The 288,358-nt window shown below is 42.1% G+C and overlaps 7 protein-coding genes, 1 long non-coding RNA gene and 1 pseudogene across 24 annotated transcripts; 7 read left to right on the forward strand and 2 right to left on the reverse strand.

Annotated features, from left to right (window-relative positions):
- The first annotated feature begins 11,788 nt into the window (after positions 1-11,788).
- On the forward strand, positions 11,789-58,914 carry ZNF660 (zinc finger protein 660). Of its 6 annotated transcripts, none has more exons than XM_033402086.2 (7): positions 11,789-11,900; positions 18,243-18,326; positions 25,591-26,131; positions 30,128-30,299; positions 31,672-31,763; positions 32,167-32,296; positions 34,754-36,980. In XM_033402086.2, the coding sequence occupies exons 3-7, from the start codon at positions 25,709-25,711 to the stop codon at positions 36,205-36,207; spliced, it is 2,271 nt and encodes a 756-aa protein (XP_033257977.1). In that variant the 5' UTR covers positions 11,789-11,900; positions 18,243-18,326; positions 25,591-25,708; the 3' UTR covers positions 36,208-36,980. The 6 variants fall into 6 exon arrangements, with proteins under 6 accessions (XP_033257977.1, XP_049549599.1, XP_033257981.1 ...); XM_033402090.2 differs by lacking the exons at positions 11,789-11,900; positions 18,243-18,326 and adding exons at positions 23,615-24,100; positions 54,487-58,887 and having other exon boundaries at positions 34,754-36,176; XM_049693642.1 differs by lacking the exons at positions 11,789-11,900; positions 18,243-18,326; positions 34,754-36,980 and adding exons at positions 23,610-24,100; positions 33,599-34,747.
- A 6,826-nt stretch (positions 58,915-65,740) lies between these two features.
- Positions 65,741-87,724, forward strand: LOC117195867 (zinc finger protein 197). Of its 6 annotated transcripts, none has more exons than XM_033402094.2 (7): positions 65,741-65,880; positions 67,886-67,967; positions 71,680-72,158; positions 73,357-73,519; positions 74,513-74,604; positions 74,905-75,031; positions 81,817-87,724. In XM_033402094.2, exons 3-7 carry the CDS (start codon positions 71,769-71,771, stop codon positions 84,132-84,134), a joined length of 3,090 nt encoding a protein of 1,029 aa, XP_033257985.1. In that variant the 5' UTR covers positions 65,741-65,880; positions 67,886-67,967; positions 71,680-71,768; the 3' UTR covers positions 84,135-87,724. The 6 variants fall into 6 exon arrangements, with proteins under 6 accessions (XP_033257985.1, XP_033257984.1, XP_049549589.1 ...); XM_033402093.2 differs by having other exon boundaries at positions 71,689-72,158; XM_049693629.1 differs by having other exon boundaries at positions 65,773-65,880; positions 67,858-67,967.
- Positions 87,725-88,322: 598 nt separating this feature from the next.
- On the forward strand, positions 88,323-100,476 carry ZNF35 (zinc finger protein 35). 2 transcript variants are annotated; one of them, XM_049693652.1, is made up of 4 exons: positions 88,323-88,434; positions 90,407-90,724; positions 91,734-91,878; positions 94,242-100,476. In XM_049693652.1, exons 2-4 carry the CDS (start codon positions 90,533-90,535, stop codon positions 95,492-95,494), a joined length of 1,590 nt encoding a protein of 529 aa, XP_049549609.1. In that variant the 5' UTR covers positions 88,323-88,434; positions 90,407-90,532; the 3' UTR covers positions 95,495-100,476. The 2 variants fall into 2 exon arrangements, with proteins under 2 accessions (XP_049549609.1, XP_033257992.1); XM_033402101.2 differs by having other exon boundaries at positions 88,335-88,434; positions 90,410-90,724.
- A 10,648-nt stretch (positions 100,477-111,124) lies between these two features.
- Positions 111,125-121,782, forward strand: ZNF502 (zinc finger protein 502). 5 transcript variants are annotated; one of them, XM_049693650.1, is made up of 4 exons: positions 111,126-111,611; positions 117,403-117,516; positions 117,620-117,685; positions 118,363-121,782. In XM_049693650.1, exon 4 carries the CDS (start codon positions 118,491-118,493, stop codon positions 119,925-119,927), a length of 1,437 nt encoding a protein of 478 aa, XP_049549607.1. In that variant the 5' UTR covers positions 111,126-111,611; positions 117,403-117,516; positions 117,620-117,685; positions 118,363-118,490; the 3' UTR covers positions 119,928-121,782. The 5 variants fall into 5 exon arrangements, with proteins under 5 accessions (XP_033257989.1, XP_049549607.1, XP_049549608.1 ...); XM_033402098.2 differs by lacking the exon at positions 117,620-117,685 and having other exon boundaries at positions 111,125-111,611; XM_033402100.2 differs by lacking the exon at positions 111,126-111,611 and having other exon boundaries at positions 111,627-117,516.
- Positions 121,783-132,194: 10,412 nt separating this feature from the next.
- Positions 132,195-132,933, forward strand: ZNF501 (zinc finger protein 501). Its single transcript, XM_049715763.1, has 2 exons — positions 132,195-132,203; positions 132,304-132,933. Exons 1-2 carry the CDS (start codon positions 132,195-132,197, stop codon positions 132,931-132,933), a joined length of 639 nt encoding a protein of 212 aa, XP_049571720.1.
- Positions 132,934-144,326: 11,393 nt separating this feature from the next.
- On the reverse strand, positions 144,327-148,678 carry KIAA1143 (KIAA1143 ortholog). Of its 2 annotated transcripts, none has more exons than XM_004277896.4 (3): positions 148,505-148,678; positions 145,466-145,610; positions 144,327-144,582 (listed from the first exon to the last, which is right to left on the reverse strand). In XM_004277896.4, the coding sequence occupies exons 1-3, from the start codon at positions 148,610-148,612 to the stop codon at positions 144,365-144,367; spliced, it is 471 nt and encodes a 156-aa protein (XP_004277944.1). In that variant the 5' UTR covers positions 148,613-148,678; the 3' UTR covers positions 144,327-144,364. The 2 variants fall into 2 exon arrangements, with proteins under 2 accessions (XP_004277944.1, XP_033257996.1); XM_033402105.1 differs by lacking the exon at positions 148,505-148,678 and adding an exon at positions 148,266-148,498.
- Positions 148,679-148,773: 95 nt separating this feature from the next.
- KIF15 (kinesin family member 15) lies at positions 148,774-223,523 on the forward strand. Its single transcript, XM_004277897.4, has 35 exons — positions 148,774-148,891; positions 154,820-154,862; positions 155,354-155,537; positions 158,290-158,366; positions 162,333-162,370; positions 171,745-171,842; positions 173,195-173,374; positions 184,003-184,212; positions 185,806-185,931; positions 186,098-186,220; positions 188,181-188,304; positions 188,842-188,918; positions 189,141-189,350; positions 190,466-190,643; positions 192,645-192,786; positions 193,598-193,739; positions 200,298-200,495; positions 201,247-201,354; positions 201,620-201,725; positions 202,624-202,789; positions 205,242-205,392; positions 205,554-205,639; positions 206,617-206,686; positions 207,077-207,163; positions 207,764-207,868; positions 208,686-208,808; positions 211,066-211,212; positions 212,122-212,223; positions 212,519-212,683; positions 214,214-214,323; positions 217,088-217,157; positions 218,200-218,237; positions 222,049-222,214; positions 222,453-222,584; positions 222,916-223,523. The coding sequence occupies exons 1-35, from the start codon at positions 148,873-148,875 to the stop codon at positions 222,964-222,966; spliced, it is 4,152 nt and encodes a 1,383-aa protein (XP_004277945.1). The 5' UTR covers positions 148,774-148,872; the 3' UTR covers positions 222,967-223,523.
- On the reverse strand, positions 198,681-199,170 carry LOC105748410 (protein LTO1 homolog; annotated as a pseudogene).
- A 34,215-nt stretch (positions 223,524-257,738) lies between the features above and the next one.
- On the forward strand, positions 257,739-273,382 carry LOC117195870 (uncharacterized). The gene is made up of 3 exons (XR_007479637.1): positions 257,739-262,294; positions 263,471-265,175; positions 272,693-273,382. It is a non-coding gene; the product is annotated as an uncharacterized LOC117195870 (long non-coding RNA).
- The last annotated feature ends 14,976 nt before the right edge of the window (positions 273,383-288,358 follow it).

The raw sequence follows: 288,358 nt of genomic DNA on the forward strand, positions 1-288,358 counted from the left end.
ATTTGAAGTTTGGGTATGGGGAGCGGGAATTTGGTCAGGACTGTGGCCAGAGAAAATAGATCAGAATGTAAGTCTGAGAATCAGCTGTGGCCAAGTGACAGAAAGTAAAATGTCCTGCTGGGATTTTCACCCTTTTTCTAGCCACAAATCTGGTCCCTGTCTTTGAAGACATAAGGCACTCAAGTACCTACTATGAAAAGAGCCAGTGGTCCAGTGTGGAAAATTGATAAGCCACTTCACTAATAACTTCACATCAAATATTTACAAATGCTAAGTTAAAAAATGTAGGGAATTCCCTGCTGGTCCACTGGTTAGGACTCTGCAATTTCACTGCTGAGGGCGTGGGTTCAATCCTTGTTCGCGGAACTAAGATACTGCAAGCCGAAAAGTGTGGCCAAAAAAACGAAATAAAGTAACAGGGTTATTTGTTTTTGTTTGTTTGTTTGTTTGCGGTACGCGGGCCTCTCACTGTTGTGGCCTCTCCCGTTGCAGAGCACAGGCTCTGGACGCGCAGGCTCAGCGGCCATGGCTCACGGGCCCAGCCGCTCCGCGGCATGTGGGATCTTCCCGGAACCCGCGTCCCCTGCATCAGCAGGCCGACTCTCAACCACTGCGCCACCAGGGAAGCCCTTGCCTGTATATTTTCTTAATCACCTCACAATTCCTGTAGCTCCTAGCACACTGCCTGCCACAGATTGGTTTGGGTTGCCCTAGGAAGTAGGGTTAGTGGAATAGCCACCCAGGACAAATCCTTCCGTCTTTTCACTACAGCTTTCCATCATATCCTGTTCCATCTCCATCTAGAGGAAGAGCAGGGGATGGCATGGCTCTGACCTGGGATCCCAGAAGCTACAGAAAGGGGTTTGTGGGTAGGATAGTGAGGAGGGCTAGTTAGGCTCAAGGACAAGTTTCCAATGAAAACTAAAGTCCCTGTCCAAGAATGGGCACCACCCAGAGAAGCAGGGATGATTCAAAATATTGAGGCCAAGAGTATATCAAGAACAACAGGCAAGGATGAAGGTCAAAACTCACATCAGAAAGTCAGAGCAGGCTGGTTCCTAGGCTATAACTGGAAAAGACTGTGGCATTATCAGCTGGAGAAGCAGGTACAAAGCAGTACAAATTTTAGTTTGTACATATGGTTATAGCTATTCTGGTTCCAACCATTTTTTTCTTACCATTTTTGAAAGTTCCCATGTTCCAGTTGGTAAATAGCAGCTGAACTGTTTAAACACACGCTGAACCCCACAGGAGCTCCCCGCCAACCAACCCCTCACGGATCACTCATGTGAGACAACAATTGAAGAGCTAATGCCTATCCCATCAAGGACCCTTCAGATCTGCTTTGATCCATTTAGGCTAGTAAATTGTTAATAATTTAAATATCACCCCTAAGTGAGAAAGAGACATAAGTAGCACTTTCAGTTCTGTCTGTGGACTGGAGTCTTTGAAGGGGCCTAATATCCCTCCCTACCTGGAGCTCCTCCTCACGGGTAGAATGAGTTAACCAAAAAAATAATGTAGGAGGATAAAAAACAAAAAAGTTTATTTGGGATCTTATTGCAATTGCAATAACTGTAGCTTGGGAGACACAGATTCAGGTAACTCTTGAAAGAGTATTCCCTGATGGGGAAGAGAAACAGGGGCTTATAAAGACAAAAAGCCACGAGGCTGGGACTTCCCTGGTGACACAGTGGTTAAGAGTCCGCCTGCCAATACAGGGGACATGGGTTCGAGCCCTCATCCAGGAAGATCCCACATGCCACGGAGCAACGAAGCCCGTGCACCACAACTATTGAGCCTGCACTCTAGAGCCTGTGAGCCACAACTACTGAGCCCGCGTGCCACAACTACTGAAGCCCGGGTGCCTAGAGCCCGAGCTCTGCAGCAAGAGAAGCCACCACAATGAGAAGCCTGTGCACTGCAACAAAGAGTAGCCCCCGCTCACCACAACTAGAGAAAGACCACATGCAGCAACGAAGACCCAACGCAGCCATAAATAAATAAATAAATAAATGTGGGTTTTTTTTAATTATTAAAAAAAAAAAAACAAAGGCACGAGGCTCTTAAAAGTTGCCTGGTGGGGTTTCCCTAGTGGCGCAGTGGTTGAGAGTCCGCCTGCCGATGCAGGGGACACAGGTTCGTTCCGGGAAGATCCCACATGCCGTGGAGCGGCTGGGCCCGTGAGCCATGGCTGCTGAGCCTGCGCGTCCGGAGACTGTGCTCCGCAACGGGAGAGGCCGCAACGGTGAGAGGCCCGCGTACCGCAAAAAAACAAACAAACAAAAAAAAGTTGCCTGGCAAGAATTGTGGTTGGCACTGACATGAGCAGAAAAGATTTGTCCTCAGGAATCACAAGTTTTTTAAGGGTGTCAATATGCAGATATATTGTTTCTGGCAGATGTTCTGGATGACTTCATTAAGTCAAAAGGTCAGGTTCCACAGGCTAAGATGTGCATACATCACGCTTCCTCAATAGCTTGTTAGAGAGCTCTCTTGGCAATACAGACTCTATTTTTATTTTCCTTCCGCAGAAGAGCATCTCCTAATTAACTCCTTAGTTGCTGGATCATATGGATGATCAGGGTTAGCATGATTGTAGAGCAATGGAAGATGGAGTAGATTAAGAACGTTGGGAGAGAGGACTTCCCTGGTGGTCCAGTGTCTAAGACTCTGCGCTCCCAATGCAGGGGGCCCATGTTTGATCCCTGGTCAGGGAACTAGATCCCACATGCCACAATTAAGAGTTTGCGTGCCACAACTAAGACCCGGTGCAGCCAAATAAATAAATATTAAAAAAAAAAAAGAAAAAGAAAAGGAAAGTAGGGAGAGCTGGTATCATAGGGCCATGGGGTTAAGGACCTCATCCATTCTCCACAAGCCTGGATAATTATTCACTGCATGGGTGGAAGATGTGGGAGTGCCTGCTAGAAGGAGAGACGGATGTGTTCCATGCTCATGGCCTGGCTCTGGTTACCTTACTTTCCAGACCAGCAGAAGTTATAGATTCCCTTGTGTGACCCAACTGCCGGGGTGTCAGAGGGGTTAGGGGTGTACAGAGCAGGGAGATGTAGAGGCCATAATTGTTCTGTTGGGGATGATGGAGTACAAGTTGGATGCCGTTTTGTAGGCGGCAAGATGAGAGAATCAGGAGACTTATGAGGAAGATGTTCTTGAGCACACAGTTGACACTTCATGTGTGGTCCTCAGTCTGTAGAAACTGGGCAAGGAATGGGTAAATATAGAGTCAGAATGACTCAACTGTTCCTTCCAAAATCAGGAGACAGACTGGAGACAGTATTCAGAAATTAAGTGGTTAGGGAGTCATAGGAGCAGGGTACAACCTTGATGAACAGGTAGGCCAGGACTGACATGGACAGAGAACTTGCGTGAAGTGTGTCAGTACTATCTACTGCCACCCTGTGAGGGATGTAGGTCAGTGATGAGGTCTGGGGTAACCCATCTGAGTGTTTTGGGGGTCTGGAATAACTGTTATATTCCCTCGAGCCTCCCAGGCTTAGCCATGGCTAAGATACAGGTTTCATGAATGGCAAAACATGGGTTTTAATTCCTGACATGAGGTATAGTGGGTGCTAAATCTGACACCAAGAACTTCAAAAGAAGAGAGGCTGTAAATTCAGATGGAATAACGGTCTAGTTGGAGCTGTGGAGGTAGTGTCACCTTTATAACCCATGGAGGAATGACAAAGTGTAGTGTTTCTCAAATATGTCCACAATTTTTTTGCTACTCCTACCTTCAAGAGATGGAGCATAATTCCCCTCCCCTTGAGTGTGGGCTGGATTTAGTGACTTGCTTCTAACAAATAGAATAAGGCAGAAGTGATGGTGTGTCACTTCTAAGACTAGGTTGTAGAAAGGCCTTGAGGCTACCTCTCTGCTCTCTGTCTTTCTGAGATGACTCACATTGAGGTAAGCTAGCTTCCATAACTTGAGAAAATTTGAGCAGCATTATGGAAGGCCTGTGACTTCAACCCTAACCAATATCATGACTTCAGTCTCAGGAGAGACCCTAAAGCAGAACAACCCAGCTAAGCTGCTCCTGAATGCAGAAACTGTGAGATAATAAAGTTGTTGTTTAATAATAAGTTTGGAGGTAATTTGTTATGTAGCAATAGATAATGAACACACAATGTTTTTAAGAACTCTCAGATTTCTCACATTGCCCTTGGTCTGCAGTTCCTGACTCCCTCTCTGAAATGGTACTTGGAAATTTTGAGATAGTCCGCTGCACTAGTTAGGACTTTCTTCGTCACACATAAGAGACACAGATCAAAATAGTTTGAGCAAAAGGGAACATTACTGAAAAGAACTTAGATAAACACTTGAACAACAGAGGTGCAGCTGGGTCTTAACAGCCACTGGAAAAAGACCAGAAAGTCTGTCAGAACATACCAAATAGCTCTGTTCTCAGTTGCAATTTAAAAACTTAGAGGACTTACCCGGTGGTCCAGTGGTAAAGAATCCACCTTACAATGCAGGGGACGGGGGTTCGATCTCTGGTCAGGGAACTAAAATCCCACATGCTGCGGGGCAACTAAGCCCCCATGCCACAACTACTGAGCTCTCGTGCCTCAACTAGAGAAGAGAAAACCCACACACCACAACTAGAGAGAAGCCAGTGCACCGCAATGAAAGATCCCACATGCCGCACCTAAGACCCGATGCAGTGAAAAATAAATAAAATAAATAAAAAATAAATCTTAAAAACAAAAAACTCACGAACATCCAGGTTGAGGCTGCACGTTCATTCCGAGATCAGTCAACAGTGCTGGGACAGGATTTCTGTTTCAAGTAATTTTGCATATTAGATAACCTGAAAACAAGCCCTCCTGCACAGAAATGTAGAGATTTGAAAATATGAAAGAGATTGAAAATGTGAAAGAGATATTAAGAGACTTAGGGGAAGGAATTAGGTCTCATCTACATCAATTAGGAATTCAGAAAAGAATAAAAAATGTCTGGGTATGTTCAATGATAGAATAGCCGATAATTTTCCAAAATTGTTTAAAGGACTGAATCTTTAGATTCAGAAATCCCTAGACTTAACATATCCCAAATGGGATAAATAAATACACCTACACACATTGTAATGAAATTGCAGGGCATCAAAGGCTTTAAAGAGATCCTATAATCAACCAAAGATAAAAAGGACTTCCTACAAAGAAACTACAATTAAACTGACAAGAGATTTCTCAACAAGACAATAGAAGTCAGAAGATAATGTGGTATCTTCAAAAACCTTGAATATGGGGTCAGCCAACTACAGCCTGTAATAGAGTCTGCTTCATCTTTTTTTACGTTTGACAAGTGACATCTTTTAAGCCTAACTCTCCTCTTCCACTTCTCTCCTACATCTGAGCAAGCTGGTAAGAAATCCCGGGTGTTTCCTCTGTTTACACCAGTAGGAAATTCAAACCATTCAGGTTCTTCCCCTCTGTGAGAACCCTACCTTGGCCCCAATCCTGAACCACCATAAAAACCTCAGACCAATTTCCTTTCCCTGCTCTCTCAAGCCTTTTTGTTTGTTTGTTTTGTTTTTTTGTTTGGCTGTGTTGGGTCTTTGTTGCTGCTTGCAGGCTTTTGCAGCGAGTGGGAGCTACTCTTCGTTGCCGTGCACGGGCTTCTCATTGCAGTGGCTTCTCTTTTTGCAGAGCATGGGCTGGGCTCTAGGCACGTGGGCTTCAGTAGTTGTGGCACACAGGCTCAGTTGGTGCAGCACACAGGCTCTAGAGCGCAGGATCAGTAGTTGTGGTGCATGGGCTTAGTTGCTCCTTGGCATATTCCCAGACCAGGGACCAAACCCGTGTCCCCTGTGTTGGTAGGCGGATTCTTAACCACTGCTCCACCAGGGAAGTCCCTCAAGCCATTTTGGATCTGTGTAGGAGTCACCATACTCTCCCAGAATTCCTCATTATGTGAGTAATAAACCTTTGATGAATGTGTGGTATCACTAATCTCAACATACATGCCAAATTTGGCAGAGTGGCTGCATGACAGCCCATGGGCCAAATCAAGCCTGCTGCCTGTTTTTATAAGTACAGTGTTATTGAAATAGTCATGCCCATTGATTTATGTATTATTTGTGGCTGTGTTCCTGCTACAGTGGCAGAGTTGAGTGGTTATGACTGAGACTATATGACCCTCAAAGCTGAAAATATTTACTATCTGGCCCTTTACAGAGAAAGGTTTTTTTGTGTGTGTGTGTGGTATGCGGGCCTCTCACTGCTGTGGCCTCTCCCATTGCAGAGCACAGGCTGCGGACTCACAGGCTCAGCGGCCATGGCTCACAGGCCCAGCCGCTCGGTGGCATGTGGGATCTTCCCAGACCGGGGCACGAACCCGTGTCCCCTGCATCGGCAGGCGTACTCTCAACCACTGTGCCACCAGAGAAGCCCTACAGAGAAAGTTTTCTGATTCCTGCATTGGAAGATGGCTACAATCTATAATTCAATACCCAGCTAAGCTATCACTCAAGAATGAGGGAAAATCCCAAGAAAATATTTGCAAAATGTATTTCTGATAAAGGATTTATACCCAGAATATACATAGAACTCTTAAAACTCAACAATAAAAAGGCAAATAATCCAGTTGAAAAAATGGGCAAAGGACCTGAATAGACATTCCTCCAAAGAAGATACATATATACAAATGGCCAATAAGCACATAAAAAGGATGCTCATTACCATTAATCATTAGGGAAATGCAAATGAAAACCATAATTAGATACCACTTCACACCCACTAGGATGACTGTTAGATAATAACAAATGTTGTCAAAAATGTGGAGATATTGGAACGCTCATACACTGCTGGTAGGAATGTAAATGTTGCAGCCACTTCAGAAAACAGTTTGGCAATTCCTTAAAATGTTAAACATAGTGTTACTATAGGAAAATATATATATTGTTCTCTGTCCCTGATCCCTGACACAGGGTTCCTAAAACCCTTGTAATTTCCTAAGTAATAAGAAGAGCACTAGGAGCATCTTCAGTTTTAATGAGGTGACTCCGAATGGGCTCCTGGAGGAGGGCTGGTCGCTGGAAAGTAAAAGCCATGATTAGCAGCTTAGAATTTTCAGCCCTGCCCCCCATCCTCCAGAGAGGGGAGAGGGGCTGGAAATGGAGTTAATAATTGATCATACCTACGTGAGGAAGCCTCTATAAAATCCCAAGAGTATGGAGTTCAGAGAGTTTCCAAGTTGGTGAATACATCCACATACTGGGAGGGTGATGCACCACAAATCCACAGGAACAGAAGCTCCTGCCCTCTGGACCCTCCCAGGCCTCACCCTATGTTATCTCTTCATCTGACTGTTCATCTGTATCCTTTATCATATCCTTTAATAAACTGGTAAATAAATATAAGTAAGTGTTTTCTGAGTTCTGTGAGTGGCTCTAGCAAATTAATCCAACCAAGGAGGGGGTCATGGGAACCTCTGATTTGTAGACAATGCAGACAGAAGTTGTGGGTAACCTGGGGACCTACTACTTGTGATCGGCATCTGAAGTGCGGCGGGGCAGTCTTGTGGGACTGAGCCCTTAATCTGTGGGATCTGACACTATCTCTGGGTACATAGTGTCAAAATTAAGTTGTAGGACACCCAACTGGTGTTTCAGAGAATTGCTTGGTGTGGGGAGAAACCTCATGCATTTGGTGACCAAAAGTATCAGAAGTTAAGTGTTTTGTGTGAGTAGTAAAGGAGACACACAGGAAAGAAAGACACATTAGGGAAGAAATGGGTTTTTCCCTACTCAGGAGGAGAAAACTGGTGGTTTTCCTAATAGAATACCAAAGAAAAATGGAAACATGTCCACACAGAAATTGTACATGGATGTTTGTGGCAGCATTCATGTGATAGCTCCAAAGTGGAAACAACCCAAATTGGGAATCAACTGGGAACGATTAAACAAAATGTGGTATATCCATACAATGCAACATTATTTGGCAATCAAATGAAGTACTGATAGATGCTCCAACATGGATGAAGCTTGAAAATATATACTAAGTGAGAGAAGCCAGTCACAAAAGACCACATATTATATGATTCCACTTATATCAAATGTGCAGAATAGGGCTATGACCCTAGGCTCTAGTATACAGTGAGCAGGGCCAGGGTCAGGACAGGCAGGAGGGCTGTGAAGCCAGTCAGAGAAGGTGGGAAGGGATGTACCAGATGAGAGAGCAGCATGCAAAGGCCCCAAGGTAGTCACGAGCTTGGTGTGTTTACAAACTGAAAGACGGCCAGCATGGTAGGAAACTGCCAGAGAAAAACCAATCCAGACTTAGTAAATAGAGACTTGTATTCAAAAGAATTAATGCAAGAGGGAAAGGGGGACTATTGCAAGACGGAGATCATGACCCTGGGGTCTGCAAGTGTCTCCAATCAAACAGAAGATGTTTTTTCTTTTATAGGGTAAAGAGGAAGCAAAGATAAGCAGAATCTTTGGGGGGAAAGCTGGACGAGCTTCCCCCCAAATGAAATGACTAGTGGGGTCTGACAGAAAAGTATCTCCCTGGGGTCCTACTCCCGATTCCCGGGAGAAGCTGATAAGGGGGCATGTCCCACTTTTCTGTGCTTGCTCAGTCTTGGGGAACAGCAGAGGTCAGGGGCCTGGAGGAAAGAGAAGCCTGACTGAAGTCTGGCTAGCAAGCATTTTGTTCTGATTGATCAGTGGGGACAAGCAGCTCAGCTAATGAGACAAAGAATGGGGATTTGGCCAGTCTGTATCTCGCTCCGTCTTAAGTACCATGGAGGGTGTCTGTGGGTCTTAACTGAGTCGTATATGGGAGGGTGGTTCTGTGCAGTAAGCTGTTTTCTGGAACACAAACGTGTGAGGGGATTTCTTAACCTTCACTGTTTACCAGGATCACAGGGCTCAGGCAAAATTCCACATTGCCCGAACTGAAATCAATCATGGCTTCTCCGAGGCTAATCCAAGTCCAGGAGCTGTTCATGAGTCAGATCTTTACAGAGGATCTTTCTTGGGCATAAGAGCAGAGAAGTTAGAAAAGCTTGATTTAGTCATAAAAATGCCTTAAATTTTCATACTGAAAGCTACCTTTTTCATATTAAAGATATGTTTAGGGCAAGATTAGAATAATACAAATTTATCTTTTTTCTTTTAGATAGTTCTTATGCTTTATTTTATTTATTTTAATTTCTTTATTTTAATTAAAATTTTTTTTTTTTGGCAGCATTGGGTCTTCGTTGCTGTGCAAATTTATCTTTTACTTTAAAATTATACTTTATCAGTCACTGCTTGACTCAGTGCTGGTTTTCTTTTTCTGCTTTCTGGAAAACCCCTTTAAGTGTGCACTGTTCATCTACATTATACATTAACCAGACCTCCTTAGAAGATTCAGGGATGACTGCTTGACCGAAAAGAGTTTTCTCCTGATGCCAGCAAGATAACTCCTTAGGAGAAAACATTCCTTTCTTAATCCTGTAATCAAAGTGAAACAGCACCAGCTTAAACTGGTTTTGCCTCTTTAAATAGGTGGTTGATTAATCAAACCTTGAGTTATTTTACAGAGACAGCACCACACGTGCGTAAGGCAGGGACCCAGGCCTCCACGATGACCCTGGAACCAAGAATCTTCGGTCTTGACAGTGAAGCCCTTTAGGAAGCGAGAAGTCCTTTAATTAAAAAGAAAACATCTGGCTTCCAGCAGCACAAGTAGCTTATCTGGACTAATTCAGGACTAGCCAACCAGCTCCCAAGTTTGAAATTCCCCTACCTCTTAAAATTTTGCCCCAAACACTGGATGGGGAAGGCAGATTGAGAGCCTAAAAGCTGGTGCTATAGTACTGGCTTCCAAGCCCATAGAAAGCAAGCCCTTTGCTCGGTAACATCCCCACAAATGGAGGAACTGATTGCTTCTTTTAGGCAGTTAAGGGGGAGGTAAAGAGCTTTTCCTGAGTCTGCTGGGTCTTGACTGAACTCTAAGCAAAATAATCCTCATGCCAAAGTGGCATCTTTTCGGGGACTTGTTCGGAACCCCTTCAAGAACAGGCACTGGGTTTCCCTGGTGGCGCAGTGGTTGAGAGTCCGCCTGCCGATGCAAGGGACACGGGTTCGTGCCCCGGTCTGGGAAGATCCCACATGCTGCGGAGCGGCTGGGCCCGTGAGCCATGGCCGCTGAGCAAGCGCGTATGGAGCCTGTGCTCCGTAACGGGAGAGGCCACAGCACTGAGAGGCCCGCGTACCGCAAAAAAAAAAAAAAAAAGAACAGGCACTATGACAGCTTTCCAAGGCAGACTCAATCCCCTATGAAGCTTGCTGGCCATGACATTAAATAAATAGGAATATGGATTAAGCCCTTTAAGTTCTTTTTGGAACTTGTAGTTTATTAGAAAGATCCACAAAAGGGACTTTCAGCTTGCATCCTGTGCTGTTTCTTTTGCCTTTATGATGTGGTTCTGAAACATATCTGCCTCACCTGGAGGCCCTGTTTGCTGGGCTCTACTCCAGTGTTTATGATTGAGTAGGTCTAGAGTGGGACCTGAGAATTTGCCTTTGTAGCAAGTTCCTGGGTGATGTTCATGCAGCAGTTTGGGGCACCACATTTGGAAACCCACTATCTTAATGGAAAGCCTCTAAGTTGGCAGCTCAACTTTAGTTGCACATTAGAACATCAGGAGAATTTTTTAAAATTCAGCCCTCCACCCCACCTCAAACCAATTCAACCAGAATCCCATGGGCAGGGCCCAGGCATTGGAGTTCTACAAAGCTCTAAAAAGGTCCTTCTGTGCATTAGAGTGGAGAAGCACTGCCCTAAATTTGTTTTGCTTCCTGGGGAAAAGTTCCACATGGATTTCTTAAGAAAAAGTGATATGAACCTCCTCTGTTTGTCGAATTGGAGGGTGGGGCTGTATAAAAATCTGCTCCACCTAAGTTGTGTTTGACCCCAAGTGTGGCCAATGGTTTCAGCCTCCTGCCCTCTGTCCCTAGGTTTTAGAGTCTACAGGTGCCATTGATTAGAAGACCTTAACCTCATATGTACCCTCTGCTTCCCAACCTCTCCTCCTTGGGACTGTTGGGGCTCCTAGAGATGAAGCAGGAATTGTAAACAGAAGGCTCCACCCAGACCAGCGCTTTTCAGACTTTAAGGTACATACAAATCACCTGGGACCTCGCTAAAAAGAAGACTGATTCCATGGGACTAGGCTGGGGCCTGAGATTCTGCATTTCTAACAAGCTCCCAGATAATGGGGGCGCTGCTATTCCGAGGGCCACACTTAAAGGAGCAAAAGCCAAATCTCTTTTTAAAAATTAATAAACAGGGGCTTCCCTGGTGGCGCAGCGGTTGAGAGTCCACCTGCCAATGCAGGGGACGCGGGTTCGTGCCCGGGTCTGGGAAGATCCCACATGCCGCGGAGCGGCTGGGCCCGTGAGCCATGGCCGCTGGGCCTGCGCGTCCGGAGCCTGTGCTCCGCAGCAGTGAGAGGCCCACACACCGTAAAAAGAAAAAAAAAAAAAAAAAATTAATAAACAGAAAACTCAGTTAAATAGAGCTGGGAGACCAGAAGAGGGAGCTCTCACGCCCTGTGACCATAGCAAAGCCCAATAGGAAGAAGAAATACTCCTCTTATATCCTGGCAAGGACTCAGCCAATGAAAAGTCATGGGCTCTTTGTTTACCATACCCGCCCTACTTCCTTTTCCTTTATGAAAGTGTTCTCCTTCCCTTGTCGTTCAGGAACTTGCATGTGGTTTGCCATGGTTACAGACCTCAAGTTGAAAATCTCTGCTGATCCTGAATAAACCCACCTTTGCTGGAGAAATATCTGGCAGTCTATTTGTTTCAGGTCAAAATTTTGGTAGCCCACACAGGGACCATTGAAGATCCTCCCATGGCTTCCGCGCTGGTGAGCAAACAGGTGTGGTAACCACAATTTAGCCTACTGAGCTTTCTAGCTCATTGCTTTCTTGCTGACCCTGGAGTTTGAAGGCACGTCTTTCTCCTGGATCTGAGCTCATGCCATCTTTGTGTTTGAAGCTCCACAGGGTTTATTTGGGATCTACTTAAAGGTTTCATCTTTCTGGTTGAAGTCTTGTTTTGTATATGTTTGGCACTTTGGTCTGATTTTCAAGTCAGACTGTCAACCAAAGCTGGCTGAAAAGGCCTTTGGCTGATTCCTTCAGAAACAGGGGCTGCTTCTCTGAAACTGTGCTGGTTTTTCAGTCTTTGGCCTATTCCTTTGGCCTATTCCTTTGGAAAGGGCCATTCTCTGGAAACTGGCTGAAAAAGCCTTTCCACCTGGCTTCTCCGAGACCAAGCTATCTCCTTAGGACTGGCTGGTATTCAGGCTTGCAAGCTATTCATATTGAGCTGTTTGTGCTGTAAGCTCTTGGAGCTGTTTGAAAATTGTTCTTTACTCTAGAGAAAAACCTCTGAGAAATGGGATCCCAGTTATCTAAATATTTGGAGGGTGCCTACAGGGACTCGGGCCAATTTTATGTTTTTATGTATTATGGCTTCCTCATGTGCATTTTTTAAAAATAATTTTTCTTGAAATATAGTTATTTACAATGCTGTGGGATTTTTTTTTTTTTTTTTTTGCTGTAAGCGTGCCTCTCACTATTGGGGCCTTTTCCGTTGCGGAGCACAGGCTCCGGACGCGCAGGCCCAGCAGCCGTGGCCCACGGGCCCAGCTGCTCCGCGGCATGCGGGATCCTCCCGGACCGGGGCACGAACCCGCGCCCCCCGCATCGGCAGGCGGACTCTCAACCACTGCGCCACCAGGGAAGCCCTGGGATATTTTTAAAATAAATTTATTTATTTATTTACCTTTTGGCTGTGTTGGGTCTTTCGTTGCTGCGCAGGCTTTCTCTAGTTGCGGAGAGTGGGGGCTACTCTTCACTGTTGTGCACGAGCTTCTCATTGCAGTGGCTTCTCTTGTTGCGGGGCACGGGGTCTAGGCCTGCAGGCTTCAGTAGTTGTGGTGCACGGGCTCAGTAGTTGTGGCTCGCGGGCTCTAGAGTGCAGGCTCAGTAGTTGTGTGGCACAGGCTTAGTTGTTCTGCGGCATGTGGGATCTTCCTGGACCAGGGGTCGAACCCGTGTCCCCTGCATTGGCAGACTGATTCTTAACCACTGCACCACCAGGGAAGTCCCCTCATGTGCATTTTTAACTAAGTGGACTGACCTGACTAAAGGCAACTTGTGATATCAATGGCCATTATGGGGAACTTCTGAAATCCCCAAACTTAATTTCCTTAAAACTGAAATGGACTACAAGAGCTCAAAAATTTCCAGAACTGAGTGGAATGCTTATTTCAATTGATATTTTAAGGCTTTCCAACATTATCAAGAGTCTAAATTGCCTCTCTGCAAAGTAAGATTCTGAGATCAACTGAAGCAAACAAATGATTAAAGAAAGATGAAATAGTTCCCAAAGCCTCAGGCTCTTCTCCCTTGGCCTCTTTGCCTCAGGCTCTGCCTCCGGCACCATCTTGTCTCTCTGCAATCTACGCTGCCTATGCCTCCTCTATACCCTCAGTTCCCCCTTAGTAATTCTCCCACCATACTTCCCCTTTTCTCTGAAACTCTTTCGGCCCCCTTTTCCTCTGAACTTGTCAGAAGCTGTCCCTTTAAAATTAAGCCTTCTAAGGTTCCAGAAGCTAAACCCTTAATTTCTTATAATCTCTGGAGTAAAGCTGAACTGCGAGCCATAGTCAAAGATTTTCCCAAAGTAATTGAAGTTCCTCACAGATTTGATGAGGAATTTCATATAGCCATTCTAACTTGTCAGCCTGGATTCTCTGACTTATATCATCTAGTGCATATGCTTGTTGGTGAAGGCCAGACCCAGCTTTGGATGAAAACCACCAATTAGGAAAGTCCTGAAAGGTCTCTAGAATTACAACTGGTAGACCAGCCACCTAACTTACATGATCAGGCTCCGGCAATCGCTAGGCAACTTCATCAAGCAATTCCTAGGGCCTTTCCAAGGCCTGTTAATTGGAACAAAATTCAGGCTTACACACAAATCTGTGAAACCTGTTCATGATTATTACAATCAACTTCAGACTGTTTTTAAAGGAAATTCTGGTCTTCCTTCAGATATTGATTCCATCCAAGTAGCTTTTAACTGTGTCTATTAATGGGCTGAACTGAGACTGTTCCCTTCTAGTAAAAAGGACCAGGATGGAATGGGAAACTATGTCCACTCCAGATTTAGTTAATCTGGCAAGCCAGCTCTCTCGTACTCTAGATGAGTCACCTCCAAGGAAGACTGCCAAAATTCTTAATCTTCAACAAATGAAGGCTCAGAAATGAAACCAAAACCCTCCTAGTTTCTTCTATTATTGCAAATAGCCAGGACCTTGGAAAAGAGATTGTTACAAATTTAAGCACTTTAGGCACCTTCAGCCCTCCAACCAGCCTTTCCAACATCTTCCCTATTTTCAAAGATGGGGTTCCGAGGAACTACAGGGGGCTCTTTCTAATCCTCCCTCTTAATTGGTTGGAGAAACATTTCTCCAGATTGGGGATGAATCTCTTCCAGTCCTAATTGACACCAGAGCCCCACACTTGGTGCTCAACCCCACCACTATGGAACAGCCCCCAGCTTGGAATACTAAAACAGTTCAAATAGTAGGGATCTCTAAGAGGTTCCCCTATTCCCTTTTGTTTAGGCTCTTTGAGAGATATACACCATTTTCTCCTTAGTTCCTCCAGCCCATCCATTTATTTATTATTAGAGAAGTATTATGATGGAATTTCTCCCCCCAAATTGAAATAATTCTAGAAATTGACAGTAGCCATTAAAGTAACCAACACATGAATTGAATAACTCTTTGACATTTTTATTTTTTCTGTCTCTGACTGTACTAAAGCTGATTCTGGAAATGTTGATCATTAGTTCCTATTGAATCAGCTACCACTTTCCTTTTGGGCAAAACCTCCAATTGATGTTGGCAAAATTCACAGCACACCTTCCATCAAGATTCAAATAGTCCCCTCAAAACCTCCTCCCAGAATTAGTCAATACCCTATAAATAAAAAAGCCCTTCCAGGCATAAAGCCCATAATAGATTACAAGGGTTAAACCTCATTATCCCTTGTACTAGCACCTGTAATACTCCCATTTTTATCAGTGAGAAGACCTAAGGGCCAAGGATGGGGGTTTGTCTCCGACCTCAGAGCGAATAAACAACATTGTTATGCCTCAACACACTGTTGTTCCTAACTCTCATAAGTTATTAACATCCATTCCCACTGGAAGTAAATTGTTTACTGTAACTGATTAATGCATTATTTAGTATTCTAGTTGATGAAGCTAGCCAATACCTTTTGCTTTCACTTGGAAAGAAAAACAATTCACCCGAACAATAATGTCTCAGTTTTATATTGAGAGTCCTTATTTCTCACAAATCCTGAAAGCTGATCTATATGATACAAAGCTCCCTCGAGGTTCTACTTTGTTGCAATATGTGGATGATCTGCTTCTTTGCTTTCCTTCCCGAGCCTCCTCACAGGAATACAGTATACACTTACTAAAGCTTTTTTTAAAAGTACATTAGGTTCCCAAAGAAAAATTTCAGTTTGCTGAAACCCAGGTTCAATATTTAGGGCATCTTGGACTTCCCTGGTGGAGCAGTGGTTAAGAATCCACCTGCCAGTGCAGGAGACACGGGTTCAAGCCCTGGGCCAGGAAGATCCCACATGCCACAGAGCCCATGCACCACAACTACTGAGCCTGCGCTCTACAGCCCGCGAGCCACAACTACTGAAGCCCATGCACCTAGAGCCCGTGCTTTGCAACAAGAGAAGCCACTGCAATGAGAAGCCTACGCACCACAACGAAGAGTAGCCTCCACTCGCTGCAACTAGAGAAAGCCCACACGCAACAACGAAGACCCAACAAGGCCAAAAATACATTAATTAATTAATTAATTAATTAATTAAAAAATATTTAGGGCATCTGATATCAGAACAAGACCTATACCTAGAACCAAATAGACTTCATGGTGTTGTAAGTTTACCCAAACCAAAACCAAATGCTAACTGTGAGGTTTGCGTGGGCTAGTTGGTTATTGATGAAATTGGATTCCAAATTTCTCTTTTATGGCCAAATCTCTGTATGTTTTACTTAACAGTAACGATCCAACCCAACTTAATGGGAAGAATTGGACAATATAGCCTTCAAGGCCTTAAAGGAGAATTCTCATCATACTCAACATTTCTGTCAGCCACCTCACCTCCTACGAAGTCCTTTTGTTAACTGCTCCTCACATAACTCTTTTACCTGGTGTTAACCTTAACCCGGCTACTCTTCTCCCCTTGTCACTAATCAAGTACCTCACAAGTGCATAACACTGACGGACCACCTCCTGTAATGATCTACAGGAAATTCCACTGGGTAACATTGACTTCTCATGGTTCACTGATGGTTCTTATTTGAAAGGTGACAATGGGGAATTCCCTGATGGTCCAGTGTTTAGGACTCCACACTTCCACTGCAGGGGGCATGAGTTTGATCCCTGGTCAGGGAAGTAAGATCTCACATGCCGTGCAGTGCAGCCAAAAAAAATGAAAAGGTGACAATGGCAAATACTTTGCTGGGTATGCTATTGCAACTCCTTTTGATGTTGTTGAGGTAGCATCTTTAACTATGGCTACTTTAGCCCAACATACTGAATTATACACTCTTACACGGGCTTGTGCTTTAGCCAAGGACAAAACTGCCAATATTTATACTGATAGTAGATATGCTTTCAGAGTAGCTCATGACTTTGGAATGTTGTGGAAGCAACGTGGCTTCCTTACTTCCAGCAGAAATAAAATTTTAAATGGTCCTATGTTCGGGAATTACTGAATGTAACACTTTACCTGCTGCTTTAGCTATTATTAAGATTCTGGGGCATTCTAAACCTGACTCTCTAGAAGCTAAGGGAAATCACCTCTGATATTTTTGCAAGGAATGCTGCCCTTAAAGGGACCAACAGCAGCCAAACCTCTGTCATGGTCCAAAGAGATTAGTTCACCAAAGGATAATTTAGAAAAACTGGCCAACATTTGGCCTCAAAAAAAGGAAAAACAAGATTGGAAATTCAACAACTGTTGGTTTGTTCAAAAGAGAAAGCTCTGGTTTGTACCAAATAACAATCCAGTCCTACTGGAGGCTCTAAAATTCCCACTCCTCACCACTGTACATGCATTAAACCATTGATCTACTGACAAAATGATAGCCTTCATGAATCAATGTTGCTGGGGAAACATTAACAAATTTGCAAAAAGTGCTTACCTCACTTGTCCCACTTGTCAAAATACAACCCAGGGAAGCCTGTTCATACTGCTCCTGGACATTTTAAACTGCCAAATGGACCATTCGAGGTCTGGCAAATGGATTTCATACAACTTCCTTTGTCTCTTGGATATAAATACGTTTTAGTCACGGTCTGTACTTTTTCACACTGGACTGAAGCCTTCCCTTGCAGACTGCCTACTGCCTCTTATGTGACTAACTTTAAACTTCATAGTAATCAAGTAACCCATTTCACAGGCCAGGTGCTTCAAGAAGTCTGTGCTGGCCTTCCCTGGTGGCGCAGTGGTTGAGAGTCAGCCTGCCGATGCAGGGGACACGGGTTCGTGCCCTGGTCCGGGAAGATCCCATATGCCGCCGAGCGGCTGGGCCCATGAGCCATGGCTACTGAGCCTGCGCGTCCGGAGCCTGTGCTCCGCAACGGGAGAGGCCACAACAGTGAGAGGCCCGCGTACAGAAAAAAAAGAAAGTTTAATAGATATCAAAAAAAAAGACAAATGCGGAAGCCAGCTAAAAGTTCATTTTTCAGACAGCGTTACCAGGAATTTTTAATGGTTAGTATTTGATCTGAGTTTTGAAATTGGAGGACATCACAGCAGAGTGAAACTGGAACAAAGGTGTGAGATTAGGATTAATGAAATGAAACAAAATTCTGGCAATAGGGCTAGAAAAGTCCTAAAAGAAAAGATACATTAAAATTCCAGGGAGGGAAGTGCATCTTCCAAAGAAGAGTTGTAGCACTTATCATAGTCCAAGAAGCAAAGGGCAAACACAGCTAAATTCTAATACACAACTGACCTTTTCACATTGCGAAGTTTCCACTAGAGCTTTACTCTCCGAACTTTACTGTGCATCCCTTATCCGTAAACTTGATGCCAATGACAAGCCCTTTCTACCCTAACTGGTACTTAGAGAGTTATCAGACTTTTCTTCACTGTTATCCTCTTTCCAGGCTCCACCAGCTTCTGGGCAATGGAAGGAAGCCAGAAATGACAGGGACTTAGTATGACAAGGCAACAGGCTCAATGTATTTCAGGTGAGCAACCCTTGGAGACAGCCTTGTTCCAGACACTGCTAGGAAAGAGAGAAAGAGAGAACAATACTCCTGTCCACCTCCTGGGAGAACCAACCTGGCCCTCTGGAACACCTTCTCTGAGGAAGTAGGAAACATCCACTCACTTAGCAAGTTCTGCATGCTTACTCTATAGAAACATTAGTGTATGGAACACTGGTGTTATTGGGGCACAGGGTAATCTGCTAGATACTCTTAGAAAAGATTAGGCTTAGTCATGTAAGCCCTCCAAGTGCAGATGGAGACATCCTGGAGGCCTAATATGGGAAGAGAATTTACAATTTCCCTGGAGTATCAGGGCTCAGCTTCTTCTTGGCTTTCTCCCCGATTGTTCAACTAGCAATAAGGAATGGAAGTACAATATCACCTGTCCTCTAAAGTGGTGGAAAAACAGGATCATCAGGGGACATTATGGTGGCTTAGGGGGCACATAGATTTTATACATCTAAACTAGAGATCTCATCACCATTTTTAAATTCCCTACAGCTTATAATACTGGACTGAAATAACGACCCCCCCCCAGAAATGTGTATCTCTCAACATTTGATCATATTGTTCCTTCTCCCTCCCAAACCTCCCTAAATCCCGCTTCAAGGCTCAACTCAGTGTTCTTCCCTCTGAGGCTGCTTCTGATCCCTTTCAAAATCAATCCCTTCCTTGGCTCTCTGAACTTCTCTTATGTTGTTATCAGATACTGCCTTTTGTAAGTCACCAGTGTCTGCCTGCCCCTTGCCCTTCATGTTTCCAATGTCCAGTCATTTCCATCTCCCTCCTTGAATCCAAAGTTTCTTGTGTAGGTGTTTTTGTTAATCTTTGAATAGTGCTTAACAAGACATGTCAAGACTCACAACTTACCTCACTCAATCCTCCCAACTCTGAGGGATAAGCAGGCATGGACTGGTTTTTTTCCATTTCACACATGAAGAAACTTAAGACTCAGTGGATATATAACTTGCCCAAATTGCAAATCCCAGATTGTAAGTTGCAAAATTGAGTTCTGCCATACTCACAGGCTGGAAAGAAATTCCAATCTATGTTTGAGATGCTTCTGGAAGAATTTGGATTTCAAACCTAAGGCCCAACAATACACAGAAACTGAAAGATTACAGCCAATAGTATCAAGTTTATTATTTCCAAGACCAAAACTGTGCTTTAGGAGACTCAAGGTCGCAGACACTGGCTCAGAAAGAGACGAGGTCTCTGGAATGGGAGGCAGAAGGTCTCAGTTCAAATCCCTCCATGGTCCTGTTTCCCCACCCATAACAGGTAGGAAGATGGTGGCTGGACCAGCGGCTCTAAGGATCCTTTGTGCAATCCACGAGTCCTTGCTAATAACATCCCTGTGGGTAGGACAGACTGAAAACGCTCCTTCCACTTGGCAAATCTGCAGTTTGGTGGGCCAGAGGATGAGCTGAGGGTCGGGCTGAGGGGTTTCGGGACGGGGATTAAGCTAGAACAAAGAACACGAAATACAGTGCCCCGCTTTTCCGAAGACCTCTGGGGTAAACCCCAGGAAGGAAGCACGGAGAGTCGAGCGGTATGAGGCGGGGAGACAGTCCTGCGTTCCCACCAAACCCCGTCGGGGATGCGCTGGTATCCCCGGAAGTTTCCTGCTGCCCTCTGGGCCTGTCTCATCACGTGTGTCACGGGGTAGGGTCAATACCAGCGCCAACAGCGGGCAGGAACAGCCCGGGACCACGGCTCCCACTCCTGGCAACCTGAGGAAGCTCCACGACTAGCCCGATGACCTCCCCACCAACAGCAGCTTCCAACGATTCCTGAACAAAAGATGCGCCGGAAGCGAATTCCTCTCCGATCTTCGGGCCCTTGGAGCCACTTCCGGTTCTGTCTAGGAAGCTCGGAGGCCTTCTTATCTCGTTGGTCTCCGCGCCAGGGGTTGGCTCCTCGCGGGATCATTAAGGCCAGAAGACCTAGAGAATCCCTGCCTTTCCCGAGTCTACCACGAGGCCATGTTCTGTGACCATCGTTGACACACCACCAGCAGGAAGAAATCTGAGAGTAATTAAAGAATGAGAAATGAATGAGGGTTAGAGATAGGATCCTGAAACAGAAAAAAAAAGAGGAGGAGGAGGTGGTCTGTAGACCTGAATTCAAAGCCTTCCGTGCCCTTTTCATCCAGTAAAATTGTTACCCAGGAAGCAGGACATTTGCCGAGGCTCAGAATCCTCGACTGTAAACTAATGATTCTGTCTTACAGAGGCACTGGGGTGGCAAAGCAGATAAGCAGATACAATTGATGTCTCAATCTCTTTCCTTCCAAGCCCCTCAGTATAGCTGGCAATCAAAACCCAGACTGAACAGATTCTTTCCCTGCTTAAAAACCTTCCACAGCAGCCTGGATCAAGGACACATTTCTTAGAGGTTAGGCCAGGCTCTGTACTGGACACCAGGGAAATAAAGGTGGACTGACCTTGTCTTCTGGCCAAGACAGATATTCAAACCAGCCAGGCTTAGAGTTTGTGCCTCGGGACCCAACTGTGAACCAGAGAGACATGGCGGCAGCCCACGTAAGGCTTACTGTGCATGGGGGAAGCTGACAAGTAAAGTGTTAACCTGGTGTGACAAATAAGGGCCGTGACAAGCACATGGCAGGCCACCACGGGAGCACAAAGGAAGGGGCACCTAATCCGGGTGGGGAGATGGGGTCCCGGGACGTCTTCCTGGAGAATGGAGTTTCTCAGCTAATTCTTGAAGGATAAGGAGAAGTTTTCAAGGTGATAGGACAGTCTCTTTGCTCTCTTGGCTAGAGCTTGGGCCTCATACATTCCCATTCAAGCATAGTAGCTGGGGTCTCCTGCCCATATTACAACTATCCCCCCACAGGGGACAGTTCTAGGACCCCCATCTTATTTTCAGGGTGTGTAAGAGTGTCCTGGCTGTTGAAAAGGGGACTGTCCACACAGATGATGTCAGAAGGTATGAGCAGTTTGGGGACAAAGAATCTCCAGACCTGACCATGCTCCTCTCTTTGTGGTCTCCTTAAATCCCAAAGGTCCCTAGGAACATCCTTCTCACAGCTGCCCTCACACCAGGCAGGACTTAACACAGGGAAGTGAACAGTGGCGATGATGCAGAGCAGCATAGTAAGTGGTATAGGTATTTTCTATTGTTTTTTGTTGTCATTATTATTGTGATTACATACAAATGGGGCAAAGACTCAGCAATAATCTGGATACAGGGTATAAAGAAGTGTGAGTAAACATGATACTAGAAAACACCTATGATACCTACAATGTGCCAGGCCCATTCTAAGTGCTATATATATATATATATATAAAATCTCCTCCAATCCTCATAACAACTCTATGATTTAGGTATCATTATTATTATTCTCCTTATTTTACAGATGAGGAAGCTGTAGCACAGAGAGGCTAAGTAGCTCTCCTATGGTCACCCAGCCCATGGTATGACATCCAGGGTTCTAGTTTGGGCTCTTGGATGAATGATAGTGCCCTTTATAGTGATGTGAATGTGAGTGGAGCTTCAGAGTTGGGGGTAGATGGTGAGTTCCGCTTCAGGCACATAGAACTGGGTTACTTGTTCTATTAGCTCTCATACCAAAGCTAGTGTGATAGTTTCCCAGAGAGGTCAGGGGTGGTGTTCCCTCAGGTATTCTGGAACTGTCTTTGGCCCAGATATAGGTTTCCCAAGGTGCTATATGAGGGGCGTCATGGAGCATGTCTCCTCCACTGGAACCCAATCCAGTCATGGTAGGTTAGACCCACAGTGCTGGCCACAGAGGAACCTATGAAGTGTGGACACACTTCCCAGATGAAGCTGGCTCTCACAGACAATGAAAGCCAACCACCTGGGCATGAAACAGCTCTGAGGAATGAAAAAGCTTAATCTTGTTTTCCAGATCCCTAAGTCTCCTACATACCAGGCAGCCAGGACAACGCATCATCAGGGAAACCTGAAAAAGAGATGATAGCATTTGGCCTGGCCTTAAGAGATTTCCTTCTCGATATCCCTGAGTCTCTGAGGCCTTAATGGGCCAGTGGGCCACACGCAGTGGCAATGTCAGGCAGAAGCTAGGACCAGATAGCCAAGACCTCCCTGTGAGGTTTCCAAATGTAGAGAGTGACCTTGATATCAGAAGGCCACTCATCAGGCTCAGGGCAAAGACTGCTCTAAGAGACCTCTTTAAAGACTGTAAAAACCCTGCAGTAGGTCTTCTTATGCCTTCGTTTCTGTCCTGGCTTATGCAGAGATGTGATGGACACATGTCAGGTCCAGAGGTAGACCCAGAACATCCTTGGGATATTGCTGATGGCCTGGACAGCACAAGTTACTGTTACTTCGGACCCTGTAAAGGAACTACTTGCTGGGCTACAACGAGATATTGGGTTGGCCAAAAAGTTCATCAGGGTTTTTCTGTAAGATGTTATGGAAAAACCCGAGCGAAACTTTTGGCCAACCCAATGCATAAGATACATAGTTAACTCCATTGGAAATGTGGCTGATGTTATCCTTTGCCCTTTGTTTCTCTTTGGAACTCAAGTTTTTCTTGAATATATTTTTTTCATATGTCCTTTTACTGCCTCAAGTTGCAGAGGCTTTTCGTTAGCCCCATATATCATTCGTTTTTGGAGGTTGTGCCTTCAGAGCCTCCTCAATCCTTTTAGCAGCAGGGACCTGTTCACATGCTTCTGTATGCAAACCATTCTTCCAGGTGAAGTCCACCTGGGTAACACCTGCCTCCCAGATATTAGACTAGACAATTGCATCTAGATTATGTTGTCTCCATAACTTCCCACTTTTTATTGGCTCCTTGGCCCTCCCTAGGGGGCCTCTCCTTGGACACCAGAGTGCTTGTTCTGTTTTAGGAAAGATTAACCACACCTGCGGCCAAAATATCACAATCTCTGGGCTCATTTCTTCTTTAGTAAGACGGAGATACCTGTTGCTCATTTCATTAAGACTCACATTGGGTGAAAATGCCCTGGGCATCACATACAGTATAATAATATCTGACTGCACGCTCAGGATATGTCAGGTCTTTTGCTGTGTAGTGTCCTTATGTTACCCCTTTCAGCTCTCACAGCCGTGTCAGGCACACGCTGTGCTCTGCATTTTTCAGATGAAAAAACAGGCTCAGAGGTTAGGTTTTCTTTCCCAAGGCCACCAGGAGGGGAAGGGACAAAGCTGGGGTGAGGCAGGATCGCCCAGTCCTAGAATGGTCTGAGAGCGGCACGTGTGCAGCCTGAAGCCTCAGTTGAGACCCCCTCCCCGCTGCCGCCGCTGTGCCCCAGCCAGGCCCGGAGGGGGGATCTCCGCGCCCAAGGTGTCACCAGCTGTGTGGCTGCGGGGTCGCGGGGTCGCGGGCGCCCACTTTCTCAACCGAGACTTCCGGGATCCTGGAGGGGCCGGAAGTGGGGCCTCTCTCGTTTCCGGCCCGGCCATTGTTTTCGCTTACGCCGGCCGCGGCGGCGGCGTCTGGTGTTCGGGAGTCGCGCGCGCGGTGCCCTGGTGAGCGGGCCCGGGGCGGGGGGAGAAGTGTTGCTGGGGCCCGGGGCCGCTAGGCTGGAGCTGCGGCCGCCCACAGCCCAGGTCAGCTACGCCAGCCCGACCCACTTTTCGCCCCCGCGGGTGGCGGCGCGGTCCCCGTGACGCTCAGAAGCCGCCAGATGTAGAGCCGCCTCTTTGTCCCAGTGCCCTGACCAGCCGTGCCTGGCACCGAGCCCAGCACCTGCGGTGAGCAGGGCAGACGTGGCCAGGTGAGCGGCGCCGCAGAAGCCTGGTCGAACGCGAAATGTAGATAGACGTTTTCCCAGCCTTGCGCTGGAAGACAGTACGAAGCGTCAGAAGTGGGTCAGACCCAGTCAGAATTTCAGACGTGAAGTATAGCTTGGAGAGCCAAAAATCCAGATGAGATGAGGGGCTGAGCATTCGGAGCAGTAAGGGAAGTAGGAAAATGGCCTGAACTTTCTATGTATTTCAGAGCAGACTCACAGATTTTTAAGTGTGTCTTTGTCTTTTTAAAGAAATTGAGCCCTGGGGAGAGTAGCTTACCCAAGGTACCAAGATGCATGGTGAACTGGAAGCATAGCACAGATGCCCTAGTTACCACTAAGGTGCTGATTTTCAGGATTTTACAGTATGTAAACTGCATAAAAGTCGCCCCCACCCCCAACTTCAGTGTCATTCGTTCGCTTCCCAGATATGTGCCTTTGTATGCCAAGTACACACACACGTACAAAGATGACTGGGAACCAGCTCTGCCCTTTGAGTCCTCCCATAAAGTGGAGGAGGCAGTCGTGTAAGTCCCAAACACAGTGTGAGAAGTGCTCTAGCAGAGGTTTGAAGAAAAAGGTACAGTGGGTTCACTGAGGCAGTAACCACACTTAAGCCTGGAGAGATCAGCAAGGCTTTCTAGGGGAAGTGCGTTGAGTAGAAGAGGGTCTGGCATTTCTTACTCCATTGGGTTCCTTTTCTTTTGTGGCCATCCAGCAGTTTGGAGGGTGGGAGTGTTGAGTTGTGCATAAATTAGTTAAAATACAATGTTACACTGAGAAGTACGGAGAGGGAGGTGACCAGCTCCCCTTCCTGCATGGGGCAATCAGGAATGCCTTCAAGAGAAAAATAAAATTTGTTCTGGGTCTTGACAGGTGAGTAGGTGTTTGTCAAAAGTTTCAGAAGCAGAAAAATCCAGAGAAAGTATGTGTGGCTTCTAGCTGTGTCTTTAGAGCTTTAGTAGCTAACTTTCTTTACTGTGCATCTCTATTACAAAAGAGTAGAGTAGAAGAGTTTTGAGCATGCATTTCCAACATAGGTTTATTTGTGAGTTAAAGGTATGTACTGTTGTACAAATTTCAGTGCACATTATAAAACATCCACTAAATAGTTAAATAACAACTTAGTATTTCTTTATCTGCCTTTTGGATTAGCTTGCATATCTCACATTTGGAGATCATTGCAGTCTTTCTAGCCTGGTGGGTACCTGGGGAAAGTGGTAGGGGGTGTGGCTAGAATAGAGGCCTCAGGCCAGGTTGTGGATGCTAGGCATAGACATTTAGGTTTTATCCTGTAGGTGATTGGAGCCACTGAAACTTTAAGGAAGTTACTTGGAGAGATGCTTAGAGAGACTGCCCTGGTTGTGCTCCTTTTTCTTTTTTCTAGAGCTTTGCTTTTTAACTGTGGAGGGTCTGTCATCTGCCTGGGGCTGAGCACTCTGGGGACTCTGATTTCTCTCTTGATGTTTCTGTAGGTGACGTTCCCATCACCCTACATCCTCAACTCTGACAACAGCTTCTGAGGTCTGAATTACAGATCATCATTTTAATCGGACAAACCACAACTGAAACAAGCTTCTCTTTGGTGTCACGATGGCCGCCCAAGGCAGGGGAACTTCAGGCCTCATCCCCAGGGGTGCTGTTCTCCAGCGGCAGGAGGGGCGCTTGACCGTGAAACAGGAGCCAGAGAGCCAGAGCTGGGGACAGGGCTGCAGTCTCCAAAAGAATCACCCTCCTGTCTGTGAAATTTTCCGGCTGCACTTCAGGCAGTTATGTTATCATGAGATGTCTGGGCCGCAGGAGGCGCTGAGCCGGCTCCGGGAGCTCTGCCGCTGGTGGCTGATGCCGGAGGTGCACACCAAGGAGCAGATCCTGGAGCTGCTTGTCCTGGAGCAGTTCCTGAGCATCCTGCCAGGGGAACTGCGGACCTGGGTGCAGCTGCATCACCCTGAGAGTGGTGAGGAGGCTGTGGCTGTGGTGGAGGATTTCCAGAGACACGTTAGTGGACCAGGAGAGGTGAGCGGCCGAGTCTAGAATGGCATCTGGAACCATTCTATACTGCTTGGGGTAGCCTGAGAATAGACATTCTCCATTCCCTAGGCCCTGAGCTGGTTTGCCTTTGGGATTCCTGAACCAGTGCCATGTATAAAGGGGAAAGAGTTTTGTGCTCCTAGCCTTAAACAAAAATGCAGATCCCAGCCACGCTCTGTGAATTACTTTGTGAAGTGCTGTGTCGTGAACCTAGCTGCATCCTGGAGCTCCACAGAGTGCTCCTGACAGGCAGAGGATCCGCACACTGGTTAGAATAGGGAAGCATGTCAGGGAGAAGTAGCCCGTAGGGTATGCTGATAACATGGGCCCTCATTTGAGAAGTTCTCATTACTTCCTCGGATTTCTCCAAGTTACTGTGCTGTTTTCCTGCCTTTTAGGTTCCTTATGAGGTGTAACAGTTCTGGGCCTCATCATCATTTTGTTCTTTTCTAGCTTTCCAAACTCAACTGGGATCTTTTTGCATCTTTAATTCTATTTTTGATTTTCCCTACTTTCTGGGGTTCTCTCAAATTTTAAGCCAGGGTAACTCAAAAGGAAAAGTTGGAGAGTTAGCAGTGTCATAACAGTGGGAAATCTGGCTTCTAGGATCACAGAGCTAACTAGTTCAGTGACTATGTGTATTAGTCAGGGTTCAGCCACAGAAGCAAAACCAGTAGGAAATTATATATATATACATACATATATATATTGCTAGAAAGTGATCTGTCATTGGGGGAGTTGACAGGTCAAGTCAGAAATTTGTAAGGTAGGCCGTCAGAAAGTTCAGGCTAGAACTCTCAGGCATAGGCTGAAGCTGCTGTCCACAAAGAGAATTCCTTCTTCATGAAACTTCAGCTCTGATTTTAAGGCCTTGCAACTGATTGATTCAGGCCCATCCAGATTATCTGAGATAACCTCCCTTACTTAAACTGATTATGAATTTTAATCACTTGTACACCATACCATCACAGCAACACCTAGTTTAGAGCTAAACTGACATCAAAAGACCATCACACCATGGATGAGTCAGTTCTTCCTGATGAGTCTCCAGTTGCTCCCTTGTAACTGAGCAGGATGGATTAGGGTCCCCTCTACTTTTCCTCCTTTGTGCTTTACCAGGGAAAACCAGTACCAGTGAAATTTCCTTAGTACCCAGTACATCATTTTTATTCAGTGCTTTTTCAAAACTGATTACATATCTAGGCCTAGGGAATGAATTCCAATTGATTGGAGTTCTAGGGCTAGACTTTTTCCAGAGGTAATAGCCAGTACCCTCTGACAGTATCAGATACATTGTCAATCGTTATTTCCTTGTTTAAACAAGTAAACACAGGGATAAATCAACTATCAGTAGGGTCTAGAGAGCAGCTAGGCCCAACCATAGGCAAGGACAAGTGGTTGAAGAAATGTTTAGAGTGCTATTTAGTGAGGAGGGTAAAAGGAAAATTTCCCTATCTCCTGCCTTCTTTTGCTTAAGCAGAAGAGAATATAGCCTCCATTAAAACTGTCTTTTATCCAGGGAGCCTCAGAAGAAAGGTGACTGAGTCACAAACCCAAGAGAGTGACTAACAGTTGACAGTCAGGGCAGCTGAACACTCATGGCTCTAGCCTAGAAGTGGGATCTTTGGAATCTATTTCTTACTCTGCCACTGTCATCAGCTTAAGTTTTCTGACATAAGGACATGAGAACAGGACTATCTCACCTAGCCTGGATTCAGAAAATGTTTTTACGACTAAATGAAAAAACAGGCGTTTTCGTGGGAGTTTGCCAGGAGGAGATTAAGGAATGTCATTCTGATCAGCAGAAGTGAGCATGCACATGTGTGCACATTGGGGCTGGAGAGAGTGGTAGAGGCATCCCTACTGGGCTGCAGAATTTACAGAATGCTTTTATATCTTTTTTAATTTGAGCTCCTAGCAGGCTTACAAGGTATGCAGATAGTAATCATTATCTCCATTTGACAAGCGATGCAAACGTAGAGAAGTTAACTGGCTCATCTAAGGTGACAGAGCTAGTAAGCAGTCCCTTTGTCCATGTGTGTGGGAACCAGGATTTTCCAGCTCCCTAGATTCTAAGCCACTACCTTTTCCCTAATGTCTTGCTGTGGAATGCCATCTTGGAATGAAAATTGGAATGGGGTTTTCATGGCCTGCGAGGAGAGGACACTTATGAGTCCTAGGTAATGAATAGGAACTTTATCAGGATTTAATTGTCAGTGAATTACAAGGTTGTGTTATCACAGTGCAGTTAAGTTCTGTCTTCTGCCAGTACCCACAGCTGCTGTATTTAAGAGCTCTAAGTCCCATTTATAAGAACCATCCATGGGAGAGCTGGGGAACCTCAGACTGCAGGGAGCCTCTTGGACCTACCATTCCATTGGAGAGATACACACTAAAGGAGAGAGCCCCCTAACGTCTCAGCAGATGTAACCCAGTAGGGCAAATCCATGTGTTTTGTTGAAGGAGAAGTTATTTTCACCTTATGCTCTGCTATGTACATGCCAGAGTGAATGAGCTTATAAATGTGATTTATTTAAGATAATCAACAAGGACCTACTGTATAGGACAGGGAACTCTGCTCAATATTCTTTAATAACCTATAAGGGAAAAGAATCTGGAAAAGAATGAATATATATGTATGTATAACTGAATTGCTTTGCTGTACCCCTGAAACTAACACAACATTGTAAATCAACTATATTTCAATTTTTAAAAAGTGATTTATTGGGCTTCCCTGGTGGTGCAGTGGTTGAGAGTCCGCCTGCCGATGCAGGGGACACGGGTTCGTGCCCCGGTCCGGGAAGATCCCACATACCGCGGAGCGGCTGGGCCCGTGAGCCATGGCCACTGAACCTGCGCGTCTGGAGCCTGTGCTCCGCAACGGCAGAGGCCACAACAATGAGAGGCCCGCGTACCGCAAAAAAAAAAAAAAAAAAAAAAGTGATTTACTTAGATAATGTTTTAGATTTTCTGCTCCAAATGCTGGTACAAGTAGTAACCATGAGATTGTGAGGAACTGATTTGATGACAACAAGCAAGGGTTAGAAAATAAAAGGTCTGTGCTCTGAGATATTCTCGAGGTCTCTAAAGATTTGGTGTTATGTGATCCTATTTGACTTTTCTTTTTAAATTTTTTTTTTTCTGTTTGACTTTTTGTATAAATTTTTGGGGAGAGGTAGTACATATTGAAAACCAAGTTTGCAGATAACTCTTAGCAAAATATTGAGAGGAAGTCAGTCAGCAAATATTAATTGAATACCACCATTGGACTAAGCATTGTTCTGGGAGCTAGTGACCAAGACAGAGTGCTCACCCTCAAAACGCTTATACTTCATTGGCAGAGAAATAGACAATAAAGGTATAAATAAGATAATTTAAAGACTAATGTATGCTCTAGAAAACATAACCAGGTAATTTGCGAGAGTGTGACTATCCTTGCTTTGTCAGTGTGGTCAGGGATGGCTTCTCTGAAGAGGAGACACTTTTGCTGAGAGAAGTTGGAAAAGCTGAGGTTTGTCAGCTGCTGTTCTGGGGTATTGCTCCAGCTGTCGGCCTCAGTAGCATTATTTGTGCACATACAGGTACATACACCTGTCACTTTTTACTTCCTTGGTGCTTCTGATTGATCTATGCTGTAGGCTGAGGCCCTAGGGAGTGTACTGAATTACTTTCCTAACTCCTTTTTCCAGGGGGTTCTTCATAAGCAAATGTGTGTCTGAAGCACTGACACAGAGTGGAAATGGTTATATAATCTGGTCTTGAAGCTCCTACCGAAAGGGTCAACAGAGGGATAGCAAATAGGATTGTAAGCTGTAGATCCTGCTTTGGCATTTTTGCCCCAGTTGGCTTACTGGTGGGGCTAGAAGGACCCTCTGACGCTTCTCTCCCTGGCTTCCTCTCGTGGGGGTGCTTCTTAGAGGTTTTGGGTTCTGTACCTTCAAGGATGCTCTTTTGGACCCAATTTTATTTCCTTGTCTCTAGGTTTCAGCTCCAGCACAGGAACAGGAAATGCATTTGGAGGAGATGACAGCCTTGGGTGCAACAGAGGAATCTCCTCCTACCTCACTCCTCAGTGAGGGTTCGGCACCCGGAGCCCACCTGGAGCCTCCTGGTGACCCTGGGGCACACCACCACCTCCCCAGTGGGCACTCTGGTACTCACTCCACCCGCTTTGGCCTTAAGTCATTCCTCCTTTCTCTCTTTCGGAGTCTCCTTTCCTTCATCTCCCCATCTCCCACCCCATTGGAGTCCCTTATTGCCCTGCCCTGTGTCTTCCTTCCCTAGTGACTTTGTTCCTTTTGCTTATTCTCCGATCATTCGTGTATTTAGCACATTTTTGTCAAGCACGTTTCATGGCAAAGGCACTGTTGAGGACCAGAGAGATATAGTACGCCGGCACTGCTTCCAAAGAGCTTGTTATCTAGTTGGCAGAGAGTCAGTCCTAAGTGCAAGAAGAGGCAGCCTCATAAGGTACATGTGAGTGATATCTGTCCGCAGGCATTTGATGCCATCACGAATGAGCCATGTGGACATTGTAAACGGTGAGCGAGATCATGGAGGGCTGGAGCAAAGACACTCGCTAAGTGGGAGTTCCTTAGACCCCATTGAGGTCGGGTCAGGAAGGACTTATTTGGGAGCCTGGGGTCTGCTTGTGCAGGGCCTTTGGATGGAGACCAGGAAGAATTTGGGGGCAGGGGATTGAAGCGTTAGAAACAGTATTTCAGAAGGATTACTGTGGCACATGAGCACTGTGGGTTGAGTGTGGAGACCAGTGACCGGGAGCCTCACTAGGAGGCTTGTGTAGAACAGATGTGAGGCACTAATTGCGTGAGTGGGTTTGAGTGGAATGGAAAGTGATAGATGTGACACATATTTGAACGAAGAATCCATGGGACAATGGAGAGGAGGGAGAATTAGCGGGTTTTGGCTGATGTTTGGAATCACTGAGAAAACTTGGGAAGTCAGGAAAGGAAGATGGAAACATGCACTTTAGACACTGAATTTCAGGTGTTGTGGGACACCCAAGTGAAATGTCCAATAGGCAACTGGAGGCTTGTGATATGGGTCTCAGAGAGAACTGAGAGCTTAAGAGCAGAGATTGGGAGTCGTGAGATCTCTGAGAGAGGGAAAGGGGAAGCTCTGAGGCCTGAACGCCTGCAGTGTCCGTGATGAGAGGGCAGGTGCAGGAAGAGAAGCCAGGGAATGAGGGGCAGAGAGGTGAGGGGGAGGCCAGGCAGGTTGCTGCTGGGGAAGCCACGGGAGACAGAAGGTGGTCAGAAGTGTAGCTTCCTTCCGAGAGTGGGAGAGAGAGGGCTGGAAGGAACCGCCAGTTCAGTTTGAACAGGGACCTTCTTGCCTTCAGGAAAAGTTCACAGCTCACAAAGGATAATGCCTTTATGGAACAGGGATGAGGGTCCGTGTGTGTGGAGCCACCTGGGTTCTCCTGAATCCACTTGCTGGGATCCAGACCTCATTGGAGCCAAGAGCAGGGCTGGTCCCACTCAGAGCTTTCTTTCCTCCCTCAGCTCAGCATGCTTCCCCGGTGCCTGCCCTTCCCCAAGTGGGGAACGTAGGAGACCAAGCAGCGGCAACTGTGCTCCGGATGGTCAGGCCCCAGGTGAGCTTCCTGAGTTCCAAGTCTGTGGCCCAGGAATAGCTAGAGCTCATCTCCGGGCCTCTGGCCCATTCTGAGTCTGCTCCTGTGGCTTCCCCTGGAGCTGGTCCTGTCCTAGATTTGTCCTTTTTTTTTTTTTTGGCTGCACCCCACAGCTTGTGGGATCTTATAATAGTTCCCCAACCAGGGATTGAACCCGGGCCCATGACAGTGAAAGCACTGAGTCTTAACCACTGGACCACCAGGGAATTCCCCCTTTTAATCTGTCTTTCCCAGATTCCCTCCCTCCGCCCCCCCCCCCCCACCCATTTTACCACCAGGTTCCCCGACCCTGTCCTCTTGGTGCCCCTAATGACTACTTTCCAGGCTGGGAATGTCCCTGAGCAATAGAAGCTTGTCATTCCAGGAGGCTGCAGAGTTCGAGTTCCTGTCTGTGGACTATACTCAGAAGAAGTGGAAAGGTCCAGCTCTCAGCCAGAAAGCAGCCCTGTACCGGAACATCGTGCCAGAAAATTGCTGCAGCCTGGCTTCATTGGGTAATGACTCTGTTACCCAGTAACTTAGAGTCAGCCTTCTTTACATATTCTTTGCTATATTCTTTTTCTTTTTTTAACTTTTTATTATGAAAATATAAAGAGACAAAGTGGAGAGAATAGTATAATGAACCCCTCTACATCATCATCCACTTTAACCATTATTAACATTCTTTTTACTTTCTTATTAATTGAACTGGGCTGGTTTAGTTAGCGTTTGTAGTTGGAAGGAATAGAAAGCCACTCAGTTGTAAGCAGTGAGCTAACTTACTTACAATAAGACTAAAGGAATGGAAACCTAGAACAAACTGACCAGCTAGACCAGACTTCGGGAAACAAAGCTTTGTAGGGACTTGGGAGCCTGGGAGCCACAGCAGCAAAAGTGAAAGGATTTTTACACCAGTGTCGTAAGACAGCTGTGCTCTGTGTATCTGTTTTCTCCTCCCTCTGATACCCATTCTCTTCACTCTGAATCTTTTGTCAGAGCTCCTTTTTAGTCATACTTTCTGTTTCCTCACACATTCTGCTTGCTTTGGCTCCCGATGGCTTGCCTTCTCTCCATGCATCATTTCAGCTTGGGCTTCTACTTGTAATTTCCTTCATCTTGTCCTACCTTCAGTTCAAAATTTATGTAGAGAGGAGCTCCAAGGGTGGTTCAGCCATTAAATAACATCTTTGTTTGAGCAGAACTTTGGTCCTTGCTGCACAGAGGCGGATGATTAATCTACAGATAAGCCACACTTGGGTCTAGTGCTTGGCCCTGTTCCAGTCACCTGTTGTCCATCATGGGCTGAGCTGGGTTGTTTGGCACAAAGCATGGTTGCCTCAGCTTCTCCTTCAGAAAGACTGGGGCAGGGCTGCTTCCTGGAAGGAGCTGTTGTCACGGCAGGTTCTGGGCTTGACCGGTCTAGGACAGTAGCCTACTCTGGGGAGGGTGGGCTTAGAAGTGAGAGATTCAGACATCTACCACTTGAACACACTCAATTAGCATGAAGGTTTATAGCCCTGATGTAGATGTCATTGAAAGGAACCAACATTTTTAGGTTAAGCTATAACCATAATTGCTCTGCCTTCTCCCAGTTTTTGTACTGAAAAATCCTAGAATTTAAAAGCAAATATTCAACTGCTCACTTTCCTTATGATTCCTGATTATCAAGATACCAAAAACATGTTTGATTTATATTTCAAGTTATTGATGCCATTCTTAGTTTTTTGGGGGTTTTTTTTGATGTGGACCATTTTTGAAGTCTTTATTGAATTTATTACAGTATTGCTTTTGTTTTATTATTTGGTTTTTTGTCCTAGAGGCATGTGGGATCTTAGCTCCCCAACCAGGGATCAAACACGCACCCCCTGCATTGGAAGGCGAAGTCTTAAGCACTGGACTGCCAGGGAAGTCCCCCATTAGTTTTATTTATTTATTTATTTATTTATTTATTTATTTATTTATTTATTTATTTATTTATTTTTGTCTGTGTTGGGTCTTAGTTGCTGCGAGTGGGCTTTCTCTAGTTGCAGCTTGTGGGGGCTACTCTTTGTTGTGGTGCACGGGCTTCTCATTGTGATGACTTCACTTGTTACGGAGCACGGGATCTAGGTGCACGGGCTTCAGTAGTTGTGGCACGTGGGCTTCAGTAGTTGTGGTGCACGGACTTAGCTGCTCCATGGCATGTGGGATCTTCCCGGACCAGGGCTCAAACCCATGTCCCCTGCATTGTCAGGCGGATTCTTAACCACTGCGCCACCAGGGAAGCCCCATTCCTAGTTTTTATAGGAGTGCAGTATTGTACTTACCAGTCAGTGCTCCAGGGACTATGGGGTGCCCAGTTTTATAGCTTTGCTTTCCCCTTCAATACTTTTCCCCAGTATTTCTCTACCCATGGGTTCTCCAAATCTTGTCACTGTCCTGTTACACCAGAATCACTCCTTTATATACACTTTTTCCTAATCATACCCTCATAATATAAATTTCCCTTCTACTCTCAGGTTTGCCCACATTGTTTCTCATATTTGATTTGAGGTATTTGCCACCACTTTCTCTCCCCAACATCTTTGCTGAGAAGTGTGGAACCATACAATGTCATGGTTGGAAAGGACCTTAGGGTTCATCATTTTACTAAGGAGACATCGCATCTAAGTGACTTCTGGAAGATCACACCATGCTTTACAGTCTGGTCTCTTGCCTTTCAACTGGCCTGTTCACCTGGCTGTGCTGGCTCAGCATCCCTCTGTCCTGATAGCTCTTCTTCTGCCTTCCTCCACTGACCAGCTTCCCCTCATTGTTTTTCTGTCCATGAAGAGAAATTTGAGCTGTTTTCTCATTTTCTCTCCTGTTCTCAATGTGTCTCCTCATTCCTTACCCATAATATGAATTTTTTTTTAGGTACATAGGCTCCTGATAGTTCATTTCCTCAGTAGGGTAAGAGTGAGTAACAGTTGTTTTCTTCTTTCTTTTGGCAGTAGGTGAGAACAGGATGGAGAGTTCAGAGTTGCCTCCAAAGCAGGAAATTTCTGAAGAAACGGAGTCATCTGATAGGACCTCAGGAGTACTCTATGGAGTGATTCCAGGAGGACCAGAAGCTGGAGATGCCTGTGAAGAGGCTTTAGAGAAGCTAGAAGTTCAACCCTCAGGCAAACAAGGGAGCAGACTGAAGAGTGATTTCTTGGAAATAACACAGGAGGTTAAAAATAAATGCACAAAAGATGAATGTGATGTATATAAGGAACTTGAGGAACATCCAGATCTGTCCTCAAGTCCTGCAGAACATCAGGAAATTCTGAAGGGACAGAAATTCTATCACTGTGATGAATGTGGCAAAGCTTTTAATCGGAGTTCTCACCTCATTGGGCATCAGAGAATCCACACTGGAGAGAAACCCTATGAGTGCAATGAGTGTGGCAAGACCTTCAGGCAGACCTCTCAGCTCATAGTCCATCTCAGAATCCACACAGGGGAAAAGCCGTATGAATGCAGTGATTGTGGAAAGACCTATCGCCACAGCTCCCATCTCATTCAACACCAGAGACTCCATAATGGGGAGAAATCATATAAATGTAACGAATGTGCAAAAGCTTTCACTCAGAGTTCTCAACTCATTGACCACCAGAGAACCCATACTGGGGAGAAACCCTATGAATGCAATGAGTGTGGGGAGGCCTTCATTCGGAGTAAAAGCCTTGTCCACCATCAGGTACTTCACACTGGTGAGAAACCTTACAAGTGTAATGAGTGTGGGAAAGCTTTCTGTTCCAACAGAAATCTTACTGACCATCAGAGAATCCACACTGGGGAGAAGCCTTATGAGTGTAATGAATGTGGCAAGGCCTTTAGTCGAAGTAAATGTCTTATTCGACATCAGAGCCTCCACACTGGGGAAAAACCATTCAAATGCAGTGAGTGTGGGAAAGCCTTCAATCAGAACTCTCAACTTGTTGACCATGAGCGAATTCATACTGGAGAAAAACCTTTTGAATGTAATGAGTGTGGTAAGGCATTCAGTCTGAGTAAATGTCTCATTCGACATCAGAGACTTCACACGGGTGAAAAGCCCTATAAATGCAAAGAGTGTGGAAAATCCTTCAATCAAAACTCACATCTTATTATACACCAGAGAATTCACACTGGTGAGAAACCTTATGAATGTAATGAATGTGGGAAGGTCTTCAGTTATAGCTCCAGTCTTATGGTACATCAGAGAACTCATACTGGGGAGAAACCCTATAAGTGCAAAGATTGTGAGAAGGCTTTTAGTGACAGCTCACAGCTCATTGTGCATCAGAGAGTTCACACTGGAGAGAAACCCTATGAATGTATTGAATGTGGGAAAGCCTTCAGTCAGCGTTCTACTTTCAATCACCACCAGCGAACTCACACTGGAGAAAAGCAGTCAGGTCTGGCTCGGTCTGTTTTTTAAGACGTGATTCTCTAAGACAGCAAGGAACTCTGAGTTAAGGTTTCTATAGAAGAAGTATGCTCACTCTGGTCTCCTCTTGGAACCACTAATCAAAGTGGATCATTCCTTAAACGTTCTCTGGTGGTCAGGAAGGTGGGAGAGTGGGAGTAACAGTATGGTCCTTCCCCACTAAGGACTACACATTTCATGTGCTTGTAGATTTCTTTCCTTCTTTCTTTTATTTCATCTGTTTAAAAATCTATCTCATTTCTTACTTAGGTGTCCCAAAATCAGAACGTGTACTTCTCAAGGACAGAGGTATTTCCTTATTGTGTTCCACTTCCTCCGTTTTACCATTTACATAAAGTCATTCTCCAAGGTACTGATTCATTCTTTCTTTCTCTTGGCTGTGGCCCTCCTTATTCTACTTTTTGAACTTCTAATATAGTCCCTCATCAGTTATGTTCCCTGTCTAGAAAATCTTTTTTCTTTTCTTTTGCTAATATGTGTCCCTCAGAACCTGCCAGATCGAACTCATCTCTGAAAGACTTTCTTCTTCAAATACGTCTTCATTCATCTTAAACTGCTATTCATTGGACCTCAGTGCTTTGACTTAGCTGGTGCTATGTGTACAACTGTTGTTAAATTGTGTTGTAAATTATTCTGTATTTAATGCATATGTGTTCATACCAACTTATAGGCTCTTTGAGGTTGGGTATAGTATCTGTTTCTTTTAGTATATAGATAATAATTTTCATATGGTATTTGTTTAATAAATACCTTTTGAAAACTCAGCTCTGTAATTGAATCATCCTTAAATTGGACACAATCTCCCCTCCCCCCATCCCCACCAGACTAGAAGCTTCTAAAGATAGAAGTGACATCTCTTCATAGGATATCTCATATAAAGCCCTCATTGATATCTTCTACGTGTACCCCTGGAAGTTTCACTATTGTTACTTCATTGTTGGTTTCTCATAAATATTCTATTGGGTTTAGGAAGTTTCCCTCTTTTCCTATTTTTTTCTTTGTTTGTTTTGGCCATTCTGCACAGCATGCAGCATCTTAGTTCCCTGACCAACGATCAAACTCACATCCCCTGCATCTGAAGTTCGGAGTCTAAACCACTGGACCACCAGGGAAGTCCCTATTCCTATTTTTAGAAGCAGCAATATAATACAGTAGTTAAGAGAATAGATTTTTGTGCCTGGTACTCGAGGTTCAAATCCTGACTCCTTACTTTCTTACATGTGTGATCCTGAGTAAGTCATTTAGTTTCCTTGTGTCTAGCTCTTCCATATATAAAGTGGAGCTACCTCAGGGCTGTGAGGGTTAAATTAGTTCATAAGTGTAAGGCACTTAAAACAGTGCTTGGCACATACTATACCCTATAATTATTATTATTGTTTTGTACTTTGAGTTTTTGTTATGGTTTTTAAGTTCTACCATTTTTTTAAAAAAAATCTATAATTTCATGGATAATGTCCTTTATTTTTGTAATTTTAGGGGGAGCAAGTTTCTAGATAATTGAAATTTCCTTGCATTCCTGGAATAGAATCCATTTGTTAATGTTTTAAGTACAGAACCAAGTTGAATTTACTAATAAGGTTTTGCCTGCCTTGCAAAGTGTATTTGTTTTTCTTTAATTACTCTGGAAGAGCTTGAATAATGTGGGAATTATTCTTTGAACAGTAAAAATAACTGGGCTTGATCCATTTTGGGGGATGAGGGAATTGAGAGGGAAAAGTCTTTTTTTTTTTTGTCCTGCCCCACCCCAAGAAGCATAAATCTTTAGCAACATTTTGATTTCTTCAATTACTGCCCTCTTTAAGTTTCTACCTCTTTGTAACTTTTGGTGAGCTCTATCTGGAAATCATCCTTTCTACTGGACTGTCAGAGAGTGGCATAAAGCTGCACCTAGTATTCTGTAAAGTTCTTTTTTTTTTTTTTTTTTGGCAGTGCGCAGGCCTGTCACTGTTGTAGCCTCTCCCGTTGCAGAGCACAGGCTCTGGACGCGCAGGCTCAGTGGCCATGGCTCACAGGCCTGGCTGCTCCGTGGCACGTGGGATCTTCCTGGATCAGGGCACAAACCCGTGTCCCCTGCATCGGCAGGTGGACTCTCAACCACTGCGCCACCAGGGAAGCCCTGTAAAGTTCTTTTATTCTCTTTTGTATATGTAGTTGGGGCTGTGTTTCATCCACAGTTTTTTTTATATAGATTTTATTTAGTTATTTATTTTTTAGGCTGCACTGGGTCTTCCTTGCTGTGCGCGGGCTTTCTCTAGTTGCGGCAAGCAGAGGCCACTCCTTGCTGCAGTGCACAGGCCTTTCACTGCAGTGGCTTCTCTTGTTGCGGAGCATGGGCTGTAGGCCTGCAGGCTTCAGTAGTTGTGGCTCGCGGGCTCTAGAGTGCAGGCTCAGTAGTGGTGGCGCATGGGCTTAGTTGCTCAGCAGCATGTGGGATCTTCCCAGACCAGGGCTCGAACCTGTGTCCCCTGCACCGGCAGGCGGACTCCCAACTACTGCGCCACCAGGGAAGCCCCATCCGTAATGTTTTACATTTTGGTTTCCTTTCAGTTTTCCTTTCATGATTGCCAAGTTTGTGGGGATTTTTTAAGGTTTTTTTTTTTTTGATGTGGACCATTTTTAAAGTCTTTATTGAATCTGTTGCAATATTGCTTCAGTTTTATGATTTTTGCTTTTTGGCTGAGAGGCATGTGGGATCTTAGCTCCCCAACCAGGGATTGAACCCGCACCCCCTGCATTAGAAGACGAAGTCTTAAGCACTGGACCACCAGGGAGGTCCCTTGAATATATTTTTTTCTTATGTCCTTTCACTGCCTCAAGTTGCAGAGACTTTTTATTAGCCTCATATTTCATTTGTCTTTTTCTTCACTAATCAACAATATTTGCCCCAAGATAGGGAAAGTGGGTTTTCCTTGAATTGCTTTATATTCTATTTGCGTGCTGTTAAAATTGTCTGTTTAGACTTGGAGCTAGAAGGTGAGTTATAAATTTATATTACTAATATGCTGTGCAGCAGTAAAGAAGTAAAAGAGCAGCTCGACATTTTGCTAATCTGGTTGCAAATCTTCCGCCCAGAGCCCTCTTTTCTTTTTTGCTCAGTGGAGGCTCCTTCCATGTGCTCTACCTGTTGCGAATAGCTTTGTTTTAAAAGAACTGAATGTGGAAAAACCTTCAGTCACAACTCAGACTTTATTTTACCTCGGCAACTCCAAACTGAGAAAATAAACTATTCCTGAGATAAGTGTGAGAAAACATTCAGTTGTGTGAAACATCCACCAGAGACTTTATGCTTACAAGGAAGTCTACTTATTCGTGTGTGGGAAAGCCTTGGTTATAGTTTATTTCTTGTTTGGCATAACAAAACCCACCTGGGTTATAATCTGTTTTGGATTTTAGAGGGCAAGAAATCATCCAGAGCTTCTATTATTTTGTACACATTTTTGAAAAATATTGTTCCTGGAATAAGTGTAGAAAAGCTTTTAGTTATAGCACATGGCTTCTGCTCCATTCATGAGTCCACAATGCAAGTAAAGAATTACAGTAAGCAGTGTGATAGAGCTCCCAATTTGTTTTTAAAAATCAAAGTTTGGAACTTCCCTGGTGCTCCAGTCGTTAGGACTCCATGCTTCCATTGCAGGGGGCACGGGTTCGATCCCTGATCCAGGAACTAAGATCCTGTATGACGCGCGGCACAGCCAAAAAATTAAAAAAAAAAAAAACAGACAAAATTTATACCCAGGAGATAGTTCAGGTGACCAAATATGGTGGTAAACGTGTTAGGAGCTGGACACTTACCCTCTTACCTCTTAAACACAAAGAAAATATTCCACAGCTATATTCTGCATCTCAAACCCTGGTAATTCATCTAAGACCAGTAGGAAAGGTCCAGAGATTTTGGGTGCTGACAAGTTGACAAGTACTGTCCCATGCTGGAAGACATTTCTGTGAAGTTGTCGACCTCTTGGAGTGTTACAAAGGATACTCTAGGTGTTAGGGACAAATTGTGAATACCCACAGGTGGCTTTTGCTCTATAGAAAATTAAAAACAAACCCCCTATCCCCCCTAACATTAGGATGTGTTCTAGCCTGATGGGGCCTTATAAAACTCTTGCCCAAGGGGGATAATGGGAAGGTGTTATGATGTCAGCTGGCTCCAATACCTTGTTGTACAGGTATTTGACCCAGGATAGGACATTATAGACTGATTCCTTAGTGAACCACAACAGTCCTCCCACTAATATATGCACAGGACCAACGGCCTGTACTTTGCCCAGGTGGATGCCCTGTAGGATGAGTGCGCTTTCCCTTTCAAGACCTGTGAATACCCTGCGTGAAAACACAGTTTGAGAGAAATATTCGGTGTTCCACCCCCTTTTCTGATCTGTGACTCTTGGTTAGGAATTTGCAGCTGACTGAAAACATAATGTTTTTCCACCCTAGGTGGCGCAGTCCAATGACTTAAACTTTTCTAGAGATGTATGTACAGTTGGCATTTTATGATATCTAACAGGCTTCTCCCCCAAGTCCCTTCCAGTTGCAATGTCTTGTGTATGGATGATGCATTTACAAGATATTAAGTTTCCCAAGCTGGTGCCATATGGATTGTGGATGGAAAGGGACAGGGTCAACAGTCACCCAAGATTTGAGTACAATTAGATGAAAGGACAGAGTAATCACAGGACAATATATATTCCTCTCAGATTAAATGAGGAGTGGTAACAATGGCTGCATGTTCAGGGTCACGGGGTGCATAGGTACATGCTCATCCACCAGGTTGTATACATTATACTTCAGTTTCCATTTGGATGAGATTGAAAAATGATATATCCCCTCTCTGAGACTGTGTTGCTCCCCAGGCAAGGAGGGAACAGAATGATGCAATTACACCATACCTGTAGGGACCCTGGTAAGTCAGCATGACCTGATTTCAGAAAAAGGCCACTAGCAAAACCTCTAGTCAGGCTGCCTCAACAATGAGCAAAAATCGATGACACTCAAGCTCTCACTGGGGAGCCACACTACTGGTGCCCTTAGGATTTGAGGTATGTGCAGCCTACTACAGGGGCCATTTATGAGGAAGGTGGTCATGACAGCTGTTATGGTGCTAAAATTAAAGCCACTGGCAACTGTATTCTCCAGGCTAAGCTGTGCACTTACCACGCTATCCATTGTCAACATCTGTCCTAATGAGCAGCACTGAAATAACGAGATAGTGAGTTATTTAAAAGACTTTCAAAAGAGAACCATTAGAAGAAGTCTAGACAATTCACCTCTTCTCAGGGGTTCCCTGAGGTTTCCATTGAGAGTGGATATGTGGGATATTTGAACTGTATAATCAGGAACAGCTGGGCAATTCCCAAAAAATCTGCAAGAACTAAGGAAGTTGCACATCTGGTTGGGGGCCTCTGATTTGCCCAGAGCAATATGCTCGAATAAGAGTCAGGAATATCTTTCATTGGGGCAGAGCTAAAGCTGTGCTCTACCTGCCCTCCCCCAAACAAGAAGCTATAATGTCTTGGCCCGTAATTAATATCAAGGGTAAAGCCATCTTCTGACATGCCAGCTGCTCTGCATCTCCAGGTTCTGGAACACCCCTTTTCCTCTTCTTGGGGGAATCATGAGTTGGTTGCTTCTCAAGGAACTATGTTGCTTCTCAAGGAAGTTGGGTGTATTAGTCTGTTTGGGCTGCCATAACGAAGTTCCACAGACTGGGTAGCTTAACCAACAGAAATTTATTTTCTCACAGTTTTGGAGCTGAAAGTTTGAGATCAAGGTGTCAGTGGAGTTGATTTCTTCTGAAACCTCTCTCCTAGGCTTGTATATGGGCATCTTCTCCTTCTCCCTTTACATGGTCTTCCCTCTGTTAGTTTATGTCCTAATTTCCTTTTCTTATACAGTGGTATTGAATTAGGATGTACCCTAATGATCTCATTTACCCTTTATTACCACTTTAAAGGCTCTATCCCTAAATATAATCACATTGTGAGGTCCTGAGATTTAGGACTTCAACATACAAATTTGCGGGGGACACAATGTAGCCCATGGTATCAGTTTAACGGAAAGGCAAGTCTGGATTGACCTGCTAATGTGGGGATTGGCCTTATTCTTTTTTTTTTTTTTTTTAATTTTTTTGCGGTACACGGGCTTCTCACCACTGTGGCCTCTCCCGTTGCAGAGCACAGGCTCCGGAGGCGCAGGCTCAGCGGCCATGGCTCACGGGCCCAGCCGCTCCGCGGCATGTGGGATCTTCCCGGACCGGGTCATGAACCCGTGTCCCCTGAATCGGCAGGCGGACTCTCAACCACTGCGCCACCAGGGAAGCCCTGGCCTTATTCTTAAGTGAACACATTTCCCCCTAGGTTGAACACTGTGGCCGTTGCCTCCTGGGTTGTCTTCCAAATGGCTCCTCAATCTGTATTTTACTCTCTGTTGAAACCTGGACATTTCAGCACTATGGCAGGCACACGAATGGTTCTCTGAGGTGAGTTCCTGACTCTTTTTTTTTTTAACGTTTTTATTGAAATATAATTCACATACCATATACTTCATCCTTGTGAAATGTACAGTTCAATGATTTTCGGTATATTCACATGCATGTGCAACCATCCCCACAGGCAGTTTTAGAACATTTTCATCACCTGAAAAAGAGATTCCCTACCTTTTACCTATCCCTCCCCCTAATTCCCCCCTCTGCCAGCCTTAATGTTTTGTTTTTACTTTTTACTATGGAGAAATTTTAATGTACACAAAATACAAAACAAGAAGAAAAAGAAAAAGAAATTAAGGATGGTATGTAATACATAAGTTCTAACACCACCAATGAAGAAAAGATATAACTTGAATCTAATCAGGCCTCTTTTCCTACCTTCCAATTTACAGGAAATATAGGGGGATATGATGAGAAAATAAGTCAGATTCACTGATTTTTAATTTGTACAATGTGAGACACTATATAAGACAATTGACCTAGACTCTTTGAAAAGTCAGTGAAATGAATAAAGTTGGCCAACTGTTCTAGATTAAGAGAGACTCTTCAGAAACACAACCACCAAATGCAGTGAGTGAATTTTGAATTTTTTTAAAAAGCTGTAGCAGATATTTGGGGATCAATGGAGACACTAAATATGGAATGGATATAATATTTAATAGTAGGCCCATTTATGATAATATACAATTGTTTAGATTTCTTAAATCTGACAGTTATATTTTGCTTCTGTAAAAGAATGTCCTTATTCTTAGGAGATGCATGCTGCAGTGTTTAGGATTGGAGGCTCATGATCTCTTCAACATATTTTCAAATGGCTAACAATAACAACAAATAAAATGTGTATGTGTGTGTAGAGAGAAAAAGCAAATATGGCAAAATAACAGTTGTTGAATCTACCTAGAGGGTATATGCATGTTTGAAAGTTTCAAAATAAAGTTTGAAAAAGGTAAAAAGGGATTATGGATGGCTTGTTACAACTCAACACCTTTTAGAAGAAATGCAATTTATAGTTTGAGGCAGTGTGGCAGTAGACAAAAGAACACAGGATCTACAGTCAGAAAACCCAGTCCAAGTTTCAAATTGTCCACTACTAGCTGTGCAACCATAAGCAAATCATTTGACATATCCAGGCTTTAGTTTCCTTATCTAAAAATAAGGATAGAATTGGAATTCCCTGGCGGTCCAGTGGTTAGGACTCCACACTCTCACTGCTGAGGGCCCAGGTTCAATCCCTGGTCAGGGAACCAAGATTCCACAAGCTGCATGGCGTGGCCAAAAAAACTAAAAGTAAAAATAAATAAAACTAAGGACAGCATTAAGCCATAAAATTACTCTGAGGCTTAAATTATTTAATGCCCATGGAAGCCCTGTGTGTGTGTGTGTGTGTGTGTGTGTGTGTGTGTGTGTGTATGGCAGTAATGTCCCATTCACTTTTATACTTTTGAAGTATCCTTTGATCTTTTTTAAAAAACATGTATTCATTTATTTGTTTTATTTTTGGCTGCATCAGGTCTTGGTTGCCACACGTGGGATCTACCTTGCGGCATGTGGGATCCTCTGCTGTGGTGCACGGGCTTCTCTCTAGTTGTGGCCTGCGAGCTCAGCAGTTGCGGTGCACTGGCTTAGGTGCCCCACAGCAAGCGTGATCTTGGTTCCCTGACCAGGGATTGAACCATAGTCACCTGCATTGGAAGGCAGATTCTTAACTGCTGGACCACCAGGGAAGTCCCTGATTTTTCTTTCTTTCTTTTTTTAAGTGAATTTATTATTTATTTATTTATGGCTGTGTTGGGTCTTCGTTGCTGTGCACAGGCTTCCTCTAGTTGCAGCGAGCAGGGACTACTCTTCATTGCGGTATGCAAGCTTCTCATTGTGGTGGCTTCTCTTGTTGCAGAGCATGGGCTGTAGGTGCACGGGCTTCAGCAGTTGTCGCATGCACGCTTAGTAATTGTGGCACACGGGCTCTAGAGCGCAGGCTCAGTAGTTGTGGCACATGGGCTTAGTTGCTCTGCAGCATGTGGGATCTTCCTGGACCAGGGCTCAAACCTGTGTCCCCTGCATTGGCAGACAGATTCTTAACCAGTGCGCCACCAGGAAACTCCCCATGATCTTTTCGTAAAGCCAGAGTCATATCCTCAAAGAGACTGTGAATTACCAGAGGGAAGCATTGTGTTATCACCATTTTGACCAATAAAGTAAGACCTGAATAACTGGATATTTATTTCATTTATCCAAAAATGAGTTGTAATTTCTTTGGTTGACAGATGTCATGATAAAGATTGAAACTGCCGAATATTTAGGCAATTATGAACCCCACAAATACTCTGATTCTGAACAGTGACATCATTCTGGACTGAATGAATAGGTTTTGTCAGAAAAAATAAATATCCTTGTGGATAAAGGCAACAAGTTGGATAGGGTGGCCTGGAATTTGTATTTTTAACATGTGTCCTCATTATGCTCTCTAAAATTAGAGACCAGCTGGAGCTGGAATATTAATGAAATATTGTTACCCCCTGGGACCAGAGGTGGAGTTAAGAGTTTTAATCAGAATTAATAACTCCTCCCCCAAATAAAAGAATAGGTGAAAAGCAAAACCAAGGTGATCATTACGGTCATAATGTACATGAATATTCTTCTTAAGTGTTTCCTGATGTAGTGGCAATAGTGTTGTGCTCCTGAGTTCTACTTCCAGCATCAACTGGGGGTATGAACTTGTGCAAGTCTTATTATTTCTCTGAATCTCTGTGCCTCAATCTTCTTTGGAAAATGTTGTGCCACCTATAAGAATTGATGGATAAGAATGCTTCTGGTATGCTTTAAGTATTCAATACACATCTATTGATTAATGAGCTTCAAAGCTCATTGCTCAGATGACTTCTTTACCTACAGTCACTCCCTAGATTGTCCCATCCTGCCCTATATAGCAACACCTAAATTTACATCTCTAGTTGTGATTTCTTCACTGAACTCCTGACTCCTATCCCAATTGCCTGTTTGACATTTACTCTTGGATATCTAATTAGCATCTTTAACTTAACACATCCATAACAAAACTATTGACCCCTCTCCCTAAACCTGTTCCTCTTTCAGTCTACTCTATTTCCAAAAGACAGTCTTATTTTAGTTGCTCAGATCAATAACCATGGAGTCATCCTTAATCAACATCCAATTAATTAGCAAATCATGCTGGACATGCCTTCAAAATATATGTAGACCATTTCTCATCACCTAAATCACCTCTAAGCTCGTCCAAGCCACCATCATTTCTCATCTGGAATAGTGCAGTAGCTTCTTAATCTCTCTACTTCTACTCTTGCCCACCTTCAGACTGTTCTCAGCAGAGCAGCCAGAGCAAATTTTTAAAACGTTATGTCATGGAGGTTTATGTCAAAATGACTAAGGACTGAAAGCAAGAAATTAGAATTTATAGAAAAACAGGTTTCTTGGCTCCATTCATATCTGATAGCTAATAAACCTTTGAACATGTGGCAGGAAAAAAAAAAAAAAAAGGTAAGATCATGTCACTTCTCATTCCCAAAACCCTCCAGTGTTATTTGGGACATATCCAAATCCCTCATGGACCAAAACGTGTGCCCCCTTCCTTCTGGTTTAAGGCCTTTGCTTCCTGATGTTCCATCTATCAGGAATACTCCACCAGCTACCCACATGCCTAAGTTGCTCACTTCCCGTCTCTGCCTTCCCTGTCATCTATAAAATAGCCCCACCACCACCTACCCCCTTCTCTCTCTCTCTACCTCCCTCTCTTCCTCTCTCCCTCTCTCTCTCCCCTTAGGCACTACTACATTCTAGGTATTTATTTATCCATTGTCTCCCTGACTTGAAGGTAAGCTTCATGGGGCAGTAAGTTCATTGTCTTCACTACTGTATCTGCAGAGCCTAGAACAATGACATAATAGGCACTCGACACGTATTTTTATATGCTGCCGATAAATGGTAGCCGATCCTGACTTTGAGGCTGAAAGGAGAAGGTTGTGTGAAAAGGATGACTTTTCCGCTCAGCAGCCAGAGCTGGGGGTGTGACTTCAGAGTTTCAGTTCGAGGAAGGTAGTCTGGCCGCCCAGTTGATTGGTCCCTCTTCCCGCCCTAACCAAGTCCTTTCCCCAGGCTCCACCCCGTCCAGGGTCTCTCCGCCTATTGGCTGAACTCTCCACGCCCTTTCGCCCTCTCAGCCAATGGTAGGGTAAAACTGGGCGGGAGGCGGGGCCAGAGCGTCCCCTGACCTGCGGGCTCGCGAAGCGGGCACAGAGATGCAGAAACCTCCCGATGCCTAGAAGGACCGGAGGGTTAGGGTGGGAGTTAGTGGGGAGTCGGTGACGTAGTTCCTTCTCCGCATTGTTCCAAGATGTGGGTCGGGCGCTTTCGGTGCGGGGTATGTGGCAGCTTGGTGTGGGGCTTCGGGCCGGTTCTGGGAGCGGGTGGGGCACATAGGCCGTGGGCCAGGCCTCCTTCACCGCTGCCCGCTGCGGAGACGGGGGCGCGGCAGGTCAAGGGGTCGTCGTGGGCCCCGCTCCCCTTGTTCTGCGCTGCCCCTTTGTCTTGGGTCTCGTCTCCTGCTCCGCGTAGCTGCTCACTCGGACCAGCTGACAGCGGTGACAGAACTGTATCATCCTCGTTGCTAGCCATGGGGCCTCCCTGGTAAAAGCGGTCCACATCCCGCTCAGGCTCTCAAAGGGCTCCGCAACACCTAAGTATATGGCTCAGATCACTAATCCAATCCCTGCTGTGTTCTCAGTGAGGAAGCAGACCCAGAGAGGAGGACAGAGCCTTGCCGAAGATTACTCATTCATTCATTCAAAAAATACTTAGCACCAACTTGCAGTGTATTAGATCCAGGGATTACAGTTGTGTACAAGGCAGAACTATATTCTGGTAGGGAAGAAATGGAACAAGCTTGAAGGGTTAGACGCGGGGTCTGGGAATCTGAAGGGGGAAACACAAAACCGATTTTGAGGCCTAGTGATCCTGAGAGATGGGTAATCATAAAAAAAATTCTCCTAGCATCCCTGTAAAGCCTTATTTCTTCCTGTCTTTAAAGACATTTGACTCAGCAGAGTTTCCCTCATCCCTTTTCTGCAAACTTTTGTTGGAAAGCTGGATTGCAGAGAACTTCTCACTTGGAATGCATTTTTCAGTTAGAGGAGAATGTGGAGACTTAGATATCAATAGAACAGGTGAAAAGGAGCGACCGTGGTGTGATGGAATGAGGATTTCCTTCCGACGCAGAAGGCTTATCTCTTACTACCCATACGACCTTCAGCAAGTCATTCCATCTCTGGGAGCTTCATTTCCTCATCTTTAAAATGGGAATGATTATCCTTATTGCTCTCAGTTCAATAGGAAGGGAAGTGACCCAGGGATGGGACATTGCCCTGAGTGTCCACTTGCAGTTGAGCTGTCAGAGAACTCAAGTCGTTTCTGTGTGTTTACAGTGATCCAAGACCCCACCAGGAACTTTTTCCTGGGCAGATCCTTTGGAGTGAGGCTACTGTGCACAGGTGTGAAAGTGAGCCATTCCCTTCTCTTTGGCAGGTGAGATCTTTATTGTGAAATTAGTCTGGGGACGGGAATCCTGCCTGCTAGAGTATGGGAACCAGGTCTGAAAGGGAGCATTTCTCGAGAGAAACAGAGAAGTGGGAGGAGGACCTCTGGACCCTGAGGAGTAGAGTTTTGGTGAGGAAGGGTGATGTAGTGGAACTCAGTTTTGGGTGTCAGGAGACTTTGGCTTGAGTCCCAGCTCTCCTCTAAGTTCCAGTTTCCCCAGCTCAAAATTTTAATATGAGACGAGGTGGTCTAGGAGTTTCCTTCCAACTCTGACATTCTGAGAATCTCTGAGCGGTTAGACTAGGTCAGTCTCTCAGGGAATTTAAGCCCTTGGATGGCCCTGTTGAGACAGAACTGCCAAGAATGTCAGTATTGTCATGGTGTTTCGACAATATGAAGCACCAAAGAGATAAACAGGTGGAGAGGAGGGATGAGGGTGGTCATGTGTGGAGGGTGCACTTCTCACCATCCCTACACCCAGATAGAATTAGATAGAATCCTGAACTTACTTAACGTTTCAAATCAAACATTTATTGAGCCCTATGTGCCAGGCACTGAGTGGGATCCACATACGAATATCATGGGCCCTGTTCTCTGGGGGCTTAGAGCTTAAAGTATACATGTGAGGAGGGACACAGACATACACAGAAGGAATTATGGTATAAGGCAACTCTATTTTATATTACAGATTTTTAATGTTTTTTTTTAAGTGAAGAAATTTTTATATGGTCAAATCTATCAGCTTTTCTGTTATGGTGTCAACTTTTGTTTTATGCTTAAGGCCTAGGCCTTTCCCTGAGATCAAGATAATTTCTAATAGTTCTTTTTTTTTTGTCCTTTAAATTTTTACACTTTACTCATCTGTTTCTCTGGAATTTATTTTCAGGTATTGCCTCTTATTCATCACTCCACTGCAGCTAAACAGTAACCAAAGACCATGTGACCACTGCCCAGAGGAACCTGAAAGGCTGGTGATGCTGGTGAATTAAAGGAATACAACGCCTCTAGGTAAAACCTCTGTCTCTCTCTCTCAGAATAGAACTTTGCCCTTTTTGGGTTCCTCACGGCCTGAAATGAATGGTGCTCCTGAGATCAGGACACTCATCCATCAGTCTCAGGGATTTGTGGGTCAGAGACCTGTGGGGCCTCATTGGTCCTCTTCCATTTACTGATTGTCTGAGATTGTAATTTTGTGCCCAGTTGCCTGGATACTCCTAGTGACTTGCTATCCTTATAGCCTCATCTATCCCTCCTCCTACTTCTTTAGCTAAGACCCCACCTCCCTACTGCCTGGGAATTCTTCCAGAATTTCTGAGGGAATTTCCCATCCATTTGGGCAGAGGGCAAATAGTTAGGTTTCCTTGGATCAAACTCTCTTCAAACTATCCCTCCCTGCTCTCCTGATAAGTCTTGCTTCCTCCTCAGGTCCCCCAGAACCACCCTGAGCATCCTTACAGCACATCCTTGTGCATTTCTCTTTCTCTCTGCCTGCTCTTTAACCAAAATCTCTATTTCAGCAAGCTTATACATTTTCGTGACTTCATCTGTCCCCTGTGTCTTATTCTCAAATTAGTATTCCTGACATATTCTTCCTCCTCTTGTCTAAAGTGTTTTCCCACATCCCCATCTTTCTTAGTGATAGTACCATTCTCAATATTTAGACCTGGATCTGATGGCCTAGAATTCTTTCCTTTAGTCATCCTCTATATCCAGTCTGATATCAGCATATGCTTTCCTGGAAATAGCTGGACTTGTTTTCTATCCTGTTGTTATTCTGGACTAGGGTCTCACTATCTCATACATTTGTTTATTCATTCAGCAAACATTTATTCAGCACCTAGAAAGTCGCAGGCCCTCTAATGGTCACCCATACTGCATTCCTAAACTTTTCTCCCAACTCATTTCCCTTCCTCCATTCTTTTTTTCAACTCTAATCCATCTGGGCTAATCTTCCGAAAGCATTCTTTTCCTAATTTCACTTTTGGGTAGGGTGATACAAAATTTATTATCCAAACTGGGATGCTTTTGTGAATTAAGGGGGGCACTATTAATAATGATGCTGGAAAAAATTTTTTAATAAAAAAATAAAGAATAATGATGCTGGAATAGCAGGTATAAACCAGGACTATTCTGGGAAAACCAGGGTATATGATCACCTTACTCCTAGGTGACAGCTCTTGGATTCTTTCTTTTTATTTTCCTCAGTTTACTCCTCATGGGATACCCCAGCTGCCTCTTTCCTGTTTTCCAATTCATGAAGCCCAGAGAAACATGAATGTGCTGGGGGTGGAGGGAAGTCTGGGACTAGGGGAAATGAATGGTAATGCTTGAAAAACTTTGTTCTTGACAAGTGAGAATGAGAAGGAAAGTAACAAGAAAAGAGAATAGCAAGGTAGAAAAAAGAATATGGAAAATAGAGGGAATTCCTTCGTGATCCAGTGGTTAGGGCTCCGAGCTTCCACTGCAGAGGGCACAGGTAAGATCCCTGATCAGGGAACTAGGATCCTGCAAGCTGTGCCATGGCGCAGCCAAAAAAAAAAAAAAAAAAAAGAATATAGAAAACAGAGAGGAAATTAAGGGTAGATTTCACTCTTCCATTTAGAACTTGTTTCCTGTTGACCAGCAGATTATATCCATATTTTTTGCCCCGTGATTTCAGTGTTCTGGCTGGTATCACTTCACGCAATTCGATTGTTTCATTTCCTCATTTGTTCATGAAACAACAAAAAAATTTTTTTTTGAGTGCTTGGTATGTGCCTGGAACTTTGCTAGGAATACAATAATGAACAATATGGACAAAAATCCCTGCCTTCATAAAGCTATGTGATAGTGTAGCCTCCCACTTATTTCTGAGTACATCAACCCTGTGCTAACATCCTTTTGAGAAAACAGTTCTTGCTTATCCTCAGGTTCAGCCAAAGTTCTACCTTTTTAAAGCACCTTTCCACAAGCGTCTCAAGCCCCAGTACTCACTCCCTCTCCTAGCCCTTCATCCTCTGATTGGGTACTTTGTAAATTTGTAATTTACTTTCTTAGTGTATTGTCATCACTCCATTATAAGTTCCTTAAAAGTAGGTATGATATTTCACGTTTATATTAGTCTCCTTGGGCCTCCATAACAAAATTCCACAGATTGGGTGGCTTAAACAACAGACATTTATTTTCTCACAGTTATGGAGACTAGAAGTCCAAGATCATGATGACTGGCTGATTCAGTTTCTGGTGAGGACTCTATTCCTGGCTTGTAGATAGCCACCTTCTTGCTGTGTGCTCACATGGCTTTCCTCGGTTTGTGTATGTGGTGGGAAGGGGGCAGGAGTGCAAGTTGAAAGCTAACTCTCTGGTATGTCTTCCTATGTGGACACATTAATCCTACTGGGTCAGGGCCCACCCTTATAACCTCATTTAGCCTTAATTACCCGCTTAGAACTCACATCTCCAAATATAGTCACATTGGGGGCTTGGGGTTCAACATATGAATTTTGGAGGGACACAGTGTGTAACAGAACTTTTTTTTTTTTTTTTGCATTCAATAATGGTATTTATTGCTTGTGGAAGATGGAGTCATGTAAATACCTGGTTATTAATGTTTTTCCTGAACACCTCTTTTTGGAAGGCTGCAAGACTGATCTTTCCATAACAGCCTTTAAGGATATAATAGTTACTGCACTAGCTAACTGGGGAGCATTGGATCAGCCATGCCTAGAAATGAGACATCCGGGGGCTGGCTTCAGAGCACTGTCTCATTCTGAATCTCTAACATACTTTGTTCTAGTAATTATGGGAATTTGTTCCTCTAAAGTCATTTCCTGAGTTTTCATAAGTAATACTGTAGAAAGAAGAAGAATTAAACAATAACATAAGTTAGCAGAGGACAATTTGCCAGCAAAATGGGAGGCTTTCATAACAGCAAGTCCATAAACTTATCCACCTAGTCATCCATCCATTCATTCATACCAGAAAAGTGGTTTCACTTTTCTGCAACAATGCTTTTTGAAAATTTCCCTGCGTGAGACCCAGGACAGAGATATGTACAGGGTAGAGTGTTCAATAATTACTAGTTGAAGAAATGTATGAAGAAAAGAAAGTTTCAGAGAAGATTAAAAATGGAAAAGAAACTGAGAAAGAACCATCAACTTTCTCAGAACTCTGGAGGCGGCTTCACTTACTGTCCCACTCTGCTCTGCAGTTCCCCTGGCTTCTCACTGAGTTTCCTCCACCTGCTAACTCCTGTTTGATTAGGAGGGTAACAGCAGCTGGATGTGAGTGTGCTCAGGCTCCTGCCAAGAACCCCTCCTCCCCCACCATTTTCTCTGCCTGCCCTCCATATCTTGGGCATGAGTCTGTGTATATGTGCCTGTGTATCATATGGGTGGCACTCACCCTTCTGAGATGTGAACTCTAACCTCCACAGTTCTCTTCTTGCTGGCCTTGAGCACTCACCATTGAATATGTCCTTCCTTCAGAGATCTTGACTCAGTTTATCAGAATGCTATGGGATAATGAAAACGGGTCAAACTTTTTGAAAAGCAGTAGGTAGTACTACAAAACAACGTCATTCCTTCTGACCCAATCACTCACTTGTGGAACTTTTATCCTAGGAATATATTTCAATGAGAAGAAAACTTTATATGTATAGAGTGATCATGATAGCGTTATTAATAGTGGTTAAACCTCAGGGAACAACAGAAATGTCTGACACTAGCAAAATTGTAGGTAAACTGTAAGGAGTTTAATTGGTGGTGAATTATGCAGTCAGAAAATGATCGTATGAAGAGTTAATAGCAATATGGAAAAATACTTATAAAAATTAAGTAAAAGAAGTAGGATGCAAAATTATATCTACTGTATATTTACAACTATATAATTATGAATATGGACAAGTCTGAAAAGGAACATAGTAAAAGGAAAATTAGTCATGTGTTAGTATCATGGAGTCATCTTTCAGTTTTCTTTTATGACTCAACCCCCTCTAGATTGAGGTCTGCTAGGGATATCTATATGTTCAGAGCTTTACATCAAACCAGTTGGGAAACTCCTGCTCATCCCTGACATTGGTTTCATGTATTGGCCCCTCTTGGTTGTGCTGCCCACTGCTCTCACCCTATTGCCATCTTTAGATACTTTACCACTGTACCATGCAAGGTCCTATTAGAGTTTCCCCTGCCATGCTTTAATTAACCCTGTTTCCCAGTTCAGCCTCTCAGGTTCACCCAGTAGACTGCTTGGTGAAAAGCAGACAGACTGAACTAGCACATACGGCTGGATCCAGCTACAGACCAGCCGCTACAGAGTAGGCTATGATATGACTACGCTCCAATATTGGAAGAATTGTGTTATCCCTATCACAACAAAGTTTAAGAATAGGGATGTAGTACCTCGACCAAAGCAAAAGATGAAATTTTAGTCATACCTTAAGACAAAATCCGAGTTATTATTCTATAAAATAATTTTTGAGCACCTATTTTGTTCCAGCCACTATATCACTGGTACTAGGGGAATAGGTCAGCATGAACTAAATGCCAAACTGATCTGAAGATTAGTCACTTAAGCTACTGAATGAAGGATCTTTCAGTGCATTTTTTCTAGGGATCAGATTAGGAGTTAGATGGCTCCAATTCTGGGAGTAGAGCATGAGACAGGAAGAAACCAGGATGGGTTTTATACTACTCATCGTTCATGCTGATGCTGGACATGTTGGGCTCCTGTCAGCCCCTGGCTTTCCATAAGCCTTTCCATTGGCTTCTATGTCTATCCTCATTTTTCTCATCTTTTTGATCAGGTCCCCCTGCCTTTGAACACTTACTTTTCCATGAGGGACCTTGTGTTCTGCCACATCTTGTTATCCTTGGATAATTCTCCTTCCTCTAGTATAGAGAGCAGGTGACATGTGCAACTTTTCTTTCTTCTGTCAGATGGTGAAACGGGGATTGAGGAAGTATTGATTCAAAAATATCATTCCCGAAAAATCTGAATCTCATACTTTCAAGAGAACTCTGCAGAGGTGTTGCCAAGGAAGTCAATGTTTAGAAAGCTCCTCTGAAGGGAAAGGGAAGACTCAAGGGGCCACTGGGATGCTTCAAGCAAGAGAAAATGAGGAGAAAGACGAGAAACTTCAAACAGAAGACAGTTAAGGATAATAAAACATTCACAGAAGTGAGTGACCAAGAATCTGAAAAAGATGACCCTACAATAAATGAGAGAAGTCAGGCTGAAAAGAGACAGTATGTGTGTACTGAGTGTGGGAAAGCCTTTAGTCAGAGTGCAAACCTCACAGTACATGAACGAATCCACACAGGAGAGAAACCCTATAAGTGTAAGGAGTGTGGAAAAGCCTTCAGTCATAGCTCCAACCTGGTTGTTCATCGGAGAATCCACACTGGACTGAAGCCCTACACGTGCAGCGAATGTGGGAAATCTTTCAGTGGTAAGTCACACCTCATTCGGCACCAGGGAATCCACAGTGGGGAGAAAACTTATGAATGTAAGGAGTGTGGGAAAGCCTTTAGTCGGAGTTCTGGTCTGATTTCACATCACAGAGTTCACACTGGCGAGAAGCCCTACACTTGTATCGAGTGCGGGAAAGCCTTTAGCCGTAGTTCAAATCTTACTCAACATCAGAGAATGCACAAAGGAAAAAAAGTTTACAAATGTAAGGAGTGTGGGAAAACATGTGTTTCTAATACAAAGATTATGGACCATCAGAGAATTCACACTGGGGAGAAGCCTTATGAATGTGATGAGTGTGGGAAAGCTTTCATCTTAAAGAAGACCCTTAATGAACATCAGCGACTTCATCGTAGAGAGAAACCTTACAAATGTAATGAGTGTGGGAAAGCTTTTACTTCTAATCGAAATCTTATTGATCATCAGAGAGTGCACACTGGAGAGAAACCCTATAAATGCAACGAGTGTGGAAAAACCTTCAGGCAGACTTCTCAAGTTATTCTACATTTAAGAACCCACACAAAGGAGAAACCCTATAAATGTAGTGAGTGTGGGAAAGCCTATCGTTATAGCTCACAGCTTATTCAACACCAGAGAAAACATAATGAGGAGAAAGAAACGTCATAAATGACATATATTGTTGGAAGTGGACCTAATTGCTACTTTCTGGAAAAGCAATTTTTCAGTATCATCAACCTTAATTCTCTAAGAATTCATACAGGGAAAGTAATCAGAAGTAGACAAAGATTAACAGAAGGGCTATTCATGCCAGCATCATATATAACTGGAGGAAGAAAACTAGATTTTCAACCGTACAGGGTTTAAGTGAATGATGGTCTAGCCATATGATGGTTTGGCACCCATTGTAAACATTTTTAAAGAATATTTAATGCCATGGGGGAAATGATTTAGATGAAATGGAAGATAAAGAGAAAAACAATGAAATACGATCCAAATTTTTAAAAAACATTTATGCAAAGGAAAGAAATGGGAATGAAATAATACCAAACCAAAATGTTAACAGTGATTATCTCTGGGTAATAGGATTATAGGTAATTTCTATTTTTTTCTCTGTACTTTTCTATGCTTTTTAGATTTTCTACAGTGAGAATGTACTACGTTCATATTTTTCTACAGTGAGAATGTACTACTTTTGTATTTTTTAAATACAACGAGTACATGTTCATTTTCACTCAACAGGGTTATGAAAGGCGCATAGAACATAGACTCTAAAGTCCTGGGATTGCACCCTAATACTGACACTTAGTAGCAGGGGAACCCTGAGCACGTCACTTCCTTTTAGAGCCTGTTTCCTGTGTATTACATCATAAATACCAGTTGTTGGCTTTTGCAGTTTTGAGATAAATTGACTTTACAGTTGTCAACAGAATATATAATCCACTTTCTTAATCACTGTTAGGTTAAAAGAAAACAGCAAAGCTTTACTACATTCTCCTCTCCCACAGTTTTAGAAGGATCCGCAGATAATAAAGAACCACCTAGGCTCCACCTTTTCAATATATGTCTACAGAAAAAATGCCATCTTATGAAATTGGAACAATTGCAGTTTCAAAGCCTTTAAAGAGACACAGCATAATTCAAACAAGGAGAAGACTCTGCCTTCATGTGTTACATGGAGTTTCGTAGCTGAAAGTGCAGACTTTTGGGTCAGAGACATATGAGTTCTAATTCCAAATCTGCTGTGCCCTAGCTTGTCAGTTTTGGACAAGTCCCTCAAATGCTCTGAGCCACAGATTTATCTGTAAAATGGGAATAACGACCTACCTCACAGGGTTGTTGTGAGGATTAAATGAGATAATGCATGTAAATGTGTGACAAGCCTTTCTTTTTGTCTAGCCCTCTGAGAAGGCCTTAATTTGTTTACAACCAATATTTTAAACTTTTAAGACAGCTCAGAATCCGTCTGGGAACCCTTAGAATCTCCCCATTCTTAACGCAGCCATTCCTCTTTCTTTGTATACAGTGAATGCCCAAACCTAACACCATTTGTCTTATGCACGTAGTGATTTATTGTTTCAGGGATTACTGAGGATTTGATATCCCATCCAATTCTCATAACATTGGTACAAGAAAATTGAGTCTCAGTGAGGTTAGGTGACTGGCTAGTAAGTGGTTGGAGCCAGAATGTGAACTCAGATCTGACTTTCAAGTCCATGCTTTCTTTATTATACCAAAGTGCCTCTGTCCATCATGATGGTTCTATGCGAGGGGGAGACCAGTTGGGATCCCCCTGAGTAGCCACTTCTGTGAAAGGTGGTTGATTATATCTGGACAGTTATTTGATCATGGTTTCATAAGGAAGATGCTGTCAGTCTTCTCTGAGTTAGATTTATGGCCTGTCTCTGCACCTTGTAATTTAGTTTTAAGGATTATATATTTCTTCCTTGCTGTTACTTCTTAGAAAGAATTGGAAGGTGTGAAGGGTATATTTGGGTGAAAAGGGATTGTTTGGTTTCGTCCTATTTTGATAGGATAATGGCTTACATATTATTTTGTGATGTAATAGTCCCTCTTTGCATAGTTATTCAAAGCAAGATTTGGAGGCTCTGGAACAGATCTGCTGCATTCAGGGGGTAGGACTCTTGTAACATTGGTTACCCTTGGGTAGGCACTTCCCCAAGAGTCTGGGTGGACATGAGAGTAGGGTCACCCACATGTGGCAGTGGCTAAACAGAACTGCAGCAGTAAGGGCACTTCCATCATTTTTCCCTTGTCATGTGTCCTTTTAAAATTCTACAAGGGATTTGTAATTAATATTCATGCCTTTTGTCATGGCAGCCATCCTCACCTGCTGATTACCTATGTGGAAACTCCCAGGACTAATGTCTCCTGGCCCTGCTAAAACTGCTTTAAGAAAATAGGCAAACAGCTTCCTGTGTGCCTGTCAGGTGGTATTTTTTAAGCATTTATTATTGCTAAGCAGAGTTGTTGATGCTTCCTATATTGCTGAGCAAGTGTTCTCTGACCAAAACATTTTCCTACCACTGTGTCATAGCATCTGAAATTTTTTCTTCAAATAGGCTTTCTTTTTCATCTTAAAAGACTGTGATCTTCAAGAGTAAATACCTTCTAGGAGACTGGCCAGAGATCAGAATACGTTCACTTTTCTTGCCCAGGCAAGCTAAGATAGCGGACCCTGGAGGAGGCCTTCACTAGCTTCTAGTCTGAGAGATTGATGCCTGTCTTAAGCTGCAGGAGTAAATGTTGACAGATGGTCTCTGTACCTTTTCATATAAATATTTTGCAATATAATTTGAACTGACCATCCACCTTCCTCCAGAAGTTTTTCAAGACTACCAGCTGCCTGCTTCAGCCAGAGTTTAATTTTGCAGTTCCTTTCAAGCCCTTTCATGATACACTCTGGAATTCAGGATCTGTCTCCTTGAATGTGTTTTTTCCAACTTCCTGTTCTAATGGAAGCCTGGTTGATCCCTAACAGCAGTGCTTCCTCTGCAGTCCCTCAATTGCTAGTTTTTTCTCCCCCAACCCGTTTACCTCTTTGTACGGCCATTTCTTCTCTATTCCATCAAAACCCCAGCTCTTTTGAAATGTACATCACTAAACTACTGTGTATTGCCCATCCGTGTTCTTGTCATCTGCCAGCTTCCTGTGCACTCACATTTATTCACTTTAGTTTTTAGTACCCTGGATATTCCTGAGGAATATGAAGAGGCAAGTATTCTTTAGTCACAGATACCCTGGTTATTGAGAATTGCTTTGATGTGGACTAGAAATATACACGTCTCTTTTTAGTTGTGAGAAAAAGTGTGAAATTAAAATCTTATGTAGCCTTGATTAAAGGGAAATATGAAAGACAAAGAATCATGCATAGAGAGGAAAGTGTCTCCCTAGACTTAGAGATATTTTTCATTGATGGTGTGTACTATGTTAGGTCTTATTAGGAACTGAGAAGAAAATTGAAACCAAAAAGAGCTTTAAATAGCTGAGTAATTCCATTGAATATGAATCCCATAAGACAATATTTCATTTCAGCTCTGTATCCTGAGAGACAGACTTGCTTTTTAATGTTTTCCCATTCAATATAAATAAAATAGTATGCTCATATTGTTAGGTTGTGTTTAGAAACTAGACTGTCTATAGTCACCTCTGATGTTATAAAACTGGAGTCATAAAACTGTTTTTGCAGAAGATAGCTATAATTCCTCCAATAAATATCTGTTGTTATTTACTTGTTATAAATATCACTGAATTTTTTTCCCTTTGCTTCCTTCCTTTATTGAGAGTGGGAAGAAAACTGTCCAGTTTGCTCTTCTTTTAAGCAGCTGTTTTTAGAAAGAATGATTCTGTTGTTTGAGATTCAAACACAACATGAAGCTTGTTATTTTCACACTCATAATAGAGTTGTCCCTCGGTAACTGCAGGGGATTGGTTCCAGGAGCCCCACCCCTATACCAAACTCAAAGGATGCTCAAGTCCCTTATATAAGATGGCAAACTATTGCATACAACCTATATACATCCTCCCGTATACTTTAAATCATCTTTAGATTACTTATAATACCTAATATGATGTAAGTGCTATGTAAATAGTTGTAAATACAATGTAAATGGTATGTAAATAGTTGCCAGTGTGGCAAATTTAAGTTTTGCTGTTTGGAACTTTTTGGAATTTTTTTTTGTTTTTAATATTTTTTATCTGTGGTTGGTTAAACACATGGATGCAGAACCCAGAGATACGGAGGGCCAACTCTACATAAACTAGAGCTCTAACCATTAGAAAGTGTCCTTCTGTTATTTCCTTAGAGAACTTGAACAGCCACTTATTGTCCCACCCCCCACCCCCGCCCCGGTCTCATCTGTGTTTCAAACCTATACTATTATGTAGACGTCATTTGGCTGAATAAAACCAGCATGTTCCCTGAAGTCCATTTCTGCTCCAGAAGGCAGTTTGGTGAGGGGTCAAAAAAGATATGGCAGATGCCTTTCTGGGCAACATAGATACAGGACTTGACTAGGTCACACTCTTTCCACTGACCATTTCAAATCCACGTGGCACAATTTGACGTACAAGGTTTGTAGACACGAAAAAGCTATAACCAGTCTCTAAGTCCAGTGAAGTCCAAATCTGGGAATCACAAGAAGTAATATAAGTAATTTCCCAGGCCCAGCAAATCAGCATTTCTGGGACAGGGCGTAGGAATCTATATAAAGCAAAACTTTTGCTGTGGGGATTTAAGAAAACTCTCCATTAGGAGCCTTGACTCTTTACATGACTATTTGTGTGATGATTGTCCATTTTCCCTCAGAAAAGTCTATAAGTCACAAAATTATTGAGACATATACGAAAGTTAGTATAATCATAACAAATTAGCAACCAGTTTACTGAGTGAAAGAAAATGCGGTCACATTTGCAGTGTTGGTTTAACAACAGAGTTGAACAGAGATTCATGTTTTAAAAATTTATAATAGAACAATATGGCAAACAAAATAATCATAAAGCCCTTTGGCTATGAAACAACCTAGAAATGCTGGATAAAACTTGAACATCCTTTTACAGGGCTTTCAAGAAAGTGAAATAAATCCTCAAAGCCTAGAATGAAGAGGAAATGGAAGTCAGAAAGATAAGTGGGTGATAAGGCCTTGGATGCCATGCAGCAGTTTGGAGATCTTGGTCGCCAAGGGACTTAGATTTTATCAGCCACAAGGGCAGGATTTGAGTCCTTGGGCTTACAAAGAGGTGGAAAATTGGAACCTAGATTAACAAGAAACCTAGATCTTTACAGGGCTACATCCTCAGTGAAAGCATACATTAGGAAAAAAAGTGAGTCAGGAGCAGAGGGAAGACATTAAGGAAGCTTGTGGGGCTTGTCCTGGGCTTTAAGTGTAAAATAAAAGTCTCCCTAATAATTTTAGCCATGGATCAATCCTCATGGTATTTTAGGGTTCAAATTTGGTAAACACCAGACCAAGAAAGTAATATAAAATTAGGTATTTACATATCCAGGTACACCTGGAACAGTTATTTAAAAATTAACAATTAAAAATGTTGAGTTATCTGATTGTTTTAAGTTGAACTTTTTGGGAAGTAAACTCTGGGACAGGATAATATGCAGCAAATTTATTGGAGAGCGTTATTGGGATTAACATCTGTAGAGAGAGTGACGAAAGCAGGATTAGCAGTGGGAGAAGATAGCTGTGTTGCAGTCACAGAGTTACCTATGTTCCCTTTGCTGGCTTCAGACTCAGACTGGGATGGCCTTTCAAGATTGCCCAAACTTGAAGTGAGAGGTCTGGGCCGTTAGACCCCTTCACTGACACAAGTACTGATTGGCACAATATATGAGGAAACATATATATAACCAAATCATTGCTGTACACCTGAAACTGACACAACATTTTAAATCTATACTTGAATAAAAAATTTTTTTAATCAAAGTGAGCAGAAGAAATGAAGTAATAAGGTCAGAGTGGAAAACTAGAAAACAAAAACAATAGAAAAAAATTAATGAAACCAAAAGTGGTTCTTTTAGAAAAATCAATAAAATTGATAAACCTCTAGCAATACTGATCAGGCTAAAAGAAGAGAAGTCACAAAATACCAATGTCAGGAATGAAAGAGAAGACACCAATTAGATGAGATTCTACACTACTTAAAGGGATAATTATTATGATGGTTAATTTTTTTTTTTTTTTTTTTTTTTGCGGTACGTGGGCCTCTCACTGCTGTGGCCTCTCCCATTGCAGAGCACAGGCTCTGGACGCGCAGGCTCAGCGGCCATGGCTCATGGGCCCAGCCGCTCCGCGGCATGCGGGATCCTCCCGGACCGGGGCACGAACCCGCGTCCCCCGCATCGGCAGGCAGACCCTCAACCACTGCGCCACCAGGGAAGCCCTATGATGGTTAATTTTATGTTGAATTTGACTGGGCTAAGGGTTGCCCAGAAAGCTGGCAAAACATTATTTCTGGGTGTGTCTGTGAGGTTGTTTTCAGAAGAGATTAGCATTTGAACCTGCAAATCTGGGAGTTAGAAAGGGCTCTGACAGTTTGGTTGACTGGCTGAAACATGGACCAAAAGATGGCCTGTTGTGAATGAATCAGAAATGCCCGCCCTCCCTTGGTTTAATGTACGGGGCGGGAATTCAAAGGTTTAGGGAGATTGGATTATTAAAGTGGATTTGTCGTTCAAGACCTACTCACCCACACTGGGAGGGTCCAGAAGACAAAACTTTCATCAATACTATGAGGAATAAATTGGCAAAGGGAGAGCTAGCATTCTTGAAGAGCTCCATGATCTCTTCTCCGTATGCCTGACTCAGAATTTAGTGTCTAGAAATAACCCCTTCAACCATGTAGTACTAATTCCATTATTTTCCAATACCTGAAAGAGAAGTATTTGCATAATCTCTTGGACTGGGGAGGGCCTCAGTTACATTTTGTTCTGCCCAGACACCTAGCCACTGCTAAGGATGGAAGATTCTAGATTGACTTAAAAGTACGCTTTTGGGCCTCTCCAAATTAGAGGTGTAAGAGCATCAATCAACATCATAGATAGGTATTTGAGAAGAGGCTGGAGGGAGAGGACCGATAGTCTAAGATGGGGCTAAGACCTCAGAATACTGGTCAACTAAAACAGAAATCCTAGTCTGAATGTTAAGGTCGTGTTTCTCATCTTTCTATAAAATCCTACTCTACCAGTGTTGTGGGGCTGTTTGTTTGTTTTTAAATGCAAATTGGTGTGTGACTGACCTATGACAAAGGATCTGGTATAATTCTTCCCTCCCCAAAATGAAGGGTCAATTTTCCTTCCTGTTAAGGCAAGACAATGAAATTAAACAGGAGAACCACAAAGATAGGAGAATGTGTTGATCTTGCTTCTCAGAGACAAAGTGGTCCATGAGAAGGTGAGGCAGCCGTGAGTGTACGTCTGGTCCCTCTTATTTTCTTTTATTTTTATTTTTTAGCCATACCACACTGCATGTGGGATCTTAGTTCCCTGACCAGGGATCGAACACATGCCTCCTGCATTGGAAACGTGGAGTTGTAATCACTGGACCGCCAGGGAAGTCCGAGGTCCCTCATTTTTTAGTGTCCTTTTCTTTCTCACAAAAAGGGGGTTGTACTCACATATGAACCTGGATTTAAAATCAGAGATTTTGGCTCCAGAGTCTGGGCCCTTAAAAACTATGGGAATGGTTGAAGGGATGTTTGGAAACTGCAATATTAAGAATAGAACTCAACTTTCCAAGCTATTTATTGGCATTAAAGTAGGGGCTTAGTTCAGAAGAATGTTTCAGAGTTGGCATGTTCTATGTTTAAGTGAATTTCTATGGTATCTGGACAGTTTAGGTGCATGTAACCTGTTGCAAAAGAAAGAGCAGAAAGATCTTGGTTCCATTCTTGCCTATGTCCCTAATTAACTGAATATACTGTATAGCCCTAACAAACTCATTTAATTCTTGCTTGCTTTTGAGGTGTCTGAAGTCCTAATATTAACTTAATGAACAAATATTACATTATGCCAAGTTCTAGATTTTGACCATTACTTCTTTTATCCAGCTTTATTGACAACTAAATGGTCTCATAAAGTATTTTCACATGATCCTTTTACTGAATGCTCACAACAACGCTATGAAGTAGGCATTATACCAACATTTGACCGACAGAGAAACTGAGACTTAGAGGCTGACTTAATAACATCACAGAGCTAGTAAGAGAAAGAGCCAGGACCCAAACCTAGGTTTTCTGATTCCAAATCCAGTGTACTTCACCTGTGGGAATTCTATGTGCTAAGAATGTGTGAGTGTACGTAAAACAGAGGCTATGTGTTGTATTCCACCAACATCCCAGCTCTCTGGGCCACTTTAAACAGATTCCATATAGTTCCATCTTCTTCAAAGGTAGGGTGTCCCTTTTCGACTACCATCATCCCACAAGATAACCAAGTCTTTCCTCTTGGGGTGAGGATGAGGAGGCTTCAAATTCCTTGACTGTCAGATGGGCACCAGGCTGAATCTCAGGGCACAAACTGAATGATAAAACTGGGGCTCTAGGCTGACCATTGGCAATTAGTGGTCCTCACCAGCAGACAACTCTGGTTACATCCTTCCAGGCCACTGCTTGGTAGGGTGTGGATGATTATAGGCTCACTGGTCAGTCATCCACAGCCCAATTAGTCATTTTGGCTCCTCTCATTCCTTTCTTCTTCCCCAGCAGAAACACTTGTTTGGCAAGCATGTCTTTCCATCTCCCAAAAGTGTCTATTGACCTGACAGTATAGTCTTTGTACCCTTTTTTTCTAGTCTCACAGTGAATAACCTCTGTCTACTTGGGCAGGCAGGGGAGGAGAAGGGGCCTCAGGTCACAAGTAAAATGATTTAGTGTAGGGGGAGCAGGGACCACGTTGATTATTATTTCAAAATCTCCCATTCGTGCTTTGAGACCTATAAAGTACTATCTCCTGGTTCTCCTTCTACTTGGTTGGCTGCTGCTTCTAAGCCTCCCTTGTTGGGTCTTTACCATCTTTCTGCTTAGCATGTATCACTCCCTGACATATTTTGTATTTGTTTTCCTGTCTACCCCCACTAGAAATGTAAGCTTCTAGGGACTTTACCTCTTCATTTATGTCCCTAGTGCCTAAAATAGTGTCTAGCACATGGTTAGTACTCAGTTAATACTTGTTGAATGAGTGAAAGAGTAGAGGCTGAAATGTTTAGGCAAGTGTTCATTGAAAGCCAGGAGAGAACATATATACAGAATAACACCTTGCTCATTCAACAAACGTTCATCTAGCACCTAGTATGGCTTTGTGCTAGGTGCCAAGTATACAAGGGATCCAGACAGACATGGCCCTGGCCCTTGACACAGGAGGGAAAGGGGCAGGACACAAACTCTAGATAAATGAAGATGGAGCGCAGTTGTTTGGATTCGATAAAGACCAGCTGGAACCTGCTTGGTAACCAAGGTAGCTTTGAGAAAAGTCTGGTCATTGACCTTTAGCTCATTATACCTTAATTGTAATACTAAAAATCATGCCCCTTCAGCCATGACAGTTCCCAGACAGACCAGAAAAGGCCAAAAAGTGGGCAGTGGCCCAATTCCTGGGAAATCCCCACCCTTCCGAGAAATAGCAATATTCCTTCTGGTAACAGCAATATTCCTCCCATTCCTTAGCGTATTAAATTACTTAGCCCATAAAAACTACAGCCCCATGCCCTGGGGCCGCTCTCACTTTCTGAGACAGTCCACATTCGGCCCGTGGAGTGTGTATTGCTCTAAATAAACTTGCTTTCACTTTTCTTTGGTGAGCTCTTGAATTTTTTCCCGCACAACCCAAGGACCCTCACTTGGCCATGGTCCATCCTAAGGGCTCCTGTGGGTCCCAGGACATGACATTGCCCTCTCCTGCAACACCCTCTTGGAGCCTCTTTCTGGTCTGTCTTATATAGGGGTTGACGACTCCAGGAGTCCAAACTTAAAATATCTAAGTATCAAAGAGAGAATCAGAGTTCCGTTTCCTTTACACAGACCTAACTTTACCCAGGGTGATGGACAACTGCAACAACTTTCTCATTCCAGACAGGCAGTGTCTCTCTATCGCAGTTTCAGCTTGATTAATATTTAACACCAGAGCTCCATTATCTCATCATCTGGGCAAGAGATACTCGACAGTAAGCCAGTTCACAAGGGAGTCATTTATAAGCCATGTTATTTACAGTGAGAACTGCTCCAGGTTCAAGAATAGATTGGAAAAGTCACCCACGAAGTCACTCAGACATATGAAGAATTACTCCCCATCAACCTCAGTTGAACTGCAAATTAAAACAAAAAGGTTCCGTTCCTTCAGGAGACAACAAGCGTCCTGAGGGCCTGAACCGTGTGATTCACCGCTGATCCTTGTGTTCCGGAACACAGCTACGCCTACTCTTTGGTTGGGAGGAATGAAGACCCAAGGGTCCAGGAGCTCCGCTTTTCTTCGCCTTCGCCGGGAAAAACTAGGAACCATAGAGCTATGGCTTCCTAGAGAGCCGGCACTGGGAGGTGGGGTGAGCGACCGGAAATCGCGGTATCCGCGGGTCAGCCATTATTTGGGGCCTCAGGTGCCGTGGCGTCCAGTTCCCGTGTCATCTCCCGGCGTCCCGGCGCCGAGGCGGCGGTCCCCAAGGCCGGAGCCGCTGCGGGAGCCCCCGGTGAGCGGGGTGGGCTCGGGTCAGGTTGGCACGCGGGGAGGGCGGCCCGGGGTGCGGCTTGAGCTCGCCAGGGCAGCGCAGCCTTCGCCGACCCCTCACCGGCCCTTACCCCCAGGGCGGTCCCTCCGCTCCGTGTTGAGGTGGACGCCTTGGCTGCGGCTTGGGGAAGGTATTGAAGACAGAGCCCCTGAGTCTGAGTGTCTGTGGACCGGCCCTCGAGTTAGTAGAATGTGCTGCCCCTTTGAGAACACCGCCCTCAGTAGTCAGGTTTCCCAGCTCAGGCTTTTCTGCTCTTTTCCCATCTTCTCTGAGACTGATGCTGAGAAACAGCTTGAGACTTCCCTGGAGCAGGGGCTCCCAGACTAACGGGGGCTTTTTTTTTTTTTCCCTTTGAGGTATGGACCGGTTCTCATCTTTTAATTTTGTAATATAATGGTAATTAAGAAGCAAACTTAGACAAGCCGTACCACCATTGCTTTAGAGAATGTATTTTCACATTAAGCACTAAGATGGTAAACTCAGCGTAAACGCCGTCTTTTGCAAGAAAGGTCATTGCCAACCTGCGAGTGACTACGTATGGTTATTTTCGTTTTACCGCTTGCCAGATTAAAGCTTTATAATGAATTGTTGTCATTATTATTCTAAACCATTGCTTTAGAATAGTTGTTTGGGTTTCAGAAGTCTTTTCTTAGATGCAGTTATTTTGGACTTTTGGAGTTAGAATCCCTGAGTTCAGAATTTGCTCCCATAACTGAGTGGCCTTGAGTGAATCACTTAGTTCCTTTGAGGCTTCTTTTGTTCTTTTTAACGTGTGGCTCACAAACCTTTTGTGAGAAGCAAACAAAATGTATGTTTAAGGATTTGTTATTTGTATCTATCTGCAAAGTAAGAGTAAATAGAATTCTGATAATTTACTGTAGAAAATTATTTAGAAATCCTTCTCGTCCCGCCCCGGGTTTTATTTACTTACAGACTTTATTTTTTAGAGCAGTTTTACGTTCACAGGAAAATTAAGCAGAAAATACAGAAATTTCCCATATACTCCCTGCCCCCTCTCTTGCATAGCGTCCCCCCATATCAACATCCCCCACCACTGGAGGGATGGAGTGGGAGTTTGGGATTAGCAGATGCAAGCTAGTATTTATAGAATGGATAAACAGCAAGGTCTTCCTGTGTAGCACAGGGAACTATATTCAATATCATGTGCTAAACCATAATGGGAAAGAATATAAAAAGAGTATATTTATGTATAACTGAATCACTTTGCTGTACAGCACAAATTAATGCAACATTGTGTAATAACTATACTTCAATCCAAAAAAAAAAAAAATCCCCCACCAGAGTGGTACCTTTTGTTGCAGTTGGTGAACCTGTATCAGACACATTTTAATCACCCAAAATCCATAGGTTACATAAAGGCTCACTCTCTGTGTTTATATATTCTGTGGGTTTGGACAGATTTATAATGATTTGTATAATGTATCCACCATTTTAGTATATAGCATGGTTTCACTGCCCTAAAAATCCTCTGTGTTCTGCCTGCTCATCCCTTCCTTCTCCAACCCTTGGCAACCACTGATCATTTTACTGTCTCCATAGTTTTGCCTTTTCCAGAATGTCATATAGTTGGAATTGTACAGTATATTAGATTTTCAAATTAACGTCTTTCACTGGGTAGTCCATATTTAAGCTTCCTTTGTATCTTTTCATGGCGTAATAGCTTGTTTCTTTTTAGCACTGAATAATATTCCATTGTCTGGATGTACCACAGTTTATTCATTCACCTATTGAAGGACATCTTGGTTGATTCTAGGTGTTGACAGTTATGAATAAAGCTGCTGTAAACATCCATGTGCAGGTTTTCGTGTGGATGTATGTCTTCAGTTTCTTTGGATGAATACCAAGGAGCACAATTGCTAGAATTTATGGTAGGATTATGTTTAGTTTTGTAAGATACTGCCAAACTGTCTTCCATAGTGGCTGTACCATTTTACATTCCCACCAGCAATGAATGAGAGTTCCTGTTGCTCCACATCTTCACCAGCATTTGGTGTTGCCAGTGTTCTGGATTTTGGCCATTCTAATAGGTATGTAAGGTATCTCATTGTTTTAACTTTCATTTCCCTGATGACATATGATGTGGAGCATATTTTCATGCAGTTATTTGAAATATGTATATCTTCTTTGGTGAGGTATTTGTTTAGGTCTTTGAGTCATTTTATCTTAACTTTTTTTTTTTTTCCCTTGTCACACAGCTTGTGATATTTTAGTTCCCTGACCAGGGATTGAACCCAGACCCCTGGCAGTGCAAGCTCTGAGTCCTAACCACTGGATCACCAGGAAATTCCCCCTTGGGCCATATATTAATTGAGTTGTTTGTTTTCTTATTAAGTTTTAAGAGTTCTTTGTATAAAATATACAAAGGAAGGATAATAGTATGTGTCTTTTGGAAGTATTTGTCTTCTCATTCTTTTTTTTTTTTTTTTTGCGGTACGCGGGCCTCTCAGTGCTGTGGCCTCTCCTGTTGCGGAACACAGGCTCCGGATGCGCAGGCTCAGTGGCCATGGCTCACGGGCCCTGCCGCTCCGCGGCATATGGGATCTTCCCGGACTGGGGCACGAACCCATGTACCCTGCATCGGCAGGCGGACTCTCAACCACTGTGCCACCAGGGAAGCCCTGTCTTCTCATTCTTGACATTGCCTTTTGCAGAGCAGAATTTTTTAATTTTGATGAAGTCTAGTTTATTAATTATTTCATTCAAGGATCGTGCCTTTTGTGTGTATCTAGAAAGCTATCACCATACCCAAGATCATCTAGGTTTTCTCCTAGGTTATCTTCCAGGAATTTTATAGTGTTGCATATTACATTTAGGTCTTTGATCCATTTTGAGTTAATTTTTGTGAAAGATGTAAAGTCTGTGTCTAGATTCATTTTTTGCATGTGAATGTCCAGTTGTACCGGCACCATTTGCCAAAAAAGACTATATTTGCTCCATTTTATTACCTTGACTCTCTTTCAGAGATCAGTTGACTATTCATGTGGGTCTATTTCTGGACTCTCTATTCTGTCCCATTGATTTGTCTACAATTTTGCCAGTACCATGCTGACTTCATCACGGTAGCTTTTTAGAAAGTTTTGATGTGGGTAGTGTCAGTCCCTCAACTTTGTTCTTCTTCTTCTTCAATATTGTGTTAGTTATTCTGGGTCTTTTGCCTCTCCATGTGAACTTTAGAATCAGTTTGTCAATATCCACAAAATAGCTTACTGAGATTTTGATTGGAGTTGCATTGAATCTATAGATGAAGTTGAGAAGCACTGAAACGTTGACAATATTGAGTCTTCCTATCTGTGAACATGGGATAGAAATCCTTTTTTTAAATTCCTTTCCATCACCCCAGATCAGTTACCAAAGAACTGCTCAGTTTTTCTCAATTGTTCTATCCCTACTACTACTTAATTTAGAACTTTAATTATTTGTTTAGACTACAGGTTTCCCCTAATGTCTGAAAGTAGGGTTGTTTTTGTTTTGTTTTGTTAATTTAGGTTGCGCCAGGTCTTAGTTGCGGCAGGCAGGCTCCTTAGTTGCGGCCTGTGGGCTCCTTAGTTGTGGCAAACAGGTTCCTTAGTTGTGGCATGCAAACTCTTAGTAGCAGCACGCATGTGGGATCTAGTTCCCTGACCAGGGATCAAACCTGTGCCCCCTGCATTGGGAGCATGGAGTCTTATCCACTGCACCACCAGGGAAGTCCCTGAAAGTAGAGTATTCTTATGAAACCTTTCATAAGCTGAAATGATGTAAAGCAAAGAAGCAGTTCCCTTAGGACACGTCTTGCTAACAGATGCACAAAGTAAAAATAGATAAAGCACAGATGCTCACAGACACAGGTTAAATCTACAGTGGCTTGGTGCTGAAATGCTGAGTGTAATTCCTGTGGAAGGAGCTTGACAGTGCCACTCTGGCTACTTGGGATGCCTCTGGCTGCCTCTCAGTAGCCTTTAGAATTGGCTTCTGTTTACCTCTTCACTCTAATTCTACAAAATTACCTCAAAGTTTACTTCCTTCTCTGATTTGCAAAGAATCTTTTTAACAGAGCTATATGTGCTGTCTCTCCCTTGCTTTTGAAATTACAGTTTCTTTATTCCTGGAATGGCTTTTCTAATACTCCAGTGGTCTTTTTTTCTTTACAGCCCAACCCAAAATTACGTTCATGAATTCTTACTGTGCTTATATGTCCTCCTATTAATTGTACTCACACATTATATTGAAATTATGTTTATATTTTGGCCTCCTCTGCTCCATTATAAGCATGAATTTTAAGGGTCCATGTGTTAAATAAAATTAATGAGGCACTCTTATATGTTACTGATAGTAATGTAACTATTACAACCTTAAAAGTTTAAACTATTTGTACCTTTCAGCCAAACGGTTTCTTTTCTGGGAAATTTTCCTGAAGAAGTAAGCAGAAATGTAACCAAAAATTCATTAACAAAGATGGTCATTGCAGCTGAATTTGTAATAGGAAAAAAATATAAATCTAAACGTATAACAACAGAGGACTAAAGTATGAATCGGCTGATATATTCTTTTTTTTTTTAATAAATTTATTTATTTTTGGCTGCACTGGGTCCTCGTTGCTGCACACGGGCTTTCTCTAGCTGCAGCGAGTGGGGGCCACTACTCCCGGCGGTGCGCAGGCCTTTCACTGCGGTGGCCTCCCTTTGTTGTGGAGCACGGGCTCTAGGCACGCAGGCTTCAGTGGTTGTGGCACACGGGCTCAGTAGTTGTGGCACACGGGCTTAGCTGCTCCACGGCATGTGGGATCTTCCCGGACCAGGGCTCAAACCCATGTCCCCTGCATTGGCAGGCGGATTCTTAACCACTGCACCACCAGGAAAGTCCCATGGGCTGATGTACTCTTGAAAATAATGATGAAGAATATTTGATATTGTGTTTACAACACAATGTGTGTGAAATTATGGAGCAGTACAGTTGGATCCAGTTTTGTGATCCAAATTGCCCGTTGGAGAAAGGACTGGAAGAATGTAGTCCAGAACAACAGCAGTGATTGTTCTTTGGTTTTGTATGTGTTTTCTGGTTTTACAGATTTTCCATTTTGTAATAAGAACGAGACATATTATTTCTAAAAAACGCACTATTTCTAGAAAGCAGAAGCCTAAGAACATAGGAAAGGGTGCTAGTTGCAGAAAGATAATGATTAATATTTGAATCCATATACCAGGCACTATTCAAAAGCCTGAAATGTATTTCACATCAATTTCTTACAACAAGCCCATAAGATAGGAATTGTTGTTGCCCCTATTTTACAGGTTACCAAACTGAGACTTAGAAGTGAGGTAACTTGTTCAAGGTCACACAGGAGTAGCCAGGATGCCCATTGTTAGAATGGTGGATAAAGGATTTATTGTAATTAGGTGGAAGAGAAACTGTGAATAAAGACCAAAGGAGGGACTTCCCTGGCCGTCCAGTGGTTAAGACTCCGTGCTTCTACTGCAGGGAGCGCGGCTTGGATCCCTGGTCGGGGAACTAAGATCCCACATGCCACGTGGCCAAAAAAAAAAAGACCAAAGGAATTTCATGTTTTTGATATCAGCAATGGTCTGGGTAACATGCGTATTAGTGTCCCTAGAGCCTTGGGCCCGGGCTTCTCTGTTAGAGGAGGCATGGCCCAGGATCTAGAACTTTGCATTCAGGGAGGTTTCTTCATTAGTGAGAGCTAACTGGGGTCTGGAAAACCTGATTGTTTCTCTGGGTTAACTTTAACAATGATTTCTTGAGGTCTTATAGATGATGTTCTCCAAGCTCTAAGGAAGAAGGCAAGCAAGGATTGAGGGGACCTAGAGAGGAGCCTTTCTTAAATAACAACAATGACAAGAGAAAATTGGGCCCACAGTGCTCTGAGACAAGAGGGCCTTGTTAAAGGGAAGGATGATACCTGGAAGTGGGGAACCAGCTTCCAAGGGAGCAGCTCCTCTGTTTGGGAGACCTCCCACCTGCACTTTAGACAGTTACGTTACCATGAGACATCTGGACCCCAGGAGGCACTGAGCCGGCTCCGGGAGCTCTGTCGCCGGTGGCTGAGGCCAGAAGCACGCACCAAGGCACAGATCCTTGAGCTGCTGGTGTTGGAGCAGTTCCTGAGCATCCTGCCCGGAGAGATACGGACCTGGGTGCAGATCCATCGCCCCGGGAGTGGTGAGGAGGCAGTGGCCCTGGTAGAGGAGCTGCAGAAAGACCTCGATGGACCAGCACTAAAAGTGAGAAAGGGGAAGGGGGAAGAGTTTGAGGTGGAAGGAGGGAGTAGGCCCAGGACAGAGGGGATAGAGGATGATGCTGTGATTTTCATTAACAATAACACAATAGCAACCCTAATGCTAATTAAAACAGGTTCATGAGCTGTTCAGACCACAGAATGTATTTTGAGAGAAATGGATTTATGATTGGGGTCTTTGGGCCAATTCAGAATCAACACAAGGCATTGACTCTACTTTGCCTCCTTGGGTGATGCTTGCTAATGCTGAGTTTGGTTCAAGAATCTGAAGAACGTAATATTTGTAAGTGTTCCTCTAAACAGAAACATATGTATTGTTTGTATAAGTATGTTTGGAGTGATGTTGTAAGCCTGAAGTATAAAAGGCAGTGGGAAAGCATGAATGAAGCTTTCTAGATCTGGCAAGACCTCCCCATGTTTTCCCCTACTGGGGATTCTGTGAGCCAAGGGATTGGGTTGAGATATTTGCCTCTGATAAGATTTTATACCCTTGGCTATTAAATTGGGATCTTGATATAGTTTCTAGTATGTGTCAGATCTCTTTCTGTCAATCTGGAGCCCACTAGAAACATTTCTATATAAGAAGTCTGGAATATAACTTGGGAGTGATACCAAGGATGGGCTTATTTGTTTAAATCATAAAAATGAAGAATTTAGAGCTACATATTTCAGTACTAATCACTAATCCATCTTTCTCATTTGAGAGATAAGAAAATGGAGGCAGGAAAAGGTTCACTACATTGTCTTAGGTGAGACATCTAGTTAGCAACAAAAGCAAATGTCTAGACTTCTAGTGTTCCTTCTATTGGAGCAGGAAGGGATAAGTAAAGGGGTAAATAAGTAGAAGAGTGTATTGAACCCAGGTGTAATCTAAAACGAGGTCTGAAGCTCTTAATTGCTTGTTACTTCCCATTCCCTCCTTAACCCACACCCAGGTCTGGCTTCTGTTTCCACCGTTGTGTTCAGTCTCCTCTGGGAGAGGTCACCAGTACCATGAGTGGGGCTAGAGGGCAGCTCCATTGTTCTCAAGGCAAAGCTTTACTGCTGTTTTGATGCTCCATATTTGAGGTGGGTCACTCTCATCTCACAGTTCTAGATTACGGGCAGAAAGAGGTCCATGTTAGGTGAGTCCATTTTCTGGAGGTACAAGAAGAGTCAGCTTATTTTGTTCTGCTTGTTCCCAGGTTCCAGTCCTTGTCCAGGATCAGGACAGTCTCCAGGAGGGTCTGAGCACTCCAGGAATAGCACTTCCTCATGCACCCACTGGCAGCCACATATCAGCTGAAATTCGCTCAAATCCTCTTACTGACCCAGTGGTGTTCAACTTGCTCCAAGATCCTCAACATGGTAACTTACTGGCTATGACTTTGGACTTTTCTCAGGACTCTTACTGTGGCTCATCTCCCTACTCCCAGATAGTTGCTTCCTCTCCTGCCCTTATATGAACCCCTTATGGTACCAAGCTCTTTCCTGTTCTCCCTCTTATCCTTTCCTGGGTCCCTCTGACCCTTTATCCATTCTTTTTTTTTTTTTTTTTTAATTTATTTATTTCATTTACTTATTTTTGGCTGCGTTGGGTCTTTGTTGCTGTGCGCGGGCTTTCTCTAGTTGCGGCGAGCTGGGCTATTCTTCATTACGGTGCGTGGCCTTCTCATTGTGGTGGCTTCTCTTGTTGGAGCACGGGCTCTAGGCACATGGGCTTCAATAGTAGCAGCACGTGGACTCAGTAGTTGTGGCTCACAGACTCTAGAGCGCAGGCTCAGTAGTTGTGGCACACGAGTTTAGTTGCTCTGCGGCATGTGTGATCTTCCGGGACCAGGGCGCAAACCCATGTCCCCTGCATTGGCAGGCAGATTCTTAACCACTGCACCACCAGGGAAGCCCTTTCTTTTTTTTTAATTAAAATTTTTTTTTTTAATTTGGTTACGCTGGGTCTTATTTGCGGCTCGCGGGTTCCTTAGTTGTGGCTCGTGGGGCTCCTTAGTTGAGACTCCCAGCTCCTTAGTTGTGGCATGTGAACTCTTAATTGTGGCATGCATGTGGGATCTAGTTCCCTGACCAGGGATCGAACCCGGGCCCCCTGCATTGGGAACACGGAGTCTTATCCACTGTGCCACCAGGGAAGTCCCCCTTTATCCATTCTTATTGCTATTCTTTGTGCTCTTCCAGCCCTGCACGTGCGGGTCAGAAAATATTTGTAGGTCATTTTATAGCCATCGTTGCCTAGTTCTGGGAGCTCTGTGTCTTTTTGAATTCCTTGTTTATAGAAGATAAAGATATTGGACTTGGAGTAGTGGGCAGGAACAACAGTTATCTCATATGCAGCTTTTTCTCCTTCAGATTCTCCTGCTCCTGAAGCTTCTGCCCTTTCCCAGGAAGAGAACCCAAGAAATCAATTAATGGCTCTCATGCTCCTGACAGCCCAGCCCCAGGTAAGATTTGCATCCTCTTTTCTTCCTAAGATCCTATCTGCACTATCTCATTGTGGCTGAAGTATCCTAATTGTGGTTGGAGTATCTCTCATCCTTGTGCTTGGGTGTCCAGTCAGCTCCCATCTCTAAATCAAGATCGATGCTATTGGAAGGCAGACTTCATGTGGGGTCTCCTATGTCTCCCTGGTATCCCTTGCCCACCTCATGCCCTCACAACCTGTCTTCCCCATAAGTGAAAGGGACCTTTCAGTAGGGGAGCTTCCTGGGCATGGATAATCTCACACATACCTGTTATTTCAGGAATTGGTGATGTTTGAGGAGGTATCAGTATGCTTCACTTCAGAGGAATGGGCATGTCTGGGCCCAATTCAGAGGGCTTTGTACTGGGATGTGATGCTGGAGAATTATGGAAATGTGACTTCCTTAGGTAAGGACACTTTCTTTCCATAATTCTTACCTTTACTTCATCAGCTTTTTTTTTTTTTTTTAACGTTTTTATTGGAGTATAATTGCTTTACAATGGTGTGTTAGTTTCTGCTTTATAACAAAGTGAATCAGTTATACATATACATATATCCCCATATCTCTTCCCTGTTGCGTCTCCCTCCCCCACAACTTCATCAGCTTTTGTTTGTTTTTCTTTTCTTTTTTTCTTCCCCCTACAGTGGAAGTGCAGATTCTTAACCACTGGACCACCAGGAAAGTCCCAGCTTTTGTTTGTTTTTCTGATTATGAACATAGTATAGCATACTTATTTTGGAAAACACAGAATATTAGGAGAAAAAAAATTTTTTTAATCCACTATTTGCAAACAGCTACTATCAAAATTTTGATATATTACCTTTCTGGCTTTTTTTGTGTGTTTGAGGTTTTTTACATTGTTTTGAGAGTGTGTATTTATGAATATATACAGTTTTATAGCTTGCGTTCTTTGCAGTCACCTCACTCTCATATTATCACAAAGTCTTTGCAACAATTATCTGTATTGGCTGCGTAATTTGTGTCATAATTTAGTTAGCCATTTCTTAATTTTAAATAATTGCCATAATAATAATCTATCTCTATGCCTAAGGTTTTTTTTGTGTGTGTGTGTGTGGTACGCGGGCCTCTCACTGTTGTGGCCTCTCCCGTTGCGGAGCACAGGCTCCGGTCGCGCAGGCTCAGCGGCCATGGCTCACAGGCCCAGCCGCTCCGCGGCGTGTGGGATCCTCCCAGACCGGAGCACGAACGCGTATCCCCTGCATCGGCAGGTGGACTCTCAACCGCTGCGCCACCAGAGAAGCCCCTGTTTTTGTTTTTTTAATTTCTCATTATTTTTTAGAAGTAGAATTACTAGGCCTAAGTGTTTGAATTGTTTTAAGGCTCTTGCTTCATACTGCCAAACTGCTTTCCATAGTGATCTCAGTCCTCTCTGCTCTTACTAGCTGTACGTAAGAACCACTCCTTTGGCTCTGCCTTCATTGCTGCTGAGTAGTCCCATTCTTTTAAATTATTGTTAATATAATTTTTTAAGTTATAATATCTTTATTCTCTAGTGGATTTCTTTGATTAATAACAAGAGTATTTTTTTAAAAACTGTTTGCCATTTATGTTTCCAACAAACATTAAACACCTACCATGTAATGGCAACTATGGAAATGACGTGATTCTGCCCTTAAGTAGCATGATTTGGGAGATGAACATAAAAAGAATAAACAAGGCAGAGTAAAATAATTGGTAATAGAGTGACGTAAGCCTCTTGAGATGGAAATGAAGAAGACAAAACAACCAGTACCAGTTCCTGGGGATTAGGAAAGGCCATGAAGGAAGTAGGTTTGTATTTCATTGTCTGAGTATCATGCTTTACATTGACAGCTTTATGATACTGAATTTCTATTCAAGAACATTACATATAGTTCCATTTGTTCATACTGCCTTTGTCTGCTTCAGGCCTGTTTTAAAATTGCATTCAGGTGGATCTTACATATTCTGGTTACATTGATTCTTTGAAATAGGAAACTTTTCTGATGTTTTCTAATTGATCATTGTTTGCATACATAAAAATATTTAATTTTTGTATGTTAATTTTGTACCCAGCAACCTTAGTAAATTTTTTATTGTTCATAGTAATTTATACTATATATTTTTACATATATGAGAATATGTCTTTTAGTATCTCAGCTATGGTGTGGTGGTCAAACATTTTGTAGATTTTATATTTTGATACATATTCCCAAACTGCTTTCTATCAATGATGTACCAATTTACACTTCTACAAAAAGAGTACAAGAGGGCCCATTTCCCCTGTATGTGCTTATGATTTGGTCACTGTTTTGGGTTTTTTTTTTTTTTTTTTAATTTTGTTTTGGCTGCGTTGGGTCTTTGTTGCTGCACACGGGCTTTCTCTAGTTGCAGCGAGCAGAGGCTACTCTTCATTGAGGTGCGCGGGCCTCTCATTGCAGTGGCCTTTCCCGTTGCAGAGCATGGACTCTAGGCACACGGGCTTCAGTAGCTGTGGCTCACGGGCTTCAGAGCGCAGGCTCAGTTATAGCGCATGGGCCCAGTTGCTCTGCGGCTTGTGGGATCATCTGAGACCAGGGCTTGAACCCGTGTGCCCTGTATTGGCAGGCGGACTCTTAACCACTACACCACCAGGGAAGCCCTGGTCACTGTTTTAAAACTTTGCTAGCTAGCTGAAGGATACTATCTTTTGTTTATTTTTCTTTCATTTCTTTGATTATTAGTGTTATCATGTTTATTGGTCATTTTCTGCTTATTCATATTTTTTCTACATATTTCTTTTATTTATTAGAACTGCTAACCCTTTGTCACATGTTGCACATTTTCCCATTTGTTTGCCTTTCAGTGGTATTATTATTACCATTATTTTTTAAGTCTTAGAAAATCTTTCATGTAGTCAAACAGCAATATTTTCCTTTGTGGTCTCCTTCTCCATAAAATTATTAGTTTTTAAATCACCTGTATTTTCTTCAGACATTTTCATTGTTTCGTTTTTACATTTAAGCTTTAGTCCGTCTAAAGTTTATCTTGATATACAGAATGACATAGGAATCCAGTTTGTATGTTTGCTTTTTTTTTTTTTAACCCAAGTGGCCTTCAGTAGTTCTAATGCTATTTACTCAATAATTCATCTTTTCTTTGAAGAATTTTAAAACATGCTTTATGGGTTAATTGATTAATTTTATGAAAAACACTCACCATGGATCCATACCTCACGCTGTAAGCCAAAATAAATTCCATATGGGTCTAGGAGTTAAATTTGGAGTTAAATTTAAAAACTAAGAATAAAATGTAATTCCTTACTTATTCCAACTCTTTAAGGGAAGAGAAGTTTGAATCAACTTTAATACGTAAGATATGCTCTAACTGCAATGCTGTTAGGGCTTTGGGCAAACAGATACCAAGGTGTTTATGCTCTTTGACCTAGTAATTCTGACTTGAGGAGGCTACCTTAAGGAAATGGTTCAGAAAGAGGGAAAATAAGTAATGTGTCTAAAGAATCTAGTCCCCGTGAAGGATTTATAATGTTTAAAAGTTGGGCACGACCAAATTCCCCCAGACAGAGAAAGTACTACACAGCCCATGGTGTTTTGACCTGGGGGTAGACTGTGACACTATCATATTTGACAGTTTTGTGCACTCAGTTTCTGTGCATTGATAAGCTGGTAGAAAAGCAGACTCCCAGATAGCTTGCACATACTTCTTCAATATGTAAAAGACTTGTATATGTTCATTTAAGAGATTGGAATAGGAGTTGAAGGTTATTATTCAAGAAATATTAAGTATCTCCCACATCAAACTTAGCCCCTGCCATAAAGTACATTCAAGTTGGAGTAAAAGACATTTACACAAATAATTACAATACAGTGTGACAAATGTTATATAATAAAAGTATGCATGAGTGCGGGAGCACGTAGGAGCTTGGTTAGATGGAAGAACTGGGAGGGTGGGGGGGGGTGGATGGTTTAGGAAAGGATTTACAGAGGGTGAAAAAATGAAATGTCATTGCTGTTTCAATTTGGTTTCATGAGCACCCTCATTACTAGTCAGGTTGAGTATCTTTTCATATGTTATGAACTACCTCGTACTGTTCTTTGCCCATTTAACTTTTGGAATATTGGTCTCTTTTTTTTGGCTGCACCGTGTGGCTTGCAGGATCTTAGTTCCCAACCAGGGATTGAACCTGGGCCCTGGCAATGAAAGCGCCAAGTCCTAACTGGACAACCAGGGAATTTCCGGTTGCTATTATTTCTTAATTTCCTGTTTTTTGATTGTTCAGTGCTAATGTACAGAAATACCACTGATTTTTGTATATTGATATTTATCCTACAACCTTGCTGAACGTACTTAGTTCTGATAGTTTTTTGGTAGATTCTTTAGGATTTTCTATATACAAATTTTGTAAATAGAGATAGTTTTATGTCTTCCTTTCCAATCTGGGTGCCTTTTATTTCTTTCTTTTGCCCCATTGACCTGGCTAGAACCTCCAGTACTGTTGCATAGAAGTGGCAGGAGCAGACATCCTTTTCTTGTTCCTGCTCCTAGAGGGAAAGCATTCAATCATTCACCATTAAGTATGATGTTAGCTTTAAATTTTTTGTAGGTGTCCTGTATCAGGTTGAGGAAGTTCCCTTCTATTCCTACTTTGTTGAGTGTTCTTATCATGAAGGAGTTTTGGATTTTGCCAAACACTTTTTCTGTATCTGTGAGATGATTATGTGAGTTTTGTCCCTTATACAGTTGATATGGTATATTACATTAATTGATTATCTGATGTTATATCAGCATTTGCATTCCTGTGAAAAGTCCCACTTGGTCATAGTGTATAATTCTTTTTTATATGTTGCTGGATTCAGTTAGCTAATACTTTGTTGGGGATTCTTATGTCTGTATTCATAAGATATGTTTGTAGTTTTCTCTTTTTTTGTCATATCTTTGCCTGGTTTTGGTATCTAGGTAATACTGGTCTCATAGAATGAGTTGGAAAGTGTTCCCACCTTTCCTGTTTATTGGAAGAGTTTGTGAAGAATTGGTATTCTTTTAATGTTTGGTAGAATTCAGCAGTGATACAGTCTGGGCCTGGGGTTTTCTTTGTGGGTAGTTTTTTGGTTACTGATTTAATTTCTTTACTTATTATAGAACTATTCAGATTTTCTATGTCTTGAGTCAGTTTTAGTGGTTTGTGTCTTTCTACGATTTTAGCCATTTCATCTTAAGTTGTTCAATTTATTGGCACAGAATCATTCATGGTATTCCTTTATAATCCTTTTTTTATTTCTGTAAGATCAGTGGTAATTCCGGGGGCAGGGGTGACTTTTGTACTTAGTTTTTAAGGCTGTAGGTTTGGGCAGGTAGCAGATTGGGACGAGGAAGAGCAATTTGGGAAGAGAAAGGGGCAAGGGCAGTGATAGAGAAGCAAGCAAAAACATGACATGTTTGGGCATCTCTACGTAGTTTTCCTTGCCTAGAGTCTCCAGGCATAAAGGCTACTAACAAGAAGTGAAGCCAGAAAAATAGGCAGATATAGGGTGAAGGCAACTCTTGGGCTGTTCTAGTCATTTGTGCTTTATCCTATAAGCAGTGAAGGGTTATTTGTTTTGAGCAGGTGAGTGACATGATCAAATATACTTATTGGAAAGATAATTAGCAATGGAGTGGACATGGATTAGAGGAGTGGGCAGTATTGGAGGTAGGGAACCCTGTCTTTTTCTTGCAGGCTTCACCAAAGATTGCAGAAGGTAACCAGCTTCCTCTCTCATTCTCATATTTTTCTCCCAAGTCCCTTAAAGCTCAATAGGCCCATACATAGTCTGATTTCTATACTAAAATTTCAGATCATTTAACCAGCTAATTAGCTACTGTGTATATAAAAGTTGCTCATTTCTTAACGATTTTCCATCTCAGTTTAACCACTTGCAACACTTCTATTCCTTAAAACACTTCTACTTCCTTAAAGAAAGGGAACCTTCCTTTCCACCAGCATCCTGCTTAAATTGTGAAACCAGTCTTGATACAATCACTGTGGACAAGGAAACTGGAGTACTGGTATTGGATAGGCCTAGGACACATGCCCATCCCTACTGCCAAGTGAAGCAGTGTAGTGTGATGGGCAGTCCTACCCAAACTCCAGAGAGAGGGACAGTTGAGATGAGATATGACGGCCTGATCTAAGAATGTAGTTCACTTTAACATTTATTGGATGTTTTCCATTTTCATACTCTCATAAACTTAAAGAAGTTCATAATAGAGTAAAATAGTTACACTCCTTTCCCATGTCTTTTCTATTTAGGGAGAAGAATAGTGTTTTTATACTCAAATAGAAGATAATGTTACTATTATTTACATAATTTTACTTATTAGATAATTTGGGGAACTAGTTCATAATTTTTCTCACATTTGGATGGTGAAAATAAGTTTCCAAAACATTTAAAATATATATAATTTCACATTTTAAAATATTTGAGAATGTTAGAGTAGAAAAGAGGTTAACTAGTTTAGCCTCATTATTTTATAGATGTTTTCATGGTTTTTAATGTCTATGTTTTTTCATTTTGTTCTGTATTTCTTCTCTTTTTTATTTAATTAAGTGAGGGAGTCTAACCAAACCTGATATTTTTGTGAAATGAATTTTAAAATTCTGTTTCTCAATTTTGGAAGGAGAATTCTAAGCATTAAGTTGCTTTTTCATGGATTTTTTTTCCCTGTAGGTTAATTGCTTTCAAATAATTAAAAAGTGCTTATACACTTGACTTCACCAATTAAAGATTGTCTTCCAAGTTTTTAGGTATATTTTCTTTCTTTTAGAGTTCCCATCTTCCTAGCAAGAAGAAAATAAAAAGACAGCTCTTTATAAGCCAAATGGTTCTTTTTGTCCCATCCAACTTCTTGAGCCTCAGGTGTGAACCACCTACGAAAGATCCCATGTTCTTTCTCTGGTTCTTCCTTGCATCTGTTTTTTCAGAATCCTTTCTATGTTTACATCTGCTCCCTGAAGGCAAAGAGCTTAGAAGTATCTCAGAATGAATTTTATGTTAATCCATTTACAACATTCTGTCATTAGCATTCTGCTTTATACCCTCATTTAACAAAAATCTTTTCCTTTTTGTATGCATATAAAAGTTGCCTTCTAGCTTGTTTTAAAGTCATTTGAAGATCTTGTTCTTACTAACACAGGGATATGATAATATTTGCATTTTTAATTCCTTTTACCAGAGTGGGAGACCATGACTGAGAATGAGGAGGTAACATCAAAGTCAAGCCTATCTCAAAGAGCAGATTCTCAGAAAGGAGCATCAAAAAGACTTCAAGGAAGTGTTCCCCAGGTTCTTGACTTTGAGGAAGAGTATGAATGGCAAGTTTTAGCAAGTCAGTGGGGAAATGAAACAAGGGAAAGAGATACACTGAAGAAAGGTTCCCTGTGTGAACGAGAAAAGAAGAAAAGGACTCCACCAGAAAAACGAGGCCAAAAGTGGAAGGAATTTGGAGAAAGCTTAACTTCAGATTCAGCATTTTCTGAAAGTTTAATAGGCACTGAAGGAAAGAAGCTTTATAAATGTGATATATGTTGTAAACATTTCAATAAAATCTCTCATCTTATAAACCATCGGAGGATCCACACTGGGGAGAAACCTCATAAATGTAAAGAGTGTGGAAAAGGCTTTATTCAGCGCTCAAGCCTTCTAATGCATTTACGGAACCATTCTGGGGAGAAACCTTATAAATGTAATGAATGTGGGAAAGCCTTCTCTCAAAGTGCTTACCTTCTAAACCATCAGAGAATCCACACTGGGGAGAAACCTTATAAATGTAAGGAGTGTGGAAAGGGCTTCTATAGGCACTCAGGCCTTATTATACATCTAAGGCGCCATTCTGGAGAGAGACCTTATAAATGTAATGAGTGTGGCAAAGTTTTCTCTCAAAATGCTTACCTCATTGATCACCAGAGGCTCCACAAAGGAGAAGAACCTTATAAATGTAACAAGTGTCAGAAAGCTTTCATTCTGAAGAAGAGCCTCATTCTGCACCAGAGAATCCACTCTGGGGAAAAACCCTATAAATGTGACGAATGTGGAAAAACCTTTGCCCAGACCACTTACCTTGTTGACCATCAGCGGCTCCACAGCACAGAGAACCCATATAAATGTAAAGAATGTGGAAAAGTTTTCATTCGAAGCAAAAGCCTCCTCTTACACCAGAGAGTTCACACAGAAAAGAAGACGTTTGGTTGTAAAAAATGTGGGAAGATTTTCACTTCTAAGTCAAGCCTCATTGACCATAAGAGGATGCATAGCAGAGAGAAGCCTTATAAATGTACTGAATGTGGGAAAGCCTTTACTCAGAGTGCTTACCTTTTTGACCATCAGAGACTCCACAATGGGGAGAAGCCCTACGAATGTAATGAATGTGGGAAAGTTTTCATTCTGAAAAAGAGCCTCATTTTACATCAAAGGTTCCACACAGGAGAGAATCTCTATGAATGTAAAGACTGTGGCAAGGTCTTTGGTTCTAATAGAAACCTCATTGACCACGAGAGACTCCACAATGGGGAAAAGCCCTATGAATGTCGAGAATGTGGAAAAACCTTCATTATGAGCAAGAGTTTCATGGTCCATCAGAAGCTCCATACACAGGAGAAAGCCTACAAATGTGAGGATTGTGGGAAGGCTTTCAGTTACAATTCAAGCCTGCTCGTACATCGGAGAATCCACACCGGGGAAAAGCCCTTTGAATGCAGTGAATGTGGTAGAGCTTTCAGCTCTAACAGAAACCTCATTGAACATAAGAGAATCCACAGTGGTGAGAAACCCTATGAGTGTAATGAGTGTGGCAAATGCTTCATTCTGAAGAAAAGCCTCATTGGCCATCAGAGGATTCACACAAGGGAAAAGTCTTATAAATGTAATGACTGTGGGAAAGTCTTCAGTTACCGCTCAAACCTTATAGCCCATCAGAGAATCCACACTGGTGAGAAGCCCTATGCATGTAATGAGTGTGGGAAGGGCTTTACTTACAACAGAAATCTTATTGAACATCAAAGAATTCACAGTGGGGAAAAAACCTATGAATGTCATATATGTAGAAAAGTCCTTACCTCTAGTAGAAATCTTATGGTACATCAAAGAATCCATACTGGAGAGAAACCTTATAAATGTAATGAGTGTGGAAAAGACTTCAGTCAGAATAAAAACCTTGTTGTACATCAGAGAATGCACACTGGGGAAAAACCATATGAGTGTGAGAAGTGTAGAAAATCTTTTACTTCTAAGAGGAATTTAGTTGGCCACCAGAGAATCCACACAGGGGAGAAACCATATGGGTGTAATGATTGTAGTAAAGTTTTTAGGCAAAGAAAAAACCTTACTGTACATCAGAAAATTCATACAGATGAAAAAAACTGTGAATGTGATGAGTCTGAAAAAGAATTCTCTCAGAGTTCAAACCTTCATCTTCAACAAAAAATCCATTCTGTGGAGGAATTCCCTTGGCTCCAAAATGCCAATGAGTCCAAGACAGAGATTCAGAAAATCTAGTATCGTGTCAAATGGAATAGAATCCCTGCCTACTTAAGTAACTGTTGGATAAATGGCAGCATATGGTTTTTATAAGGAAAAAAAAATCATGATCACCCCTTTATAGACAAGTATGTTGCATGAGGAAGAAAGTTAATCTAGACTTTCAAGACTACAAAAACATAAGCCAAATTCTAGTTAAATACTCTGTCCCAAACCATTTGTTATGAACCTAGAAAAGGACCTTGGAATGATCAAAGATTCTGAAGAAATTGGGTTATGTTTTATAAGATGTAATGGTGTCATTGTAAATGATAGCAAAAATATCTTGGTATTAAAAAGTGTACATTTTTGAAAAGGTATATATACATTGTACATTTTAAAGATAGTATTACTGCTAGAGAAAGTCTCTACAGATGGTATGATTAAGACATATCAAACATGGAGTTGGATGGGCAAGAGTCTGCTGTTTGAGGACAACTTAAGTACACTGGATTTGGAATCTGAAAAGCTAGGTTTGGGTCCTGGCTCTTTCTTTTACTAGCTCTGTGATGTTATTAAGTCAGCCTCTAAGTCTCAGTTTCTCTGTCAATCAAATATTGGTATAATGCCTACTTCATAGTGTTGTTGTGAGCATTCAGTAAAAGGATCATGTGAAAGTACTTTATGAAACAATTTAGTTGTCAGTAAAATTGGATAAAAGAACATGATCTAGAACAAAATCTAGAACATGGCATAATGTAATGTTTGTTCATTAAGTTAATATTAGGACTTCAATGCACCTCAAAAGATTCATTTTTATAGTAAGAGGAAGTATGGTGGATAGCTAACTTTGTACTTTAAAAAGACCTTTTTAAAACAGCTTTTTAAATGTCTAAGGGAGATAATAGATAATATATTAGTTTTAATGGAAAAAATATTGGCTTATTAAATAGTATGTCCAGCTATTAGTATGATGCCAAGAAAAACAATTTATTTTTCAACCTTTGGATTTTAAAACTAGCGGATGTAGAGTATCAAAATGGAAGGACAGTCCTATGTTGCTTTCCTTGTCGACAGGAAAAAATCCTTAACCCCAACCCTTGAGCTGATTATCCGTGCTACTGTCATTCTGAATTCTAATCAGCATTTCATCATTATTGACATACAAATAGCTTGTTACTTAAGAAACAACATTCTGTCCCAGCATTCAACTTACTACATAAGTTTTTTTTACACAGAGCCAAGCCCTTCAAAGCTCTGATTAAACCAATTCAGAATCCACCTCTGAGTGGTCAGGCCCATTTACTCCCAGTGAACCAATCATTCATTCAGTCTGTACCCTTTTGTACATTTGTAAATTTATTTCTTCCTATATTCTTTATTTGATAATTTTATGTTGTAATTCTCAGAACTCCAGTTCTGTCACTGGAGTATAAATACCTTACCATTAGGATTGTGTTTTCTAATACTAGCAGCATTGAAGTGGTGTGTTGATTATAATAAGTGTTATTAATTCAACCCCAAAGTTCCTTGAGGGCTGGTTCCTCAGACTGAAGGGACCAAGAGTGAAAACTGGAAGGGGTCCAGGTTAAAAGTCTGAAGACCCTATGAGTCAGATTCTGCCACTCTTCCTTGGACAAATGCCTTCATTTCTTGGAGCCTCGATTTCCTTATCTGTTAAACAGAAGGAAGAATATCTACCTCACCAAATTGTTATGAGGTAATGAATATGAAGATGCTTTATGTCCATACAGAAGAATCACCCCGGATTATGTAATAATTACACAGGGAAAGATGTACTTTAACAATGAAGAGAGTTGGCATTTACCTCTTAATCAGTTTAACAAAATGTAACATTGCTAAGACTGAGACAACTCACATAATGTGCCTCTCCGCATGTAATGCAATAAAGCCAAAAGTATAACCTGAATTTATCAAGCTTCTTAGACCTGATTGCCAGTTTACAGGAAATACAGGAGACAGAGGAACAAGATAAAACACACCATGAGAAACAAGTTTAAAACATGGGATATTGTGTAAGAAAACTACTGGGAGAATCCCCTGGCGGTCCAGTGGTTAGGACTCCTTGCTTTCACTGCTGAGGGCGCAGGTTTGATCTCTGGTCGGGGAACTAAGATCCCACAAGCCAAGCGGCCCGGCTATAAAAGAAAAACAAAAAACTGGATTCTTCAAAAAGATACGGTGAAAAAGGGAGGGGTGATAATTGTTGATGCTGGGTGAATATTGAGAGTTCATTGTACTGCTATTGTATATGTATGAAATTTTCCATAATGAAAAGTATAAAAAGTGGAGGAGAAGGTTGTTTTTAAAAGATACTAAAGAGCCATAAGATACTGAGCCAGGAATAGACGCACAGATGCCCAATAGATTTTTGACAGGTGCAAAAGCAATTCAGTAGAGGAGAGATAGCCTTTCAACAAATGCTGCTGCAGCAATTGGATAGCCATAGGCAAAAAATAAAAATCACAGCAGGAACTAAGACTAAGCAAAGAATTCTTAGACATATCAAAAGCATGCTCCGTAAAAGGAAAAAAATGATAAGTTGAACCTCGTCAAAATAATTTTCTCTCCAAAAGACTCTTTAAAGAGGATGAAAAAGCATTACAGACTGGGAGAAAATATTTGCAAATCATATATGCAACACAGCACTTGTATCTAGACTAAAGAATTCTCAAAACTCAGCAGTAATAAATAGATCCAATTAGAAAATGGGCAAAAGACATGAACAGATATTTATGGCATATGAAAAGACGTTCAACATCATTAGCCATTAGGGAAATGCAAGTTAAAAATCTGCACAGCTATCAGCTTTTTTAAAAAAATTTTAACACCAAATGCTGGCAAGGATGCAAAGGAACGGAATCTTTTACATTGCCAGGAATGAGAAATGTTACAGCCACTCGGGGGAATAATTTGGCAGTTTCCTATAAAACCAAACATGCACTTGCCATATACCCAGTATTTGCACTCCTGAGCATTCATCCCAGAGAAATGAAAACTTGTGTTCACAAAAAAACATGTACGTGACTGTTAAAGGCAGTTTTATTTGTAATAGTCAAGATCTGACTGGTGGTTAAAACAAATATCCTTCAACAGGTGGTTAAAACAAACTGCAGTATATCTATACCATGTAATACTACTCTGCAATAAAATGGAATGTCCTATTGATACCTGCAGTGACTCAAGTGTATTCCAAGAGAATTATGCTGAGTGAAAAAAATCCAGTCTGAAATGTATGGCCAGATTTATATAATATTCTAAAATGATAAAAGTATACAGATGAAAGTATACAGATTAGTGGTTGCCAGAGGTTGGGAATAGTGGGAGGGAGCAGGGGAAGAGGGAGGGGTAGCACTTAGGGAGGCCTTGGTGGTGTTGGAACAGTTGTGTATGTTGATTGTGATGGTGGTTACACAAATCTACACGTGATAAAATGACAAAGTGTACACACACATTGTACCAATATCAATTTCCTGATTTTTTAAAATATTAAACTATGTAAGATGTACCCATTGGGGGAAACTAGTTGAAGGGTATTATCTTTGCAACTTTCTGTGAATCTGTAAATTCAAAATAAAAAGCAAAACTGAAAAGCCGTACCAAATAAAGTGTGTGAAACTGATTTGGAAAAACAAAATTATGAAATATATATTTTAGGACAGTTGGAAATTTGAAAATGGTTATTAGATGGTTTCACGGAATTATTGTTAATTTTCCTACCTGTAATGATGGTATTGTTAGTTTGGAGATTATTCTTATTACTGAAGGATGCATATCGAAGTATTTGGAATGAAGTGTTTTGATGATTACAACTTAAAAAAATGTCTTCAGTATATAGAGAGGTAAGGCAAATATAGCAAAGTGTTAATTGTTGAGTACAGAAGGAGGATACAGGCATTCGTTGTACCATTCTCTGTACTGTTTGATATTTCCAGAACATTTAGGGCAAAATTATCAGGGTCTTCCACAGATGGATGCTTTGTAGCTTCAGGCTGTCGGGTGCGCGCCTCGGTTAAGTGGCCTTACCCGACCTAGGGATGCCCCGCGCTCTGAGGCTCAGTTCCCCAATCCACCTGCACTCTTCCTCTAGGCGCTTTTGCCCCCATCACTGGTCGGTAGCGATATTGGACACCCAACGAGAAGACAGCACCTCCGAGATTCCTAGAGAGGCTGGCCTGGCGACTTGGGGAGCCGGAAGCCCATCCCCAGGCACTTCCTGTCCGGTCATTGTTCTCGCGCCGGTAGGCGCAGGGGTCGCGGCCGCTTGCCTTCTGCTCCAGAGCCCGCGAGCTCCGGCCGGGCTTCTTCTCCGCGCGTGGTGAGCGGGGTTGGCGTGGCCTGGGCGCGAACGTCGGTGGTGAGGGAGGGGCCATCCCAGGGTCCGCTAGCCCCGTCCTCCCCTCGGGGATCCAGCCCTGTCTGTCCGGAGGCGGCTCCGCGCCCCGCCACCTCGGAAACTCGGCTCTCGCCTACTTATGGGGGCCTAGCCCGCGGGAGGTTGGACACGGACCGCCCAAGGGGCCAGGGTCGACCCCACAACAGGGCTGCGTGGGGCCTGGAGAAGGAGGAGATGCGTTGCCACGTTTGGAACTAGGGAAAGGACATTGAAAGGAAACCCTTGTTAGGAGACTTTGCTCTCTAGGGCTGGAGGCCGATTAGAGTTTGATCAGCAGTCTGATGACAATACTCAAAGTAGGCAATCTTGCGTATAGATAGGTGAAACGAGTGTTAAGGGCCTTCCTCCCTGGTAGAATTCAGCTAGTCATGGAAAGAATAATTCTCCAGAATTAAGATGTGTTGCAGGACTGAAAATATTGCACTATTGAAGAGATGCAGTGTATACAATAAGTTGCCAGTACGTTAATGTAGGATAAAGTATGTGATCACTTCAGTAGCAGCAAAAAGGGACTTAATGAAATGTAGCACTTTTTTCCCTAATAAGACATCTAAAGGGGAATAGGAAATTTTCAGTTTCTTCATAATCAACTAAAATGGTAAGGTTATTTTACTCACAAATCAAAAAAAAAATCTGTTGGCTTGGCTATGATACAGGGGTACTGTTAAGTTGGTGGTGGTATGATTTGGTGCAGTCCTTTTAGAAAGCAATTTGGGGAACTTCCCTGGTGGTCCAGTGGTTAAAATTCCTTGCTCCCAATGCAGGGGGCCCGGGTTGATCCCTGGTCAGGTCAGATCCTGCGTGCTGCAACTAAAAGATGTGCATGTTGCAATGAAGTCCCGGCGCAGCCAAATAAATAAATATTTTAAAAAATAAAATAGAAAAAAAAAAAGAAAGCAATTTGGCAATACATGTCACTCATAAAATCCTTCAATCAGTAATCCCACTATTGTAAAGGAATAACTCAGCAGCAGAAAAAAACTATTTGCATGAAAAGAATCTTAACAATTATTAAGAAAATAAACTGGAAACAAAAGTCCTTTTACTAAAGCAGTGGCTAATAAATAGGGGCTGGGGACTTCCCTGGTGGCACAGTGGTTAGGGGGCCCGGGTTTGATCCCTGGTCAGGGAATTAGATTCCACATGCATGCCGCAACTAAGAGTTTTCATGACACAACTAAGGAATCAGCGAGCCACAAGTAAGACCTGGCACAACCAAATAAATAAATACTTTAAAATAAATAAATAGGGGCTGGTTAAGTAAATTATAATGTAGCTGTAACTTAGAGTACCATGGTAGAAGGAGGTGGTGCTATATGTACTTATATTGAAACATCTATCTAAGACTATTGTGAAACATAGAAAGTGAGTTCAAAAAGCAAACAGTTCAGGTTGCAGTCTTTTGTTCATGCTATTGTCCTTGGTGATTAAAAAAAAACAACCAAGCAAACGAAAAGCTTTGCATTGTAATGTCTTTTCTTAAAAAGAAACCATAGTTCAGAAGTTTAAGTCATAATTGTCAGTATGGTTAGAGGTTTTTTCCTTAAAAGAAATATCTTAAATTCTTTAGTAAACAGCGATTATCTCTTTGGAGATGAACCAGGGGTAATTTTTCATAATCATTTTCTGTATTTTTTAAGTTTTTACAATTAAAATATATTAACTTTATAATCAGAGGGAAAATCAATAAATATTATATAAAGGTGTTTGTAATGTGATTATTATGGGATAAATTGCTTGTATACTTTACAACTCCTTCCATCCTCTTGAGGAGTAGAGCAGACCCTGTAGCGGTAGTGGCTGCTGCCTAGACACTGGTGAAATTGGCTTGTGGGCTTGGTGGCATCCAGGCAAACCTCTGCTCTACTGCTAACAGTGTTTTCTGATTTCTCAGTAGACATTACTCATCCTGGCCCCGGGAAGAAACTCAAGAAGAAGTTTTGAGACTTAAAGATTAGATGGGGCTTGGCTTCTGCTGGGCAGCCCCCAGCTATAGGAGTTCCCCTCCTGAGCAGAGAGGATGACTACAGAATTGAGAGAGGCCATGACCCTGGCCCCTTGGGGCCCAGTGACAGTGAAAAAGGAAGAGGAAGAGGAGGAAACCTTCGTGGGTCAGGCATCCAGCCAACAAGTGCATTCTAAAAACATCAAAGTCTGGGCTCCTGGGGAGTGTCCTCAGACAGGCCTCGATGTATCAGAACAGGAGGAAAAGGTAAACAATGGTCTGGGAGGAGGGAGGAAGGAGACAGCTAAAGATCTCAAGTGATTTCAGAGGGGACCCTATCCCTCTGCTCCCACATCTGTAGTCTTGTTGTCTGGTGAGGGCTCTGGCCTCTAGACTTTTGCAGTATAATTGAAACATTATATTATTCTATTGATGTGACACTTGGTACTTTCTATAAACCAGTGCTTCTCAAACTGTGCTACAGTTTGCAATTACCTGGGGAGCTTCTTATCAAATCATGATACCCATGCCATACCTTATGTCAGTTAAACCAGTATCTCTGGGGGATGGGACCCAGACCTCTGTATTTAAAAAAAAAACTCTTCAGGTGATTCCAGGCAGGATTTGATAACTCTAACCTGTACTTCTCAAACTTTAATATGCATAGGAATCACCAGGATGTGGGGGAGGGGATCTTGTTAAAATGCAGATTCTGATTCAGGAGGTCTGGGGTGTGGTCCGAGATTCTGCAGGTCTCACAAGCTCCCAGGTGATGGTGATTCTGCTGATCTGCAGACCACGATTTGAGTTTGTGAGGCTGTATGTTTTCAAACACACACCTTTCCATCACTAGCCAAATGAGGCCTGAGGTTCCCCAAAGCCTCTCTGTAATAATATGATTAGAACCTTGCTTCTTTGATCTTTAGACCTTGGGAAAGTGTACTCTGGAGAATCTCCCCATATGCTCTCTTGTCTTGTGCTCTCACTGGCAAGTTAGGTTTGGGTGCTGAAGTGGACAATGAGATGAAATCAAAATGATCAGGAGGAAGATAACAGGCTTGCTTCTCTGCCCACCCCACCTTGGGAATTAGGGAAGACTCTGGCTTCCTTTTCCTTTCTTTATCTTTAAATGTTTGGTATTTTTCTTTTTTTTTTTTAATTTTTTATTTTACGGTCTCCAAGAACGGGTGCTTATGTTCTCAACCTCAAAGCTATAATTGTACCATCTCCCAGTGACAGTCTCCTCATAAACCCACCTGTGCCTGCTTGTTTCTAGGGTCAGAACGTGTTCTGGGACATGGCTGTCATCCTGAAACCAACACAGGAGGCGTCTGCTGCATCAACCCCCGGCAGCTCCTCATTACCAGAGACTCTGGCCAAGAGGGAGCTACTGGAGACTCATGGGAGCATGACCTGTCTAGGTGAGGTTCAACCTCAATTCAGAATCTGACCATTGAGGTTTCTCAAAATCTTTTCAGAGACTGGTGGTCTCGTCTCCTAACCTCAGCAACAGAGAGTATTGAGGTGTTGAAAGTGTCAAGGAGAGCTGGACAGAGGAATACTGAAAGATGCCTATGCATTTGTCACAGGAAATGGCTTATTTTGCACACAGTCTCAAGACACCAGACAAACACAGGTGAACTCCAAATTTACCTTTTAATCACATTTATTGTTCAGCAAGTTTCATATTTATTCACCCGTGTAGACACGTGTCCTCTTCAGTATGCTTCGTGTTTATTGTAGCTTGGTGAGCCTGCAAGAGAAGCTGGCTAAGGTAGGAAGGGTCACCTTTTGTGGTGATATTTTGAGGAAATGCCCTGGAGGTGTTCTGTTTTCATAGATCTTTGTGCAGATTCTAGAGGATTTTGAGCACTTGCGTCAGCCATGATGAGGTTTAAAGCTAGGTCTTCATGGAGGCTACTGATGGCTGGCTTATCACCTGGTTCTCTAAGCTGGGACTCAGGATGTGTCTGGCTAGCAGTGGCGGAAGCTTGCCTGTGAAGGAGTGACATGTAACTGTGGGTCAACAGTGTGGTAGCCATGAGTCCTGTGTTGTGGAAGCAATCCCTGGATGACTGCCAAGGCCCCTCTGGTACTCATATGCTATGAGTATAGGGCTGTGCCTGAATATCCTGAACCTATTCTCCTCCCTAGCCAATTACTCAGGCATTTGCAAACCAAGTCAGTTTCTTAAACCAGTGTTGTAGGGAAGGCTAGGATTGCCACCTTTCATTTTCTTGTCTCTTCTTTAATTCCCCAAACTCTCAGCAGCTTCTGTTTCCCGCTTTCTGCTTTGTGCTCCATTGTCTCTGAAGTGTTCCCCTCTGTATCACTTCTTTTCTGTTTCCTTGCTTTATCAGTCAGTCATTTATAGTCTTAACTCCAGCAGCTGCCCCCATCCACCAGGAATGACCACTGTTTTCTTTCTCTGCTATTCCTAGCCAGGACTCATCTTTCTGCCAGCCATTTCTGTTGTAATAGGTAATGGCGAGGGACTTCCCTGGTGGTCCAGCAGTTAAGACTCTGAGCTCCCAATGCAGGGGGCCCAGGTTCAAACCCTGGTCAGGGAACTAGATCCCACAGGCCAGAACTAAGCACCTGCATACCGCAACTAAAGACCCTGCACACTGCAGCGAAGATCCCACATGCCACAACGAAGACCCGGTGCAGCCAAATGAATAAATATTTAAAAAAAAAAAAATATATATATATATATATATATATATATGTAATAGCGAGCTCACTGAGCTCTAGGAATTGAGAGGGAGTCACGAGTGTAGTTGCTGCCCTACCTCTGATAACTCTTTGACCTTGAGCAAATCCTTTCTCTTCTGGACGTCCATTTCCTATTCTATAAAGTGGGGTGCATTGATTCAGTAAATACAGGATTCGTTGGGGGCCTGCTTCCTGGGTGCCGGCAGTGTGACAGGTGCTAGGGATATAGCAGTGAGTAAGAACAGCCTTGCCCTTTTTTAGCTTCCATACAAGTGAAGGAGAACAGTTTCATCTTGATGATAAAATTGTATAATATACATGAAAATACTTAGGAAATTTTGATGTTAATGTTTGTGAGTTTTATCTACAGTTTGGTATGTATTCATTAATATTGAATTTATTAAAGTTTATACATTTAAAGCCAAGTTTTTAAGCTTTTAAGCATAACTTATTTTTATGTCCTTTATACATCTAGAAAAATTCAGAATATTTCACAAACAAAAAATGTTTTTACATAAAAACCAGGAAAGGAAGGGTGGAGAGGCAGTAGGGGAAAGAGGTAACAGGGAGAAAGTAAGATAAGAAGGAAGAAAAGAAGATGTAATAGCAGTTTTAAACTGCAGGGAGAAAAGTGGAGTAGATTGAGAAATCAGAGCAGTAGTAATAGAAATAACCAGAAAGAGATTAGCCTTTCAGGGTTTTTTGTTGTTGTCGCATTCGGGACTTTGCTGTATCCAGTGCTCAGGCATTCCCTTTCTCTGACATTGCCCTTCTTTCTGAATGACTGTGATGGCCTTAGCCTGGCAACCAAACTGGGCTGTCCTCCTTGCCCAGTATTGGTTTGTGCCTCACAACATCCCTGTCCCACCCACTCATCTTACTGGCTGGAGAGTTGCCCTGGCCTGTGCCAGTAGGATGTCTTTGGACATTAGATTCCCCTGTGCAGTTGCTGCATGACCTGCAGCTCACAGCTGAAGTCACACGCTTCCTGACCGTTACGACTTGACTATCCTATTCTTTTTCTAGGCCAAAAAAATCTGACATTTATTTTTTCTGTTTGCTGTTTCAGGTGCTGAAACCAAGAACCCACAGTTATTGGTTCCAAAAACTGAGATATGTGATGAAGCAGAAAAACCTTTCATAATATCAGGAAGAATCCAGAAAGTTGACCCTCCAGGACCTGAATTAGGAGAAGGCTGTGAAAAAGGGAACATGTTAAAAAGGCAGAGAATAAAGACGGAAAAGAAAGATTTCAGACAAGTGACAGTGAAGGACTGTCACATACCTGAAAACTTCAAAGAAGAAGAAGACCAGAAGTGTCACAAATCTGAGGAGAGATATAGCCTTGGTTCTGGCTCTGTTAAAAATCAGAAAAGCCAGGCTGGGCAGAAACCTTTTACATGTAGCGTGTGTGGGAAAGGTTTTAGTCAGAGCGCAAACCTTGTAGTGCATCAGCGAATCCACACTGGAGAGAAACCCTTCGAATGTCATGAGTGTGGGAAGGCCTTCATTCAGAGCGCAAACCTTGTTGTGCATCAGCGAATCCACACTGGACAGAAACCGTATGTTTGTTCAAAGTGTGGGAAAGCCTTCACTCAGAGTTCAAATCTGACTGTACATCAAAAAATCCACTCCTTAGAGAAAACCTTTAAGTGCAGTGAATGCGAGAAAGCCTTCAGTTACAGCTCACAACTTGCCCGGCACCAGAAAGTCCACATTACAGAAAAATGCTATGAATGTAACGAGTGTGGGAAAACATTTACTCGAAGCTCAAACCTCATTGTCCACCAGAGGATCCACACCGGGGAGAAGCCCTTTGCCTGTAATGACTGCGGCAAAGCCTTCACACAGAGCGCAAATCTTATCGTGCATCAGCGAAGCCATACTGGTGAGAAGCCATACGAGTGCAAAGAGTGTGGAAAAGCCTTTAGTTGTTTTTCACACCTTATCGTGCACCAGCGAATCCACACCGCGGAGAAACCTTACGACTGCAGCGAGTGTGGGAAGGCCTTCAGTCAGCTCTCTTGCCTTATCGTGCACCAGAGGATTCACAGCGGGGACCTTCCGTATGTGTGTAATGAGTGCGGGAAGGCCTTCACCTGCAGCTCGTACCTGCTGATTCATCAGAGGATCCATAATGGGGAGAAGCCGTACACATGCAGCGAGTGTGGCAAGGCCTTCCGGCAGAGGTCGAGCCTCACCGTGCACCAGAGAACCCACACCGGGGAGAAGCCCTACGAGTGTGCCAAGTGCGGCGCGGCTTTCATCTCCAACTCACACCTCATGCGCCACCACAGAACCCATCTCGTTGAGAGCACATAGAGGGACGAGGGAGACCTCCAGGCGCCAGTCAGAACCTCCCGCCCCACCCCCCCCCACCCCCCCCCCCCGCAAGTCAGACACCTCTTGGCTGTTTTCTCCTCCTTGGTGAAAACGAGGCCTGCTCTGTCCTTAAAAGTAATAGTTTTCAGGAGTGCAGCGCAAAACACAAGAGGGGCATTTCAGAGGCTAATTTAAAGAAAATGAAAATGAAGGCCTCGAGGCAAGGATTTTGTTTTTCACTTGGTGCCCCAAGTGGTCATGGTGTCTGAAGTGGAATGTGGCTTTCTTAGAAATGGATCATACAGAGCTCAGTGATAAAGATCCCTTTGGGGGAAAGGCATTTTTCACTTAACTTTGTTTTTGAAAACTCTGGTAATTTCTTGGGCAATGGGCAGGTTACTGGTGGAGGTCTGCCTGATGGAATTCCGGAGCTTTGAACCTTGTATTCTAATATTTTGGGTTAAGCAGTGACTCATTAAGGAAACCACTTGGGGTAGCAGTTCACCAACAACTCACCTATGAACATTTATAGGTTTTCCATTCCCTAGGTAATTAAAAAAAAACAAAAACACCCTACTAACCATCTACTGCTCCTAACATGGATGGAAGTAGGAAACATTCGTTTCCCTCATCATCTGTACCTCATGAACGTTGGTGTGGTAAAGCTCTGGGGACCTCTGACGAGAGTCTCTTCTGACCGTTTCCCAGCCTGCATGGTCAAGGAATTGAGGACTGATGGAGACAGCCACAGACGCTGCTGGGCTATGTCCCTTTGCTAAGGTCAACAGCTCTTCCCATAACTTAACCCCAGTTGCCATTGCATTCCGTTTGAGTGAGACGCTGCTAGCAGCCCCCTTCCCAGATAGAGGCATCAGAGAATAAAGCTTCCCTGGAGGTATGCCCGCTTTGTCTCTGCTCTCATTCTGCTCAGGCCCAAGCAGGGGGCTCAGTTGGGTGTCATTGTCACTTTCTGGATGGTCTTTAGAAGAAATAATGGAGCCCTTCTAATTCTGAGAGGAGCCAAGAGGGAAATGAAAAGAGAGGGAGGAAGCAGAGTGGGATTCCTAAGGTCTTCATTTTTTTTTTAAGAAGTTCAAAGGTATTGGAATATGCAAACTTTTAGAGGGATGAAGAAACTGGCTAAGGTAAGATACCTTTGTTACCATTGAGCCTTTACTCCCGAAAAACAATTTCTACAACTATGCAATAGATAGAGTTATGTAATAATATTGCCTTGTATTTATATAGAACTTGATTCTTTGTCTGTGTACCTTCATGTGTAGAGTCATGATACCCGGCACTTACCTCATACTTTCAGATAGATCATTACCTTAATCCTTGTAACACTGAAAGAGGTGTTTGCCCCCTTTACCTGAGAGAGGTCATTTAACACAAGACCAAGTAACAAGTGACAGCCTGTATTCAGGCCCAGGTCCTAAATCCAGGTTCCCTCTGTTCTTCTATGTTTATCCCATGTCTCACCACCTGTAACCCCACCCAGATCTGTGGGAAAGCCTGAGAAAAGGGTATATAGAAAAGGTACATATATATATAGGTGAGGAAGCTGAGGTGACAGATTTGGGGGTTTGCCTTAGGCAGTGTGCCCAGCAAGCAGCAAATCTAAGGCTGGAGTTTGAGTCTCCTAATTTCTGGGTCTGTCTCCACTCCCGCTCTCAGCAAGCAAGAGTGTTTATCATAAATGCTATACCTGGTGAAAGCAATTGGGGGCACCTCTCGTGCATAAGTCCACGCATTTATAGTGTCATTTCTACAAGACTAAATATTAGTTAGCATAGCGTTTTGTAGTTTACAGAGCACTTTCACATACAGAAGGCATACACAAGAAAGCTTATTAACTTTTTTCCCCCCTTTAACCACAGTCTTTCATCAAAGCATGTGTGACAACTTCTCCCAGTTTCATTCTAAATCATATAGACACAAATACAAAAACATCAATACAGTTCAAAAGTAAGAATCAAAAATGCTCATGCGGGGCTTCCCTGGTGGTGCAGTGGTTGAGAGTCCGCCTGCCGATGCAGGGGACACGGGTTCGTGCCCTGGTCCAGGAAGATCCCACATGCCGCTGGGCCCGTGAGCCATGGCCACTGAGCCTGCGCGTCCGGAGCCTGTGCTCCGCAACGGGAGAGGCCACAACAGTGAGAGGCCCGTGTACCGCCAAAAAAAAAAAAAGAAATGCTCATGCCCTCACAGACCCTGGTAGTGACTCTTTCTGTCCCCTGTCTGGGAGTGGAAAGACCCAAAGATAACACCACATGTCTCCGCTGAGATTAGGAACAAGTTAGGTTTTTCCCCCTGCATGATCAGGAGGCTTAGAGAGGGTGAGCAGGTCTGAAGATTTGAGGTAGATCCGTGACCCTGACCCACCAAGAGGCCAAAAGTGTGCTTTCCTGAAAGGTATCAGCTGGGATTTGTGATCATTAAGATGGTTAAACTGTTTGAGCCACATGCTGTATATTTATTCTCATAAATGAATACTCAGTCATGACTGATTGTGATATCCTGGCTAGAGATTTCTATTCATAGGGAGCTCAGAAGAGCTGTCCAGGTGATTGTGATATAAAGCCAGGTTTGGGAATCACTGACCCACGGTTTTACAGCAGTGGTTTTTAACCTTGGCTGCATGTTAGAATCATCTAGGACACGTGAAATTTTTCCATTTTAGGCCTCAGTATTTTTTAAAACTTAGAAGGGGAATGAGCCACTACAGACAAGTAAAACCTGCAGGTCACAAATGTGTGTGATCAAAGGTGGAAGGGAACTCCAATACAAGGATCTGGATGCGCATTGTTCTGTTTCAGCAAAACAATGTAACTACATTGCCTTCCGTGCCTCTGACAACCCTTGGCTGCTGGGACTCTGTGACCTAACTTCCTGTATTTGTATTTTAAGTGAATATACCAAACATTTTATTTATATGAGCAAACCAAGTTCTACGTAACATGCTTTTCTGTTCCTCATTCAACAAAATGACTTTTTACATTTTTGCTTATATTTCATCTCCAGGTCTGGGTTTCCACCAATGTGCACCCAGGTTCAGGACCCCCGATCCTACACAAATCCTGTGAGCCTAGTAGGTTACTAGACAGATCAGTTCCTTCCCCAACTCATAAAAACTTTCCCTCCCAATTAAATTCCAGCCCTCAAAATAAATTACCTCCCACTTTTTTCTACAGGGTTTCTGATAGGAGAGGAGTGACTACCCTTTGTTGTCAGACTTGGCTTAGGTTTTCCTTTTCCTTGGGGTCATCTCCCTTCTTTCTGGGCTGGTCTTGCCAGAAGTAGATGGGAACTCTGAAGCCCCATTTTCTTAAGTTGCCAAGAGCTATCAGTCTTATAGATCTCAGAGTCAGACCTAGTGATGAGCATTAAGGGTAGAGCCAAGAAGTCTGTTTTTACCCTCAAATGAGACCAACAGATGTATGTTACGTGGAGCACAGGGATGAGAAAGTGAAATCACGTATAGGTGCTTTGGAGGCTCGGTGGGGAGAGATTCTTCATCAGCATGCGTACACACACACCCCTCTCAAACATAATTGGCTGTGAATTCCTCCAGGCTCAGGAAGCTAGTCCTTTTTCTATGCTCTGGATCCCCTCCCTCCCCTAGGTGGTCATCCCTCTCCCACTTCTGTCACTTCTCCCGTTGTGTGCCTAACTTTTCTGGGGTCACAACCCCTTTGAGAATCTGATGGAGGTTGTGGACCCTCTTCAGGAGAAACTCGGATTGCACTCTCAGTTCTGTGCTTATTTGTGGAGGCATATAAATTCCCTGAGGCCAATCCGTGGAGCCTCCAGGGCCTCAAGTCACACCTGGGGATGCACTACATAATTGCCCTCACATGCTACAAAATGGTGGCTTTTTAAAAAATGAGGTCAGATTATGGAATCTCTGAGGATGTTGCCCAGATACATAACCTTTTCAGTCTTACTTCTCCTGGCTTCCCTCCCTCAGCAAATGGCATTATCCAGCACCCAGACTGGAAACCCAGGAGGCATTTCTGGCTTCCGATGTATCATGCGTTGATTACAAAAATATTTATTATGCACTCTCTTTGTGGCAAACATGGTGCTAGGTCCTGGGTTGCCAAAGCAAACAAGGCCTACCATACCCCCTTTTCATGTCTCTCATGGGAAAGATGTCTGGATCCCTCAGCATGATTTACTGAGCTCTTCCCAGCCTCATCGCTTCACTTCACACGCACCTTTACTGCAGCCTGGAGGCACGTGCTTGCTCTTCTCGTGCCTTTGCTCACACTGTCCTCGGTGCCTGTGATACCTCACCACCACACCCCACAGCCCCTGTCTGCTTTGCCTAACATTTGGTTTCTTTTAAGATTTGGCTCAGGCCCATCTCTGGGAAACCTCTGACTGCCCTATGGCCAAGAAGTATATTTAGAAGTATCGAAGAGCATGATATTTGTATCCAGAGTTTTACTTTATGCTTTAAAGTGAAAAAAGTCTGGATTCGAAATTGTGTATATAGTACAGTTCTCACATAATGTTATGTACACTGTATACTATGAGAAAGTATATAGATAAACATGAAGGAAATATAAGAAAATGTTATAAATGGTTGACTTGTTCAGAGCCATACAAATGGTAAATTGCAGAGCCTGGGCTCAAACCCAGGTCCTAGGGATAATGGAATTATGGGTGATTAGAAGTTTTTTTTAAAGTAATTTCCATATTTTTTATAAGGAACAAAAATTTTATAATCAGGAAAAATAAATTATTTATTGTAACTACAAATTTAGTTTTATTGTATTAACTGTAAACAGTATCTCAATTCTCCATTTTGTAGAATGGGGGATGCACCCTGCTTCTGTCTCCTCCCCTTGTCCACCTCTCTGCCTCTGACAATGTCAAGTCTGCTAATTCTTGAATTCTGTTCTGAAACCATAGTCTTTTATGCTTTGTTTATTGATTTGTTCTGAAAATTGAAATAAACAGCATGAATGTTATTATGACTGTGTAAATGTTGTTCACTGCAGACCTAAGTAGTTTATTGTGATTATATTTCCTTTTTGGAGCAGCATTTAATTTTTACCGAAGTTTCTGGTTGTCTTTCTTTTTCCCTTGTACTGGTTGCTTTTAACATATCCTCAGTTATTTTCAAATTCTCCATCCAATTAGACACTCTTCTGAGTCCCCCTTTCTCCTGTATATATCCCTTCCAGAGACCTCCAGCCTTCTGCTCTAGTCTGTCCTTGATGTTCTTTTTTTTTTTAACCTTTTTTTTGGCCATGCCCTGCAGCATGTGGGATGTGGAATCTTAGTTCCCCAACCAGGGATTGAACCCACACCCCGTGCAGTGGAAGCACGGAGTCTTAACCACTGGACCGCCGGGAAAGTCCCTGTCCTTCGTGTTCTCTCTGCCTACTGTCCAGTTGTTACAGTGGGCTCCATTGCATCCTAAAATCCACATTCTTCCTTTCTTCGTTTACATACTCATTTCACTGCAGCACGTCAAGTCACTTGCCAAGAAAGAGTATGTGGAAGGCAAAATTGTTGGGTGCTTATATATCTAAAACAACTGTCTCTGCCCTCACAGTTGATTGGTAGTTTGGCTCTGGAATTCTAGATTGAAAAATTTCCCCCAAAGTTTGTAGGCATTGCTTCCTTGACTTATAACATCCAATATTGCTAATGAGATGCCTGATTCCAGTCTGATTCTTATTTCTTTGACAATAAATAGAATTTACATTTTTGTGATCTGTTTCCCCACCCCTTTCAAGCTTTTAAAGTCTCCTGTTTATCCTTGATGTACTCAATTCCCTAATGTACTCTGAGATTTTTCAATCTAGCGAATCAGGTACTTCTACTCTTGGAAATTTTCTCATGTTATTTATGTGACAGTTCTCCGTTTCCATATTTTTTTTTCTATTTTCACTCTTTCTGGAATTCCTGTCAGTCAAATGTTGGACCTTCTGGATTGATCGTCAACTACTTTCTCTAGTATTTCCATTTCCTTGTGCCATTTTCTGGGAGAGTTCCTTGATTATTTTTCAACCTTTCTAGTGAATTTTTTTATTTTTGGCAGTAGTTAATTTCTAAGAGTCTTGTTTTCAGTTTGTTCCTTTTTTGTAGCGTACTTTTCTCATTTTAGAGATACCTCTCAAATCTGAGTATTGTAATTAGAAGGATTTTCCGAAAAGTCTCTTCTGTCACACGAATTGTCTCACCATCTTCGTTCGCCTGCTCTGGGTCCTTTTTTCTCTTTATTTTGTTGACTGTCTTTGGAGACTTTCCTCAGATATGTTGTGATTCTTAGTGATACACACACACACAAATACGTGGGTGTATCTGTGTGGTGGGAAGGTGGGTAGTGGGATTGGCTCAGTAAAAGGCTTCCCTCTAGAGTGGTTGGTAATGAGCAAGCTGTTTCCCTGGTGACCTCTAAATGCCAGAATGCAGAATGGGGTGCTTACATTTTCTTAGCAAAAAATCCTCTGATGTTTTTGTCTGGGGTTTGGATGATGTAAGTGCTTCTCTAGAGTGGGAGAGAAGGGGATCAAATGTTATTACATACCTTCAGTTAATGCCTTATTTTTAGCCCCACTTATCCCTCTCACCCTTCGTTGCACCTGGGGTTTCCAAGTCCCAAGTCACCTGGGGTTTGGCAGGTACTTCAGCTGCATCCTTCCACTATATTGCCCTCAACAAGTGTTTCAAGCCATCACTCACTCCACCCAACTTTCTCAGTTACCATTTCATCCATTTTCCATTTTCTAGAAATTTGTTCCCCTTGTCCCATCATTGTTATTTATATATTTTAAACAATTTTAATACATTATTGTTTTAGGGGAAGCTGAACGATTTAAAAAAGAATGTTGATATCCTTTGATACAGTAGTACCACTTTTAGAAAGCTATCCTAACAATGAATATTTTGACAATGGTATATATACTTATCAATGTCCATATTTTACAAAAATGGAAACAACCCAAGTGACTAATAACAGTGGAATGATTAAATTACAATGTGATGGAATATTATGCAACCACTAAAAATCATAATTTAAAGAGTATTTAGTGATAAAACGTTCACAATAATATTAAATAAAAAAAGCAAAGTATAAAATTCAGTGGTGTGTACAGACAGCCTAGTTTCCTTAAATGTACATGTATAGAAAAGATTGGAAGGAAATAAGTGCATCAGGTATTAACAGCAGTTGAATTTTCCTGCATTGTCCACATTTTCTACAATGAACATGAATTACTTTTATGATCAGAAGGGAAAAATTAATTAAAAGATCATGGCTTGTTTGGAGTGGTAAGGCATCCTTTTGGGGTATGGAATGGGTCATGGGGAACAGCAGAATAAGGGTCTGGGGAAATAAGGTGGCCAGTTACCAAGGACCTAATGCCAGGTGAAGGGATTCAGCTGGGGCATATATGTAACCCCAATGTTTGTGACATGCAGTTGTGGCTGGAGTGTGGAGGCTGGGCTGGTGAGGGGAGAAAGGATCCGGGAGACCATATAGACAGCTTTTGTCAGAGTCCGAGAGAGACCCTGGGATTCTGACCCAAGCAGCACCAGGGGCCAGAGGAGAAGGGACAGAGGGGATGAGCAGGCTGCCTTTGGGGCATGGAAGATCAAGCAGCAAATTCCCAAGCCAGAAATCCAGCCCTCCACACCCTCTACGACATGACCTGTGACAGATGGGGCCTGACCCAGGCCCGAGAGGTCCTGGTTTCTTTGTGGGGCTACCCTGTGTCGCCATGGGTAGAAGGAGGAAACCCAAGTCCTAGCAGGCTACTTGGCTACCCAGGTCCCCCTGCTGGGCCAATAGCAAGGTTGTAACTGCTCTGTTAGTTGAGGGGTTCCTGTGTGCTAGGCACTGTGCTAAATGCCAAATGTTTCTTGTCTCATTCTGACCTCACCTGAGGAGGGAAGTTCTCTCACCTCCATTTTCAAAGTCAGTAGTCAGAGGATTAGAATAACTGAGGCCAAAGCCCGTTCTCCCTTTTCCGAAGCTACTTTCTCAGTGCGCCTCCATGAACCCCTCTCCTCATCTAAAAGTGCTTTGTTTAATTGGAAGAACAGGGCTTGCCTGGGGTGAAAAGTTCAGTGGTACAAGAGCAGACAATGAAAAAGTCATCTCCCTCCCAGTCCAGAGTACCCTAGGTAGGAGCACCCCAGAGATAACTGTTGTCAGTTTCTTGGGGATCCTTCCAGACATGCATTTAGAGTCTTTTGTATTCTCCCTTAAACACACACACACACACACACACACACACACACGAGCTTAGGATTCACTAAGCTTAGTGTGTCTTGGAGACGGTTCAGTGTTACCCCGTAAGATCTACCGCATTCTTTTTTTCACTGCCGTGTGATAGTCTGTTGTATGGATGTACCATGATTCATGAGCAAGGGTCCTATTGGTGGCCATGTAGGTTCTTTTCTATCTTTTGCTTTTGCAAACAATGCCATGCTGAATATTCCGGCACACTGTCCTTGGTATGTGCACGACTTTGTCTGCAGGATATATTGATAAAGGGTAGGTACTTTTGACATTTTGATAGAAATTGCAAATGCAGTTCCCAGTACAGTATGTGTAGGAAAATGCTCATTTCCCTGACTCCTCTATAGAACTATTGTTTGTCTTTTCTGATCTGATAAGTGAAAAATGCTCTCAGGTTTTCATTTGCATTCAATTATGAGTGAAACTGAATATCATGTCTTGTGTTTAAAAGCCAGGTGTATTTCTTTTTTGTGTGAATTGCTTGTTCATGTTCTTAACAAGTTTTTCTGTTGGTTGTTGATCCTCTTAGGAATTTATTTCTACCAATTCTGTAGTAAAGAAGTTACTCTTTTCATCTGCCAGATGTGTTGCAAACATTTTCCCCAGTTTACAGTTAGTCCTTTTACTTTAGTTTTTGCTGTTCGGATATTTAGGATTTAATGTCAAATCAAAGACTTGCCCTCTTCAAGATTATACATTCTCCCGTGATGTCGCCTAGTCTTTGAGATAGGTCCGTTTGAAATCCATTTTGTAGTAAGGGCCGAGTTGGGTCCTGGCCCCGCAGCCCTCCCCTTTTCCTCGGAGTCCAGCAGGGGGAACTGAGCGGAAGCACCACGAAGAGGGAGGCACCTCCCTGCTTTCTGAAGCTGCGGTGTAGCAGCCGGCAGCCGAGTGCTCCCACCCCGGCCGTTTCCCTGGGCCGTTCTCAGGTCGCCGACGGTCCGCGGGCTGGGAGAGACAGGCTCGCGCCCGGATGAGCCGGGAGTGGAGGCCCAGGGGAGGGGCAGCTGCCGGAGAAAGAGGGGATAGCCGGAAGGGGCGGGGTGGGCCAGGCTTGCTGGGGATGGAGGAGAGGGCGGGTTCCGCAGTCCTGGGCGAGGGAGAGAGAGGACGCGGCTGCAGTCCGGCGCTGGGGGGGGGGTGGGGCGGGGGGTGTATTGTGAGCGGAGGAGGGGCTGCAGCCTGAGGTCACCTTAAGGGGAGGAGGAAGGCTGCCACGGGGCTGGGGAGTAGGGGCAGTGGGCGTGGGGCCGGGGCCCGCACGGGGAGAATATGCGGTGGGGATGGGCAAGAGCAGAGACGTGGAGGAGAGAGTGCCGGGGCGGGGAAAGGGGTCGGACAGGGTGGGAGGGCTAGGGGCAGGGCGTTGGAAGAGGAGGGGCTCATACCAGCTCAAGGGCGGGTTCCTCCGAGACCCTGGGATACCGGTCCTGCTGAGCTTGTTTCGCTGGACTCGGGCCGGTGGACACGAAGGAGGCGTGCCGCTGCGGACGGGATTATTTTCCCAAACCTCTTGTTGGGGAAGAGAGCATTCTAGACTGGCCCTGCCCCTCACTTACCTCCAACTCAGGACAAATCCCTAACGTCTCCGAACGTAAGTCCTCTCTTCCACTCCAGGTAGGAGGCTGGGATGAAATGAGGAGTTTGAAACGGCTCTGTAACCGTTAAAAAGCTGCCTGGTTGCAGAGACCTGCCATATTCCTGCTGGAGGACAGGGTAGGCATGGATAAAGGAAGCCAAGCTTTACCTGACTGGGAAAACATTTTTACTTTCGCAGTTCAACATGGGGTGCAGTTCCTGCTGACTGCCTCACGCATAGACATCAATGGCAGGAGCCGCTGAGCAGCTGGGGACCGCAAAGGCCTTAGCCAAGCTCAGTCCTGCCCCTGGAGCTGGGCTGGATTCCCCCATCACTGCTGCTGGAAGTTATACCAAATCTACCTGAAGCTTGAGACTAAGAAGCAGAAGCCTTGCAGAGGCCTTGGCTGTTGAGAGGACAGGAAACAGGTCAGGGAGGGGAGATGCAAAGTCATAACTCAGGTCCCAAAAGGTAGAATCTGTTTAGACGAGAGTCCAAGGAACCACTGTGCTGAGGAAGGAGCCAGGTGCTTCTGTGACCCCTGAGGCCAGAAGAAGCCATGAGGGGATGTCTCAGGAAGTAAGAGTCTCTGGCAGGGTCTGGACTGAGGCAAGAGCAGGATGGATAAGCCCTGGTCCCAGACAGCTGTGGGTGCTGGAGTGGCTTCCAGTGCCCGGGGTGGCCTGGAGCACCTGTCCTTCCTTCCAGCCTGCTGGGCACCACTGGGCCTTTGGAACAATGGGTGCCCACTGTCGTGAGCTGTGTTCACAGGAGGCCTGGTCCCAAAGCTGGCCCTGTCTCCTTCAAGAGCCAGTGACCCTCCCAGGATGGGCCAGCTCTGTGTTGAACAGTGTTTACTGCCCCTTCAGGTGACACTCCCTGAGCCCGAGGAAGTCACAGTCAGGAACACATCAGGGTTTCTTCTTTGCCATCAGGGAGTTGAGTGAGAATGTGATGCACGCGAGTGAGGACAAGTCCCATGAGCCTGACAGAGGAGGAGCCCCGGCAGTGGCTCTAGCCTTGGGAACACCACCGGCAGGGCTGAGCGGAGCTCCCATTTGGAGCCTGGTGGACCATCGCTGGCCGTGAGAGGTGGGGAGACAGGCTGGCCCTAGAAGAGGGTGAGAAAAGGACCAGGGGTTGCCGGGGCAGGGGTGGGATTCACCTTCTGGCCTTCTCATAAGCCATTCTTGGTTCCCCCGTGGGTCCTGGACCTTTAGGTGTATTAGCCCAGATGCACTGGACTCATTTCTTTCTTATTAACCCAGTGTCAAAGTGGCCAGCTCGTACTGAGTGCTGAGTGCCAGGCAGCCCTGAGGGTCCTTTGAGGACCTGCTCTTCCTCTAACTTGTTGGGTCATCTCTGGGAAGCCACAGACTCCTCACCAGCCCAGCCAGCTTCCCAGTCAATTTCCTCACCTGCCCAGCCAGCGTCACAGGGTGGTGAGCTTCAAGGAGACGGGGCCAGGACGAGGCTGTGAACTGTCAGTCATGTCGCACTGCTGTGATCATTAGTCAGGCTGAGCTCCCTGTCCAAGAAGAGAAGGTGTGCTCTTTGGGAGGGATGCTTTTGTGACTGTATGGGGCCCACATCCCCTGCTGGAGATGAATCTTCAGCATATGCCTCTTTTTTTTTGGCTGTGCTGGGTCTTCATTGCTGCGTGTGGGCTATCTCTAGTTGCGGCAAGCGGGGTCTACTCTTCGTTACGGTGAACGAGCTTCTCATTGCGATGGCTTCTCATTGCAGAGCACGGGCTCTAGGCGCACGGGCTTCAGTAGTTGTGGCACGCAGGCTCAGTAGTTGTGGCTCGCGGGCTGTAGAGCACAGGCTCAGTAGCAGTAGTTGTGGCACACGGGCTTAGTTGCTCTGCGGTATGTGGGATCTTCCCGGACCAGGGCTCAAACCTGTGTGCCCTGCATTGGCAGGTGGATTCTTAACCACTGCGCCACCAGGGAAGTCCCTCCTCTTGGCAGATTTGAGGGCAGGAATTATGCCTAGCCAGCACTGTGTCCTCACGGAGACCTGCACCAATGCACCAGGTTAGGAAGGCTGTAGGCATCGTAGGATTCAGCTGTGGCCCTGCAAAACCTCATAGCCTCATTGGGAAGATAAAATGGACAGATGGGAAAGAGAAAGCTAATTCACAAAAAAATATGAAGTCATTTGTCAAAGCAGTGGGGATGGATAGCCGAGGTGGTTGAGGAGACAGGAGGGGGGCAGTCACTGGGAGCTTGGGGAGGGGCAGACCAAGACTCCCTGAGGCAGGTGCGACCTGAGCCAGTCCCAGATGATGGATGGCTGGGTGGCTGGGCAGTTGTGGTAGACAGGAGTAGAAGGACAAGTATTGACTGCTCCGGGCCATGAGGAAGACGAGAGAAAAGAAACAGTCAAGAAATCTTTTTTAGGGAGCATGAATATGACCAGAAAGTTCAGGGAAGCCGAGAAGGGGGTTAGGGAATGGGAGATAAGACCACAGTGAGGTCTCAGGCTGGACTGAGGTAGACCCTGGCCACCTCTACCCTCCAAACTGTTCTTTGCTCTTCGAGAATGTGTTCAAAAACATTTTGACCAGGTATCACTCTTTCCCGGTGTTGGGCTTGAGTCTTCCCTCCCTGGCTCTCCCAGTCCCAAAGGGAGGAAACTGGACTGCTCCACTAAGGAGCTTCCTTGGCGGTTTTTTTTGTTGTTGTTGTTTTTTAAAATAAATTTATTTTATTTATTTATTTTTGGTTGCATTGGGTCTCCGTTGCTGCGCAGGGGCTTTCTCTAGTTGTGGTGAGCGGGGGCTACTCTTCATTGCGGTACGCGGGCTTCTCATTGCGGTGGCTTCTCTTGTTGTGGAGCACGGGCTCTAGGCGCGCAGGCTTCAGCAGTTGTGGCACACGGGCTTAGTTGCTCTGTGGCACTTGGGATCTTCCCTGACCAGGGCTCAAACCCATGTCGCCTGCATTGGCAGGTGGATTCTTAACCACTGCGCCACCAGAGAAGCCCTTCCTTGGCATTTTGATGCTCCCCTGCTTCTGCAGCCCTCCTGGAAGCAAAGGCCGAGTTCCGTCTCCTGGACCTCCTTGAGTGGGTCTTCTTTCCTTTTCTATTTCCTGTAGATGTGGGGTGAAAAGGGGCAGAGTGTGTCCATCCCCACCGATTTGGAGGGTCGGCCACTCTGTTCTCTCTTCCCACCTAGACTAAGCTTGTAGGCTGTGAGGCTGGGGATCCACACCTCTGTACACCACCTCCCTGCCCCACTGCCAATCCCAGTGCCTGGCTTTGCCCACAGCAGGCCCTTGACCCTGCCTACCTCGTAGCTCCCTGCTCCCCTGCCCTACCTGATTGCATGGACCCCTCAGTTCCCTCTCAGGAGTTTTCATCCTGCCTCTCTCTCGCTGGCAAGGGGGATGTGCTCAAGCTCCTTGACTCCTAGGACCCCATAGTCCACATCCAAGCCCTTCTCTGACCTTCACTTGCTGCTTTGGCCAGTTCCCAAGACATCCCGTGTGTCCCCTCCTGTTTTGGCAGTCTTTACATCTGCAGGCTTGGTCCTCCCTGGGCACAACATCTCTGGTGACAGAGCCATCTCCGCCTCTTCCCCAGAATGCAAGCTTTCCTTTACTGCCCTTTCTTTCTTTTTTTTTTTTCTTCCTCTGCCCATACTCTGAAACCATGGTGCGTGTATAGAAAAATTATGAATTTAAGTACTCTACTCCCTCACTCCTGATGTTTCAGGAAGCTCACTGGTGTAACACTTGAATCTTCTCTCTGACCCCACACTCACTCTTGCCCTAGGGCAAAAAGGGATTGGATTTGATTGATGACTTTGGAAAAGAAGTGGACTGTGTGAAAGCCAGCCCTCCTCCTTCCTACCCTTAGGGTCCAGTTTTTCCACAGAGACCATGTGTCTGCCCTGTTCTTCTTTGCTGCAGGTGTTACAGGGGCAAACCCATGGTTGCCCAGCACTGTGTCCCTGGGTGCTTAGTGCTGTCTAATCCTGGGATTCGGTGCTAGTAACCTCACTTGCCTGCAACTATAAGGCACATTCAACAATATCAGCTTTTCAGTAATAAAGATAATATATTGGTCTTTGCATATCTTATTTGTCAACTGAGCAGAGAATTTTACTAATAGCTAACACTTACCTAGCTAACACTTTATGGACATTAAATTTTTTAATTCTAAAAACATCATGAAATAGGTACTAGCATTAACCTATTCTACAGATAGGAAAACTGAGGCACAGAGAGGTCAAGTAACTGCTTGTGACAGAGGCAGGATTTCACCTCAGCAGTCTGGCCCCAGTGCTATGTTGATTCTTTACGTTTATTTATTTATTTATTTTGGCCATGCCCCATGGCTTGCAGGATCTTAGTTCCCCAAACCCAGGCCCTCAACAGTGAAAGCACGGACTCCTAACCACTGGACCACCAGGGAGTTCCCCCATGTTGCTTCTTTAAAGAGAGAAGTCATTTATTGGGTTTCCTCAAATCCCAATATAGTCTCTTTTACCTGTCTAGAATATAAAGCTGATTCTCCTTTTCTTTTTGCTATATATGGTTTGTTTTTATCTTCTATGCCTTGCTCAGATAGTGAGACCAAAGTTGAAAAGGAGGATTTGATTCTAGAGCAAACTGAAAGGAGAATTCTTTGAAAGACTCCAGGGAGAGATTCCAGAGGTCTGTGCATTGGGGAAGCCAGAGAAGAGGGGAGCAGGACAGCAGGGCATTCTGAACAGCCTGCAGACAAGTAAGTGAGGAGAGACTTGTTAATGAACTTTTTTCAATGGTAATTTTTAATTCAAAGGGAATTCAATTCAGGAATATATTGATTTAAAGTACGTAGAATCTTTATATGACTGATGCTACAGATAGACTTGTGGATAGATGGGTGCCTTAACTCTGCTCTTTTCACCTCTTTTCAAGTACCTCTCTTGTGAATGAGTGTGTGTTTTCATTTTATTCTGAAAAAGTAGAAGGCCCATGAAAGACCAGTTATTGATATATCTTTATCCCAGAGGGAGTGTTATTCTACTTCCTTGCATGGTGCATTTCCAATCTTGTTTCCTTTTTATCAGGGGGTATATGAAAGTTAAACAAACAAAACACTTCTTGCCCCCAGCAAAAATCTCTCCACGTGTACTGAGTGTGGCAAGCCCTTCAGCCAGAGCTCCACTCTCATGGTCCACCAGAGAATGCACACGGGAGAAGTTGTGTGGGTGCGGGGAGTGTGGGAAGGCCTTCACGTGCAGCTCCCACCTGATCTGCGCCAGAGGGTGCACACTGGGGTGAAGCCCTACGTGTGCCCTGAGTGCTGCAAGGCCTTCAGCTGAAGCCCTTGCCTCCTGGTGCACCCGCAGAGCCACACAGGCAAGAAGACCTATTGCCACACCCAGTGCAGGAAGGCCTTGGGCCAGAGCTCCCATCTCGTCTGCCACCAGACCACTCACCCCCAGAAGAAGCACCAGGCCGGCCTCCCTGGTCAGAGCCCAGAGTTGAGGTCAAGGTTCATAATCAGGAGCTATTTTTAGCACATGGAATGTACTACTCCCTTGCTGAGATGGTCCATTCTTTTTTTTTTTAAATAAATTTATTTATTTATTTTATTGGCTGCCTTGGGTCTTTGTTGCTACGCACGGGCTTTTCTCTAGTTGCGGCGAGCGGGGGCTACTCTTCGTTGCGGTGCGTGGGCTTCTCATTGGGTGGCTTCTCTTGTTGCAGAGAACAGGCTCTAGGCGCGTGGGCTTCAGTAGTTGTGGCACGTGGTCTCGGGAGTTGTGGCTCGCGGGCTCTAGAGCACAGACTCAGTAGTTTTAGCGCACGGACTTAGTTGCTCCGTGGCATGTGGGATCTTCTCCGACCAGGACTCGAACCCACGTCCCCTGCATTGGCAGGTGGATTCTTAACCACTGCGCCAACAGGGAAGCCCGAGATGGCCCATTCTGACTCCCACTTAGCACTCTTTCCAACCCTAACGCCCCCATCTACAGGTTTCCCCAGACATGAGGTGGTCACTGTGTTCCGGGTGAAGGCAGTCTTTCATGGGACGTCAGGCACGCCACTGGGCTTGGAGGGAAACCAGGCCCCAATCGCCTTCTATGAGGCCCCTATCGAGAGGCTCCTCCCGATTCCTAGAGAGGCAAGCGAGGGCTGCTCTTCGGGGTCGCTGATGACGCACTACCGGCCGCGCTGCTGTTCTACCGGTCCGGGCGGGTGAGCCTGCGCCTTGGGTTTCCGTGTACCTGCGAGACCGTGGTCGCCGCCCGCTGGGAGCCGCGGGACATCACGGTGAGCGGGCGGGGCCCAAGGGAGGGGAAGGCAGCGGCTCCGGGTGCGTCTCGCCTGTGGCGGCGGCCCAGGTTTATGTAGCAAGCCCGCCCGGGCCTCGTTCTCCCCGGGTTGCTGCCTGCACGGCGGCTCCGAACTCCCGGCGGCCCGGCCCGGCTTGCAGCTTCAACCCTGCACTCACCAGGGCCTGGCACAGAGGACACGCCTAAGAAGATGGTGGAGTGAATAAATGAATGAATGAATGATGATTGAGTGATGGATAAATGATCAAGACCTAGGACCCGTGTTCGGAAATGAAATCCTGGGGCCAGAGTTCTCGGTCTGGATACCAGGTACTTCCCCCAACCAGTCCTGCAACTCAAACTTTTTTAAGGGACCGACTTAAGAGCAGAAGGCAAATAGTGTAAAGCGCACTAGCTAAGGAGTCTCGAGACCTGGGTTATAGTTACCCACGATAGAGCCGGTTTCTTGATCTTTATAAAGTTGGACTATCACTACCTTCTTTTCTCTCTAAAGCTCAGTTGATAGCATGTACATGATAGCACGTATGGAAATGTTAACGTCTAACAACAAAAATTTACTATCCATTACTTGCCAAATATTACACAGGGTTTAGAGGCGGGGCTACAGGATGAGTGACCTCAGAGCCTGCCAAATGGGAAGACGCTTCCACTGTAGTGCTGGAAGATATATGTGTGAGCAGATTTCTGTGGTAATGTTTTAAAACACATTTATTTGGCACTTAACGTGTACCAGGCACTGTTTTAAGCAGTTGCGCTAATTTATTTAGCTTTCACAGCAACGTATTATCTAGTTTTTAGTGAGGAAATTGAGGTACGAGAGAACAGGTAACTTATCCGAGGACACATTGCTACTGAATGACCCAAGGCTGCAGAAGAGATAGATCCAGTGTGCTGCTGCAGCCTAGAAGAATACGTTACTTGGGGCCAACAGGCAAATCAAGAAGGGCTTCAGAGAAGAGTACATTTAAGTGTGGTCTTATTGAAGGAATTGTAGTTTCAAATTCTTGGAAAACCCCACCTGGCTTCCCCAGAATCCTTCTAGAGGGATAGGGAAGTGGCAGCAGGGAGAAAGCTTACAAGGCATGAGGAGGAAGCCAGATCCCTCTTAGTTTAGCAAGATGAGGATGGAGATATATATGTCCGTTCACCATAATACCCGTTTTCCCCAAATCTGGATTCAGATAGATCTTTTCAGCATCTTAAAATCACCAATAGATTATTCCACATTATGTTTTTGTGGAAGCACCTATACATCCTATTCTGGGCAACTCAGAGGCCAGGGGGACAGCAGACTGTGGCTCATGTGCTAAATTTTGGTCTACCACCTGTTTTTGTTAAAAAAAGTTTATTGAAACACAACCAAGATCACTTGTTTACATATTGTCTAGTTCTGTTTTCAAACTACAAAGGCAAGGTTTGCTAACTTTTGGCGTAGACAAACAGCTCAGATGATCCACGACTGGAGGACAGTGGTTGTCACCAACCTGTCCTTCTCAAACATAATAATGCCTAACCCCTGTTGAGTGCCTGATATGTGGCAGATATCTTTATAAATGCTTTACGTGAATTAATTAACTCATTTAGGGAATTATCTGGTGGTCCAGTGGTTAGGACTCTGAGCTTTCACGGCTGAGGGCCTGCGTTCAATCCCTGGGGTCAGGGAACTAAGATCTCACAAGCTGTGCGGCACAGCCAAAAAAAAAAAAAAAAAAAAATTTAGGGGTTTCACAGAACGTTGGAGCTGGAAGGACTCGTGGATATTATCTAATTTGTCACCTTTTTCAGATAAATAGCCTGCTCTTGTGGGCTGTGGCAGAGCATAGTTTCCTGAGTCCCAGCCCAGTCCACTTTGCCACTTTGATCCTATTTTGAAAGGGAAACCAATACCATATCCATTAGGTGTGGCATTAAAAAGAAAGGTTTTCTTTTGGGGGTGTGCTTAAACCCCTGAGTGAGATCTCTCATTTTTAAATGTTTTAGTGACTATAAAAGTAATTCGTGTTTATTGCAGGAAAAATGAAATATGTAGAAGGATATAAAGGACAAAATAAAGTAACCCATTAAATGACCTAGAGATCAGTTGTTGACATTTTAGTGGGTTTTCCTCTGTCCTTTTTTATGTGTGTGTTTTGTATATATCTGTGTAGCAATAATAGTTTCTGTTTATTGAATGCTTACTTTAGTACTGGTATATATGTGCATTTTTTTTGTTTCAGTGTTTTGTAGTCTCCTGTTTTAACATATTGTATTTTCTCATGAATATTCTTTGAAAACATGACTCTTAATAGTTTCATAATCTATCATATTGATATGCCATCAATGTTTACTTGCCTGTATTTTTACAGTTATAGTAACAATGTGATCTTTGTACATAAATCTCTGTGCTTATCTCTGATTATATTTTTTTCACTTGTTTTCTGTGATTACAGAGTTATTTACTTATTTCTACAGGAAAACTTTCAAACATTGCAAAAAGAAAGGCCTTAAAACAAAAGTTTACCATAATCTTATTCCTCAAGATGATCATGGCTAACAAATTGATAGATATTCTGAGAGATTTAAGTTTTTTAAAAACAAGGCAAAATATAGATAATTGAAGAAATTTGGAAAATAGAAGAGAAAATCATTCATAATTTATATCACCATAGTGGTGATTACCTTTCCTTCTTGATCTTATTCATATGTATATTTTAACATACATATATTGTATTTGAAATTTTAATATCCTGTGTTTTTTTTCACATTTGCCTATAAGTATTTTTCCACATTGTCACATATTTTCATTTTCAATTATCTGATGTCTGTATAATTTCCACCAAGTGGAAGTACCATACTTTGCTAAATTGCTGAGCCTCAGTGTCCATCAACAGAAAAATTGTGTTTTCCAACAACATTTCAGGGGATTTTTTTTTTTTTTTTACAGGTAACAAAAGAATTCAGCTTGGGTTTTTTTCTCCCACTCTGGGAGGTTCCTTCTCTATGAAAAAGTTCTAACAGTAGAATTACTAGGTTAAATAATATAGGCATTTTTATGACATACTGATGACTGAGGATATTCTGAGATCCATTGCAGGTGTTGTATATAGTACAGATTGAGAATTTTGTCCTGACTTTCTGTACCTACAAAATGGTGATCGTGGTGTCCCAACTGCCACTCAGCCTACAACTTTAAGACCTAATACACTGGGTTGGCCAAAAAGTTCATTCGCGTTTTTCTGTAACATCTTACGAACAAACTTTTTGGCCAACCCAGTATATTGCCAGTTAGCTCTAGAAAGATGGTACCAGTTTACATTCCCACCAGTGGTGTGTGAGAAGCTCTCGTTCCCTGTACCTTTGCCCGTTTTGAGTTTTAGCATTAAAGAGAGAGTTTCCAACTTGATATAAAAATTGATTCTTCATTCTTTCAGTTCTCATTTCTTTGATTACCAGTGAGGTGAAACTTTGTTTTGATATGTCTATTGGCCTTTTGTAATTCTTGGTGTATTTGTTGTACTTTGCATTTTTCTATCAGTTCATCTTTTTTCTTTACTCGTTAATAGGAAGTCTTTTATTTATCAGGTCTATCTACTCCTTGATGTATAAATCAAAAATACATTTTTTAACCCTTTACTGGGTTTTGGTTTATTTTGGCATGTTGTGTGAGGTAGGAATCTCACTAAGTGTTTTTTCCAGATACTTAAGCAACAGTCCCAACATAAATTGTGAGTAATCAATTTTTTTCTGATTAGAAATGCCAATTTTTATCATATATTAAATTAGTTTACTTATTTCTCTTAGGGATTAGGAATCTCTAAAATTAAAAACCAGAGTTAAACCTCCTTATAAATGTGTAAACTCCCTGTTGAGGTTTCCTAGCTACACTCTTTTGATGATTTTATCTGTTACCCCCAGAATTTCAGTTACCTTTTTTATGACAAAAACTCTAAATCCAAGTTTTCAGTCCACACCTCTGTCCTCTGTTCCATATATGTATGCCTGATATTTCAAACTGAATGTATCTTTTTCCTCCTCAAACCAGTGTTACCACTCTCACTAAAGGTCACTGTCATCTCTGAAGCCCCAAACCAGCAAATTATCATTAACTTCTCCTTCTCCCTCACATCTCGCTCCAGTAGTCATCCTGTCCTGTTGTTTTTGTCTCTTAGTCATCCAAGTCCCCTTATTGGATTGCTGAAGCAACCTCCCAAGGGATCCTGCAGCCTTCACCTTGCCTCCTACCTTCCACCCCTTGTACATGCTTTGCTCTATGAGCAAAAGGATAAGTTGTGTGTGTGTGTGTGTAGTAGAAGATCTAATCATGTCACATATTTTTCAAACCTTTTCCAATACTTTTTATGGCTTTTTGCTCGCTTTAGGGTAAATTCCTTAAAGTGATTTGCAGGGTTGTATTTGCTTGCCCTGGACTTCATGTCTTATTTCTAGTGCCTAATACTTTGGCCTTACTAGATCTCTTTCATTCTTCCAAAGTATGGGGCTTGATTCCTTTTGTATATTCTGTTTCACCTCGCTAGTATCTTCTTTTCCCTCTTCACCTGTCTAATTCTTATTTATCTCTTCTTATCTTATCTATTCTTATTTATCTTCTTATCTCTATCCCAGATTAGATTAGGTCCCCTCTGCTCTGCATTCTACAGGACCCAATATTTCTCCTTTTATAATTCCCTTATTTGTAACTACTGGTGTTAGTGTCTTTGTTGAGCTGTGACATAAGCTCTGGGTAGGCGGGGGCATTTCTGACTTTTTTTCCATTGTCTAGCTCTGATTATAGCCAAACCCCACCCTACTTCATGAGTCTCTGTAGGATTCTGCAGTGGGTCCACTTTATGTCCCTGCTATGGAAGAGGATCAGGAAATCCCAGATAGGATCCTCTTAAACCTCTAAAACTCAACACCGAGGCACAGACCTTGATGAGAAGTCCACAGTGCCAGCCTTATTATATACTTCACCAGACATCCTATTCCTCCATGCCTTCTGAGCTCTTGATTATGGTAAACCATCTCTCTACCTTCTGTTTTTCTTGAAATAATGCTTCCAATTCTACTTCTCACTTCAGGGTTATATGGAGAGACATTTTTGGATGAACAGTTATGATTTTGACTTTCCCAAAACCAGAAACTCTCTATACTATTTTTGCAACTCTTTGTAAGTCAAAAATTATTTCACAGAGTGTTTTTGTTTTTTCAACTGCAGCCTACACTCTTATATTGAGCTATGCCTGAAGAAAAGATTTTGAATTGATAAGACATCTTGAAGAAAGGACAATCAGCATATCTCTAGGTTGTATCAAATAGAAATCCCTAATTACTATCCAACTCCTTGACATATAGGGGAGGTGGGTGAATCAGACTTAATGCATTAGCCTTGCTATGAGGCCATTTCCCAACACAACATTTGACTATATTAATTGACTTTTCATATAGATTATTGTATAGTGGAAAGAGTGTACTAATTGACATGGATATTCCCATTCACTTCATAGTTATTTTTATCTTTGTAAATAACATTCTGATTTATTTCTCAAGTACTTGAGTGTTTGCTAATATGTCAGTCTGTCTGGCTGCCACTTCTTGGACAGCTGACAAATGGAGTGTTAACCTAGAAAGCTGGAAGCCACCCCTGACTCTTGGTGATGCAGGCACGTTGCTGTCCTGACAGGTTTTGTGTGAGTTACCAGATAGTATCCTTAGGCAACAGCTCTATCTCGTTTTTCTGTTTACTGGGACAGTGATATCCCCTCCCCCACCTTTTTTTCCTCTATGAGCAGGGCTCCCAGTTTTTCAACCTTGAAGTCTTTTACAGTCAAAGCAAAGTGAAGATTTGTGGATGTTGAATATGCAAGGAGCTGAAAAGAGAGAGATTGAAAGAGAGATTTGTCCAGGTGAGTAAGCAAGGGATCACCAGTGGAAGAAACAGGAGGGCTTTGGAAATTTTACAAGAAAAACTGAATGAAGCTCAGGAGAGCAAATTACCCTCTCTTTTAGGAATGCTGGGGTGAATGTGAGTGAGCATCTATTGAGTGAGCATCTCTTGAGGCCAGCTTTTCCCTGGTACTCATTTGATCTCATTTCCACTATTTTGCACTTTTACATTCTCCCATTCTCCACTCTTTGAATACAAACCATCCATGTTTCTTGTCTTGCCCGAATCTTAGTCTGTTATTGTTTGTTTTTTTCCCTTTATCTCCCTGGTCTCTGATTCTGTCACTTCCTTGGTGTCTGCGGCTACTCATTTATCATTAATGGTGATCACCTTACCCTGATGCAGATCTCTTTCACCAGTTGTAACTCTGAATCACTTGCCCCACTTGCTCTTTTTTTTTTTTTTTGGCTGTGTTGGGTCTTTGTTGCTGCACACGGGCTTTCTCTAGTTGCAGTGAGCAGGGACTACTCTTCATTGCAGTGCATGGGCTCTAAGCATGCGGGCTTCAGTAGTTGTGGCACAGGGGCTCAGTAGTTGTGGCTTTCAGGCTCAGTAATTGTGGCACACGGGCTTAGTTGCTGCACGGCATGTGGGATCTTCCCGGACCAGGGCTTGAACCCGTGTCCCCTGCATTGGCAGGCAGATTCTTAACCACTGTGCCACCGGGGAAGTCCTACCCCCACTTGCTCTTATTGGCCATTACTAATAGGCCATTACTGAGACCTGTCAAAGTTAGGTCCCTATAAGTTCAGGGGCTTGCACTCTGCCTTGCACAAGAGATACTCACTGTGGTGGTTTTTTTCAGGTTGGGTGAACAAGCCTGCTGCAGAGCAGGATGGCTCTGAAATTGATTTGCCAGGGATAGCATCAAAGAGATCCCAAGAGGATGAATACCAGGATTCTACATTTGAAGAAAAATATGTATGTGAGAGCATGAAGGAAAACCCTCCCAGAGAGGTCTCTGGACCATGCCTTTTCCAAGAAGGTTTTGGGGGAATAGCTTTCATCCACAAGGAAGCACCTCCAGAAATGATTAGACAAGAATATAATTTTGAGAGAAGCCTGCTTTTGACCTCAAGCCTTGTTACACATCTCAGGGTTTCTACAGAAGAGAGCCTACATCAGTGGGAGACAAGTAGCATATACACCAATGAGATTTCAGACCAAAGTAAATGTCCGATCTTCTCTACACAGAAAAAATCTTGGAAATGTAGTGAATGTGGAAAAACTTTTAATCAGAGCTCATCCTTTACCCAGCATCAGAGAACTCATACGAGACCCTACACATGTGAGGAATGTGGGAAAACTTTTAGTCGTAGCTCATTCCTTGTTCGACATCAAAGAATTCACACCGGAGTGAAACCATATGGATGTGAGCAGTGTGGGAAAACATTTCGATGTCGATCATTTCTTACTCAGCATCAGAGAATCCACACTGGAGAGAAACCGTATAAATGTAATGACTGTGGGAATTCCTTCCGCAATCATTCACATCTCACTGAACACCAAAGAATTCACACTGGAGAGAAACCTTATAAATGTAATAGATGTGGGAAGGCATTCAGTCAGAACACACACCTCATTCATCATCAGAGAATTCACACTGGTGAGAAACCTTATTTATGCAATGAATGTGGCTCTTCGTTTCGCAAACACTCAAATCTTACACAACATCAGAGAATTCACACTGGGGAAAAGCCCTATAAATGTGTTGAATGTGGGAAGACTTTCCATACAAAGGCAAACCTCTCTCAGCATCAGAGAATTCATACTGGAGAGAAACCCTATAAATGTAAAGAATGTGGGAAAGCGTTTTGTCAGAGCCCATCCCTTATTAAACACCAGCGAATTCATACTGGAGAAAAACCCTATAAGTGTAAGGAATGTGGCAAAGCTTTTGCTCAGAGCACCCCACTCACTAAACATCAGAGAATTCATACAGGGGAAAGACCGTACAAATGCAGTGAGTGTGGTAAAGCTTTCATTCAGAGCATTTGCCTTATTCGGCATCAGAGAAGCCACACCGGAGAAAAACCCTATAAATGCAATGAATGTGGGAAGGGCTTTAACCAGAATACCTGCCTCACTCAGCATATGAGAATTCATACTGGAGAGAAGCCCTATAAATGTCAAGAATGTGGGAAAGCCTTTGCTCACAACACGTCTCTTACTGAACATCATAGAACTCACACTGGTGAGAAGCTCTATAAGTGTAGTGAGTGTGAGAAAACCTTCCGCAAGTATGCACACCTTAGTGAACATTACAGGATTCACACTGGTGAGAAGCCTTATGAATGCTTTGAATGTGGAAAATTCTTCAGACATAGTTCAGTCCTTTTCAGACATCAGAAACTTCACAGTGGTGAATAAACCTGGCATTCAGGTTATGACAGTTCTCTAGAGACAGTGACTAGGAATCTGGCTGGGGAAGAGGGACAGGAAGAGTTCCTAGAGGAAAGGATAAAGGAGCCTTGGATACTGCACTCAGGAGGGTATTTTGAGAAATGGAGGTGGGAGCTTGGAGAATGCAGAGCCTACTCCAGGTGGGCATCTGGGAATACAGGGTAGGAAAGAAGTTCCTACTTTTCACAGAAATCCTTGCTCTTTGCCATTCCTTTGTCTCCATGGCATTCTCATACCTGGAGATGCCATTTAAGTTAGCACTGTGTTTCCCTTATTACACCCCTGCTTCACCCTCCCAACTTGTCACCTGTGTTCACTGGTCATAGGCTGAGGTGCTTTTCCAAATTGATTGTCGGTGTGAAAGTGGCAGCAGCTCTGAGGTAGTGCTGAGTAGCCTGCAGATGCCTGAGGCCGCTCTGACTATGCCACCGTGGGGAGGCTGCCCATCTGTGGAGGCGTTCCCGTGAAGGGGAGATAGAAACAAGTGAAAACAGAATCCTTAGTCATTCATCTATTCAGCAAATAAGGGGATATGTGGCAAGAGCTGGGTTGATTGCTACAGAAAAATTGGTGAAGAAGGCTTTTATCAGGGTGAGGGAGCGCTTCCTGATCCTTTCAAGCTGGAGGGTGACTTGGGGCTAAGAAGGAAATAAGAGATCAAGAGAGACTTCTCTTGAATGATGTCAGTTTGTGGAAAGGAAGTCAGATCTGCTCAGAGGAAGCAGAGAGGAAGACCTCTTTCCCAGAGGAATATTATCTTACCCAGAAAGAAAATGGTTTGTGCTAGACTGCTAGTGCTAAGAAGCCTCAGAGCAGGAAACCTGCCTGTGACTGAGCAAGCTACCCACATATCCCTGTCCTAGACTAGGGCATACACCTGTCTCTTGTAAGTTTGGCTGGGACACTAGTGCACAGGGACCGGGGAGAGGGGCCCACTAGGATTAACAAAGTGGGACTTGGTTTGTTAGCCTTTAGAGAGGAGAAAGCATTAGTGATGAAGTGGTCACCATAATGGGGATGGCTAGGTTTTGTGTAATCATGGCATTGGTGGCTCTAACCATGGATTCATTAGATCTCAGATATTTCTGTTTTTATTGGGCCTCTTTTTCCAGGATATTTATCATTCCCTGCGGATTAGGAGTATCTAGGGAAACACTTCTCGTGGGATGAATTTGGAAAGAATTCTAGAGAGAATTACCTCTTTTTCAAATCCCTGAAAATTGAGATAACATGGTTTGCCATGACTGATGGTATTTTATTCTTTTGAGAGAAAGGAAGGACATGTTTCCCCTTTATTTCCCCATTCTCTTTCATGTTTTTAACTGCTACCCAGAGATTCAGCTCTGGAAGATTAAGTGATCTTAAATTAGCCTTTGACTAGTATTTGAAATAGTTTCTATGCTCTGAAGCTTATATAGTTTTTAAAATATGACTGTTTAAAAACTAAAGTAAGTTAATTCTGGAATGGTTATTTGGAACTCAGCATCGATTTCTTTTTTTTTTCCAGAGCAAGTATCTTACAAGCATTGGTTTGAGCAATTAATTACCAATAATGGGAATGTGGCAGAAATAACATATTTTCCCTCTTCAGCTGTAAAGATTATGTTCTCAAATCTGCCGTAGGACAATTCATAATTAAGTAAATTAATATCTTATGGGCAAAAATAACCCTATGAAAACTTTACATTTTATGCTCATGGAAAAAAAATATAGTCTACTGAAAGCAAATGTCAATGTATTTTTTTTCTAAATGAAAAAAACCACTAAACTCATTGCTAGCATGTAGTAAATGTTCAATAAATTTTTATTTGTTGAATTAATATATTTTAGTCAAACTTTGCCCACCAAAAACTTTAGGAACTTCCTGATATTTAGAGTAATATTTATATGCTACCATCTTTGGAGTCTTGAGTGGTGATTAGAGAGGAAAGGGAGAATTTTCTTGAGGAAGAAATGTGTTGTAGTTTATGTTATGACAGGGCCGAAAGTAAGCTCATCACACGAGATGAATTGTGCCGAAGCACAGCAGTAGAGGGCTGCCGCTCGCCCAGGCAGAACAGCGCCGTCTGTCCTGCTGTGGTAGCTTTTATTAAAGCATTATCTAGGTTTACACTTTAAGACTTGTTTTCTTAACATTTCAGAAATGCCAAAGCAGCAACCTATGTTTTTATTAATTATACAAGGAATAATAGGCTTTCTTGAAAATATGCCGTGCTTCGTCCTTGAGCACAAAAGCAGCACGAAGTTCCCACCACTCTGATTATACTGAGGACATCTCATGTATCAGTGCCCAAAGCACTCAATGCTTCTTCGCAGGCCCCCGGTTTGCCGGGGGCGGGGGGGGGGGGCTCAAAGCATTCAGGACTGTTCACAGCTCTGGCTTATTCGCATGCCCCCGGTTTGCCGGGGGGGGCTCAAAGCAATCAGGACTGTTTGCAGTTCTGGCTTATTCGCCAGCCCCCAGTTTGCTGGGGGTGGGGGGGCTCATGGGTCACGTCTCCTTTCCATGTCCTCGGTTATTCCACTACAGAAATGGGAAAACCTTAGGGGTGAAAGATGCCTAAGTTGATGTTAGAAAGATTTTCTAAAATGGAGTGGAGAACGTGGATTAAGTGGAGTTTTTAATCCTCAGGTTAAGAGTGTCCAGTACCATTTTTACTTCCTGGAGAAGCAGGAAGGAAAGGAACGTATCATCTTTACTCTCATCCTATATTCTCACCCTTGCAATATTTGCTCCTGATTTTCTCTCAGTTGCTGGCCCACCATATACCTAGCCACTTCAGCTTGGCCCCAAGTCTAGGAATTGTCCTCTTCCTCAGCCTTCCCTCGTCATATCCAATCAACAACTATATCCTGTTGACATTACGTAACTCCTAAGTCTGGAAGCCATCTCTACTGCTGCTGCTTTATTCCAGCTCCCTGGTTTATTTCCTAGGCGATTTTTATGTTTTCCCAACCAGTCTTGCAGTTTCTTGCCCCACTAGGCCATCTTTCACATTTCTTCTGGGCGGTCTTTGCAAGACACAACTGTGGCAGCTATGTTGTTCTCTCTCTGAATAAAGTGCTAGCCTCAATGGGCATCTGAGGCTCCTCATCTGGCCCAGGCCCCCTTTGCCATTCTCAGAGGACATTCCTTGCATGTTCTGTTCCATAGTGCAAGTTCCTGTGACTCATCATCTCTGGACTCTACTTTGGCACCTTTGCACATACTGTTTTCTATGGCCTATTTGCCTTCCTTGCTTCTGCTTGCCTGGGAGGCTCCCATTTGTCACTTATGAATGTGCTCAGGCAACATCTCTTCAAAGCTGTTTCTGACCTCACATATTTTTGTATTATTTCTGTGTTTTGTAACTTCATCATTTCATGTATCATGTTAGGTTGTAATGGCTAGTTTACAGATCTTTCTCTTTCCACTGAACTGTCAGCTCCATCAGGGCAGGAGCCATGTGAAATTTATTCATCTTTGTATCCTCAGTCTCTGGCATTTCGTAGGTACGCAATAAATATTTGTTGAGCTCAACTAAAATCAAGTCAGACATTTCTCCATGCCCACCTACAGGTCGTGACTTAGGTCCACAGTTATCAGCAGAAAGGAGGTATACATGAGTATACCTGAGCAGAAAGGTGAATACATGAATGTGTCATGAAGTGTTTGCCAGAAGCAAGAATTCTGCACCTTCCTCCAAGGTACAGCGTGTGTGGTCCACTCTGATACTTTTTCTTATGAGATCCTACAGAGAGGATCTCATAAGAAAAAGTAATATGTAGCAAAGAATTTTTTTGGTTTTGTTACAAATTAGGCATTTAAATGTCCCATCATAGTTTAACAAAGTGCTTTCAGATATACTGATGTCAGGGTCAATAGGAAGAGGAAAATCCATGCAGGTGTAGAAGCACAGCTATGTCAACTGGAATATCCATGAAATAAGAGAGACAGGAGCTGAGCAGTGATGCTGGCCTGGCAGGAGAGCAGTTGAGCTGGAAACCCCAACATGGAAGCTTATGTCATTCCTTGGGCTCTGGAATGATAAAGAATTAGAAAGTGTTGCTTATGTTCAGTGTGCCGAAATGTAATTTGTGACTTAAGAAGGACACGGGATGAGGCCACATGAGATCCTCAAAACGACAGAAGGGAAAACAGAAAGATGGTTGGACTTGCGCAAGGTCACACACCTAGTCTCATGTAAAACTGAAACTCCAGTGTCCTTTCTTTCCCCTCAGATTTCTCTTTACTGGTTGTAATTCTGCTCCATGACGCCTCTTTACTTGTGTCTGTTAGGCCCTACTCCTGAGAATGGGAGAAGCTCACTTTAGATCAAGAAGCTTTTTGGCCCACAGTATAAGACCTTACTGCATGTAAGTGAGGGTGAGAAATAAGTTGATTTTACATTTTGACCCCATCTTTCTTTCCACATAATGCAGAAGTCTAGTCTTGACCCGGGGTAGCTCTAGTTTCACTCTCTTGCAGCTGCTCTCTAGAGCAGGGCTAGGATCATTTTAGTTTTGTGGAATATTTTTGGTGTCCATTCCTCCAATCCATTTTCCACCTCTCATTGAAAAATCTCAACCCAAATTGCAGTTAAGCCCCAGATTCCTGTTTCTAACCTGCTCTGCCTAGGGTACCCCACTCCAGGGTTAGTTTCCACCCAGCGGAGCCTGCTGATTTAGAGATTCTTTGAAGCCTAAAAGTTGGGAAATGAGTAGGCCTAGGCTCTGTGGTATGTGGGACGTTAGGTCTATGGAAGAAGAACCTGCTATCTTGCTGAGACTGTGACATTGGGTAAAAAGAAAGGCAAGCCCAACATTGTTCCCTGGCATGTCAGCTAACAGTTCTACAAAGGGTCCCCTTTTAGCTGAAGATGGTTAGTGATGGTTTCAGTCTGGCATCTCCACTCCTGTTTTCAGCATCCTAAATGGATTCCATTTTGGGAAAACAGTCCATCTGGAAATTTGAGCAGGTAACTGCTGCATCTCATTCATTTATTAATTGTTTACTGAGAGCCTACTCACACTAGGGATATGATGGTAAGCAGACAGCCCTATTTTCCTGAGCTTGCAGATCAGTGGGAATGCCTGGAAGTAGGTCAGGTGCCGCATTGCCCATGCCTTCATCCCTGGGATACATTTGTCAGGATGAGCCCTTATGCGCAAATATTCCTTAATGAGGATCAGCAGGATCTAAAGTTTCCCAAAAGGGGGGCAGGGGTGCTACCTGGAAGGCTTGAAACGTCCTGGAAGCCAATTCAGTCAATGGGGGACTGGAGCTGGGATTTGGGGAACATGATAGGACGAACATTTATTGAGCATTTTTCAAGTACCAGAAATTCTTGGTAATTTACACGAGTTAGCCTCATTTAATCCTCACAACCCTGTGAAACTTGGTATCATTAAGGAGTGCGCACAGAGGGGTAAAGTAACGCCCAAGTTCACACACTGAGAATCTGAGCTCTTGTCTTTTGGCTGATTGTTGAACAAAGATCCGGAAGGGTGTTTGCGGTTCCTCTGAGGAAGCCAATTATCCAGCAGGTGAGAATGTGTATAAGAGTGTTCTATAAACTTTGGGAAAACCTTTAGAAGACCTCCAAAGGACCGTGACCTGGAAAAGAGTTTTTAGGAAGATCAGTGTGGTCGAATTGCTGGGTGAATTAACCTGGAGTAAGAGCTCCCTGTGGCGTACCCCAGTCTCACTGATGGATTTGCTACTGTTTCTGAGCCGGGGAGGAAGCCCCCTGCCCTCCTAGGGAGACAGCTGCGGTTGCTGGCGCGGCGCAGACTGGTGACGTCATGGCGGCCCAGAGCGCCCAGGAAGAGCTGTGCGGGCGGCCCAGGAGCGCGCAGATGACAGAGGGTGGAGAGGTGTGGCCGACGGCGCCGCGGGGAGCGCGTGGTGAGCGGAGTAGGCCGTACCCGGCTGCGGCTGGTTCCAGGAGGAACCCAGTCGGCCGCAGCGCCTCTTCATTCCGGCCGAGCAGGGCCCTTTGGAGCGGAGGCCCGGGGACCGGGACCGGCTCCCCTGAAGAGGGAGGGGCGAAGGCTGTCCCAGAGCCCTGGTCTGGGAGTTGGGAGGCTGGGGTTGCATTTGCATGTACTTGAGCCAGCGAACCCCTAAGTTCCGTTTTCTGTGTTCCAGAAGCGAATACTATTCCTCGCTTTGCCACTTCACAGAGTTGTACGGGTTGATTAAGTATATGTGCAAGTTATCTCTTTCCTTTCATTAAGTTTATATTCCTCTCTAATAGCAACAGGATAGGTGCTGTACAAAGACATCAATAATAATTTAACAGCAGGTACTATTTATTGAATGCTTATCAGTCAGTATTCTTCTAAATACGTTCCATGTGTTAACTCATTTATGCATCATCACCCTATGAAGTAGTTATTATCAGCTCCATTTAACATTTGTTAAAAATGGAGTACAGAAAGAGTAACTTACCCAATATCACTTAGTTAATAAATGGTGGAACAGGGATTCAAACCCAGAGACCACTAGCCCCGAGCCCATGCTATATTTGTTTTCAAGTTTGGTAGAGGAAAACGGGATGTAATCAGTATTAAACACAGAGTGGAAGGAGCTATAGTAGAGACGTGTGAAATTTTTCCAGAATGTTGAGGAAGTGCCTTGGAAGCGTGAAGAAAACTTTTCCTCAAGGAAGAAATGTGGTCGTTCATACTTGACCTGAATATTAAAATTGTTTAGAAGAGTAACTTAATCTAATTAGAAGTTTGAAGATAATTAGTTGTTCAGTGTCAAGAGGTGCTAGTGGATTGGGATGGATTAGACTGGAAACCGGGTCACTGCCTTTTGATATGGTGGTCTTTCCTTTCTATTCAGAGGGGTTCTTAAAACCTTTCCTTTTAGGAGGGGTTCTTAACATCTTCCAACAGACACCCCCTGTCTTTTGTTGGAGATTTTCCTTCACACCGAGGCAGTCTTATTTGCCTGAAATTAATAGGCCTCTGATTGTGGGAGACTAAGTGCTGGGGTGTTGCCCTGCTATTGACTCAGCCTATTCTTAACAAGAGGGCATCTCACTGCTGGACACATAGTAGCTGCTCAGTTAGTACTTTTCACAGAAATGAATAACCAGCTTCAATCAAAGAGGGACTGGAAGGGCTTGATTTGAGGTTCTTGCTCTTTTCCATCTGTTTTTAGAGTCAAAGAATCACAAAGTGTTGGTACTAGAGGAAGCTTTAGATATCATCTAGTTTTTCATTTCACAGATTTAAAAAGTCACAGTTGAAATTGAGTGACTTGCTTCAGGTCATTAAGCAAGTTAGGGGCAGAGCAGAGACTAGAACCCAGTCCTCTTGACTGAGTCCACTGCTTATCTCACTGCCTTTTACTGTAGCCCCATACTCTTTGATTTCTGAAGTCAGTGACTTCTCCATTAGGTTTGGGGGTGGGGAGGTGCCTTTGGGCTCCAGTCTTATCTCTGGTGGAGGAATTTTTACCCCAGGATGCTTGGTCCTTAAGAGCACCTGGCCTCTTTCTTTGTGCATTGTCACATCTCACTGACTTTTTGTCATTGGTGATACATGCCTACGAGAACAAGGACATTCATTCAGATTTAAAATAGTCATTTGGTTAGGGATGGGCTATTCCTGGATTCCCTTGAATCCAGAGTATGAAGGAAGTAGGCTGACAATTTATGGGTGCTCTTTCTCCTCCCTCTGTGCCTCAAATTCCTGCTCTTCCTCATGAGAAGAGTCCCCAGGAGACAAACTGTAGTCACTTGTATTCCTAACAGCTTGTCTCTGGGTAAGTGAAATCTAACTAGAGAGCCCAAGATGGGGCTGCTCAGTAGGCAGACCTAAGGTGGGACCCAGCAGTGACCACTATACCTAAACCCTGCAGACTGAAAACACAGAACCACCCAGAAATGGGACCATCTTACTTAAATCAGATTTAGAGTGGCTTATTGTGAAAGAAGGCTATGGAGTAATTGGTAATAGAATAGATCAGAGTGTGAAGTAATTTTTTTAATATTTATTTATTTATTTATTTATGGCTGCGTTGGGTCTTTGTTGCTGCGCGTGGGCTTCTAGTTGCAGTGACTTCTCATTTCAGAGCACCGGCTCTAGGCATGTAGGCTTCAGTAGTTGTGGCATGCGGGCTCAGTACTTGTGGCTCGTGGGCTCTAGAGCACAGGCTCAGTAGTTGTGGCGCACGGGCTTAGCTGCGGCATGTGAGATCTTCCTGGACCAGGGCTCGACTCCGTGTCCCCTGCATTGGCAGGCGGGTTTGTAACCACTGTGCACCAGGGAAGTCTCAGTAATTTCTTATCACATGAACTTAAACTGCAGTCATCTGGTGGAACACCCTGAAACCACTTGCTGAGCTGCTAAGTATGATGCTCTAATGGTGTAGTGGTCAGAAACTGATAGTAAATTATTGGAAGACCCATTGCAAAGGTGATTAAGTGTTTCCTCAGAGGGTATGCAATGGGCTTCTGGCCTCGTTTGGAACAAGAGCTTAAGTAATCACAACTGCCATTGTTATTGGCCATCAGAAGGCAGTGTGGAGCCTGGGTATCTGTTAAAGTAAGTAAGAATAGTACTGGGTGAACTGGATTTTTAGGTAATGGGAACTTTTTGAATAGATATAGTAGACTATTTATGTCCTGCAGAATTCAGTCTAGTCTAATATGTACACATAATACATGTACACATATGTGCCCATATGTGCATTGAGAGATCCTAGAAGAAAATTCATCAAAATACCAACTGTTTCTTTTGGGTGGTAGGATTTCAAGTAATTTCATTTTTGGACTAACTGACTGTTTTACAGAATGAGCTTTTTTTTTTTCCCCCCTGTATGATTAAGAAAAGAAAACCTTTTTATTTTGGACAATAAAAATAAAGGTGTGGTTAGAGTTTTGGTTTTATGTTTAGCTATTTAAACCACTTAGAGTTTATTTTTGTATATATATGTCCATACTGGAAGTTTATACAGCAGATAAAGATAGATTTACACAAAATAGTCAATATATTAACAACCAGTGTGGTACAAGACTGCCCAATCAAATCAGTCTCTTGACTGTAAACCATTAAAAAAATTTTTATTGGATTATAGTTGATTTACAATGTTGTGTTAGTTTCAGGTGTACAGCAAAGTGATTCAATTATACATATACATATATTCATCCTTTTTCAGATTCTTTTCTCATACAGGTTATCACAGAATATTGAGTAGAGTTCCCTGTGCTATACAGTTGGTCCTTGTTGGTTATCTATCTTATATATATATAGTAGTGTGTGTATGTAAATCCCAACACCCTGATTTATCCCTCCTCGCCATGTTACCCCTTCAGTAACCATAAGTATGTTTTCGATATCTGTAAGTCTGTTTCTGTTTTTTAAATAAGTTCATTTGTATCATTTTTAAAAATTATATCCACATATGAGTGGTATTATAAGATATTTGTCTTTCTCTGTCTGACTTCACTTAGTATGATCATCTCTAGGTCCATTCATGTTGCAGCAAATGACATTATTTTGTCCTCTTTTATGGCTGAGTAATATTCCATTGTATATATGTACCATATCTTCTTTACCCATTCCTCTGTTGATGGACACTTAGGTTGCTTCCTGGCTATTGTAAATAGTGCTACAATGAACACTGGGGTGCATGTATCTTTTCAAATTATGGTTTTCTCCGGATATATGCTCAGGAGTGGGATTGCTGAATCATATAGTAGTTCTATTTTTAGTTTTTTAAGGAACCTCCATACTGTTCTCCATAGTGGTTTTACCAATTTACATTCCCACCAACAGTGTAGACGGTTCCCTTTTCTCCACACCCTCTCCAGCATTTATTGTTTGCAGACTTTTTGATGATGACCATTCTGACCTGTGTGACGTTATATCTCATTGTAGTTTTTTTTAAATTTTTATTTATTTATTTATTTTTGGCTGTGTTGGGTCTTCATTTCTGTTCGAGGGCTTTCTCTAGTAGCGGCAAGCGGGGGCCACTCCTCATCGCGGTGCGCGGGCCTCTCACTGTCGTGGCCTCTCTTGTTGCGGAGCACAAGCTCCAGACGCGCAGGCTCAGTAGTTGTGGCTCATGGGCCCAGTTGCTCCGCGGCATGTGGGACCTCCCCAGACCAAGGCTCGAACCCGTGTCCCCTGTATTGGCAGGCAGATTATCAACCACTGCGCCACCAGGAAAGCCCCTCATTGTAGTTTTGATTTGCATTTCTCTGATAATTAGTGATGTTGAGCATCTTTTCATGTTCTTTTTGGCCATCTGTATTCCTTCTTTGAAGAAATGTCTGCCCATTTTTTGATTGGGTTGTTTGTTTCTTTTGACATAGAACTGCACGAGCTGTTTGTATATTTTGGAGATTCCAACTGTAAACCATTTGTGCAGATACTCCAGTGTGTACCAGTTGACTCTCAGCCCCAGTAGATCTGTATGTACCAACATGAAATGATCTCAAAGACACATTCCTTGGTGAAAAAAAATCAAATTGCATAGCAGCATCTATACAACAATTTTATTTATGTAAAAAGAATCAAATGCTATATGTGTGTTAAAAATATGGAGAAAAAAGACTGAAAGAATATACTCCAAATTATCTCTGGGAAGGCGGTGGTTTCATTTGGGTAGAGTGGGGTGGTGATGGTTATAAAAATTACTGTCTTATCCTGTATACTTTCATATTATCTAAATATTTTAAGGTGAGGATACATCCATGTGTAACTTGTATAATTAGAAAACTAAAATAGAAGGAGGCCTCAGGGAATAAGAATGCGTTTGTGTCTCCAGACCATCCAGAGAAGAGGTTGCTCTGATGTGTGGTTCCTGAATATCCATTCTCTGATTCTGTGCACCTTTATTGAGAGCATCAGGTTCAAAGTTTGATGCCGTTAAGATTGTCTAAGTAGTCCACTCTTTCTCCAGTTCTGTGCTTCCTAAGGAGTGTCCTGATGACAACAGTTTGGTTCCCATACAGTTTTTCTATACTGGAGAGAATATATTAACCAGCTGGACATTAAGCGTATAAAATTTTCACTGTAAACTGGTGAAGTGACTTTATGTTTTCTACATCACTCTCCTTGTGAATTTGATGAGTACACATCAGATTTTGAAGCATTTTTTGACTTCAAGGGTGAGGGCCAGATCCTGGATCATGATGCTATAGTGAAATTACTGTCCAATGGGGGCTTCTTCCTTAAGGACCACCTCTGTCTTATTTTTATGTAAACAAAACAGTGATATCTTATTTTCTTTCATTAAGCAGAACTCTAGTTTTCAAACCTAGATCCTTCCCAGTTGTACCTAGGGGCTGAATGTTTTGGAGAGAAAGAGAGGTCCAAAGAGACACCTATCAAGGTGAGTGAATAGGGAAGGATAGGTGAAATGGACCTAGCAAAAGTTACAGCCTGGATCACCTTTGAAATCTTGAAAGAGGAACTCTTCAATTATCACTGGTCTGCCAAGGTACTGATTATAGGCAACCTAAGGAAATATAATTACTTTTCACCCATTTTTGAACACTAGAAACAGTAGGTGAGTGGTAATTTTCCCCAACACTTAACTTACCCAAGATTAATATACTTATCCCTTTCACATTCTCCTGCTATTTATCACTCTGGATGATCCTAAATTACCTGGGTCAGTTTTTAGTATTTGAGTGTTTCAGAATCAATCACAATAGGGAAGTTTATAGATTTACCAAAACCTGTCACTACTTAATCTCTTTCTCCCAATCACCTATTCTAATCTTTTCCCCAGGTCATTGTGATCTTCCTTCTCTATTATTGAGAAGAGAATAAAAATCAGGACTTCACAATGCAGGTCCTCTCTTCTGCACGTAGGACATTTTTCTTTGTGAATGTTTTTTTCAGGCAAGAAAATCAAGCCTGATGGCACAGTGTTAAATGACTTGAAAAGACATGGAGGGTCAGAGAGCCTGGTCATCAGGGGTTCACATTAGGAGAAGTTGAAGATGCATGCTGAATAAGGACTAGAAGGGGAAATCCTGCAGGAATGACTGGGAGGACACCATATGCACACAGACCTTTCACAGGAGAACAGTGTTACTCTAAGGATAATCATCTTTGAGAAAGTACCTTGTAAGTATTCTGAATCTGAGAGACAGTTTCTTTTAAACTGGAACCTATTAGACACCCCCTTCATCGTGTTACAAAAAGCATGAGTTCCAGCCAGATTTCACTGCAAGTGAAACATCAGAGACTTAAAAGACAGAAGAAACCTTCCAAGTGTAGTGAATGTGGAAAGTTTTTTACTCAGAGATCATCTCTTACCCAGCATCAGAAGATTCACACGGGAGAGAAACCCTATGTTTGTACTGAATGTGGAACTTGTTTCCGGAAACAGTCAAATCTTACTCAACATCTGAGGATTCATACGGGAGAGAAACCTTATAAATGTAATGAATGTGAGAAAGCCTTTCAAACAAAAGCAGTCCTTGTCCAGCATCTGAGAATTCATACTGGGGAGAAACCCTATAAATGCAATGAATGTGGCAAAGCCTTTTGTCAGAGTCCATCCCTTGTTAAACACCTGAGAATTCATACTGGAGAGAAGCCCTATAAATGCAGCGAGTGTGGCAAAGCCTTCAGTCAGAGCATATGCCTTACTCGTCATCAGAGAAGTCATTCTGGAGATAGACCTTATAAGTGTAATGACTGTGGGAAAGCCTTTAATCAGAGTGCGTGCCTCAGGCAGCATCAGAGAATCCACTCAGGAGAGAAGCCCTACATATGTACCAAATGTGGTAAAGCCTTCATTCAGAACTCTTCCCTTGTTGAACATGAGAGAACTCACACTGCAGAGAAACTTTTTAAGTGTAGTGAGTGTGAAAAAACCTTCCGCAAGCAAGCACACCTTAGTGAACATTACAGAATTCACACTGGAGAGAAAGCTTATGAATGTGCTAACTGTGGGAAATCCTTCAGGCACAGCTCAGCACTTGCTCGACATCAGAGGCTTCATGCTGGGGAATAAAACTCGGGATATAACTAGGGTGGAAAGACTTGTATCAATATGAAAACACTTCTTTTTTTTTCTAAATTCTTAGGAGATTAGGACTCAAATCTTCGCCTGGGATGAATGTTTTGTATGTTGAGCACAAAGCAATGTGTCCTAAAAAATTAGAAAATAGACTCAGAACTAGATAGTCTTAAGTTTGATGGCTTCTCTGCCACTTAATGGGTGTCTGACCTTACCGCTCTGAGCCTCAGTTTTTCCCATCCTCCCCAAAGAATAATGAGGTTACTTACTAGGGTTGTCTTGAGAATAAAATGAGTGGTATATAATAACTAACTGCCAGTAATTGGTTTTGAGTGATAAATGTTGCAAAAGTTTATAAATCTGGTTATTGAAAACAAAGGTCAATTTTTTGTTTATCATAATGTATTTTTTCGTAAGAATATCCTTGTAATTGGGCTGTGATTTCATACTTAATCTACAGGCTATTTAAAATATAACATATAGATTTAAATAGGAGAACACATTTAAGACCAGTTTCTCCTTGAAAAAATTCAGATTTAATCAGAGAAAAAAGAAATGATTGGGATTTGAGTGGACATTTTGGGTACTCTGAATAGTTTTATGTAGATTTTGATACCTTCCATTGTTGGATCTAATTTCACTTCAAGCTCTGGACTTCTCGTTTCCATGAAAAGGGAAGCCTCACTAACACTAACTGAGTAAAAACTCGTGTTCAGGACTTTTGTGTGTGTTTTGAGGTGGAGTGGGATGAGGAGAAGACACAGGAGAATAGAGAGGGGGCATAAGACAGAGAATATAAGCCTGTTGATGAGGACGTGGCTTTATTTGTTTTGAAATCTAGGAGCACAACACTAAAGGGGAGCCTCTTAAGGGAAGAGGAGGGTAGGAGACGTTGGGTTCTTAGGCGCCAGCAGGTGGGGCCTACATGAGAATAACGTCTTGGGGATAAGTGGGTGGGGATGCCTCACAACAAAGAATGGCTTCTTAGAGCTCAAAAGAAGCAAACAAATCAAAGGATACTTTAAAAAAAACATTTATTTTTGGCTGTGTTGGCTCTTTGTGACAGTGTGTGGGCTTCTCATTGTGATGGCTTCTTTTGTTGCAGAGCATGGGCTCTAGGCTCGTGGGCTTCAGTAGTTGTAGCACATGGGCTCAGTAGTTGTGGCTCACAGGCTCTAGAGCACAGGCTCAGTAGTTGTGGCACACGGGCTTAGTTGCTCCACAGCATGTGGGATCTTCCCAGACCAGGGCTTGAACCCGTGTCCTCTGCATTGGCAGGTGGATTCTTTTCTTTCTTTCTTTCTTTTTTGGCTGCATTGGTTCTTTGTTGCTGCACGCGAGCTTCCTCTAGTTGCGGAGAGCGGGGACTGCTCTTCATTGCAGTGTGCGGACTTCTTATTGCGGTGGCTTCTCTTATTGTGGAGCACGGGCTCTAGGCGCTCTGGCTTCAGTAGTTGCAGCACACAGGGTCAGTAGTTGTGGCTCGCGGGCTCTAGAGCACAGGCTCAGTAGTTGTGGTGCACTGGCTTAGTTAGTTGCTCCACGGCATGTGGTATCTTCCCAGACCAGGGCTTGAACCTGTGTCCCCTGCATTGGCAGGTGGATTCTTAACCACTGCGCCACCAGGGAAGTCCCGGCAGGTGGATTTTTAACCACTGTGCCACCAGGGAAGCCCTCAAAGGATACTTTTAATGGTGCTTCATGCAATGCTAATAAGCTACTTAAGGTAAATAAGCACATCTAACACTAAAAGGTGCCCTTGTAGGAAAAGTAGGAGATATTTTCCGCATTTCCAGAGTCAGGGATAAAGAAAGAGAAACTTGACTTCCCAAAGTCAAACAGCTAATGTCAGAGTTGAATCTCAGTCTAGATCCTGGTTTTTATAGCACCAAACTCACAGGTAATTTTCCATCACTGAACCTTTCCATTGTGTGAGATGCCCAAATTGTGAAAAACAGAGGGGGAGGTATTATTTTCAACTTAATGTGTGCTCATTGAAATACATTTATAAAATAAGAGTGGAAAAAATTAAAATTACCTACTTTCACCAAGTACATATACTGAAGTACTTACTTTAGTGTATTTATTCTAGCCTTTCTTCTCTGCTTAGCTTTTCTTTCTTCCATTAAAAAAAAAAAAAAGTAACTATGGGGAATTCCCTAGAGGTCCAGTGTTTAGGTCTCCGCGCTTCCACTGCAGTGGGCCCAGGTTCAATCCCTGTTCAGGGAACTAGGATCCCACAAGCTGTGTGGCCAAAAAAAAAAAAAAAAAAAAGTAACTATGATTATTATATTACATCTTGCCATTTGATTTAACGTAAGGATTTAGCCATACTATTACAGACTTTCTATAAACCTCGTTTTAATGGTTGCTTATTGACCTGCTCATAATTTACTGTTTCCCTTCTGTTTGTTGTTTAAATTAATGCCAATTTTTTCTTATAAATCAGCTAGTCCACTTAATGCAATGCCTGACACATGGTATGTGCTCACGTTAGCTAGTAAAATTATTAACTCAGCAGTGAAACATGTTTGTATATAAAGCTTTTTCATCATTTAAAATTATTGCCTTAGGATTTTCAGAAGGTATGATCTTTAATTTTATTTTAAAAATTTCATTATTTTTTTTGACTAGACAATAGAAGCTTATGGTTTAAAATTCTAAAAGCACAAAAGTTAAACAGTGAAAAGCCTTCTTGGCAGCCACCCCAGATAAAAAATATTATCAGTTTTTTGTTTTCCTTCCAGAGATAGATGATTATAAACAAGGAAACATGTTTCCCTCCTTTTTCTAAAATAGACTTTTTAAGAATAGTTTTAGGGGACTTCCCTGGTGGTGCAGTGGTTAAGAATCCACCTGCCAATGCAGGGGACACAGGTTCGAGCCCTGGTCTGGGAAGATCCCACATGCCGCAGAGCAGCTAAGCCCGTGCACCACAACTACTGAGCCTGCACTCTAGAGCCTGCGAGCCACAACTACTGAGCCCACGCACCACGACTACTGAAGCCTGTGCACCTAGAGCCCGTGCTCCGCAACAAGAAAAGCCACCGCAACGAGAAGCCCGTGCACCGCACGAAGAGTAGCCCCTGCTCGCCGCAACTAGAGAAAGCCCGCACACAGCAACTGAGATCCAACTGCAGGCAAAAATTTAAAAAATAAAAATAAAAAAAGAACAGTTTTAGGTTCACAGCAAGATTGAATGGAAAGTACATTGAGTTCCCACATATGTACAATCTCCCCATTATCAATGTCCTGCACCAGGGTGATACATTTGTTACAGTCCATGAACCTACACACTATGAACTGAAAATTCATAGTTCAAGTTAGGGTTAACTCTTTTTTTTTTTAATTGAAGTATAGTTGATTTACAATGTTGTGTTAGTTTCTGGTGTACAGCAAGGTAATTCAGATATGTATGTATATATATGTATGTGCATATATATATATGTGTATATATATACATATATACTTTTCCATTATGGCTTATCACAGGATATTGAATATAGTTCCCTGTGCTATACAGTAGGACCTTGTCATTTATGCATTCTATATATAATAGTTTGCATCTGCTAGTCCCAAACTCCCAATCCATCCCTCTGCTGCACACCCCCCTGCCAACCACAAGTTTGTTCTCTATGTCTATGAGTGTTTCTGTTTCATAGATAAGTTCATTTGTGTCATATTTTAGATATCACGTATAAGTGATATCATATGGTATTTGTCTTTCTCTTTCTAACTTACTTCACTTACTGTGATAATCTCTAGGTCCATCCATGTAGCTGCAAATGGCATTATTTCTTTTTTAATGGCTGAGTAATATTCCACTGTGTGTAAATACCATATCTTTTTATTTATTTATTTATTTTTTATACAGCAGGTTCTTATTAATGTTTTATACATATTAGTGTATATATGTCAATCCCAATCTCCCAATTCATCCCACCAACACCACCTCCTCCCACCACTTTCCCCACTTGGTATCCATATGTTTGTTCTCTACATCTGTGTTAAATACCACATCTTCTTTATTCATTCATCTGTCATTGGACATTTAGGTTTTTTCCATGTCCTGGCTATTATAAACAGTTTTTCTATAAACACAGGGGTTCATGTATCTTTTTGAATTATCGTTTTCTCTGGAATGGGATTGCTGTATCACATGGCAACTCTATTTTTAGTTTTTTGAGAAACTACCATACTATTCTCCATCGTGACTGCACTAATTTACATTCCCACCAACAGTGTAGGAGGGTTCCCTTTTCTCCAACACATTAGGGTTCTCTTAAGAGTCACGCATCGTATGGGTTTGGATAAATGTATAATGACATGTTTCCATCATTATAGTATCATGCAGAATAGTTTCACTGCCCTAAAAATCCTCTGTGCTCCACCTATTCATCCCCACCTCTTCCCAACCCCTGACAACTACTTATATTTTTATTGTCTCCAAAGTTTTGCCTTTTCCAGAATGTCATGTAGTTGGAATTGTACAGTATGCAGCCATTTTTAAAAAATTTCTTTATTTTTTGGCTGTGTTGGGTCTTTGTTGCTGCACGCAGGCTTTCTCTAGTTGCAGCGAGCAGGGGGCTACTCTTCGTTGCGGTGCGTGGGCTTCTCATTGCAGTGGCTTCTCTTGTTGTGGAGAATGGACTGTAGGCGCGTGGGCTTCAGTAGTTATGGCTTACGGGCTCTAGAGCACATGCTTAGTAGTTGTGGCACATGGGCTTAGTTGCTCCGCGGCATGTGGGGTCTTCCCGGACTAGGGATCAAACCCGTGTCCCCTGCATTGGCAGGCGGATTCTTATCCACTGTGCCACCAGGGAAGCCCCTATGCAGGCTTTTTTTTTTTTTTTTTTTTTTTTTTTTTTGCGGTACACGGGCCTCTTACCTCTTACTGTTGTGGCCTCTCCCGTTGCGGAGCACAGGCTCCGGATGCACAGGCTCAGCGGCCATGGCTAACGGGCCCAGCCGCTCCGCAGCATGTGGGATCTTCCCGGACTGGGGCACAAACCCGTGTCCCCTGCATCGGCAGACGGACTCTCAACCACAGCGCCACCAGGGAAGCCCTATGCAGCCTTTTTGAATTGTTTTTTTTTTCCCCATAGTAATATGCATTTAATTTTCTCCATGTCTTTTCATGGCTTGATAGCTCATTTCTTTTTTTAAAAAATATTTTTAATTAATTAATGTATGGCTGCGTTGGGTTTTCGTTGCTGCATGCGGGCTTTCATTACGGGCTTCTTTCTTAGTGGAGCACGGGCGCCAGGTGCACGGGCTTCAGTAGTTGTGACTCGCAGGCTCGGTAGTTGTGGCTCGCGGGCTCTAGAACGCAGGCTCGGTAGTTGTGGCACACGGGCTCAGCCGCTCCATGGCATGTGGGATCTTCCCCGACCAGGGCTTGAACCCGTGTCCTCTGCATTAGCAGGCAGATTCTTAACCACTTCACCACCAGGGAAGCCCGATAGCTCATTTCTTTTTAGCGCTAAATAACATTCCATTGTCTTGTTGTACCGCAGTTTATTTATCCATTCACCTACTGAAGGATACTTTGGTTGTTTCCTGACTTTGGCAATTATGGATATAGCTGCAATGAACATCTGTGTTCAGGTTTTTGTGTGGACCTAAGTTTACAAGTTCTTTGGGTACATACCAAGGGGCGCAATTGCTGGATCACGTTTAGTTTTTTAAGGAAGCGCCAAACTGTCTTCCAAAGTGGTGACCATTTTGCACTCCCACCAGCAATGAATGAGAGTTCCTGTTGCTCCACATTCTTGTTAACATTTGCTGTTGTCAGTGCTCTGGATTTTAGCCATTTTAATACGTGTGTAGTGGTAGCTTATTGTTGTTTTAATTTGTGTTTCCCTGATGACATATGAGGTGGGGCATCTTTTCTATGCATATTTGCCATTTGTATATTTCTTTGGTGAGGTATCTGTTCAGGATGTTTCCCCATCTTTAATTGGGTGTCCAGCTTCCATTGCCCACAAGTTTACAGAGAACCTTCTCTGGGAGGTAGACAATACTGCCGCAGTTGTACCAGAGACCCAGCTTGACTTGTTGGCTCAGGGAGAGGCAAGGGCAATGGGAAAACTGACTCTGTGCTACCATCTCCTCAGGCGCCCAGGGCAGGAGGGGAAAAGTGTAGTGGTGCACAGCTGGATTGGCGTAGGGAGGAGAAGGCTGGGAAGGACTGCGAGTGTCAAGGCAGGACAGATGGTTTGTGTTCTAGGACCCCACACTGCAGATTCAGAGGATCCAGACTTTGGAGAGAATGGAGGCTGTGATGGGCTGAGGAGCAAGAGAAGTTATGGCTAGACTTGGGAGAATTTGGGGAAACAGCTACACGAATACAAAGTTCGGGGTCCCATCCTACAGCTGAGGAACTTGGTCAGCTCTCCCCCAGCAGCTCCTGGGACCAGTACTGTGTTAGCTGTTGCCAGTATCTAAGGAAACGTTCAGATCAATGATGATAACTCAATGGTCCCTTCTGTCCCAGCTTCTGGGACCACATATGCCTAAATCACGTTAAACTTGGGGCTGCCATTAGCCTAGAATGATTGTGGGGCAATGGAGGATTCCTAACCTCAGGCCTGGACAGACGCCTTCCGTCTAGCCTTTCTCCTGTCTGAAAGACTTCGTGCATAACTTGGGAGAAGCAGTAGGTTGGTGAGAGTAGATGTCAGTCAAAACTGTTTCCATAGCAATGTGAGGCTCAGAAAGCAAGAACCTCTGGAGAGACAGGGCCCAGGACTGGGAAAAGAGCCACAGAAGTGGGAGCTTGAAAACTCAGAAGACATGTGTCTTGCTTCCTGATGTGACTGCATTGCCCTGGTTATCTTGAGCCATGCAATCAGATATGATTGCATTTTGCACTGTTTTGTGTCAAATGTGAAAATACCTTTGACCCTTACAAAGTGCCAGAGACTTCCTCAGGAGTTGCAGGACTCCTAATGAGTGAAAGAAAAAATCCTGTTTACTCCAATAATACCTAAAACTACACTGTCCAATGGAGTGGCCACTAATTACATGTGGCTATTTTGTTCTCTTTTTTTCTTTTAGCTGCACCGTGTGGCTTGTGGGATCTTAGTTCCCTGACCAGGGATTGAACCTGGTCCTCGGCAGTGAAAGCGCTGAGTCCTAACCACTGGACCGCCAGGGAATTTCCTACATGTGGCTATTTAAGCTAGTTAAAATTAACAGAAGGAAAAGTTCAGTTTCTCACTCACTCTAGCCACATTTCCAGTGCTCAATGACCACATGTGGCTAGGGGCAGCAGAGCTGTAAAACATTTCCATTATTGTGGAATATTCTTTTCTTTTTAACATCCTTATTGGAGTATAATTGCTTTACATTGTTGTGTTAGTTTCTGCTGTATAACAAAGTGAATCATATTGTGGAATATTCTATCAGACAGTGCTGGCCTTGATATTTGGCTTTCCTAGGCAATAAACTTCAAAATATTTTTTGGACGCTGATATAGATTTGATGACCTTTTATTTTGACAAGTAAGCACATTAGATTAACCTGCTATTTGTTATAACCATTATTTCATAAAATAAAAACCAGAGGTAAGAAACCTATAATCTCAGAATAAAGGATTTCTTCAGAAGAAAGTATAAATGGGCATCTTTGCAGTGACACTGACAGAGAAGCCCTGGAGCCTGTATTGACATTCCTGTGCCATTGTCAGCTTGTAGGACTTGGGCCTCTTTAGTACTGCACTTGAGCCCTATCCTTGAAAAGGGCATCAGGAAGGCCCTTTTGGAAAGCGACGTGCCCATCTCAGTGCATCATGTAAGGAGGTCATGATGTCAGTATGACTTATTACTGGTAATGTTACTTTGATCATTTAGATAAGGTGGCATCTGCCTGGTTTTCCACTGTAAATGACTTGTTTTCCTTTTGTAATCTCTGGTGGAGATATACTTTGAGACTATGCAAATAGTGATTTTTTCAGCATATTTCTGGCCACTAATTTTGACATCTTTTGATGAATCTTTCCAACACCACTTAGGTATTTGTTTACTATGGCCTCTGTAACAAACTATCACAAACTTGGTGGCTTAAAAGAACAGAAATGTATGCTCTCAGAGTTCTAGAAGCCAGAAGTTTGAAATCAGTTTCATTAGGCTGAAGTCAGGGTGTTGGCAGGTCTGCACTCCCTCTGAAGACTTTTGGGGAGAATCTTGTTTCTTCCAGCTTCTGGTGGCTGTGAGCATTCTCTGCCTCTCTTCACATTGTCTTGTCTGTGTCTAATCTCTGTCTGCCTTTCTCTTACAAGGAAATGTGTGATGGCTTTTAGAGCCTCCCCAGATTATCCAGGATTCTCTGAGAGCCTTAATTTAATCACACCTGCAAACTTTACCACATAAGGTAACATTCACAGGTTCCAGGGATTAGGACCTCTCTCTTAGGAGGCTGCCATTCAGACCACTGCAACTTATTATTGTGGAATTTTCCAAATGGTGATTTTCTTTTTTGAAAAAATTTATTTTATTTTTATTTTTGGCTGCGTTGGGTCTTTGTTCCTGCGCAAGGGCTTCTCATTGCAGTGACTTCTCTTGTTGCGGAGCACGGGCTCTAGGTGTGCGGGCTTCAGTAGTTGTGGCTCGAGCGCTCTAGAGCGCAGGCTCAGTAGTTGTGGCACACTGGCTTAGTTGCTCCGCGGCATGTGGGATCCTCCCGGACCAGGGCTCGAACCTGTGTCCCCTGAATTGGCAGGCGGATTCTTAACCACTGCGCCACCAGGGAAGTCCCCCAAATGGTGATTTTTCTATTTCCATCATTCCTCCTACATTTATTAATTGGGATTCTACTGCAAGGAAGACCTAGCCCTTCTCCTCCAGGTGTGTGCTTTTGACATGCCCCCATTATTCTTTGAGGACCGCCTTACTTTTGGGCACAAGATGTTCCAGGCTTGTCCTTTTACTATTCCTGCCTCAGCCCTGGGATTACATTACTGGCCTATTTGTCTAGCCGTGCTCCTATGGTCCATTTCTGAGAAGCAAGGGGATAGTTCGTGAGGGAAAAGGACTAGCCTCTCTTCTCTGGCCCCAAACTCATTCACCTTTCTCTGCAATTAACAGGACCCACTGTTCTTAGAAAGCAGTTTACAGAGGTGAAGCAATTTTCTTAAGGCTGCTTAGCAGATGTCACCTGACACCCTACCTTGGTCTTGGGCTTTCATCATGAGATATGCTTCCTGGCTGGTAACACTTACACTTAACATTGTTAGAAATATCACCTACAGTAAAGACTTCATCAATATGATAAGTTTCAAGATTTAAGATCTTTTAAATAGTCTTTCATGTTACTTGTTTAAATTTTTTGTTTTATCTCCCTTATAATAGGCTTTATCAGTATTTCTCAAATTCGAGTGAGCATCAGAACCACCTGGCAGACTTGTTACAGAGAATGCTGGGCCCTACACCTGAAATTTCTGATTCTCAGGCAAGGCCTGCAAATTTGCATCTTTAGGTTTCCAGGGGTGCTGATGCTGCTTGTCAACGATCCACACTTTGAGAACCACCAGCCTGTTAAAAAAAAAAAATTAAACACTCATTTATTCTAACTATATTTATTCTGCTCTTAATATGTTAGGTACTGTTCTGGGTACAGAGGATACAGAGGTAAGACAAAGTCCCTGCCCTCAAGACTCCCACCTGTAAATGATAAGACATACTAACATTTACAGTAATTAAAGCAGTGGGGTGTTGGTACAAGAATAGATATAGCAATGATACAGATTAGAAAAAACCCTGGCTTGTTACGTGAGTATACATTAAAGATAGTACTAGGAATGGCTTCGGGACTAGTTTGTATAATTTAGAGAGCCTATTTCAGGACTCACTAGCCCACTCACATGAATCACTTTTGAGGATTCTTTACACTAGGTCTTAAAATGGCTGAAAGATAGATGTGGTGCCAAATTCATAACATGGAATCTGAAATTCCTAATTTCTGGCTGGTGAAGAATGGGATCTTGACAAGTCTCCAGTTTTGGTTGACTTGCAGTAATGAGGAAAATTATTAGGTAACATGAAAAACAGTTTAGCTTCCCTGGTCAATCAAAAAAAAAATGCCAGTTAAATATAACTATTAAACACCATTTTCAAAGCATCAAATTGAATGCATCATGGATGAGGTGATGCGGGCTATTGTAGATGAATAAAATGGTAAAAACCACCTAGAAAGCAATTTGAAAGAAAGCATGAAAAGCTTTAGAAATATTCAAATACTTTGATCTAGTAATTCTGCTTCCAGCAACTCATTCTAAGGAAATCATCAGAAATACACTTGGAGGTTTCTGTGCACACACATTCTACCACTGTATCATTAGGCTGCATGTAACAGAAACCTGACAGAGGCTTAACTAAGATGGTGTTTATCCTCATGTATCAGGAAGTCCAAGGCTAGTACAGCAGCTCCTCCAGGCATGCCATCACGATCCAAGCTCCTCGAGTCTTTCCACTCTACCACCCAGAACAAGTGGCTGTCTTCTTCATGCCCCAAAATGGCTCTGGTACTTCTTGGTTTCATGTTTGTGCTCCAGGCAGGATGGAGAGAGGACAAAGGTTCATGCTTGCCAAATCTGTCCTTTTGTATCAAAAAACCTAGTAAGCAGACTTCCACTTTTATCTTTTTTTTTTAAACCATGTAATCAATAATAGTCACCATGTGATTCAGTAGATCCTAACTTGTATCATGGTCACCTGTATTATTACTTGTTCAAGATCCACTTGTATCTCTTAACTTACCAGAGCTGTCACATGGCTACCCTTAGCAGAAGCTGGGGAAGTATTGGTAACTAGGCACATGATCATCTCCCTCATCCAAAGTGAGGTTCTGTTGAAGAGGAAGATAAAATACAGGATCTGTTTAATTACAACATTCTCTGTAGCTATTAATGTCAGGATTTTGAATTGTATTGACCTAGAAAAATGCTCATGATACAACGTCAAGTGAGAAGCAGGACTGAGAACATACAGAATACAATCACAATTTTGTTTAGAAAAATATAATTTACATACACACACATCCCACACACAGGAAATAACAAAATGTTAGGGTTGTTAATGTATAGAGAGTTAGCAGTTCAGGTCAAAAGGGTATTGATGGATAGATATGTTTTATCTTACTGAATGTTTTCTGTATTTTCTAAATTTTCTCCAGTGAACGTGTATTATCTTTTTTTTTCCTTTTAATGTTTTATTTTTATTTTTTGGCTACACCGTGCAGCATATGGAATCTTAGTTCCCCAACCAGGGATCGAACCTGTGCCCCCTGCAGTGGAAGCATGAGGTCTTAACCACTGGACAACCAGGGAAGTCCCTAAACTTGTATTATAATAGGAAAAAAAGATGTTATTTAAAAAAATACTCCGTATGTTCTTAAAGAAGACTAAGTCCAAAATATTTATTTACACTTATTCATTTTCATCTTCATTGTCAAAAGAAAGGAGGCTACTATTTTTGATTTGCTTTTGTGAGTTTTTTTTAACTGAATCCTGCTTATTTATTTCATCTTCTTCATTTGTCTTCTTCTTTTTTGAGCTTGCTCTTAAACCGGAATATTTTTCATCTGAGGAACGCTTGACTGGTTTTCGATACATAATTCTTCCATCAGCTGAAGCTGGTTCTTCATCTGCAGCAAAAAACAAAGTTAAAAAACTTTCTTTCTCTCGTTATTTTGACTTTATCGGAGAGTCAAACGGCAAGAAAATCTCATACAGTATTTATGGATGTCCTTGAGTCAATTCAGTCTGGTCTTTTCCACTGCCTCTAGCTATATAGCCACAAGACATGCAGTCACTTAATAAAAACTCATGTACAGAGCGCAGTGGTTAAGAGTCCGCCTGCCAATGCAGGGGACACGGGTTCGTGCCCCGGTCCGGGAAGATCCCACATGCCGCGGAGCGGCTGGGCCCGTGAGCCATGGCCGCTGAGCCTGTGCGTCTGGAGCCTGTGCTCTGCAACAGGAGAGGCCACAACAGTGAGAGGCCTGCGTACCACAAAAAACAAAAAACAAAAACTCATGTACCGAATGAAGTATAGTGTAATATTGCCAGTCCCCAATTCATTACAATCAGGCTATATTTTTTAAGTATCTCGAAAAGAGATTGTTTGGAACTCCAGCATTTCCTCCTAAATCAATGTAATAAATACTACAAATAATGAAAAAAATACTATATAGCATACCACACACCAGGCACTAATTAAATACACCTCTGTTGACTAGTTTGTAAACCTAACCAGGTATTTTTTTAAAAAACAGGATGTTTTTACTTAAATTTGCACTTAATCCTTATAACAGCCCAATAAAGTGGGCACAACTTGTCCCCATTTTACTGATGAGGTAACTGAGGCTGAGAGGTGAAATAACTTGTTCAAGGTAACACATCTGGTAAGTGTTAAAGCCAAAGTTTGAACCTAGGACTGTCTCTTCAAACATACCATACCACTGTATAAAATGATTTCATACCTAACTCATTAAGTTGGTAGAAAAACCAGCTTACTTTCAGACATACCTGCTTTGGCAGCCTTTATTTCTGTTTTAATTTTCATGACTTCTTCAACTGATAGGTCTCCCTTTTTTAAAACCACCACTTGGGGCTGTTCATCTTCTTTGTCACTGTGATCACCATCTTCACCTGGGAGCTGAAGCTGGATTCTCTAGGAAAAAACACAAACATAACATTTAAGTTGCTGACCTTGAACTAAATACAACCACTGTCTCTGTGAGAAACTGTAATTACTAGAGTGAGAAAGGTAACATTATTGACTAAATGTGTTTGGCAATGAATTTTCAAGTAACTCTTAAAAATCTAACCTCACCAGAGTAGGGAAGAGGTCCACCTGCCAGTTATCCTGGGGTGCCTGTCCAAGGGAGCTGGTTTCCATTTCAGCAGGACCCCAGCTTGCAGTTCCTGAAGTCAGGGGCCCTCTGCTTCATGTTCTGCCAGCATTCAGCCTACTCAAGGTAGTGCTGACTACAGCAGTTCTCTCTGCTCTTCATCAACCCTTTTCATGTACACCTCTTCTCAAAGTGTGACAAAAAATAAACACCACCAAAGTACAGAAAACGGCAAGTAAAAGGTCCTCCTTCACCTACTTCTGCTTATCTTTACCCCCTTCCAGTAGCTTGTTTGGTGGGTATCCTAAGTGTTATTCTAAGTGTATAAAAATACGGAGGTACAGAAAACATTTTGTATACAAACAAGACACGGAACATACTACTATATGACTCGCTTCCTTTTTTCTTTTTAAATTATGAAATTTACCAAACATAAAAAAGTACAGAAAATAACAGAAACCATGCACTGACGCTACAGGTGCAACAAATGGTAATATTTGGCTAGTTGACTGAGATTTTTAAAAATGTCAGACATCATATAAGCCCCACTCACCCAAGTTTTTTACTCAAAAACATCTTTGCACAATGCCTTGAGATACATATGGCATCATCTATTTTTAAAAATCACGGCCCAGTATTTATACATATGGTTATCTCATGGTTTATTTGACCAATTCTTTTTAAGTAAAAATTTTGGTTGTTTCTAGTTTTTTTCTACTATAATAAAATTTTTGCACATGTTTTTGTTCACTTTTGCAAACTTACACATAGATAAATTCCTCGAATGGAAATGCTAGGTTGAAAGGCGTGCACACCCACCACACATTATTCAAATAGATGTCAGTCCACCTCTCACAGAGCCTTCATTGTCTCCCAAACAGGGCAACAAAGCCCTGCAGCTGTCCGACCACAGCTGTAATCTTAAACTATAAACTATAATTATATAGTGATTTCCCATGAAACTCTTTTCTTTTTGTTAACAGATTCCTAGAATGATTATACTGCCAAAATGATTAAGAATGAAGTTGGTTTCGCAAACACAGGAACCTGGGACATCTGTCTATGGAAAAGTCTGTTGATCAAATGTGTTAACCCGAATGACTGATATTAATTGGAAAGTTCCCCCACCCCGCCGCCCCGAGTTCTCCTAAGATAGCATTCTAAGCTGCAATCTTCAAGGTGTTAACTAGGCACACACATGATCATCACTAGGACCTGAAGCAAACTATAAAATTAGGTCCATATTCTCCTTATTGCTGAAACCATGTCCCTTTTCTCAAACTTCATCCTCTTTGCCATAGTCACTGTTTTTGGTCCTGGGGACCAGTCACTCCCTGATCATGTTATCTCTATCCAAACATGCTCCTTGTTGCCTACTGAATAGTCCATATGGCCTCACCTCTGTCAGTCCCTCAATCACTTCTAAACACAGTCAGTCCGTGACTCACTATCTCTACACCTTTACCCATGCTGTTCCTTTCATCTCTACCTGCTGACTTACCCATGCTCAAGATTCAATCTAAATGTCCCTTCCTCCATGAAGCCTTGCCTGACGATAACCACAGTCATCTAACCAATGTAACTTGTCACCCACTACTTGGTGCCACAGGCACTGTACTAGGAAAATATAGAGGGATTAAGATACTTAGAGTGTTCGATTTAGTGGTGGAGATACCCAAGAGAGTAAGTAGTTGCCATGCATAATGATGAGTATTGCAGATAAGATGCGGATAGAGTGAAGAGAAGAATAGAGGAGGAGTTACTGTCTGGGGGAGGTTCAAAAGGCTTCACTGAGGTGGTGACCTGTGAAGGCTGAGATGAGGCAGGCAGGAAGGTGTTAAAGAACAGGGCATTTTGGAGATCCATCTCTTTGTCCTTTCAGAGCCTGGCCCAGGGCCTGGATTTAGCACATACTCACTGGATTAACTGCACTTAAGTCAATCTTGTGTCCTTCTACTAAGTGACTTGAGGGGTGGGTCTTTGTGCAAGTGCTAGACACAAAGTGCTAAATAAATTCTCTATTTCTCCACACATGCCCTAAGCATAATAGACTCTTTCTATTAAAAAAGGTAGGGCAGATTTTGATGTGAATCAGTTCGGGTAGGAGCCTGGGGGAGCTTAGAAGTTGCCTCCCACCGATCCCCATTTCTAAACTATCCAGGTGTGGCTCCTTCCTGAAGCTCCTCTTCTTCTATTGAAAGCCAAGATACAAAAGGTTTTTGCTTTCCGTTTTTTTTTTTTTTTTTTTTTGGTGACAACAAGCACAGAAGTAGATCTAGGGCATTCGTTAAGGATGTTCCAGACTCAAGGCTTAGGATATCAGGTCATTTGATCAAGTGGCCTTAGTTTCTTTACCTGGAAAATGGGACGACGCTACCACCCACACTGCTAACTACAGGTTGTGCGATAAGCAAGTGAAAACGAAGAGAGACGAAAATCTTTCTTAACTGTCTACCAAGGACGAGGCGCTTTACCTGCGTGAAGTCATTTTCAAAAACACAGCAGCACTGTGAAAACGACAAATAGCTTCCTGGGCGAAAGAGGCAGTAGTTTGTTTGAAGATGACCAGCCTGGGGTCTGAGGACACTCGGACTAGGGGCCGGCCGCGGGTGCGAGGAGGGACCCATCAGTATCTGGCCTCCAAGTCAAGCCAGAAGCTGGAATTGGCGGAGCGGGCCGCATTTCTGCGGTAACGGGACTGGCCCGGGCTCACCTTGGTTTCTACCGTGGGCCCTTCCTCGTAGCCGATCCGTTCCTTGAAGCGGGCCAGGAACGCCGGCTCGGCTGGCCGCACGTACGACACCTGGTTCCGCTTGCTCATAGCCGCGCTAGGGAAAAACAGGACCCCAAAGCCGCCTGGAGACTGTACAGAGGCGACGGCGCTTACTCGTGACGTCACGTCGTCCCCGCCCCTCACACAGGGCCTGGCAACATGGCAGCCTCCGTGCTGGCGTCAACGTCCGACCTGAGCGCCAAATTTAAATTCGCGGCCATCTTGAGTGGGCGGAATCTCCGTGTGCGGCTGGGCTGGAAGTGAGAGCGGTCGCTCCGTCGGTCTCGGGATCGAGGGGTGAGGGCACCATGGCGTCCGGCTGCAAAAGTAAGTGAGAAACCCAGGCTTCGTGACCCCGTCTCCGCCCCCAAATACGAGCTTTCCTGCTGGGCGGGAAGGGCAGGAGCGGACTGAGCGGCGGGGGATGTTTGAAATCTCCCTCTGTCTCTCCAAGATAATACACTAATGGAACAGCTCTCTTCCCTTCCGTCTATGTGTTGGGCGCACGCTACGAGCCTGGCGCAATTCTAAGGTCTGGGGCTGAGCAGAGAACCGGAACCGAGCCCTCATCCAGGCGCTTGGCTCCTAAGCGACCTGTTGGTTCTTCCCTCCTGTTCTCGGTCCTGCCGTTTCGTCGCTGGCCTCTTCCCGAGTCCGGACCCGGGCTGCCTCTCTAGGTATCTTCGCCTGAGGGTCGGCCCCAGCTCTCAACTACCTTCTGCGTATTTCCACAATACTGACTTTCCTGAAGGGAAGAACTTATTCTTGTTCCAAGCTTGTCTTTCTCTTTTGGAGGGTCCGCTGTGGACTCTCCTTAGGTAAGGGACTTTTAAAGCACAGAATTCAGTAGTGTCTTTATATTCTCACAGTCCCTTTTTTCTTCTCCAGGAGACCCCTTCAATTTCTTCCTTTTTCTCAAGGAAGGGAGCCTGTCATTTTTGCTTTTGATAAACCGTTCAACTTTACTAATTTCTTGGTCCTTTGCTGCACCTGTATACGTGCTTCTTAGATCGCCTAACCCTTTACGGAGTCTTGGTTTTTTAAAGCTGATTTTGAGATGATTAGATGGATCTTTGTGAATGGTATGAACGGTAACGGGGCGATGCCTATGTTAGAAGATTGAACAAATGGTGAATTTTTGGTGTTTGAACCTTTCGATAACGTTAATGCTTTTAGCTGTCAATTGCAATTCTTTCCTGATACGTTTGTTGTTTTACTTACCTTTTAGGTCCATTATACCATTAACACCTCATTATGCTCTCTTTTTCCATCTAAAATGTTCCTTTTCCTCCCCCATTTTCAGTATTCAGGGAATATTAGCACACAAATTGGTATGTTATTGGAGCAAAATGTTGATCGCGCTTTCTGCACAATCACAGTGTTCAGTAGATCTGGACTCAAGCAAGAGAATTGATGTTTGTGATATTAGAGCATCTGTTTATTTAATGGAAAGTGACATATGTATGTGACTATGTTAAAGGACTCTGTCCTGTCTGTACACATCAAGAAGTGATGGGAGAGCTTCCCTGGTGGCACAGTGGTTAAGAATCCGCCTGCCAGTGCAGGGGACACAGGTTCGATCCCTGGTCCGGAAAGATCCCACATGCTGCAGAGCAACTAAGCCCGTGCACCACAACTACTGAGCCTGCTCTCTGGAGCCGGCGAACCACAACTACTGAGCCCATGTGCCGCAACTACTGAAGCCCTCATGCCTAGAGCCCATGCTCCGCAACAAGAGAAGCCACCGCAATGAGAAGCCCGCCCACTGGAATGAAGACCCAACACAGCCCAAAATAAATAAATAATTTTTTTTTAAAAAGTGATGGGAGCAAGGGTATTCACAGCTCCCCTTTATAATGGTGGTGATTTCCATGGGGAACTCTCCTGCTCCTTTAAGTTTGTTAGCAAAGTTGAGGTTGATGACATCCCAGGTAAGTGCATTCCCAGCAGGCTTAGAGACCGGGAACATGAAGTGAGAACACAGGGAAGGAGAGAGCCCATGCAGTGCTCCCTGCAGCTCTTACTTTTTGCTCATGAAGGTTATTTCTTGTGACAACACTGGCACCATGGGTTGCTGACTGAAATCAGAGAAATGAGAATGTGAAATAACCCTCATGAAATTGACTGAGTTTAAGAGTCCCTTTCTGAACTTAATCATATTTGGCTAGATGATCCATAGCTATCTGGACTGCAGAGTAAGCATCTAAGGTTTGTTTGTTTGTTTGTTTTTATTGAAGTATAGTTGACTTACAATGTTTCAGGTGTACAGCAAAGTGATTCAGTTACATATATATATATATTTTCTGATTGTGTCATCTGCCCACTCTAAATTCTTTTTTGTTTTTTTAACTTTTAATTTTATATTGGAGTATAGCCAATTAACAATGTTGTGATAGTTTCAGGTGCAGGGCAAGGCGACTCAGCCATATATATACATGTATCCGTTCTCCCCCAAACTCCCCTCCCATCCAGGCTGCCACATAACATTGAACAGGGTTCCCTGTGCTATACAGTAGGTCCTTGTTGGTTACCCATTTTAAAATATAGCAGTGTGTACATGTCAATCCCAAACTCCCTAACTATCCCTTTGCCCCACCCTTCCCTCCTGGTAACCATAAATTCGTTCTCTAAGTTTGTGAGTCTGTTTCTATTTTGTAAATGAGTTCATTTGTATCATTTCTTTTTAGATTCTGCTTATAAGTGATATCATTCTCCTTCTCTGTCTGACTTAACTTCACTCAGTATGACAATCTCTAGGTCCGTCCATGTTGCTGCAAATGGCATTATTTCATTCTTTTTAATGGCTAATATTCCATTGTATATATGTACCACATCTTCTTTATCCATCTTGTTGCTTCCATGTCTTTGCTATTGTAAGCAGTACTGCAATGAACACTGGGGTGCATGTATCCTTTCGGACCATGTTTTTCTCTGGATATGTGCCCAGGAGTGGGATTGCAGGGTCATATGCTAGCTCTTATTGTTGAATTGTCTATTTCTCCCTTCATTTCTTGTCATGTATTTTGGTGCTTTGTTACTAGGTGAATATATATTTGTTATTTTTTTTTAAGTAATTAATTTTATTTTTGGCTGCGTTGGGTCTTCGTTGCTGCATGTGGGCTTTCTCTAGTTGAGGTGAGCGGGGCCTACTCTTCATTGCAGTGCGCGGGCTTCTCATTGCGGTGGCTTCTCTTGTTGTGGACAATGGGCTCTAGGTGCGTGGGCTTCAGTAGTTGTGGCTCACGGGCTCTAGAGCGCAGGCTCAGTATTTGTGGCGCACGGGCTTAGTTGCTCTGCAGCATGTGGGATCTTCCCGGACCAGGGCTCGAACCCGTGTCCCCTGCATTGGCAGGTGGATTCTTAACACTGCACCACGAGGGAAGTCCCTAAGTATATGTTTATATCTGTGTTATCTTCCTGGTCGTTTGACCCTTTTATCATTATAAAAAATGATCTTCTTTATCTCTGGTAACTTTGTTTTAAAGTCTGTCTGAAACCTGTATAGCCACTCCTGCTTTCTTGTGATTGCTGTTTGCATGAGATAATCTTTTTTCATCCTTTTACTTTCCATATGTTTATATGTTTGAATCTAAAGTGTGTTTCCTTTAGATAGTATATAGTTGGAGCATGTTTTTTCATCTTAGTCTGACAATCTCTGCCCCTTGATTGGGTTGTTTTAATCTATTCACATGTTATTGATTTGGTTGTATTCACATCTGCCATTTTACTTTTCATTTTCTATGTGTCACATGTTTTTTATGTTTCTCTGTTCCACCTTTACTGCTTTTTTAAAAAAAAATTTATTGGATTATAGTTTATTTACAATGTTGTGTTAGTTTCAGGTGTACAGCAAAGTGAATCAGTTATACATATATATAATGCATATATCCACTCTTTTTAAAATTCTTTTCCCATGTAGGCCATTACAGAGTATTGAGTAGAGTTCCCTGTGCTATATAGTAGGTCCTTATTAGTTATTTATTTTATATATAGTAGTGTGTATATGTCAATCCTAATCTCCCAATTTATCCCTCCCCACTTGTTATGCCCTGGTAGCCATAAATAATTTGTTTTCTACATCTGTGACTCTATTTCCATTTTGTTACTGCTCTTTTTTTTTTGGAGGGGGGCCACACCACATGCAGGATATTAGTTCCCCGACCAAGGATCGAACTCGTGCTCCCAGCAGTGGAAGTGTGGAGTCCTAACCACTGGACCACCAGGGAACTCCCTGCTTTCTTTTTTTGAAGTTTTTTTTTTTAATGATTGCTCTAGGGTTTAACATATACATCTTAACAGTGTCAGCTTTTATTTTTGGCTGCGTTGGGTCTTCGTTGCTGTGCGCTGGCTTTCTCTAGTTGCAGCGAGCAGGGGCTATGTAGCTTTATTCCCTTTCACCCCCTTCTTTGGTATTATTATTAAACAAGTTACATCTATTGTTAAAAACCCAACAATACATTACTTTACCATCTTTAGTCATTTCCTTAGGTTGTTACAGCTTTGTTCCTACCCACCTTCCTTGTGCTATTATTGGCAAATATACATATGTTTCTATATGTTGTAGGCCCAACAATACATTATATACATATTATTTTATCCAATTGTTTTGTAATTCAAGTAAGGGGAGGAGCAAATAGGCATTTCTATTGTTTTTTATAATTACATAATCACTGTTACCTGGTGCTCTTTGATGTTTTTCATGTAGATTTGAATTTTACTGTCTGTGGTCACTACTTTCAGGCTGAAGAACTTCCTTTATTATTTCTTGTAAGGTGGGCCTTCTAACAACAAACTCTAATTCCTCTGGCCTCTGTTGTTTCTGCTGAGAGTCAGCTGTTAATCTGATTGGGGTTCTCTCATGGGTAATGACTCTCAGCATTTTTACTATGATGTATCTGTGGATCTGCGTGTGTTTATCCTTTTTGGAATTTGTTGAACTTCCTGGATGTGTAGATTGCTTTTTAATGAATTTGGGAAGTTTTTGGCCATTATTTCTTTGAATTTTTTCTGTTCTTTCTCTTTCTTTCTCTTCTGTTCCTTCTCCTGATACTCCCCATTTATGTATGTTGGTATGCTTAATGACGTCCCACATTTCTCTGAGTCTCACTTCACTTTTCTTCATCCTTTTTTCTCTCTGTTCTTTGACTTTTATAATCTCTATTGATCTATCTTAGAGCTTGCTTGTTCCTTTTTCTGCCAGTTCAAGTCTACTTTGAGCCATTCAAGCGAATTTTTATTTCACTTGATACACTTTTCAACTCCAGAGTTTCCATTTGTTTCTTTTTTATAATTTTTCTTTATTGCTATTCTCTATTTGGTGTGGACATTGTCCTCATACCTTCCTTTAATTCTTAATTTTGATTTCCTTTAGTTCTGTACATGTTTATAATGGCTACTTTGAAGTCTTTTCCTGACAAACCCAGCATGTAGGCACTGTCACAGGCAGTTTCTGATGCCTGCTTTTTTTCTGGTTTATGGATCATACTTTTTTGTTTCTTTGAATTCCTTGTAATTTTTTTGTTAGAAACTTGACATCTTAGATTATATGTTGTAGCACCTCTGGGTACTGGTGTCCCCATCCTCTAGGATTTATTACTTACAGCAAGAGGAGAATGAATACCTGGATCTTTCCCAAAGCAGTCTCTCCCTGAACAGCAAAATTGGGGAAGTTTTAAGCTAAGCGTACATACATATTCATGAAGGGACTTGATTGAACTGAGGAAATTTAGCATAGAGTTGGGGCAAAGGTCGACAGAGTCCAAGCCTTAGTCGATTGAAGTCTGGAGGGTCACTATCGTAATTCCATCCTCCACCTGACTATGGGCCTTAGTTCCTGCAGAACTCAAAGGTATGTTATTATGTATATCCCTTGAGGAACCTGGACGCTGCCCCAAGGCTGCACTGTGGTTTCTCAACTGCTCCTCCTTGTTTCTACATTTCCTGCCTTAAGGTCATTAATTATTGAGACCTGTTTGAGGGCAAGCATTGCGCCAGGCTTAGACCACAAAATGGCTTAGACCAAAATGGGTTCTCTTATGTCAAGAAAGCCATTCCTGGTTCTCTTTCTCCGGGGACCCCTTAACCTATCTGCTTACAGTTAGAATGGAGTGGAAGATCTAGGCTTGTCCCCTGTCACGCCCAGGCCAGGGAGCCGGGAGACTGAGGAGTGTCAGCAACTGAAGAATAGGCTGGAAGAATGGGGTTTTCATGTTGTACTTTTAAAAACCTTTAATGACTTCTTATCTTTTTTTCTAGCTGAGTTACGCAGTGTGACAAATTGTCAGTCTAACCAACCAAGGTAAGGAAAAAATCTTATTGATGAGACCAAAAGAATTAGGAATGTAGTATTCCTAAAACAACCATTTAGCATAGTAAGTAAGGGTTCCTTGTTTCAGCATTAAGCTTTGTCCTCGGCTACCTGGAAATATGGAAAAATCACATCTCCTCCCCAGCCCCTGTCCCCTCACCTTCCAGGCTAAAAGATGGAATCAGTAACATAATTCTCCCTTGGGATGACTTACTTTATTATTGCTATTAAAAAGGAAGTCAGAGACAAGCAGAGCTTAGAGCTGCCTTTCAGATGATTTCAAGTAAAGGCTTTTGAAGTTGGCTGATGTGAAGCAAATCAGTAAAGGGTGTGGGTTATGGGAGACTCTTGATAAAAGGTAAACGTAAATGGGTAGATCTCATACTTTATTGGGGAAACTCAGACTAGAAACACTAGAGGCAATATGAAGCTTAGATCCTTTTTCTCCAGTAAACTTAGCTGCTATATTTTTTTGTCTTTAGTAATGAAGGCGATGCTATCAAAGTTTTTGTGCGAGTTCGCCCACCTACAGAGGGTTCTGGATCAGCTGATGGAGAGCAAAACTTATGCCTATCTGTGCTGTCCTCTACGACTGTCCGGCTGCACTCCAACCCTGAGCCCAAAACCTTCATATTTGATCATGTGGCAGAAATGGACACCACTCAGGTAATGATGATTTTGGGAACTAAACTTTTCATTTGGAACATATAAGATTCTGTTATTTGGGAGGATTTCACTTCTGGTCTCTTTAGTTTGACAGATCTCAGATAAGGAAGCTCAAACATTCCATAAATATTTAAAATTTAATATTTTTCTTCCTTCATCAGACTTTGTACTAGAATGACAAGCCTGCTTTATTTTCCCTCTCCAACCTGTGATGGAGGTTGGTGAAGGTGTACTTTTCAGAGCCACTTGGATGATTGATAAGTAAAGTTGAACTGCCTAGTTTAAGAAGAATGTCTTTCTTTTTTTTTTTTTTTGCGGTACGCGGGCCTCTCACTGTTGTGGCCTCTCCCGTTGCGGAGCACAGGCTCCGGACGCGCAGGCTCAGCGGCCATGGCTCACGGGCCCAGCCGCTCTGCGGCATTTGGGATCCTCCCGGACCCGGGCACGAACCCGTGTCCCCTGCATCAGCAGGTGGACTCTCAACCACTGCACCACCAAGGAAGCCCAAGAAGAGTGTCTTAGTTCTGGCTGCCATTACACAAATATCATAGACTGGGTGGTTTAAACAACAAGCATTTATTTCTCACAGTTCTGGAGGTTGGGAATCCAAGATCAAGTGCAAGAGATCCAGCGTCTGGTGAGGACTCACTTCCTGGCTTGTAGACAGCTGTCTTCCACTGTGTCCTCACACGGTGGAGAGAGAGAATTCTCTGTGTCTCTTCTTATAAGGGCACTACAGGCATACCTCACTTTATTGCACTTTTTAGATACTGTGTTTATTTACAATTGAAGGTTTGTGGCAGCTCTGCGTTGAACAACTCCATTACCATCATTTTTCCAACAGCACTGTTCACTTCATGTCTCTGAGTCACATTTTGGTCAATATTTCTTGAAATATTTTGTTCTTTTTTGTTATTATGGTGCTCTATGATCAGTAACCTTTGATGTTACTATTGTAATTGTTTTGGCATTTTTTAGCAATAAAGTATTTTTAAATTAAGACATGTACATTGTTTTCTTAGAAATAATGCTATTGCACACTTACTAGACTACAGTATAGTACAAATATAACTTTTATATGCACTGAGAAACCAAAAAGTTCATGTGACTTGCTTTATTGCTATATTCACTTTATTGAGCTCATCTGGAAACGAACCCACAATATCTCCGAGGTGTGCCTGTACTGCTATCCTGAGGGCTCCACTCTCATGACTAATTACCTCCCAAAGGCCCCATCTCCAAATACCATCACATTGGGGATTAGTGTTTCAACATATGAATTTTGGGGAGACATTCAATCCATAGCAGAGAGTGATTGATTTAAGATTACTATGGTGTTGGGACTCCCTCGGCGGTCCAGTGGTTAAGACTCCGCGCTTCCAATGCAGGGGGGCACGGGTTTGATCCCTGGTTGGGGAACTAAGATTCCACATGCCGCAAGACATGGCCAAAAAAAACAAGATTGCTATGGTGTCAATAACTTTTTCTAATTAAGGACAATTTAGTTAAAATCTAGCTAGCACTATTCAATAGAACTTTCTGCAGTGATGGAAATGTTCTGTAAATGTGCTGTCCATTACATTAGCCTCTAGATACACATGGCTATTTAAGTTTAAATTAATTAAGATTAATTAAAATTTCAAATTCACCTTTTCAGATTAATTTCTCAGATGCCCTAGCCACATGTGGCTGTTGAGCACTTGAAATATGACTAGTGCATCTGAGGACCTGACTTTTAATTTTTATTTAATTTTAATTAATGTAAGTAATAGCCACATATGGCTAATGGCTGCTGCATTGGACATCACACATCTTGATTATTCCCTCATACACATGGATGTTTTTGGTGAGACATGTAGGTCTTTAGATCTTTTTTCATCTAGGGCATGGCTGGACAATGGAAATAGAAAGTGAGGCATATATATAACTTAACATTTTCTAGTAACCACATCTTTGGTCGTGCTGTGCTGCTTGCAGGATCTTAGTTCCCCAACCAGGGATTGACCCCGGGCCCTCAGCAGGGAGAGCGCAGAGTCTTAACCACTGGACCACTAGGGATTTCCCTAGTAGCCACATTTTTAAAAAGTAAAAAAGAAACAGGTAAAATTAGTTTTAATTCTGTATCTTATTTAACCCAGTATATCTAAAATACCATTTCAACATGTAAGGAACATAAAGCAAGTTATTAATGAGATATTTTTCCATTCTTTTTTTTTTCATGTTCAGTCTTCCAAAACTGGTGTATGTTTTATACTTACAACACATCTCAAGTTGGACTAGCCACATTTCAGGTGCTCTGTAGCCATATGTGGCTCATGGCTTCTATACTAGACAATGCAGATCTACGAATTCTTGCATTGTTGATAAGGCTGCATCTATTTATATATAAAAATGAAAATAAAAATCAGATATTGATTATTTAGTATAAGCTTGTGGGAAAAGTACTGAAGAACATATAGGGCTATGTATTTTATGCTAATACCAGTATAATATTGCATGCAGTATGCAAAATTCTATATAAACTCTAGATGTGAGGTTTAAATCTATAATTGCATAGGAGATTAATGGACATAATTATGTTTACAGTTTTATCATCTTAGCTATTTTAGCCTTTTTCCTATAGTAGATATAATTTTCATGTTATTGCAAATGAAAATTTGCACACAAATTTTATTATATTTTAGAATGTAGTTTAGGAAAAATGTTTTCATTTTTGTGAAATGTTAACATATTTGGTGCTTAACATTTATAGGAGTCTGTGTTCTCAACTGTGGCCAAAGGCATTGTGGAGTCTTGCATGAGTGGCTATAATGGTACCATCTTTGCATAGTAAGTTGTTCACTGTTTCCTTATACAAGGGTACAATAGTAAGTGCTTCTGTTTGTTTCCTGTGGCTTCTGTAACAAATGACCACATACTTAGTGGCTTGAAACAACACAAATTTATTCTTACAGTTCTGTAAGTCAGGAGTTTGACGCCAGTCTCTGAGCTAAAATAAAGGTGTCAGCAGGGCTGTGTTCCTTTCTGAAAGCTCTAGAGGAGAATCTGTTTTCCGACTTCTAGAGGCCATCTGCATTATTTGGCTTACAGCCCCCTTTCTCCATCGTCCAAGCCAATGACATGCAACTCTTGCTCTTCCTTAGTCATGTTGCTCTCTGACTAAGGTGGGCACGCTCTTTAATTTTAAGGGCTCATGTAATCTGATTGGCCCCACCTGTGTAAGCAAGGTGGAAGGGATTAAACTCTACCTCCTGGAGAGGATCTACATGTTATCTGGGATTCTTCTGTAAGGAAGATTTGTCTTTTTGCCCCCATTAATTAATTAATTCATTTGTATGGTAGGGATTTACATATATTTATATCATACTTTGGGTTATAATCTAATGCTACATTATGTTTATCTTGTTGCTTACATTGTTCTAGCTTGGCCATTGGGAGCTTTTAGGGGTTGGTTTCTGTGTCCCTTTGACATGTCACATCCTTTTTTTTTTGAGCACTTCCTTTATGATGCTACAGTACGCTCCTGGCTCATCATATATTTTCCCTGTCTGAGACCTAGAATCAGCCATTTTGGCAAGGAGCCCTGGTTCCTTTTGTTGGAGAATGGTGTTTAGAAACTAAGGCACTCGGTGTGTTTGTTGCTACTGGAGTGTCATTGCTTCTAGGCCTTTTCAGCAGACAGAGCTAGGTAATATATGTATGTATACTAAGTCATATATACAGACATATCTATAATTGTTTCTGTTTCTATCCATTTCTATATACAGTAAGGTAAACTTGAGTTCATACTGATGTCTCTGACTCTAATCCAAGGGTTTAGAATCCACATGGGTTCATTCTAGCCTTCCTTTCTTGTTTATCTGTAACTTCCCTTGCTGACAGTGAGAAACCCGGGCTCCCACTGCTACCATCCGTTTATTTATTTGTTCATCCCCAGTACACATGTAAAGCAGTTTCAGAATTGTTAGCCTGTATCCCTGTGAAGAACAGATTTACTGCATGCAGTGTTTATGTACAGATCCTTTTTTTTTTTTCCTTAAGTCCTACAATTTCTAGTCAGAACCTCATTTTGTAAACTTACTTGGGCCAGCCCCTTTTCCACCTACACCTTTCAGTGCAGTATGTCATGAACTTGTAATTCAATTAGATACATTCCATCCTGGGGTCTCTGACATCCTAGTTGATGTGTTTTGTTTGTTTATTTAGTTTGCATGCTTTAAAGTTCACCCTTTGTGATGTACAGTTGCATAGTGTTTTGACAAATGCAGAGACCCAAGCATTTAGCACACCTATTGAAGAGAACAGTTTCTCCACCTTCAAAGTTCCTCCTGTTTGTCCCATTCATCGTCAGCCATTCCCTCCCGCCGCCCCCCCCCCCCCCGCAACCTCTGGATACACTAATAAATTTTCCATTCCTATAGCTTTGCCTTTCCCAGAGTGTCATATGATTGGAATCATATAATATGTAGCCTTTTGGTTCTGGCTTTTTTCATTTAGGATTTGTCTATGTTGTTGCATGCATCAGTAGCTTTTGCTTTTTCTTTCTTTCCTTTTTTTTTGCCGAGTAGTATTTTACTGTGTGGATTTACCACCGTTTTTTTATTCACTCCCCTGTTAAAGGATATCTTGGTTGCTTCCAGTTTTTAGCAATTATGAATAAAGTTGCTACAAACATTCAAATATTGGGTTTTGTGTGAACATAAGTTTCCAAATCACTTGAGTAAATATGTAGGAATACATTGCTGGGTCATATAGTATAAGAAACTGTCAATCTGTCTTCCAAATATATATTGAAAGTGCATGATGATGGGAATTCCCTCGTGGTCCAGTGGTTAGGACTTGGTGCTTTCACTGCCGAGGGCCTGGGTTCAATCCCTGGTCGGGGAACTGAGATTCTGCAAGGCTCACAGCGCAGCCAAAAAAAAAAAAAAAAAGTGCATGTTGATTCTGAATTTCTAAATGCTGGCAGCCTTAAAATACTGCTCTAGGTTTAATGTTGGAATGTAAGCTGACAACCTTGGCAGTTCTAGAAGGTCATTTTTTTTACAAGGTGAATCATTTCAGATTTATTTCATAAATAGGAATATAATTTGTAGTACAATTATTTTTTCCTTTTCTTCTAGCAATAAACTTCCTAATTTTATTTAGGACCAGAGGTTTTTAATAGGATGTAGTGAATTATGTAATTAATTTTGAGCAGCTGATGCTTTTTTTGTGTGTTTGCCCTTGGTTCATCTGTAATTGGCTCAAAATACAAGAAAATAAAAAATAAGAAGTTTAAAGCTTGGATTCATCTTGTGCACAAATTCTTCCTTGAAAATTTGCCTTTGCCTTTCATGCTTACTTTTCAGTTGTGTTCAGCAGAACTAAATATTCTCTCTTGACCCATGAAGCAGATAACCATTTTCTCATGTCTTCTCAAGAAAAAAAAAGATTTTTTTTTCCACAGAATATTTTGAGTGGTAGAGTTCAAAAATCAATTTGAAATAAGAGCCACAATTACCAGAGATTATATATCTTCAGAACTGTTTTCTTTGAAGATCCTTAAGCATACTAATTATAATATTTAATTTGAAAATTGCTTTTGGTAGTCAAGGGCAGAAATGAGAAACATATGGAGAGAAGTGAGCATTGGTTTATTGGTTGGTTGAGCATACCTTCTGGTTTACCTTAGACAGTCTCAATTCTAGAGTTATTGTTAATAGTGTCCCCTTCACTTTCAAGTAGGATGCTCAACAGTATCCATTTCTATTTTGAGTTAACTGAAGAACTTTTTTCCCCCTACTTCCGAAAGAAAGAGGTAACCAACTAGATTATACTGTTTTCTAGCTCTTGGGGCATTGAACCAAAAAGTAAACTCAAAATTTTATATTTGTGCCATGAGTCCAATGTAACCACATTTAACATCCTAACTGACATCTATCTTCAACATAAATTTTTATTTTGTTTTTATTCTTTTAATATTTATTTATATTTATTTTGGCTGCACCAGGTCTTAGTTGCAGCACGTGGGATCTTTAGTTGCGGCATGTGGACTTTTAGTTGTGGAATGCATGCAGGATCTAGTTCCCTGACCAGGGATCAAACCTGGGCCCCCTGCATTGGGAGCATGGAGTCTTACCCACTGGACCACCAGGGAAGTCCCTAAATTTTAACTTTAGTTTTTTGTTTCTCCTGTTTCTTGGTGTACCTGAGGAGATATGACACTATACAAAAAAAAAAAAAAAAAAAAAAAAATCAAGCCTATAGCATAAGGATGTTTTTAATTGCTTTATTTTTAAATGAAGACATCTTAGTATCTTTTAAAGGCAGAATTTAGGAAGAGAATTGCTGCATTATTTAGAATAGCAAAAATTGGAAAAAAGTTTCTAGTTGGTTCTGATTAAATAAATTATGATACATTCATGGAATACTATGTAGCCATTAAAAATAAAGAGGCAGATCTCTATTTACCAGCATAGAAAGATGCGTGAGATAAAAATTAAGGGAAAAAAACAGGTTGCAGAGAAGTATGAATAGCATCATTCCAATTTTGTGAATAAAAATTAAATGAAAACTCTGATGGCCATGTCTGTATAATCCAGAAGCATTTATTAGACAGTTAAGAGTGGTTAAGTCTTAGTGGTAGAATAGGAGAGAAAGAACATGTATCATTCACTTTTTACCTGATATAATTTTAAAAACGAAAGACAGTTCTTTGTGGGGAAAATTTATATACTAGTAGACCATATTAAAATAGAGTAGTCTTCTAAATTTCATGTATGAAAATAATATATGAAACATTCTTTTTTACAGTGGACAGACTGGTTCAGGGAAAACATTTACTATGATGGGTAAGTAAATTAGAGATTAACATTTACTGGCTTAGTCTACTTTTTTTGTGATGACAGAACTTAGTATATTTTTTGGAAAGGAATACTTTCTGGTATATGATGTTGACCTCATAAAATTAAGGTTATTTCCCAAGCTTCTGTCAGATTGCAACTTCCATTATAGCAAAGTCTGTGTTTTTAGCTATGTTCCCAGCTCAATGCTTAGCACAGAGTATGTGCTCAATGAACAATTTTTGAAGTGGGTTTAATGAGTTTTTATATATTATGTACCTGTATAACCACTACCCAGACCAAGATTCCTAGTCAGTAACTACTCCCACTCTGTCCCCTGACATATGTATTACTCTGACTTCTGTCATCACTAGTTTCGCTTGTTTTTGCACTTCTACAAATGAAATTTTACTGTATTTACTCTTTTATGTATGGCTTCTTTCTCTCAGCCTGAGGTTTGTCAGATTCACTAATGTTATGGCATGTAGTAGTAGTTTATTTCCATTACTGTATAATTATTGTATGAATATAACACATTTTCTATTATTTTTTAATAGATCTTTACTGGAGATAATTGCTTCACAATACTGTGTTAGTTTCTGTTGCATGGCAAAGCGAATCAGCCATATGCATACATATATCCCCATATCTCCTCCCTCTTGAACCTCCCTCCCATTGTCCCTATCCCACCCCTCTAGGTCATCGCAAAGCACTGAGCCGATCTCCCTGTGCTATGCTGCTGCTTCCCACCAGCCAACTATTTTACATTCGGTAGTGTATATATGTTGACGCTACTGTCGCTTTGCACAGCTTCACCCTCCCACCACATGTCATCAAGTCCATTCTCTATGTCTATCTCTTTATTTCTGCCCTGCAACTAGGTTCATCAGTACCATTTTTTTTTTTTAGATTCCATATATATTTGTTAGCATATGGTATTTGTTTTTCTCTTTCTGACTTACATCACTCTGTGTGACAGACTCTAGGTCCATCCACCTCACTACAAATAACTCAGTTTCATTTGTTTTTATGGCTGAGTAATATTCCATTGTATATATGTGCCACATCTTCTTCATCCATTCATCTGTCATTGGACATTTAGGTTGGTTCCATGTCCTGGCTATTGTAAATAGTGCTGCAATGAGCATTGGGGTGCATGTGTCTTTTTGAATTATGGTTTTCTCAGGGTGTATGCCCAGTAGTAGGATTGTTGGGTCATATGGTAATTCTATTTTTAGTTTTTTGAGGAACCTCCATACTGTTTTTCATAGTGGTTGTATCACTTTACGTTCCCACCAACAGTGCAGGAGGGTTCCCTTTTCTCCACACCCTTTCCAGCAATTATTGTTTCCAGCTTTTTTGATAATGGCCATTCTGACCGGCATGAAGTGATACCTCATTGTAGTTTTGATTTACATTTTTCTAATAATTAGTGATGTTGAGCATCTTTTCATGTGCCTCTTGACCATCTGTATGTCTTCCTTGGTGAAATGTCTATTTATGTCTTCTGCCCATTTTTTAACTGGATTGTTTGTTTTTTTCGTATTGAGTTCCATAAGCTGTTTGTATATTTTGGAGATTAATCCTTTGTCTGTTGTTTCATTTGCAAATATTATCTCCCATTCTGAGCATTGTCTTTTTGTCTTGTTTATAGTTTCCTTTGCTGTGCAAAAGCTTTTAAGTTTAATTAAGTCCCATTTGTTTATTTTTGTTTTTATTTCTGTTACTCTTGGAGGTGGATCAAAAAAGACCTTGCTGTGGTCTATGTCAAAGTGTGTTTTTCCTCTAAAAGTTTTATAGTGTCTGGTCTTACGTTTAAGTTTTTAATCCATTTGGAATTTATTTTTGTATATGATGTTAGGTAGTGTTCTAATTTCATTCTTTTACATGTAGCTGTCCAGTTTTCCCAGCATCACTTGTTGAAGAGGCCGTCTTTTCTCCATTGTATGTTCTCGCCTCCTTTGTCATAAATTAGGTGCCCATATGTGTGTGGGTTTATCTCTGGGCATTCTGTCCTGTACCACTGAGCTATATTTCTGTTTTTGTGCCAGTACCATATTGTCTTGATTACTGTAGCTTTGTGGTGGAGTTTGAAGTCAGGGAGCCTGACTCCTCCAACTCCATTTTTCTTTCTCAAGATTGCTTTGGCTATTCGGTGTCTTTTGTGTTTCCATACGAATTGTAAGATTTTTTTGTTCTAATTCTGTGAAAAATGCCATTGGTAATTTGATAGGGATTGCATTGAATCTGTAGATTGCTTTCGATAGTATAGTCATTTTCACAATATTGATTCTTCCAATCCAAGAACATGGTATATTTCTGTTTATGTCATCTTTGATTTCTTTCATCAGTGTTTTATAGTTTTCTGAGTACAAGTCTTTCGCCTCTTTAGGCAGGTTTATTTCTAGGTATTTTATTCTTTTTGTTGCAGTGATAAATGGGAGTGTTTCCTTAATTTCTCTTTCTGATTTTTCATTGTTGGTATATAGGAATGTCAGAGATTTCTGTGCATTAATTTTGTATCTTGCAACCTTACCAAATTCGTTGATTAGTTCTAGTAGTTTTCTGGTGGCACCTTTAGGATTTTCTATGTATAGTATCATGTCATCTGCAAACAGTGACAGTTTTACTTCTTCTTTTCCAATTTGTATTCCTTTTATTTCTTTTTCTTCTCATTGCTGTGGCTAGGACTTCCAAAACTATGTTGAATATGAGTGGTGAGAGTGGACATCCTTGTCTTGTTCCTGATCTTAGTGCACATGCTTCCAGTTTTTCACCACTGAGCATGATGCTTGCTGTGGGTTTGTCATATATGGCCTTTATTATGATGAGGTGAGTTCCCGCTATGCTCATTTTCTGGAGAATTTTTGTCATAAATGGGTGTTGAATTTTGTCAAAAGCTTTTTCTGCATCTATTGAGATGATCATATGGTTTTTATTCTTCAGTTTGTTAATATGGTGTATCACATTGATTGATTTGCATATATTGAATCCTTGCATCACTGGGATAAACCCCACTTGATCACGGTGTATGATCCTTTTAATGTGCTGTTGGATTCTGTTTGCTAGGATTTTGTTGAGGATTTTTGCATCTATGTTCATCAGTAATATTGGTCTATAATTTTCTTTTTTTGTGATATCTTTTTCTGGTTTTGGTATCAGGGTGATGGTGGCTTTGTAGAATGAATTTGGGAGTGTTCCTCCCTCTGCAATTTTTTGGAGGAGTTTGAGAAGGATTGGTGTTAGCTCTTCTCTAAATGTTTGATAGAATTTGCTTGTGAAGCCATCTGGTCCTGGACTTTTGTTTGTTGGAAGATTTTAAATTCTGGTTTCAATTTCATTACTTGTGATAGGACTGCTTATATTTTCTAATTCTTCCTGGTTCAGTCTTAGAAAATTGTACCTTTCCAAGAATTTGTCCATTTCTTCGTGGTTGTCCATTTTTTTGGCATATGGTTGTTGCAGTAGTCTCTTATCATCCTTTATATTTCTGCAGTGTCAGTTGTGATTTCTCCCTTTTCATTTCCAATTTCATCGATCTGCGTCCTCTCCCTTTTTTTCTTTCTTTTTTTTTTTTTTTTGAGGTACGCAGGCCTCTCACTGTTGTGGCCTCTCCTGCTGCGGAGCACAGGCTCCGGACGCACAGGCTCAGCGGCCATGGCTCACAGGCCCAGCCGCTTCGCAGCATGTGGGATCTTCCCGGACTGGGGCACGAACCCGTGTCCCCTGCATCGGCAAGCAGACTTTCAACCACTGCGCCACCAGGGAAGCCCTCCCTTTTTTTCTTGATGAGTCTGACTAAGGATTTATCAATTTTGTTTATCTTCTCGAAGAACCAGCTTTTATTTTTATTGATTTTTGCTATTGTTTTCTTCGTTTCTATTTCATTTATTTCTGCTCTGATCTTTATGATTTCTTTCCTTCTACTGACTTCGGGTTTTCTTTGTTCTTCTTTCTCTAGTTGTTTTAAGTGTAGGGTTATATTGTTTATTTGAGATTTTTCTTGTTTCTTGAGGTGAGATTGAATTGCTGTAAACTTCCCTCTTAGAACTGCTTTTGCTGCAACCCATAGGTTTTGGGTCATCGTGTTTTCATTGTCATTTGTTTCTATGTATTTTTTAATTTCTTCTTTGATTTCTTCAGTGATCTCTTGGTTATTTAGTAGCACAGTGTTTAGCCTCCAGTGTTTTTTACACTTTTTTTCATATAATTGATTTCCAGTCTCAGAGCGTTGTGGTCAGAAAAGATGCTTGATATGATTTCAGTTTTCTTAAATTTTTCAAGGCTTGATTTGTGACCCAACATGTGATCTGTCCTGGAGAATGTTTCATGTATACCTGAGAAGAAAGTGTATTCTGCCACTTTTGGGTGGAATGTTCTATAAATATCAATTAGATCTATCTAGTCTATTGTGTCATTTAAAGCTTGTGTTTCCTTATTTATTTTCTGTTTGGATGATCTGTCCATTGGTGTAAGTGAGGTGTTAGAAAGTCTCCTACTATTATTGTGTTACTGTCAATTTCTCCTTTCATGGTTGTTAGCATTTGCCTTATGTATTGAGGTGCTCCTCTGCTGGGTGCATAAACATTTTTAATTGTTATATCTTCTTCTTGGATTGATCCTTTGATCATTATGTAGTGTCCCTCCTTATCTCTTGTAACAGTCTTTATTTTAAACTCTATTTTATCTGATACGAGTATTGCACTCCAACTTTCTTATGATTTCCATTTGCATGGAATATCTTTTTCCATCCCTTCACTTTCAGTCTGTATGTGTCCCTAGGTCTGAAGTGGGTCTCTTGTAGACAGCATATATATGGGTCTTGTTTTTGTATCCATTCAGCCAGTCTGTGTCTTTTGGTTGGGGCATTTAATCCATTTACATTCAAGGTTATTATCGATAGGTATGTTTCTATTACCATTTTCTTAATTGTTTTGGGTTTGTTTGTTTTTAACATCTTTACTGGAGTATAATTGCTTTACAATGGTGTGTTAGTTGGGTTTGTTTTTGTGTGTCTTTTTCTTCTCTTGTGTTTCCCACTTAGAGAAGTTTCTTTAGCATTTGTTGTAAAGCTGGTTTGGTGGTACTGAATTCTCTTAGTTTTTGTTTGTCTGAAATGCTTTTGACTTCTCCATCGAATCTGAATGAGATTCTTGCTGGGTAGAATAATCTTGGTTGTAGGTTTTTCTCTTTCATCACTTTAAGTATATCCTGCCACTCCCTTCTGGCCTGCAGAGTTTCTGCTGAAAAATCAGCTGATAACCTTATGGGGATTCCTTTGCATGTTATTTTTTGTTTTTCCCTTGCTGCTTTTAATATTTTTTCTTTGAACTTAGTTTTTGTTAGTTTGATTAATATGTGTTTTGGTGTATTTTTCCTAGGGTTTATCCTGTATGGACTTTCTGTGCTTCCTGGACTTGGGTGACTATTTCCTTTCCCATGTTAGGGAAGTTTTCCATTATCTCTTCAAGTATTTTCTCAGACCCTTTCTTTTTCTCTTCTTCTTCTGGGACCCCTATAATTCGAATGTTGGTGCATTTGGTGTTGTCCCAGAGGTCTCTGAGATTGTCTTCAGTTCTTTTCATTCTTTTCTCTGTATTCTGCTCCTCGGCAGTTATTTCCACCATTTTGTCTTCCAGCTCACTTATTCCTTCTTTTGCCTCAGTTATTGTGTTACTGATTCCTTCTAGTGTATTTTGCATTTCATTTATTGTGTTGTTCGTCTCTGTTTGTTTGTTCTTTAGTTCTTCTAGATCTTTGTTAAACATTTCTTGTATTTTCTCAATCCGTGCTTCCATTCTATATCCGAGATTCTGGATCATCTTTACTATCATTACTCTGAATTCTTTTTCAGATAGATTGCCTATTTCCTCTTCATTTATTTGGTCTTGTAGGTTTTTTTTACCTTCCTCCTTCATCTGTGACATATTTTTTTGCTGTCTCTTTTTTTTTTTTTAATGAGTGGGATTGTGTTCCAGATTTACTGGTTGTTTGGCCTGAGGCTTCCAACACTGGAGTTTGTAGGCTCTTGGGTAGAGCTGGGTCTTGGTGCTGAGATGAGGAACTCTGTGAGACCTCACTCTGATGAATATTCCCTGGGGTCTGAGGTTCTCTATTAGTCCAGTGGTTCAGATTCGGAGCTCCCACCACAGGAGCTTCTGCCCAACTCTGTGCTCACAAATCAAGATCCCACAAGCTGTGTGGGGTGGCAAAGAAAAGAGAACAATAACGAAGTAAAAAATAAAATTAGACTAGGAAACTAATAGATATATTAGAAAGAATGTAAAAATAAAAATATAGATGAATCAACAACTGGAAGGTACGTCAGTACCACAATAGTAAAAAAGAGGAGGAGGGAGAAGAAAAAAGAAAAAAAAAAAGGAGCGGGGGGAAGGCCTTGGCTGTGGAGAGCAGGGCCTAAGCAAGGGTGAGGTTTGGGCGGTGGGTGGGGCCAATGCTCAGCACCCACAGGGCTGGAAAAGGCCCTGGGGGCTGTGGGGGGGTGGGGCTTAGGCTCAAGGACCAGAAGGGGCCCAGGCATGCCCCCCACCCCTGGTCTCAGAGGGCAGGGGACCTCACCTGGGAGCCCAGCAGGCTTCCTGGGCTTGAGTGGGTGGGGCAAGCGCCCTCCTCTCCTCTGCTGCTCCTCCGGTCTGGGGTCTGGGAGGGCCCCTCCTACCTGCCAATCCTGATCTCCCTGTCCTCCCTCCTATACCCCCAGGACCCATGCGGGGTGGGCCTTGGAGGGCAGGAAACTGGTCTGGGAGCTCAGTAGGCTCCCTGGGCCCGAGTGGGCGGGGAAAACACCCTCTGCTTCTCTCCCCTTCCTCCTCGGTGGCCCCTCTCACCTGCCACTCCTGATCTCCCCAGCAGCCCTCCTGTGCCCCCAGAACCCATGTGGCCTGGATGGGACTTTGTGGGGGGGAACTGGCTTGGGAGCTCAGGAGCCTCCCCGACACCAGTGGGCCAGGCGATCGCCCTCTGCTCCTCTCCCACTCTTCCCGGAGAGTCCCTCCCACCTCCCTCTCCTGATCTCCCCAGCCTCAGGGGAGCCGATCCTGTCTGGCCTCCATTTCTCCTCCCCCCTTGGTCCCCCTACATCCTACCGGTTCACTCTGGGATTCCTCCCATCTCTTTGGGGTCAGAGCCCCCCACCAGCGGCTGGCAGGTGCCCTAGTTGTGGGGAGACGCTAACTCTGCGTCTTCCCACACTGCCATCTTAAAGGAGTTCCACATTTTCTATTCTGCTGTTGCTAGACAGTTTTAGAACACATGAATAGTACTGTTATGGACTTTTTTTTCTCGTGTGGGTCTTTTATAGTGCATATCTATTGAACTTTAAACTTCTGGGCATGGACTTGCTGGGTTATAGTATATGTATGTTCAGCTTTAGTAAAAAGGTCATGATGGAGATGCATAGATGTGGAATTTCCCAGTGCTCCACATCCATGTCCACACTTGGTATTGTCCATTTTAAAAATTTTAGTTGTTCTGGAGTATGTATATCTCGTGTTTTTATTTGCACTTGTTTGATGTCCATTGACTACTAAGCACCTTTTATACATTTATTGGACATTTGAATAGCCTCTCTGTAAAATGCCCATTCAAGCTTTTATCTCTTTTTTTAAAATAAATAAATTTATTTATTTATTTATATTTGGCTGCATTGGGTCTTCTTTGCTGTGGGCAAGCTTTCTCTAGTTGCAGTGAGCGGGGGCTGCTTTTCGTTGTAGTGCGCCGGCCTCTCATTGCTGTGGCTTTTCTTGCTGTGGAACATGGGCTGTAGGTGCACGGACTTCAGTAGTTGTGGCATGTGGGCTCAATAGTTGTGGCTCGTGGGCTCTAGAACACAGGCTCAGTAGTTGTGGCGCATGGGCTTAGTTGCTCTGTGTTATATGGAATCCTCCCAGACCAGGGCTTGAACCCGTGTCCCCTGCATTGGCAGGTGGATTCTTAACCACTGCAACACCAGGGAAGTCCCTCAAGCTTTTTTCTTATTTAAAAGTTATCTTGGGCTTCCCTGGTGGCGCAGCGGTTGACAGTCCGCCTGCCAATGCAGGGGACATGGGTTCGTGCCCCAGTCCGGGAAGATCCCACATGCCGCGGAGTTTTCTGTCTGTAGATAATATTCTAATATTATCTGTCCTCTGTGTTCATTTACTTGCATTTCTCTGCCCTGTTTTATGTATTTTTTATTCTTTCTTTTTTAAGGCATAGCACACTGAGATGACAATAATATTTTTAAATTTATTTTCTGTAACTTTCTAGCATACGCCAGCATTTGTTAGTTCCTTTGGTCTCTAAGGCATATATATATTTTAAAAATAAATTTACTTATTGATTGATTGATTTTTGGCTGTGTTGGGTCTTCATTGCTGTGTGTGGGCTTTCTCTAGTTGGGGCGAGCGGGGTGCAACTCTTCGTTGCAGTGCACTGGCTTCTCATTTCGGTGGCTTCTCTTGTTGTGGAGCATGGGCTCTATGCACATGGGCTTCAGTAGTTGTGGCACACGGGCTTAGTTGCTTCTTGGCATGTGGGATCTTCCCGGACCAGGGCTTGAGCCCGTGTCCCCTGCATTGGCATGTAGATTCTTAACCACTGCACCACCAGGGAAGTCCCTCTAAGGCATGTTTAACTAATACATATAGTAACTTTTGGATCTTTTATAGCTTTATAGTTTTTTTTCTGACAGATATAGCTATAGCTTGAATTAGTATCCAAAAAATCCTGCTGTTTACATATCCACTCACATCTCCCCTTTTCCCCAACGTTAACAAAATAGAGATTGGATTGCTCTTCAGTTTTCTGTCTGTACAGAAATCTTGTGAAGAATTCCTATAGTATCTTTCTTACCAGCTTGGCTTTTATTGCCCAATTAACAAAATACTAGCTAATGCTAATTTTTATACCCTGTGAGATAGTTATTACCATTATTCTTTCCATATTATAGTTGAAAACTCCAAGAGATTTAAGTAATTAGCCTGTGGCCCCACAGCCAGTGTATAAAGATCAGCCTAGGAGACAGAATGTCTTATGCAACAGTAAAGTACAATTATTTGTTATTTCTGCTAATTTTGGTACCTGCAGAAGGAAAAGTTTCAAGCTTGGGACTGAGATGGATTTTTTAATTTATCAAACAACAACTACTTTTAAAAATTGCTTAGTGGCTATTGTGGGCCCTTCTCTTCAGTCCCATTGATAGACAGGTTCTATTATGCCATCTGTTACAGACCACGATTTATCTTCTTTGGGGCCTGAAAGAAACTGATTATACAGTTTGTCTTTTCTATATGAATTGCCTTTCAGTGTTGCTGTTTTGAAAGACTCCTGTTAACGAATAAAAATGAACAGCTATATATATATTTTTTTACATTTTTCTTTAGGACCATCTGAATCTGATCATTTTTCTCATAACCTGAGAGGAGTAATTCCACGAAGTTTTGAATATTTGTTTTCCTTAATTGAACGTGAAAAAGAGAAGGTAAAACTTATTGTAAAAATAAAGTGATTCTATGAACTACCTAGTTTTGAGTAGCTAACTACTACTAATTAGCTCATGATACATGGAGGGGCATCACCGGTAGTCTACAGTGTGGATAGGCTAGAGTCATAAAAAAAATCTTTCAATTCTTAAGATTAAGGATTCTGAGTTTATTATTTTCTAAAAGTTTTTAGTCTATAAAACATGCATCATCCATGAACCCACATTGAAAGAAAGAAGAATGTAGTGCTTCGTAGGCTCTCCAATTTTACAAGAGAGAAAGTGTAAAGAAAATCTTAACTGAGGAAAACAAATTCATTAAGCTCCATCACCTACCTACGCCTAGGCTCACAGTTGACTGCAGCTGTCCCTACATCTTCATGACAGCCACTAGTAATGGGCCCATCTGTACCTCCTTTGCAGCACCTGCTACCACCTGACTGTGCTCTCCTTGCTTCACACGTGGTGTGGCTGCATCATCCTAGCGATGTGGCCTTCCATTTTCCATTGGCTCCCAGATTGGGTCATTCTGTTGGTTGTGCGTCTTTAGCTTAGGGAATTCCAGGCTTAAGAGCCATTAGTGTTTTATGTTCTATTACCTATGTGCCAAGGAGTCTGATATATAGCATTGGTTTACCCCTTACTCCTTTGCAGAAACTATGCCTGACCATTGCAGTTAGACACACATATTATGTGCCAGTGAAGTAAGTTTAGTGACGTGCATTTCTGTGGTTAAAAATCCTATAACGAGGCTTTTTAAAGAAAACTTTTATTTGTTTATTTTTTTAAAGAGAGACTTTTAAAATACATTGTTTTCAGTCGTTTGAGGAATATAACACTTGATTCATATATAAGACAGGTGAAAATGGAATTGCTATTTTCATCACAAGGGAAAAAAATTATGTAACTGTGTATGGCGATGGACGTTAACTAGACTTATTGTGATCATTTTGCAATATATACAAATATCACATCATTATACAAATATCAAATAACATTATGTTATACACCTGAAACTAGTATAATGCTGTATATCAATTATACCTCAATTAAACAAAAAATGGAATTGCCTATTTGGAATGCTCAAGTGCCACCTCCCTGTCTTTGTTCTGAGGCACTGGTGGGAACTTTAAGGGCTCCTGGGACCACAGTTCGATGCCACTTTAAAGTGTACTGATGTGCTGAAACTACTAATCTGTATTTTAAACCTGACTTTTAAGTGTCCTGTATTGTGTAAAGGATAATGTTGTAGGAATTTTATATGTTGTGAAGTGAGTGAAAGATGAATGCTCATGAAAGGTAAGGATGAACTCATGAAAAGAACATAGCTACACCAGGCTTCTCTTTTACAGGCTGGAGCTGGAAAGAGTTTTCTTTGTAAGTGTTCCTTTATTGAAATCTACAACGAGCAGATCTATGACCTCCTGGACTCTGCATCGGCTGGACTGTACTTAAGGGAGCATATTAAGAAGGGAGTCTTCGTTGTTGGTGCTGTGGAGCAGGTGGTGACCTCAGCTGCTGAAGCCTATCAGGTACCCTGCCTTGAGCAATTTGATTCATAGGCAACATAGCATGCTGTGACGAGCACCTTGATCTCAAAAAAAGAGAAAGAGTTGAGTTACTAAAAATGTTTTGTGAAGCCATAACCAGAATGTTCATGAGAAGAAATGAAAGAAGGATATGACACTGTTTTATAAATTTCCCCTTAGTTAAAATAGAAGTTTGACCCCTGATTTTGTGTTATTTTGGTGTTGTTCATTCTGGTCATAGACTCCTAAAAACCACCTTACATGTCAATGGGGGACAGTTTGTTAGTGACCATATCCCTTTAGTTGTTCCTCCTGGGAGCTGCCCTTTTTTTGGGGAGGGTTTCTTTAAAGGATATAGAGTTACAGTTTTATTTTATTATTATTTTTTTATTTATTTTATTTTGGCTGTACTGGGTCTTCGTTGCTGCACACGGGCTTTCTCTAGTTGTGGCGAGTAGGGCTACTCTTTGTTGCGGTGCGCGGGCTTCTCATTGCAGTGGCTTCTCGTTGCGGAGCATGGGTTCTAGGCACACGGGCTTCAGTAGTTGTGGCATGCTGGCTCAGTAGTTGTGGCACACGGGCTCAGTAGTCGTGGCACACGGGCTCAGTAGCTGTGGCGCATGGGCTTAGCTGCTCCGCGGCATGTGAGATCTTCCCGGACCAGGGCTCGAACCTGTGTCCCCTGCATTGGCAGGCAGATTCTTAACCACTGCGCCACCAGGGAAGCCTGGAGTTGCCCTTTTGAAGAGCTCCTGGGATCTCTGCCCTTCAAACCAGCTGGCTCTGCTCTCTGTTTTCCACCCTTGTTTATTATTTGTTAGGTGTCAAAAGGCAACCTCTTTTGGCCATTCACCTCAGGACAAAGAAACCTTTTGACAGGAATTTGAAAAATATTCTATTCACGTTTTTTTTTTTTGAATTTTTTTAAATTTATTTTTTTATACAGCAGGTTCTTATTAGTTATCCATTTTATACATATTAGTGTATATATGTCAATCCCAATCTCCCAATTTGTCACACCACCACACACACACACACACCCCGCCACTTCCCCCACCTTGGTGTCCATACGTTTGTTCTCTACATTTGTGTCTCTATTTCTGCCCTGCAAACTGGTTCATCTGTACCATTTTTCTAGGTTCCACATATATGCGTTAATATATAATATTTGTTTTTCTCTTTCTGACTTCACCCTGTATGACAGTCTTTAGATCGATCCACGTCTCTACAAATGACCCAATTTCATTCCTTTTTATGACTGAGTAATATTCCATTGTATAAACGTGACACATCTTTTTTATCTATTGTCTGTCGATGGGCATTTAGGTTGCTTCCATGACCTGGCTATTGTAGATAGTGCTGCAATGAACATTGGAGTGCATGTGTCTTTTTGAATTATGGTTTTCTCTGGGTATATGCCCAGTAGTGGGATTGCTGGGTCATATGGTAATTCTATTTTTAGTTTTTTAAGGAACCTCCATACTGTTCTCCATAGTGGCTGTATCACTTTACATTCCCACCAACAGTGCAATAGGGTTCCCTTTTCTCCACACCCTCTCCAGCATTTGTTGTTTGTAGATTTTCTGATGATGCCCATTCTAACTGGTATGAGGTGATAACTCATTGTAGTTTTGTTTTGCATTTCTCTAATAATTAGTGATGTTGAGCAGCTTCTCATGTACTTCTTGGCCATCTGTATGTCTTCTTTGGAGAAATGTCTATTTAGGTCTTCTGCCCATTTTTGGATTGAGTTGTTTGTTTTTTTAATAATGAGCTGCATGAGCTGTTTATATATTTTGCAGATTAATTCTTTGTCCATTGATTCGTTTGCAAATATTTTCTCCCTTTCTGAGGGTTCTCTTTTCGTCTTACTTGTAGTTTCCTTTGCTTTGCAAAAGCTTTTAAGTTTCATTAGGTCCCATTTGTTTATTTTTGTTTTTATTTCCATTACTCTAGGAGGTGGATCAAAAAAGATCTTGCTGTGATTTATGTCAAAGAGCATTCTTCCTATATTTTCCTCTAAGAGTTTTATAGTGTCCAGTCTTACATTTAGGTCTCTAATCCATTTTGAGTTTTTTTTTATGTATGGTATTAGGGAGTGTTCTAATTTCATTCTTTTACATGTAGCTGTCCAGTTTTCCCAGCACCACTTATTGAAGAGACTGTCTTTTCTCCATTGTATATCCTTGCCTCTTTTGTCATAGATTAGTTGACCATAGGTGTGTGGGTTTATCTCTGGGCTTTCTGTCTTGTTCCATTTATCTATATTTCTGTTTTTGTGCCAATACCATATTGTCTTGATTAGCTTTGTAGTATAATCTGAAGTCAGGGAGTCTGATTCCTCCAGCTCCAATTTTTTCCCTCAAGACTGCTTTGGCTCTTCGGGGTCTTTTGTGTCTCCATACAGATTTTAAGATTTTTTGTTCTAGTTCTGTAAAAAATACCATTGGTAATTTGGTAGGGATTTCATTCAATCTGTAGATTGCTTTGGGCAGTATAGTCATTTTCACAGTATTGATTCTTCCAATCCAAGAACATGGTATATCTCTCCATCTTTAATTTCTTTCATCAGTGTGTTATAGTTTTCTGCATACAGGTCTTTTGTCTCCCTAGGTAGGTTTATTCCTAGGTATTTTATTCTTTTTGTTGCAATGGTAAATGGAAGTGTTTCCTTAATTTCTCTTTCAGATTTTTCACCATTAGTGTATAGGAATGCAGGAGATTTCTGTGCATTAATTTTGTATCCTGCAACTTTACCAAATTCATTGATTAGCTCTAGTAGTTTTCTGGTGGCATCTTTAGGATTCTCTATGTATAGTATCATGTCATCTGCAAGCAGTGACAGTTTCACTTCTTTTCCAATTTGTATTCCTTTTATTTCTTTTTCTTCTCTGATTGCCGTGGCTAGGACTTCCAAAACTATGTTGAATAATAGTGGTGAGAGTGGACATCCTTGTCGTGTTCCTGATCTTAGAGGAAATGCTTTCAGTTTTTCACCATTGAGAATGATGTTTGCTGTGGGTTTTTCATATATGGCCTTTATTATGTTGAGGTAAGTTCCCTCTATGCCTACTTTCTGGAGGGTTTTTTATCATAAATGGGTGTTGAAGTTTGTTGAAAGCCTTTTCTGCATCTATTGAGATGATCATATGGTTTTTATTCTTCAATTTGTTAATACGGTGTATCACATTGATTGATTTGCATATATTGAAGAATCCTTGCATCTCTGGGATGAATCCCACTTGATCATGGTGTATGATTCTTTTAATGTGTTGTTGGATTCTCTTTGCTAGTATTTTGTTGAGGATTTTTGCATCTATATTCATCAGTGATATTGGTCTGTAATTTTCTTTTTTTGTAGTATCTTTGTCTGCTTTTGGTATCAGGGTGATGATGGTGGCCTCATAGAATGAGTTTGGGAGTGTTCCTTCCTCTGCAGTTTTTTGGAAGAGTTTGAGAAGGATGGGTGTTAGCTCTTCTCTAAATGTTTGATAGAATTCGCCTGTGAAGCCATCTGGTCCTGGACTTTTGTTTTTTGGAAGATTTTTAATCACGGTTTCAATTTCATTGCTTGTGATTGGGTCTGTTCATATTTTCTCTTTCTTCCTCTATTCACATTGTATGGATTCTAACCTGGCCAGTTGATTTTAAACAATTTTTTTGTATGTAATATTTGATGCATATACAGTATTGCCACATGCATATAACTTACTAAGCATAATGTTAAAATGAACTTGCAGGACTCCATTAGACAATTTAAAGTTAAATATCACCAATATTATCATTCTACCTGTGTGCTTCTTTCTATCTCATATCTCTGGTTCCTCCCTAAACATAAGCACTGTGCTGAATGTCATCATTTTCTTCTACTTTTAAATCACATATGTATGTATTTCTTAAAATGTTAGTATTGCCTGTTTTTGAGTTTTAAAAAGAGTTATGTATATTGCCTTCTATAACTTTTTTAAAGTCAACACAGTGCATGAAATTCATCTATGTTGCCTTTTTTTCACTGCTGTGTAATCCATTATATGAATATTTATAAATAAATAAATATATATATATATCAGGGTTCATTAATTTATTCTTCCATCTTCAGCAAATCTTTTTCAAACATCTTAAACTGTGACTCTCATAGTAAGAGATAGGTTTTACTTGTGATCCGGGGTATGTATATATGCACATTCAAAACATGTTGAGATTTTGATCAGAGTTGCATTTCAGTTAGAGACCAGTTACAATAGAGTTCATACATGAACATGGTATGTCTCTTCATTTAATTGGGTCTTTAATGTCTTACATTACAATAATTTTCACCATAAAAATCTTACCTTTTTTTTGTTACCTTTATTCTAATATACCTTATATTTTTTATTGCTCTGGTGGGGGATAACTTCTTTTTAAAATTACATGTTGTCGGGCTTCCCTGGTGGCCCAGTGGTTGAGAGTCCGCCTGCCAATGCAAGAGACGCAGGTTTGTGCCCCGGTCCGGGAGGATCCCACATGCCGCGGAGCAGCTGGGCCTGTGGGCCATGGCTGCTGGACCTGTGCGTCCGGAGCCTGTGCTCTGCGGCGGAAGAGGCCGCAGCGGTACTGAAAAAAAAAAAAAAATTACATGTTGTCTGTTATGTATATAAATGCAGGTTTTTTAATAGAATGCTTTTATAATCAGCCACCCTGTTAACTATCTTATAAAATCAAGGATGTGTGTTAAATTTTGTCAGATGCTCTTTCTACCTCTACTGAGATGATCACGTGGTTTTTCTCATTTAACATGTTAACATGATAAAATATTAGATTAGGTTTGTCAGTATTTTGTTTATCATTTTTCATCAGGGCTTAAGATTGAGATAAACTTGTATTTTTCCTTTTTCCTACTTTCCTTGTCTTGCTTTATTACCACCTTTATGTGTTTTCTGGAAATATGTGTGATTAGAATGACCTGTTCTTAAAAAGCATGTAGCACTCATCCCCAAAACATCTGGGCCTTGTGTTTAGTTACATTGATTATTTGTTTATTTATTTATTTGGTAAGAAGAGTTTTAACAACAAATAAAAATTCTTTAATAGACCTATGCAGGCATTTTGGGTCAGAAGTCTTGATAGGTTGCGTGTTCCTAGAAAAATTTTAGTTTCCTCTGAGTTTTCAAATATATTGGCATAAAGCTGTTCCTAGTATTCTCATTTTAAAAATCTTTGCTGTAACTACAATTTTGTTCTCTTTTTGAATAGTTGTGATGGTTTATATGGCCTTACTCTTTAATGTTTTATTTTTATTTTCTTTGGGTTTATCCTACTTTCCTTCCGACTTCTTAAGCTCAATGCTTAGCTCATTTTGGCCTTTCTTTTGTATTTAATGCTATAAATTTACTTAATATTACTTAAAGTTTATAAGTTTTAATATCTTAACTGTCATATAGATCTAAGTATTATTCCATTATTATTTCTTTTTTGACCCATGATTTACTTAGAAATGTGATTTTAAATTCCCCAATTTATGGGAAATTTAAATTTATTTTTCATGTTGATTGTTAATTGCATTGGGATCAGAGAATGTGGTCTTGTGTGATTCCTAGTCTTTGAGATTTATTGAGAAAGTATTTATAGATTAATACAATGGCCAACTTTTATAAGGGTGTGCTTGAGAAGAATGTACATCCTTGGATATAGGGTTTTATATTTTTACAAATTCTTTTTGTCTGTATAATCTATCAATACTTGAGATATATTAATCTCCAACTAAAGTGTTGGTTTTGTCTTGACTTTTGTCTATATACGTAAATATATATGTATACATATATATGTATATATATGTATACAGATATATGTATATATATATGTATACATATATATGTATATATGTATACATATAGAGATAGATTTTTATTAGGAGCATATGCAAGTAGTAGAATTAATATATCTTCCTTTGATTTGAATTCGTAGTTTTGTATTTATATTAACACAGTTTTTTATTTTTTTTTTAATTTTTATTTTTGGCTGTGTTGGGTCTTTATTGCTTTATGCGGGCTTTCTCTAGTTGTGGAGAACGGAAGCTACTCTTCGTTGCGGTGCGCAGGCTTCTCATTGCAGTGGCTTCACTTGTTGTGGAGCATGGGCTCAAGGTGCACGGGCTCAGTAGTTGTGGCATGGAGGCTCTAGAGCGCAGGCTCAGTAGTTGTGGCACATGGGCTTAGTTGTTCCGTGGCATGTGGGATCTTCCCAGACCAGGGCTTGAACCCGTGTCCCCTGCATTGGCAGGCAGATGCTTTTTTTTTCTTTTCTTTTTTTTTTTTTTACGGTACGCGGACCTCTCACTGCTGTGGCCTCTTCTGCTGCAGAGCACAGGCTCTGGACACGCAGGCCCAGCGGCCATGGCTCACGGGCCCAGACACTCCGCGGCATGTGGGACCATCCCGGACTGGGGCACGAACCCGCGCCCCCCGCTTCAGCAGGCGGACCCCCAACCACTGCGCCACCAGGGAAGCCAGCAGGCGGATTCTTATCCACTGCGCCACCAGAGAAGTCCCTAGTCTTCTATTATTAGCACAGTTTTCTATTAACATATTTTGCCTTAAAAATTTATTTTGTCTGATATTGACATACCATTCAGCATTCTTTTGATTAGTTATTTGCCTGGTATATGTTTTCCCATCAGTCCTCTGTGTTTTAATGTTTTAAGTTTTTCTACAAGAAAAACCACGTAGTTATATCTTGCTTTAAAAAAAATTTATTTTTTTGACAGCATCTTACCTATCTTTACATAAGTATGATTGTTGATATTGTTGGACTGGTTTCTACTATCTTTCTTAGTGTTTTGTGTTCTGTTTTATTCAATGCTCTTTCCCCTTTCTTCCTTTCTTTTTAAAAAATATTTATTTATTTATTTGGCTGCGTTGGGTCTTAGTTGCAGTATGCAGGATCTTTAGTTGCGGCATGTGAACCCTTAGCTGCAGCATGTGGGATCTAGTTCCCCAACCAGGGATTGAACCTGGGCCCCATGCATTGGGAGTGTGGAGTCTTCACCACTGGACCATCAGGGAAGTCCCTCTTGCTTCTTTTTAAGATGAGCAATTTTAGGTTAACAGCAAAAGTGAGGGGAATGTACAGTGATTTCTCATATATCCCGTGCTCCCCCAAATGGGTAGCCTTCCCCATTTTAAACATCCCCCACTAAACTGGTTCAATTGATGAACTTACATTGACATATCGTAATCACCCAAAGCCCATAGTTGACATCAGAGTTCACTCTTGGGTTGCCTTTTTGGTTTTGATCCCGTATGCAGCACCATTTGTTTAAAAAAAATTTTCTCATTTGGTTGCCTTTGCACCTTTAAAGAAAATCAATTGACCGTACGTGTATGGGTTTATATCTGACTGTATTCTGTTTCATTGATCTGTGTGTCTCAATCAGTTACCAATACACAACTGTCTTCATATTGATATTGTTGCTCGATATTAGGCAAACCTGAGGATATCATAGGTTTGGTCCCCCCCCACAATAAAGCAAATATTGCAATAAAGTGAGTCACATGAATGTTTTGGTTTCTCAGTGCATATAAAAGCGCTCTTCTGTAGTTTATTAAGTGTGCAATAGCATTATGTCTAAAAAAACAATGTATATACCTTAATTTAAAATATTTTATTGTTAAAAAATGCTAACCATCCTGTGAGCCTTCAGTGAATCATAATCTTTTTGCTGCTGGAAGGTCTTTCCTCAGTGGTGATGGCTGCTGACGGATAGGGATGGTGGTTGCTGAAGGTTGGAATGGATGTTGCAATTTCTTAAGACAACAATGAAGCTTGCTGCATCAGGGGACTCTTACTGTCATGAATGATTTCGCTGCAGCTGTTTGGTACCATTTTACCCATAGTGGAACTTCTTTCAAAATTGGAGTCAGTCCTCTCAAACCTTGCCCCGCTTTATCAACTACGTTTATATAATATTCTAAATCCTCTGTTGTCTTTTCAACAATCTTCACAGCATCTTCGCCAGGAGTAGATTCCATTTCAAGTAACCACTCTCTTTGCTCATCCATAAGAAGCAACCTCTCATCTGTTTTATCAGGAGATTGCAGCCGTTCAGTCACATCTTCAGGCTCCACTTCTAATTCTACTTCTCTTGCTATTCCTACCACATCTGTGTTATTTCCTCCACTGAAGTCTTGGACCCCTCAAAATCACCCGTGAGGGTTGGAATCAGCTTCTTCCAAAGTCCTGTTAATGTTGATATTTTGACCTCTTGCCACGAGTCGTGAATGTTCTTTATGGCATCTAGAGTGGTGAATCCTTTCTAGGAAGTTTTAGTTGACTTTCCTCAGATCCATGAGAGGAATCACTATCCATGGCAGCTTTAGTCTTATGAAGTATATTTCTTCGATAATAAGATTTGAAAGTCAAAATGACTCCTTGATCCATGGGCTGCAGAATGGATGTTGTATTAGCAGCCATGAAAACAACATTAACCTTGTTGTACATCTCCACCAGAGCCCTTGGGTGACCAGGTGTATTGTCAATGAGCAATACTATTTTCAAAGGAATCTTTTTTTCTGAGCAATAGGTCTCAACAGTGACCTTAAAATATTCAGTAAACCATGTTGTAAACAGATGTGCTGTCATCCAGGCTTTGTTGTTCCAGTTACAGAGCATAGGCAGAGTAGATTTAGCATAATTCTTAAGGCTCTAGGAATTTTAGAATGGTAAATGAGCATTGGCTTCAACTTAGTCACCAGCTACATTAGCCCCTAACAAGAGAGTCAGCCTTGCTTGACACAGGGTTGCCACAAACCTTCAATTTGTAACAAACATAATATCTGCAAAGCACAGTAAAATGAGTTAGGCCTGTATTGTTATTGCTGAGAAGTACGTCTTGAGATCAGGTAGAGTAAGTTCTCTAATTTCTTAACAATTAGTTTGGTTATTCTTTAGTCCTTTGCATTTTCATATACTCAGATTTAGTTTGTTAGTTTCTACAGAAAAGACTGCTGGGATTTTTGAGTGGGATTGGGTTGAATCTGTCGATCAATTTGTGGAGAATTAATATCTTAATATTGAGTCTTCCAATCCATGAGTATTCACCAAATAGTTCTGTGTTTTGTTTTTGATTTTTGTTTGTATTTGGCCTTTGCATAAGTATTTAAATAAGCAGACTTCTATTTGCTTTTTCACCTTATATTGCACAAATGATAGCATATTTTACACTTGCTTTTTTAAAATTTTTATTTATTTTTATTTTTATAAATTTATTTATTTATTTTTGGCGGTGTTGGGTCTTCGTTGCTGTGCATGGGCTTTCTCTAGTTGAGGCGAGTAGGCGCTACTCTTTGTTGAGGTGCACAGCCTCCTCATTGCAGTGGCTTCTCTTGTTGCAGAGCACGGGCTCTAGACACGTGGGCTTCAGTAGTTGTTGCACATGGGCTCAGTAGTTGTGGCTCGCGGGCTCTAGAGCGCAGGCTTAGTAGTTGTGGCACACATGCTTAGTTGCTCCGCGGCATGTGGGATCTTCCCGGACCAGGGTTCGAATCCGTGTCCCCGTCATTGGCAGGCGGATTCTTAACCACGGCACCACCAGGGAAGCCCTGCACTTGCTTTTTTAAGCTAATAGTATTTTGAAATTTGTCCCATGTTTGAGGATCTCTCTTTCTCTTTGCAGCTGTATGAATGTATCATTATCTACTATTTAATATACAGTATTTAGTGTTGTGAAAAGGAAGCATGAACTACTAACCAAAAAAATAAAGATATAAACAATTTCATTTTTATGCTATGGCTGGTTAATAGAGAGGGTTATAACAGCTCCATTTATTGAGTGTATGTGCTAAGCCCTGTGCTAACTTCTTTTGTATACGTTATTTCATTTAATTTTTTATCTACTTTTTGAGATAAGCTACTGATTTCTTCATTTTATCCAATACATATTATGACCATGCCACTCAAGAATGTAGTTCTCAGACTATGGGTGTCACATAGGAGGTTGTTAGAAATGCAGAATCTCAGTCTCTACCTCACGTCTGCTGAGTCAGAATCTGAAATTTAGCCAGATCCTAGCTGATTAGCATTCATATTACAGTTTGAGATGTTTTGCCCTGTGAGGTAGGTACCCATATTCCCATCATACAAATATGGGACTGAGCCTTGAAAAGGTCAACTGGCCCCCAGACCACACAACTGGTAGATAGTGGAGCCAAGAGTTGAACTCATGTTCATCCTATTCTAGAGTCTGCAGTCTGAACCTTCATGTATCTGCTTGCCACAGGGAATAGGGAGGGAAAACAAATACTTTGTAGACCAAAAGAGCTAATAAAACTTTGGGCTTGAAGGTAATTTTAAGATTTATTTTATCTAACTTTCTCATAGTCTCGGTAAAGAAGAGGGTTCAGAGAGATTTTGCGATTTGCATTGAGTTAATACAAATAGAGAAATGGCAAAACCCATTCTAGATCCTATGCCTTCTGATTTCCTGCTTGTTTTCTTTCATGACATGGAGAAGAATCAAAAAAGGAAAGGGAAAGGAAAATAATTTGAGTGTATTCCTCATTAGATAGTCTCTCACCACTCTTTGCAAATTTCCTACTGATGTTCGTGGCTGTTGTGACCACTTGGAAGTCGTGATAACGTATTTTCCTTTTGCCTAGGTGTTGTCTGGAGGGTGGAGAAACAGACGTGTGGCATCAACATCAATGAATAGAGAATCCTCTAGGTCTCATGCAGTCTTTACAATTACAATAGAGTCGATGGAGAAAAGCCATGAAACTGTGAACATACGGACCTCCCTTCTCAATCTGGTGGATTTAGCAGGATCTGAAAGGCAAAAAGATACCCATGCAGAAGGGATGAGATTGAAGGTAAGAATGGAATTATGGTCTTCAATTCTTGACTGAATTATTACTAGAAGTCAATACCAAGCTAAGTGTTTTGAGGGCTACAAAGGGTTAAGAAATTTTTGTTGTGGGGTAGGGACAGTAAACATACATGGGATGTGACAAGTGTCAGTAGCAAGAGTATTTGAATTCATGCCAAAAGGGGTGATACTATGAGTGGTAGCAGGGGTCAGGGGAAGAAGGGTGTGACATGGCCTGCTTGGGGGAAGCATGGCAAAGTAGTTCTTGAGTTAAGGGTTAAGGACCTCGTTCTAGGCTAAGGTATTACCAGAAGTTCTTGCTAATATGTATTGCTAATGTGTATATGTATATGTATGGTAATATGTACTGTCAATAAAATGTGTGTGGCGGTCCAGTGGTTAGGATTTCGCTCTTCCAATGCAAGGGACACAGGTTCAATCCTTGGTCAGGGAACTAAGATCCCACATGCCCTGCGGACAAAATAAATAAATAAATAAAATGTGTGTGGATTCTACAGTTTAGAATATATAAGGGCGGGGGGGGGGAGAAGAGTCAGAAATGGTAAAGGAGAGGGTCTTGTTTGCCTTAAAAGTGAGGGTTTGAGCTGCTTGAGCTCTCAGGCAGTTTCAGTCTGTCTCACATTCGTGTTTCTATGGGGACATGAAGCAAAGAAAAATAGCATAAGTTCAGAATAGGACATATGCTGGACCCATTCTAAATGCTTTATATATATTAGCTATTTAACCGTCCCAACAACTCTGGGAAGTGATCCTATTATCCTTTCTATTTTGAAGAAACTGGAGGAAATTTTCCAGGGGTACATGGCTAAGAGTCGCTGAGATTCAAATGGTAATCCAGCTCCACAGACAGGGCTGTCAACTGTGACCCTAAACCACCTTTCTGAATGGTAACAGATAGTGGCAACTCCGAACTCATCACATCTTGCTTAATAATTTCTATTCCTCCTCTCTTTTTTTCTATTCTCCCACTTCTGCAGACCCAGTTATCGAAATATGCTCCCTACGGTAAAAATCCAGTGTAACACGTTTAACCCAAACATTTTTCTTTTCTCCTGAAACCAGTCTTTTAAAGGGGTTTTATTATACATTACATTGTAGAATTAGACTGAATGTTCTCTTGTAATATGTTCATTGGTGGCTTTGTGGGACATGGGAGTGGGTTATTAGTTTCCATACCCTTATAACGTAGCAAACATTTTAACATAAAAGGATTGAAAAATATGCCTATTAATGCACTGCAACTTTTTTTCCTCTGTTCTCTTCTAGATTTTATCCCTACCTATAGGTCAGTTTAAAACTATTACAATTATGAGGTGACATTGATATTTTTTTCCTTCACGTGATTTTTGTGTTTGTGTTTGAATAGTACTAAAATTTCAGTGTGTGCTTTGAATAGGAAAAGGTTAGTGGACAGTTGAGGACATCTTTTTGCTGAGAAGTTAGTTACCTTAACTAATATTGTCCCTGTCTTGCCTTTCCATTCAAAATTGCCACCCTGCTAGGTATATTTTAATTCAAAATACTAAAAAGACACCAGTGCACCTCAATTTTTTGTTCTTTTTCCCAAACGCCCTAGGAAGCAGGTAACATAAACCGATCGTTGAGCTGCCTGGGCCAGGTGATTACTGCGCTTGTCGATGTGGGTAATGGAAAACAGAGACACGTTTGCTACAGAGACTCCAAACTTACCTTCTTACTCCGGGTAAAGTAGATCATTGGGTTCCTGGGCCCCTGTTTTGGTTATGCTCGCTATGGTTGGTAGTCGGATAATCTCTCAGCCTTGGTGCTAATAGTATACATTTTCTTTGCTTAAAAAACATCTTGTGGTTTCTCCCCTGAAAATTTGTACCATTCATATCATTAAACAGGATTCCCTTGGAGGTAATGCCAAAACAGCCATAATTGCAAATGTTCATCCTGGATCTAGGTGTTTTGGGGAAACCCTATCAACGCTTAATTTTGCCCAAAGAGCCAAGCTGATTAAAAATAAGGTAAAATACTGAGTATGCTTAAGTAAATTAGAAGAATATTTAAGCTTGCAGTATCTCACTTTTGTGATTGCCCTCATATTAACATTAGCTTTTAGTTATTGTATTTCTCTGTTGCGAAAGCCTAACTCTAAGCAGCGTTTCTATTTTATCTTTCCGAGACTTCTATATCGCTCATGTAATTTGAGACTAGAATAGGTCTTGTGGTCATTATTGTTTGGCTAGTTTTCTCTGAAGGGAAGGCAAAGTTTTTCTTTTGTAATTGGGCTGGAGACTAAATTTATTTACCTAAACCACGCTATCGGAGCTGGGTGCTGGGAGCAGGAGGATCCGCTATGAACGTAATTTGATGCTATTGACCAACTTTGTCTTTCAAGTTGTCTGTAACTCTAAGGATTCCTCATTTTTCTTTATATACAAGAAGTTTCCTTGATACTTGTGTACACCAGTGGTCAGAAAACTTCCTGTAAAGGGCCCAAGAGGTAAATAATTTCGGCTTCTTGGACCATATGGTCTCTGTCCCAACCACTCAGCTCTGCCTTTGTAGTGAGAAAGCAGCTGTAGATGATATGTAAACATATGGGCATGGCTGTGTTCAAGCAGCGCTTCGCCAACCCCTGGTGCAGACTGTCAAAAGACCAAGGAGTTCCCCACTTGCTTTGGAGAGGTTGGAGGGCTCTTTGGTTCTAGACAAAAGATCAAAGGGCATAAATTGGCAAATTAATTTCCTTTCTCTTTCAAAGGAGAAAGTGGTCATTGTTACCTCCCAAAATAGACTCCCTGGTGATCTTACCATGGTAAAAGCAAAGAGGTCCATGTTGCCTCTTCCTTTGGGTAAGGCAGAAGAGTATAGGTCTGGTTATTCATTCATTTTATTGGAGTATGAACCCCCTGTGGGATATTTGTAATATGAGGAGGAAAATCATTAGAGCTTCCTGACCCTATCTCTTGGGACTTACTAGAAGATTTTGGAGAGTGGAGAACTGCAGGGATAATTAGAATTATGTCACCGATGTGACAGTGATGTCACAGTGTATAGGAATGCCTTTTAATGAGGCTGTCCATAAGAATCAAAAATAACTAGAAATGGCTTCTTAACACATGAAATAACAAAACCAGGAGCCTTATACTAGTCCCTGCCAATGGTGAGTCCTCTGCTGCAGCCTACCAAGGGAAAGTGGCTCGGATGTCTGGAATTTGTTTAAGGGTGAACAGTCCTTCCCAGTGGGCAGACCCAGCTACAGACAGGAACATGGGGACCTTGGGGCTGTCAGAGGTTTCTCCCTCACTCTGGAGTATTGGGTGTTTGATTTGGTTGGTTCTCAGCTCTTGACTCTTGTTATCACCCTCTAGGTTTTGTGAGACTTTATGAACTTCTTAGAAGTCATCTCAAATAAGACATTTCTTTAAAACAGCCTTTAGTTTGATAATAAAACAGAAATGGAGTTGTCAAACCAACTCTCCCTTCCAGGAGACTGTTAGGAAATACAGGGTTGGATTTTTCTGGAGACGGTGGTTTCTTCCAAGCCAGTGGAGCTCAGGTCATCTCTGCAGTTCCTTACACCTCTTAAGGGAGTGAAGACAGGGGGAGGTGACACTCATGGAGGTATTTGCTTTTCATGGGGTGGGGTTATCTCAGGAAGAAGCCAGTGTTAGATGAATATACATTGATCCCAGAGGTGACCCAGCCCAGCAGGGCCCAGGGCTAGTCAACAGAGCAGAGACCTAAGTGGGGGCTTGGGGAGGGGAGGGGAAAGAGTCTCTGGCTCTTGGTGTGAAGGCAGAGGGGAAGGAAGCTCCCTCCGCACTGCAGCACACTGATTTTGGAGGCCTTTGGACTGTTTGTGAGATGCAAGTGCAGTTTTGTTTGGTCTTCGTCAGTCCAAATCATACAAACAAATATAAACACGAGACTGTATGACTCAGCATTCTTTTAATGCTTTTTAAAAAAATTCTTGAACAGGCAGTGGTAAATGAAGACACGCAAGGAAATGTGACCCAGCTCCAAGCTGAAGTGAAGAGGCTCAAAGAGCAGCTGGCCCAGCTTACTGCAGGGCAGATACTACCAGAAAGCTTTCGGACCGGAGGTACGACGAGTGCGGTGTCCTCTAACCTGAGGAAATCCAGGTGTGGGTATTAGTATGAGAGCCCTCCAGTGACAGGCACAACACAGTAAGGCTACCCAGATTTCCCACAAGTGTCTGTTCCTGTTTATTTCACCTACATAGGAACATGGTACTTTGTAACCAGACACAGTTACCACAGGTACTGATTTCTGTGAGATGTGGGAAGGGGGAGTAGAAATAATTTTGAATAATTTATCCCTAATAAGTGCTAAAAAGAGATACTAGTAAATTTCATTTAGATCCACTTCCAAGATTCTGTCATATGTAATCTTTATATGTTTACTAAATTGGATATGAGAGACTTACTTTTCTTCAAAGAATAGGTAATTTGTAGACTGGGTTAATTTGAAATTCATGATCTGGTGATGAGAGTCTGATTCTTTAAGACGAATTGAGAGCAGTCAATCAAAGGCTATTTTAGCTCATTTCTTGTTCTTAAAATTTGGGAGATAAAACATTTTTCCTCTTTCCTTTTCTTTCTTACTGGACCCGTTACAGGCAAAGACGAGACTGACTACATGAAGTATTTCCGAGAGGCAATGTTATTTTTTAAGAAATCTGAACAGGAAAAGAAGGTAGGAAACTGAATTAGTAAAAGGGGATTCAAGATATTTTAGGCTTTCACTATGAGGAGCTTTTCCGAGTGAAATAAATGGCACAAGTAAATACAACGAAGACTGAAAAACCTAATTTTGCCTTTGAGATTAAATGTGAAGTTAGTGTTTATTGCTTGTTTTGTGAAAATTTAGGGAAGCCCAGTTATTTTTTATGTTTAACCAAATTATGAATTTCTTAAGTCTTTGGTAGAAAAAGTTAGCCAATTGGAAGACCTCACCCTCAAAAAAGAAAAATTTATTCAATCTAATAAAATGATCGTGAAATTCCGAGAGGATCAAATAATGCGCCTGGAGAAGCTCCACAAGGAATCCCGGGGAAGTTTTCTGCCCGAGGAGCAGGATCTTTTGCTGTCGGAATTGAGGGATGAGATTCAAACTCTGCGAGAACAAGTGAGTACATGACATTCGCAGTAACTGTAAAACTAAAAGAAGTTCAAGGCAAGTATGAATCAGTCACCAAGTTGGTCAGTAAATTTTTGTAATTTAATACAAGAGAAAGTGTTTTTTGTTTTGTTTTGTTTTGTTTTCTTGCGGTACGCGGGCCTCTCACTGCTGTGGCCTCTCCCGCTGTGGAGCACAGGCTCCAGACGCAGGCTCAGCGGCCATGGCTCACGGGCCCAGTCGTTCCGCGGCATGTGGGATCTTCCCGGACTGGGGCACGAACCCATGTCTCCTGCATCGGCAGGTGGACTCTGAACCACTGCGCCACCAGGGAAGCCCAAGAAAGTGTTTTAAATGAATTCAACTGACAGTATGATTGCATAATGTGCCCCCCCCCAACAATTTTCTAAACTAGTAAAACCTGAAGGGAGAAGGGAGGATGTGGTGGTGGTGTCACTGCCCTGGCAGTTAGCCCCAGCAGGCCAAGCACACTTCCTCCCAGTGGGCACCTAGGGTTATCGGAGCCGGTAGTCTCTTCACAGCTGAGCCCTTTGAAGTGTTGTTGTTTTCCCTTTTCCCTGAGAATCTGGATAGTTGACACAGGCACGTAATTAAAAAACGGGATAATCTCTCACCAGAGGGGATATCTTTTGAGAGTTTTTCTGCATTTTCCAACTAATATTGATAGATGTTTTTACTTTTATCCCTTTTGTGCACAGAAGACAGCATACACACTTTTCTGTACCTTGCCCTTTTCATTTAATGTGTCTTTGGGGGGCATTCCACCCTGGTCAGTAGAGAGTTTCCTAATTCTTTTCAGTGTGTTAATTCAAGCCGTCTACTTTGCAGGAAGAGCCTGCCACAATGTGCACCCTGTGCTTATCACCGCAGGTGCCTGGGTGAACGTTTCAGGGGTAGACGGGGAAGTTTCGAGTTTCCAGACCCGAATGTAGAGTTCAGAGTTGTAGGATATGCACGTATTCAGTCTGATGGTAAAAGCTGAAGTGCTCCCCACCCCCGCAGTGCCTGCGGCGTCCACAGTGTTTGCTGTTGGCTTTCAGAAAGACTTGTTCACTAAGGTCATGTTTGTAAATACGTAGGTCTCTAATTCTTCCATGTGACAGGTAGAGCACCACCCCAGAGTTGCAAAATATGCTATGGAAAATCATTCCCTCAGGGAGGAGAACAGAAGACTGAAATTGTCACAGCCTGTGAAAAGAGCCCACGAAATGGATGCCCAGACCATCGCAATCCTGGAAAAAGCTTTCTTTGAAGTATCTGGCACAGAGAAAAATGACAAAAGTAAGACGTGATAGTTGTAAACATGCCTTCTAGGGGCGAGGGGACTGTTTAAAAGGGCATCTATATTGCCTTGCATTGAGGGTTTTCATTTTAGCCTCTAGACCTGGTGTACAAACTTCTTATATACATACTTATTCTTTATGAAGGCTAATAGATACCCATTAGCAAAGGAATACTCAGAGTATCTCTGTCTTACAGATAAAAGATTGATTCAGATATTACTTTACACTTTTATTAAATGGAATTTTCCTATTTTAAGTATTTGAAATGAAAAGTACTTAACTAATGACAACATGAATGAGTGTAGAGTTGAGATATTTATTCACCTGACGAACATCTGTACAGTGTGAGAGATGTCAGAGTGATCAGACTCACGGTCCAGCCAGCACAGTGATTGGTCCTGATGTCATGGTTGCGGGTCATGCTTGCCAGTGTACGTTCTGCTCTACATTAGTTCTGTAAGTTTACTGTTACTCTCTGAAAAGTGGTTTAGTTACTGATGTGATTTACACGCGTGGCAGCTATTGGTGTTAATGCTCTGGGATTTGGTAACAAAGTCTATGTTTGCTCCATTCTTAGAGTGAATATCTTCATGGTCTTTTATCACACTCTGTTTCAGCCTTTGTTTCTCTTTAGGTTGAAATTGAGATCGTTCTAATCTTTTTATACTGCAATGATAAAGGAAAAAAATACTTTTTAAATTTCCTTTTCCAAGCCTTCTTCCATTCTGTTATGAATTAACAAAAGAATAAAATTCATAGAATATGGGTTGTAGAGAGACCACAATTTTAGATGCAAAGTTAAAATCAGGTTTTCTATATTAACTATTTTTTCCTACAATGCTCTGTATTTTGTTGGCCATTTTCCCCTCAGTAGTACCTTAACTTACTATCTTTGAAAGATACTAATGGTAATTTCTGGACCTCACCAACTTCTAAACATACATCATTCTCTAAACAATTTCTTTTTTAATAAGCAGTTTGGGTATTTACTTCAATCTTTCTTCTTTTTTTTAAACATATTTATTTTATTAATTTATTTTCCTTATTTTTTTTTGGCTGCATCGGGTCTTACTTGCGGCACATGGGTTCTTTGTTGAGGCATCTCTGTTGAAGCATGCAGGATCTTTTCATTACAGTGTGCAGTCTGCTCGGGTTTCTGTCTAGCTGTGGCACATGGTCTTCTCTCTGGTTGTGGCATGCAGGTTTTCTCTCTCTAGTTGTGGTGCACAGACTCCAGGGCTCGTGGGTCCTGTAGTTGTGGCACGTGGGCTCCAGAGCACGTGGGCTCCTCTGTAGTTTGCGGCAGGCGGGCTTTCATTGAGGTGCACGAGCTCAATAGTTGTGGTGCACGGGCTTAGTTGCTCCACGGCATGTGAGATCTTAGTTGCCCGGACAGGGATCGAACCCGAACCCACGTCCCCTGCATTGGAAAGCTGATTCTTTACCACTGGACCACCAGGGAAGTCCCTCTCTAAACATTTTTACATGTTATTTCCCATACTGAAACTCAGTGGCACTCTTTTCAACAAAATCAGCCTTTTAAGCAATCCCTGAAAATTAATATATTCTACCTGGTAGATGATACCAAGTTCTTTCAGTTGGCTGCCATTGCTATTTGTTTCTTTTGCTAAAAATTCATTGACCGTTGGCACTAATTCCTGCAAGATTCAGTTGGTGATGTTTCTCTGTCCAGCAGTGTGGGTGTTATACTTCAGTCATTGTTTGCTCTTTTCACTTAATGGAAAAGGTGTTGGCTTAAATATGCCCCATCATCCTGTGGCTTCACAGCCTTTCAGAAACAACTTCTGATACTCTTTGATGCACTGGGTTGTGTCTTACGTCTCCTCTTGAGTTACAGGCTCTTGAATTTTAGGGTCCACTTTCCAGTGATTTCTCTTTTTTCCTCCTTGTGCTTCAAAATTGATACCTGGCAAAGAACTTAGAATATGTATTCTGTTATTTTTCTCTTTCAAAGACCAGGTTGTTTCCTTATTATCAGGTCAGCAAAGATTCTCTCCTAAAGCTCCGAAAGAGCCATGTTCGTTAGCAAACACTGAGAAGTTAAAAGCACAACTCCTGCAAGTTCAGACAGAGCTGAATAATTCAAAGCAAGAATATGAAGAATTCAAAGAACTAACTAGGTAAAGTATAAATACACATTCATGCTTACTATTTCTGATCTTTTAGTGTTGGTTTGTTTTGGTGTTTAGCATTGATGATTTAATTGAGCATTTACCTTAAATATTCTAATATAGTAGCTAACTTGTTTTGACATGAAGGAAAAGGGCTTGCATCTAGCTCTTTTTCTTTACTCATTTTTAAAAAGTGAGGTACAGTTGACATAAACTTCTAGTCTTTAATAAGATATTCAATGAACTAGATGATACAGATGTTTTAAGGGATATACCTATTGAGATGAGTATCTGTTAAAGTTACTTGTAAATTCTTTATCTGGCCAGCAAATTTAAATCACCACTGCTATGAATTAGATCAGGATTTTTAGAAATTACAGGTTTGTTAATACTCTTTTTTTTTGACATTCAAGTTCTATGCAGTTATTTATTTTTTTATTAAATTTTTCCTGTTAATATTCTCACTTGATATTCTTTGTAAAAGAAAACAAAGATAAACCACATTCATATTATAACTAAGATTAATCCTATTCTAAAATATATAGAAATGTTTGTTTTAAAAATAACATATCACATATGGAATCACTGTGGATTGTTTGGGCTTTTGAATTGGAGCGCTACCATTTGCTAGTTGAATACCTTAAACAGTCATCAATCTCTGAGCTGTATTTTACCCAATTGGAAAATCCCAGTAATAATCTGAAAATATCTCTGATTTAAAGAGATAACTATGAAGTTTTGTGAGAATATAAACTGTAAAGTACAGTAATGTATGACATTACTTATTACCTGAAACACTCAATATTATAATATGTATTAGGAAAAGGCAGCTGGAATTAGAATCAGAGCTTCAGTCTTTGCAAAAAGCGAACCTTAATCTTGAAAACCTTTTGGAAGCAACAAAAGCCTGCAAGCGGCAAGAAGTTTCTCAGCTGAATAAAATTCATGCTGAAACACTTAAGGTAGGTAATCTGAAGCAATACTTCAACCTTAAGTCAGTGGTGTCTCATTTTGTTAATAATGGAGAGTCTGCACAGATTATCTCCAGATACAGATAGAATCCCTTGCCAACAGTTAACCCCAGGGTAACACTAGTCCTAGGGTTCTGATGTATACCCCCAGTGGCAGGGTCGTGTAGGGAAGATTACAGCATTTGGAATCAGACCTGGGTTCAAATTCTAATCTGTCAGTAACCTTAGGCAGGGTTTCCTAACTTCTGAGCCTCATTTATTGCCTCTGAATTGGAGACGAGGCCAACTTAATAACAGGGTTTTTCGAGCATTAAATGAGATAATAAAGTGCCTGGCACCTGATGGCTCTCAGTATATGGCAATTGTTGCTATAATGTGTTGTGTGCTCAAAGCTTGCAGTGGAAGAATAGAAATCCTAAAGATAAAGACCACTAAAGGATCAAGGGTAACATGGGGGATAATAGAAGGGATGGTTCCCCTAAATAACCATAGCCCTCATGAAAGAAGAAAACTGTGAGCATCTGAGAATGAGGAGAGGGAAGGGGAATACATAAGGAAGGCAAAGGTTAAGAAGCTGATGCTGCTCATCCTGGTTATTTTAACTTTTGGACCAAATTCTCTGAAGGCTAAAAAAACCCTTTCCTTATACATCTTAAAAATAATAGGTGTTTATCTCTAATGGTTATCTTTATCAGTGATGCTTTTTGTATCACTTAATAGGATACTGCTTTTCAAAGTAATTTTATTTGTTTGAATAGGTAATCACATGACTGGAATTTTTTTTTTTTCCCTTTGCGGTACGCGGGCCTCTCATTGTTGTGGCCTCTCCCGTTGCGGAGCACAGGCTCTGGACGCACAGGCTCGGAAGCCATGGCTCACGGGCCTAGCTGCTCCGCGGCATGTGGGATCTTCCCGGACCGGAGCACGAACCCGTGTCCCCTGCATCGGCAGGCAGACTCTCAACCACTGCGCCACCAGGGAAGCCCGGAATTTTTTTTCTTTTATATTATTTATTTGGTTGCACTGGGTCTTAGTTGCAGCAGGCAAGCTCCTTAGTTGCGGCTTGCCGACTCCTTAGATGCAGTACCTGGGCTCCTTAATTGTGGCATGCAAACTTTTAGTTGCGGCATGGATGTGGGATCTAATTCCCTGGCCAGGGATCGAACCCAGGCCCCCTGCATTGGGAGCGTAGAGTCTTAACCGCTGCACCACCAGGGAAGTCCCATGACTAGAATTTTTAAAGGTACAAAGTGACAAGTCTCATTCTGTCTGCTGTCCTTTCAGCCAACCAAGACCCTCCTTGGAGGCAGACAATGTCACAAAGTTTTTTTGTTTTTTCTTTCTTTTTCATATTTTTTTTTATTTTTCACAAACAGTAGCATACACATACACATCATTCTACACCTCAATTTTTTGTTTAAACATAATGATATTTTAGAGTTTGTCCCATGTCTAAAGGGAGAAAAACAAACTTTCTTCTCATTTATTTATTTTTTGGCTGTGTTGGGTCTTTGTTGCTGCGCACGGGCTTTCTCTAGTTGCGGTGAGCGGGGGCTACTCTTCGTTGCAGTGTGCAGGCTTCTCATTGTGGTGGCTTCTCTTGTTGTGGAGCATGGGCTCTAGGTGCGTGGGCTTCAGTAGTTGCAGCACGCGGGCTCAATAGCTCTGGCACACAGACTTAGTTGCTCCACGGCATGTGGAATCTTCCCGGACCAGGGCTTGAACCTGTGTCCCCTGCATTGGCAGCCAGATTCTTAACCACTGCACCACCAGGGAAGTCCCTCTCTCCTTTTTGTTTTGTTTGTTTTGGCAGCTGCACAAGAATATACTGTATGGATATATCATGATTTAACTTGATATATATCAACTTAAATACTATTATTTAACTTGAAAATACTATTTTCAAGTAAATACAAGAAAAATACTATTTTTTCTTATAAAGGTAGAATTTTTAAGGTTGCTTTTTTAAAAAGGCAGCCTTTAAAATCTGTGCAGGAAATTATTTTAAAATACTTGCAGAATATCACCAAATGTTTCATAATTTGAGTTTGTAGCCCCTTAGCAATAGAATTATAGAGCTTGAAGCACTGTGGCATTCTAGTCTACTTCTTTTTATAGCTGAGCAAACATGATGAAGGGGATTAAAAGGTTTGCCAAGAGTAGCATAGCAATTCAGGTCTTGTTGTCGTTCATTTTTAATTATGTGAGAACTTTATGGATACATTGTCCTTGTTTAAAGGAAGTATACATATGTATACAAGTTTTGGTTAAAGTTCCTTTTGAGTACCGCTGCCAATCTGGGTCTAATCTGGTCCTTCATCCCCCATCCCCATCCCCAGGGGTAATTTATCATCAATTTGGGAATCCTTTTTCTTAGCAATTTTGTACAGTAAATATACATAGTCTGAGAAGATATGTGGAGTTATTTCATAGAGTTTTTTTTTCTTTTGTCGTACTTTGTTTTTAAAACTAAATGGAATCATCCTACATATGTTATTCTGCAATGGGCTTTTGTTAACTCAGGAATATGCCTTGGGTCTTTCCACATGAACTAGTACTTAGAACTCTACCTCATTTTAAACCCAGGCTTCTGTGCTTTGGAATAATTCCGTGGCTTATTTAGGTGGTTTCCAGTGCAAGCATTCTCCGGGGCGGGTTTTATGAAGGAGAAGTGGTAGTTTTAGGACGTTTCAGCATCCTGCTGAAGTGCCCTCCAAGTGGCTGCACCACATTCCTTCCCAGGAAGCCTGGGAGCACTCCTTCCACAGCACTGGCCCCAGAACTGGCATTGTTCGACAGTCTGATGGGTGAAAATGGTTTTAATTCTCCTTTCCCTCATTTCTAGTGAGGTCAGACCACATCTTTTCCTATGTTCATTGCCATTGGTTGGAACACAGGAAAAGATGTTTGACCTATGAAAAAGTGCCTACTTTCCTCCTAGTTATTTATCTTGTGATTTGCAGGCGTTTTATGTGTTAATCTTTTGTTTGTTATGTATACTGCCAGTATATTCTGCCATCATGTTCCTTGTCTTTCATCTTTGTATATGATACTTTTGTTATATAGAAGTTTGAAAATTTTGATATAGCCAGGTTTATTGATCTTTTATCTTTGCGACTTTCTTTTTTTGGCCGTGCCAAGTGGCTTGCTGGATCTTAGTTCCCTGACCAGAGATCGAACCCGGGCCCCAGCAGTGAAAGTGCCAAGTCCTGACCACTGGCCTGCCAGGGAATTCCCCCTTTGTGACGTTTTAAATACGTTTTTAAAGGCCTAGACAATCTCAAGAGCATCAGTATATTCTACTTTCTTTTACTACTTTTATTTTATTTTATCTTATTTTTTTGCTTTAAAATACACTGTTTATTTTTTTCTCTAATTATAAAAATAATACATTATGCAAACAGATAGTTTAGGAAACACAAAAATCCACCCAGGAAAACGACAACAAAAGCCCCTCCATTCCACCAGCCAGAGATAAGCGCTGCTGGTGTCTGTGACTACAGCACATCTGAGGCCATGCACCCAGCCCCGGCCTCTGCAGAACTGAGGTGGGGCTGCAGGCCAGGAACAAACAGCGAGACACATGTAAGACAGCCGAGCAGGATAAAACCGGAGTCTTGTCATCCAACATCTAGAAGCTGTTTCTCCCTCCTTGGCACACGGTGAGGGCCAGCGTCCCAGGCCCCGCAGGGACCACCCCCCCCTACAGCAGCTTCCAGGGGAGCACAGTTTACCCAGATGCTCTGGAATGATTTTAAAATCTGGAGTGGATTCACGGCTACCCCTGTGCTAATCTCACTCATGGCTTCCAGATCTGCTCCCTGGGCCAGAAGCGGGTGGGGAGAGGCCTCAGACCGGGGTGCCCGAGGGGCCTGGACACGGGCCGTCATGTGCAGAGAAATGCCCGGGAGCCACGCATCTCAGGGGGGACTGGCCTGCCTGGACCTCACCGCATACAGATGATACCTTTTAAGTCTGGGCAGAAGACAGAAGAACTCACAATAAAAGGAAGGCTGCAGTAAGGCTCCAAAGTTTCTGCACATAGAACGGTGACCATTTTTGATGCTGCAGAGCCCCACCCACCAGGGGACACAGGAAGAGTATGTCCCGGCTCCCTGAGGACAGGGGTGGCCTCTCCTCCTCTCAGCCAGACACCCACGTCCATGGCCACAGGGGATGCCCCAGGGCTCCCCAGGGCACAGCGGGGACCTGCGGGCAAGGACCCTGAGCCTGTGGGTGCGACCGCACAGTCCAGAGCGGGCACCAGGAGACGGGGGAGAGAGCCGGGTGCCAGGGTTGGAGTCCCAGCTCTACCGCCCGCTGCCCTTGGACCAGGCAGTCTGTTGGGCCTTGGTTTCCTCATCTATAAAATGGGAATAATGCCCACCTCATGGGCTCCTGAAGGGACTAAATAAAACAGGAGAAGCAGGTCACAGCACTGGCACATCTCAAGGGTAAATAAATGTCACAGTACCCATCACTCCTTCCCATTAACCTGCTTCGTGTCAACCCTGTGGCTCTCACTTTTTTTAAAACTGTCCCTCTGAGCACTGACCAAAGCCTGGGGGGTAAAGGGGAGGTTTATCCTATCCAGGACCAACCCGAATCTAGATCCAGCCAGGCCTGCCAGGTGGCGAGAACCCGTGAGCCAGCGGCCTGGACCCTGGACCAGAGAAGAGCAGCCCCGCGAGGGCTCTGCCAGGGCCGCGTTCAGACTGCAGAGCAGACAGGGCCCAACAAAGGACGGACTTGTGTGGAGGGGCCCCGTGGGGGGCACTGAGGCGATGCAGGCAGACCTCAGGGGAAGGCACCGGCCAAGCTGGAACTCTCCCCGCAACACTGAATCCCTCATCATTGTTTTGCCTTTAATCACATTTTTAAACACTGTAAACATCTGTTCCTTGATGTTTTGTCTTTGTTCCTCTGTCACCCTCAAAATGAAACTCCAGAACTTTCTGCACTAATTTTAAAGTCGGGCTGAACGTTTAGTAATGAACAAGGCTACTTAAATTTCCCTCTAATTTTGTCTGTCTTCGTGAAGTTTATCATAAGTAGGGTCATCATAAGGGAGTTTCTGAATCATTCCAATCAATGATTCTAAGACCTTCATCTTTTTGCTGTCTTTCTCAATGGCGGAACCGTGCAGGAGACATATCCAAGCAAAAGCAAAACCTTGGTAGCACCTGATCTCAGATCTGATTTTAGCTCCATGTAACGTGTTATACTGTCTTCCTTCAGTCATACCCAAACTACTTCCTTATTCATAGCCTTCCTGATACCCTTCCCTGTGAAACCTCTCATCCGCCATCACGATGGCATCGAACATGTCCTGACTCCCAGCCGTGGCGGCAGCCGCCCCGCCCCTCGGACTTGGCTGCCCCCGTTCTGCGGCCACAGACCCGCAGAGCCTCGGGCACGGATGCCTCTTTTACTACTTTTATAATTTTCTTTTTACATTGAGATTTTTAATGTGTCTATTTTATTTTTAAATGGCATGACATACAGGTTTACCTTTTTAAAAAAATAGACCATGTTTTATATATGGAATCTAAAAAAAAAATGGTTCTGAAGAACCTAGGGAGGGGCAGGACAGGAATAAAGACGCAGACATAGAGAATGGACTTGAGGACACGGGGAGGGGGAAGGGTAAGCTGGGACGAAATGAGAGAGTGGCGTGTACTTACATATGCTACCAAATGTAAAATAGATAGCTAGTGGGAAGCAGCCGCATAGCACAGCGAGATCAGCTTGGTGCTTTGTGACCACCTAGAGGGGTGGGATAGGGAGGGTGGGAGGGAGGGAGACACAAGAGGAGGAGATATGGGGACATATGTATATGTACAGCTGATTCACTTTGTTATAAAGCAGAAACTAACACACCATTGTAAAGCAATTATACTACAATAAAGATATTTTTAAAAATAATAAAATAGACCATGTTTTTCTCATTAATTTGAACTTTACACATATAAATTATTCTAATTCTGGACTTTTTATTTTCCAGTGTTCTGTTTGATTATACATATGCTAATAATGCATTGTTTTAGTGACCATACACTTCCTAATTTGTTGTCTTTTTGTCTCGCACTTTTTTTTTTTGTATACAGTTTAGAGTCGACTTATCAAGTTTCATTTTTAAAAATCTTACAGCAATTTTTGCTTGAGACTGCTTTGAACTGATAGGTTTGTTTCCACAAGGGCATTTCTATGCAGCCTCTCAAGGATACATTTTCTTTTGTTTTTTTCCTTAAATATTTGCTGATTTGGCTGCTCCAGGTCTTAGCTGCAGCATGTGGGATCTTTAGTTGCGGCGTGTGAACTCTTAGTTGTGGCATGTGGGATCTAGTTCTCTGACCAGGGATTGAACCTGGGCCCCATGCATTGGGAGCGTGAAGTCTTAGCCACTGGACCACCAGGGAAGTTCCCAAGGATACCTTTTCTTTTCTCTTGATGAACAGAATTTTAATTTTATCCTCTCTGTTCACACAATTATAAATATGCTATTTTCATGTGTGCTAATGTTGTTTTCCTAATAATTTTTTGCTGCAGATCATAACGACACCAACCAAGGCTTATCAACTTTGGTCTCGATCAGTACCAAAATTAAGCCCTGAACTGGAGAGCTTTGGCTCTGCACACACTCAGAATTCTAGCAGATTGGATAAGGATATCTTAAATGAGCCATTGCCACCTGAGATTAGTGAACAAGCTTTTGAAGCCATTTCTGAAGAGCACAGAATGGTGCAGGTACCTGTTTAGTATTAAAATCATATATTTTTAAGGATGAGTGTGTAAAAATCCCTGTGTTAGAAATCAGCCTGCCCTTGTTCTTTTAATCTGCTTTGCAGTATTTAGCAAGTCACTTTCCACTTTCCTTGAGCTTTGGTTCTCTCGTGTGTAAAAAGACCAGTTTGCTACTAGCTTCTAGTTCCAGAACTGGTTTACACGGCACAGTGTTGTATCTGCTAAAGAAGATTAAATAGTTGAAAGAATCTTGTGATCAAATTTTAGACAGCTTTTGGTATATTTGAAATAACATGTGAAGTTTGTTTATCTCAGAATTCAGTGATTTATTTTTTCTTTTAAGAAGTTTATGTACTGTCTAGTAAAACTTACAGGGAGCCACGTCACCCCAAATTCCAAAATTTTGCCCTTCCACGGGTATGGAGACCTTTCTGGTGAAAGTCACTTCATATAGGCCTGAGAAAGTTTCTTAGAAGTCTCAAGATGGCTCTACGATTTAATCTATGATTTTAATTTTTATTACTTCTTTCCTTTGTGTTTGAAATTATCCACTTTGATGGGCCACAAGTATAATTCTGAAACATGAGAAATCATTAGTGTAGTCTTTTGAAGTGGTTTTCTGGCTCCAAACTGGCCTTTGATACCTTTGTCCATATGAGGTTTTGAGTTTTGTATTTTTAATACAGAAGAAATTATGGAATGTTTAAGATGTCCATTAAAAGAATTTTTAACCACTGAAGTTCTTGTGTTGCAGGAACAAATGTGTGCCCTTCAAGTCAAGTTGGATGAAGAAGAGCATAAAAACCTAAAGCTTCAGCAGCACATTGACAAACTGGAACATCATTCTACTCAAATGCAGGAGGTGAGACCGTGAGCATTGCCTCAGAAAATATATGAAACAGATCCTCAAAGTAAGAGCATCCCAGGAAGGAAATGACTTTATGAAGCCTTGGTCAAGGTTTATTTGAGTTGTATTCTCTATTTTGTTACTTCACCTACTATAATGAGACACACATCCCTAGTCTGAATTTAAGACTAGATTTTAAAAACAGAAACAAGGTGATGATTTGGAGTGTGTCTTAACATGCTAGTATTTTTTTTCCAGTAAATTTATCTCTTTCCCAAAGCTTTTCTCATCGGAAAGAACTGATTGGACCAAACAGCAGCAAGGGTATCTCTCTCAGTTGAATGTCCTTGAAAAGCAGCTTCAAGACACTCAGACCAAGAATGACTGTGAGTCTGAACACTGGAAGCTTCCTAATCTGAATACTGTAACTCAGTATCTTTTTACTCATATGGCTAAAGTGTTGTCCCTGTGTTTTTGGTTGGTTGTTTCTGTTTGTTTGTTTTAAATTAGACCAGATGAGTAATAGCAATATATTATAAAGGGTCATTTTTTCCAGGACTGCTCTCAAACAAATGATACAAATGTTTACTTAAAGTTTTAATACTGCTTTGAAAACGAAGTGTCTTGAATTCATAAGATGAACGTTTTACTAGTGACAAAAAAGCATAAAATATATTTGTATATATTCATAGATGTGGGAATATCATTTAATTCCCAGTTCTTTCAGTTTCTTCTTTCATCAGAGTATTTGCAATAGCTTATGATAAAGCTAAGGCAAAAAAGACAGCCGTTTCCTTTTCTTTGATCTAAAAAGTAACCTAATTTTAATTCCAGTTGGAGTTTCCTTAGAAGACCAGAGTGTTTAACCTATTTTGGAAAGTTCTGGTGCATCTCCAAGGGTTTTCAATAAGTAAGATTAGGTCACTTAAAATAGGTTAAATCTCTTGTCTTTTTTTCTTATTTGAAGAGTTTTGATGCACATTCTGCAGGAGAAATGTAGAAAAATCAAATGACCTACATGTGAGGGACAGGTGTTAACTTTTTTTTTTTTGGTAGAACTATACCAAAAACCATGAGCAAGGGAGAGGAAGAAAATAGAAATCTCAGTGCTCCTAGATACCTCCCATTTAGTTGTTCAAAATTTTTACACTTAAAATGGTCTCTTCAACTTGTTTTTGCTGATTGTGTGAAGGGTACCTATCAAATTTATTTGCCTCCTTTGTAAAACATACATGTAAAGAAAAGTCTGTTAAGAGTTATTATGTGTTTGTTTGTTTGTTTTAGTTTTGAAAAGTGAGGTACATGACCTGCGAGTAGTTCTTCATTCTGCAGACAAGGAGCTGTCTTCGGTGAAACTGGAATATATTTCATTCAGAGAGAGTCAGGAGAAAGAACTCAACAGCCTTTCTGAAAGACACATGAATGTACAGCTTCAACTAGATAATGTCAGGTAGAGTTGTTCTGTTATTGTTTCAAGTTGCCTGATTGGCCTGTAACCCAGGACTACTTGAAGTACAAGTGCTATAAACCCAACTCAAACTAGTTTAAAAAACTAAGAGGTAATTTATTGGAAATTCCCTGGCTGTCCAGTGGTTAGGACTCTGTGCTTTCACTGCCGAGGGCCTGGGTTTGATCCCTGGTCAGGGAGCTAAAATCCTGCAAGCCGCATTGTGCCCCCGTTTAAAAAAAAAAAAAAAAAAAAAGGTAGTTTATTGGCTCACGACATTGGGAAGCCCCAGAGGCGATTTTGGTTTCACGGACAAACTAGATTGAATCTCAAACAATATTGTCAGTGTGCATCCCCATCCCCCCATCTCCCCCAGCTTCTCTCCCTCACTTCCTCTTTCACTCCCTCCCTCCCTTTCTCTCTGCTCTTCTTCCCTCTGTGTATTGCCCTTATTCTCTTCTACTGTTGAGGACCTTGCTCTATGTGATGGGGAACAGATTGCCTCAGACAGCTCCATCTTCTGTCTCCTGGCATAACAATCCCTGCGAAGAAATTCTCTCTCCCCATTGCCGTATATCAATCCCAGAGAAAACTGGTATTGTTCTTGCTTGAGTCGTCTGCTTACTTTTGGATCAATCACTTGCCAAGTGTTGGCCCAACAGAGGTGATGTGTCTGTTTCCTCTCCAGCGGGAAAGGTGTGCTCTTACTAGAACGGACAGTACAAGGTAGACCAAATCTGTAGTTGCCACCCTTGTCCACAGTAACTCCAGAGGCTGGCTAGTTAGTCAAGTGCTGGTAATCTTGAAACAAAGTAATCTAAGATGTAAATTGTTTGGTTTTTTTTCCTCACTAATTTCAACCTTTTGTAAAACGTAACTTAAAACCATCTTGTGGTTTTGATGCTATTTCCCAAGTCTATGGTAGTAATTTAATAATGGACATTTTGATTGTGATACCGTGAGTGTGATATGAGTGTGACTGCTTACTCTAGAAAAGCTGCTAATAGACAACCTTGAATTTAGTTTTTATAGACATTGCAAAGACTAAAACCTGTAAGCCTTGAGTGTTTTTTGAATATGCAACAAGGAATTAAAAATAGAGGAAGAAAACTTGAGGTCTGCACGTCTCCATAGACATGTTTTTGTTGGGCCTGCCCAGTATGGTTTTTGAAAACAATTTAGCATAAAATTTTTTAAATTGAGAACTTCCTAATAAAGATCCATATTTCAGCATCCTCTTAAAAATCCGACAAGTTGGTGGCACTGGGCCCACATTCTTGTATGGCAGCCATCCTTTAGAGAGGGGCCTGTGCTAAGTCAGCACAGCCTGCACTCCCCGGCACCGTTTCCCCAGCACCAAGACTGCTGGTCAATGGCTATTTGTCATCACAGGTGCACTGTTGTTTTTTCTTACACCTGGTATTAGTTTTTTTTTTTTTTTTTTCTGGTATTAGTTTTTAACATCCGAATCACTAAATCTTATCTTGGCTCTGTCGTAAACTAATTTTGTGTGATTTTTTTTGCACTCAACGTGACGTACATTGAGTATATCTCTTACTGGGTTGCTTAAACTGTCATGGCTCTCAAAGGTTAAGACCTCTAAGTGAAACCACCCAACCGCTGTGTATTTCTTGAATTATTTTACCTGCTTTATATATACAGTTTGTATTGTAAATCATATGTTCTCCCTCCCTACCATGTATTGTCTGTAGATCTATCTTTAGCAACTGATTTATCTTACTTCGTAATTTGCCACTTCTGCTCTGCATGGAGTTAGTGAAGCCAGATAGATCCAGGTCTCATAGGCCTCTGTGTACAAGCTGGGACATCTGTTTTGGGTGGTCCAGAGGTCATGTTTACTAGTTTTTGGATGAACTCTGTTTGGGCATGTTACAGTATGTTGCTAAGTAGAATAAGAGGGTAAAAACCTAAAAAGCAATAAGTAATAATCATGTGACTTAAAAGATAGTTCTATCCTAAAGGAGTTTATTCTCTTGCTCAGATCAAAGCCATATTTGCCATCTTGAAAAACCTTCCTAGAGTCGGGAGAATAGGTGTTGAGTCTATAGAGTTCAGCTATCAGCAAAATTAAATCAATGGGCAGTCTTTAGTTTACATGAGGGTTAGGTCTGGAACCCCCTAAATGAGTCTCATCACCCAAAATTGCCAATCAATTAAGCATGTCTGGTTGAAATCATGGGAGAAAGAATGAAGAAGTAAATGGCTGCAGGCTAACATGCCCAACCTGTCTTTTCCATCCCCATCACACTAATATTCGTGCATCACATCATAATGACCATTTCACAGAAGTCCGTGAGGAGCTTTACATCAGTCTAGCCTTCTGTAAGTTGGAAATGACCTGTAGATGGGATAAAGTGAACTGCAGATAAATCTGACTAGCAGAACTACATTTAATGTCTATATTTACATTTGTAAAAATGTTTTCCTGTTAAAGATTAGAAAATGAAAAGCTTCTTGAGAGCAAAACCTGCCTACAGGATTCCTATGACAACTTACAAGAAGTAATGAAGTTTGAAATTGACCAACTTTCAAAAAACCTCCAAAACTGCAAAAAAGAAAATGAGACTCTGAAATCTGATCTGAATGTAAGTTAAGAAGGATATTGGTTATTGATGAACTTGTTCTGGATGTGTGACTGTTTGACCTCTTCCTAACTTCTGTACTGGCCCATTGTGCCTGCCACGTAGAAGGTACTCCATGTGTTTGTTGACTGCACCTTAAAATCTAATATAACATTGTCTTTTAGAATTTGATGGAGCTTTTTGAGGCAGAGAAAGAACGCAATAACAAATTATTATTACAATTTGAAGAAGATAAAGAAAACAGTTCTAAGTGAGTGCTATTTATCTTTTCCGTAGTTGACTAGAATATCATTTACTACCACATTCTTTATCTTGCGGGTTTTCTTTTTTTTTTTAATTGCTAATAGCCTGTTAAGTTTTTTTTTAAAGCATTCCAAAAGGAATATCAGGTTTTTTTGTATAAATGGCTATGTAGAGAAACTTAATTTTTCAAAACATTTAATAATTAGCTACAGTACTTTTTAAATGAATAGCAGTTGGTGGTGATCAGAACTCGGGACCTTCTGTAAATAAATCACAGTATTTATTATTGAAAGGTGGGGACTGATTTATTTCTATCTCTACTATTTGATTTCTCTGCTCTTTTTTTCTTCTGGTCCCTTATATGAACACCATTGTCTTTCTTTCCTCTCTCCAAATTCTTTTCCTTGGTGATCTCTCTCAGTCTCTTCGTTCCAGCCAACAGGAGGATTATTACTCTAATAAGAAGAATTTGTATTAGTGTATTCAGCAGATACTTGTAGAGTTCTTACCATGAGACAGATTCTCTTCTAGTCCCTGCTATATACTGGTGACTCCATCTAATTGGGAAAGACAGTTAACATTTAGTCGCTCATTCAAACACTTAGTGATATCCAGCAAGCCAGGCACTGTTCTGGTAAATGCCAGGACATTTAGAGGTAAGACAGTGAACAAAATAGCCCTGTCCTTTTGAGGTTCACATTGTAGCACAGAAAGATGGGTAATAAGTAAGTAGTATATATTATGTTAGAGAGTCCTAAGTACTCTGGAGAAAAATAAACTGTCCTGGCACAAAACTGGGTTTTTGTTAAATAACTGTTGAAGAAACTGGTTCAAATGTCTGATCCTACTGGAATACAATTCCTAACACCAAGTATGTGTCTAATAAAGTTCAGTTGCATTGCATTGAATCTCTTCTGTACGAATGGACTCAGTTCCTGTTTCCATTGAATGAGTCATGAGTAAAAGATAGTTCTTCTTTTCCAGAGAAATCTTAGAAGTTCTTGAAGCTGTACGTCAGGAGAAACAGAAGGAGATGGCCAAGTGTGAGCAGCAGGTAAAAATGTGCTATACTCTCACTCTGAAATTTGAGGTTTATAACTTTTATTCCTGATGTCCAAAGAGATTTGTTATAAAAACTGTTTCAGCTTTCAGATGTTGAAAATGTATAATAAAAAGATGGAATTTTTGGTTGGTTGTATTATTTTCAACTCTTGTTTTTCTAACTCCCAGATGGCTATAATCATAATTTGTTGGTGGTTTCCTGATAGAGACCACAAAATCATTCTCGTTTAACCCAACTTTTTATTTTCAAATATTACTCCTTAGTATACACTGTTTAATATGAAAAGCAGATTTCAACTCCTTTTATGCTTTTTCAAATACATGTGTGTGGTTAACTTTGTGATTTAATTCTTTTTCTAAAAATATTGATTTTTCCCCATAGATGGCAAAAGTACAGAAACTAGAAGAGAGTTTGTGTGCTACCGAAAAAGTAATCAGTTCTCTGGAGAAGTCTAGAGATGCTGACAAGGTAGGTAGAGGTTGAGGCTATAGCCCCCTGCATATTCCTTATAAACGCTGCCTTCACATTCCAGTCTCCTGCTCCCAGTGTTAGCTAGCATTTCTGTATGCACTTAGGCCTTGCTCATCTTCCAAGGTTGCTAGAGAATGAAGTCTTTAAGTTAATTTTCCTCATAACTTCAACCCAAACTGTTCTATCACTCTTGATGGCAGTGTTTCTAAAACACATCCCTGCCCCCTTTAACTAGGATGCCGTCAGTGCGACCTTTTCTCATTGATTGTGAGTGCCACGATACAAATTCTCAAATCCCTGGTGTTGGCTTTAACTAGAATAATAAACATTAATATGTATGTCTGAACATAAAATTAGGTGTACATTCCTTATATGTCTAGCTCTTATTCATTCATGAAACCAAAGCAAATGATTAACTAAAATATTAGAAAACCAATAAAATATAAATTGGTAATATTAATAATGCAATGTGACACATGGTATTTTGCTAAAATAAAATTGACTTCTATTGTCATTTGGAAAGATAAATGATTTATCATTAAAAAAAGATCTCCTTGCTGTCATTGGGTATGAAGATATTGTTTCTGTCCTTGTCAGGAAGTTGTAGCTGACCTCATGAGCCAGATCCAGGAGCTAAGAACCTCAGTCTCTGAGAAAACAGAAACCATAGACACCCTGAGGCAAGAACTGAAGGACATCAATGTAAGTTCTGTCGCCAACAAGATATGAAATTTGAGCAGGAGGCACAGTTCACAGACTCAAGTGGTTAACCAATGCCCCACAGAAAAAAGGGTTCTGTGGTCACCCACGTTTGAAAATATGTAGTAGTGAAAGCTCAGCAGGCTTGGGTATCTGCAGAACCCGCAGGGCCTTTAATATGCTGACATGTGTGCTGTGTGCATCTCGGGAAGGCAGAGTTGGCTGCAGCATTTCTCAGATCTCACTGACCTGGGAACAGTGCTTTCTGTGCACATTTGGGAATTGCTGATCCAAATCAGATCAGAAACAGACTGGCTGTTGCCTCTGATGGTTAAGGGTATGTGGTGTTCCTTAATTGCTTCAAGAAAAAAAATAGCACATTTTAGTTAAGTTCAGAGACATCAGTGATTTAGAAAGTGAGTTTGTTTCCCCATTATTGGACTTTATCATTTCCTAAAGTAACTACTTACTCTTCCTGCATATAAATGGTGAATGCTTCCTCCGCCCCTTGGGTCAAGGTAGTTTTTTGTTAATGTTCGTCACTCCTGTGCTCCAAAGGGAGCTTGCTCCACTCCACTGATTTCTGATAAAGATGACAAAACCAGATGTTTTTTCACTGATACCTGTGGGACTTTTCCCCTTCTTCTTGCCGTTCATCCATTAACTCTTCCACTCCTTCATTCAACAAGTGGTTATTGAATTTATTTGTGTTGATCTGGTCATCACCTTGGAACTCAGACTCATTCTTCAGTTATTATAATCTAAAAATAAACTGATAATAAAGCAGACAGATCTTGTATCATCATTTTCTTTTCTGTAGGGCAAATATAATTCTGCTTTGGTTGACAAAGAAGAGAGCAAAGCATTGATTAAGAGACAGGAAGTGGACATTCTGGATCTGAAAGAATCCCTTAGACTGAGAATACTCTCCGAGGACATAGAGGTAGATGTTAACACATCGTCACCCTTTTTGGTTTATTACTTGTCAGTATGTTTCTGTGTGTTATTAATGAATAAATAGAAGACTTTTAAAAAGGAGTAAGTCATAATTTGAGCCACTTTCCCTAAGGTAGTTAGGCAATTGATAGATAATACTAAGATTGTTACATTTTGTTTAGTTGATTTATTTTCATTCATTTGTGCTAACACCATGCTAAGTTCCTGTAACTCACCCTCTTCTGAAAAGGAAGCAGAGTGGAAACTGCATTTACTTGGATGCAGTGGTAGCAGCAGGGAGCAAAGAAAGGGCTGGTTAACCACAAAATTGCTTCTTGTGTTTTAGCTAAAATAAGTTTTAATTATCTTGTTGTTGATGTAAATGTATCTTTTAAAAAATTAAGCAGTACTGTCGTGTGGTTCAAAATTCAAAATGTATAAAGCAATATACATTCCCTCTTGTATATCCTTCCAGAGATATTTTTGGCTAATCCTATATACCTTGAGTTTTCCTTTTTTCACACAGATGGTAACTCACTGTGTATACTGCTCTGAACCTGCTTTAGAAATAGTTTTCTTGCTATCCATGAAACAAATTCAACAAATATTTATTGAACCCACCTGCCATACAACCTGTACCTGTTTGTCATTTGGGAATGGAAGAATGATTGAAACACAGTTACTTACCTTGAGGCATGCAATCTAGCTTAAGAGGTAGATGTATTATGATGTAACAAATGACTTGGGAGCACAGAAAAGGGAGGGAGAGGAGCAGTTATGCCTGGAGAATTCCAAAGAGCTTCCCAGAGAAGATAGTATTATAAGACTTTGCTAGGGAGGGAAGCCTGGCACCTGTGAATGTTTGTGGAGCATCCTCATAAAGGGGAACAGTTGGGTGTGACTGACTTGAGGTGGTTTGCTTTTTGGACAACCCAACAATAATCTAGATATGAGAATTAGATGCATATAATAGTGAAAAATTCAAATCAACTGAAATATTTAGTGAAGGGTTAAATGGTGGTGCATCCATAAGATGAAATAGAGCCCACTCAATGAAAATGATATAATAAAAGAGTAAGTATATGTGGAGATGTTTGTGATCTATCAGGTACATGTGTGCAGTACACATATTGTATCTATGACATATATAATACTGCATGTTTAATGTATATGTAATGTACACTATTATATATATCTCTGCACATATACATGCACATTTGGAAAGTTAGGGGGAATAGATTCTGCTCTAATTTGGTAGAGATTACATACACTGTGTACATAGGAATTATGTATGCAACCTATAGGACTTCTAATTCTCTCTGCCACTTTCCATCAAGCTACTCCCCTGAAAATCTGATGGCCTATGACACTGTATCACAGTCTGGTGAACTGGCCAGCCCCTCCCCAATTAGCTGAGGGGTACTCATCTTTACAACTGTTTACCTTCCCGTGTATAATGGACTAGAATCTATTGGTGAGACAACAGGTAAACTAGAGACCCATGCCTGGAGTCCTCCCAAGGAAGGAGAGATCAGCTGTAAGAGATTACCTGGGGTTGAGGGGAGAGGGCAGCAGAGGGCAGTTAGACCTCAACTGGGATATTTATATGAATTTTTTTTTTTTTTTTTTTGCGGTACGCGGGCCTCTCACTGTTGTGGCCTCTCCTGTTGCGGAGCACAGGCTCCGGACGCGCAGGCTCAGAGGCCATGGCTCACGGGCCCAGCCGCTCCGCAGCATGTGGGATCTTCCCGGACCGGGGCACGAACCCGTGTCCCCTGCATTGGCAGGCGGACTCTCAACCACCGCGCCACCAGGGAAGCCCACTTATATGAATTTACTGTAGTATTTGTCTCTGGACCTCATGACTTAAGTATTAACTGCTTGGTTTGTCTTGGAATGGATTAGCATACAAGCAAAAAAAAAAAAAAGATTCTCACTTAAAACTTTCTTAACGTTTTAAAAATCATACATAGGGGCTTCCCTGGTGGCGCAGTGGTTGAGAGTCCGCCTGCCGATGCAGGGGACGTGGGTTCGTGCCCCAGTCCAGGAAGATCCCACATGCCGCGGAGCAGCTAGGCCCGTGAGCCATGGCCGCTGAGCCTACACGTCCGGAGCCTGTGCTCCACAACAGGAGAGGCCACAACAGTGAGAGGCCCACGTACTGCAAAAAAAAAAAAAAATCATACATAGTAATGATTTGCAAATCGATATTGGAGCACCACAATTAAAGAGAGTCTTCCCCTGTGGGGATTGTCCCCTAACAGAGGGACATGCTCTGTGAGGACCTGGCTCACGCCACTGAGCAGCTGAACATGCTCACCGAGGCCTCGAAAAAGCACTCGGGGCTTCTGCAGTCGGCCCAGGAGGAGCTGACCAGGAAGGACGCCCTCATCCAGGAGCTTCAGCATGAGGTGAGATGCAGGGTGATCGTCACTCAGGATGGGCTTTGGGGGTTGGGGGAGCAGGACTGTGTGGCGGTTGAGCTCATGAGGTCCCCGCCTTGGCTAATTCTCTACATTCAGAAAGGTGGGCTAGCAGGGCGAGTAGGTAGTGGGGCAGCAGCGCTGTCGACTCTTAACAACCTGGTTGCTTCTGTGTGTTCAGACTTGGTGGCTGTCCTCCTGCCCACCCTATGCCCTTGACACATGCCAGCAAGTTCTAACCACTGTGGCAAAGGTTATGCCTGACTTTGTTTTTTTTTTAATTTTAATTTTTATCTTTGGCTGCGTTGGGTCTTCGTTGCTGCTCATGGGCTTCTCTAGTTGTGGCGAGTGGGGGCTACTCTTCGTTGTGGAGCACAGGCTCTAAGCGCTTGGGCTTCAGTAGTTGAAGCACATGGGCAGAGTAGTTGTGGCACGTGGGCTCTAGGGCATGCGGGCTCAATAGTTCTGGCTTGCAGGCTCTAGAGCACAGCCTCAGTAGTTGTGGTGCACAGGCTTAGTTGCTCCGTGGCACGTGGAATCTTCCTGGACCAGGGCTCGAACCCGTGTCTCCTGCATTGGCAGGTGGATTCTTAACCACTGCGCCACGAGGGAAGTCCCATAGATGACTTTTGTCCTCTTTTTTGGCTAGTGTAGTTTTATAATATATTTTGTAACTTTCCTCAAATGACCCTTTGATTACTTGTGAAGCTTAAAAAAGAAGTTTCTTTTAAAGTGTAAATAAATTTGTGAGAGAAATGTCAAATTATCAATCAAGCCCTGAAAAAATAATGGAAGAAGTCCATTTCTGCATGCCTTGGGAGGATTGTCTGTTCTAATTGGACCATGTACATGTATTATTTTCTAACTTGTAATCTTATATCTGTTCAATTTTCCCAGCTAAACCAAAAGAAAGAGGAAGTAGAACAGAAGAAGAATGAATATAACTTCAAAATGAGGCAACTAGAGCATGTGATGGATTCTGCTGCCAAGTATCCCCAGGTACTTTTCATAAGGAAGAGTGCATGTCAGGAGGAATAAGGAATTTTGTGAGCGATGCAAGTTGGAAATTGCTAAGACTAGCTTTGTCTTTACAGAAAAAGATTTCCACTAACAGCTTTTCTGCTTTTTTTGATAAAAAGGTACCAGTGTTTTATTTGTTTTACTTGGACAAGAATTAGAATAGCGAGCTATATACGTAGCCTGTGTATTTTCTACGTGCTTGGCAAGTATATTTACAATGAAATCTTTATAACCACTTAATCAGGTATTTGGATGAAATTTGATTTTATTTTAGAGCCCTAAAACACCACCACACTTTCAAACACATTTGGCGAAACTCCTGGAAACACAAGAACAAGAGATAGAAGATGGGAGAGCCTCCAAGATTTCTTTGCAACACCTTATAACAAAGCTAAATGAAGACAGAGAAGTCAAAAATGCTGAAATCCTCAGAATAAAGGTAACTGGGTAATTTTTTTCAATGAATTTAATGTTTCAAAATAAGCAGTATCTTTCATGGTGACTGAGGATCCAAAATTCAAAAGGGACGGAACTCCAGGGTAGATGGAGAAAAGTCTTCCTCTCACCCCTGACTCCAAGCTGCCTAGTTTGCTGTCCCTGTAGGCTTCAGGTGTAGCTAGTTTCTTATTTATCTTCTGAGAACTTTTCAGCAGCACCTATAACCAGGCGCGTAAGCATTGTCTCCCTGCCCCATTTGTTTTTCATGCTATGGTGTCATATCATACAGGCTGCACTAACTACTCTCATGACAGTGCTGTCCAACTTTTAGATTTTTGCCAATTTAATAGCTGAAGCACGTTATCTCATTGTATTTTTAAATTTGTATTTTTCTTATTAGGAGTCAGATTGAGCATCTTTTGGTTTTTTGTGTCTATGAACTATATCCTTCACCCATTTTTCTGTTGTTGGACTTTTTCTTAATGAGGTACAAGCATTCTTTATATGTTAGAGAGATTTGCTTTTGTCTGTTTCTCTTGTTTGCCATTTCTTTCAACTTCCTTCTAGTGTTTTTCGCCCCGTACTTGGGGGGTATGGTTTTTGTGTGTGGGAGAGTATATTTAGGGTGGTGTTGGGGTGGGAAGTGCGTGGAGAAGCGCCTGGGTAGGTGTAGTGTGGGCGCAGAAGGGAGTGTAGGGAGGATGCGATGCCCCATAGCAGATAGTCTGTGACCTCATGGCTCTGCAGTGAGTTTTTGTTTAGGAACAAAATTAGCCTACTGTGTAGGAAGACAGTATCACTCTTAAGCTTTGTTTCTCATAGAGGGGATCATTCCTGGCTTTTTTATTCAGGGCGGCTCTCAGTATGCTGCTATCTCAGGAACGTGGCATGATCTTGGTACTTAGAAGAAATTGGATCAGGTTAAAAGAAATCAAACAATAGATAAGCAGAAGTAAATCAAAAAGTTCACTCCTTGCAGACGAGTATTTATTTCCTCTGGGTGGTTATGCTCATGATTTTCAAGTCAGAATCCAATTAAGTATTTTGAGGCTGTGGCACATCAATTTTTAAAAATTAGAATCTAATAAATAGAATCAAATAGAACATTTACCAAAGTAGTAGATGCTTTTGTTCATCTTTTCTCATAAAGGAATTTTAATGAATTAAGGTTTGTTTGGGGGTTTTTTTGGCCGTGCCGCCTGGCATATGGGATCCTAGTTCCGCAACCGGGGATTGAACCCGTGCCCCCTGCAGTGGAAGCACAGAGTCTTAACCACTGGACTGCCAGGGAAGTCAAAATTATGTGATATTGATAAGAGACTCTGTTTAAGACAATGGGGGTGTGAAAATTAATCACATTCGGAGCCCCTGAGAGCTTCTCATAGTCTACTTTTTCTCCAGTGATACCCAGAGCAGTGTTCAGTGTATGGAGGGAGCTTAAAAGAGGAATACCTGTCTCATCACGGCCTGGGGAGCAAAATAATGCCTACTATAAGGTGTTTTCTGAAAAGACCTGATTTGATGTTATTAGGAGCAGTTGTGTGAAATGGAAAACCTACGCCTGGAAGCCGAGCAGTTAAGAGAGAAAAACTGGCTCCTGCAAGGTCAGCTGGATGATATTAAAAGACAAAAGGACAACAGGTGAGAAAGAGCCACGAGCAGTCTGTGAGCTAAATCTTGGCCTGCCTGGGGATAGTTGAGTGAATGAGGTCAGCATAGGTTTCACAGCGTGTGTGATGTTTCTTGCTGATCCAGGAGCCGCTCCAGGGGTTGCTTCGCAATCAGGTCTGATGAGGGGGTTGTTTTACCAGATAGGGAAAATAAGGTCATCACCATCTTGCCCACTCTGTTAACTTTTGTATTGCTATAGAGCTATTGAAATGAATTTCAAACACGTGAAATACTTGAACCAAACTGTCTACTTGTATTTGAAAGGGGTGAGGCGGGAGCAAATATGTCAACAAGACAAGGCTCAAGGTTCTGCCAGCAGAAAAAGGGAGAATTTTCTTGGTTTTGCTTCTTGGCTTCTGGTGAAGGGCACGTTCCTAGGAGAAGCTGAACAGGGGGGCGTTCTGTTAGGTCTCTGTGTGTGTGTGTGTGGGGGGGTGTGGGTGTGGATGTGCATGTTTGCGTGTAGGTGTGTGTTTTGGCCTCAACTCAGTCTTCTAGTTGTATCTGATAACAGCACAGCGTCTTGTCAAGGGCAACTGCACCCAGGTTATATCGTGTCTCTGACACTTGAAAGTTGTGTGACTTTGGACACATCTTTAAACCTCTTAGTGCCTCAGTTTCCTTAGCAATAAAGTGAGGGAGATGACACCTCTTATACAAGGTGTTTTAAAGACCAAAGATAACGTGTGTAAAGTGCTCGTTACAGTGCTTAGGAGAGGGGAGCCACTCAGTAAATGGTGGCTGTTAAGTAGACATGGTAGATTTATGATCCCACCCCTGAGTGAGGGATGGAGATGAGGGTGGTCTATGAGACTACGCAGGAAGTTGAGGTTTGTCAAAGGGAGTCTGTATTGGGGATGGAAGCCCTTTGTGAATTCAGCATCCCAGGTTAGGGGTGTCTGCTTCTGCTGCTGTTGTCAGATCTTAACAGGCGCTTCCTACTCCCGCTGCTCCCCATCCCTGTCCAGAAGCAGCCCTGACGTGCACTGTCCAAACCTAAGTGAGACAATGGATATTTGAGGTTGGTGATGGTGGCTGTGCTAACAACCTATTCCTAAATGTTTCTTTGCTGGGTGGCAGGGTGCAGGGGGATCTTAGTTCCCTGACCAAGGACTGAACTTGAGCGCTCGGCAGTGAAAGCTCAGAGTCCTAACAACTGGACTGCCAGGAAATTCCCCTAAATGGTTCTTTTCAAGTTTTAGTGAGCATAGGAGGTGCTCATTTTATTAAGCATCCTCTTGTAGGGATTTCACTTCCCCTTCTGGGTGATTTTGATGCAGGTAGTCCACAGTCTGCTCACCTAGTTTCCATATGCTCCACCCCCATGTCCAGGCATATTAAAGAAAAGCATTGTACCTTTTATCAAGAGTTAGTTTGAGCATGGAACTTAGAACGTTACCAGATCATGTATAAAACCACAATTTAAAATACTTTATTTCATAACCTTATGTCCCATTTGTGAGGAGCCATACAGAACCTTCTTCATGAAAGATTAGAATAGAAGAAAATTATAGCCCAGGGGTCAGCCTGTTTGGTAACTGAAGTTTCATTGGAGCAGTCCAGTTCTTTCATATAAATATCACAGTGGCTGCCTTTGCATTACAGCAGCCCAGTTGCATAGCTGTGCCGGAGACCTTATGGCTCCCAAAACCTATGTCTGGTTCTTGACAGAAAAAGTTACCCCCCCCCCCAGATTAGACAACAGAAAACACATCTGCCCTAATGTTTTGGGGTGTTTTCCTCACTACCATTTTTATCTAGGCTGTCAGATTCATTAAGTGGAAGAAACTAATGTAGCTTCTGTTTTCCTTCAAGGAATGATCCTTTACTCACCAGTGAGAGAGAGATTTCTAGAGAAGCCAGAGGCCTTCAGGCAGGTTCTCCTAGGGGGGGTGTCTCCTGATCCAGGGGCTGCCCACAGAAACTCAATTTATTATCCAACCTGGTCAGGCTCACAGAGATGGCCTCACATTAATCAAATTCACATGATACTGATGTATAGTCCAGAATGTAATTTTCTTTGTACAGAGGAGTGTTTCTTTTCCATGACGGGATTTATGTCTGGTGCTCAGAGAATCCCCTTCTTGGTGTCAGCATGTATGGGAAGCCCAAGTGGCATCAGAAAATCTCCAGCTGACTATGATATCCAATGCAGGGAATTCCCTGGTGACCGGGGGCACGGGTTTGATCCCTGGTTGGGGAACTAAGATTCCGCACGCTGCGTATCGTGGCCAAAAATAATAAATCAAAAGGGCTACAGCAGCCCCAGACCTGAAATCCAAAGCAAAGAGGGGGCATCAGAGGCTCCACAGGACAGGACAGTGTGAGGGGCCCTCCCCACCCCCATGTGTGTCCTGTGTTTCCCCCACCATCCCGACCCAGCCAACCACATTCATGCCAGGCACCTGGACTGTCCTTTCAGCCCCATTTTGTTCACATAGGATCTTCAGATGGTATCGCTCTAAGTTAATACTTTATTCTCAACCAAACCCTGTAATTAGATTTCCCAGCTTTGCTCATCTCACTTTTGTATGGAAGGAATCCCGAATGCTGGGGAGATACCTTATTTCATCTTCATGTGTTGATCACGCTTATTGACTGTGCTAACTTGACCTAATCACCATAGAATTAGCTCTTCTTTGCACATTTTGGCATTGCTGCATGTAATAGATACAAAATCGATACTTGAATATGTTTGACACTTTTCCCATCCTCCCTTCCTAATCTAACGCAGTGAACAGAATCATTCAGACACACAGCAGCTGAAGAATGAACAAGAAGAAATCAAAGAAAGACTTGCTAAAGTATGATTTTTTTTTACATAATAGTTGTTTTTTTCTTGTGTGAAAAATGCTTTTATAGTTAGCATTTATGGTTATATATTTTAGAAACCATTTTATTATTGAAATTTTGTCTTTTTGTATTCCTGTTAAGTTTGATATTTACCATCAGTATTTAGCTATAGCTGAGAATTAAGAGTGAATTAGTCTTCATGCCTAGACAGTAAGCCTACTGCTCACACAGAATTCTCCATTTAGAAGCAAGTATCGAGTGCCTATTTGAGGCCTTAAAGGGCACAATACATGAACGGTTGTAAATAGGTACCCCCTTTATGTGTGTGTAGCTGGGATTGTGGAAAAGGATGTCCCTTTTTTTTTTTTAATTGAGGTATAGTTGATTTACAATATTGTGTTAGTTTCTGATGTACAGCAAAATGATTGTTATACCTATATGTGTATTCTTTTTCATATTCTTTTCCATTATGTTTTATTAGAGGATATTGAATATAGTTCCCTGTACTATACAGTAGGACCTTGTTGTTTATCTATTTTACGTATAGTAGTTTGTATCCGCTAATCCCAAACTCCAAATTTATCCCTCTCCCTCTTTCCTCTTTGGTAACTGTAAGTTTGTTTTCTATGTCTGTGAGTCTGTTTCTGTTTCGTAAATAAGCTCATTTGTATCTATTTTTAGATTCTGCCTATAAGTGATACCATATGATATTTCTCTGACTTACTTCACTTAACATGATAATCTCTAGGTCCATCCATGTTACTGCAAATGGCATTATTTCATTCTTTTTTATGGCTGAGTAATACGCCATTGTCCATATGTACCACATCTTCTTTATCCATTCATCTGTTCATAGACATTTAGGTTGCTTCCATGTCTTGGCTGTTGTAAATAGTGCCATTGTGAACATTGAGATGCATGTATTGTAAAGGAATTTGCTTTAATTGGTTTTATTACCATTAGGGAGAGCGGACTGATTACTTTCAGTCTTTTGTTTAGCAATGTTAAGAACTTAAGTCATTTTTTCTTTCTCTTTCTTTAATCTTCTTATAGAATAAATTGGTTGAAGAAATGCTAAAAATGAAAGCAGAGTAAGTACACTCTTTTGTAATTCAAGTTCTTGTTGATCGTTTCTTTATTAACACCAACCAGTATTCCTCTAAAGGAAGAAATGCTTATAATATCCACAAGGTAAGTAAATTCTTTCCTTTCTGCAGTAGTATGTGAACATAATAGATATTTACAAAATTCTTTTCTTAAATACCACTTGCTAAAGGGGTTCCTCACATGAAGCCATTCCAAAAACAAACTTAAAGAAATAAGTGCCAGGAAAACCTTAGCTTCCCTGGGGGAATTGATGGGTTTTCTCCTCATGGACAATGAGAACTATATAACTGACCAGGTTTCTTTCTCACTTCTGGTTTCCTCTGATTTAAAACCTTGAGGCCCTCTCAGACCCATGGATCAATACTATAAATTCTTCTGGTCTTGACCTTATGTCTCTTTATATGTTTTCTATGGACATGATTTTATTTTATTCATATAGTTCTTATATTTTAATTTATGTAATCTTATAAACTGCCTCATTCTGTGATAAACAAGATACACTGTATTTTCTATCAAGTTCAAAATAAGTAAACTGGTTGGTATTAACAAAGTGATAAAACGTTAGAAAGATATTTTACTCTCTGAATAGAATAGATCTGATCAGGAACAGCGATTCTCAAACATTTTCACTTGTTTTACCTCCTAAAAGAATTTTGAAACACCATATACCCTCTTGCACATTTTTGGAGTTGACTGTGTCTAAAATTTTTCATTGTAAGTTTAAATTATTGCAAAGGATAGAAGTTTTGACCTACTGAAAATAGTGACATTTAGAAATAAAGCTTTTGTGGTGTTCTTTTAAAAGTTATCCAACTGATTTGGTACTTTCTACCCATTTAAAAAAATACTTGAAGAAATTCGTAAGTCTAAAATTTAACATTTTTCCTTTTTCCTTTGAAATTAAGTTTCCATTCTATACCCATGCAGAATTATATCCTAATTTAATATATTGTTTGGAAAATTTTTTGTTGACTGCCCTATCATAACTCAGCAATGAAAATATGTATGCAAATTACAAGTAATTTGTAAAAATTTATTATATTCATATGGCTCTAAGTGTTATATTTTTTCTGGATTGAGTTTTCATTACAATTATTAAACTATCCTGAATTTATTGTAAATTTTTATGAATAATTATTATACAAGTAAAATTTTATTGGAAATGCATCTCTCAATGCATTTTATCTTAATGCTTTTTCTTTAATTAGCTCATTCTGTTGCACTTAATTCTGGAATCAGACAGTATTCACTATCAATTCTGTTCTTACTTTTTTGTTTTCATAGATATAAAGGCTGAGAAATCTTATTCACATACTAAGTAAATAACAGTGGAAGTTTTGTTAGAATATTGTCCTTCAATTATTTGAACTCTATCCAAGTTAATATGCCAGAAGTTACATAGTGATATGTCATCAAAAATTCTTTTTAGGGACTTCCCTTGTGGTCCAGTGGTTAAGACTCTGTACTTCCACTGCAGGGGACATGGGTTCGATCCCTGGTCAGGGAACTAAGATCTCACATGCCGCATGGTGTGGCCAAAAAAAAAAAAAAATCTTTTTAATGATCAGCTGACAAAGACCACCCAACTTGTGAAAGATTTGTTACTCAGTTATTGAGTCATTTGTACCATAGAATCATATACTTAATAGAATATAGGTGTGGAACAGAACTTTGTTCAACACTTTCATCTGCATTTGAGCAGTTTGGGGACTGGTTCCTTGCCAGTTAGCTGTAGGGCTAGGACAGAAATCTGGATCACTTACAGGATCTATGAGAATCCACCTGTATAGTTTGTAGAAGTGTAGATAATACCCATTTGAGACCTTCTAGCAAAAAGAATAAAAGCTATCTAAGCTGATGCGTAATTTATTTCATGATCTAGTAACCAGTGCTACAGTGTCCCTGGGACTACAGGAGCCCACACAGTGGCAAGTGAAGCAACCTCCAGAAAAGGGCGCACACGGTTTTATCAGTCCCAGCCTACAGTAGCAATTTTAAACATTGCGTTAGCCACACGTGTATGTGGCAGTGCTTTTAAAAAGCTACAAAGAACTGAATACCAAGCCAACAGTGGTGTAGGCAGATGTTTAATTTCACATAACAAGAGGTCTGGAGGTGCATTGACTCAGTGATGCCATCACTGACCCAGACCCTTCCCATTCTTCTGCTTTTGGTACTCTTGCTTGTGGCCTGTTGACTACAAGATGGCTGCTGCAGCTCCAAGCAACATAAACAGGATCACAGCTTGCAGTGTTGTGGGTTCAAAAGGACTTTCTTTTTTCAGGGAAAAAAACTCCCAGAAACCCTCAAGATTCATTGTGTCTCCTTATCCAGAATTAGCATGCCTGCAGGGCAACCTGAGAAAACCAGTATCTGGCAGTGGGGTAGAGATAACCATGGTTTTAGCTCAGACCAGTTATTATTTACTAATCTTTGGGAACTGGGTGTGCTTCTCCTCTCCCTTTCTTGTCCTCTGAATAAACTGAGTTTTTATAAAAAGCAAGGGATTGGCTGTTGGGTAGGCAGCTGCAGTGTCTGCCATGCCACAAAGCCTTTTCATGAAACGAAAGCAAAACACATAAGACAAAAGCAGAACAGCTCCAGATGAATTGGGAGAACATCAGTGCCCTCACTCCCACACTGTCCTCCTGAGGTTCCACAGAATGTAGTCTGAAAACACCGCCCAAGAAATTGTTGGCCTTAAGTGGTATTTTTAATTCTGTGTATTACATCACTTAAATCATCAGCTTTCTATTCCATATGCATTGTAAAATAAATAAAAAACATTTGTTTCTTTGGGGAGCTTATAGGATTGAGTTAGTTTTGTGAAATTCTATATAATTGTTTGGTAACCCTTTTTTTTTTTTTCCCCTTTTGAACACTATTCTTTTTTTTAACATTTTATATTGGAGTATAGCTGATTAACAATGTTGTCTTAGTTTCAGGTGTACAGCAAAGTGATTAAGTTATACATATACATGTATCTATTCTTTTTCAAATTCTTTTCCCATTTAGGTTGTTACATAGTATTGAGCAGAGTTCCCTGTGCTATACAGTAGGTCCTTGTTGGTTATCCAACACTGTTTTAAATATAGCAGTGTATACATGTCAATCCCAAACTCCCTAACTATCCCTTCCCACCTCCCTTTCCCCCTGGTAACCATAAATTCATAATCTAAGTCTATGAGTCTGTTTCCGTTTTGTAAATAAGTTCATTTGTATCATTTTTTTTTAGATTCTGCATATAAGTGATACCATATGATATTTGTCTTTCTCTGTCTGACTTAACTTTACTCAGTATGACAATTTCTAGGTCCATCCATGGGTAACCCTTCTTTTTAATGTTTATTTTCAATTGATAGTTGCATAAAGTGTATAAATTCTAAATAGCACATCCTTGAAGAAATGACTAGTGTCCCACCATCTGAGAACCAGTTTTTGAAACCAGAAATGATTACTCTAAGATATGGGGCACTGAATAAACCATGCAGACTGTAATAATGCTTAAGTAACAGTTTGCTCTGAGGGCTAGATCTAAAAGTTTCCATTCTAAATTTTTGTTGTGTAAAAAACGGTTTGTGGAGCTTTCCAAAATGAAAGTTTTGGGTAAAACAACCATAAAAAAAGTGTATCTGCAGCTCTTGCCGTCTTCCTGTGCTGTCAGAAAGGGGAGGGCTGAATATTAGTGATACTTTCAAATAAAAATTCTGGGCTTGGGTGGCAAGTGTCTGATTTGAGTACTGTTTTATAATTACGTGCCTTTGGGAGACCATAACGCTATAGTTACTGTTACAGCCTAGAACAGCTCCAGAGTGCCCTTCAGAACAAAGAGACCGACTACGTTACAATGACTGAGGAAGTTGAACGAGTTAGAATGTTGGAGTCTAAAGCGTTCCAAGAAAAGGAACAACTAAGATCAAAGCTGGAAGAATTGTATGAAGAAAAGGAGAGAACGTGCCAGGTGCATTTGTGTGTTGGTTTTTATTAACAGAGCCGATCAGCATAAGTCTCTTGGCTGTGATTGGGCATCCCGTGGTTCACAGTTGCTCCAGTGCACGCAAAGATGTGTGGTCACGAAAGCTGGGAACCTGGGCTCTGTCTCTCCCTCCCTGTGCTCTTGGAAGGCACGAAATAATGTTATTTTAAAATAAAAATTAAAAGCAGCTCATTTACCCTTCCCTGGATTGATTTACCTGCAGGAGATGGAAATGTTAAGGAAGCAGGTGGAGTGTCTCGCCGAGGAAAATGGGAAGTTGGTAGGTCACCGAAACCTACATCAGAAGATCCAGTACGTTGTGCGACTAAAGAAGGAAAACATCAGGCTTGCTGAGGTAAACTGAAAATTGTGCCGAATAAACTCATTCTGGTTTTTAAATGATGATTTAGTTAAAATTTAATTTAACTATTGAATCACTTAACTGCTTTCTTCAGGGAACCTCCTGAATTAAAAAAAAAAAAAAAATTCAGCCATTGCTATTGTAAGCATAATTCAGTCAGTTATCATACACATGAGATTCTTGTTTACTGTTAAAGTAGTTTACAAACGGAAAATTATAGTCGTAGTTTGAAATTTAAAGTTAATGAATGCCAAGAATAACTCTTCCTGCAAGCATTAGAGCCTTAATTTTTTTTCTTTTCCTTTTCTTAAAAATTACTGACCAGGAGTCAGAAAAGTTGCGTGCTGAAAATTTATTTTTAAAAGAAAAGAAATGAATGAATCATAAGGATCCCGATCAACTACCTACCTTGTTTGGAGACTTCTTTCCCTCTTATAGAAGTAAGACCTCTCCTTGTGCACTTAGCAGAGCTGAATTAAGAGCCACGACTATTACCTGTGTATGTGGGGGTTGGGGGGCTGACCCTCAAGTTACTTATGAACTCTCTGCACCTGTGCACACCTGTGGCAGCCCGCAGCCTGCAGTTAGAGGTTACCGTTTCAAAGCTGTAAATATTGAGAAAACCTTTTGTGTTTTTAAAATAAAAGCCCGTAGCTGCAGTTTTACAGTGGATGTCGGCCAGGTTATTTTTTTCCTTCAGTACTGCCATAATCTCCTTTGAGTCTTGCATCAGAAGCTCCAACAATATGCAGGTTCCAAAACTTACAGTGAGGTTAGTGATGGTGCAGTGTGCATGAATAGCAAACTTGTTAATATAGATTATTTTTGTATTCCTACTTGAAGTGTTCTCATGGGCCTTTTTTATGACTGTTAATATGGCCATTTTTCGAAATGTAATAAAATCTTTTAAAAATAAATTGTTTAATAAGGTGATTTATATTGTTCATTCACCATATGCTTATTGAGCAACTATTATATGCCAGGCACTGGTCATCAGTGAACAAGGCAAACAGAAACCCTATCCTCAAGGAACTTCTGTGTATCAGCACTTCATTCTTCCTTATTGAGAGTAATATTCCATTGTATGGACATGCCACATTTTATTTACTTACCATTCGATGGGCATTGTGTTACCAAACCAAACTTGGGTCCATTCACCCTCGTGCACCGATCTACTGACACCATGTTTGTGGGGTTTTTCTGTTTTTTGTTTTTTTTGGCCGTGCCGTGTGTCTTCTGGGATCTTAGTTCCCCGACCCAGGCCACCACAGTGAAAGAGCCAAGTCCTAACTACTGGACCGCCACTGAAGTCCCTCAGCAAAGCACTTTTTAATTAATTAATTAATTTACGTATTTATTTATTTTTGGCTGTGTTGGGTCTTCGTTGCTGCGTGCAGGCTTTCTCTAGTTGTGGTGAGCGGGGGCTACTCTTCATCGTGGTGCGTGGGCTTCGCATCACAGTGGCTTCTCTTGTTGCGGAGCACAGGCTCTAGGTGCGTGGGCTTCAGTAGTTGTGGCTCATGGACTCAGTAGTTGTGGCTTGTGGGCTCTAGAGCACAGGCTCAGTAGTTGTGGCACACGGGCTTAGTTGCTCCACAGCATGTGGTATCTTCCCAGACCAGGGCTCGAACCCATGTCCCCTGCATTTTCAGGCAGATTCTTAACCACTGTACCACCAGAGAAGTGCAGCAAAGCATTTTTAAAAGCAAGATGGTACTTCCCTGGTGGTCCAGTGGTAAAGAATCTGCCTTACAATGCAGGGGACATGGGTTCGATCCCTGGTCAGGGAACTAAGATCCCACATGCCACGGGGCAACTAAGCCCGTGCACCACAACTACTGAGCACCTCAACTAGAGCCTGCATGCTGAAAACTACAGAGCCCATGTGCTCTGGAGCCTACATGCCACAAGTACAGAGAGAAAAACTGGCACGCCACAACTAGAGAGAAGCCCATGTGCCACAACAAAAGATCCCGCATGCTGCAACTAGGACCCGGTGCAGCCAAAAATAAATAATAAATAAATCCTTAAAAAAAAAAAGCAAGTTGTGGGAGAGGCATCTCAGGGTTTGTGATAAGTTCATGCCCAGTTCTCTGACTGGTTGATGGTGAGGTAACAGGGCAGTGTCACAGGGGTTAACACTATCAGTCCTTAGGTCTGGGGGCTATGCACTCAGGGTTATCAAGTAATTAACTTCTTCCATTCGGTGGGGGTTTTAGCATCTATAAAACAACTCAGAGAATGTGCCATCAGATACTATTATCTAGGTGCTTAGAGAGGAGCTAAAGCAGAGGAAGTGGAGGAAGGGTCTGTCCCAGGAAGACCCTGTAGGGTCCTGCTCGGTTACAGTTTGAACTGTTGGCAATTTTGGGCTACTATGGATAACAGTGCTCTAAATACTCCTTGCTATGAAAATGTTTCACATCTCTTGAGTAGATACCTAGGGGTGAAGTTGATCTCAGGTGGCCTCGGCCTGCAGCGGCTTGAAGCAGGATTTCAGTTCCCAAGCCAGAGATTGAAGTCAGGCTGCAGCAGTGAGAGCGCTGAATTCTAGCCACTAGACCACCAGGGACCAGTGACCAGTCACAAGGCCCTGGCCTGTCAGCAGTGTAGAAATGAATTTCTACGTAGAGTCAGAGAGTAGTGAAACAAGTAAAGCATTTATTAGGAAAAAGAGTACATGCGGATAGACACATGGGCGAGCTCAGAGAGAGAGTCGTGCTCTCATGGTAGTTTGAATCACTTTTATGGGGCATTTCTTCTGGTTTTCCTTGGCCAGTCATCTTGCTTTGCCTGGTTCTGAGTCCGTATTTGGTATATCTCAGTGTCTTCGCCATCTTGGAGAGGCAGCAGCAGGCAGTGGCTTGAAGCAAGATCTTAGTTCTCTGCCCAGGAATTGGACCTGGGTAGCCTGGATGAAAACCAGGAATCCTAGCCATTAGTCTACCAGGGGCTAGAGGCTGGAAGCTAAATTCCCCTGGCCCTTGCCTCCATTGAAAAATGCATTTCTCAAGGAGGCAAAAACTGCAAAAACAGGTACAAAGTTTATTATTAGATACACAGCACAACAAGTGGGAGTGCACACAGAGAAACAGTTTGTTTAGTTAAGACAAGCAAGGTACAGATACACACCCGGAGAGAAATGGTGTGGGCGTCCCCCCTAATGAGGAGGAGTACAGTAAAGAGGCGGTTAAGTCATTTATATAGGGCGGTTCTTCCAGGTCTTTGTTTGCCTTTGGCCAATTATCTGGTTTCTTTTTCCACACCTGACCTGCCCTAGGACCCTCCCTGACATGCGTGCACAACTTTTTTCCGAGATGGATTCCAGCCCAGAGGCCTTGGCGCCCCCTCCTTTTTAACCCCCAAGGAGCCTTTCTGCGCATGTGCAGTGTCTCCCTTGCCCCAAGGATGGGGAACATGTGACCTCTCGATCCTTTACTCAGTGTTTAGCCTCTTTCTTTCTCCGCTGTGACTGTTATCTTAAAGTGTCCTCATGAGACAAAGTCCCGTTATTTACCCTGTTGCTGTTGTTATTTCTATCTCGTAGTGCACACAGGAGGCTGGTTGTAAATACCTAGCCTAGAGCCCACCTGCCTCCTTCCTCAGGAAATGTAAACAGGAGGCCGGTGGTAAATGCCCAGCCTGGAGCCCAACTAGGAGATAGCCCAACTATCTCCTAGCCCAACTAGCCTCACTCCCATGTGTGCACATGCATCTCTTAGCCAAGGTGGATTCTAGTGAAGAGGCCATTGGGTAGCTTGACATCACCTACTATAGGGTGGTGCCCCCACCCTTTTTGACCTTCAAGGAGCCTTTCTCTGCACGTGCGCACGTGTGTGTGTAGTTGGGATGGTCTCCTTGACTTCGAGAATGGTCTCTTATCTGGGCAGGGCTTAGCTTCTCCTCCCTCCTGCTGTTTTGGAGTATCTGTCCACAGGGGACAAACTCCAGCTGCTCACCCTGGGGCCCATCTATCTCCTGCCTCAAAATTGCTGGATCCTTTCAGCCTCTCCCAAGTTCTCCCCATTACTTTTCGGCAGCAGCACCATGTTCCTTATCGGGAAGGGACCTTGTGTTGTGAGACAACTCATGCAAGTAGTTTGCATCGTGCCTGGCCAAGGAGGGCAGTTTTGGTCAACGGTTCCCTCACACAACCGTTCTTTCTCCTGAGAAATGGACTCGGCTTCAGAGAATGCACATCAGAGATGAACCTAAAACCAAGGTCCAGAGCTATCTGCATAGAATGAGGCCTGGGCTTCATGAATATATATATTTTCTCCTTTTTCTCTTTTTGTGAGTGTATATGTGTATACTTCCTTGTGTGATTTTGTCTGTGTAGCTTTGCTTTTACCATTTGTCCTAGGGTTCTGTCTGTATGGTTTCTTTTTTTTAGTATAGTTTTTAGCACTTGTTATCACTGGTGGATTTGTTTTTTGGTTTGGTTGCTCTCTTCTTTCTTCCTTTCCTTTTTTTAAAATTTTTAATTTTTATTTTAATAACTTTATTTCCTATTATCTTTTTTATTTTTCTTTCTTTCTTTCTTTTTTTCTCCCTTTTCTTGTGAGCTGTGTAGCTGACAGGGTCTTGGTGCTCTGGCCAGGTGTCAGGCCTATGCTTCTGAGGTGGGAGAGCCGAGTTCAGGACATTAGTCCACCAGAGACCTCCCGGCTCCACACGATATCAAATGGCAAAAGCTCTCCCAGAGATCTCCATCTCAACGCTAAGACCCAGCTCCACTCAATGACCAGCAAGCTACAGTGCTGGACACACTGTGCCAAACAACTAGCAAGACAGGAACACAACCCCACCCATTAGCAGAGAGGCTGCCTAAAATCATAATAAGGTCACAGACACCCTGAAACACACCACCGGAGGCGGTCCTGCCCACCACAAAGACAAGATCCAGCCTCATCCACCAGAACACAAGCACCAGTACCTTCCACCAGAAGCCTACACAAGCCACTGAACCAACTTTAGCCAATGGGGACAGACACAAAAAACAACGGGAACTACGAACCCGCAGCCTGTGAAAAGGAGACCCAAACACAGTAAGTTAAGCAAAATAAGAAGACAGAGAAACACAGCAGATGAAGGAGCAAGGCAAAAACCCACCAGACCAAACAAATGAAGAGGAAATAGGCAGTCTACCTGAAAAAGAATTCAGAGTAATGATAGTAAAGATGATCCAAAATCTTAGAATGGAGAAAATACAAGAAATGTTTAATAAAGACCTAGAAGAACTAAAGAGCAAACAATAATGAACAACACAATAAATGAAATTAAAAATTCTCTGGAAGGAATCAATAGCAGAATAACTGAGGCAGAAGAACGAATGAGTGACCTGGAAGATAAAATAGTGGAAATAACTACCACAGAGCAGAATAAAGAGAAAAGAACGAAAAGAATTGAGGCCAGTCTCAGAGACCTCTGGGACAACATTACACACACCAACATTCGAATTATAGGGGTCCCAGAAGAAGAAGAGAAAAAGAAAGGGACTGAGAAACTATTTGAAGAGATTATAGTTGAAAACTTCCCTAATATGGGAAAGGAAATAGCCAATCAAGTCCAAGAAGGGCAGAGAGTCCCATACAGGATAAATCCAAGGAGAAACACCAAGACACATATTGATCAAACTATCAAAAATTAAAAAATATTAAAAGCAACAAGGGAAAAACAAAAAATAACATACAAGGGAATCCCCATAAGGTTAACAGCTGATCTTTCAGCAGAAACTCTGCAAGCCAGAAGGGAGTGGCAGGACATATTTAAAGTGATGAAACGGAAAAACCTACAACCAAGATTAGTCTACCCAGCAAGGATCTCATTCAGATTCGACAGAGAAATTAAAACCTTTACAGACAAGCAAAAGCTAAGAGAATTCAGCACCAGCAAACCAGCTTTAAAACAAATGCTAAAGGAACTTCTCTAGGCAGGAAACACAAGAGAAGGGAAAGACCTACAATAACACCCAAAACAATTAAGAAAATGGTAATAGGAACATCTGTATCGATAACTACCTTAAATGCAAATGGATTAAATGATCCAACCAAAAGACATACACTGGCTGAATGGATACAAAAACAAGACCTGTATATATGTTGTCTACAAGAGACACACTTCAGACCTAGGGACACATACAAACTGAAAGAGAGGGGATGATAAAAGATATTCTATGCAAGCGGAAATCAAAAGAAAGCTGGAGTAGCAATTCTTATATCAGACAAAATAGACTTTAAAGATTATTACAAGAGACAAAGAGGGACACTACATAATGATCAAGGGATCAATCCAAGAAGAAGATATAACAATTATAAATATATACGCACCCAACATAGGAGCACCTCAGTACATAAGGCAAATGCTAACAGCCATAAAAGGAGAAACCGACAGTAACACAATCATAGTAGGGAACTTTAACACCCCACTTTCACCAATGGACAGATCATCCAAAATGAAAATAAATAAGGAAACACAAGCTTTAAATGATACATTAAACAAGATGGACTTAATTGATATTTATAAGACATTCCATCCGAAAATATAGAATACACTTTCTTCTCAAGTGCTCGTGGAACATTCTCCAGGAAAGATCATGTCTTGGGTCACAAATCAAGCCTTGGTAAATTTGAGAAAATTGAAATCGTATCAAGTGTCTTTTCCAACCACAACGCTATGAGACTAGATATCAATTACAGGAAAAGATCTGTAAAAAATACAAACACATGGAGGCTAAACAATACACTACTTAATAACAAAGTGATCACTGAAGAAATCAAAGAGGAAATCAAAAAATACCTAGAAACCAATGACAATGGAGACACGACAACCCAAAACATATGGGATGCAGCAAAAGCAGTTCTAAGAGGGAAGTTTGTAGCAATACAATCCTACCTTAAGAAACAGGAAACATCCCGAATAAACAACCTAACCTTGCACCTAAAGCAATTAGAGAAAGAAGAACAAAAAAGCCCCAAAGTTAGCAGAAGGAAAGAAATCATAAAGATCAGATCAGAAATAAATGAAAAAGAAGTGAAGGAAACAATAGCAAAGATCAATAAAACTAAAAGCTGGTTCTTTGAGAAGATAAACAAAATTGATAAACCATTAGCCAGACTTATCAAGAAAAAAAGGGAGGAGACTCAAGTCTAGAAACAGAAATGAAAAAGCAGTAACAACTGACACTGCAGAAATACAAAGGGTCATGAGAGATTACTACAAGCAACTCTATGCCAATAAAATGGACAACCTGGAAGAAATGGAAAATTTCTGAGAAAAGCGCAACCTTCCGAGACTGAACCAGGAAGAAATAAAAATATAAACAGACCAATCACAAGCACTGAAATACAGACTGTGATTAAAAATCTTCCAACAAACAAAAGCCCAGGACCAGACGGCTTCACAGGCGAATTCTATCAAACATTCAGAGAAGAGATAACACCTATCCTTCTCAAACTCTTACAAAATGTAGCAGAGGGAGGAACACGCCCAAACACATTCTACGAGGCCAACATCACCCTGATACCAAAACCAGACAAGGATGTCACAAAGAAAGAAAACTACAGGCCAATATCACTGATGAACATAGATGCAAAAATCCTCAACAAAATACTAGCAAACAGAATCCAACAGCACATTAAAAGGATCATACACCATGAGCAAGTGGGGTTTATCCCAGGAACACAATGATTCTTCAGCATACGCAAATCAATCAATGTGATAAACCATGTTAACAAATTGAAAGAGCAAAACCATATGATCATCTCAATAGATGCAGAGAAAGCTTTCAACACCCATTTATGATAAAAAACCCTCCAGGACGTAGGCATAGAGGGAACTTACCACAACATAATAAAGGCCATATATGAAAAACCCACAGCAAACATCATACTCAATGGTGAAAAACTGAAACCATTTCCTCTAAGATCAGGAAAAAGACAAGGTTGTCCACTCTCACCACTATTATTCAACATAGTTTTGGAAGTTTTAGCCACAGCAATCAGAGAAGAAAAAGGAATACAAAGAATCCAAATTGGAAAAGAAGTAAAGCTGTCACTGTTTGCAGATGACATGATACTGTACATAGAGAATCCTAAAGATGCTACCAGAAAACTACTAGAACTAATCAATGAATTTGGTAAAGTAGCAGGATACAAAATTAATGCACAGAAATCTCTTGGATTCCTATACACTAATGGTAAAAAAAATCTGAAAGAAATTAAGGAAACACTCCCATTTACTATTGCAACAAAAATAAAATACCTAAGAATAAACCTACCTAAGGAGATAAAAGACCTCTATGCAGAAAATTATAAGACACTGAAGAAAGAAATTAAAGATGATACAAATAGATGGAGAGATATACCATGTTCTTGGATTGGAAGAATCAACATTGTGAAAATGACTATAGTACCCAAAGCAATCTACAGATTCAGTGAAATCCCTATCAAACTACCAATGGCATTTTTCACAGAACTAGAACAAAAAATTTCACAATTTATATGGAAACACAAAAGACCCCAAGTAGCCAAAGCAATCTTGAGGAAAAAAACAGAGCTGGAGGAATCAGGCTCCCAGACTTCAGGCTATACTACAAAGCTACAGTAATCAAGGCAGTATGGTACTGGCATGGAAACAAATATAGATCAATGCAACAGGATAGAAAGCCCAGAGGTAAGCCCACGCACATATGGTCACCTCATTTTTGATTAAGAAGGCAAGAATAGGGCCTTCCCTGGTGGCGCAGTGGTTGGGAGTCCACCTGCCGATGCAGGTGACATGGGTTCGTGCCCTGGTCCGGGAGGATCCACATGCCGTGGAGCAGCTGGGCCCATGAGCCATGGCCACTGAGCCTGCACGTCCGGAGCCTGTGCTCAGCAACAGGAGGGACCACAACAGTGAGAGACCTGCGTACCACAAAAAAAAAAAAAAAAAAGGCAAGAATATACGATGGAGAAAAGACAGTCTCTTCAGTAAGTGGTGCTGGGGAAACTGGACAGCTACATGCAAAAGAATGAAATTAGAACACTCCCTAACACCATACACAAAAATAAACTCAGAATGTATTCAAGACCTAAATGTAAGGCCAGACACTGTAAAACTCTTAGAGGAAAACATAGGTAGAACACTCTGTGAAATACATCACAGCATGGCCCTTTTTGACCCACCTCCTAGAGAAATGGAAATAAAAACAAAAATAAACAAATGGGACCTAATGAAACTTAAAAGCTTTTGCACAGCAAAGGAAAATATAAACAAGACAAAAGACAACCCTCAGAATGGGAGAAAATATATGCAAATGAAGCAACTGACAAAGGATTAATCTCCAAAATTTACAAGCAGCTCGTGCAGCTCAATATCAAAAAAACAAACAACCCAGTCCAAAAATGGGCAGAAGACCTAAATAGACATTTATCCAAAGAAGATATACAGACTGTCAACAAACACATGAAAGAATGCTCAACATCATTAATCATTAGAGAAATGCTAATCAAAACTACAATGAGGTATCACCTCACACCAGTCAGAATGGCTGTCATCAAAAAAAAAAAAATGGCCATCATCAAAAAATCTAGAAACAATAAATGCTGGAGAGGGTGTGGAGAAAAGGGAACCCTCTTGCACTGTTGGTAGGAATGTAAATTGATACAGCCACTGTGGAGAACAGTATGGATGTTCCTTAAAAAACTAAAAATAGAACTACCATATGACCCAGCAATCCCACTACTGGGCATATACCCTGAGAAAACCATAATTCAAAAAGAGTCATGTACCACAATGTTCATTGCAGCTCTATTTACAATAGCCAGGACGTGAAAGCAACCTAAGTGTCCATCAACAGATGAATGGATAAAGAAGATGTGGTACATATATACAATGGAATATTAGCCATAAAATGAAAGGAAACTGAGTTATTTGTAGTGAGGTGGATGGACCTAGGGTCTGTCATACAGAGTGAAGTAAGTCAGAAAGAAAAACAAATACTGTTTGCTAATACATATATATGGAATCTTAAAAGAAAAAAAAGGTTCTGAAGAACCTAGGGGCAGGACAGGAATAAAGACACAGATGAAGAGAATGGACTTGAGGACATCGGGAGGGGGCAGGGTAAGCTGGAACAAAGTGAGGGAGTGGCATGGGCATATATACACTACCAAATGTAAAATAGATAGCTAGTAGGAAGCAGCTGCATAGCACAGGGAGATCAGCTGGGTGCTTTGTGACCACCTAGATGGGTGGGGGTGGGTGGGAGGGAGGGAGATGCAAGAGGGAGAAGATATGGGGATATAAGTATATGTATAGCTGATTCACTTTGTTATAAAGCAGAAACTAACGCACACACACATTGTAAAGCAATTATAATCCAATAAAGATGTTAAAAAGAATTGCTGGGTCATCTGGTGAACATGTGTTCATCTTCTTTTTAACATATTGTCTAACTTTTCCAAACAGACCATTTGGCTGCACTATTTTATGTTCGCAACAGCAGTGTGTTCCAGTTTTTCCATATCTTCACCAACACTTGTTACCGTCAGGTTTTCCTGTAGTCATCTTGGAGGGTATGAAGTGGCATATCACTTATATTTTCCTAACGACTAATGACATCGAATACTTTTTACATATAGTAGTCAGCAATAAAAACAGAGACAAACTGGGGCTTCCCTGGTGGCGCAGTGGTTGAGAATCTGCCTGCTAATGCAGGGGACACGGATTCGAGCCCTGGTCTGGGAAGATCCCACATGCCACGGAGCAACTAGGCCCGTGAGCCACAACTACTGAGCCTGCGCGTCTGGAGCCTGTGCTCCGCAACAAGAGAGGCCGCGATAGTGAGAGGCCCGCACATCGCGATGAAGAGTGGCCCCCGCTCGCCACAACTAGAGAAAGCCCTCGCACAGAAACGAAGACCCAACACAGCCAAAAGTAAATAAATAAATTAAAAAAAAAAAAAAAGAGACAAACTGATACATGTTCCTACAACATGCAGGAACCGTGGGGGTTGGGGGGGAGAAAAAAGCATGCTAAGTGAAAGAAGCCAGACCCAAAAGACCACATATTGTATGATTCCATTTATGTGAAGTTTTCAGAAAAGGCCAGGTGATAGAAAGCAAATCACTGATTGCTTGGGGATGGGCACAAGGGAAACTTTTCTTTTTTTGCTGTGCTACACGGCTTGTGGGATCTTAGTTCCCCGACCAGAGATTGAACCCGGGCCCTCAGCAGTGAAAGCGTGGAGTCCTATCCACTGGACCGCCAGGGAATTCCCACAAGAGAACTTTCTGATGTCGCAGAAATGTGTGTGTGTGTGGTTTTTTTTTTTTTGCAGAAATGTTTTAAAAGTGTTTTGTGGTGATGGTTGCACAACTCTATAAATTTAATAAAAATTAAACTACATTCAAAATGGGTTAATTTGGGGACTTCCCTGGTGGTCCAGTGGTTAAGAATCCGTCTTCCAGTGCAGGGGACATGGGTTCGATCCCTGGTTGGGGAACTATAGATCCCACATGGCGAGGGGCAACTAAGCCAACGTGCTGCAACTACTGAGCCCACATGCTCTGGACCCCAAGAGCCACAACGGGAGAGAAGCCTGCATGCCACAACGAAGAGCCCAAGCACCACAATGAAAGATTCCACGTGACGCAATGAAGGTCCCGTGTGCCGCAACTAAGACCCGATGCAGCCAAATTAAAAAAAAAAAAAAAAAGGCAAATTCTTAATGAACTGATTCAGGAAATGAAAAAAAATTTTTTTAAGTTACTTTTATGGTTTGTAAATTATACCTCAATAATACTGAAGAAAAACTATTTTAGAAAATTAATGCGTAGTTGAACTTTCAAGGAATAGTAATAGTAAATCCCTAAGAGCCAGAAATGAAGAACAAACTGAAATTCAGTGTAAGGTAAAGAATAGACACTGCCTTGGAGGTAGGAGAAGGTGGTGCAGTGAAGCTGGTAATAAAGAGGCTTGGATCTTATCACCTCGTGAAATAAAATTCATATTTTATGGCAAGACAAGAAAAAACAGCACTTCCTGGTGGCACAGTGGTTAAGAATCCACCTGCCAATGCAGGGCACACAGGTTTGACCCCTGGTCTGGGAAGATCCCACGTGCCGCGGAGCAACTAAGCCCGCACGCCACAACTACTGAGCCTGCATTCGAGTCCACGAGCCACAACTATGAGCCTGTGTGCCACAACTACTGAAGCCTGTCTGCCTAGAGGCTGTGCTCTCAACAAAGAGAAGCCACCACAAAAAAGAGTAGCCGCTGCTCGCCACAACTAGAGAAAGCCCATGTGCAGCAATGAAGACCCAACACAGCCAAAAATAAATAATAAAATTTTAAAAATATATACATAAACAAAAAAATCTTCTGTGCCCTTTGGCCTCCTCTCTCCCCTGACTGCATTGTTTTTTTTTGCGGTACGCGAGCCTCTCACTGTTGTGGCCCCTCCCGTTGTGGAGCACAGGCTCCGGACGCGCAGGCTCAGTGGCCATGGCTCATGGGCCCAGCCGCTCCACAGCATGTGGGATCTTACCAGACCAGGGCACGAACCTGTGTCCCCTGCATCAGCAGGCGGACTCTCAACCACTGCACCACCAGGGAAGTCCTCCTTGGTTTTTAGATGCATCACTCCAATCTCTGTTTCCATGGTCACATGGCATTCTCCCGTCTGTCTTTTCTAAGAACGCTAGTCAGGTTAGGGCCCACCCTAATGATCTCATCTTAATTTGACTACATTTGCAATGACTCCGTTTCCATATAAGGTCACATTCACAAGTGCTGGGGATTAGGACTTCAATATCTTTTTAGGGGGCACAATTCAACCCATAACGTCACTCACAGCAAGGAAAAGGAGATAAAGCTTTAGGCCAGCTAAGGACAGGGAGCTAGAACTGAAAGTTTTACAAAAAGCCAGAACCCAAGGAGTGCAGGGATCTTAGTCATCCTGGCAATTCTGCTGCCTGGAACAGTCCTGATCCTGAGTACGTATGTGCTCATTTGTTTAACTGGGCAAAGAACGGACACAAGTTGGAAGCGTAAAGAAGCCCCTGTGTCCTTGTCTTGTTGAAGTGAGGTTTTTTATCTTCTGACAAACAAGGAAAATAAAGGAACAATGAACAGGCTAGAGAAGCAGCATAAACTGGCCTGAAAGAGTTAATCAATCCTAGTTTTATTTTAACTGTTACTGATCTGTGGTGTCTGTAATTAGCTTTGTCCTTCACAAAGCTAACCTCTTAAGACTCTCTGACTCTGTGAATTACATCCTGCCCCTGGTATATACACCCCCTACACTCCCTTGTAACAAATAACCCCTTGGAGTGTTCTGCATTTCAGCAAGAAGGTCCTGGGCCAATAACCCAGAGATGAACAGACCCAATTACCCGGCTGCCTGACGCCAGCTGTGACCATTTTGAAATAAAGCAGAGAGAAGAAGAATGCAAGACCTTCACTACTTTGATCCTTATCACCTACCCCAGACTGCAAGCCCCACCTTTAAGACATTTCCTGATTCCCCAGGGAGGAGGGCACAGTTCTTGAGGCACCAGCCTGCTATGTTCTCTCTTTGCTTGGCAAAGAACAAAGCTACTCTTTCTTTTTCCTCCAAAACTCTGCCTCTGTATTTCTATTGAGTGTCTGTGCAGAGAGCTAATATTTTGCCATCAAAGTGAAGGGAGGAAGAGACTGAGGTAAGGTTGGAGAGAGGGCATAAAAGAGACAAGACAGATATTCACTCCCTAGGTCATCACAGGCCACACCCATCCCTCCTGTCTCATGGGGAGGGAGGTGGGGAACTTCACACATTTAAATTCCCTCCTTGGCCCCTAAGGCCTCTTAAATTTGTGACTTTAGGCCCTAAATTTGAGGCAGAGTCTGAATGGGTCTCCCAGAACTCAATAGGTCATCTTTTGTCCATAAGCCATCTTTGATGTCTGTTTTCATTGCTTTTTAAATAAATGTGGGGACTTCCCTGGTGGCACAGTGGTTAAGAATCCGCCTGCCAAGGCAGGGGACACGGGTTTGAGCCCTGGTCCAGGAAGATCCCACATATTGCAGAGCAACCAAGCCCGTGCGCCACACTACTGAGCCTGTGCTCTAGAGCCTGTGAGCCGCAACTACTGAAGCCGGGGCGCCTAGAGCCCATGCTCCGCAACAAGAGAAGCCACCACAACGAGAAGCCTGTGCACCACAACGAAGAGTAGCCCCCACTTGCCGCAACTAGAGAAAGCCTGTGTGCAGCAACGAAGACCCAATACAGCCAAAAATAAAATTAATTAATTTAAAAAATACCATTAAATAAATGTGGGATGAGGTATTCCTTCCCCTTCACACTCCCAGTTAAGGGTGCTCTAGTTAACACCATGGTGCTGTTAGTAAGTTTTTAAATATTATCTTTTATAATCAAATCATAGTCTGTTCACTCAAACTTTTGTAGCAGGACAGGAGCTGGTCACAATATTGGGCACTGTGGCAGAACAAAGAGAAAACATGCATAACATCTGCCTGATGGAGCCCAGTTAGGGAGGCAAATATCTTGCAAGGCGTGTGAGTGTGCTGAGGGCAACGATTAATCACAGACTTGCTACTACTCAGTGTGGTGTGTCCCCCGTCCCCCGTCCCCCGACCCACTCCCCCTGCCGCCTGCAGCGTTAGCACCATCTGGGAGCCTGTTAGAAATGCAGAATCTTAATCCAGCTCCAGACCTGAGTCAGGATCTTCATTTTAACAAGATTGCTAGCAGGTGATAACGTGTGCACATGGGAGCTTTTGTCCAGGAGGCAGAAATTACTTCCTAGCTGGGTGTCCAAGGATGGTATCAATTCAGCCATCATCACCAGGACAAGGCCCTGTGCTGGGCACTGGGGACCTAGAGAAGAAAGAAACATGTCCCTGCCCTCAAGGAGCTCACAGGCTAGCAGGGAGGCAGACAGACAACCACAGGAGTGGTGTAAAGGCAGGGGAGTAGCAGAGTCTGCTTTACAGAGGAGGTGGCTCTGAGATGCTCAACCTCTAATGCTAGTAGAGGCATCATTTGTTCTAAGAAAACTTATAAAGCAGGCACAGTTGATCCAGCACAGCACCACTCAATTTCCTGTCGGTTCCAAGTAAGGTAAGAGTTTTCTGATGGGATCATCTTTGCGCTGGGGTTCACACAGCTCTTTGCAAAGTGGCACAGTGCCTCTCAGAGCCTCGCTTTTCACAACTACAAAATTGGCCAGTTTGAAATTTTAATAGGAGTTATCAGGGTTATCCATGCTTTTATTGGAGCCACAAAGCCACGTTGTGAGAGGATCGCACATAAGGACTAACATGAAAACTTACTGAATGGAAAAAAACAATGCTGCTGGACAGTATGTGCACTGTGAGATCATGTTTAGAAAAATAGTCCCATACATGGTATATGCACTATTTTTTAACGTGTGCTATATATAAAACTATACATATAGAAAAAGTACTGTAATAACTGACTTTCCTAAAGAGTGTAATTGGCCTTTATACACTTGAACAGCACTTCATTTTCAAAGAAACGTACTACTTAAACGAAAACATTTTAAAAGTAAGTACATTGGAAATTGGAAGTAATGTTAATCCCAATTATCTGAGTGGAGTGATTATGGATGAAATTTTCTAATATACTTTCTAACTTTCTTGCAATGAGCATATATCCATCAGGGCCTTTTGAATTGTCAGAAGCCCTAACCCTAGCCCACTTTCTTGCTGAGTCTGCAGGTCTCTGGCGCCCTCTGCTGAAGTATCTCTAAGGTGCATGTCGCTCTCCTGGGGGTCTTGTTAAAAAGTAGATTCTGTTTCAACGGGTGTGGGGCGGGACCTGGGAGTTAAACAGATTCCCAGGGGACCCGATGTTGGACCACACCTAACGACAAGGATTGAAACTGCTAGGCCACGAAGAGTTAGTCTACATCAGCAACCACAGTACCACCTCCACTGTCAGCCTTGGACAGCGGTCCAGGACTGCGCCAGGGAAAGCCTAAACCTAACGCGCAAAGGAGCCAACGCCGGGAGGAGGAGGCCTAGGACTCTGCCGGCGGCCCCGCCCCTCTAGGCCCTCGGGGAGCCTCTATTGGCCACCGCACCCACGTGAGCGTCGCGTCACGTGAGGCCGCAGTCCTACGCGGAGTGTGTTCTTCCGGGGGTCCGTGGCTGGCGCAGCGGGCTCCATGGTGGGATGTCGCAGGCCGAGAGGGGCAGTGTGTGCGCAGCCGCCTGCACCGACGCCTCCGCTAGCTTCCATCCGCCTCCCCAGGCCAACTCGCTGCGGCGCCGCATTTGGGGACACCTAAAATCCGTTCTCCGATTGGGTTAGTTCGCTTTTGGGGAAGATGCACACCTACTACATCCACTCTCTACCTTTTTTTAAAAATATATATTTATTTATTTGGCCATGCCGGGACTTAGTTGGGGCACGTGGGATCTTTTTAGTTGGGGCACGTGGGAGCTAGTTCCCCGGGGCCAGGGATTGAACCCAGGCCCCCTGCATTGGGAGAGTGTTAGCCACTGGACCACCAGGGAAGTCTTCTCTATCTCTCATTTTGACTGAGAGAAATGTTCTGGACATTCCCCCCAATGCTGAGAACTCCTGAACTACCTCCCCACGTCTGCCAAGGTGTACGTCTTTGCCGCTTCCATCCCGAGTCATAGGCCAGCTTCTGCTTGTTAAAGAGGTTTCATTGCATCTGCAACCCAGGGTTAGGCCCTGACCTAAGAATCAGTAGACAGGCTGATTCTTTAGGTGTAAGCCTGTTTAGGGCTAACCCGGTGGGAGCTGCCATGCTTGCGGTTGGTATCCTGCTGGCTGTAATTGTTGGAGTAAGTGGTCCAAAGTAAGATGAGTGACTGAGCCATGAGGTTTTTCTTGTCTTCTCAGTTGTGCAGCGGACCTTCATAAGCCTTTACGTAAGCAGGCTGGCACTGGCATATACGGTGCTTCTGTGTAAATCGTGCAGAGACACTCTTTCCTCAAGACACTATATATTCAGTTGCTGGGAAACTGTTAACGAGAAATGAGAGTATTAGGTTTAGATGGAAGCCATCCCCAGAGGAAGCAGCTCTGTCTGCCGGCAGGTTTAAAACTTAAAACCAAGCAAGGGGTCTGCCTATCCTTTGTGTAGGAGGCTTCTGAAGGTCCTCTCTTCTCTCAAGGCTCTCCTTTAAAAAAGAAAGAAATCTGCAAGTTCTCCACGTGATGCTTGGGGTTGCCCTTCAAATAGTCCCAGGTGTGGTTTCCCCAGGAATGGCTGTGTCCTGGTTCAGAGCAAGGAGCCACACTGCCTGGGCTTGAATCCTGGCGGCTCCCCCCAGCTGTGGCACTTTAGGCAAGTTACTTAATGCCTCGGGATTTTTATCTGTAAAATGAAGTTAAGGAACAAATGCAAATGTACTTAAAACAATTCGCAGAGGGCCTGGCTCAGAGTAAAAGCTCAAGAATGCCTGATGGGACCGGCCCGAGTGGGATGCAGCCTTCACAGCATGGCGGGGAGACGGGACTTATACATGCTTTACCTGCTCCCGGGAAGGGAGGACTCTGCCCCCGATTTACTCATCCCTCCTATCGAGTAATAAGTACTTGGCCCTCCGGGATTGAACTTCAAGCCTTGGTCCCTGTGGGGGCAGTAAGAGACTGCTGTTCAATAGAAAATAACTGGATAGGAATTCGCATTTGACCTCGGCCCAAGGTCACATGGCTGGCAAGATGGCCAAGTATGGGTCTTCTCTGAGGTTGTTTCAGGTGTAAAGTGGGTGTGCGCCCTGCTGAGGGTTAAGTGAAGCCCTGTGCAGGAAAGCTCTGAGGACCCCCAGGCTGTGGTGGCCCGGCTGCCAGCAGTAACCATGACCCTGGCTGCTGTGAGGGGGTCTGCCAGTCATGCTGCCCAGGGCTGGCCGTGGCTGCAGTGACACTTTCTCCTGCAGGTGAACGTGGGCTTCTGCGTCTTAGGCATTATTGTGATGGCTACCACCAATTCTCCGATGTGGACGTTCTTTAGCCGGGGCCTCAGTTTCTCCATGTCTTCAGCCATTGCATCTGTCACAGTGACTTTTTCAGATATCCTCAGCTCGGTGAGTAGCCTGAGCGTACGGTCCCTCTGTCCCAAACCTGGGTTCTGGGAGGGTTGTCCTTGGGCAACCCCTGCTTTCTACATAGGAGAAGGGCCAGGAACTGAAGCAGAGGTTGGGCTGTGTCTTGACTCCCGGTGGCTGCCCCTCTAATCTCTAACTTGGAGGAATTCTCAAGTTAGATGGGGATGAAGTCCAACTGTCAAAAGCCTACTTGCTTGCTGCTCCTCAGGGGTCTGTGAACTCAGGCAGGAGCTGTGGAGGGTCGAGGTTCTTCTCTCCCAGGTGGGGCTGAGCCACTCAGCCCTGCAGTCCAGGCAGGGAGGACTTGGTGGACCAGCTGTGTGCTGGGCCTGGCTGCCGGCCTCTGCTGGGCTTTCTTGTGCACTTTACTGGGTCCGATGCTGTGAGGAGGTACCCTCCCCACCTCTCCAGGTGAGATACGCTGAAGGTAACAGATGGGTTTCAGGCCCAAGTCTTCCAGCTCCAGACCTTTCCTCCCACCCTAGGAGGGCACTCAGCCACAGGGGAGTCAGGTGGTGCCCACCCACCGTGGTCGCATCCTGTGGGCATGTGCCTGCCCAGCCTCACAGCTGTCTCTGTCCTGCAGGCCTTCCTGGGTTTTATGTTGTATGGAGAGTGCCAGGAGGTCTTGTGGTGGGGAGGAGTCTTCTTCATCCTCTGCGGACTCACCCTGATCCACAGGGAGCTCCCACCACCCAGGAAGGCTCTTCCACACAAGCAGCAGTAGCACCAGCGGGCTGGGCGGACCCGCTGGAAAGACAGCGATGGCGGCTCAGGCTCGGGTTGGCGTGTGGGGACTGCTTCTCAGGGCGATCTGGGTGTGCAGCCTTCTGACCCTCGGCCAAAGAGAGATGCTTCCCAGGGAACCAGGCCTGTGACCGAGCAGCCTTGCGGGTGGACAGCTCTGGCTTCGCAGCAGTGTTCTGCCCGAAGCCTTCTCGGTCCGTCTGCTCGGTGCTGTTGATTCTCACGCTCCACAACCCACCCAGTGAGCCATGGCAGGTGTGGGAGACCCTGGGGTTGGTGGGCTTCCTGTGTGGACTTGAAACCATGCTGTAACTGCAGTCCTGTTGCCTAACAAAGGCCAGTCATGGGATTTTGGAATCAGTGACTGGTGGGGCTTTCGACAACTTCACACTGATATGTCAGGCCGTCAGCGTCATGCTTCTGGATTATGGCAAGAGAAGGAAAATTAGGTAAATAAATACCTTTTTTGTAAGTTAAAACTGCCAGGTGTGGAATCTTAATTCTTTCCTACTTTTTATCCTTTCCTAAGTTTTTGGAGTAAGAGCAACCAGGGTGAGCTGCAATTCCCGGAGGGGGAGTTGAAACTCCTCCCGCTGCTTCCAGACCTGCGGCCTGACTGCTCTCTGCCTGCGTGGTTCCTTCCTGACTTCACGCAGGCTGGTGCTCTTCAAATTCAGGAGCATGTGTCCATTCCCTTGGTCCCAAGGAGAAAAGCTTGACCTCACTTTGGGGGCCTAGTTTTATTTTACTTATTAGGAAAGGAAACTGCCCCAGAGGTTGCTCCCACCCCCTCATGTTACCTCTTCTGCCTTTTGGTCCCATGACATTTTTGTATCTTACACCACGTGAATCTAATTCCTAGTTCAAAACAGTCTGTTTGCTGCCTGCACCCTCTCCCCGATGCTCACCTGCCCCAGTTCCCCGGGGCTCCCCTGGCTGGCTGAGAGCCCTCTCAGCTCTGCTGAGCCTGACTGCCGGCCCCAGGAGGTCTCCTTTCACATCCCCTGCAGGAGAGAGAGCCTTCTTAGCCACGAGGCTGGGGGAGAGAAGGGTCGTGTCCAGCTGGCCCCTCCTCCCCGTGCACATAGCACCTTCATTGCTCTCCTCCATTACTCGTGGCAGTGGCCGGATGCTCTCCAGAGCTGTTCTGTGACTCCCAGTGACTTTGCTGTGGCCCAGCCCCCTCTCCAGCTGCTCCCTTGCTGCCTCCTTCCCTCCCCCACTCACCGTGCCTGAGTCACCCACACGTCTGCATCTCAGCAGTTCTCGAGGCCAGCACGGCCAGTCGTGCCTCCATGCTTTTGTGCCTGCTTTTCCCTTTGCCTTGGATTCCCTCCCCCTTCCCCTGTCCCTGGAAAACTCCTTCATATCCAACAGGGCACAATTTGCTGTGCTTTCTGAGCTCCCACAAGGGCCAAGGCCAAGCTGTGAGTCACAGAATGGTAATTGACTAGCCCCACTTTGACACATTGAAGCCTCCCAGCCTCACTGGGAAGGGAGGTACTCTTGTTACTCTCATTTTAGAGGTGAGGAAACTAAGGCTCAGAGAGGTTGGGTCATTTGCCCAAGGTCACACAGCTAACGAATGCCCAAATCACTGTGTGACTCCAGGGTTCGGCTCTTAATCCATACAAGCATCCTGCCTCCCCCTTCAGCACGTTAAAGCCCCGGAGAGGTCCTGTGGACAAGGAGCCTGTTTTCCAGTGTTTAATAGCACTCCCCAAGTCTCACCTCCTACCCCTCTGAAGGTGATGCTCCCTGGAACACTCTTCACAACAACAGATCAAATCTGACCCCATTATTCTACCTGTGAGGAAGATGAAGACCATTCAAGGCTCTGCAGGGTGTGCTCACATACGTGAGTCAGGCACCCTGCCAAGGCCAGACGTGAAGGCTGCTGAGAGCTGGTGGCCGGGCCTCCCTGAGCAGTTCACGAATAGGGCAAGAAGAGGTCCATCTCAAAGCAGACGTTGTCCTGAGGGGACCCAGCCTCCCATCCAGACGCCTGCTGGATACATAAAGATGCTTGGTGCTGACCCAACCCTCTCACTCTCAACAGATGTGCCTGCAGGAGACCACGGGACACAATGAGATGTTTGTCTAAGAGGAAGGTTTGTCATTTTTCAAAAAGCAGAGAGACACGTGTCTCCACCTAAGAAGATGAGGAAGTGTTCACTGTGTCTCTTCACTCATTTCAGAGGTATCGTATCTTTTTTTTTTTTTTTTTTTTTGCAGTACACAGGCCTCTCACTGCTGTGGCCTCTCCTGTTGCGGAGCACAGGCTCCAGACGCGCAGGCTAAGCGGCCATGGCTCACGGGCCCAGCCGCTCCGTGGCACATGGTATCTTCCTGGACCAGGGCACGAACCCGTGTCCCCTGCATCGGCAGGCGGACTCTCAAGCACTGTGCCACCAGGGAAGTCCCAGAGGTATCGTACCTTGATACGAGAATGAACTGTGTGTCTGTATTTGTTTTTCTGGTGTGCACCCTGGATGATGGGTTGGAGTTTGTTTGCTCTGGAGCTGACAGTTTGACGTCCAGGTTCAACAGCCAATGGCCTGATAGGTCAGTGTTACTATTTTTTTTTTCTGGTTTTAAAATTTTACTTATTTCTTTTTTAACATGTATAATTCAGTATTTTGTTAGTATATTCACAAAGTTTTCAACCATCACCACTGTCTAATTCCAGAACATCTTACCACCACAAAAAGAAACTCCCACACCCATTAGCAGTCACTCTCCATGCCACGGTACCCCAGCCCCCTGGCAATCACATCTGCTTTCTGTCTCTATGGATTTGCCTGTTCCGGACACTTCATAGGCATAGAATCATACAGTATATGGCCTTTTGCGTCTGGCTTCTTTCATTTAGCATAATATTTTAAAGGCGCATCCAGGTTGTAACATGTATCAGTACTTTATTTCTTTTCATGACTGAATGCTATTCCATTGTGTACACGTACCACATTTTGTTTAGCCATTCACCTTGTGAGGGACATATGGGTTGTGTCCACTTTGTGGCTATTGTGAGTAATGCTGATAAGAATATTTGTGTACAAGTTTTTGTGTGGACTTGTCAGATTAGAAATGAGCTTATAGCTTCTGATACAAGAAGATAAGATTTTGCTCCTGCAGATCTGTGGATGTGGATTTACTAACTCCTCCTCGTCTCCACAAGAAAGGGAGGAAAATGTATCAGGATGCAACGTCTTTATGATTTAGACAGGGCCTCGCCTCCCTTCTTCCTCAGAACCGGGAGATGCTCACAGAGCTTGGTCGGGGGCAGGTTTGAATCCCCAAAGCAGTGCTGATGAGGCTCTCCTTCCAAAATAGGCTACCAGCTTCCTTTGGAAGAAGAGGACATAGTTTTCCCCCACCTCTGGGAGGCGCACCCGTGCCATCAGCACACAGCGACTTAGGCCCTACTGTGTGCCAGGCGCTGGCGGCACTGAGAGATTCGTGGTGCAGAGCCTTTCCTCACACATTATCCCAGTTAAACAACAGCTCTCTGAGCTGCTCACCCGTTCGTTGACGCGTGCATTCATTCCTCTGTTGAGCACTGACCGTGTGCCAGGCCATGGGCTGGGGACACAGAAATGAGAAGATTCCATTCCTGGCTATAAAATCAGTCCCCTGTGAGTTTCATTTTGAAATGTATACCCATCTCTCACCCCTCCTGTTGTTTTCAGGCCCTTCTTCCCTGCCTTTCTCTCTTCTCCCTTCTACTCATCCCATCATCTCTGGGTTAATGTGAAATTCGGTCCATGCCTATCTTTCTAGGAGAGTTTGCATTTTGAACTTCCTGTCCCATGGTAGGGCCTGAAGCCTGTCCTCTCTGTGAGTAGAGAGCAGAGGGTCTTAAGTGGGATGTCCCTGACCCCAATATCCCAGGAGTTGGCTGGGATCCATCACTTGGGAAGGCCAGACCGTGGCGTGGTTTGGGAGCTGCAATACTGGGGCCTCAGAGTCCCAGTGGCCTGTGACCAGACCCTGGTGTCACCTGTGCCAGGCAGGGAACGTGAAAATAGACGACTCTTTAGGACCAGCTGATGGATAAAATGCCAGCACACAAGGAACTGAGTTAGAGCCACATCTCCTGAGGCCCAGAAGTTCTGGGCAGGAAGAGAGAAGGAAGGCGTGCTGGGTTCCTCGGCTGACACCCAATATATCCCACCCTCTCTGCACTGCCACTTTGCATCTGTAAACTGAGGATGTCAGAATGGACACTCTCTCTGAGGTTCCCCGTAGAGCTCATTTTCTGTAGAGTATTTGGAATTGCCCTCACCTGATTACAGCACCCTTTACTGAGCCTGTGGCACCATAGAACCTGCTTTAGACACATGACCTCCTACTCCCCCAACAGACCTGTGACATGGGTGTTCTTATCTCCATCTTCCAGATGAGGTGATGGAGCACAGAGAGGTTGAGTAACTTGCCCAAGGTCACACAGCAGGTCTGTTGAGGGAACCAGGACTCAGGCCCAGTTCTGTCTGACCCCAAGTTCCCCTTGGATGCTTTTACACTCACTCTGGCTTGGAACCAGAGAAAGTTCATCTTGTTCAAACCCCTCACTGGTCAAAGGAGATGAAGGAGGCCCAGAGAAGTGAAGCAGCTAAAACCCAGACCTCCTCCCTCCCAGGCCAGGATGCTTTCCAGAAGGCTTCTCTTTGTTTCTGTTCTAAATAGTGAATTTAACTTTTGAATAGGTAATTCATGCACATGGTGCTAAATTCTGATGGTGGAAAAGGAAATACAGAGAAAAGTAAGCATCCCCCTCCCATCCCTGAGCCCCCAGAGCAGGACCAGGGCCTCCCTGCAGACAGACCCCAGCCCCAGGTTTTTGTAAGTGCTGTGTGCACTAGGCCTTGGTTTCTTTTATTCGGAGGACTGCAGAAAGCTGCTGACCCGGTTCTCATTATTCCAAGTGACCAGGGTACCTCTGCCTCTCCTTATGGCAGCAAAGGTGACTGTCGGGTCCTGGGCACCTTACTCATTTTTTTTTCATCTGCGCCACAGGGCATGTGGGATCTTAGTTCCCCAACCAGGGATCGAACCCACGCCCCCTGCATTGGAAGCACAGAGTCTTAACCACTGGACCGCCAGGGAAGTCCCTGGGCACCTTACTCAGTCCCTTCACTTCTCAGATGAGGAATCAAACAAAGCCGACTTTCCCAGGGACATGCAACGTGTTACTGCAGGGTTGGGGCTCCGTCTCAGATCCCCTCTCCCCTGGTCTGGGACTTCTGCTGCCACACCAGGCTGGCTCCTTTCCGTAGAATTAACATCACTTAAGAAAATGACAAGTGCCCCTGTGGAGAGCACAGCATTAATGTCTATCAATATATTATAAATGTTTAAGCTCTTTGGCCCAACATTTCCACTTCAAGGCATTAAATCCTTCCTATAGATAATACACACATACAGGTTAAATGATCTCTGTACAAGCTTATTCTTTGCAGTGCTGATTGTACTAGTGAGATGTTGAAAGCCACCTAAATGCCTATGGATAGGGTGCTAGTTAAATAAATGATGGGCCAGCCATACAATGGAACACTATGCAGCCGTGAAAAAGAATGAGCCAGGTCTCCACATGCTGATGGAAAGATCTCCAGTGTTTTCAAGATACATTTTCCGTGCAAAGACTCAAAGCGCAGAACACATTGCTCCCCTTTGTATGAATTAGAAGGGAAATTATGCATAAACACATTTGCTTCTCAGTGCATATAACATCTCTGGAAAGATCTAAAAGAAACTAACAACTAGGATGCATTAAAGCGGCTAGGGGTACTTTTAAAATTTTGAACCATGTGGAGGCATTATTTGTTCAAAATATAGAACAAAATTTTAAAAATCACAAGCATCTCTAACTTTTTCAACTTGAAATGAAAAAAACAAAACTAGAAAGTTAGTCAAGGTTAGTCCAGCTCTTCTAGAGTTGATCTTGACGGTAGCTCGGATGGCCAGCCGCACGCAGGTGAGGTCATGGGGCCTGGCCCTATTTTGGGGTCACATATGAGACAAACGGGTGTCAGTCTCCATTTTCTTTCCCTTTTAAATTGGCTCATCTTGGCTCCCGGTTCCTAGGTCTGATACGTAAGGTTCCAAGGTTTTATTATTCGTAATCAATGCCCCTTTCCCAAAACCCACCCATGGCAGCCAGGGCGGGATCACGACTAACCCAGGACCGCATATTTAGGGCTCGTTTCCTCCCCGGAGGGCGGACTCCGAGGAAGCCCCAGACATCAGGGCTGGAGTCTCGCCCAGAGAATGCAGGAAAGAAGCTGAAGGGCTTGTGGGCACATCCAGCAGTGAGTGGGTGAAATCTTGCCTTGGCCAACCACCTCCAAACCCTTGTCTTTCATCTGGAGGGTATGCAGGGCCTCCACCCTCTCACCCCAACTTGTGGCTGTGTGGCCCTGCGCTGCTCCCTGTTTTATCCCTCTAAAAAACCTTTATTTCAGCATAATTTCAGATGCACAGAAATCTAGTCAGCATAGTAAGATTTCCCATATAACCGTACCCGGATTCCCCAAATGATTCCACGCTTGTGACTCCCCCGACTCCAGGCCCCTGTGACCGCCTGGCAGGCTGTGCTCTGCAGACTCCACTCTTGTTTGAGAAGCATCTCCAAAGGCAAGGAAGGCTGCTCTGGAAAGCTGCAGAGAGACAAACTCAGACCCTCCGGGCTTCCAGCTGCTTCTTTCTTGGAGTGACATTGAAGAAGGAGACGAAGGCAATATGAAAAATTATCTTAGAGTGAAGGTGTTTCACAGGAAACAGGAAACCTAGGAACAGAAAGAAAAAGGTAAATAAAATTGACTTCATAGAGGGCTTTCCTGGTGGCGCAGTGGTTGAGAGTCCGCCTGCTGATGCAGGGGACACGGGTTCGTGCCCCGGTCCAGGAAGATCCCACACGCCGCGGAGCAGCTGGGCCTGTGAGCCATGGCCGCTGAGCCTGTGCGTCCGGAGCCTGTGCTCCGCAACAGGAGGGGCCACAACAGTGAGAGGCCGGCGTACCGCCAAAATAAAATAAAATAAAATTGACTTCATAGAAGTTAAAATATACGTGTGGCAAAGCCTACAGAGTCAGAAGGTAATGGTGCTATGAAAAGTACTTCCAATACACCTAATAAGCAAAAGCTATCCTGTAGTATAAAAAGAGCTCTTGTAGATCTATTTAAAAAATGACTAACATTCCCAAAGTTAAATGGACTAAGAATAGTACTAGGTACTTCAAAGTATCATAATATATGAAAAGGTCTTCAATCTGAGTAGTAATGAGGGTGATCATGAAGCCAAATTGCAACAGCTATGAGATTTCATTTTTTCACCCATCAGATTGGCCACGATTAAAAGTTTATAGTAAGCGGTGTTTTCATTTTTGTTTTTAAGGCGTCTTCCCATCTTTTTATGGGAGTGTCACAATGAAGTCTCTGGAAGGCTCTTTGGCAACATTTCCTGAAGGTAAAGATGCACATATCATGTGACACAGCTGTTCCACTTTGGAAGATTTGTTACAAATAAGTGCAAAGACACATGTCCAAGAAAGTTATAGATGCAATAGTAGCTTCCAGAAACTACGGGACCTACTAGGGTGGTTAGGAAATAAATTCCATGGTATGTTGAGAAAGCTCCCACTTGAATAAATAAATATTTGTCTATGGCAGAGAAAACTGGAAAGATACTTAGATACTTCATATTGATTGCCTCGAGAGAGGATCACTGGGGTGGAAGAGAGATTTAATTTTTGCAGTGGACATTTCTCACTTTCTGTCTGACCTGCTTGGGATTCTTTGTGATTCCTTTCTTCTTCTTCTTCTTTTTTAAAATATTTCTTTTATTATTTATTTAGTTATTTGGCTGCACTGGGTCTTAGTTGCGGCATGCAGGATCTTTTGTTGAGGCATGCGGGATCTAGTTCCCTGACCAGGGATCGAACCTGGGCCCCCTGCGTTGGGAGCGCGGAGTCTTAGCCACTGGACCACCGGGGAAGTCCCTTTTTCTTCTTAATTAGAGAGGAACGGTAAGACAACTTTTCTTCAGTTATTGTTTCTTCCAATTCTTATAAGTGACATTATCAAAGTTATCCACTTTACTGTGACAATTTGACCAGGTGAAAACCTGCAGAATTCCTAAGTCATGAGGTTGTTTAGGCATTTACATGGAGTGAACAAACACACATGACGGTGATGGGTGTATAGTAGATACTGTATAGTTAGGAGAAAAATATTCCAATTGAGTAATGCTGCAGCATGACGTAAGAGACAGAAAATGTATTAAATGTACAATTGCATAAACTCTGCAAGTGGAGAGAGGATAGCTGTTCTCTGGTCGCACAACTGACACTCTGAATTTAGGAGAAAAATCGACTCGTTTCACTTCCTAATTATTTCCAGTTCTTCTGTGTAACCTCATTGTCATCCTTGCTACATATGAATGCCAGTCATTGTCCTTCTTTGCCTTTTGTTAAGGACACAGAGTTCTCACTGCTCTCCTCACCCCCAGTCATCCACGCAGGCCCTGGTAGTTTCTGATGTGTGCTTTCAATATTTTTCTAAAACAATGAGAAATTTAAGTGACGAATTAAGGTTCACATGCAACACTGTGATCACTTAATTGTGGTAAGAGTGGAGCAGCTTCAATGGACCAGAGTCTTAACTCAGGCAGTTAGCGCTAGGAGATGTGTGAAGACTGATAAGATAGGATGATGGTGTTTTTCTTAGAGAGACGCATAAGACTTGTTGAAAGTAACTATGGAGAGTTCTTTGGAAATGGAGGGAGGAAACTGCAAGGAAGCTCCCGTTAGTCACTCCAAGGTCTTAGGCCCCTAGTGGTGGTGTGTTCTGATGTACAAATGATGGAGATGGAGACTTGGCAAATGTGCTGGGTTTCTGAGAATCTGGGAAATCAGATTCTGTCCTTGTGATTTAAACAAATTTCTAGGCAGAAAGACTGAAGACTAGATGCTGTTGGTATACAGAGATAATTACGTTTTCCCAGGCTTAGATTGGTGGCAGTTTGACGGAGAGGGGGTGTTGAATGAAACAAACTTTGTGAATATAGCTTTAAAATATCACACGGCAACCTAGATGTTGGAGATGAGGAAGCCTTCCAGACACTGTAATAGGCAGGTCAGCAAGGCGTGTGCTGTGCTTCACAAAAAATGAGGTGCCAGGAACATAACTGCAACATAAATTATGTCCACTTTAAATAAGTGACCTTCCGCCCACACGTGGCAGGGACCTTTCTCTTAACAGAGTGATAGTCTTGTCAAGAGTTCTGGGTTCTGGGGACTTCCCTGGTGGTGCAGTGGTTAAGAATCCACCTACCAATGCAGGGGACACAGGTTCGAGCCCTGGTCCTGGAAGATCCCACATACCGCAGAGCAGCTAAGCCCATGCGCCACAACTACTGAGCCTGCACTCTAGAGCCCGCGAGCCACAACTACTGGGACCACGTGCCACAACTACTGAAGCCCACACGCCTATAGCCCGTGCTCTGCAACAAGAGAAGACACCGCAATGAGAAGCCCACGCACCGCAACCCGCTCGCTGCAACTAGAGAAAAGCCACACAGAGCAACGAAGACCCAACGCAGCCAGAAATAAATAAATAAAAAGAGTTCTGTGTTCTGCATGAGGCGTCACTTAGTTGTGTGAGAAGTTCACCAGTCAGAAGCAGTGAGCCTTTCTTTTTTTTGCAGTACGCGGGCCCCTCACTGTTGTGGCCTCTCCCGTTGCGGAGCACAGGCTCCGGATGCGCAGGCTCAGCGGCCATGGCTCACGGGCCCGGCCGCTCCGTGGCATGTGGGATCTCCCCGGACCGGGGCACGAACCCGCGTCCCCCGCATCGGCAGGCGGACTCTCAACCACTGCACCACCAGGGAAGCCCGAGCCTTTCTTTTTTAAACAGTTTATTTAGTTCCTAGACTAGAAGTTCCCAAGTTTTTCACAACCCACGTTGTCTTTGTACTTATCTTGACTGGAGCGGAAGGAGGATTTTTTTCAGTTGTGGTAATTGATACAGTGGAGTTGGGTAGCAGGTTATGCTCACATTTAACGTTGGTATAAATGAAATATAATGATGTGTCATTTTCTGTAGCTGGTAGTTTGTTTTCAGCTATACCAAGAATGGACTAATGCATATGTATAAAAAAGAAGATGTACGTTTGGTGCTGTGTGCACAGGGAATAGGTAGGTGCTCATAGCTGATAAAATGGCTGTGAAAACTTATAAGGTACCTTTTCATTTTTCACTTCTCTCTGGCATTGTCTACATGCAGGCATTGTGTACACTTTTGTTCTTTCATAATTCCAGTGTGGTTGCCCCACTATCAAGGATCGAACCATGCTCCATGCAGCAAGAAGGAGCATGTGTGAATCTCATAGGACATAATAGAGGTTTTGATTTGAAGCCACTCCTTTTCAACTTGGGAGACATAATGCTCCCCTGATCTTCTCTTTCCATATCATTGGTCAGAATTCTATCGCATGGCCACTCTAAGAAATACACGTTCTGTAGCACATGTGAGGAGATATTTGTGAATGGCTGATGTTACCTGAACTCTTTCACAGAGCCTGACCCAAAGGATATTACAAATGGTTAAATGTTTGAATTCAGGATTGTGTGGCTGGTACCCAAAGGAGTGCTTTGTAGGGGACTTTGGCTTCATTTGGGCCAGTTCCCTTCCTCTGTTGTGTGTGAGTCCTGGTGTCACCCCTTGAAGGGGCCGTCACCTGACAGGAGAGGTGATGATGTTATTGATGATGATGACTTGCATTTCTTTAAACTTGTTAAGAATAAAATAGCTTCTAGTATAATTGTCCCAGAAAATTGTGTTTCTGTTAAAGTGCTTTTTATCTTATTTTTTAAAACAGGCAGGGAAGGGACTAAATGGGTTAAAAGAATATGAACTCTGAAGGTTAAGTTTCTGTTGGGCAGGTTTAGGAAAGACAGTGAGGGGAAATGCCCCAGAGACAGGGAGAGCAGTGCACACAGGGGGCTCCTTCCCCAGCCCCACCCAGATCTACGCCCTCAGGAGGCTGTGTCCAGGTCTGTCCTACCCTGGGTCCTCCCCTCCCTGCACAGGTTACAGGAGATCAGTGTTGGGCTGGCTGCTCCTCCCACACCTCAGCGGCAGATGGTCACATTTTGCTGAAACCCAAAAGCAGATGTGCGGGAGCAAAGACCTCTATGTTTTGGAGTCTTTTTTTTTTTTTTTTTTAATTTTGGCTGTGCTGGGTCTTAGTTGCGGCATGTGGGCTCATAGTTGCGACATGTGGACTCTTAGTTGCAGCATGCGTGTGAGATCTAGTTCCCCGAGCGGGGATCAAACCCGGGCCACCTGCACTGGGAGCACAGAGTCTTACCCACTGGACCTCCAGGGAAGTCCCCAAGTCTTTTTTTTTTTTTTTTTAATAGAAGTGTAGTTGATTTACAATGTTGTGTTAATTTCTGCTTGGAGTCTTAATTTCTCATTAAATCCTGCACTTCATAAGCCATGTCATCTGGCACCCTGCTTTCCATTTCTGCAGATCCAGTATTTGTACAAGTTCAAAAATGTAAATAAACATGTATGTTGTGAAATGATTACCACATTCAAGCTAATTAACATACCTGTCATCTCACTTACTTCCATTTTTTGCTGGTGAGAACACTTGAATACACTCTCCTAGCAAATCTCAAGTATAATATACCCTATAATTGTTTCACCAGGCTGTACTTAGATTTCCAGAATTCATTCATCCTGCATAACTGAATTTTGGTACCATTTGAGCAGCATCTCCTGTCTCCCCCATAGCAAGTTCCAGACAGTCAAGATTCTGCTGTTTTATGAGCTGGTCTTCAGTATAATTCCACATATAATTGAGATAATACAGTATTTTCCTTTCTGTGTTGGCTTATTCCACTTAGTATAATGTCTTTCAGGTTCATTCATGTTGTCTCAAATGGAAGGATGTCCTTTTTTTTTTTTCCAGGCTGAATAATATTCATCCTCTATATCACATTTTTTATTTATTTCTGCTAGACACCAGGGAAACAATAATAGGATGACATGTCAAATTTCTAGATGCCTAAATTAAATACAAAAATAAAACAAAAATTGGTAACATCAAATTTTACTGAGAATGGGGAGGAATTTTTTAAAAATTTTTATTGGAATGTAGTTGCTTTACAATGTTGTGTTTCTGCTGTAAAGCAAAGTGAATCAGCTATACGTAGACATATATCTGAGAATGGGGAGGAGTTAAAATTACCATGTACTGCTGATGGAACTATAAAAATACAGCCAGTTAGGAAAACTGATTGGCTTTTACTTATAAACCTAAAACTTTACCATATTAGGAAGGAAATAAAAGTGTACATAAAACAATGAAAACTCTCTGAACTTCTAAGACACCCTTCCTTTCTGTATTCCTCCAGCCACCTATAGGTAGCTTCTTTTTTTAAAAAAATATTTATTTATTTTATTTATTTTGACTGCGTTGGGTCTTCGTTGCTGTGCACGGGGTTTTCTCTAGTTGCGGTGAGTGCCGACTACTCTTTGTTGTGGTGTGAGGGCTTCTCACTGTTGTGGAGCATGGGCTCTAGGCTCCTGGGCTTCGGTAGTTGTGGCATGTGGGCTCAGTAGTTGTGGCTCGCAGGCTTTAAAGCACAGCCTCAGTAGTTGTGGCGCACGGGCTTAGCAGCATGTGGGATCTTCCCGGACCAGGGCTCAAAGCCGTGCCCCCTGCACTGGCAGGTGGATTCTTAACCACTGCGCCACCAGGGAAGTCCTATAGGTAGCTTCTATTGTATGCAAACAGTTTTTTAAAAATCAATGATAGGGAAACAGAAGAAGAGACAAAAAGGTGAATCCCAGTATCTACACCCTCATGGTTATTATGAGCCTCCTAGTGCCAAATTCCCAGGGTATTATGAAGATTAACTCCCATAAGAGCTGTGAGGTTTCCAAAACAGTGCACCATAAACTACTTGTAAACACAGAGTAGATGCTCAGTAGTCATTGCACTAATGACTATATACATGTTGTTTTCCAAATAGAGACTTTTTCAGATGTTATAACCTTTATTAGCCTTCTGTAAACCTTAAAGTGCCAGCCAAACATGGGATCCTTTAAGACCATGATGGTGGCTTTTAGTGAAACCAACAGTAGCTGTCTTGAGATAAGGTGGTTGGTGGAAGGGGCTGAGGTGTGGTGTGCCTGCTTTCTCTAGTGCTACTAAAAATGGGTCTGGGGAGCAGCAGCAGCACGAGGAAGAAGCTTGTTAGAGCTGCCAATTCACGGGCCCCACTTCAAGCCTGCAGAATCACAGTTTCTTCCGTGGGTGCTAGAATGCTTTGTATGCATATTAAAGTTTGAGAGGCAAGATTTACATAAGTGCTTATCACTCTAGACTTACAATAAAGATGACGTGGCGAGTTTCAGTTACTACTATTACCTGTGACCTCCTTCACAGAGTCTGCCTGAGAGCACATGTTTAAGAATATGAAATGTACATGACCTACAATATTATATTTGATTCAGGTGTACAACATAGTTTCAGGGGAACAACATAATTTATATAGATTACAAATAAATTTGTTTTAATTACGTGTTCCAGGCAGTTCCAGGGTGAAACCAAGGTTATGCAAGAGGGCTCTCAGATATTTTTGTGGTGTGAGAGTTGAGGTCAGCCTTCAGTTCAAGGAAAGGGAATAGAGCCTGTGTGGTGCGTCAGGTGTCTGCAATCCACGTTCCCCATTGCTGCTGCAGAATTAGTGGCTGACTGTGGAAACAGGACAGGAGAAAATCATGTTTTGGTCTCCACGTAGGAACTCATTTTTTTCTGAATCTCTCAGGTGACAAAGGATAGGAGAGTGTGGCCTTTTCTGCATTTCAAGGTCATCCTGCCTCTGAGAGTGGGGATAGCAGATGAAGGGGCTGTGTTGATGTCCTCAAAGAGGTACAGGTGGGCTTCTCTGGTGGCGCAGTGGTTGAGAGTCCGCCTGCCGATGCAGGGGACGCGGGTTCGTGCCCTGGTCCAGGGAGATCCCACATGCCGCGGAGCGGCTGAGCCCGTGAGCCATGGCCGCTGAGCCTGCGCGTCCGGAGCCTGTGCTCTGCAATGGGAGAGGCCACAACAGTGAGAGGCCCGTGTACCGGAAAAAAAAAAAAAAAGCTATTATATAGTCAGCACAAATGAGAAATGAAATCATTTCAAGGAAATAGGGATTTGTTGATGCAAAGAAAATCTTCACGATGTTTCATCTTGTTCTCATTTCTTGAGTTGATCTGCATCTTTCACTCTAGATCAGTGATCATTCTAGATGTTTATAAAATGAAATAAGATATTGTTGCCCACATTGTAAAATCGGCTATCCATTCCTTATTTTTGATTGAGTACTACTTGGAAGTAGAGTTAAGGATCTGCAAATTAGAAATGCTTCCTAAGTGTTTTAAAGGGGCTGTCAGGAAATGCTATTTGGTGAAGTAATTTTCTATAACTTATAGTGTCCTCTCTTCTCTACTGAACACAGTCCTGTATTGGAAAGTGTAGAATTCCTGGGATGAGTCATGTTCCTTTTTTTTTAATAAACAGTTCTTGCTGTCTCTAAGCTGAACCTGGTCACCTGTTTTGAGCAAAGGAAAGAGCCCTGGGATGTGAAGGAAAGGAGACAACAGTTCCTACACCCAGGTAGGCGGGAATGAATAAAGCAGAGAGCACAGGTATGATGTCCAAAGATGAAGGAGGAAGCTAGGCTTTAAAATGTTATTTAGGAAGCTTTGCTTCAATGGAAATTATTTTGAGAAGCCTAGGTTTATGTGTCTTGCTGTCATAAATGGTGGACCTTTGAAATATCATGCTTATTGAGATAGATTAACTTACTGAAATCTTTTCAGTAAACAGTGGAAAAATGAGCGTAGGGTCACTACAAAGAACACAAGATGTTTCAACTGAATTTCAAGAAAACAGCACATGGGAGGCCACAATTCATTAGAGATTTGGTGTATGGGAAAATGGCCTTTTATAATTTGTAGAAGGAAGATTTTCCTGTGTTATCCCCTTTGTTGACAAGAAAGAGGTTTCAAGATGGACTCCTGAACTGGAAAATACATTTCTTTTATTTTAATATTTATTTGGTTGCCTGGGTCTTAGTTGCAGCTCGTGGGCTCCTTAGTTGTGGCATGTGAACTCTTGGTTGTGGCATGCATGTGGGATCTAGTTCCCTGACCAGGGATTGAACCTGGGCCCCCTGCATTGGGAGCATGGAGCCTTACCCACTGCGCCACCAGGGAAGTCCCTGGAAAATACAGTTATAGAGGAGTTTTTCATTAAATTTGGAACAACATAGAAGGCAGAATAGATGAATCTATTTTGTTTAATAAAGAGTCTGATTATTTTTGAAAATCAAGAAATGGTCAAGTGCCTTCCAGATAAAGTAAAAAAGGAAATAAACTCAAACAGGTAATCAGTTAATACAACTATTTGTAATTAAATTATAAACTTTTATAAAATTTTAAATATTAAGTAAATATTTTATTTTGAAATAGTTTTAGAATTGTAGAAAAGCTGCATAGATAACAGAGAGGTCTCAAATATGTTTTCATTCCGTTTCCTCTATAGTTACCCTTGTATATTACCATGCTGCATTTGTGAAAACTAGGAAACTAGTTACTTTACTATTACTGTACTCCAGATTTTATTTGCATCTCACCAGTTTTTTTTTATATCTTTATTGGAGTATAATTGCTTTACAATGTTGTGTTAGTTTCTGCTGTTTAACAAAGTGAATCAGCTATATGTATACATATATCCCCATATCCCCTCCGTCTTGAGCCTTCCTCCCACCCTCCCGATCCCACCCCTCTAGGTCGTCACAAAGCACCGAGCTGATCTCCCTGTGCTATGCAGCAGCTTCCCACTAGCTATCTATTTTACATTTGGTAGTGTATATATGTCAGTGCTACTCTCTCACTTGTCCCGGCTTCCCCTTCTCCCGCCCCGCCCCCCCGCCTGTGTCCTCAAGTCCGTTCTCTACGTCTGCGTCTTTATTCCTGCCCTGCCACTAGGTTGATCAGTACTGTTTTTTTTAATATATATAAATTTATTTATTTATTTATTTATTTATTTTTGACTGCGTTGGGTCTTCGTTGCGGTGCACGGGCTTCCTATTGTGGTGGCTTCTCTTGTTGCGGAGCATGGGCTCTAGGCGCACGGGCTTCAGCAGCTGTGGGACATGGGCTCAATAGTTGTGGCTCTCAGGCTCAGTAGTTGTGGCACACGGGCTTAGTTGCTCCACGGCATGTGGGGTCTTCCCAGACCAGGGATCGAACCCGCGTCCCCTGCATTGGCAGGCGGATTCTTAACCACTGTGCCACCAGGGAAGCCCCAGTACCGTTTTTATAGATTCCATATATGATCTCACCAGTTTTGACCCTGTGTCATTCTTCTCTTCCAGGACCCAGTCCAGAACACTACAGTACATATAGTCGTCACATGTTCTCTGTCTCTTCTGCTGTATTAACACTCTTTCAGTCTTTCCTTGTTTTTCATGACCTTGGCAAGTGTGAGGAATACTGATGAGGCCCTGCTTAGAATATCCCTGAAGTTGAGATTGTGATATGTTTTCCTCATGATTAGAATAAGTGAGATGTGGAACCTTTCTCCAGAATAGCTCATCATGTCATATCATTTGATAATTGACTTAATTTATCATTAAGTTGGTGAATCACTTGTGTAAAGTATTTGCCAAGTTTCTCCAATGTGGAGTGACTGTGGTTTTCTTTTCCATATTCTCTTCTTTGCCAGGAAATTACTAAGTGTTTTTCATACTCAACGTGGGGCTGGGGCGAGGGGAGTAAAATAAGCTTCCCTATTAGAAAAGAGGAATAACTCCATATATTAGTCATCATTTTTAGGTAAGGAATATATTTCTCTTCTCCATTCATTTCTATAGTTATTTTTCTAACGTTGATATGGAATCCTATGTATTTATTGAATATTTTATATTACCATTCGGTACATTTATTACCATTTATTTTGTTGTTCAAGTTGATCTACATTTGGCCATTTGGGAGGTCTTTCAGTTTAGCTCTCCTTCCCCTTGATGTGCCACCAGACTTTTGATTTGAGCCTCTATAGGATCTTCCAGGCTCCTGTGTATTTCCGGTTTCCACAGCCAACTCAGTAATTCCTGCTTCCTTCACATGAGACTCTGACTTTTACTTTTGGGATAAAGTAAAAAAAAAAAAAAGGAGTCTCTCAAAACTCTTCAATAATCTCCTTGGAAATAACTAGACTAGGAGGTTGTAGTTTTTGGTAATTAACGACGAGGGTAAAATTTTTCACAAATACCCTCCGTTCCCCAGAACTGTTCTCTCATTGCATACTTGCCGTACTGCAGGGAGATGAGGTCCCACAATCACAAAAACGCACCTAGGTTTATGACTGCCGCCTTCCAACATAAGTACTGGCTGTCTTGACCACACTGAGCCCACCATTCTGGCACAGAAAGGAGTCCGGTGACAATTTTTTCTTTCAGTCTGAAAGGATGACTGTCCATGGAAGGAAGCTTATCAGGAATTTAGGTACGTGCTCATGTCAGAAAAAGTGATTCTTCAGAATTTCATTCCGGTCCAGTGCCAAAGCCACACAGGAAGATGAAATAATTCTGAAGCTTGAGCTGAACTAGCAAAGAGAGATTGAGATTATAGTTCCTACATCAATCCGTTATGCTTCGAATGTAATTAAGTGTAATTCGCAATGACGCTCGCCGTAAATCACAGGGGATTCTTGGTGTTGAATCCAAGTAACACTTCAACCGGACATTTAATATAATCTTTTAATATACTTTTTAACGTACTCTTTAATATACTCTTAATTGGTTTCAACAGATTGAAACCAATCTATTGTTCATATTAATTACTGGAATCAGAGACTAAATTTTCAGGATTACTGCAGGTATATGCCTGTAACACCACGTGCTTATAATAAAGAGTAAGATGAATGTACGTAAACCATTATGTCCTGTGCAGAAATGATGTATCCAAATGGTGGTTGCTGGAACAGAAATGTGTTCTCTAACTCAGGGTGTATGAAGTGCTTTAATGGAGACAGTGAATTTTTTCTACTGCAAATGTCAATGGTCTGTTCATTTTGATGAGATGGTCTTCCCTCTTGAAGAAAAGGAGTCAAGCCTTAAGGAAATATAAATATATAATAATGAGTTTCAGAGAACAGAAGTCAGGCTCAAATGTATCTTGTGATATTTGCTCTGTTTTAAAAAGTCTACCAACAAAAATATATGACTCCAGTTTAATAAAATGCACCCGACTTTACACGAGAGGTTCCATTTTTGCATAACTATCATGTATGTTAAAATAAAATAAAAGGCAAATCTCTCCTCATTGCTAATAGTTTTACTTCACTCTTGCATTAATAAATTGATAAGCATATGATGTAAAATTAGTGATATTTTTCTACCCTACACAATTTTATTAATATTAGTGATTCATAACAACTACTTTAAGGCACACTGTGACATTCAACAATTCCTGTTAGGTGGAATTACATTTTGTTCAGGCACAGAAGCAAAGAAGTCTTTCTGTAACAGCCCTCATATTAAGCCCGTCTTGCGTTCACTAAGTCCAACTTGGTCATGTGGCAGGTTTCTGTAGTATTGCAATGAGAGCATCTACATTAAGTTAATCTCTAAGTCTTTTGCATAATTGATATTGGGCTATGAAATAAATCTTTATACCTAAATGGAAACTCATCAGTACTCAATAAAATAAATTACCACCAACTTAAACTATGATGACAAGTTAGGATACCAGGTAAATATATACATAAGCTATTGGAAGAACACAGCTAACTAGATTTGTAAGTACATCATAGTGGTTAACTATGCTAGGTTTGTTACCAGAAAAAGGATTTGGGATTCTTTTATGCTTTATTTCATAACAGAATCACCATCTTATTGGCTGTAGGACTGTTATTATTCCCTGATGTTTCACGTTAGGTGCTCATGATCTGATCCATGTTTCTATGGTTTTCATCTTGAATAGGCACAGGCAGCAGGTTCAACACATCCAGAGGACTAACGTCTCCCTTAGATTCCTCCTGCCCTGGATCTAGAGCCACCCAAAGCATTCCAGTCTTGATGAGCTCTTTTGTGTCTTTGCAACCCTCTCTTCCCTATTTCACATTTCTCTGGCTCCTTTTAATAATCCCAGCTGGGGGATGGTGAAATCTGCTGCGTTGATTACTATCTGTTTCTTGACTCTAATCCCCTTCATTCTCTTGATTCATAACTGCAGAGAATCCAGACTTATTTTTTTTTTTTGGCCATGCCACACAGCTTGCGGGATCTTAGTTCCCTGATGACCAGGGGTTGAATCTGGGCCGTGGCAGTGGAAGCGCCAAATCCTAACCACTAGCCCACCAGGGAACTCCCTTTATTTTTTTTTATAATAATTAGAGAATTTCCTAATCTTGTGAGATATATATAAATTGATTGTATTTGTACATTGGTCAGTTTTTAATTTATTCATCCTCTGTAATTCCTAAGTATAATTATTAAACTGTCATTTACAAGAGAGTGGCATATAAGGCAATTTTATGCTGCAAAAGAAGCAATAAATCATAATACAACTGTAAATGCATTATCGTGTGATTAACATATAAATACCTATGTAAATATCACTTTATTAATGCTTGTAGTGGAACTTCAGAATCTAGGCAGTGTTAAGCAGAAGTCTCTTAAATAATCTGGGGATTAGAGAGGAGTCTTGACTGTGCAATTATCTATCTGAAATAATACATTTTCCTAGAAATAAACTCACCCCGAATTGTAGGAAAAGCTGCATGAAATGAAACAGCATGTGAGATGGCCATTCAAAATATACAGGGATTGGGCTTCCCTGGTGGTGCAGTGGTTAAGAATTCGCCTGCCAATGCAGGGGACACCGGTTTGAGCCCTGGTCCGGGAAGATCCCACATGCCGTGGAGCAACTAAGCCCGTGCGCCACAACTACTGAGCCTGCACTCTAGAGCCTGCGAGCCACAACTACTGAGCCCACGAGCCACAACTACTGAAGCCCGCGCGCCTAGAGCCTGAGCTCCGCAACAAGAGAAGCCACCACAGTGAGAAGCCCGTGCACTGCAACGAAGAGTGGCCCCTGCTTACCACAACTAGAGAAAGCCCGTGTGTAGCAACAAAGACCCAATGCAGCCAAGAATAAAAATAAATATATAAATATATATATATATAGGGATTATATATATATTCAGTATATAACTGAATTCCCATTAGGATCACATGATCAGTATTAAGAACTAGCATCACGTGTGTGCTCCCCAGAGAATCTGTCTATTGGTCCTGTGGGAGCTTCAGTGTTGCTTTAATTAAGTGCTCCAGGTGATTCCAAAGAGAGATCAGGGTTAAGCACATGGTCTTCTGGGTACACTTGTGAGAGCTGAGGCAAGGCTTTAGTCTAAGGAGAAGCAACAGTCTGCTCTACAGGGGTTTGGAAGGGGAACGTTAGTGCAGCCCACACACCCTGTGTTAGCAGTATTTTGGGACATTTATGAGGAGACAACATGTGTTGACAACAAAGAACAAATTCACAGCTGGTCTCCATGTAGGAGCTGTTTGTTCCTGACTCTCTCCTTAGACAAAGGACAGGAGAGACTGGCCTTTTCAGGACTTCAAAGTCGGCTTTGAAAGTTTGGCCTGTGGATATGGTGGGAACAGATGAAGGAGCTGTGCTGATGCCACAGAAGGCATATTCTCAAGGTGCTGACCTAATTCCTCAACATAATATTGATGAGAAAACGACCCAGAGCAGGCAGAAGAAGAGGAGAAAATGGCAGCTTCTCAGGTAAACGTCCTGTCCTGGGTCAGAGGCTGCGTCCTCTTTTCCTCCTGAAATGCCGTGGATTGAGAACATACAAATCATTAAGTCTCTACTGACTTCTTGCCTAGTGAGGTGGTTTTCAACTACTTATGTTTTTTATTCTGATAGTCACGATCAGCTCTTTAAAATACTCTCTTCTGTCCCAGAGCCTTTTCTCCTCTGTCTGCATCCAGTCTCCCTATAGAGCATGAAGAATTATCACCATGAATTAATAACTTTCAAGTATTGAAAATATTCCCTTAGTGAGACATCAACAAGGGAAAGTATTGGCATCCAAGATTCCCACTGGGATGGAGTTAGGTGTTGGGATTTTAGGGAAGTAGGTGAAAATGTGGTGATTACTTTAATCTGGATACAATATTCTATTTGAAACAGGATTGAGAAATTGCACATATAAACAGGATGACCGTAGTAATCTTGAATCCCTCATAAAGTTTTGAAAAAAAAGTAGGAGAGGCAATTTATATGTTGTTAAGAAAGGCTTGCTATTTACATGAACTTTTAGGAATAGAGCATATGGGAGGTTTATATGGATTGAAATTTGCATAAAACTGACATTTTTCATGATCGATTCAGGTTATGATTTCCTTATTTTTGCCAAAAATGCCCAAGCAGTGATATTGTGTCCTTTGTGCTTCAGTCATCCTATCCAGTAGCACTGAGCTAGAGCTATCAGGTAGAGCGCACCTGAGACCACTGACCTTTACTGGTTCAGGTGCTTTCTTTGAGATTCCATCGCTGAGAAGTTCATGTTTTTTCCATTTATCTTTAATAAAGGTCTTAGAAATAGTGAAGGATGAGCATAATCCACTTCAGTTAATGTGGTAATGCCATTTCTTTTTAGTTTCCCTTTGCTTGTCGTTGGTTTTGAAATATGAACTCTCAACTGTGTTGAGTAGAGATACTGAGAGTTGAGTCCAGCCTGTGGTTCAAGGAAATGTAATGGAGTCTGTGTGGGTGCGTCAGGGCCGTGCATCCCACATACGCCATTGCTGTAGCAGCATTCCTGGCTGACTGTGAGACAGAAGGGCGTATGAAAACAGGGAAGGAGAATATCCTTGGTCTCCATGTAGGAGCGCATTTCTTCCTGAATCTGTCACGTATTAAGGGAGAGGGGAACGTGGTCTTTCTGCATTTCAGGGGCCTCCTGCCTCTGAGAGTGGAGGTAGCAGGTGAAGGCGCTGTGCTGATGCCCTCAAAGATGTACAGGTGCCATATATCTACATAATATTGCCTGAGAAAGGAACCTAGAAGTGGAGGAGGAAGAGGAAGAAATGGCAGGTTCTCAGGTAAAATCTGTGACCCAGGTCAGCGGCTGTGTCCCCTTTTCTTGCTGAAATCCCATGTATTTAGAACTTGCAAACATTTACTTCTCTACCTCTGGTGGTCCTGCCTAACAAATTTGTTTTCAATACTTTTCTTTTCTTCCTAATGATAGCCAAGGTTAGATTTTTAGGATATTCCTCTCTTACATCCTATCGCCTTCTCTCCTTTTCTCCATCCAGGCTCCCTTTAGAGCATAAAGAATTCCTACCACGTATTACTGATGTGCAAATGTTGAAAATGTTCCCTTTTTGTCCTATCAACTTGGGGATGTGTTGATACACAAGATGCCCGCTTAATATGAGGTTGGGTCCGGGGATATGAGTGAAGAAGGAGAATATGTGATGTATACGTCCTGTCTGGTTGCAGCATCAGACTATGCAGACAAGGATAATGAAAAAGCACCAATAAAGCTGATTGCTATATGGTCCAGAATAACCCAAAGTTCTGAAAAAGAGAGCTCCCAATTGCCTCAAGGAAAGACTTACTATTTAAAATACACAAGGGTACAGGACATGAGAGTTATATGTGGTTTTAAATGTGCTTAACCCTGTTCGTATGATTCATGTTTTTCCGTTTGCTTTTTTGCAAAACTATCCCAGCAATGATGATGAAGCCCATGTGCATTGGTCAGCTGATAGCAATTTGTCCCATTAAAACGGATGTTAATTTTGTTCACTTGATTCAGGGGCTGTCTGCCAGATTCAACTGGAAAGCTAATAATTTTCCAATTATCATTAATAGGGTCTTGGAGGGATTTACTGAGAGATGTGTATAAACCATTGCATTTCATGCGAATACTCCCCCTGTCTACTTCATTTCCCTTTACTTGTAGATTGCTTTGGAAAATGAAGCCTCTCATTTTTGTTCAGGCTTTTGGTAGTAAATGTTCTATAAATTTCCTTTTTATTCCACTGTCATTTCACAGTAATTCTCTTATTTATGACTTATTGTATCTTCAGGAAAAGAACACAAGAGTCCTATAGTATATGTTCAAGTATCCTAAAATGCTATAATATAATCAGCACAAATAAATGAAATCATTTCAAGGAAACAGGGATTTGTTGATGCAAAGAAAGTCTTCACGATGTTTCATCTGTCATTCTCATTTCTTGAGTTGATCTGCATCTTTCACTCTAGATCAGTGATCATTCTAGATGTTTATAAAATGAAACAAGATATTGTTGCCCACATCGTAAAATCGGCTATCCATTCCTTATTTTTGATTGAGTAGTACTTGGAAGTAGAGTTAAGGATCTGCAAATTAGAAATGCTTCGTAAGTGTTTTAAAGGGGCTGTCAGGAAATACCATTTGGTGAAGTACTTTTCTATAACCTACAGTGTCCTCTCTTCTCTATTGAACACAATACTGGACTGGAAAGTGTAGAATTCCTGGGATGAGTCATGTTCCTTTTTTTAATAAACAGGTCTTGCTGTCTCTAAGCTGAACCTGGTCACCTTTTTTGAGCAAAGGAAAGAGCCCTGGGATGTGAAGAAAAGGAGACAACAGTCATACACCCAGGTAGGTGGGAATGAATAAAGCAGAGAGCACAGGGGTGATGTCCAAAGATGAAGGAGGAAGCTCTGCTTCAGTGGAAATTATTTTGAGAAGCCCAGTTGTATGTCTCTTGCTGTCACAGAGGTACTTATCCTGCTCCACTCGTATCCTGCTCCTAAATCCTCGAAGGGTTTTCCTTTTTCTTCAGTGACCTTCCATGGCAGTCAGAGTGAGAGCCAATCAGAGCCATGGCCTCTGAGGGTCTGCATGTTCTGACTAAAAATTCCATTGCTTTTGGGGACCTGGGAAAATTTGTGCACATAACAAGGTTCTTTTATGGAGTTTATGTGAGTTTCTCCTCCCTTGTCTTTGGAGGTACTCGTCTCCTAGAGACACGTACACATTCCACTATAACCCTGGGAACATGAGATAGACTGACCGTCCCCCATTCAAGTCTATGTAGAGAAGGCTTCCCCATGGACCAGACCCTGTACTAGGTCATCAGAAATGAACCTGGGAGCCTCACAGTGTTTACCCAGTCTCGGGGTTTAACCTGGGCCACTTCATTAAGATCCTGGGCCCTGCCAAAGACTAATTGACAGAAGCTATGGGGGTAGGACACAGGGGGTGGTAGTTCTAAAAAAATACACAAATGATCCCAGTGGGGAGTCAGGCTGAAAATGACTTTGGGGAACATTGCTCATCGGAATTTCACGTCTATACGAATCACTTACGGATCCCATTAAAAACAGATACTGGGGCCCACACTCAGAGGTTATGACTTTCCAAGTCTGGGATGGAGGTCCTTAATTTGCACTTTGAGCGACCACTGAAGTTGCTTCTCCCAGACCTCATTTCCCCCAGCATTAATCTAGAGAAATCAAGGAAGCACTTGAGTGCCTTACACCCAACCACCCTATCTGAACACAAATACGGCTTGTTCCCAGTGAAGACCACTCACAACTTCTGAAAAGATGACATTCTCTGCTCACCACTTCCAAATTGAGTGGGGACTAGAGAAAGCAGTGGGGTCTGAGCAACACTGTTACGGGGAAACAACATTTATTCATTCACGAAAGGAATGTTTCATGAGGACCTACTATATGCTCACAGGCATGTGGGGATGCGCTGTGTTCAAGACACTGTGCTAACATCCTCACATTATGAGAGTTGACTGTCGTAATCTGCTGGGAAGTGGGGATTCTATGTTCATCTTTCCCAGGAGGATTTAGATGTCGGGCTTGCCTTTCTGGGAGTAGAGATGATCTTTTTCTCTTTTCGTTCATTATCACTGATGATAAAGATAAAATCTACCCACCAAATTTTAAGTCTTTTGCTCTCCTTTATCTGAGTCTGAGTATCAAAAATTGTGAATGCCAGGTCCATTCACAAAGGTGGCAGAGTTTTCAGGAACTCTGGTCTCTGAGCTGCTCTAAAAAGCATGACCAAAGGCAGAGCCATGGCAGGACTTTTTTTTTTGGTTGCTTAAGTGGACATTTAATTAATTTATTTATTTTTGTTTTGGGTGGGGGTTTGGCTGCATGGCTTGTGGGATCTTAGTTCCCCAACCAGGTATTGAACCTGGGGCCTGGCAGTGAGAGCTCGGAGTCCTAACCACTGCACTGCTAGGGAATTCCCTAAGTGGTCATTTTAAACAGAATGAACTGACATTCACTATTATGCTCTGCAAGTCTGATTTTGAAAGAGGGACTATATTTTGGGTGGGAATTCTGAAGCAGCAGAGCTGTTCCCACAATGTTAAGCCCGAAGCATGAAACAGGAATTTGTGGCATCGGATGGGCTGCTCTAGAGGTGGGACTGACCGGCGCCTTATGCGTTTGTATTACTCAGGGTGATTCTGGGTGGCCAGTCCCTGATTCCAGCCTGCTCTTGGGTCGTATGCATTGTTAGAGGTACTAGATTCAAGTCCTTATGAGTTTCACCTGCATTCCCTGTGTGTGCCTGTGTGAAGGTTTGGGCTAAAGAAGAGGCTAAAAACCCCAGGGGGAACAACACAGGTCAGAGGGAGAACTGGTCTGTGCTACAGATTGTGGTACCAGCTTGCCTGAACTGCGAACTCAGGTGTGTGGGCACCATTAAAATGGAATTCAAGGCTGGCGATCTTGAGCCCTGGGCTGGTGAAGGATGTTTTGGCCCTGGGAGGGGCGGGTGTGTGCCAGAAGTCCTCTGTGCACTGCTCAGCACGTGGTGGGAGACTCTGCCGGTGCAGGCAGTGTGGTGTTACTATCAAGGGTGCAGTCTGGTCAAGTGAGGGCACAGCTGTGCTGGTGTGTTGTTGGCGTGAGTGAGTGGGGGCAGGGAGAAGCGGGGAGAGACTTCACCCTGAGTCCTCAGGCCACGCTGCACCTGAGCGAGGTGTTTAGGGACTAGATGAGGAAAGTGCTCAAAATGAAATGCGGCCCTGTGTGTTAAAATGTTAATTTACGAGCATTCCAGTTTTCAAGTGTTCATTTGAGCCGACCTCTGTTCAGTTCCAGCAGCCTCAAATCAAAGGTGGTTAGGAGCACTTTATCTGTAGGAACTCAGAGAGGGGTTTTTCTAAAGAAGACACCACATCAAAGCAAGGATAATAATTGATTGTATCTTAACCAGTCACCTTGGTTTGGGAAAGCCTTGCTGGTAGTGTGTGACTGGTTGTTCTTAATTTATGTTCTCAGATTAACGTGCCTTGACTCTGAATTAAGTTTTGTTTGCTTAAATAGACTACCAAAGTATGAGAGTCATCTCAGCCTAATGGCCTCCTTGTTTAATTACTTTAACACTGGAAACACAGTAGGTGGGATATTACACTTTTCATCCATTTGCAAGGTGATTTAGCAATTGTCCACCTAACGTAGAAATGCACAGTCACGTTGGTGCAACGGTTTCATGTCCCAGAACTATCCAGGTAAGCCACATGTGTAGAAATCAGAGATCCACATTCTGTGATAGCAGGACAAAAACAGATGCGTCTATGTAAATGCATAACTAAGGAGGGTTTCAGTAAAGGCTTTTTATTCATAATTACCATGGAATATGATGCTGTGTTTTGGGGAATGCAGGAGATCCATTTCTACTGGTGAGAAAATAACACCTTCATATATCATTAGTTAAGGAAAGCAGTTTGATTGACAGAAAGTTTGATTTGACAATATGTATGTCAGTATTGAAGCATGTACATAATATTTTAGTGTTTGTGTGTGTATGGATGTATATTATACAAATTCAAATGTAGTTTTTTACACATGGAAATTGCATAGGAAGGAGGATATATTTGGAACTGATGATGTTACATGGAGATAAAATTTTATTGCTTCTGGGGGTGGTTAATTAATGTGCATTTTTACTTGATTTTGTTTAACTATTTTATAGTTTCATATTTTATAATGTTTATTATTTTATAATTAAATTTGTCCTTATGTGTAATAGTTTTCTATCACTGCCGTAACGTATGACCACACACTTAGCAGTTTAGAAAACATTCTACGGTTCATAAGTTAGAAATCCAGTGGTCTTGGCTGGGCTTTCTGTTTACGGTCTTACAAGGTCAAAAATCAGGGTCTCCTGAGGCATAGGTTCTTATCTGCAGCTTCCAGGGGGAGATTCCACTTCCAGGACCATTCAGGTGCTAGGCAGAACCCATTTCATTCTGGTGGCTTCCATGTGAGCCCTCCATGGTCACACCTTGCATCCGGTGTCCCTAAAGGAGAGAAGAAACACTGTGTCATTGTTCACTCAATTTTTTTTCTCTAATCCTTTAGTGTGTATTCATTTGAAGGGATTATCACAAGTATTTTATGTAAGCAAGGTTATTACCTCAAGGTCTCAAACTAGAAACTATTCACAATTAGGTTATGATTTGAATGCAAATCATGGAATTAGTGAATAGGAGAAAAAGTTAGTGACCCTTAATCCACCTGCTGCAACTACCATCACCCTCCTCCATCCCTCAAGTCCACCATCCTCTATTCCTCATTGTGACCTCAGTCTCTCTGCCTCTGTGACCTTTAAATATCTCTATAAGGAATTCTTCCCCTTCTAGGCTTCTTTATTGCTCTCCCATGTCCATCCTGTGCATTTTAGACCTCCATCCCCATGAAACCTCTATCCCCCAGATTCCAGAGCTCTCAGCCCAACCTCCTCCCCTTCTACTGCTCCCAAGCCTTTTATCCTTCATACCCTCCTTCTCTCTTGCCCTTTATCCTCCTCTCCTTCCAGTGACTTCAGCCCATGTCTCATGTCCTGTATGTCTAATGCCCTCAAATGTTCTAGTCGTCAGTTATCTAGTGTCCTTAGTTTCCTCACGACCCTGCACCCATTTCCCCCAACCCTATAATTCCTGACTCTGCAATTTCCTCTGCCATTTTTTTGAATAGTTGGAGAACAGGTGTTAACTGTTCTCTAAATGTTTGGTAGAATTCACTTGTGAAGCCATCTGCCTGGACTTTCATTTGTTGGAAGGTCTTTTTGTTTTTTAATAACTGATTCAATTTCGTTACTGGTAATTTGATTATATTTTCTATTTCTTCCTCATTCAGTCTTGGTAGATTGTACGTTTCTAGGAATTTCTCCATTTTTTCTAGGTTGTCCATTTTATTAGCATATAATTGTTCATGGTAGTCTTATGCTCATTGGTGTTTCTTTTTCTTTTTGAGTCTTTTCTTTTCCTTGATGAGTCTTGCTAAATTTTGTTTATCTTTTCAAAGAACCAGCTCTTAGTTTCATTGATCTTTTCTATCGATTTTTAATCTCTATTTTATTTATTTCTGCTCTAATCTTTATGGTTTTTTAAATTTTATTTTACAAACTTGGAGCTTTGTTCCTTTTCTCACTCCTTTGGGTGTAAGGTTAGGTGGTACATTTGAGATTTTTCTTGTTTCCTGGTAACTTGTGTCACTGTAAACTTGCCTTTTAGAACTGCTTTTGCTGTGTCCCATGGAGTTGGATTGTTGTGCTTTCATTTTCATTTGTTTCTAGGTATTTTTTAATCTCCTGTTTGATTTCTTCAGTGATCAAAATCTCACAGCATTTGTAGTCTCACAGCATTGTGTTTGGAAAAGATACTTGATATGACTTCAATTTTCTTAAATTTACTGGGGGTTGTTTTGAGGTCTCGCATGTGATCTATCCTGGAGAAAGTTCCATGTGCAGTTGAAAAGGAAGTGTATTCTGTCGCTTTGGGATGGAATGTGCTATACATATCCATCTAGTCTAATGTGTCATTTAAGGCCAGTGTTTCCTAATTGATTTTCTGTCTGGATGATGTGTCCATTGTTATAAGTGGGGTTTTAAAGTTCCCTACTTTTATTGTGTTACTGTCAATTTCTCCCTTTATGTCAGTTAATATTTGCTTTATGTATTTAGGTGCTCCTATGTTGGGTGCATAAATACTTACAATTGTTATATCTTCTTGGATTGATCCCTTGATCATTATGTAGTGTCCTCCTTTGTCTCTTTTAACAGTCCTTATTTTAAAGTCTAATTTATTTGGGAGTTCCCGGGTGGTCCAGTGGTTAGGACTTGGTGCTTTCACTGCTGTGACCTGGGTTCAATCCCTGGCTGGGGAACTAATATACCACAAGCCGCATGGCCAAAGGAAAAAAAAAGCCTCTTTTAAAAATCACTTAAAAGTTCAAATACACTGGTATGTGGAGCATGAAACACTTATTGGGATATACTGAAAGATGCAAAAAACTAAAAATAGAACTACCATGTGACCCAGCGATTCTATTCCTGGGTGTATATACAAAAAAAAACCACCCAAAAACACTATTTCAAAAAGTTAAATGCACCCTAGTGTTCATAGCAGCACTATTTACAGTTGCCAAGATTGTAACCTAAGTGTCCATCAACAGATGGTTAAAGAAGATGTGGTATGTATGTACAACACAATACTACTCAACCATGAAAAAATGTGATTTGCAGCAACATGGATGGACTTGGAGGGCATTATGCTAGGTGAAATAAGTCACAGAGAAAGGAAAATACTGTATGATGTCACTTATGTGGAATCTAAAAAATACAACAGATGAGTGAATACAACAAAGAAGAAACAAACTCACAGATACAGAGAACAAACTAGTGGTGACCAGTGTTGAGGTGGGAGGTACAAACTATTGGGTGTAAGATAGGCTCAGAGATGTATTGTACAACCCGGGGGAATAGCCAATATTTTATAATAACTGTAAATGGACAGTAACCTTTAAAAATTGTATAAAAAATTTAAAATTTTTAAATAAATAAGTTAAAAGCTTCAATATTCTCAAAGAATATTTGAAAAGAGCGATATGCTTTTCTCTAATTTTTACCTTAATCAGTGCACTTTAAAGATGTGAGAAAGTATAAATATGTAAGGGGGATGGGTGGGAGAGAACAGACTCTGGCATCACAATTTATAACACGCACACATTGACACACAGTAAACAAAAAATTCTGATCTGTTGATTCAGTTATAATGTGCTTTATTAACATAGATCACGACTTCCTTTGTGAATCATCAAATATGCATTCATGGCATCATTTTCAAAGGCTTCTGTCCATTCTCAACACAAAATGTTAATCCACCCTCCGTTGCTGCCTTTGGTTTATTTTCAAACAAATCTGTGATGCAAACAACTTCATGCTCTGGATCTTTGGGGGTAGGGAGTCTCAGCTCACCTGAGGACAGGTGGTCATGCCCTGCTCTCAGGTAGTCCTGTGGGTCAAGTGGGCCCTGAGAGGAGAGGGGGCTAAAGGATCTGAGGACTAAGGGTACCTTTGGGTGGATTTCTACGGGCCACCCCTCACACAACCCTAAACCCACCATGTGATTTCCACCAACCCAGCAGCCTCTCCCGTAGGCAACAGCAAGGCCACATCTATTCCAGGAGGGGCTCAGCCCCTAGGAATCAGGCCCAGGGAACCTGCACTTCTGGAAGTTCTTAACCCAAACTTTCATGCTACTCAGTGGTCTCAGGTGCGCTCTACCTGATAGCTCTAGCTCAGTGCTACTGGATACGGGTCTGAGGAGTAACATCTGCACCAACAACAAACTTGTTAAAGATGCCATTTCATAAGCTTCACAGGAGAATCATAATCTAGAGTGGGGCCCTGATTCCCCCCAAATTTGTAAGCACTTTAAATCTTTGGAAGAAATGTTTGCTACGTGGCTCCCATGCAGTTTCCCACTAGTATTACATGATGAGTATTTAGCAATAACATCACCTGTGCCCTCCCCACAGAGTCTATCAATCTGCGTGGGAGCATCTGCATTGTTTTAACTCCAGGTGATTCTAAGGTTAGGCCCTGTTTAAGCGCGAGGGCTGCTGGGTTCATTGGTGGGCGTTTCTTCCAGTCTTTCGTCCTTTTGCCTTTGAGGAGGCATCAGTGTCTCTTCTACATGGGATTGGAAGGGGTAGGGCCGTGTAGCCCACTTACGCTCTGCTGTAGCAGAGTTTTGGGGCCTGTGTGTAGGGGAGAGCACACGTAGACAGGAAAGAGAAACCGCACAGTTTGGTCTCCATGAAGGAGCTCATTGTTCCTGAATCTCTCTTTTTCAAAAGGTTGGCATATCAGCGTTTCAAGGTCCTTTTGCCTGTGGGCGTGGTGGGAACAGGTGAAGGAGCTGTGCTGACGCCACAGAAGGTATATTCTCAAGATGCTGCCCTGATTCCTCAACATAATACCGATGAGAAAACAACCCAGAGCAGGAGGAAGAAGAGGAGAAGATGGCAGCTCAGGTAAACGTCCTGTCCTGGGTCAGAGGCCGTGTCTGCTTTTTCTCCTGAAATGTCATGGATTGAGAACCTGCAAACGTTTCATTTTCTACTTCTGATGTTCCTGCCTAGCAAGGTTGTTTTCAGCTACTTGTTTTTTCCTTCTTATGATAGTCAGCTCTTTACAATACTTCTCCCCTGTGTTCCAGAGCCTTTTCCCCATTGTCTGCATCCAGGCTCCCTACAGGGCATGGAGAATTCTCACCATGAATTAACGACCTTCAACTATTGAAATCATTCCTTTCTCACCATGAATTAACGACCTTCAACTGTTCAAATTATTCCATTTATGAAAGATCAACATGGGAAGGCATTAATATCCCAAACTCCCTCTGGGATAATTTCAGATGTTGAGATATTAGTAAAGAAGGGGAAAGTGGAATGATTAATGTACGTCTGAATGCAACATCAACTTAGCACCACAGGATTAACGCACTTTTTTTTTTTTTTTTTTTTCGGTACGCGGGCCTCTCACTGTTGTGGCCTCTCCCGTTGCGGAGCACAGGCTCCGGATGCGCAGGTTCAGCGGCCATGGCTCACGGGCCCAGCCGCTCCGCGGCATGTGGGATCTTCCCGGACCGGGGCACGAACCCGTGTCCCCTGCATCGGCAGGCGGACTCTCAACCACTGCGCCACCAGGGAAGCCCTTAACACACTTTTAAGTGGGATGGCATTAGTGGTCCAGATAACTCAAAGTCGTAGGGGAAAAAAAAAGTAGGAGAGATTTGCTCTCAAATCTCAATATACAGGCTTCCCTGGTGGCGCGGTGGTTGAGAGTCTGCCTGCCGATGCAGGGGACACGGGTTCGTGCCCCGGTCCGGGAAGATCCCACATGCCGCGGAGCGGCTGGGCCCGTGAGCCATGGCCGCTGAGCCTGCGCGTCCAGAGCCTGTGCTCCGCAACGGGAGAGGCCACAACAGTGAGAGGCCCGCGTACCGAAAAAAAATAAATAATAAAATCTCAATATACAGTATTGATAAGAAAGACTATTTAATTACACTATTAGAGTCAGAGAACATGGGAGGTATATGTGGACTGAAATTTGCATAAAACTGACATTTTTTCATGATCGTTTCAGATTATGGTTTTCTTATGTATTTTCGCCCAGAATACCACACAGTAGGGATAATGTGTCTTGTGTGCTTCAGTCACCTGGTAATGATTTGTCCCATTACACCTGACGTTCATTGGTTCAGGTGCTTTCTGCAAGATCCCTCTGCTATGAAGTTTCTATACTTCTTTTATCTTTAGTAAGGGTTTGGTGTGATTCACTGAGAAATGTGCATAAACCGTCATGGTAAATGTGGAAACTCCAATTTTTTCTTAGTTCTCCTTTGCTTGTAGTTTGCTTTGGAAAATGAACATTGTCCCCTTTGTTTATTAAAGATATTGGCTTTTTAAGTGGAGGTTGTAATCAGTCAAGGCTTGTTCTTGTAAATTTCCATTATACTCTGTGCTCATGTAACAGACATACTCTTTTTTTATCACTTCTCTGTATTTTCCAAAATGTTTACCAGAATCATATATTAACGTATGCTCAATTGTGTTAAATTTCTGAAATATAGCTCATCTCAAATGATATTTTCCAAGGCATCAAAGACTCAGAACCAATAGCTCTAACTTATTTTATATCATTGTGTGTATGTCTCCCCTAGTGTATTTGTAAAATACAAAGTGCATCATCCACAAATAGATTTATAAGATTTACCCAATTAAAAATAATTATTTCTTCTTTAAAAGTTTGATAGAGAAAAAGTTTGATAGAATTCACCAGTGAAGCCATCTAGTCCTGGTAGTTTTTTGCTGGGAGGTTTTTGAGAACTGATTCAGTCTCCTTGGTCTTGTCAGATTGTTTTATTTCTTCATGATTCAGTCCTTTTATTTTTTAATTTTTTCTTTGGCCTGTTGATTTTTTAGGATTGTGTTATTTTTATTTATTTATTTATTTATTGGCTGCATTGGGTCTTCATTGCTGCGTGCAGGCTTTCTCTAGTTGTGGCGAGCAGGGGCTACTCTTCCTTGCAGTGCGCAGGCTTCTCATTGCGGTGGCTTCTCTTGTTGCAGAGCACAGGCTCTAGACATATGGGCTTCAGTAGTTGTGGCCTGCGGGCTCAGTAGTCGTGGTGTGTGGGCTTCAGTAGTTTTTGCACACGGGCTCAGTAGTTGTGGCTCGCGGGCTCTAGAGCGCAGGCACGCTAGTTGTGGTGCATGGGCTTAGTTGCTCCGCGGCACTTGGGATCTTCCCAGACCAGGGATTGAACCCGTGTCCCCTGCATGAGCAGGCAGATTCTTAACCACTGCACCACCAGGGTAGTCCCTGGATCGTGTTGTTTAATTTCCACATATTTGTAAACTTTCCAGACTCTGTCCTGTTGTTCATTTCTGCTTTCTTACCATTGAGGTTAAAAGAATACTTAGTATGTAAGTCAAGCAAGTCAGAAAGAGGAAGACAAATACTATATGATATCATTTATATGCGGAATCTAAAGTATGACACAAATGATCCTACCTATGAAACAGAAACAGAATCACGGACATAGAGGACTGACCGGTGGTTGCCAAGGGGGAGGGGTTGGGGGAGGGATGGAGTGGGAGGTTGGGTTTAGCAGATGTAAGCTTTTATATATAGAATGGATAAACAATAAGATTGAACTGTATAGCACGGAGAACTATATTCAGTATCCTATGATGAACCATGATGGCAAAGAATATTAAAAAGAATGTGTGTGTGTGTATAAATGTATATATATATATATATATGTATGTATGTGTGTATGTGTGTGTGTATATATATATATATATAAAACTGAATCACTAAAAAAAATATTTAGTGATATTGGTCTTCTTAAATTTGCTAAGACTTGTTTAGTGACACATCACATGATCTGTCCTGGAGAATGTTCAATGTGAAGTTGAGAAGAATAGGTTTAAAGTGTATTTTGTATGGTATAACTAGCTACCACTGCTTTCTTTTGGTTTCCACTTGTATGGAATATCTTGTTCAAAAGCTTCACTTTGAGCTTAATTTGTGTTTTTAACACTGAAATGAATCGCTGATGGGCAGCATATAGTTTGATCTTATATTTTTTTCCTAATTTTTATTGGAGTATTGTTGATTTCAAATGTTGTGTTAGCTTCAGATGTAGAGCACAGTGAATCAGTTATACATGTATCAACTTTTTTTTAAGATTCTTTTCCTACATAAGCTGATCTTGTATTTTTATCTGTCTAGCCACTGTATGACTTTTGACTAGAGAATTTAATATATTTATGTTTACAGTAATTATTGATAGGTAAGGACTTACCAATGCCGTCTTATTGTTTCCTGGATGTTTTGTTGTTTCTTGTTCCCTTTTTCCTCTTTTGTTGCCTCTCTTTGTGAATTAGTGATATTCTATAGTGGTATGTTATGATTTCCTTCTCTTTATATTTTCTGAATCTAATATAGGTTTTTGCTTTGTGGTTCCATGAGGCTCACAGAAAGCATCTTATAGATATAACAGTCTATTTTGTGTTGATAAGAATTTAACTTCCATCACATACAAAAAAATTTACTCTTTTACTCCCCTCCATGAATTTTTGTATATGGTATTACAATTTACCTCTTTGTATATTGTTTATACATTAAAATTATTATAGCTGCCGTTATTTTAATAATCTCATCCTTTACCCTTTATACTAAAGTTAACTGGTTAACACACCACCATATCACATTACTGAAGTATTCTTACCTTAACTATATACTTATAAGTCTACTGTGTATTCTCATGTTTTCATGGTACTATTTAGTGTCCTTTTATTTTAGCTTGAGGAACTCTTGGAATTTGTTCTAAGACAGATCTAGTGATGATGAACTCCCTCAGCTTTTGTATTTTGAAAAGACTTTTTAATCTCTTCTTTTAAGAAGGATAATTACAGTGGATAGGATATGCCTGGTTGGCAGGTTTTTTTGTTTGTTTAGGGTTTTGTTTTTTGGGGTTTTTTTGAGCAATTTGAATATATCATCCCATTCTCTCCTGGCCTGTGAGGTTTCTGCTGAGAAATCAACTTTTAATCTTATGAGGATTCTCTTGTAACTTATAAACTTATCTCCTCTTGATGCTTTTAAGATTCTTTGTTTTTGATAGTTGACAGTTTTATTATAATGTGTTGGAGAAGAATTTTTTTTTGAGTTAAGTTTGTCTGGTGCCCTATGGGCTTCATGAACTTGGATATCTAAATCTCTCCCAAAACTTGGAAGGTTCTCGGCCACTATTTATTTAAATAAGCCTTCTGTCTGTATCTTTTCCTTCGAAGACTCCATAATTCACAGAATGTTTCTTTTGATGGTATCTATACATCACATAGTCATTCTTCACTCTTTTTATCTTTGTTCTCCTCTGAATGGATATTTTCAACTTACTGTCTTTTAACTCACAGAAAATTTTTTCTGCTTGATCTGTTTTGATATTGATGATGCTTATTGCATTTCTTTTTTTTTTGTAATATATTTAACATATAATATTATTTAAATTTAAGGTGTACAGCATGTTGACTTGATACATTTACATATTATAGTATGATTGCCATTGTAGCGGTAGTTATCACCTCTATCATGTCACATAATCATTATTTCTTTATTGTGGTTGGAAAAATTAAGATCTAGTCTCTAAGCAAGTTTGACTATAATACAACACCATTGTCTGTATTCACTATAATGTGCATCAGATCTTTAGGAACTGTTTACTATTAGTTAAAAGTCTGTACCCTTAAACAACATCTCTCCTGTTCCCCACACCACAGCCCCCGTAACCAACATTCTGTGAGTTTTGGCATTTTTTGTTTGGATTTTACATATAAATGACATCACATAGTATTTGTCTTTCTCTTTTTGACTTATCTCAGCATAATTTCCCCAAGGTACATCTGTGTTGAAAATGGTAGAATTTCCTTCTTTCTAATGGCTGAATAATATTCATTGTGTGTATGTATATATAGATATAGATATCACATCTTTCTTATCCATTCATCTGTTGGTGGGAACTTAGGTTGCATCCATACCTTGGCTATTGTGGATAATGCTGCTGTAAATACGGGGGTACATATATCTTTTCAAGTTAGCGCCTTTATTTTCTTTGGATAAATACCCCAAAGTGGAATTGCTGAATCATATAATAGATCTATTTTTACTTTTTTGAGAAACCTTCATATTGTTTTCCACAGTAGCTGCAAAAATTATATCCCCACTAACAGTTCACATGTTCCCTTTTGTCCACATCCTCAGCAATGCTTATCTCTTGTCTTTTTGATGATAGCCATTCTAACAGTTGTGAGATGATACTTATTGTGGTTTTGATTTGCATTGTACTGATGATTAGTCATGTTGAGCACATTTTCAACTGCCTATTGGCCATCTGTATGTCTTTTATGGAAAAAAAGTCTATTTCCTTTGTCCATACATACATTGGATTGTTTGGTTTCTTGTGGCATTTTATGAGTTGGGTTTTTTTTTTGGATTTATTTATTTTTGGCTGCACTGGGTCTTCGTTGCTGCGTGCGGGCTTTCTCTAGTTACAGCGAGCAGGGGGTTACTCTTCGTTGCGGTGCGTGGGCTTCTCATTGTGGTGTCTTCTCTTGTTGCGGAGCACGGACTCTAGGCATGTGGGCTTCAGTAGTTGCAGCACGCAGACTCAGTAGCTGTGGCTCGCGGGCTCTAGAGCACAGGCTCAGTAGTTGTGGTGCACAGGCTTAGTTGCTCTGCGGCATGTGGGATCTTCCTGGACCAGGGCTCGAACCTGTGTCCCCTGCACTGGCAGGCAGATTGTTAACCACTGTGCCACCAGGGAAGCCCTATGAGTTTTTTTTAAATGTATTTTGATTGTATGTCCCTTACTGAATATATGGTTTGCATTTTTTCCCATTAGGTAGGTTGACTTTTCATTTTGTTCATTGTTTATTTTGTTGTACAGAAGCTTCTAAGTTTGATTTATTCTCAGTTGTTGACTTTTTGCTTTTGTTTTTTGTGCTTTTAGTGTCATATCCAAAAAAATAATCATCAAAACCAATGTGGAGGGTTTCCCTGGTGGTGCAGTTGTTAAGAATCCATGGTTGTTCGTGGCTACCTTGTCAAAAATTAGTTAGCCTTGGGCTTCCCTGGTGGCGCAGTGGTTGAGAGTCCGCCTGCCGATGCAGGGGACACGGGTTCGTGCCCTGGTCCAGGAAGATCCCGCATGCCATGGAGCGGCTGGGCCCGTGCACCATGGCCGCTGAGCCTGCGCATCCGGAGCCTGTGCTCCGCAATGGGAGAGGCCACAACAGTGAGAGGCCCGCATACCGCCAAAAAAAAAAAAAAAAAAAATTAGCCTTATATGTAGGATTTTAATTCTGGGCTGTCTATTCTGTCCCATTGGTCGGGGTGTGTATTTTGATGCCAGCACCATACCGTTTTAATTAATATAGATTGTAGTAGAGTTTGAATTAGGAGCTGTGATGTCTCTGATTTTGTTCTCCTTTCTCAGGATTGTTTTGGCTATTCAGTCCTTTTCTGGTTCCATAGAAAGTTTAGAATTGATTTTTCTATTTCTGTGGAGAATGCCATTGGATTTTTGAGAGAGATTTCTTTGAATCTATAGATGGTGGGCATTGAGTTTAGGACTTTCTAATCTTAGAAATTTCTCCAATCTATGAACATAGAATATCTTCCCATTTGTTAGTGTCTTCAGTTTATTTTATTAATGTCTTATAGTGTTCAATGTAGAGACTTTTCACCAACTTCGTTAAATTTAATTTATTCTTAAGTATCTTATTATTTTTGATGCTGCTGTAAATTAGATTATTTTTTCAGATGTTTTACTACTTGTATATAGAAATATAACTGATGATGTATGTTGATTTTACATACTGCAATTTTACCTATTTTGTTGATTAGTTACAACTTTTTGGGATTTCTTGGGATTATTATATACAAAATCATACCATCTTCAAATAATGACAATTTTACTTCTTCCTTCCTGATTTGGATGCCTTTTTTTTTTTTTTTTTTTTTTTTGCGGCACGCAGGCCTCCCACCGCTGTGGCCTCTCCCGTCGCGGAGCACAGGCTCCGGACGCGCAGGCTCAGCGGCCATGGCTCACGGGCCCAGCCGCTCCGTGGCATGTGGGATCTTCCCCGCGGCCATGGATCACGGGTCTAGCCGCTCCACGGCATGCGGGATCTTCTCGGACTGGGGCACGAACCCGTGTCCCCTGCATCGGCAGGTGGACTCTCAACCACTGCACCACCAGGGAAGCCCTGGATGCCTTTCTTTGTCTTGCCTAATCGCTCCAGCTAATACTTCCAGTACTACATTGAATAGGAGTGATGAAATGATAGCTTTTGCCTTTTTACCATCAAGTATGATGTTAGCTGGGTTTGTTACATATAGCCTTAACTATGTGGAGGTATGTTCCACCTATACTCAATCTGTTCAGAATTTTTAATCATAAAAGAATTGCACTTTATCCAGTGCTTTTTTTTTGCATCTATTGAAATTATCATGTGGTTTTTATTTTGACTCTATTAATCTGGTGTATCTCACATATTTGTATGTTGAACCATTCTTACAGTCCCAGTGATAAATCCCACTTGGTCCCAGTGTATAATACTTTTAATGTATTGTTGAATTTGATTTGCTAATATTTTGTTCAGCATTTTTGCATCTATATTAATCAGTTTTATTGGCCTCTAGTTTTCTTTTCTTGTAGAGTCTTTTATCTGGCGTTGGTGTCAGGGAAATGCTGGCCTTGTAGAACGAGTTTGGAAGTACTCCTTTCTCTTCAATTTTTTGGAAGAGTTTGAGAATTATTGGTGTTAATTCTTCTTCATAGGTTTGGTAGAATTCACCAATAAAGTCACCTCGTCCTTGAGTTTTCTGTGTTGGGAGTTTTTTGATTACTGATTCAGTCCCTTGTTATTGGTCTGTTCAGATTTTCTATCTCTTCCTGATTTGGCCTTTGTAGGAAGTGAGTTTCTAGAAATTATCAGTTTCTTCTTGAGTATCTAATTTGTTGGCATATAATTGTTCACAGTGGTCTCTTGTGAGCCTATGTATTTCTGTAGTATCAGTTGTAGTGTCTCCTCTTTCATTTCTAATTTTATTTGAGTCTTCTATTTTCCTAGTCTAGCTAAAAGTTTGTGAATTTTTTGAAAATCCAGCTTTTAGTTTGTTGCTCTTTTCTATTGATTTTCTTGTATATGTTTTATTTATTTCCACTCTAGTCTTTATTATATCCTTCCCTCTGCCAACTTTGGAATAAATTTCTTTTTTTTTCTAGTTCCTTGAGGTGTAGAGTTAGATTGTTTGAGAGCTTTCTAATTTTTTGTGCTGTGCACTTATCGCTGTAAACTTTCCTTTCTGAACTGCTTTTGCAGCATCCCATAGGTTTTGGTATGTTGTGTTTCCATTTTCATTTGTGTTGAGATGCAAGGACTTATTCCCATCTTATTAATTGCTTCCTGATTGTTTTGTATTTCCATTGTTTCTTTTTCCCCTCTGTCTGTCTACGTTTTTAAATTGGTGGTATACCATGTTGGTATGCTCTGTTTCCTTTCTTAATGTTTGTGATTCTTGTAAAGATTTTTGCTTTGTGGTTACCATGAAGCATACATAAAACATCTCATCTTTAAAACAGTCCATTTTATGCTGATAGAAACTTATCTTTGTATGCCTATAAATGTTCCATTCTTTTTTTAAATTTTTTAATTTTATATATATTTTTTATACAGCAGGTTCTTATTCTCATCCATTTTATACACATCAGTGTATACATGTCGATTCCAATCTCCCAATTCATCACACCAGCTCCCCCCACCCCCCACCGCTTTCCCCCCTTGGTGTCCATACGTTTGTTCTCTACATCTCTGTCTCAATTTCTGCCCTGCAAACCGGTTCATCTGTACCATTTTTCTAGGTTCCACATATATGCGTTAATATATAATATTTGTTTTTCTCTTTCTGACTTCACTCTGTATGACAGTCTCTAGATCGATCCACATCTCTACAAATGACCCAATTTCATTCCTTTTCATGACTGAGTAATATTCCATTGTGTACATGTGCCACATCTTTTTTATCTATTTGTCTGTCGATGGGCATTTAGGTTGCTTCCATGACCTGGCTATTGTAGATAGTGCTGCAATGAACATTGGGGTGCATGTGTCTTTTTGAATTATGGTTTTCTCTGGGTATATGCCCGGTAGTGGGATTGCTGGGTCATATGGTAATTCTATTTTTAGTACTTTAAGGAACCTCCATACTGTTCCCCATAGTGTGGTATCAATTTACATTCCCACCAACAGTGCAAGAGGCTTCCGTTTTCTCCACACCCTCTCCAGCATTTGTTGTTTGTAGATTTTCTGATGATGCCCATTCTAACTGGTGTGAGGTGATACCTCATTGTAGTTTTGATTTGCATTTCTCTAATAATTAGTGATGTTGAGCAGCTTTTCATGTGCTTCTTGGCCATCTGTATGTCTTCTTTGGAGAAATGTCTATTTAGGTCTTCTGCCCATTTTTGGATTGGGTTGTTTGTTTTTTTAATATTGAGCTGCATGAGCTGTTTATATATTTTGCAGATTAATCCTTTGTTGATTCGTTTGCAAATATTTTCTCCCATTTTGAGGGTTGTCTTTTTGTCTTGTTTATAGTTTCCTTTGCTTTGCAAAAGCTTTTAAGTTTCATTAGGTCCCATTTGTTTATTTTTGTTTTTATTTCCATTACTCTAGGAGGTGGATCAAAAAAGATCTTGCTGTGATTTATGTGAAAGAGTGTTCTTCCTATGTTTTCCTCTAAGAGTTTTATAGTGTCCGGTCTTACACTTAGGGCTCTAATACATTTTGAGTTTATTTTTGTGTATGGTGTTAGGGAGTGCTCTAATTTCATTCCTTTACATGTAGCTGTCCAGTTTTCCCAGCACCACTTATTGAAGAGACTGTCTTTTCTCCATTGTATATCCTTGCATCCATTGTCATAGATTAGTTGACCATAGATGTGTGGGTTTATCTCTGGGCTTTCTATCTTGTTGCATTTATCTATATTTCTGTTTTTGTGCCAGTACCATATTGTCTTTTTTTTTTTTTTTGTGGTACGCGGGCCTCTCACTGTTGTGGCCTCTCCCATTGTGGAGCACAGGCTCCGGACACGCAGGCTCAGCGGCCATGGCTCACGGGCCCAGCCGCTCCGCGGCATGTGGGATCTTCCCGGACCGGGGCACGAACCCGTGTCCCCTGCATCGGCAGGCGGACTCTCAACCACTGCGCCACCAGGGAAGCCCCATATTGTCTTGATTACTGTAGCTTTGTAGTATAATCTGAAGTCAGGGAGTCTGATTCCTCCAGCTCCATTTCTTTCCCTCAAGACTGCTTTGGCTATTTGGGGTCTTTTGTGTCTCCATACAAATTTTAAGATTTTTTGTTCTAGTTCTATAAAAAATGCCATTGGTATTTTTTTTTTTTTTTTTGAGGTACGCGGGCCTCTCACTGTTGTGACCTCTTCCGTTGCGGAGCACAGGCTCCGGATGCACAGGCTCAGCGGCCATGGCTCACGGGCCTAGCCGCTCTGCAGAATGTGGGATCTTCCCAGACCGGGGCACGAACCCGTGTCCCCTGCATTGGCAGGCGGACTCTCAACAACTGCGCCACCAGGGAAGCCCTAGGCCATTGGTAATGATAGGGATTGCATTGAATCTGTAGATTGCTTTGGGTAGTATAGTCATTTTCACAATATTAATTCTTCCAATCCAAGAGTATGGTACATCTCTCCATATATTGGTATAATCTTTAATTTCTTTCATCAGTGTCTTACAGTTTACTGCATACAGGTCTCTTGTCTCCCTAGGTAGGTTTATTCCTAGATATTTTATTCTTTTTGTTGCAGTGGTAAATGGGAGTGTTTCCTTAATCTCTCTTGCAGATTTTTCATCATTAGTGTATAGGAATGCAAGAGATTTCTGTGCATTAATTTTGTATCCTGCATCTTTTTTATTTTTTATTTTTTATTTTTTTTACATCTTCATTGGAGTATAATTGCTTTACAATGGTGTGTTAGTTTCTGCTTTATAACAAAGTGAATCAGTTATACGTATACATATGTTCCCATATCTCTTCCCTCTTGCATCTCCCTCCCTCCCACCCTCCCCATCCCACCCCTCTAGGTGGTCAAAAAGCACAAAGCTGATCTCCCTGTGATATGCGGCTGCTTCCCACTAGCTGTCTATTTTACGTTTGGTAGTGTATACTTGTCCATGCCATTCTCACCCCGTCACAGCTCACCCGTCTCCCTCCCCATATCCCCAAGTCCATTCTCTAGTAGGTCTGTGTCTTTATTCCCGTCTTACCCCTAGGTTCTTCATGACATTTTTTTTCTTAGATTCCATATATATGTATTAGCATGCGGTATTTGTTTTTCTCTTTCTGACTTACTTCACTCTGTATGACAGACTCTAGGTCCATCCACCTCGCTATAAATAACTCAATTTTGTTTCTTTTTATGGCTGAGTAATATTCCATTGTATATATGTACCACATCTTCTTTATCCATTCATCCGATGATGGACACTTAGTTTGTTTCCATCTCCGGGCTATTGTAAATAGAGCTGCAATGAACATTTTGGTACATTACTTTTTGAATTATGGTTTTCTCAGGGTATATGCCCAGTAGTGGGATTGCTGGGTCATACGGTAGTTCTGTTTGTAGTTTTTTAAGGAACCTCCATACTGTTCTCCATAGTGGCTGTACCAATTCACATTCCCACCAGCAGTGCAAGAGTGTTGCCTTTTCTCCACACCCTCTCCAGCATTTATTGTTTCTAGATTTTTTGATGATGGCCATTCTGACTGGTGTGAGATGATATCTCATTGTAGTTTTGATTTGCATTTCTCTAATGATTAATGATGTTGAGCATTCTTTCATGTGTTTGTTGGCAGTCTGTATATCTTCTTTGGAGAAATGTCTATTTAGGTCTTCTGCCCATTTTTGGACTGGGTTGTTTGTTTTTTTGTTATTGAGCTGCACGAGCTGCTTGTAAATTTTGGAGATTAATCCTTTGTCAGTTGCTTCATTTGCAAATATTTTCTCCCATTCTGAGGGTTGTCTTTTGGTCTTGTTTATGGTTTCCTTTGCTGTGCAAAAGCTTTGAAGTTTCATTAGGTCCCATTTGTTTATTTTTGTTTTTATTTCCATTTCTCTAGGGGGTGGGTCAAAAAGGATCTTGCTGTGATTTATGTCATAAAGTGTTCTGCCTATGTTTTCCTCTAAGAGTTTGACAGTTTCTAGCCTTACATTTAGGTCCTTAATCCATTTTGAGCTTATTTTTGTGTATGGTGTTAGGGAGTGATCTAATCTCATACTTTTACATGTACCTGACCAGTTTTCCCAGCACCACTTATTGAAGAGGCTGTCCTTTCTCCACTGTACATTCCTGCCTCCTTTATCAAAGATAAGGTGACCATATGTGCATGGGTTTATCTCTGGGCTTTCTATCCTGTTCCATTGATCTATATTTCTGTTTTTGTGCCAGTACCATATTGTCTTGATTACTGTAGCTTTGTAGTATAGTCTGAAGTCAGGGAGCCTGATTCCTCCAGCTCCGTTTTTCTTTCTCAAGATTGCTTTGGTTATTCGGGGTCTTTTGTGTTTCCATACAAATTGTGAAATTTTTTGTTCTAGTTCTATGAAAAATGCCAGTGGTAGTTTGATAGGTATTGCATTGAATCTGTAGATGGCTTTGGGTAGTAGAGTCATTTTCACAATGTTGATTCTTCCAATCCAAGAACATGGTATATCTCTCCATCTATTTGTATCACCTTTAATTTCTTTCATCAGTGTCTTACAATTTTCTGCATACAGGTCTTTTGTCTCCTTAGGTAGGTTTATTCCTAGATATTTTATTCTTTTTGTTGCAATGGTAAATGGGAGTGTTTTTTTGATTTCACTTTCAGATTTTTCATCATTAGTGTATAGGAATGCCAGAGATTTCTGTGCATTAATTTTGTATCCTGCTACTTTACCAAATTCATTGATTAGCTCTAATAGTTTTCTGGTGGCATCTTTAGGATTCTCTATAGTATCATGTCGTCTGCAAACAGTGACAGTTTTACTTCTTCTTTTCCAATTTGGATTCCTTTTATTTCTTTTTCTTCTCTGATTGCTGTGGCTAGGACTTCCAAAACTGTGTTGAATAATAGTGGTGAGAGTGGACATCCTTGTCTTGTTCCTGATCTTAGAGGAAATGCTTTCAGTTTTTCACCATTGAGAACGATGTTGGCTGTGGGTTTGTCATATATGGCCTTTATTGTGTTGAGGTAGGTTCCCTCTATGTCCACTTTCTGGAGAGTTTTCTATAATAAATAGGTGTTGAATTTTGTTGAAATCTTTTTCTGCATCTATTGAGATGATCTTATGGTTTTTCTTCTTCAGTTTGTTAATATGGTGTATCACATTGATTGATTTGCATATATTGAAGAATCCTTGCATCCCTGGGATAAATCCCACTTGATCATGGTGTATGATCCTTTTAATGTGTTGTTAGATTCTGTTTGCTAGTATTTTTTTTTTTTTTCGCCGTACGCAGGTCTCTCACTGCTGTGGCCTCTCCCGTTGTGGAGCACAGGCTCTGGACGTGCAGGTTCAGCGGCCATGGCTTACGGGCCCAGCTGCTCTGCGGCATGTGGGATCTTCCCGGACTGGGGCATGAACCCGTGTCCCCTGCATCGGCAGGCAGACTCTCAACCACTGCACCACCAGGGAAGCCTCTGTTTGCTAGTATTTTGTTGAGGATTTTTACATTTATATTCATCAGTGATATTGGTCTGTAATTTTTTTTGTAGTATCTTTGTCTGCTTTTGGTATCAAGGTGATGGTGGCCTCATAGAATGAGTTTGGGAGTGTTCCTTCCTCTGCAATTTTTTGGAATAGTTTGAGAAGGATGGGTGTTAGCTCTTCTGTAAATGTTTGATAGAATTCACCTGTGAAGCCGTCTGGACCTGGACTTTTTTTTGTTGGAAGATTTTTAATCACAGTTTCAATTTCATTACTTGTGATTGGTCTGTTCATATTTTCTGTTTCTTCCTGATTCAGTCTTGGAAGGTTATACCTTTCTAAGAATTGGTCCATTTCTTCCATGTTGTCCATTTTATTGGCATAGAGTTACTTGTAGTAGTCTCTTAGGATGCTTTGTATTTCTGCAGTGTCTGTTGTAACTTCTCCTTTTTCATTTCTAATTTTATGGATTTGAGTCCTCTCCCTCTTTTTCTTGATGAGTCTGGCTAATGGTTTATCAATTTTGTTTATCTTCTCAAAGAACCAGCTTTTAGTTTTATTGATCTTTGCTGTTGTTTTCTTTGTTTCTATTTCATTTATTTCTGCTGTGATCTTTATGATTTCTTTCCATCTGCTAACTTTGGGTTTTGTTTGTTCTTCTTTCTCTAGTTCCTTAGGTGTAGGATTAGATTGTTTATTTGAGATTTTTCTTGTTTCTTGAGGGAGGCTTGTATAGCTATAAACTTCCCTCTTAGATCTGGTTTTGCCACATCCCATAGGTTTTGGATTGTCATGTTCTCATTGTCATTTGTCTCTAGGTATTTTTTGATTTCCTCTTTGATTTCTTCAGTGATCTCTTGGTTATTTAGTAACATATTGTTTAGCCTCCATGTGTTTTGTATTTTCAGACTTTTTTCCCTGTCGTTGATTTCTAATCTCATACCGTTGTGGTCAGAAAAGATGCTTGATATGACTGCAATTTTCTTAAATTTACCGAGGCTTGATTTGTGACCCAAGATGTGATCTATCCTGGAGAATGTTCTGTGTGCACTTGAGAAGAAAGTGTAATGTGTTGTTTGGGGATGGAATGTCCTATAAATATCAATTAAATCTATCTGGTCTATTGTGTCATTTAACGTTTGTGTTTCCTTATTAATTTTCTGTTTGGATATCTGTCCATTGGTGTAAGTGAGGTGTTAAAGTCCCCCACTATTATTGTGTTACTGTTGATTTCCTCTTTTCTAGCTGTTAGTAGTTGCCTTATGTATTCAGGTGCTCCTATGTTGGGTGCATATATATTTATAATTGTTATATCTTCTTCTTGGATTGATCCCTTGATCATTATGTAGTGTCCTTCCTTGTCTCTTGTAACATTCTTTATTTTAAAGGCTATTTTATCTGATAAGAGTATTGCTACTCCAGCTTTCTTTCGATTTCCATTTGCATGGAATATCTTTTTCCATCCCCTCACTTCCAGTCTGTATGTGTCCCTAGGTCTGAACTGGGTCTCTTGTAGACAGCAATATATATGGGTCTTGTTTTTGTATCCATTCAGCAAGCATGTGTCTTTTGGTTGGAGCATTTAATCCATTCACATTTAAGGTAGTTATCGATATGTATGTTTCTATGACCATTTTCTTAATTGTTTTGGGTTTGTGTTCTTCTCTTGTGTTTCCCAC

Source organism: Orcinus orca, chromosome 10 (assembly GCF_937001465.1).
Source record: "Orcinus orca chromosome 10, mOrcOrc1.1, whole genome shotgun sequence".
NCBI classification, from domain to species: domain Eukaryota; kingdom Metazoa; phylum Chordata; class Mammalia; order Artiodactyla; family Delphinidae; genus Orcinus; species Orcinus orca.

Excerpts from the sequence above, each read along its gene's own strand:
- ZNF502 (XM_033402098.2), top strand. The coding sequence starts at position 117,462 with ATGTTGAATATGCAAGGAGCTGAAAAGAGAGAGATTGAAAGAGAGATT. Across the intron at positions 117,517-118,362 it reads TGAAAGAGAGATTTGTCCAG|GTTGGGTGAACAAGCCTGCT; the intron begins GTGAGTAAGCAA and ends GGTTTTTTTCAG.
- KIF15 (XM_004277897.4), top strand. Across the intron at positions 186,221-188,180 it reads CCAAGCTGATTAAAAATAAG|GCAGTGGTAAATGAAGACAC; the intron begins GTAAAATACTGA and ends ATTCTTGAACAG. Across the intron at positions 201,355-201,619 it reads ATTCTACTCAAATGCAGGAG|CTTTTCTCATCGGAAAGAAC; the intron begins GTGAGACCGTGA and ends TCTTTCCCAAAG.
- KIAA1143 (XM_033402105.1), bottom strand. The coding sequence starts at position 148,418 with ATGGGTCCCTCCTCGCACCCGCGGCCGGCCCCTAGTCCGAGTGTCCTC. Across the intron at positions 145,611-148,265 it reads TTGAAAATGACTTCACGCAG|AGAATCCAGCTTCAGCTCCC; the intron begins GTAAAGCGCCTC and ends GTTTTTTCCTAG. Across the intron at positions 144,583-145,465 it reads AATAAAGGCTGCCAAAGCAG|ATGAAGAACCAGCTTCAGCT; the intron begins GTATGTCTGAAA and ends TTTTTGCTGCAG.
- LOC117195867 (XM_033402094.2), top strand. The coding sequence starts at position 71,769 with ATGACAAGAGAAAATTGGGCCCACAGTGCTCTGAGACAAGAGGGCCTT. Across the intron at positions 73,520-74,512 it reads GCTCCAAGATCCTCAACATG|ATTCTCCTGCTCCTGAAGCT; the intron begins GTAACTTACTGG and ends TTTCTCCTTCAG. Across the intron at positions 75,032-81,816 it reads TGGAAATGTGACTTCCTTAG|AGTGGGAGACCATGACTGAG; the intron begins GTAAGGACACTT and ends TCCTTTTACCAG.
- ZNF35 (XM_049693652.1), top strand. The coding sequence starts at position 90,533 with ATGACTACAGAATTGAGAGAGGCCATGACCCTGGCCCCTTGGGGCCCA. Across the intron at positions 90,725-91,733 it reads TATCAGAACAGGAGGAAAAG|GGTCAGAACGTGTTCTGGGA; the intron begins GTAAACAATGGT and ends GCTTGTTTCTAG. Across the intron at positions 91,879-94,241 it reads TGGGAGCATGACCTGTCTAG|GTGCTGAAACCAAGAACCCA; the intron begins GTGAGGTTCAAC and ends TTGCTGTTTCAG.
- ZNF660 (XM_033402090.2), top strand. The coding sequence starts at position 25,709 with ATGGCCGCCCAAGGCAGGGGAACTTCAGGCCTCATCCCCAGGGGTGCT. Across the intron at positions 30,300-31,671 it reads CCTCCCCAGTGGGCACTCTG|CTCAGCATGCTTCCCCGGTG; the intron begins GTACTCACTCCA and ends TTCCTCCCTCAG. Across the intron at positions 31,764-32,166 it reads TCCGGATGGTCAGGCCCCAG|GAGGCTGCAGAGTTCGAGTT; the intron begins GTGAGCTTCCTG and ends TTGTCATTCCAG.